The 288358-nt window shown below is 37.2% G+C and overlaps 2 protein-coding genes and 1 long non-coding RNA gene across 4 annotated transcripts; all 3 read right to left on the bottom strand.

The window, feature by feature from the left end:
* Positions 1 to 28689: 28689 nt before the first annotated feature.
* LOC129926792 (uncharacterized) lies at positions 28690 to 46094 on the bottom strand. The gene is made up of 3 exons (XR_008778535.1): positions 45663 to 46094; positions 42039 to 42233; positions 28690 to 28975 (listed from the first exon to the last, which is right to left on the bottom strand). It is a non-coding gene; the product is annotated as an uncharacterized LOC129926792 (long non-coding RNA).
* A 9534-nt stretch (positions 46095 to 55628) lies between these two features.
* On the bottom strand, positions 55629 to 61460 carry LOC129926866 (uncharacterized). Its single transcript, XM_056033334.1, has 2 exons — positions 58517 to 61460; positions 55629 to 55803 (listed from the first exon to the last, which is right to left on the bottom strand). The coding sequence occupies exons 1-2, from the start codon at positions 61258 to 61260 to the stop codon at positions 55629 to 55631; spliced, it is 2919 nt and encodes a 972-aa protein (XP_055889309.1). The 5' UTR covers positions 61261 to 61460.
* A 17648-nt stretch (positions 61461 to 79108) lies between these two features.
* On the bottom strand, positions 79109 to 190028 carry LOC106070737 (neuropeptide CCHamide-1 receptor-like). Of its 2 annotated transcripts, XM_056032781.1 has the most exons (5): positions 189210 to 190028; positions 93456 to 93551; positions 89238 to 90330; positions 88237 to 88351; positions 79109 to 85542 (listed from the first exon to the last, which is right to left on the bottom strand). In XM_056032781.1, the coding sequence occupies exons 3-5, from the start codon at positions 89402 to 89404 to the stop codon at positions 84613 to 84615; spliced, it is 1212 nt and encodes a 403-aa protein (XP_055888756.1). In that variant the 5' UTR covers positions 89405 to 90330; positions 93456 to 93551; positions 189210 to 190028; the 3' UTR covers positions 79109 to 84612. The 2 variants fall into 2 exon arrangements, with proteins under 2 accessions (XP_055888756.1, XP_055888757.1); XM_056032782.1 differs by lacking the exon at positions 93456 to 93551.
* Positions 190029 to 288358: the final 98330 nt, after the last annotated feature.

Raw genomic sequence — 288358 nt, 5'->3', positions numbered from 1 at the left:
TCGAAATCAATCTTGATAGTACTCCTAGCGACATTGATAAAAACGAATTTCTGCTGGAGCGAAAGAGGCTTTAACGGTTTGTCATCGTTTCATCAGAAGCCTCCGAACTTCCAAAACATGGACCTGTTGAGCTCTTGAATTTAAAAAAAAAAATATCAGCTATATAATTCAGTCCCAAATATCGTCATCATGATTCGCATATTTTTTACTATCGCGGTAAGCGTTGCTACATGCGAGAGAAGATTTTCCAAACTTAAACTGATCAAGAATTATTTGCGATCAACGATGACTCACTAATTTGGCCATTTTGTCCATTGAACAAGAGCTGGTGGAAAAAAAATGGATTTCGATAAAATTATTGATACTTTTGCCAGCAAGAAAGCGTGTAAAATTCATTTGTAGTATATTTATGTAAAAGTGATTTTTTTTGAATTAACAATATTTGATTTATGAATACATATTATTTTGAACAGGTTTTGCAATGTTATTAATTAGTTAGTTGTTGTTTTTTTTTGGGGGGGGGGGCATCAAGATGAGGTACCGCACCAGGCATCATATACTCTAGCTACACCACTGCCTCAAACTAATGAAGAATTACTTGAGGTCAACAATTCTCAAAGATAGATTGAAACATTTGGTAATTCTTGCTATTGAGCGGGATATATGTAGGAAACAGAATTATTATGATATACTGTATGACTTCGCTACACGTAAGACCCGTAAAGAAATTATGTACGTAGTAAAGAATGAATAAAATGCATAGACGAATTTATTTTCTAATACAAACTCTTAAATTTCAATTATTGTCCGCTTCCCTACCCAAACTTGGCCCCGCGAAATCCGTTTCGAATAGGGCGTCACAATGCTTACGTCCGGCCCTGCTATTTAGTGTTTGTAAAATGTTTTACATGTTTTGGAAGTTCCTTCAGAGTTGACGATTGTTTACTTCCTAGTCCAAACCTCCCGCAAGACGAAGGGGGATGGGAGCGGGCAGGGTTTGACAGTCCGGCGCGCAGCCATCCGTAGCGAGCTGTGAAAACGTGTTCCCCCCCCCCACCCCCTCTTGTTTTTTTGGTGGGGTGACTATCCGCTGGATTAAGAGAGTGATCTTTTCTTTATTTCTTCTTCTCGTTTAAACTGTTGAGGGAAGAAGAGAATTATATATAGATAATTGGTCATAATTTATTCATATACAAATCGCGTTTTTGAGAATGTACTAGGAGGAAGCAAGAGCTTTTCACATTAAGTAAGTGCCTCTCTAACCGTTCTGCTTTCTCTTATCTTTTAATGGAATGGGTTGCCCGAGTCAGCCAGGAAAACCAATGATTTAGCATATTTTAAGTCACAGATCACCATGCATGAATAGATTGACACATGAAATGCGTAAGAAGTAACAATCTTATTTTTTGAAGAAAAGTATGTAATCTATAAGTAATACCAAAAAGCTTCAAACTCATCAGTCTGCTATTGTATTGTTTATAGTTTTCAGACTACATACATGTATAAATAGAATACATTATGTAATCCTACGAATGCATACATCCAGTTTTCGATGCGTTATCAAACTTTATATATTTGTAGAGAATTAGGCTTACACCTATAATATAACACATGGGCGTAGTCGGGAGGGGAGGGTCTTCAAACCATCACTTGCCTCAGACCTCATTGTCTGAAAGGGAAACTTTACTTATTGCCCCAGTGCCGCCAACGTAAGCAAACTACAGTTTCCAAATTTCATGAGCGTAGCCAAAAGGGGTTTTGTGGCTACCCTCCCCCTCCAATACAAAAACTAAAGCATTTTGCCATTTTCTACCAGTCGCTGGTCTCCATTGAATAGCAGATTTGGTTTCTGATTTTTTTTTAGCGGAAGAGTAACAGGCTAATTGCACTATAGATACCTCAGAATATGCATTTTTGAAGCTTAAAATAACGGAACTAATGCTTGTTTGTATTATAGATTCGTATCTTGTTGTGTAGAGATAATGCCTTAGAGCGCCAGATAGTTTGAAGAGTTGAAAAGGCAAACCTTGCTTTATTGATTCGAATTAGTATATCATCTTCAGTTCCGCCGTCTTTACCAACTCTACTTCCCAGATTTGTGAAGTGGTCCGTATCAATGATGTTCTCTACCTGTAGCATGATTGGGTTCTCTTGTCTGTTGTTGATCCTCATAACTTCTGTTTTCTTTTTGTTGATTAGAAGTCCAGTCTTTTTCGCTATTTCTGAGAGTCTGGTCAGTTTGGTCTGAGCATTTTGTTGTGTATGGGAGAGGAGGCAGATGTCATCGGCGAAATCTAGGTCCTCTAAATGTTAATTACATATACACACACTAATATATATATATATATATATATATATATATATATATATATATATATATAAATTGCGGAGTGGGGTAAAAATCCCCCCCCCCACCGAAAATATATGACATGCCATTTGTGGGCCGGTTTATATGGTAATGCCCGGGCCGATTTTGATACCCAGTCCGCCACTGAATGGAGACATTCCAGTGATGTTATAACATGCAGACTAGGTTTTGTAGTCAATCCGAGAATGAAGACACGTGCATCCTGGGTAATTGTAATGAGAAGTCGTTTTCATTTTTGTTATTTACACGACGCACACATAGTACAGTGACCCAGGCAAGGCGCTTTGTTCAAAGGAGTCAAAATGTCACAATTGTTGTAAATAACATTTTAAAATCCTATTCGGATAGATTTAGGACAGTCCAGCTCTATATGTATATATATATATATATATATATATATATATATATATATATATATATATATATATATATATATTGGGTATTGATAGAGAACATTACCACACACATGCACACAAAAACAGAGCTTTCTAAGCTGATCACTTGGAAATCTCATGACAACACACACAATGTGAAGCTTTACATTTTCAATAAATGATGAACAAGTAAAAATTTTAAAAATTCTTTAAAAAAAAAGGGGAAGAACTCCGCATTTGCAATCATATATCTCAATAATGTAGAAGTTATTTTCATTATTCAACTGATACAAAATATTAATTACAAATAATTAATTAACTAATTGATTAATTTCTCAATTGATTCATATATTTCTAAGTACACAAAGGAATATTTAAAGTTTCAACTTGATCCGATAAAGTTTGTGGGAGAAATAATGAGTACAATTTTATAAGGGGTTCAAACCCTACATGTTTAGCCATATCTGTGAATACTGAAGGATTCATTTCCCTTGTTGGTAGCAAACAAAATAATTAATTACTAGCATATTATTAAAAAATTGGTTATTTGTTTTTTATTGATTCATTTTTATGCCAATGAATAATTGTGCACGTTTCAACTTGATAGGAGAACAAGTGTGAGGGATATTACCCCCCCCCCCCTTCCTCCCTGTCAGCTTTGTACCAGACAAATACAGTGAGTTATATAAGCTTTGCAATAAATATGACATGTAACAGGTCTAGAGTACAATGTTTATTGAGTCAAGAGAGTTAAAGAAAATATGGATAGTAAAATCTGTAAGTAAAGCGAAGGTCGCGTTGACACATGAATAGCACTTTGTTTTCAATCTGTAACCTATCAAGCTGCATAAAAAACTTTGTGTACATTAAAAACGTCGTTCTCAAGGCTTTGTACTACCGGTTTATACGCGTTCATATTTTGGTTTGTTCATCAGAAATGATTGCTTGAAAGGAAATAAGAATAGCTTTTATCAAATTTCTCAATGTTATGATGAAAATTAGATTTTTATCAAGTTATGTGTAGAGAGTGTCTCAAGTCAGAAAGAGCTTGAAGGCCAGTAACGATAATGCCAGGACAAAAAATGATAACAAATTTATTGAAATTGTTGGCAAAGTAATAAGAAGAAAAAATGCGAACCCATTCTAGACAAGGGTCAAAGAATACAATTTTTTGTTTTGAGTCTTGGTAGGTTGTGTTGTTGTGTTATGAGTAAGGAATAATAGATCCTTCCAACACCAAGTTACCACATAGGTTTTGGTTATATTTACATGTGAAAACAAAGTTTCAATTATTCTTATACATTATGTTTTACATGTGTAGTACCTATTTATACTATTTTATTTCTAAATATATGTTCTGCTATATATCTTTAGAGTCAGTTTATTTCTCAGTTCCTAGAGTTGTGACTCCACCATTACACAATTATTGTTCCCCAATGCAACTGATCCGTTCCTGAAGCGTGTAGAACATAGAAGTATTACAAGCCAGAACAATTCAAAACAAACCACGTCTGGTGGCTATGTGTCTCACTCTTCTAAGCACATCCCAGACCTCTTCCGGTGACACCATGGATGTCATTGAACATTTAAAAGCAGAAGGAAATATGAGCGTAATTACCTCCCCTGACATACATCGTAAAAGACTTCCCCCCCAAAACAGCTGTAATTGAATGTCTATCTGTGGTGAATCAATGATTGGATCATTTCTCTGAATGGCAAGAGAAACTCTGGGATTTTCTTTTTATTTGTTTTTTATCTGTTCCTTTATTTGTCTTGTTTTATCTACACTTCAACCAGAAACAAAAATTGAGACTAATCCAAGAGAGAAAGAAAATGAGAGAGAAAGAAAGAAATAAAGAGAGCGTGAAAGAGGAGGAGAGAGAGAGAGAGAACCAGAATTGAAGTGAGAATGAAATGTAGGCGCTAATGGAGAGCAATGAAGATAATTGAAGAGTTAAACTCAAAAGTTGAGCTAATTCTAGATTTTCACACTAAAAGTTAATTACACTTTTATCTTTGTTGACACTACAGACCTATATACATACCCTATCAAGACTGGAAAACGGAAACAAATGCTGATCCGATTGTTATGTAACTCTTTTTTCTAGCTGTAAGAGAAGTCGCCTTGAATCTTGGAAAATCGTTTTTTGCGGATTTTAAATAGGATGGGTCATTAATCACATAACTATATATTCACGCAAATCTGTAGTATAAAATCATTCCTGTTAGTTTCCATTGATATAATATTTCGAAAATCCTAGATCGAAATAATTTAAGCCTGTTTAATTTAATCATCTTATTACTTTAGTTAGATCGGACATTTAAATAGATCGATTACCTAGATCTTTCTAGATTATGTATCTAAAAATTACAAAATAATAATTAGGAGAAAAGAGTGCTCTTATTTTCGGACTACTAGATCTAGATGTAAACATTACATTATATGTTACATAGGTTAGGGTTTTCAAAATATTACTTCTTAGAACTACTTGACAAAACAACGCCTTGTTTCAGCTTTTGGAAGTTTCTCACGACACTTTGGTGTAGTGCGTAGAGATCTAAAATAAAATGCAGTAAGAGAGAAAAAGACGAAACAATACACAGACGCCGGATACACCAACATTTTGCTTAATGGCTTGGTTCCATATTTTTTATTTACTAAGATTGTAGATTGTTTTTAATCAGTGAAGAAATTTATTTAAAAAGCAAAATAAATAAAATACGATAATCACTTAAGGTAATAAATCTTTCTTGATTTCGATACATTCAAATAGTAATCATTATTTTTAAACTTATAGAATGTACTTTATGACGTTTAATCCATGAATATATTAAGCTGGAAATGTGGGGGAAATATTTGAGATGTTAAAAGTTAGAAATATTTTATATTAAACGATTATTATCAATCAAATGTATGTGTATAACATCGTGTAGAGAAAAAAAAGGCGAGTTCGATTACCGAGCTGTAACAAGCAAAATAAAAATAAAAATCTTTAAAAAAAGCTTATCTAGGGGGAAGAACCTGCCACTTACAATTATATCTCTAAATAATATAAAGGTTAATTCCATTATTCAATTTCAAACAAAATAATTAATTAACAATAATTAATCGACTAATTGGTTTGTTTTTTTACTTGGTACATGTTTTATTAGAAACAAAAAATAATTGTTTAAATTTTCAACTTGATGCGAGAAAAGGCATCTCTAACTAGATGAAAACCTACATTTTTAGCCGTATCTGAAGGATTCATTGCCCTTGTTGGTATCAAACAAAATAGTCACCAGTAATTAATTGACTAATTGTTGTTTTTTTAGCGGCCCCCGTAAAGGGAAAAAGCCGCTATTAGATTTGTGCAAAATGTCCGACTGTCCGTCTGTCACACTCACATCTCGAAAACTAGAAGAGATATGAAAATATTATTTCACCATTAAATGCGGCTTGAAAAGTTTAGGTGCAACGGCAACTTTTGGTTTTCTAAAAGCAAACCGTTTAATTTATAAAATTAATTATGCAAGCGATTATTTCATAAAAATACACCAATTCTAAAACAATGACGTAAATGTAAATGTTACAATATGCTAACAAAGATGAACAATACATAGATATTTTCAGTATCAATAAGTCAAATATTTGTATAAAATTTACTAGAAATGTTTACAACAAATATAAATATTAATAAAAGGTGTTTTTTTCTGGTCAACTAGCTGCTAAAATTAAAAGAAAACACTATGTGCACCAATGTCTATGAACACTCGATAAATAGTTCGTATTGATGAAGGCGATTTTTAGTCTAGGCCATGTGACGTAGTGTTTTTTTTCCTTTGACGTCATATGGAATTAATTCTTCAAATGAAACGCTAAAAGAACTCGGTACCTATAGTAATGTTTATTAAGCCTCGTTATGTGACTCGCGTTTAAAAAAGGAATGATATCTTGATTTAGATCTAATCTAGATTTTTTAAACTAGATCTAGATTTTTATTACAGTATATCTAGATCTGGATTTATATTCTATTTAAAATTATTTTAGAGTCTAGATCTAGAATTTCTAGATCTAGTTTAGACTAATATAGACTAGATTAAGATGTAGAATTTCAATTTCTAGACTTAAAGTGTAGATTTTGATTTCCAAACGTTTTGATCAATATTGCAATGTTATAATAAACTAAAACTAATCTACTATTTTTAAATTTAATGTTGCATTCAGTCTATTGATACATAAATCTTATCTAAATTACAGCTACATTATTCCAAGTTCATATTTTAGGTCTAGATCTAGTAGATAGGCCTATAGATCTTAAGAGTGCTAAATCAGTAGTTTAATTTAGGTAGATCTACATCCTCATTCTAGTTCCATTTAAATAAAATACCGATATCTCTCTTGATAGGCCTAACTGTGCTGAGACATCGAAGTAAAAGCACAATATATATGTTCTTTTTTTTTTCTTATTAATTACAAATCAATGCTGAAAGTTTATCTAAAATCGCTCGTAGTGGTCTATTGTACATATCCGATAGATGTCATGCCGTAATGTGTAATATATCTTTTTATCAATAATAGGCTATTAGTTTATTATTAAGTTAAGAGCAATGCCTGGTCGTGCGGTTAGCTTGCTAAACTAATTATCTCTACGGTCCCGGGTTGTTTGTTTGTTTGTTTTACAGGTTTCGGATGTTCCTTCAGAGTTGAAGATAGTTTACTTCCTAGTCCAAACCTCCTGTAGGACGACGGGGGATGGAGCATGCAGGGTTTGAACCAGGGAACCATCGATAAATCCGAACGACAGTCCAGCGCGCAAATTGGACGACCTGGCAGGGTTCATATCCTGCTCGTTGCCATCCTCCATCGTCCAGCGAGAAGTTAATTATTTTAAACTTAGAAGGAACACCCGAAACATGTAAAACAAAAAAAAAAAAAAAAAACATTTTTTTTTATAACGGCAAATGAATCTTTCAAACATTATTACTTTTGACCATCAAAATTAAATCACCTCTTGAATATTCCTTCTTGCGAATAGGCAGATCCGACTCCGACGGGGGCCGACTCTGAGTTTGTGTGATGACACAAGCTCCACAAACTCTCTTTGTAATCTGGTTTTAAATAGATTCATTTTTTTTTACCCATATGAATAATAGTGCAAAGTTTCAACGTGTACACACTTTTTATCAGACAGACAGACAGACGACTGAGTTGATATAATCTTTGTAAAAATTCTAATTGTGTATGATGCACGTTATGGAGTCCAACGACTTTCAAAACATTGTGAATTTCGCTACAAGATTCGGCTCCATCTAAAGCTCTATCTTTTCATTGCAGTGGGCGGCAGGGTGGGCGTAACAAAGCTAATATGTTGGCCGCATCATCAATACTAATTTGATTCGTTTATCTTCGAAATATTTTTAAAATAAAAAAAAATGCATTTATATCAAGGGAACAGAAAGACATACTGACCCCCATGAGATTGTTTACTCTCTTGCTAGTAAGTTACTGTTATATACATGAGACATGGGACGAACACATTTATTAGCGGTCCCCGAAAGGGGAAAAGACGCTATTAGTTTTGTATGAAATGTCTGTCCGTCCGTCCCATTTAGATCTCGTAAACTAGAAAAGATAGTGAAAATCCGACATCATAATATTTTTATTTTAGTCCATTCAAAGTTCTTATGCAACGGCTACTCTTTTCTTTTCAAAAAGCGAAAAATCTAATTTTTAAAAACATTTATGCAAGCAGTTTTTTCATAAAAATACACCACGTTTACAACTATTCACTATTAATAGTAACAAACACGGGAGGCTCTTTAGTAGGGGAATATAAATTTACCATATTTTTACCATATTTATGCTAATGGTTTTAGATTTTTTGTCATATAAGTTGGTCATAATTTAGAACAACAATGAATTAGTAGTTTTTCATATTATCGCGTGAACCGCAGTGCTATAGTTAAACTATAAAACTCTTATCTAAACGATTTTTGTTTTTGCGAATATGCTTTTTTCTTTTTTTGAGGATTTCAATAAGATATTGTCCCTATACAAAACAATTTGATCAATTAGATATTCATTATAAGACATCCGTTAGGCCAAATTCACATTCACTTTCACCTAACCCTTTGGTCTGCTGGACCGCTGGGGACACAAGATCTGTTAACCTTCTTTCTCCATTCTTCTCTGTCATTTGTTTTTGATAGAATTTTATTCTGATGTTCTTTCTGAAAATATTGATACCTGCCTTTTTTACCTGCCTGGGTGGACCACTTCGTAAGCCGATTTTGATTTTGTGTTTCAACACAAACTGTCTTTGTAACCCTGTTGTAAGAAATTTTGTAACAGATTTCTTTGACAATTAACAAATAAGTAAATCAACAAACTCTTTAAAATGGAAGATTCAATTCGATATTTCGATATGGTGCCGCCTACAAACAGACTTTAGGCGTTCTGAGAGTTTGATGACATCTTTAGTTTAGGGTCTTTATATTTTTATTTTGGAACTGACAGATTTCTGAACTTAGAAATTTGATTATCTTGTCGTGTTTGCCATGTGATGATTGAAGAGTTTTAGTACAAATGTATCTTTTTTGTTTCTTCCCTAGGCTAAACCAGATAGGTCACAAATAAAAAAAATCGTCTTTTAAAATCCACAAACATTCTGCAAATCAATATAGATAGATAGATAGATAGATAGATAGATAGATAGATAGATAGATAGATAGATAGATAGATAGATAGATAGATAGATAGATAGATAGATATACACAGTGACATAGAGAGAGAGAGACGCAGTGACAGAGACATAGAGATAGACGCAGTGACAGAGACAGAGACAGAGAGAGACGCAGTGACAGAGACATAGAGAGACGCAGTGACAGAGAGAGAGAGAGACGCAGTGACAGAGACAGAGAGAGAGACGCAGTGACAGAGAAAGAGAGAGACGCAGTGACAGAGACATAGAGAGACGCAGTGACAGAGACAGAGAGAGAGACGCAGTGACAGAGACAGAGAGAGAGACGCTGTGACAGAGACAGAGAGAGACGCAGTGTCAGAGACAGAGAGAGAGAGAGAGAGAGAGAGACGCAGTGACAGAGACAGGCAGAGAGAGAGAGAGAGAGACGCAGTGACAGAGACAGAGAGAGAGAGAGACGCAGTGACAGAGACAGAGAGAGAGAGACGCAGTGACAGAGTCAGAGAGAGAGACGCAGTGACAGAGACAGAGAGAGAGACGCAGTGACAGAGACAGAGAGAGAGAGACGCAGTGACAGAGACAGAGAGAGAGACTCTGTGACAGAGACAGAGAGAGAGAGAGATAGACGCAGAGACAGAAAGAGAGAGAGAGAGAGAGAGTTAATGACAGAGACAGAGTGAGAGTAATAGAAACATACAGACAGACAGATCAACGAGAAGACAGACAGACAATTAGGAAAACAGAATTATTTCCGTTTTTTCCAATTCCAGTCTCGATTTCCCATTTCCTCATTAGTCCTCTGGGAAACCATTCATTCCTGGCTCAGGTAGAGACTGCTTCACCTTGATCTATTGGAACTAAAGGTAAGGCCATGCTCAAAATAGAAACCACGAGTTCTATTAGATGAGAATCAAAAAATGTGTATGAAGAAACTTTCACGTTCTTATCTATTTATCTCTATAACATTTTACGTATTTAGCGGAGTGATTTATATCATTGTATTGTTGTAACCCCACTCCCGCGCTACACTAATGGAGCGCATCTGAGCACTACTGAACACGACTAGTGAAAGACATGTAGAGACAGGAAGAAGGACTGTTGTGAGCCGGCTAAAAATCATGGGAGTCTGAACAGTCTGGTGCTGAGTGCTGTCCTGTGTGATACTAGGAAACTGTGTGGGAGACCTGGAGCGACACTGGGAAGTGTGTCGGTGGTCTGTTCTGTGTTCTGGTATGAAGTAGGACTCTTAGAACTTAGACATGTTACTCCCTGTGACTTTATAGCAGACGTCCAAGTCTAACTAGTAACTATTACTATTTGTTGATGCTTGTGCTAGTTAGACTAAATAAATACATCGTTTACTGTTGCCGACCTGTCTTTCGTTGAGCGCCTGCCTTAGAGAGTTACAACAGTATTTATATATGTATACTTGCATGTACTAAGCTAGTGATTCATACTAATGTATTTAGGTCTATAACTTTCATGTACTTAATGAGTGATTCATGCCAATGTTTTAGTTTATAAACTTTCATGTACTTAGCTGAGTGATTCATACCAATGTATTTAGGTCTATAAACTTACTTGTACTTAGCTGAGTGATTCCTACCAATGTTTTTAAATCTATAAAATTGTACTTTCTTTAAACATTTTCTAAAGTTGATAACAACTTTCGAGTCATGGTGTGCGCTTTTAGTCTGAACAAAGTGTTCATTTTTGTTTCATTGCATTCATCGTTCTGATTTCTATCTTTAGGAATAAATTGGAGAAAATTCTATTCCATTCACTTGCTCGGGTAGAAAAATGGAAACAAGTTAATAAAAAAAATCTTTAGGAGAATAAAAGGTATATTTAAAAATCTATTGCAAAAAAAAAAAAAAATCTCATGCAATGAAGAGGTATATAACCAAAACTTTATAAATAATTAGATTTTTTAAAATGAGGCATACAAGGGAAACAAATCCGGTTTATATTATAGATTAATCTGCCCTTCTTGTTTGCTGGGATTAATTAAGTCTGTCTTCGTCACTTCCTGCTGGGCTAATAAGTGGCTGGTGTATGGCTTTGAGTCTGGCACGCCATTTCATTAGGAGATTTATTTACTGACACCAAATGTTGTGTAGGAACAAATACACATTGAGGATAGAGACTTACTGACGTAGAGACTACAGACTAAGTAGCCCTTTGAGTTAGTTTTATTTAAAGCCGCTTTAGCTTCCTCAAACTTTCTCTCTCACTTTCTCTCGCTATCTTCCACTTTAACTATCTTCTCTCTCCTCTTCCTGTTTGTCGATCTCTCATTCTCTTTCTGCCTTTTTATTGATCAACCATTTTTTTTCTTACTTTTCTATTTTCTATTCATTTTTTTACAAAGCTTATATCAACTCACTCTGTCTGTTTGTCTGTTTGGTAAAAAGTTTACACGTTATTTCTCACAATTCCAATCGCAGATCAAGCAGAAATTTCGCACACTTATTTCTTTTACTTGACAACAGAGGAATCAATAAAAAAAACAACAACAACCAATTACTTAATTAACTATTGGTAATTAATAATTTTATTTGGTATTTCAAATATGGGAAAGAAATTGTACTTGACCGACTTACTTAGGATTAGGTCCTCCCGCGTCGTTCAGCGCAAGCTGTCTCCATAAAGATCTGTCATTGGCAATGTCTGAAGCCTCCTCCCACCTGGTGTCCACTGTTCTGAGGTCCTCCATGAAGGTGTGGCGCCAAATTATACGAGGACGTCCCTGTTGGCGCTTTCCTCGTATTGGCCTCCATGTCATCACAACTCTTGGTATGCGTAGTTCATTTTGTCGTAGAACATGTACCGCAAACCTCATGCGACGCTCAGTAACAATCTCACTAAGTGTTCGACTCCCAGTTCGGCAAAGGATTTCCTTGTTTGAGACCCGATCTGTGTAATTGACTCCCTAAATCCGTCTCAGCCATTTCTGTTGAGCCATATTTAATATTTTCTCAATTTTGACAGATGAGTTCCATGTCTCACATGCATATGTTGCATTTGGAAAGACGATTGTGGAGAGAAGGTGTATTTTTGTCTCGAGTCCAATGGCTTGGCTTGTCTAAAGAGGCTGCAGCAAATGAAAAAAGCTCTCTGCCTTTCCTATTCAGCACGCTACAGCATGGTAGGCATCCCCATCAATTGTTATAATGCCAAGTCTGACGGGGGCACCCTTTGCCTAATATCCCAGTGACAAAATTTTAGTCTTATCAAAGTTTATGCTGAGGCCAATTTTGGGTGCTTCTCTATATAGGCTCTCCGTCATTTCTTGAATGCATTTATTTGTACACGCGAGTAGTGCAACGTCATCGGCAAAGTCCAAGTCCGTCATTCGGTTTTGTTCACACCATGGAATACCAAAAGGCAGTCTTGTTCATTGCTATCCTCATTATGTAGTTGATGGCTAAGAGGAAAAGGAAGGGAGATAAGATGCACCCCTGTCTCACACCTGTCTCTTGCTAAAAAACTCTGTTGTTCCTTCTTCTGTTTTAATGCAACTAGACTGACTGTATAGGTGTCGTAGGATCTGGACGAATTTTTCTGGGATGCCGTATTCTCTAGTCATTTTCCATAGTGACTGAAGTGGAAGTATAATGTGGTAGTATAATCTAATTTGGTTCCTTTTGTAGGTCTCCGTTTTTAATTTATTTTGAAACAAACACTATACGATCTTCTTTATTAATCAACATGTCACCAGTAGAATGGTTAATATGTCGGTTTGAACCATGAGTTCTAATTCAGGTAATTCTCCCCCCCTTCCCTTTTTTTATAAATGCTTTTAAAAAGCCATTTCAATCAAAATAACCCTCATATCCATTTCTTTCTCTCCCCCCTTTTTTCCCCAACTGGTCTAGACAGGTGATAGGATCATAGCGATTCCTAGCGTAGCGAGAAAGCTAAATGCATGAAATAGCGCTAAACAAAAACAGTAAAATATTTCTAATCGCACAGATTTACTTTTGTTGGCCTAGATCTAGTACAAATTTAATTACAAGACTGATATAAACTAATTAATTCAATTACACTTCGTATAATTTTGTATTAGAATATAACATTGTTTTTTGTTTGTTTTTTACCATGATTTCACATGTATTAGAATAGAACATGTTTTGTTTTGTGTCATCATGTCACTTCTCTTAGACTATGATACAGCAGGGAAAACAACATGCACACACACAGACAATGCAAGGATTATCTTTCATTTCCTTAAAAAAAAAATTCTTCCTCATCAGACATTTACATGCAGACTATTTGTTGGTTGTATGCTAAGACTGAGTCGAAGGGAAGACAAAAAGACATGATGGAGTCTCGTAGTTCTCCTACCCAGATCAGCGCATTGATACATTTCTTTTTAGACTTCACACAAAGATCAAAATGCAAGCAAGAAATAAAAAGAGTAGTGCAGCTTGAGAAACAACGGAAAGGATTAAACACGTCTGTGTGATAAGTCTGTGATTGAAAACCAAGATAAGGGAGATGATTCATTGTCTATAAAAAATAAGTTCCTTAAATCAATAAGTCATTTCCATATTCGAAAAAAGAAACAGAGACATTTACATGAATATCTAAATCTTAGTCTAATTCCCCTATTCGAATTCGTGTCATATTGTAATTGTCTCTCGCTTTCTCTCTCCTCTCTCTTTCTCTGTCTCTCTCTCACGCACATACATACATACATATATATTCACATACATACATATGCATCTGTATATAAATAAATAAATAAATATATATATATTCAAGTCGGACATTTCGCCACGAAAATGAAAGTAGTTTTACGAAAAAGGGTTTACATCCGTATCAAATATAAAATACCATTGAAACGGATTTACCCGATTTGTAAAAAGCGAATAGAGATAAATTTAGCAATTAAAATAAAAGCAGCGCGAAATAATTGGGACATAAAGTACAATTAAAACGGGTTTACCCGATTTGTTAATTAAAGGGGAGTATCAAGTACGTCAGGACGTCTAAATTCGCAAATATATGGAGCGAATTTATGTAAAAATGTTTTTGAAACACAAATATGAAGGTTAATTTTATTAAATAATGAAATCAATAGACTATATTTTGGATTTACATGTGTCCAAGTAAAAAACTATGTGTGCAAAATGTAGTTTTAAAAATTAGATCTAGATCCTTTCGTAGATGTACGCGAGTCATGAATGGAGCTATTAAAATGTATATCAACACGGCTTCGCAGCTATAGCGAACGAATGTATGAAAAATGCTTTAGAAAAACAAATTTGAATGTTAATTTGATTAAAATATAAAATGAATTGACTATAATTAGTATATTCATGTGTTTAATTATAAAAATATATTTGCGAAGAGACGTTCTATCATCTTAGAGTTGAATTACACCTAGCAAAGAGAGATGTGAAACATTTCGGTCTTGTCTAAAGTCTAATGAAAGAATGAACGTCAGGAATTCTAAATTCGCAGATATAAGGAACGAATTTGTGTAAAAATGCTTTTGAAACACAAATTTGAAGGTTAATTTTACTAAATAATTCAATCAATAGACTATATTTTGTATTTTCATATGTGTCAAAGTAAAAAAAACTATCTGTGCAAAGTGTAGTTTTAAAAATTACATCTAGATCCTTTCGATCTTAACATGGTAAACATGGCCTAGATCCATGAAATACTAATACTTTCATAGAGTTGGGCAACTTTTATTTTGAGGGCCTTAAGTTTGTTTTAGGGCTACTATACATGCGTCTCGGTTACAGTTAGTATCCAAGAAACATTTATGCCAAGTTTTATCAAGATTGGTGAAACGGTTTTAATTTCTATGCGGGACATAAATACATACATACATAGGCCTACATAGATACATGCATACATACATATATATATATATATATACATACAAATGCATGATTTCAAAGGTTTTTGTTTTTTATAGTTAAGAATGTTACTAGGGATAAGCTCCACAGACTCACGGAATATTTTCCATTTCAAATATCCGATAATAACAAACAAGTCGAGCATGTGCTCGTGTACCTGCGTCCCTGTACTGACAGATAGCAGTGCCTTGTGGTGCTATGACTTGAACATTGAGCCTAGAGGGAAAAATCAGAAATGGGTCCTTTAAAGGATTTAATTTCTTCTCCTTTCTCATTTTACATATCGGAGATTTCAGATCAGTAATCCTATAACTGAGATGAACTGCGCTGTGGTTTCCAGATCAGGCAGCTCTCCGTATAGTTTTTCTTCTATAGGAGATTTTTGGGGCCAGGATATATTTTCTGGGCGCAGTACTCCTGGAGACACATGATCACATTATATTAACAATTAGGACGTATTTAATGTTTACATTCAAAAGTATTCAATCATTTTTTTTTAAACATTAGGATTTAATTGAGTTGAATGGTTCTATTGGGTTCACTTCACATTACAACAAACAAAATGTAGGCCTACATTAAAACATCAAGTATGTCTTGAATTATTCCTTGGTATACTACAATTAGATATAATGGGCCTAATGCTATATAGCCTCTTGTTATATATTCATAATATCTAAATCTTATAAATCTTCACAACTTTAAGCTTTAAAATTTCTGTAACCTTACGCAAAACATTTTGATAGACCAGGTTTCAAAACCTTCCCGTTTGTAGTTAAAATTGTATATTTATTGCTGATGTTCACACTAAAGAATAATAACAGTGATTTTATGTTACGTATATAGTTCTTCCATCGTGGTTCGATGATTTCTGTCATCCATGGGGCTGAGGGCTTTGCATTGGGTATTGTGCTTCCTTATGTGGCTGGTGAGACCTATGTGAGCCCGGTTATTCCAGCTGGAGCTAGTGTTATTAGCTTTGGTTTTCTTCTCTGAGATTTTTTATGTTAACTCAATACATCACCAGCCAATACTATACAACTGGCAACACTAACTTCAAATGCTTTGTTTTACTTAACGCTCACTATTTTGCCTACTAAACTCTACTAGTCTGTCTACTCCTGGACTCGTACAGCTACATTCTCAAGGACTCACATTGTACCGCACCGTCCTTACTGCCTTGCTGTCCTGGACTGAGCTTCTTACACACTCTGTCTCTGGTCCACGAAAGCTTTTCGATCACATGACCATAACACGGGTCATATTAGCGTGTACTATTAGTACTTTCACTTGTCCATTGACAGCCGTTGACCTGTGCCACGCGTGTCAGTAGGTCACACACACATTAACCCTATCGGTCCGCCACTGAAGATAAAACAATGCGAAACATTAAAAGCTTTAACCATCACAAGACAAGCTAAAACCACAGTGATTGAAAACAATGATAGAGCTCTTCTGACTGAACCTGAGCCTAGATGGTGGGCAGAATATTGCAAAGATCTGTAGGCCTATAACTTCGAGATAAATCCCAACTACAGTGTAATCATCAAAACCTCTTGGGACAACAGAGACCTTGGCGAGGCTCCAATTCTAGAGTCAGACTTAGAGGAAGCAATGAAGTGGCTGGCATTGTACACATATCACCAGAACGTTTAAACACGCCAGCTCACATATAGCTAAATGTTTTAGCACAATCTGCCAAATGAATATTCGACGAAAAAACATGGCCAAAAGAATGGACCCAATTTTTAATTATTCCACTTCTTAAGAAAGGAAACTTGAGACAATGCCAAAGCTAAATCATTCATCCGAGCAAGATAATGCTAAGAATAGTTCTCAACAGACGAAGAGATACTTTCCGAAGAACAGGCAGGCTCCATGCAAGTAGAAGCACTGTTGAACAAGTAGTTCACATCAGACTGTTCAATAAAAACTGCATTCAACACCAAAAGAAACTGGTACAAAACTTCATAGAGTACAAAAAAGGTTTTGACAGGGTTTGGGCATGATGGCGAGTAGCAATTGATAAGGGAGTCAACCTAGATCAAAACATTATCGATGTTTTCAAAGCTCTATATCATAACGCAAATAGCTCAGTATTTTTAAGGAATGAAATTGAGAAAGGACATCCATAGGAGTGCGGCAAGGATGCATTCTCTCTTCAGTTCTTTTTCAGGTATTTCTGGAGCATATTGAAGACTCTAGAAGGATTTACTCTTAACTTAACCATCAACTGAAGGCATGTATCCAATCTCAGGTTTGCATGTGATCTAGATCTCATTGGAGAAAATACAAACAAGGTACAAGATCTTACGTCTCGGCTCTCTCTCTCTCTTTATGTAAATAAATTTATATATGAAAGAGTGAAAGAGAGATGACAGACAGACAGACAGAAGAAAGTCGGTGAAATAGAAAGCCATTTTTTAAACTTAGAAATCTAAATATTATTCTCAGATTTCACGCCATAACTATTTTGTTTAAAACTAAACTTTGTACGAGTCACTAAACATTTCCGTAATCGAGGTTTTAATGTAAACTTTTATTTTGTATTTCTTCTACTTTCTTTTAGTCAGTCTACAGTCCTACAACAGCGGATTAACGAAGTTACGCTTATTAAATAGTAGTTCGATAAGGATATCGTGATAATAGCTTCAAGTGTATTCATAACAGCAACACTATAGTATTGATCTGTAGATCTATATCAATATTTTGTCCCTAGTTTCTTTGCATTCTGTTGTTTGAGTATTTGAGCCTACAAGAGTTATGTTCTACCTAGGAGCAACTGGTGGTACTTATAGACCATCCAGTGTCTTCTTATCACTTGACTTTAATCCTATCCTAAACGAGTCTGGACGCCTGAAGGTATACTCTCTAATGTGTTCGATTGTAACCTACAGGAAACAAGCAGACGACCCAGCCCGGGGACGCAGATTAGTGTTACCTTAGAAAGTACAAGAGTCGAGATTAAATTTTTAATTGGACTTAAAGCTTCACTCTAGTGAATTCTCTTTTTTTTTATGGTAGAGACTCTATCTAAGCCTAGTTGTTATTTCTAGATTCTGTTTAGGGTGAAATTATTTTTTAATAGAGTCTCATTGTAAGTGTCCACGTTGTACGCGACCTAATTGATTGTGTACATACGGAGGACTGAGGGCTTTTGTGCCTCCTCATGTGGCTGGTGAGACACATGCTAGCCCGGAATGTTCGGCTGCACACCGGGCATTGTATTCCAGCTGGAGCTAGTGTCATTGGCATTGCTTTTTCTCTTACGCTTTTCTTCTACCAGCGCTGTTCTCTTGTCCTCAGCAACAAGTGCGCAAGTTTTCACAGCGCGACCCCATGATGCTCTGTCATGTGCTTCTGTCTCCCAGGTGGCTGGGTCAAAGCTGAAGGCTTTCAGAGAAGCTTTGATGGTGTCCCTAGAGCGCTTTCTTTGTCCATCCTGTCAGCACTTTCCTTCCCTTAGTTGGTTATATAGCAGTCGTTTAGGAATGCGTAGGTCTTCCATTCTGCAGACGTGTCCTACCCATCGCAACTGGGACTGCATCAGGATTGTATGGATGCTTTGCAGGCCCGATCTTCGAAGGACTTCAGTATCAGGTATTTTTTCTTGCCATTTAACATTCAGTATTTTTCTTAGATAGGTCATGTGAAAGTAATTCAGTTTTTTTTTGTTGTTGTTGTTTTTTTTGCATGTTTTCTATATATCTGTCCACTGCATTTATATCATGTCCGTTTATCTTGATGCTTGAATCCAACTAGGCTTTAACTAGAGCAGGTAAATATAAAACTTCAATCTTTTTTGTGTTAATGGTGAGGCCCAAGTCTGAACATGCTCTTGAAAAGTCACTTACGATGCTCTGCAGAATATTTTCAGAGCAGGCATTTACGGCACAGTCATCAGAAAATGGCAGTTTTCTGAAAACTGCTTATTTTGTTTTTGATTTTGCTTTGAGACGCCTCGGGTTGAATAGGCCACCATCAAGTCTGTATGTTATACTTATCCCGATATTTTCTCTATCTGTCAATGCATCTGTCAGCATAGCAGAGAACATATTACTGAATAGTGTAGGTGCTAGGACACAGCCTTGTTTTACCCCGTTTGATACTTCGAAGGGCTCTGATGGTTGTCCAGTTTCCTAGACAGGAGCCTTCATGCCATCATGAAATAGTCTCACCATGGATATGAATTTGTATGGACACCCATCCTTTAACAAGATCTTCCAGAGTCTCTGCTAACAGTGTCGAATGATTTTTTTTAGGTCGACATATATTGAGAAGAAGTCTGCATTTTGTTCTTGGAATTTTTCCTGGAGCTGCCTTGCAGTGTCATTAACATATCAATGGTCCCACACTCCTTTGGTTAAAGTCTCTCACAGGGTCTTTTAGAATAAGTATCATATATTATTTGTATTATTTATCTAAAGAAGTAAACTACCGATATATTATAGTTATTTATTAACTAGTCGATCGTCGGCGTAGCATACGGCGCTATTTTGCAGGGCCGGCCTTAGGCCACTGCAACCTATGCGACCGCAGTGGGCCCCGCACTTTCATAGGACCCGCGCTAATTCTAGGTGCATAAATTATTAAATTAAACTATTTTATAACTAATAGCAGATTTCCCGCGGCCTCCTGTCGATTTACCAGGAGCTCCGGGAAATCTCCTGAAATTGCAAAATATACGAAAAAGTCATGGAAATCTCCGGAAATTATTAAAGTCTTTAGAAAACTCATACAAATAACCTGAAATGTAAACAAAAATTGTCATTTCGGGCTGTCACTCAATATGGAAAACGAAATTATCCCGTAATTTTGGAATCTGTTGAAAGAAGCTTCTCGCGCCTCAAACTAATGAAGAATTACTTGAGGTTAACAATACTCGTAGATAGATTGAAACATTTGGTAATTCTTGATATTGAGCTTGATCTATGTAGAAAAAAGAATTTTTATGATATACTGTATAACTTCGCTACACACAAGGCTCGTAAAGTAATTCTGTACGTAGTAAAGAATGAATAAAATGCAAAGACGAATTTAATTTTATTTCTAATATAAACTCTTAATTTTCACTTATAATCCGTATCCCTACCCAAACTGGGCTCCGCGAATTCCGTTTCGCATAGGGCCCCACAATGGTCAGTTCCGGCCTTGCTATTTAGTGACGGGTGAATACAGAGAAGTTAACTTGTTCTCTCCCCCTCCTCTTTTTTCGCCGCTAAAAAAAGAGTGATCTTTCTGTGTCACAACGGTTCGGCCCTGCTATTTTGTGACGGGTGACTACTACTTGTTCTCCCCCTCTTTTTTTTTTTCGTAGGGTAACTCTAGTTCGTCCGACTTGCAGAAATTAAGAGTGATCTTTCCTTTACTTCTTCTTGTATGTCAAAACTCTTGAGTCATGAAGAGAATTATATATATTTATATATATATATACAAGTGATAAGCCTCAGAGATTATAATTATGTATTTATGCAAGTATAGGTTTAATTTAACATTTTTAGCGGTCCCCGAAAGGGAAAAGACGCTATTAGTTTTGTGTGGCCTGTCCGCCCGTCTGTCAGTCCGTCCCGTTTAGATCTCATAAACTAGAAGAGAAAATGAACATCAGACATCATGATATTTTAGATCATTTAAAGTTCTGATGCAACGGCTACTTTTTTCTTTTCCGAAAGTAAACCATCTAATTTTTTAAATTGTACATGCAAGCAGATTTTTCAAAAAATTACAGCACTTTTCAATGAAAAACTTAAAGGGAGATAACTTTTTTTAAAAGGTCCCATGAACTTCTTCATTAATAACTCAATCTTTATTAATGGATTCACGCAATGGTAAAAAAAAATTGCATCTAATGTCACAATGGTAAAAGTGTCAAGGGATCATTATAAAATGTATTTTCCATTTATTAACAAACTCTTTGAATAGAATACTGATTCAAATGTTTTTTAAAAAGAATTTTGATACGAACTTCGTTTTAGTTACAAGTTTAAAAATTAACGAACTACTTTTACAGCGCGCAGTTTTAACATATTCACATTATAAATAAGACTAAATAGGGTCCAGATCTAGAAATATTTATAGTATATAGGCTTATATTATAAATGTTTTGATAATTTGAACAAAATTTTAATTATTAAGGCAATAACTTATTTTCTGACAGCTTAGGGGTGAAGATTTATTTATTATGTAAACAATAGTATCATATTAAGAAATGAATCGGATACGAACAGCATAGTACATCATTACCCGGTAACAAAAGGCCTACTATTCATGATCATAACATTGGCTTAGTAGCTACTAGTAATTGTAAGATTAAACGTGTAAATTCATACGAGCTCTAGTCTAGATATAGTAGATTCTATATCAGATTCTATATCTAGTTCTAGATCTAGACTTAGATCTAATTATGGACCTAAACTTAGATCTTGAATCTAGATTTAGATCTTAAACTAGGTCTAGATCTAGCTAGATCTATGTCTAGTTTGTATGACCAATGACAATGGAGATATTAATTTTTATTTCCGAGGGTAAAGTCTTAAGGCATTTGCACACAATTGTAGCCATAGACATAAAAATACTTTATGTGTATGATTGTAGCTTAAAGTTGGCCAAGAATTTTTTTTTCCGTGTTGCCAATTTATCTAATTTTGTTAGAAGAATAACTCTTTTTTAAGTTGCTCTTTATTAAATGTAATATGTTATTAATTTTGAATGTATGGTTACAATTAATTTAATAATTATTATTTAAAAAAATACCTATAAGTGTACGCTAAATGAATATATGGAGATGCTGTGGCTGAGGGGTAAAGCACTTGGAACCGGAAGTCCCGTGTTCGAATTTCGGTGTAGACTCTAGGTGGAACACTTAGGGGGCCGATTTTGAGTTTGTGTTTCCACACAAACTGTCTTTGTAACCATGTTTGTTATTCATACTTTGCTAACTAAACATTTTCTCAATTGAGAGCCAGCAGAAGAACTGCATTTGATTATGTTCTCTTGTTTTTAGTCGTAATGTTTCTTTCAAAATAAAAAGTAAAGTTCCCCTTTTAGACCTAGTGGTCTATAGGGCAGATGATGTAAAGGTCATCTGATTCTGTGACCCACGGTTAACGAGGGTGTCATGTGGCCAGCACAACAACCAACCGCCTTTACTTTCCCCCAACTAATGTCAGGTACCCATTAGAGCTGGGTGGACTTAGAGGCGCCCAAGGATCCCAAAATTAAAAATCCCAGTCTTCAGGATTCAAACCCGGGAGCCCGGTTCAGAAGCCAAGCGCTTGACCGCTCAGCCATCGCGCCTCCAATGTTTATTTACTCCCCTTGTTTTATTCATTGTAATCATTCAATAGAACATTTTTGATAGCTGTTAACAACGCCTTTTCAAAATTCTATCAATATTTGCCATTGTTGACATTAGTATTATATCCATCTTACATTGAATGGTACACTCAATTCTACACCATAAAAGATTGTCCTATCTTGTGATGTCTCAACTCAATTCTACACCATCAAAGATTGTCCTACCTTGTGATGTTTCAACTCAATTCTACACCATAAGAGATTTTCCTATCTTGTGATGTTTCAACAAGTTCAAACACATTGTCTGATAAATATCTTTCGAAATTAAATTTACTCCCCCCCCCCCCCAATCACCAACCAGTTCAGGTTAAAAGATTTGAGCTGTGAAGATAAAGTCCCTGAAACATTTTTAAAAAAACTAACACGACTAATTCTGTTAATTAAAAGTTCCGCCAGGAAAAAACAAGATAAACCCAGATAAAAAACGCATATATCTTTGAAGTGTATAATCTCATGGATTAAAGGGAAAAATAGAAAAAAAATTCTAAGTTGAAGGGGGGAGAATTCTAAAGTAATTCTATATGTTCTTATTAATGAGCTAAAGAGATTAGGAGGAAAAAAAAAGAAATATAGTTGACAGCTGAGGTACTTATTAAAAAGAAAAAAAATTCTTGAAGAAGAAAAAAAATGTGATAAGGATTTCCGAAAAGCTCTGAATTTCTTAAAACTATTTACTGAAATAATAAAAATGGTTGCCAAAATAAAAATATAACAATTCATAAAACAATTTTTTTTGGTTTATAGTGAACGGAGCACTCGGACTGGCAATGTCTAATGTAATAGTTACAGATGTTAATAAGGCTTCGTATTGTTTTAGAGGTCTAGATTAGATTTACGTAGACATATAAGCAAAGCTTATCATTATACAAAAAGCAGCATTAAAAAGTAATATTTTAAAATGTTGATCTACAACTTCTGACACCATGTAGAATATACGTAAAACACAAATAACAAACTAGCGTTTAAGAGGGAAGACATATTAGGAACTCCATTTATTACGTAAACACAAGCGGTGTTGCACTGACGCGCTAGTGTGCAAATGTACATATTACACCAATATGTTACAGATCTAGTCTAAATGATCTACAACTCTAGATCTAGTCTAAGTGTTCTACAACTCTAGATCTAGTCTAAATGATTTACAATTCTAGATCTAGTCTATAAGTGTTCTACAACTCTAGATCTAGTCTAAGTGATTTACAACTCTAGATCTAGTCTAAGTGTTCTACAACTCTAGATCTAGTCTAAGTGTTCTACAACTCTAGATCTAGTCTAAGTGATCTACAACTCTAGATCTAGTCTAAGTGTTCTACAACTCTAGATCTAGTCTAAGACTAAGTGTTCTACAACTCTAGATCTAGTCTAAGTGATTTACAACTCTAGATCTAGTCTAAGTGTTCTACAACTCTAGATCTAGTCTAAGTGTTCTACAACTCTAGATCTAGTCTAAGTGATCTACAACTCTAGATCTAGTCTTAGTGATCTACAACTCTAGATCTAGTCTAAGTGATCTACAACTCTAGATCTAGTCTAAGTGATCTACAACTCTAGATCTAGTCTAAGTGATCTACAACTCTAGATCTAGTCTAAGTGATCTACAACTCTAGATCTAGTCTAAGTGATCTACAACTCTAGATCTAGTCTAAGTGATCTACAACTCTAGATCTAGTCTAAGTGTAAGTATACGAGTAATAGCTGAAGAAGAGGGTAACAATTTTGATAAAAAATTCATGATTTATAACATAATAACACTATATTAAAATATTTAACTCTTTGTCTCCTAATCGACGATAACATCGTTGATTTGACATCATTAAATTATATTAATGTTTTATTTTTATAAACTTGACTTTGTGTTACATAAAAAGAGCATGCATTTTCCCTTTAATTATATCCAAAAACAACATTTTCAGATAACAAACAACAAAGCTATTGAAGCTTAATCATAACAGGGTAGTGAAATAGTAATGAGCAAAATGAAGAATTCCTTCAAAACGTGGAAAAATAATAACGTAGAGAAACAGTTAAGATTAAAAATGTATAGATGTTTTTTAAAAAATTATCAACTAGCTTCAATTTAAATAGATCTGGACTCTTAGTCAAAGTTAGAGTGTCATCAGGTGGCAAGTGAGGACATGTCAGGACTGCGGCTTAGGATAGTCTCGGTTTTTTTAAGACTTACAATCAAGGGAAATTGAAAGAAATAGCTTTTTTTTTAAAAACATTTCAATGAGAATTTTTTTCTCAATAAGGGAGTTCAAAAATAAATCTTTAAAAATAATAGTTGTGGCTACAGATGTAAATTTATGAAAGAAACCAGAGTTACTATTGTAGAAGTCTATGATCTATTATAAAAACTCCAGTGAAATGTTTATTAAAATGAGGTGTACCTTTCTGAAAAAAAAATTCAAAATTAAATGATTCGCTTTCTGAAAACAAAACAATAAAAAAAAAGCCGTTGCATCAGAACTTTGCAAAATCTAAAATATCATTATATCGAATTTTTTTATTTTTTCAAGTTTCAGACAGAAACAGGACAGACAGACAGACCACACAAATTTAATAGCGGCTAATCTCCTTTCGGCGACCGCTTTAGATAAAAAAAAACATATAATTCAAACTGAAAAATTATATATTCTCTCTCTCTCTCTCTCTCTCTCTCTCTCTCTCTCTATATATATATATATATATATATATATATATATATATATATTTATTTATTTATATATATATATGCGCGAAAATACCACTGATCTATCACGAGATCGCTTAATAAACTATCTTAGTATTCTGCATCAAATTTCGTACATAAGTTTCTTTCACCACCTATGTGTTCAATAAGAATGCTTTTTGACAGATATCCAACCTGAACGCCGCTAGTTGGAAAAAACCGCAAGCTGTTTCAAACGTTTGTATTTTTTGTTCCGGTATTTCCCCCCAAAAGGCCGCAGTCTCTAAGTAGCAAGTAGTTGACAAACTGTCACGAATTCCTTAATTTGACAGAAATGTTTGACATTGTCAATATACCTTACGTCATTTCCACTTCCTTTTACACGCTGTCTAATTTAAACCAATCTAATAGCAGTAATAAGATAGATCTAGGGGGGGGGGGCGGTAGGGGCGATCGCCCCCCACGAATTTAATACTTATGTTAAAAATATATACTAATCATTTATATTTCAACCTATTTTTAAATTATTTCGCCACCCCCCCCTTTCTAGTATGTTGGCCGATTTGGTGGGGTCGGGAGGGGGCGATGGTATCAATCCCCCCCCCCTACACTTTCGATTGGGTTGGCGGTCCAATTTATTTGTAGAAATCACAGCTTGCTAACAAAATCAATTAAATATCTATATCCTTAAAACTTGTTATTGATATTTTAACCGATCTTTATATTATGTCGTTCCCTTTTTGCCGATTGGTGTGGGGGGGGGGGGACGAATACATCTACTGCCCTTCCCACCGAAACCCTTTGAGTGGGGGGGGGCGGTCCGTTTTTATGGAGAAATCATAGTTTGTGAACAAAATTAGTTGAATTAATATATAAATGTTATATTATGTCGCTCCCTTTCTGGTATTTTGGCCGATTCGGTGGGGTGAAAAGGGGGGGGGGGGGCGATTGCATGTACTGCCCTCGGTCCTATTTTTTGTGCAGAATCATAGTTTGTGAATAAAATTAGTTGAATATCTATATAATATAAACTACGTATTGATATGTGACCCATTGTAAATATGTCGTACCACACTCTAATCTCAAATTGTATCATTAGTAAATTTAAATTAAAAAGGGTTGTACAAGGTGGGATGGGCGATACATGCAATCGCATTTCCCCCATCGGACAAATCAATAATTTTTCTTTTTGTATTATAGTTAAGAAATTTCAAAATAAAAAAAATCTGTCACTAATATAATTTATATATACTATAAATTAAATTCTTATATCGAGTCGCCCCACCCCTATTCTTTAATGCCAAATGCAATCTTTAGCAGAAATTAGTAAAGGAGTGAGGATTAATCGTTTTCACTCTACCGTCATTCCCATTTCCAGACAGAAATTTTGTAATTTCACATGAATTTATCATAATTATTTTAAGAAAGACTTTGTATTGGAAAAGTTAGAATTCAAACGAAATTTTTCAGTATAAGAGTCATGATTGAGATGAGTTCTAAACTCAAATAACTTAATCATGGTCGCCTTTTCCCAATCTTTACTCAATCTGATATTTTTCTAGCTAAATAAATTTGTTCCATAACTCACAATTTATACTAGAGTTTTCTTGAATACTATTTATCGAATAAGTTTTTTTTTCGGCGGCGATCCTCAAAGCAAAAATCTAAATACGTGGGGTCTCCTATCTTTTCAAGGAACAAATCGGTTTTATTTGCAATGTATTATGGGCCTATAAATTCATATTAGAATATATTTCAAGTACAACATTATTCGAAAGGTCGTTTTTTAATAGTATGAATAATGAGCTTCAGGTCAGGAGAATACGTTTCTGCAGTGAAGAATGCAAGAAAACGCTTTTGGCGTCGGGGCGAAGCGAACTCCATTTATGAGTAATGAGTTGTAGATGTCAGGAGAATGCGTTTCTGCAATGAAGAATGCAAGAAAACGCTTTTGGCGTCGGGGCTTTGCCCCGAACTCCATTGATGAATAATGAGCTGTACTTGTCAGGAGAATGCGTTTCTGCAGTGAAAAAAAGCAAGAAAACGCTTATGGCGTCGGGGCTTCGCCCCGAACCCCACAACAGAACCTTATAGCGCTGCCCCAGTTGTTTTGTTTTTCGCCGAAGGTTGAGACATGCTGCTTTTTTATTGTCATATATATATGTGTGTGTGTGTGTGTGTGCGAGCGTGTGTGTGTGTGTTGATGTGTGTGTGTGTGCGTGCGTGCGTGTGTGTGTGTGTTGATGTGTGTGTGCTGTACGCAAGTTTATGCGTAGGGTTAAGGTTTACTGGGCGTTAGGGTTAGGGTTTGGAAAAAAATCGCCCCCCCCCCCCACTCCAAAGTTCTGGATCCACTAGTGGATAAATCTAGAGGTCGAGTCTTTTTTTTTTTTTTTTTTTTTTTGAGAGAGAGAGAAAGAGAGAGAGATAGCAAGTATTGGTACTTTGTAGCACTATCAAACAAAAAACAAACAAAAAAAAACAACAACAAAAAAAAAACATGTACTTTAATAGTATTGAAAAGATAAATCTAGATCTACATTTCAAAGTGTTCAACTAAACGACTACAAATAATAAAATCAAATTGATAATTCTTTTTATTTAATGAGATCCAAAACTACCAGGAGAAATGTAACAATAGGAACGGTAATATGTACGAAGGACTCTTTTTTTTTGTCGGCGAGGGGAGGAGGGGTGCCGGATAAGTAAAAGTGCTACTAAAATTAACGGGCCCAAAATATGAGAGTGTGTGTGTGTGTCGGGGGTCGAATTACGAAGCGGGTCTTTTCAAATCAAGTCCAAAGTTTATGTGAAAGAAAAGACGATTCGAAGGTAAAAAAACCCCAACAAAATGGGGATTCCAGTGAGCGAAAGAGAGAGAGAGAGAGAGAGAGAGAGCAGGCCGTGAAGTTTAATTGCAACAGTTACACAAATTCAAGGGCTCAAAAAGTATGTGAGGTTGATCGAGGTACGTTTTTCAAAATTAAAAAAAAAAGGTGTTGCTCCGGCCCTACTAAACACTCTAAAGCCTGGGAACAAACCAATGAATGGTGCGTACTGTTAAGTGACATTCTACTTGAGAAAACTTTTTAACCTCAGTCATTTTTAAAATACAGAACTAAACAGATTTCAACTGAGTGACTGAGTCGCTAGTAGATAGGAACAGAGAAACTACTCATCTTAGCTCTCTTTTAGTTCGATGTATTTCTACCGCATAGAAAACAAACATTGGAGAAAATCCACCTTTGATACCCCACAATCAGCAAAAAATGCAATTGGAGTACTTTTTTTTCTCCACTTTCAAAGCGAAATGTAATGTGTGTTACGTACAGATTAAAGACAAGAAAGAGATGATTGTGTTTACAATTGGTCTTGAAAATTGAACTGACTTGTACTTTAACGATTATGTTTTCGAGAATGGGATGGATCTCTTTTAAACAATCTAGACACTTCGGTTCTGGTTCATCAATTCATTCACCCCAATTATCCTTTCTCGTAATGATCGTGGCGTTACTGTCTTGTCGAGAGAGATGTTACTGCTATCTAGTCTAAAAGTATTCTCCTTTCTATTACGTATACTTACAATGCTAGACCACAGTAGACCTCTGTACACCTCAGTAGACCTCTGTACATCTATGAGTTGTGTCCTCCTGTAGAAATGAGTAAGAGTGTAACGTGCCAATGCGTATACTTGCAATCTAGATATGTCATTTCATTTTGTGTAAATAATATTAACTTGCTTACAAAATAAAGATCTCCTATCAAATACAGCAATACGTTTTATCGCAGGATTTATGTCTATGTGTAAATCTGCACAGTTATCTGTTAGTGGATAGATAGTATTAGCTTGCAGACTGAACCTGGTGTTAATGTCTTCCTAGATCAGGGGTTCTTGCCACGCAGTTTGTGGAACATTTTACGTGTGATCCTAGAGTAAAACATTTTCAGCATAGCACTATGATGAGAGTTATTTTGAGTCTGGTAAGCCTTGGCTGTCACGTGTTTTTCAATATGTTGTTTACAGGATGATATTGAAGAGTTTAATTTCTTTTTTTTTTGAGGCTTCACCGTTGGATAAAACGTCCATTTTAAAGTATTGTCTTTGATTCCGAAGATTAATGATCAGTGCAGTATTTGGTTGTATCATACCAAATCAGTGCAGTATTTGGTTGTATCATACCAAATCAGTGCAGTATTTGGTTGTATCATACCACATCAGTGCAGTATTTGGTTGTATCATACCAAATCAGTGCAGTATTTGGTTGTATCATACCACATCAGTGCAGTATTTGGTTGTATCATACCACATCAGTGCAGTATTTGGTTGTATCATACCACATCAGTGCAGTATTTGGTTGTATCATACCAAATCAGTGCAGTATTTGGTTGTATCATACCACATCAGTGCAGTATTTGGTTGTATCATACCAAATCAGTGCAGTATTTGGTTGTATCATACCACATCAGTGCAGTATTTGGTTGTATCATACCACATCAGTGCAGTATTTGGTTGTATCATACCACATCAGTGCAGTATTTGGTTGTATCATACCAAATCAGTGCAGTATTTGGTTGTATCTTACCACATCAGTGCAGTATTTGGTTGTATCATACCAAATCAGTGCAGTATTTGGTTGTATCATACCACATCAGTGCAGTATTTGGTTGTATCATACCACATCAGTGCAGTATTTGGTTGTATCATACCACATCAGTGCAGTATTTGGTTGGATCATATGACATCTGCGCAGTATTTGGTTGGGTCATATGAAATCTGTGCAGTATTTGGTTGGATCATATGTCATCTGTGCAGTATTTGGTTGGATCATATGACATCTGTGCAGTATTTGGTTGGATCATATCACATAATTGCTCACAATATTGAAAAGTTTCACGGAAGTAAAGTTTGTCAACACAAAGATGAATTTGTCGTTAGTCATTCACACATTTCTATAGGACCAGAGCAGAGTGCAAAGAAAAGTTCAAGAAATGAGAAGCTAAAGGGTCACTACCACAGGTCGATGTAAAGACCTCGTTTAAAGTAAAATCCGATGAATAGGACAGAGAGTCCGACAGACAGATATGTCGATGGCATGATCTCCAGGTCATTAGTTTTAAAATCAGGCTCTTGTTGTGCGGTTGCGTGACAAGATCATTAGCACTTGTAAAGTCCTTCTTGTAAAGTACATTGTTTTTTTTAAAGGAAAATGCGGAAGAAAAAGAAACACAACAACGTCAGCGACTGGAGAAGTCTTGATCAACTTCCCCATGGTCCATGTAACCAAGACACTATGGAAGTAGTGAACACATTTAGCAAATTAACATGTCAGTACATATTCAGAATAATAAATCTACAATATGTTAGCAAAAATACCACTAGTGGATTCATTTATCTATCAAGGGAGCTTTAGAACGACCGAACGGATTCGCATGAAAATTCGTACACCGGTTTCTTTTAACTCTGAAGTGTCTTCTAATAAACGGTTTTGATGCTTTCGTAAATTATCGCAATCCTTCAATTAAGCCTTTCTATTAAATTTTCGGTATATATATATATATATATATATATATATATATATATATATATATATTGTTACGATCTTCTCTATCAGGCCTTCTGCAAACACTACTTAACAACACAACACAACACAGCACATCTAATTCAAGAACTTGACAACAAGAGCTACAAATAACAAAGTGGCGATTTAATTACAAATACATCGACAGCCAATTCAACACAATTGGCTACATCAAATTCAAATGCTTTGCTACACTACAAAACTGCCTAACTAAACATTACTAGTGTCTCTAGCTCGTACAGCTACATTTTCGAGGACTCACAAGGTACCACACAGTCCTTATGCCTTGCTGTCCTGGACTCAACTGTCCTTGTAAACACACTGTCTCTCGACCGTGAAAGCTCTTGATCACTTGACCATAACACAGGTCATACTTGCGTGAACTAGCAGTATTGTCCCTTGTCTATCGACAGCCGTTGACCCGTTGACCTGTGTGATTGGCCTAGGAATTTAGGAAATTTAGGCACCGGATATTTAGGCACCGCGTATTTACGGATATTTAGGCACCGGATTTTTAGGCAAGGCGGAAAATTAGGCACCGGATAATTAGGCACTCTTTAATTAGCGACCTTAATTTTGAAAGTAGTTTTAAAATGTTAACGTATATGTTATCCTTAGGCTATGGGCTGTCGGTGACGTTATCAAAAAAATAGCAACCATAACGATTCTAACTAAAGAAAAGCCGACAAAATGGGGAAAATGACAATCATGAGAATGTGTGGAAAAAAATGACTCCTGAGTCATTATATAATATAGACATCACAGCATTCAGGGGAGGGGAGGTAGAGATGATTCTCCGCTCATTGCTTCCGTCCATCACCAACCCTTAAGGTTGACTGGTGAGTTTTTTAAATTGATGATTATGCAAATTGTGTAAATATTTAGTTACTTATGTAAATACTTAGGATTAAAAAGTATTATAAAATATTTTTATTATGTCGGGGAGTGTTGGTGATAAATATAATCGCAATCGCCCTGTTTGTGGGAAAGGGAGGGGTCGTGCTCTTAAAATGGGATTGGCGGGGCGGGGGGCGCACACACTCTCACTTAAATGAGAGGATTTCTCGCAGGTATATGTAAACTTAGTCGTAAAAGTTACGTAGTGAATCTGAAGGCTACACACTGGACTAAAGGGAATGGAAACACAAAGGTGTTCAAATGGAAGTCTGGGGATTATATTTTAGAGGCCTTCCAAAAACTTTTCTGTTAAAACCATCATAATAATAAGAACAGTAATAAAAATAATAATATATATAAGGGAAATGAAGGTAGTTAAATTTCATTGGGCAGTTTTGAAAGTTAGGGAAACGAGTGTTTTTTTTGTTGTTGTTTTTTTAATCATATGTGTGTGTGTGTGTTTAATAATGTGTGTATGAAACCTTTTTTGTCGTTGTTTTTTTTTTCATTCTGAAGAAACAAATAATTGTATAAGGTAGGCCTACTGAACACAAAAGGAATGGGGGAATCATACCTTCTCGAAAATTGTAGTAAATATATTTGGTTTATGATAGAGAAGGCGGGGTTAAATTGGAACATCAACAATCTTCTATATTCTATAAGCATAATAAGTATTAATAAGAGACCAATATTCCTAAAAAATGATATTAAATTTTTAACTCATCTGTCTTTTCCATAAACTTTTTTTAAATTTTCAAAACATTATATTTTATCGTAATTTCTAGCCGTTTCGCGATTTCCATTGCAATTTATATGAATATTATATTACATAAATTTTCATATATATTCAATAAAAGTTAATGACCACATTTGAAGGACGTAACACACCTATAGGCCTACACTCCCACAATAGATCTTCCTAAAGGGGTTACCCATTAACAATATAAAAGAAGGAGTGTTGATAATAGATATTAATGCTATTATAAAATATGTATACTACTTTAGTTAATCAACATATTTAATTCCTATAAGTAACGCTCGCAAATCCACCCTGCTCATTTCCATTCCCACTATAAGAAGACAATTTTCTCCAGACTTCCATTTTAGCAGTTATGTTCAATGCTGTATCCTGCCCTGTACTCCTGTGTGTAGCCTTGAGACTCATTGCGTCATTTTCACGACCTAGTTCAACATCTACCCTCCACAAATCCTCTCCTTTAGTGGGAGTGCGTAGAGGAGAAAGGGCTAAGGTCAAGAAGCAATGAGAGGAGAATCAACTCTACCTCCCCTTCCCTGAATCCTGTGAGGTCTATATTTTATAATGACTATTAATCCGGAGTCATTTTTTCAAGACATTCACACGATTGTCTTTTTTTTCCTTGTTTTGTCAGTTTTTCTTTTATATCATGAAAATTCAGTAAGAATCGTTATAGTTGCTATTTTTTTGATAACGTCACCGATAGCCCATAGCCTAAGGATAACATATACGTTAACATTTTAAAACTACTTTCAAAATTAAGGTCGCTAATTAAAGAGTGCCTAATTATCCGGTGCCTAATTTTCCGCCTTGTCAAAAAGTGCTTAATTATCCGGTGCCTAAATTTCCGGGTGCCTAAATTTCCGGGTGCCTAAATTTCTGGGTGCCTAAATATCCGGTGCCTAAATATCCGGTGCCTAAATTTCCAGATACCGATTGGCCTGAGTCGTGTGTATCAGTAGGCCGCACACACATTAACCCTTTCCGTCCGCCACTAGGAGTTACAACAATATATATTTAGTTATAAATTATATAACTACAAATGCTCAATAACACAAAAAATTGAATTCCATCTTATTTCAAAGCATATTTTTTCCCTTCAAAGGAAAAGGCAGCGAGAATGTGTTTTGAGTAAAAAGCTATACAAATAAATGTAGTCAATAATTCTTTGGTGTGTAACTCGACATTAAAAAAAAGTTTCCCTTGCAAACCTTGCGATCTATGGGGCAGATCTGTTTCTATGGCCAACGGTTAACGAGCAGGTTGTCATGTGGCCACCATAACGACCAACCGCCTTTACTTTCCCAACTAAAGTCAGGTACCCATACTCAAGGGCGCCCTAAAAAACCTGAAATTCAAAATTCCAGTCTTCACCGAGATTCGTATCCAGGACCCCAGGTTCGAAAGCCAAGCGCTTAACCACTCATCCACCTCGCCCCCTAACTCGCCATTGTGGACACTTCAAAAGGTTCATAAATACCAGCCACATTGATAGTTTCCTTTTTAGTCGAGAACACGGAATATCTTTATGAAGTCATTCTAGCGCAGTGGTGGACAAAATGACTACAATATAAAATGTATAGTCTGTAGAATAAGATAATAAAATTATCAAGATCTAGATCTAACTGAATAGTAGATTTAGAATTAACCGGAAAAAGTTTTAATGTGTATAAGAGGCGTCTCTTGTCTCTAGACGTCTCTTGTCTTTAGGCGTCTCTTGTCTCTAGACGTCTCTTGTCTCTAGATAAAGACCACGTGTGAAGTCTAAATATATAGCTAATGAAATTTAAAAATAAAAATTAAAAATCATGCCAACATTTGATGTCGGAGTGTGGAGCGTGTTATGATGATTATAGTACAAAAACTAAAACGAATGGAGGGCTTATTGCATATTTTCATATTGAATTAAGAAAAAGAAAAGTCAGACATTGTAAGTAGGAGTACCGTTTTTAATGTGGGAGTTACAGAGAGAGAGAGAGAGAGACAGAGAGAAAAGATTAAGTAATCCTTCTATCAAAGGAAACTTACGAAAGTCTTATGGCTTTTTCTCTGCACACCACCAAAACAATCTATTACGTTGTAGATCCTTTACTTAAAGTCGCCACAAGAATACAATGCATTGAATCAATATTTTTTTTTAATCAAAGCTTCAGATTAAGAAGCGAGGAAATAGCACTCAAATGTGACAGAAGACAAAGAAATGTTTTTGCACACGTCACGGAGATCACTACCCAGAATGCCAGAAAGCAAAAAGGTTTAGGAACTAATAAGCTTGCCTGACCAGCCTAAAAGGCCGCATTTCCTTTATGTCACGTCAACCTGATGACACATCAAGATTAAAAAGCAACAACAAAGGCAGATAGAAGGAACAAAATGAAACGAAAGTCATATGTAAAGCTTTGGTTGCTTGTTTTAGGCGTTCAATGTGAACCTTCAATAGAGTCTGTAACAAATGATGTCCTGTTTCTAAGGCTGAACAATGACATCCAATTATGTTCTCTTTCACAGTTTGAATAATGACATCAAATGACGTCCTGTTTCTAAGTCTAAACAATGACATCAAATGATGTCCTGTTTCTAAGTCTAAACAATGAAATCAAATGATGTCCTGTTTCTAAGACTAAGACTAAAACTAAGACTAAGACTGCTTTATTGATCCTTACGGAAATTTGTTGTGATTACAAGGACTCGTTTCTCATATAAAGACAACACAACAGAAAAATACACATAAATACAACAGACAACATAAAGAGTTCATTCAGCGACTACACACACGTATCTTGGTGCATTTCATGTTCCCTGATCAATGAGTGGCGGTGATAGAGTCTGACCAAGTGAGATACGAACGAGTTTTTGTACCGCTCCGTTCTTGTTTTGATTGACAGCAGTCGCCCACTTCGCGACGACCTGGCGTAATTCTGATGGAGCGGGTGGCCGTTGTCTTCCAAGATTTTTTCGATTTTTCTTATGCACGTTTGTTCAAAAAGTTCCTTTAAATGTGTTAATGTTGTGAGTGTAATTTTTGAAAGATTGTTGTTGATGATAACGCCTAGATATTTATATGCCTTTACTTGTTCTATAGATGTAGTGTTTATTTGCAGTTCACGTATAGTTTGTTTTTTCTTTCTAAAATCTATTATAAGTTCTTTAGTTTTTGTTACATTCAGTTCTAGATAGTTGTCGGTGCACCAGTTTGTAAACTCTTCTATCGAGCTTCGATACTGAGTTTCGTCTCCTGAAATAAGACCGACTATGGCAGTATCATCAGCGAATTTAATGAGTTTAACTGAGTCATAGATGCTTCTTATGTCATTAGTGTAGAGAGTGTATAGTACAGGAGAAAGTACACAACCTTGTGGAGCACCGGTACATAGTACTCGAGTTGACGATTTGGTGTTGTTGACTTTAACATACTGGGGCCGTTAGAACCCATGCTTGTAAGTAAGGGCTTACATTTAAGTTACTCAGTTTGTTTATCATTAGATGTGGCTGTATGGTATTGAAAGCCGAGGAGAAATCTACGAAGAGGACTCGTGCATATGTTTTGGGTATATCGAGATTATAAAGCTGGTCCAAAAGCAATAGAATGGCATCCTCAGTTCCTCTAGCTGCTTTGTATGCAAATTGGTGAGGGTCTAGGCTGTTATTGACTTTTGCTATAAGTTGTTTAAGCATATATTTTTCAAAACATTTCATAACAATAGGTGTTAGTGCTACTGGGCGGAAATCATTTAAGCAATCTATTTTTGTTTTCTTAGGCACTGGTATGATTTCTGAAGTTTTCCAGATGTGTGGAATTACGCACGTTTGCAATGACTGGTTAAAGATATGACAGAAGATAGAAGAAATTTGCTCCGCACATAGCTTGATCAGCTTGCCACTAATTTTGTCTGGTCCAGAAGCTTTTGTTACATCTACTCTTTTAAATAACAAGGTCACTTTATCCTCAGTTACAAAATAACTTGAATTGGCTCTTGTTTTCCTTTGGACAGAGTGTTGAAAAGTTCTTTGTGTAGATCAACAAAATCTTCTTTGTCAAAACGAGAATAAAAAGAATTTAGTTCGTTGGCGAATTTCTCATCATCAGCTACTAAAATTTGTTCTCGTTTTGAGGCGCAGCCTGTTATTTTCTTTAATCCCTCCCAGCATTGTTTTGAGTTGTTCTTGGCAAAGAAATTCTCAATTTTTTCTTTGTATGTTTTTTTTCCCTTCAATTATTGCTTTTCTCAGTTTATATTTAGCATTTATAAACTCTTCGTTGCTAGCCTTATACTTTGTTTTCTTTTCAGTAATAAGGTGTTTGATTTTTTTGGTCATCCAGGGCTTATTGTTTCCATAGACTTGTATTGTTTTTGTTGGAATTGTTAACTCCTCGCAGAATGATGGATATGAGTTAACAGTTTCTGTTAGTTCGTTTATGTCTGGACAGTTCTCAATAAAGATTTCCCAGTTAGTTTTCTCAATGCATCCTCGTAGTTTTTCTACAGCCTCTTCAGACCACATCTTGACCGTTTTTATAACTCTCTTTGTAGTTTTAAGAGTAGGTTTGTAATTTGGTATAAGATGGACTAATGCACTGTCAGATTCTCCAAGTGGGAACAAACTTTTACATTTGTAAGCCTGCTTAATGTTTACGTAGCATTTGTCGAGCGTTCTGTCATGCCTTGTGGGGAGGGAGACATACTGGCAATAGTTTGACAGTGTGTTGTCAATATTTAGGTTGTTGAAATCTCCAGTTACGATACAAACAGAGTCCGGGTGTTTTGATTGTACATTGTGAAGCACATCAAAAATTATTTCCGACGCAGTCGCTGTGTCAGCCGTCGGTGGTATGTACACAACAACAACACACACAACAATGACATCAAATGATGTCCTGTTTCTAAGTCTTAACAATGACATCAAATGATGTCCTGTTTCTAAGTCTTAACAATGACATCAAATGATGTCCTGTTTCTAAGTATAAACAATGAAATCAAATGTTGTCCTGTTTCTAAGTATAAAAAATGAAATCAAATGATGTCCTGTTTCTAAGTCTTAACAATGACATCAAATGATGTCCTGTTTCTAAGTATAAACAATGAAATCAAATGTTGTCCTGTTTCTAAGTATAAACAATGAAATCAAATGTTGTCCTGTTTCTAAGTATAAACAATGAAATCAAATGATGTCCTGTTTCTAAGTCTTAACAATGACATCAAATGATGTCCTGTTTCTAAGTATAAACAATGAAATCAAATGTTGTCCTGTTTCTAAGTATAAACAATGAAATCAAATGTTGTCTTGTTTATAAGTATAAACAATGAAATCAAATGATGTCCTGTTTCTAAGTCTTAACAATGACATCAAATGATGTCCTGTTTCTAAGTATAAACAATAAAATCAAATGATGTCCTGTTTCTAAGTCTTAAAACCTACTGAGTACTGACATCAGAAACTTTATGAATAGTTTACTATTCTCCAGATACAGACTTATATATATATTTTAAATTTAGTCAAACCAAGGTTTATCCGTTTTAAAGATGTCACTGCATACGTTCGCTCTTAGGTGTATGTTAGTATTCAAATTGTTATTGTGTATTTAAAATCTTCATACTAGATCTATATGCTTTATTATATTTACACTTACATTGATTTGTAGTACACACTTTTTTTTTTAAGTAAAATGTATTTGTATCAGTAAACTAACATGCATTTGTATTGTAGACTGCTTTTATACAAACACGTATTTGTATTGTAGACTGCTTTTAAACAAGCATTAATTTGTACTGGAGGCGGCTATTAAGCATGAATTTCTACTGTAGACGGCTATTAAATAAGAATGTTGTTTTATAGTGTAAACACTAATCACTAATGATCCACTGAAAATATTTCCAGTATTTTACTTAAAATGAGACACCTCTCATTGTATATTGTTTATCATACTACATTATTTAGACATTGACGGCTCTTGGTTGAACTGAAACAAACAAATCTAACAAATAAATCTTCACCTTGTACCTGCGGTTTATTCGGAGAAGTACGGTAATGATAAAAACATCTGAAGTTTTAAAATTGAAGTCTGGCTTAGGAAAAAAAAAAGTAAGAAGTATGGGGGGGGGGGATAAAAAGGTTTAGTATGTGTAAATAAAGTCTCTCTGCTCATTGTATTTTGTAATCTATCTAGCATGAACTGAAATGGTTGAACTAGAATGGTTGAATTGAGATGGCTTAGCTAGAATGGTTGAACTGAGAAAGCTGGACTAGAATGGTTGAACTGAGATGGCTGGACTAGAATGGTTGCACTGAGATGGCTGGACTAGAATGGTTGAACTGAGATGGCTGGACTAGAATGGTTGAACTGAGATGGCTGGACTAGAATGGTTGAACTGAGATGGCTTAGCTAGAATGGTTGAACTGAGATGGCTGGACTAGAATGGTTGAACTGAGATGGCTTAGCTAGAATGGTTGAACTAAGATGGCTGGACTAGAATGGTTGAACTGAGATGGCTGGACTAGAATGGTTGAACTGAGATGGCTTAGCTAGAATGGTTGAACTGAGATGGCTGGACTAGTATGGTTGAACTGAGATGGCTTAGCTAGAATGGTTGAACTGAGATGGCTGGACTAGGATGGTTGAACTGAGATGACTGGACTAGAATGGTTGAACTGAGATGGCTTAGCTAGAATGGTTGAACTAAGATGGCTGGACTAGAATGGTTGAACTGAGATGGCTGGATTGGAATGGTTAAACTGAGATGGCTGGACTAGAATGGTTGAACTGAGATGGCTGGACTAGAATGGTTGAACTGAGATGGCTGGACTAGAATGGTTGAACTGAGATGGCTGGACTAGAATGGTTGAACTGAGATGGCTTAACTAGAATGGTTGAACTGAGATGGCTGAACTAGAATGGTTGAACTGAGATGGCTGGACTAGAATGGTTGAACTGAGATGGCTGGACTAGAATGGTTGAACTGAGATGGCTGGACTAGAATGGTTGAACTGAGATGGCTGGACTGGAATGGTTGAACTGAGATGGCTGGACTTGAATGGTTGAACTGAGATGGCTGGACTGGAATGGTTGAACTGAGATGGCTGGACTGGAATGGTTTAACTGAGATGGCTGGACTGGAATGGTTGAACTGAGATGGCTGGACTAGAATGGTTGAACTGAGATGGCTGGACTAGAATGGTTGAACTGAGATGGCTGGACTAGAATGGTTGAACTGAGATGGCTGGACTAGAATGGTTGAACTGAGATGGCTGGACTAGAATGGTTGAACTGAGATGGCTGGACTAGAATGGTTGAACTGAGATGGCTGGACTAGAATGGTTGAACTGAGATGGCTGGACTAGAATGGTTGAACTGAGATGGCTGGACTAGAATGGTTGAACTGAGATGGCTGGACTAGAATGGTTGAACTGAGATGGTTAAACTAGAATAGTTATCTAGGTTAAATTAAGGCTGACACTGGCAGATTTTTGTTTATTAAAGCTATGAGGAAGAACCGTTCTTTCGAGACTGTCAGAAGCTGATTCTGAATGCCGAATCTGTGAAAAATTGACAACCTTAAAGGCATCTGGTTATCCTCTAATTAGCCTTTATTTTATTCACGCACATAAGTTATTAAAGGGAGTTAACTTTTGATGATAATAATCCAGATTTGTTTAGAAACCTTATTTTTAAATGTCTCTGTCTAAATAATTGATTTCATTTTTTTCCATTGCCGAAATTTCTGCATAATATTTGAGAAATATGCAGCGTTAGCTGTTTATTACCTGGCTAAAAAAAACACACACGCACACTAATAGTTTTTCAAATTTGCATATTTTCTTAGGTCATTAAAAATATATTACATGTGTCTGTCTTAACACTCTGTCGTTAGTTTCTAATACCTATCAGCTAGTACAGTACAACTTAACAGATGTAGCCGACATCATGAAGGCGTATTCGATTCTTTATTGTAGAATTGGAAATAAATTTTGACAGAGTACTTTTTAAACAAACTTGAATATAACTTTTATTTCTAAATGAACACAGCTCTCAAACTCAGTAGAGATGTATGTAAAAACACAAGTTTGAAATACAAATTTAAACAAGATAGAACTCACTAAAAATACACAAATCTTTTCATTCATACATCTCTCGGTTGTTCTTCCCTCTTGGACTTTCACACCAGTATTGATGAACTTGAACTACGACAAGCTCATGATTTCATCCGAATCTATTCTGTCTACATAACCAAAACCATCCGCCCACCTTTCCTCTTGGCTTCATTGTGAAACACGAACTTAACAATAAGTTTTTATATATCTCCATGTTACCATTTATGCACACTGGTCTCAACCTATTTGGGGACACACAATGGGAGGGAAGGAAGTATCTGAAAGAATGTTATAGTTAGCCAATGAAAGTACGGCTTATTTACTTCTTGAATTAAAATGTTCATAGTTCCATCAAGGTTTGAGCACAAGAACCTCATCGCAACTGTTCTGTCCAAAAGATATCTCTGTACTTCATACATCTACAATATCTATTTGTATCCAACATTTAAGTGTAAATGTTGTAAATAGTATACATTTAACTCCTGACTAATAATTGCTGTTTAAAACTGTAGCCGTAGAGTAGCTTATAGGTCTATATAGAGTTGGAAACTACAAGCTATGATTCTCTGAAATAACTTTCTTGATTGCTATGGATTAAGTAAGTATAAACCTAGGGCGAAGTTTTAATAAATGAGTTGAAATTAACAGCGCGTTCTTTTCATTCAATCTTTTTTTAATATCGATAGGCCCTTTCTCCTCCTTGTATTTCCCCTCTATGTATTACAAGAGTTACGTATTGTCTACATAGCATGGGCTGTCAAGACCTAACATAGTTAATGTTTATCCATCAGATGACATCACAGGGCATTGTCTTGACAGTCCATAACATTGTCTTGACATCCGATGGCACTGTCGCGACAGCCAAGGACGTTGTTTTGACATCCTAGGACATTACCTTGACATCAGATGACATTGTCTTGACATCACAATGCACTGTTTTGACAGTTCAGGAGATTATTTCGACATCACATGGCGTTGTCTTGACATCACATGCTATTGTCTTGACATCACATGACATTGTTTTGACATTCCATCACATTGTCATGACATTATTTCCTTTTCTAGCCTTTTGTCCTTTTCCCCCTAATATTTTTTTAATCTGTTATGAAGTTTCGCTCATAAAAGTACGGATATCTAATAGTTCTTAAAACTGCAATAAACTTTGCTAATAAGAGTACGAACATTAACCCCCTCTCACCTAAACTCTATCACTAACTCTAGATCCTAAAACCCCATCGTCTCTCTCCTGGTATTAAATTTGTCTTGTCTAATCTCCACATAAAGCGCATTCCCAGGTGAAAATTGAAATTGTGAGTGCACTTTCAACTATCTGTTATCACGTGACTCGAGCACGAGTAAAGCTTGATAAGCCAAGAGACAAAATGAGATTACCTGCTTAAGTCTTGTCCATTAGCTGGCTCAGTCGTCTTGACTTAACGAGGGTTACGTCAGCTCTGGAAGATAAGGTAAACATCTTATAAGGGACTCACAGCAACGTGTCTTTCTTATATGGATGTTTCTTTCTCTGTTTCTATGAGTTTATGGTCCAGTTTGTTCTCTTCTTATTGTGGATTATGAGTACAATGTCTGTTAAAAAGTATTCTAGAAATTATTAATTTGAAAATAAAATTGTTTTTATATAAAGAGCAAGTCATCTGTAACTCACTGATTCATTCACACATTGCTAATCCTTCCTATGTCTTAATTAATGATATCTGGAGCATACAATCCCAATGTTGAATGTACATCTGAGTATGTTTGTATCGAAATGAATACATTTTTTAGGATTTTATCTCTATAACCCATACAAGATGTAAAAAGAACTAGGTATGTGGGGTGGGAGAATATTGGTGATAGAAAGATTTTTATGAAATGTTCCATTGAATTAATAAATCTGACTAATACATTACATTACAATGTTAAAATATATTCATTCAGATATACACTCCGTACCTTACAAGTCACCTAGCACACAGCATCTCTGTTGAAGGGTCTATCACAAGATAATTCTTACACGATTACAGTGGAACACACCACGGTCTATCACAAGATAATTCTTACACGATTACAGTGGAACACACCACGGTATATCACTAGATCATTGTCACAACATTACAGTGGAACACACTATGTCTGATCTATCACTAGATCATTGTCACAACATTACAGTGGAACACACCACGGTATATCACTAGATCATTATCACAACATTACAGTGGAACACACTATGTCTGATCTATCACTAGCTCATTATCACAACATTACAGTGGAACACACTATGTCTGATCTATCACTAGATCATTGTCACAACATTACAGTGGAACACACTATGTCTGATCTATCACTAGATCATTGTCACAACATTACAGTGGAACACACTATGTCTGATCTATCACTAGATCATTGTCACAACATTACAGTGGAACACACTATGTCTGATCTATCACTAGATCATTATCACAACATTACAGTGGAACACACTATGTCTGATCTATCACTAGATCATTGTCCCAACATTAAAACGAAACACACTACGTCACTGGCTCCACAATAACCCGAACAACTCTAGTTCTGTCTCTCGAGTTCCTAATCTATGAACAGAAATAAAATCATGGCTGTAATCGCTAGTCTGAGAAATAATGGCTGCGAAACAATGTTTAGAAATACTTTAAAATGACCGAAAACAGAGAATAACACTTCATACCACATCCTCATATATTAGATTACTTATGCACACCACAAGGTACCTATGCACACCACAAGGTACTTATGCACACCACAAGGTACTTATGCACACCACAAGGTACTTATGCACACCACATATTTACATTTACAACATATATTCAGATCATAGACATAAATAAATATAGACTGGAAGTAGGAAGTTATTTTTATTTGGGGGGAGTCAATATGTTTTATGTACTATATCTATGTGAAAAAAAAATGGCGGCGATTGAGCTATAAATTCTAGGACTAACATTTCAGTCAATATATACCTTTGATCTTTAGTTTTGAAAAGTGCAAAACTGCCATATTCCCAATATTTTGTCTTTGTTTTATAATCATAGACATAGGCAAATATATATAGGTTTGTGATGTGGATCTACAAACTTATCTTTTCCCAAATATTTCCGATAATAATTTGTTCTTTATCGTCCAGTCTATATATATATATGTCTATGATTCAGATATACAAATATTATGAAAAGGCTAAAGAAATGACATTTCAATATCAACATTAAAAAAAACAACCTACTTAAGATGGCACAAAATGCACCCAACTACTTAGAATGCCTTCACTTTATCTCCATGTTAAATATTTGGTTTCATCATTTTATTTCGTTGTTTCTCAATGCAAATCTCTTGTGTCTTAACTGATAAACTTACTACCGAGACACAACCCAACCACTTTTACTGGATCAGTTTTAAAAGGAAAAGTAGGTCTAATATTTTTGTTGAGCAGTGTAAGTTGTTGCTAGCTTGCATTATTTAGTTTTATAAGTCTGCGTTGTCTAGAAGTATGTTATTTATTTTTCTGATGTCACTGCCAGCTTCAACTATAGAGTCCAGCCTCAATTTTTAATCTCCTTTTCTTCCAATCCAAATAATCTATTCTGCTCTACAAATAAATTACAGATGACAAACTAGACTATTTTGATCGAGACAATGGTAATGTTGTTGTCTGCCAACTTTGAGTTTTTACTGACGACAAAGTTCTAACTGAAGTATGAAAATTAACAAAGATTTTTTTTAAAAAGTTGTTTACCTTCAAATGCCTAATGTTCATTTCACTTTCATGTAACTAAGTTTCATTCATTTCTATGATCTGTTAGTCTTCACAAAATAATGTTTTTCTTCATATGCTATGAGCATCACTGACCTATTCGGTCTAATTTATAGAACAACGAAATGTATGAACTCTGGAGCATACACTGCTCATGATGGGGAACAAAAGTCTGTTTGAGAATGTTTCTATTGGATGGTCTACACATTTGTAAAGTAAATTCCCCTCTAGGATTGTCTCCTTCGAGCAAACAAAACTAAGGATTGTAACCATTTAAGCCATACGTCATGTGATAAGTAATATGTGTGTGTGTGTGCGCGTATACAAAAACGTGTGTAAATTTGTAAAAGAACATTTTGTATAAACTGTTCCATTGAACAAAGAAATAGGACTAATACATTACATTACAATGATATTTTGTGAAAACATTTATTCAGATATGCAATATATGAGAGATATGGTTGTCATATATATATAATATATATACTGACTTATATACATATTGATAAAGTTTTGCTGTGATGATTATATTATATTGATTTTGTGTTTGTATTTAAGAAGAAACTAACACAAATATTTTTTTTAAAAATCAGCATGTGAGAATTTATAAATGACTTTTGCTCTCTGTTTTAAAAATTTAGATTGCATTTAGCATAAGGTATAAAAACCTAGTTCTACAAGGATATTTTTAGTCTTAAGAAATCTCTGCTCTTATTTGTGAATGCCTAAGCAAAGTAGGAAAAGGAGAATCATTTCTTACTTTGCCTTAAAAATTCCCGGCATTCTATAGAATGCCTAGGCATTCTATACAATGCCTGCATTTCACACTTTGCCGGTAACATATATATATATATATATATATATATATATATATATATATATATATATATATATATATATATATATATATATATATATATATACATATTAATATGTGTATATACATTTCTATTTCTCTGCAATCTGCATTTATCGATGCTTCTGATTTTTCATTCTAAAAAGATTTGACAGCTAGCTTCATATTTTATTATAACATTTTACATTTCACTTTATTTCACTTCATGTAAAGTTTTTTCTCCATTTGTATTAATTGAATGTTTACACAAGTCTAAACTATTTTGTTTTTATTAATGTCTCAAATCTCTATTGTTTTCTGTTCTTATTCATGAGATAAAAGAGTTGCTGAGCTCTTTTCACGTTGAGAACTTCGCGTGAAGGAAGATGACACTCACTTGGATGTCATTCATAGGTCAGTTTCACTGCTCGTGAAAATCGTGATCAAATTTTCCTTCATCTGGGTCAAGGTCACCTGATCACCTTATGCTCAGATTAAATTCCATGAGAGATATGGCTGACGTCTCAATGAAGAATATTTAGAGAATATGATGTCTTCTGCCGGATGTGACGTCAGAAATGCGGTCGTGTGGTAAAGTGTGTCCAAATACTAGAGCCGCCATTGCGTGTGCTGTGCTGTATTAGTTCAAAGACTCTATAGATTAAACCAGCAATATATTAATTTAAAAAAAAAAAAAAAAAGGCTTATCTAAGGGGAAGAACTCCACATTTACAACTATACCTATCGAAGAAGTTTTGAGTTCGAATCCAAACTCTAGCTGTGTTTAATGATCGACTAAAGGTAACATAAAATACTTCTCACAGATGCCCTCTACCCCACAAGTCCAGAAATGAGATCAAGCTAAAAGAAAACTTTTTGAAAAAGTGACTTTGGAGGCAGCTCAACTGGCAAGAGGATAACAGCTGGCAGTAAATATCTTCACAAAAAGGTCAGTTTGAAATCTGGTACAATGGTCGCGGGATATCCAGTTTAGACTCAAACTAATGACATTTTAGTCAGAAATAAACGAAGTTTTCCAACAGAGTTAGGAATTTATAGGGAAAAAACAAATTCTAAACTCTAAGACGTGAATTTTGTGTATGTATGTATTTATGTATGTATGTATGTATGTATGTATGTATGTATGTATGTATGTATGTATGTATGTATGTATGTATGTATGTATGTATGTATGTGTGTGTGTATGTATGTATGTGTGTGTGTGTGTGTGTGTGTGTGTGTGTGTGTATGTATGTATGTATGTATGTATGTATGTATGTGTGTATGTGTGTGTGTGTGTGTGTGTATGTATGTATGTATGTATGTATGTATGTATGTATGTATGTATGTATGTATGTATGTATGTATGTATGCATGTATGTATATACATTTTATTTAAAACGACTATAAAACTTTTCTTGAAAATTTGTAGAAATAAAATTTCCGTTTATTAGTCACACTAGGAAAACTCCATTTCAAGTTTTAAACCTTTATAATTGTTCAAAGATTGAAAACTTAAATTTGGCCGAATAGTCATTGAGCCTTGGAGTGTGTCTTTAGGAATGAAACAACGTGAGAAGAACAACAAAACGTATGTCACCACTTAGCGTGCACTGCACTCGGCTAGAACATTTCTTTGTGCACATGTGTATTTGTCAATAAAGAATAATCTTTGCACTAACTAGTCTTTGCACTAACTAGTCTTTGCACTAACTAGTCTTTGCACTAACTAGTCTTTGCACTAACTAGTCTTTGCACTAACTAGTCTTTTCACTAACTAGTCTTTGCACTAACTAGTCTTTTCACTAACTAGTCTTTGCACTAACTAGTCTTTTCACTAACTAGTCTTTGCACTAACTAGTCTTTGCACTAACTAGTCTTTGCACTAACTAGTCTTTGCACTAACTAGTCTTTGCACTAACTAGTCTTTTCACTAACTAGTCTTTGCACTAACTAGTCTTTTCACTAACTAGTCTTTTCACTAACTAGTCTTTGCACTAACTAGTCTTTGCACTAACTAGTCTTTTCACTAACTAGTCTTTTCACTAACTAGTCTTTGAATGTATAAGGCAAGATAATTATTCTCTCATTTACTCCATTGATTCCATTCAAAAATACATTACATACACATTAATTTTTTTTAATTTAGTAAATTTTTTAATTAATAAAATAAATATAGATCTATCCAAAAAAAGGGAACATATTCGTCTTCGTGTGTTGATATTCATCTAATATTATGTCAACTAATTCACAAACTCTTGGCGGGTATTTTGGTGTATTGTGGGATAAACATTTATTGAACCATTTCAAAAGTATACTAACAGATTGAGGTATTAGGATAGCTAGATGTACATCTCCTGCATCAATAAGGAAAGAAAATAATGAGCTACACTACTGTTGGTAACTGTTGAGTTCTTCAAGGTCATGACTTTCACTAATTTATTCCCACAGTTCAATCTCATCCAGATATACTCCTGACTAAATACTGAGATATATTTTCTTTCATTGTAATACCAAAATATAGTTCGATTAGTTCCCCTTTCAGTCCCGAGGGTGTCATGTGGCAGGAGAACGACCAAGCGCCCTTACTTTTCCCAGACTAATGTCAGCTACCAATTAGATCTGGATAGCATCAGAGGCGCCCTAAAGATCCCGAAATGAGAAATCCCTATTTTCACCAGGATTCGAACCTTGGACAATCGTTTTACCGTTTAGCCACCGCGCCCCGAAATATCAAAATATTCTGCCATTAAAATGAGAATAAAGTAACTTTTGTCGGTGTTTATTGTAAGATTCTAGTTGTGAAACATTTGTTTCAAATAAATCTTATAGGAGCTTTGTGCAAAGCTGAAGATACAAAAATGAACAAGATGAAACGAAGCAGTTCGTGGGTCAGCGGTACGATGCTAAGATACATGGGACACAAAGGACACTCAAATCAACTCAAATGTAACTAATGTAATAAAATGTGTAACAAAATCTGTATCAAATATAATGAACAGAAAACCCTAACCCTAAGACCCGCTAAATAATGCGCTTGTATTATACATACACGCACTCATATTTTAGGCCCGTTAATTTAATATCATTTTCACTTATTTACTTTCCACCACCTCGGCCAAAAATAGAAAGTTAATACTTTAAACACTGTATGATTTTCTTCAATTTCTATCTCTATTCAATCTTTAATATATTTCCACCGTGGATCCCCCCCCCCCTTTTTTTTTTAAATGTAAACTTTTAATCTTAATGCAAGCAATGTACAGTATTAGACAACGATTACATTTCTTCATACCATCAGTTTCAGGCCTAGAGAAAAAAAATGCACTATCGAAAGGCCCCAATTGAATGCCATATTGACGTTCCCCTTTCTACATTTATTTTTGGTATTTTGTTCTCTAAGTAAAAAGAAATGTCAATTTGGTTTTATTAACTGTAATCTTTTATCTCACTCCTTTTACATGTAGCGAAATGATAATAGATCTAGATTTATATTTTTAATATTATTAGGATTAGTTTGTTTTTTTTGACAGAGTTACAAAGTACCATTATTTGTTCTCTCTCTCTTTCTCTCTCTCCAAAAAGAAGAAAAAGGCTTTAGATCTATCTTATTAATGCAAGGCTATTAGGATTGGTTTTGTTTTTTATTTAGACCGCGTCTAAAAGGAAGCGGAAATGACGTATGTATATTAAAAATAAATAGACTTGAGGAAAAGGAAAATAATTTCTTTAAAAATACAAAATATTTGAGATATGTTTTTAATGCTTTAAATGTAGGCGGCGGCCTTTTGACAAAATATCGAAAATAAAATACTAAGGTTTGATTGAAAGCATGCAGTGTTTCGCTATTAGCGGTGGTCAGGTAGCGAATATGTCAAATCCGGTTCTTAGTGAGCGCCTAGGAAGTAAAAGGAACCTGTGTACGAAATTTCATGCGGACCCGTACGACAGTTTAAGAGATTTCTTGATCAATGAATGTGTCAGTCCGTGGTATTTGGCGCTTATATTATACACTTCCTGTCTCGGTTTATTGCAGTATAGGAAGAATCTTTCTTTTGATTTCTATGAGTAATATTTGTTTTCGTGTCGGCATATGTCAAGACTTGTCTAGATAACGAATATATCTACACCATCGCGTTTTCTTATTCGTCTGGGTTTTTTAAAGTGAGTAAGTTCTAATTAGTGTAATTCTTCAGTGTCACCAGGGAAAGTCAATACTTCATCCAACAGGGGATTACGCCATCTGGTAATTAGGTCTCTCACATTTACTGCCTGTATCATAATCCTTCAGGAGGGGGAAAGAAAGTGGAGGCGACTTGAAGTCCCCTAGACTAGAGCAGAAGTATCAGAACGCTTTGTGACAAAGACATTGATTCGTTTTAAATCACAACTGACTTAAATCTATGTCTATGTGTCCGACGTCTAAGGTCAAGGTAAATAGTGTCAAGAATCTTTTCAAGGCTATTAACTTTTTTAAAATCGTAATATTCAATTAATGCCATTCTCTGAACTACATGTATATTATATAATGTTTAGATCTCAAGGTTGTCGGTGAACGAATTGTCGGTGAACGAAATGACTGTGAACGGTTTGTTGTGGAACCATTCATACTGTCAGGACCGGATCTAAGTATGTGGGAGCCCGGGGGCAGGATATTTGTGGATGCCCTTAAATATATATATATATATATATATATCTCCTCCTTCTTGATCGAAGGTGGACTCGAAGGTGATTGTAAAGTCCAATCCTCGCTTTAAAAAGCCGGCCGCATACGTGACGTTAGTGGGATTGGTCAGTTGCAGATATATGTGCTTTTCTTTCAGCTTTTTGTTGGTTCGGCGCTCTTTCACCCTGGCTATTCTTCTTGCTTCAAATCTCGAGACTCACAGCTTCACTCCATGAGGAGCGATCGAGAGCTAGTGCTTCCTAGCCGTGAATGTCGATATCGCATTCCTAGAAGGAGCTCTTGAGAGTGTCTTTGTAGCGCTTGTATTGGTCTCCCTGGGAGCGCTTAGAGAAGTCATTTGGGAAGGTGTTTGTCTAGCATGCGGGCTACATGTCCCGCCCATCGACGTTAGGACCTTTATACAGTCGCATAGATACTGTGCATGTTGGACACCTTTAAGATTTTTGTGTCTGGTATGTGGTCGGACCAAGTCACCTATTGCTCCTACAATTGTTTCGAAAGCTTTAATAACTACTTGTGAATGAAAATACTTCTATCTAAAAGCATGCTACATTTTAGAAGAAAGAAATAGATTTCTTATACATTTAATACCATTTTCCTTTTAGAAAATATTTTATATGCATATTTTAGTTTTAAAAAAGAGTATATTGTTTAATTTGTGTAGCGGAAGGCCCTTGGTAGACACACTGTCGTAAACACGGAGATGTATTGACTTATTGCTAAAAGCCTACACTTCTTCATCAAGACATTCATTTGGCCAGCTGTAATCTGGATTATCAAAACGTCAGAGTTGGTAACTTATCCGACAATCTATTGGTTGGGGAGATAAACATTAGCATGTAGAAGGTGAGTTTTCCGCCCATCAGAAACGCAGCTCACTAACTACTGAAGGGAGGTGAATGCAAAGAATACGCAGATCATTACTATCTACTTCCACCTATCCAAATGGCCAGTAAAACCACTCAAAGCATCTTCAAACCAGTGATACCACATTGTAGACTATGTGGCTATGAACTTCTAAATCAGCTGACTTAATATTTAGTATTTCACATTTAGAACATTAGTACTAGAAAACAGTTGAAAAATATTTTAAACTTAACGAGAAAATTACGTAGCCAGCACAACGACCAACCGCAATTAATGTATTAAATCCTCTCTCTTGCTATTCAGGTACAGTTAACTGCTACACACATTTCCCTGACTTGAGACATTGGTTAGAACTTCTAGAGTGACCTAGAGCATCTACACATCTCGTGTCACTCTTAGTTGGACTGGGTCGTTTTGGATTCATTTTAATGTATGATATTAAAAATAAAGTAAATTGTAAAGAAGTCATTTACTGAATCTACGTTAGTTGAGCCAGTGATAGAGTTTCCTAAAATAAATGTTCAATAAAGTCTAGCAGAAGTGTAGCAGAAGTGTAGCAGAAGTCCGGTGAAGTCTCTGAACTCTAAGAGTTCACTTGAAATTCCTGCGCTCTGAGTGTTCTGGCCATAAAAGTCAAGCAAAACGGATATATTTTATAGTCAGGTGTCGCGGAAGGTTTGTCTCAGGATTAAGTTCGAGGTAGTTTTACGATACATCTTCATAAATGTTAATTTTTAAAGTTTTGGTGTCAGAAGGCGTTCATTCTAACGGTTAGCTTTTTTTTTTTTATTGTAGAGTTTTATTCTTGTGAGTAAAAACTAAGTATTTAAAATGCATTCAATACAAGGCTTCTTTTTTTTTTTTTTTTGATTGCCAGAAAATGGAAAGTTAAAAACATTCATAAAAGTATAAATCAGTATTGTATAGTGTATATTAGAACTTCCTTTCACTAGCCGTTACCTGTCAATAGATAACTTATTGGTGCATACGATGCACAGAATATCAGAAGTGTTGACAAAGAGACGCAATTCAAATGGTAAATATTTTAACTTTTTAGCAGAGCCTTAAATCAAATTGTTCAACTTTTCTTCTTTTATCACAAAGAAATTTTATTTATGATTTTGTTGACAACAATGATCATTCAATATGGCGTCTCTTTTTTTCACGCTTACCAAATCTCTTCAAATTTCCTCTATTAATTTTCTAACAATTTTTCTCTAAAGTTACCTTATATCGCCTCAACATGTCTCTATGTCTCTTTCTTTTCTATGTTACTGGATTTGACTGCTTAAAGAGTGTACATCGGATCTTAAAACTCAAAATGTAAATAAAGAAATGTCTGCGTTAAAAATGGTGAAGTTAAATGTGAACCTGGACTAACTGATGTTATTGAATGATTACCTAATTGATCAAATTGTTTTGTTAAGGGCCAATCTGTTATTCAAAGTCTCAACATAAAAAGCTTTCCCCTTTATCCTACATATTAGCTATATCGTTCACGTGTATAATGTGAGATACTACTTTCTAATTGTTGTTTTAAATTACATTCCTCTTAAATACATACTTTTTCTCTTTTAAAAAGTAAAAAAAAAATTTTTGTAAATGAAGTAATTAATATGACAGAAATTTCTTTAAAAATATTTTTTTGACCAAGAATCTAAAACAGTTGCCATAAATACGCTAAATATCTGGCAAATTGTTCCCCGTGTTGTTGTTTTTTATTTGTATTATTAGTGACTAGTTGTAAAAATGGTGTATTTTTATGAAAAAACTGCTTGCATAGTTGATTTTACAAATTAAAGTTTTCGTTTTCAGAAAAGAAAAGAAAAAGTAGTCGTTGCATCAGAACTTTGAAAGGTCTAAAATATCATGATGTCGGATTTTCAATATCCTTTCTTGTTTACGAGATCTTAAATGGGACGGACAGATATTCCACACAAAACTATTTGCAGCTATTCCCCCTTTCAGCTAAAATGGTTCGTACAACAACTTGATGACTTGGCTAAGGAAACTGTGAGTTGATGAGTTTGTTCAGATTCTTGTGACAGCCAGTTGTTGCAGTCTTTACAGCTGTCATGTACACTATACCTATATTTAGCCATAGTCTATATTTAGCTTGTCGGCAGAATTTTAGCTACCTCGGGATTTTCTATCACGCAACTAAATAATGTTTTGAAATGGATATGATTGGTTTGAGATGTTGATTGTTGTACATTGAGCTGCATTTATTGGTCAGATTTTAACCAAGCGGCAGAGAGATATTTAGTCACATGACAAAGCCCAAGCTTTGTAAGCTGAGAGATTTGACCGCCAGTCTTGTGCGGAACGTGTTAGATATAACATGTACGAGAGTCTAGTGTTAGAACTCAATTACATTATTGTGTAGATCAGTTGTTCTATTCAAGTATATTTAACCATTGTAATTATTTGTGAATAGCTTTTTCAAGTTCTGAATTAAAGTAATTGTTTTAGACGAAGAGAAGTTTCTTTATTGAATATATAATAATATACTTAGATCGTCTTGTCAACTAGTAACTTCTAGATCAGTGATTCCCAAAGTGGTCTATATAGACCCCCAGGGGTCTACGAAGTTCTCCAAGGGGTCTACGAAAGTAAAAAACTAATCTGGGGGTCCATGAGATGCCCACGGGGGTCTACGATAATAGATTTCATTTAAGCACATTTAAAGTTCACATTCCACTAATGTAATTATTGCATACACTAATACATGATTTGTACCTTCGTTAATTCTTTAAATATTTATCCTGCTATTCAAATGAAAAATTGTTGTAATCAATGTCAATACTTTGTAAAATGTTTTACATGTTTCGGATGTTCCTTCAGAGTTGAAGATAATTATTTCCTAGTCCAAACCTCCCGCAGGAAGACGGGGGATGGGAGCGGGCAGGGTTTGAACCCGGGACCATCGATAAATCTGAACGACAGTCCAGCGTGCAAACCGCACGACCAGGCAGCCATCACTTATTTAAATAGCTTAATTTTGTCTACATGTTACTAATATTTAGAACAAAAAGAAATGTAGACAGTACAGCATTAATTATTTAAAATTGGGATTCAGTCCTTCCTTGTCGAACAAGCCTAAGTGACTTTTTTATGACGATATGAACCAAGTTCGCTGGAAGATCATCTGTGACAATGCTACCCTGACAAAAATAAAGATTTTAAAAACTTTCGAACACTCAAAGTTCAAAATAGACCCGCAAAATCATAGTTCGACATCATATAGAGAAGATGATGGTTTGTGAGAGTCTTACAAGATTTCTTTTCTTATAGCAAAATACGGAAAACAATAAAGGTCAAACATTGATTCTACCAGCCGTTTTGCACAAACCTACATCTGTTATTATTAAAAGAATTTCTTTAAGCAACAATACAGTTCAAGGTCGCTTCGGTGGCATGAGTTATAAAATTAAAAGCTTCTTATGTAAATCTTTGCAAAATACATAAATACAGTTTGGTCTGACAAGGTGTAGCGCTGTGTGCTACAAACTGTCTAATGGTCACCATCTCATCTCATCTATGCCTGTAGTCCCTTCTGGGCATAGGTTACCAACCAGCTACCTCCAGGCATCTCGGTTCTGGACGAATCTCTACAACTGTCGCCACGTCTTGCCCATCTGCTTCCAGATCGCGGAGACCTGGAGAACCACCATCACCACCATGAAAAAAAACCAACTATTCATCAATACCTGCCTGATGAAAATGCTTATCCGCTGGCCAGACAAGATCTTGAATGAGGAACTGTGACAAAGAACAAAGTAGATATCCTTCAGAGACGCTGGAGATGGATAGTTCACACCCTTCGCAAACCTGCGTCCAACATAACAAGGCAAGCCCTAACCTGGAACCCCCAAGGAAAGAGAAAGAGGGGACGGCGCAGAAATACATGGCGCTAATGGTCACCGTCTCCTTATATTTCCATAGGGTTGACCAACGAGACCTTTCCCATGTTTGGGTATAGTAGCAAGGCAGCAGAGGTTTGATTTCAGTTTTCCTTCTGCTAGGTGGGTAGCCAGCCATGGCTAATGAGCCCTTCCTGCTCGAAGCTTACTGGTTTAGGCTCCAGTTACTCGCCTTTGACCCATCTCCTGTTAATGAAAACAGTTCAGCAGATTCAACATTTGAGCCACACGTGAAAGAACAAGAAATACACGAGAAACTGCTCTAAGCGAAACCTTTTACAATGATACTTAAGGCATATTAATTAATTAATTAATATTTAATGTTGGAAAGACTACTTCATAGAAAGACAAATTCGTATATTAAACATAATATCCTAAGTTGTGTAGTTTAAAATTACTTTTTCACTCCTCAACTCACTACAGTTAGAAATTTGTTAAAAAAAATGTTAATGAATTTGCAAGAATGTGCAAGTTGAGCAAGTTGAGCAGGGGTCTACCGAAAACAAGAAAACATGGCAAGGGGTCTACGAGACAAAAAAGTTTGGGAACCACTGTTCTAGATGATCCTCCTATCAACTGACAACTTCTAGATGATCCTCTTATCAACTGGCAACTTCTAGATGATCCTCTTATCAACTAGCAGCTTCTAGGTGATCATCTTATCAACTGACTATTTCTGAATCCTCGGCAATTACGACCATTGATTGTGCTTCAACGTGACATCTTGACATCAAGTTTGATTGTAACATCTAGCACTATTGATGATCTTAACAACAGCCAATTGTCAAAGGAAAGGCAGTATGATAAATCTATGGAAAACTTCACACCTGGAAATGATGAAGGACTACAGAATACATTGTTTTACTAGAATTGTGGACACTTTAATTCAATCCTTGTAGCAGAGATTTGAACAACTGAAATCAAACCACAATCTATTTAGGATTCTTGTCATGAAGCTGCAGACACACGAAAGTTTATTGAGCCTCGAGCAAGCATTGACGTCATCAACTGACCAGACAACAGATATATGTGGGCGAGATTCAGCAAATGAAATGGAATCTCTAAGGCATATTGCAACAAATTTCCGTAATGATCAATAAAGCAGTCTTAGTCTTAGTCTTAAAATCGCCAAATCTGGGTAGAATTTTTAGCCTACCTGTCCACTACTGAAAGATACACTGCTTTCCTGAACTACTTTTTGCACTCATAATATTTTAAACAATACCTGTAACTGTGACATCCGTTGAAAGAAGCTTCTCGCGCCTCAAAATAATCAAAAATAACTTGAAGTCAACAATTCACGAAGAAAGATTGAACAATTTGGTAATTCTTATGTGATCTGTGTACGAAATAGAGTTTTCATGATATACTTAATGACTTAGCTACACGCAAGGCTCGTAAGTTAATTTGATCGTAATTTTGTACTCCGTATAGAATTAATAAAATACAAAGACAAATTTATCTTCTTCAACAAATCCGTTTCACATACGATTTCTTCAATATCCGTATAAATTACTACATGTAATTTATGCTTTGCATACAAAATGTTCTTTGAACTTTAATTCAAACTTCTGATAAAAAATAAAGTTAAAAAAAACATGTTTCGATTTTTTTTAAAGTTAATTTCATTTATTGTTCAAAGTGTGAGCACACATTTCTTGAGTATTTGAACTCACGTGTCGGAATGTCTCCAACAGTTCTGAGAGGTTTATAAATTGAATAGCTTCCCTTGGCTTTGATATTCAGAAAGTCTCAAGCAAGTATTAACATCATTGGTTTGTAGAATGACTCTCAACTACACACTGTTGAAGTGTCCTCGTCAAGTTTGCCTCAAGTACCATGTATAACGTGCGTTCTAAATGAATGATACAAACTCTAGAGTAAAGAAACAGTTTCAATAACAACCATGTTGTTCTTATAGGCTACACTTTACAAGAACTGAGGTTTACTTGTAATACTGGCAGTGACACTTACATTACAAATAAAAAATAAAAGAGTCAAACATTGATAGGTCTACATTTTTTTTGGCTCATGATTTCAATGAAACAAACCAAGAAGGAGATCAAGATGAAGTAGAACCTACACTATGATTCAAGGTCCGCACTAATATATATATATATATATATATATATATATATATATATATATATATATATATGTATGTATGTATGTGTGTGTGTGTGTATTTCCCCCCGCCCCCACCCGCAAAAGAAATATATTTTTATATATGTATTGTGTGGGTGTGTGTGTACATAATCTTCATTACATTCTCACCCTTCATATTTTCGGAAGACGTTTATTGTGCCCTAGAATTTCTTCCTGGAGTTAGTGGGAAAATTTTAGACTTAAATTTAAGAAATAAAGGAACACTGAAGAGTAACCTAAAACAAGGCTTTATTAAACTAGAACGACACATGAACTGACGAAAGAGACTTGGACTGTAGCACACTAAATCAAGTTGTGAACACATTCTCACGACGTTACACAAACATAAACAAATAGCAACTATTTCACCACATTCACCCCGCCTAGAATTAAAATAGCAAGTATAGTAATATAGTAGGCCAATAGCATAAATAAAAGAGAATGCCAGTGCCTGTAATACAATAGATCAATAAATAGTGTCGAAATATTAATTTCTCTTGTAAACAATAGTGAATGGTGATGCAAAGAAACCTAAAAACCAGTATCTGTTGTATGACTTATAAACAATTACTAGTTTCTGTTTTAAATATTAACAAATAGTGAAGTAAGTAGACATGTACGTAAGTAAGTGAAAAGTAAACTCTAATATCAGTAGCAAGAGATAAACAATGCCAGTTTATGTAGAACATATGTAGTGCAATAAAGGAACAACTCTAGACTCTATAGTTCGGTCTGGTTCTTCTCTCTCTCAAGTTGTAACGGGGTTGACTATCCTGTTCTACAGTTTGGGAGTCACTAGTGAGTTCCTGAGCGTCAAGTGGGGTATTTTCAAGAGGAAGCGCTCGGAGGTCCTCAGAGCCTACCAGGGGTTCTTTCCTTTCTTGTATCACCGTAGGGGTGTTGACTGGTACTTCCGTGTTTTGAGTTTCTGGAGGATATTCATTATCCTCACCCTGAGGGAAGAACGAAGGTTCACTTGTTGTTGTGGATGGGGAGGGGGTGGGAGCCAAGCGTCTTAGAGAGACCGTCTCCTCTTTACCGCTGGGCAACCGTACGACAGCATATTGGGGGTTGCACATCAGCAATTCGACTTCCTCCGTGAGAGGATCATACTTTGAAGATCGGTTCTCTCTTCTCAGCAACACTCTACCTGGGCTAGATAGCCAAGTGGGGATAGATATCCCGAAGGAGGATTTTCGGTTGAACCGGAAAACTCTCTCATGTGGAGTTTCGTTTGTTGCCGTAGATAGTAATGATCTAATCGAGTATAGGGCCTGGTTCAAGACAAGCTCCCATCTCGAGATCGGGAGATCGAGGTCTTTCAGTGCTAAAGTAACAGCGTTCCATAGAGTTTTGTTTAGTCGTTCAATTTGTCCGTTGCCTGAGGGATTAAAGGCGGTTGTTCTACTTGTAGCTATTCCCCTCTCGTGCAGAAAGGATTGCACCTCCCTCGACATAAAGGACGTACCTCTGTCAGAATGGACGTACTCTGGCATCCCAACAAAGGAAAACAGCTGATTTAAACACTTTATGACAGTGGATGAGGACATATCGGGACATGGGTAGGCAAATGGGAAGCGTGAGTACTCATCCACCATTGTTAATAAGTATTTATTGTGAGTACCAGATGGGAGTGGCCCCTTAAAATCAATGCTTACTCTCTGAAATGGTTGGGTAGCTTTGATGAGGGTGCCTGAAAACTGTTTGAAGAATCTAGGCTTCAGTTCAGCGCAAGTTTTACATTGGTTTACCACTTTGCGGACGTCCTCGCAGGAAAAAGGTAAGTTCTTGGTCCGAACGAAATGGAGGAGTCTCGTGACCCCTGGGTGACAGAGGTTGTTGTGTAACAGTTTGAGGTCTTCTCCAGTCATTGCTGACGCAAAGTGGTTCCTTGAAAAGGTATCCGCCGCAGCGTTTTGTTTCCCGGGTCGATATACGACGTCATATTGGAAACAACTAAGCTCCAGTCGCCATCTTTGAATCTTTTCGTTTTTGATCTTGCCCTTGTTCTGCTGGTCAAACATAAAAGACACTGAGCGTTGATCTGTAACCAATGTGAAGGGTCTACTGATAAGGTAATGTTGCCATTTTCTCAGAGCTTCTACGATAGCGTATGCTTCCTTTTCCACTGCTGAGTGTCTGCGTTCACTATTAGTGAGTGTTCTTGAAAAGAAGGCGACAGGACGGCCGTCTTGATTAAGAGTGGCGGCAATCGCAATGTCAGAGGCATCTGTTTCGACTGTTAGTGGTCGATTGTAGTCTATCGTCGACACAGCAGCGTTTTCAAGTTCGTGTTTTAGCTGTTTAAAAGCTTGTTGTACTTGTTCAGGGGGAGGAAAGGCTTTGTTGTTCACCAATAAATGGATCTTGTTGGAGAAATTTGGGATCCATTGAGAATAATAGGACAGTAGTCCAATCACCCGCTTTTGTGATTTCATGTCTTGTGGTGGAGGTAGGTTTCTCAATGCTTGAAATCTTTCGGGGTCTGGTCTTAATTGCCCTTGTGAGATTTCGAAGCCTAGGAGGCATACTTTATTAGTCGCAATAGCACTTTTATCATTGTTGAAGGTGATACCGTACTTTTTAGCGGCATTGAGAAATCTCTGTAGATTCTCGTCGTGGCTAATGGAGTCAAGTCCGCAGATGGTAACGTTATCCACGTAAGCGAACGTGTCCTGTAGCCCTGCCTCCTCAATTATTGTGTTGATCGTCCTTTGAAATGCGGCGACTCCGTTTGTCACTCCAAAAGGAATGCGGCAAAACTGATAAAGCTTTCCGCCAGCCTCGAACGCCGTGTACTGCTTTTCATCATCCCTGATAGGTATCTGGTGGTAAGCGCTTTTGAGGTCAAATGTACTGTACATTGAGTATTTAGATATTTCCTGCACCAGTTCATCCACTTTTGGCACGGGATACGCGTCGAGGTAAGTGAATCGATTGATGGTTTGGCTATAGTCGATAACCATTCTCTTTTTGTGCCTTTCATTCGTTGTTACAATTATCTGGGCTCGCCACGGGGACGTGGAAGGCTCAATAATTTTGTCAGATAGAAGTCTCTTGATTTCAGTTTGAATGAATTTGGAGTCAGGCATAGAATATTTTCTAGATTTAGTGGCTATGGGATGGCAGTTAGGAGCCAGATTAGCGAAGAGGCGAGGGGCTTCAACTCGTGCAGCTTTCAGCGTACAGACCTGGAGAGTGCTTCGTTTTCCTTCAAATGGGATCATCAGTTTTTCGTGCTGGCTGATGAAATCTAGCCCTAAGATTACATCAGATACTAGTCCATCTAGTAGTGAGAGCTTAACACTTTCATATTGTTCATCTTTGTACTTTATTTTAGCGAAAATATGGCCGTGAGTAGTGCGAGAAAGATGTGTAGAGGCCATGTAGATTCTGTTTCTGGACGTTTCTAATTTCCATTTGTACCTTTTAGCAATTGAAGAAGATATATAGCTTTCACTGCTCCCCGTATCTACGAGAGCCTTCAATGGTACTCCATTGACGAGTATTGAAATAGTAGATTTAGTAAGACCGGACGCTGGTGTCGATGCCCAGGAAGATCCAACGGTTGTAGTCCGAGACGTGTCATCATCTGCTTTCACTATGGCTGAGGTTGTAGATTTGAGTGTCTGTCTGGTCGATTTACAGACTTTCTGGAAATGGCCCCTCTTACCGCACAAGTTGCATGTAGCGTCACGGGCCGGACATCTAAAGCGTTGATGTGGGCTGTTTCCACAAAAGAAACATCTTTTACTAGTCGCCGCACTCACCTCGTGTTCTACTTTTGTCATTGGAGAAAGGCTCTCCTCGTCGGCGCTAGCTCCACAGGGAGTTTCAGAGCAGATGTTATACGCCATGGCATGGTTATGGGCATATTCAAGTTGTCTTGCCTCTTCATAGGCGCACTGTAGAGTTAGAGTAGATTTCTCTAAGAGTCGCAGCCTTATGCTGTTTGAAGCCAGTCCAGTAATGAAGGCGTCTCTTACAAAGATATCTCTGTGTTCTTCAGCGGTGACAGCTTTGAAGTCACAGTCTTTGGCCATACTTTTAAGCTTAAGTAGGAAGGAGTCAACGGTTTGTCCGTTCTCTTGTCGACAAAGAGTTATCATGTGCCGTGCAAAAATTTCGCTTTTAGGCTTCACGTAGACATTTTGTAGAACTTTGATTGATTCTTCGAACGTTGTACACTCACTTATGTACTGAAATACGCTCGAAGAAACGTAGTTTTCTAGTAATTTCTTTTTGTCAATCTCGCAATGAGAGACTGAGGAGATGAAATTCTCAAATGTTCTCAGCCAGTGCAGCCACTTCTCGGCAGCCGATGGCGAGCTAGGCTCTATGTCTAGCTCTTTTGGCCTAAATAGACGTTCCATTTGTATTACTACTTTTACTTACAGACTGAGAATAGTGTTGAACGAAAATCCAAAAAAGATACGTGAGGCACATAGATCCATGGAATTGAAAATTTCTAGTTTAATAAATTGTAATAAGAAATAAAGGAACACTGAAGAGTAACCTAAAACAAGGCTTTATTAAACTAGAACGACACATGAACTGACGAAAGAGACTTGGACTGTAGCACACTAAATCAAGTTGTGAACACATTCTCACGACGTTACACAAACATAAACAAATAGCAACTATTTCACCACACCCCGCCATTGCCAGCAATGTATGTGTGTGTGTGTGTGTATTTCCCCCCGCCCCCACCCGCAAAAGAAATATATTTTTATATATGTATGTGTGTGGGTGTGTGTGTACATAATCTTCATTACATTCTCACCCTTCATATTTTCGGAAGACGTTTATTGTGCCCTAGAATTTCTTCCTGGAGTTAGTGGGAAAATTTTAGACTCCCCGCCATTGCCAGCAAGGGTGTCTGGGAGAGCGCTAGGAGCTCCTAATAGCGCTACCCCAGCTATCCTGCTATTAAAAACTTTTAGTTCAAAAACCTAATGTGCTTTTCTTACTGACTTAGACCCTCCCACGCCGTTCGGCGCATTTGCCGTCAAGCTGTTTCCACAAAAATCTGTCACTTGAAATGTCTGAAGCCTCTTCCCACCTGCTCTGAGGACCTCCATGAATGTATGGCGCCAAGTTGTACTTAATAGGATGTCATCGCAACTCTTATTATGCGTAATTCATTTTGTCGGATAAAATGTCCCGCAAACCTCATGCGACGCTCTGTCACAATCTTACTAAGGGGTTGACTCCCAGTTCGGAATGGATTTCCTTGATTTAGACCCGATAACTGACTCCTAAAATCTGTCTTTGCCATCTTTGTTGAGCTACATTTAATGTTTTTCAATTTCGCAGATGACTAACCCTAACCCTCACTGCACTTTATCAACGGAGCCCAGCCACTTGTAAAAATGTGTAACCTCTCTTGAATACTCTCTTGGAATTAGGTGACTGTGGTTTGCTTTAGATTTTATATCGAAAAGGGAAGTTTTATCGCAAAACTAAAAATCAAAGGAGTTGATTTTAATTCAAACCCCATTTAACTACAGTCATAGAATTCGGTAACTGTAGTTTGCTTTAGAACAGGGGTGGGCAAATTACGGACCGCGGCCACATGCGGCCCGCCGGAGTGTTTTATGCGGCCCGCCGACACCTACAGAAATCAGGTAAACCCACAGTATATACATATAAAAATGCAAATATATTTAAAATAATATCTATATAAAGTATTGAAACTGTCTATTATAAAAAGTTTCAAGTAAACGAAGATTATGCTTATTGGCTATATATCAATACATTCAATTCAAGACACAATCTCTGATCAGTATTTATTCAATGCTATGAAGAACTGTGTTGAGTGTTGGGTATACTTGGAACAAGACGGCAAGTGTAACAGCTGATGGAACTCGAGCTTTGACTGAGTAAAATAGTTTGTTTTTTTTTGTTTGTTTTTTATTAAAAAAATATCCCAACCATAAACTCTAAACAGGAAATTTTGCATAAAATTTCAACATTACTATTGATTAATGCGCAGTGGCAATTAACACTCACTAGAGTTAGGGGTGTTAACCACAGATAGTTCAGATTTAGAAACAAAGTAATCCAATGTATTCGCTAGCTTAGCATGGGCAAGACAAATGAGAACGCTATAAAATTTCCAGGAAGAAACTGTTATGTTACTTGAAGGACATTGACTGTGACTTTGTTACCAATATTTGTAATGAAGAGTGGAAGACAGAAATAATGTGTTTCATAATTACCTTTGCAAAGGTTTTTTTGTAGTTTTTTTTTTTGCATATGAAATGTAAATGCATGTTAAATCTTTTCAAACAAGCCTTCCTATTTCTACAAGCAAGCAAAAGAAAACATGTTTTGTCATTGCCCTTAGCTGAAAGGTAAAACTGTTTCTAGTGAAATGATTAAAAGTACAACACTCATTTAGATTCCTTAATTGTGCAATTTATCAAAGAAAATTTTAAGACGTCAAGAACCAGTTTTCAATACCATCAGCTCACCATTTAGCACAGAAGCTGATTCAGCTCCAGAGGACATACATCCAAGCAAAGAGAAGTTCCAGTCAGTACCTCCACGGGTGCCAGAAGCTGTATGTCAACACTTCTAAAAACTTTGCTGCTGTTCACACTATTAGTGTTCTTCTTCTTCTTTGTTCTCATTTTACATGTTGGAGGGTTCAGATCAGTAGTCCTATACCTGAGATGGACCGCGCAATGGTTTCCAGATCAGGTAGTTCTCCGAATAGTTTTGGTTCTATAGGAGGGTTTTGGGGCCAGAGTCTTGTTTGGGTCTCTTGATTTAGTATGCACCACTGAAGGAGATGGTTAGCATTCTCTGGTGATACTCCACAAGGGCAAGTTTCACTCTTCCCGACATTCAACTTCCGGAACATATATTGTCCGATTCAGTAAACAAGCATTTTTTTTTTGTGGAAACTAAAACAGTATAATTAATGGTCGATTTTGAGTGATTGTAATTTGATAGCAGTCAAAAGGGTAGCAACTAGTAAGCTAGTTCCACAGATCCGGAACAATATGCACAAGTGTAAAAAGTAGAATACTGCACATTAAGTACAACTGTATATTTGTGGAGATATTGTAATATAAAAAGACAACAGTGATTTTAAAAAAATCAAAAATTTATTTCAAAAATTGCTAACTAGTGATGTAATTCCTTAACGTGGAGTGTGGAAAAAAAACAGAAACGTGAATATAATACAGTGTAAATATGAATTAAAGACATTCTATACAGTTAGCTAGAGTATCTTTCTAAGTTGTATATACATATGCGGCCCGCCATTCCCAAATTTTTTAAAATGCGGCCCTCGATACAAAAAGGTTGCCCACCCCTGCTTTAGAATAATATTGAAGATAGAGGTTTTCGACCTTAAAAATCTCTGTAAAGGGATTTTAAACTCAAAACCATCTGGAGGGATTTTTAAACTTAAAAAAAAAAGCCATTTGTAGGAGACGGTTTTAAACTCAAAATCCCACATAGGCTTGGCTACGCTCAAATAATTTTAGTGTGTAATTTGTTTTTTTTTTAATATTGAAGTGGTATTTTTTAGCATCAAACCCTTCTGATGGGAGGTTTAATCTCAAAACCCCTTTTGGCAACGCTCGTAGCATATTGAGTGCGTAATTTGCTTTTTTTTTCACATTGAAAATGTATATTTTAGCTTCAAACCCCGCTGGCGGGGGGTTTAAATTCAAAACCCCTTTGGCAACGCTCATAGATTTTAGAGTGTTTTCCTTTTTTTTATATTGAAAGGGTAAACTCAAAACCCCTTTAAAATTTTGAGTGTGTAATTTGCTTTTTTTATATTGAAGAGGGGGTTTATCGTAAATTTTGGAGGGGGTTTTAAAATAAAAAATCATCCTTAACTGTGCTCTTGGAATTTGGGAATTGTCGTTTGCATTTTTTTGGTTTTGTTTTATAGAAGAGGGGGATTTAACTACTAAAACCCCTGGTAGGGGGGTTTAAACTCAAAACCCCCTGGTAAGGGGTTTTAAATTCAAAACCCTCTGGTAGGGGTTTTAAACTCAAAACCCACTGGTAAGGGGTTTTAAACTCAAAAACCCTTGGCTGTGCTGGGACATGTGATGGTTTAGTATTAAAATCTCACCTAAAATAAACAAAATCAAAGCAAAAAAATTCCGATCCCCAAACCCCCCACCCCATGGCTACACCCATGGTGTGCATATATTTATATATATCTAAGACGTTTATACCAATGCCTTTAAACAATGAATATATAACTTGGAAGTTTTGTTTGAGTGCTGGGTAATTCTTAGCAATCAAGAGAAACTTCAAAAACTTGTTTGCACTGCGGCTAGACACCTGTCAGCGAGTGCTTCTCTTGTTAACTGAAGTATTTTGAAGAGCTTGGTTTTAAAACTTGTTTGACTTTTTTTTTATCTGCATAAATATCGAAAATTTTTGTCTTTGTGGTTGAAATAATTAACACAAAAAAAACAACATGTATTGGTTTGACTTTAATCAGAAGTGCTTCCACGCTAAGGTCTGTTGTAGGTCGTTCGAATGTATCGCCAGGCAGTACAGCTAGACTGATGTAGACGATTTATATTGTTTTTATTGTAGAACTTGAACTAACTTGAACAAACTTCTTATGTGAATAAAAACTGAGCATAACGTGTAGGCCTATTTACAATTGGTACAGATTCAACTTGAGATAAAGTATAAATACTAATTAGAAGTTAAAATATTTTAAACAAAATTTCTCAACAAATACAAGTCTTAACTCTATGACATCTTCGAGGCGTCTCCCTAACTAATCAATAGGTCACATTGGAATAGCGCCAGAAGACCCTAGTGTGGTTTCATCATTCTGTATTGCACCGTCAACCAATCGTTGAGCCTCTCCTTACCGTCACCTTGGAAACACAAACACACTTAGAAAAATAGAGCTCATGCCACGATGGTTACGTTATGGTTAAAACAGAGTACACGTGCGACAAACTCTAACAGGCACTATTTAGATTGAAATGAAACTAGTAAATAGATAGTAAGTAGTACTTGTGACTCTTAGGTAATAGACTCACAAGAATAAGCGAAAGGAAGATATGAGACTGACCAAGTAACCAAGGCGTTTAGCTTTAGCAAATATCTTGATATACAGGTAAAAGAGATTTTAATCTTCAATCAAGAACAGATACACAAACTAACAGACAAGCAGATAGATAGATAGATAGATAGATAGATAGATAGACAGACAGACAGACAAATATGCAGCACTATTTAGATTTGAACTGTGTATATTCCAGAGAAACAGTTTCAGTTTCAGTTTCAGTTTCAGTTTCAGCCTCTCTCTGACTTCCTACTGAATGCGACATGCCAGCTGTCTTTATTATAGAAACTGCTGGCGTCAAGACTTTACTCTTGGGGTTATCTGGGTTTTTGTTAGACAAGAGCAGAGTTTGCGGTGTCACATAACGGTCCGGAAGGGGGTGTGTGTGTATGTGTGTCTGGGGGGGGGGTGAATTGAAAGGAAACATTGCCTTGGTTTAGCATTTCATCTGTTTTTATGTCTACAAGTATGACTGGCACGGGACACTTAGGGGCTGATAAACTCTGGGTCCTGGCAGCTTTGTTGATATTGCTGTCTGTTAAACTCTGGGTCCTGGCAGCCACGTTGATATTGCTGTCTGATAAGGTAAATGTTGTCACGCGCGTCACAAGGGATACAACTCTGATTTTAATGTTGTTAGTTTTCTGTGGGAACAATAAATTTTGGGTTAGATTGTCACGATTGGAACATTGTGGAACCTGCTGTGTTCTGGTGAATGCATGAGTCAGAGAGTTTTTGATTGGATCATTTCAGAAGTAGGCCGTCCTATAATTCATTTATTCTTCCACCCGTTGAAAGATTCTAGAACAAAGGAGCAAACAAGCCACACCAATAGTTCTAAATAGTCTGTAAGTATCTACCCATGACAATATACAGGGCTGTATTGCCGAATCTCAAAAAGTAGAAAAGTGTATCAAGTCACAGCGATGATTCTCAAATGTAGAGACCTATATTTTACCCCATAAATGGTTTTCAATATAAGATAAACTTACATTACCAAACACTAGTACTAGTCGCACCAATATTTCATAAAGTTAGCCATACGACCTTGACTATAAATAGAAGTATATACAGTGCGCGGCAGTACAAGCGATAATATGAAAAACTACTTACAATTGTTGTGCTCAATTATGTTTAATTTGTATGCATACTAAATAGATTTTTTCCCCTTTTAAAATAGTTTGTATAAATGTGTTAAAAATATGGTGACTAGCCATCCTCGTTACTAAATAGCCTCGCGTGTTTAGTACTATTAATAGTGAATAGTTGTAAAAATGGTGTATTTTTGTAAAAAAAAAAACATGCATAGTTGATTTTAAAAATTGAATATTTCGCTATCAGAAAAGAAAAAAGTAGTCGTTGCATCAGACCGCTAATAAAACAAAGCTAAGTTCTGACTGTGAATGCTTAGCCAAGTTATGACTGTGAATGCTTAGCCAAGTTATGACTGTGAATGCTTAACTAAGATATGACTGTGAATGCTTAGCCAAGATATGACTGTGAATGCTTAGCCAAGTTATGACTGTGAATGCTTAACTAAGATATGACTGTGAATGTTTAGCCAAGATATGACTGTGAATGCTTAGCCAAGTTATGACTGTGAATGCTTAACTAAGATATGACTGTGAATGTTTAGCCAAGATATGACTGTGAATGCTTAGCTAAGTTATGACTGTGAATGCTTAGCTAAGTTATGACTGTGAATGCTTAGCTAAGATATGACTGTGAATCACTAGCGGATCCAGAACTTTGGAGTGGGGGGGGGGACGATTTTTTTTCCAAACCCTAACCCTAACGCCCTGTAAACCCTAACCCTACGCATAAACGTGCATACAGCGCGCGCGCACACACACACACACACACACACACACAGACACACACATATATATGTATATATATATATATATATATATATATATATATATATATATATATATATATATATGTAAATATGCTGCATATATAAAAGCAGCATTTCTCAACCTTCGGCGAAAAACAAAACAACTGGGGCAGCGCTATAAGGTTCTCTGGTGAAGTTCGGGGCGAAGCCCCGACGCCATAAGCGTTTTCTTGCTTTTTTCACTGCAGAAACGCATTCTCCTGACAAGTACAGCTCATCATTCATCAATGGAGTTCGGGGCGAAGCCCCGACGCCAAAAGCGTTTTCTTGCATTCTTCATTGCAGAAACGCATTCTCCTGACATCTACAACACATTACCCATAAATAAAGTTTGGGGCGAAGCCCCGACGCCAAAAGCGTTTTCTTGCATTCTTCTCTGCAGAAACGCATTCTCCTGACATCTACAACTCATTACTCATAAATGGAGTTCGGGGCGAAGCCCCGACGCCAAAAGCGTTTTCTTGCATTCTTCACTGCAGAAACGTATTCTCCTGAGCTGAAGCTCATTATTCATACTATTAAAAAACGACCTTTCGAATAATGTTGTACTTGAAAAATATTCTAATTTGAATTTATAGACCCATAATACATTGCAAATAAAACCGATTTGTTCCTTGAAAAGATAGGATACCCCACGTATTTAGATTTTTGCTTTGAGGATCGCCGCCGAAAAAAAACTTATTCGATAAATAGTATTCAAGAAAACTCTAGCATAAATTGTGAGTTATAGTCCCAAATTTATTTAGCTAGAAAAATATCAGATTGAGTAAAGGTTGGGAAAAGGCGACTATGAAAACGTTATTTGAGTTTAGAACTCATCTCAATTATGACTCTTATACTGAAAAATTTCGTTTGAATTCTAACTTTTCCAATGCAAAGTCTTTCTTAAAATACTTATGATAACTTCATGTGAAATTACAAAAACTCTGTCTGGAAATGGGAATGGCGGTAGAGTGAAAACGATTAATCCTCACTCCTTTACTAATTTCTGCTAAAGATTGCATTTGGCATTAAAGAATAGGGGTGGGGCAACTCGATATAAGAATTTAATTTATAGTATATATAAATTATATTAGTGACAGATTTTTTTAATTTTGTAATTTCTTAACTATAATACAAAAAGAAAAAGTATTGATTTGTCCGATGGGGGAAATGCGATTGCATGTATCGCCCCTCCCACCTGGTACAACCCTTTTTCATTTAAATTTACTAATGATACAATTTGAGATTAGAGTGTGGTACGACATATTTACAATGGGTCACATATCAATACGTAGTTTATATTATATAGATATTCAACTAATTTTATTCACAAACTATGATTCTCCACAAAAATAGGACCGCCCCCCCCCAGCACTCAGAGGGCTAGAGTGGGGAGGGCAGTACATGCAATCGCCCCCCCCCTCACCCCACCGAATCGGCCAAAATACCAGAAAGGGAGCGACATAATATAAAATTTATATATTAATTCAACTAATTTTGTTAACAAACTATGATTTCTCAATAAAAACGGACCGCCCCCCCCCACTCAAAGGGTTTAGGTGGGAAGGGCAGAAGAGGTATTCGTCCCCTCTCCCCACCAATCGGCAAACAGGGAACGACATAATATAAAGATCGGTTAAAATATCAATAACAAGTTACAAGGATATAGATATTTAATTGATTTTGTTAGCAGGCTGTGATTTCTACCAATAAATTGGACCGCCCCCCCCCACTCGAAAGTTAAGGGGGGGGGCGGGATTGATACCATCGCCCCCTCCCGACCCCACCAAATCGGCCAACATACTAGAGGGGGGGGGGGCGAAATAATCTAAAAATAGGTTGAAATATAAATAATTAGTATATATTTTTAACATAAGTAATAAATTCGTATACAAATTGTGTGAGTCCTATACTGAAGTTCGTCCCCCCCCCCTGGATCCGCCAGTGCTGTGAATGATTAGCCAAGATTTGACTGCTACCAAGCCAAGCTAATTATTTATATTTTTTCTGATGAGTATGTGCCAACTGAACTGAAGGCAGCCAACAGAACTGAAGGCAACAACTGAACTGAAGGCAGTCATCGGAACTGAAGGCGGCCAACTGAACTGAAGGCAGTCATCGGAACTGAAGGCAGCCAACTGAACTGAAGGCAACAACTGAACTGAAGGCAACAACTGAACTGAAGGCAGTCATCGGAACTGAAGGCGGCCAACAGAACTGAAGGCAACAACTGAACTGAAGGCAGTCATCGGAACTGAAGGCGGCCAACTGAACTGAAGGCGGCCAACTGAACTGAAGGCAACAACTGAACTGAAGGCAACAACTGAACTGAAGGCAACAACTGAACTGAAGGCAGTCATCGGAACTGAAGGCAACAACTGAACTGAAGGCAACAACTGAACTGAAGGCAACAACTGAACTAAAGGCAACAACTGAACTGAATGCAACAACTGAACTGAAGGCAACAACTGAACTGAATGCAACAACTGAACTGAAGGCAACAACTGAACTGAAGGCAACAACTGAACTAAAGGCAACAACTGAACTGAATGCAACAACTGAACTGAAGGCAACAACTGAACTGAAGGCAACAACTGAACTGAAGGCAACAACTGAACTGAAGGCAACAACTGAACTGAAGGCAACAACTGAACTGAAGGCAGCCAACTGAACTGAAGGCAGCCAACTGAACTGAAGGCAGCCAACTGAACAGAATGCAGCAAACTGAACTGAAGGCGGCCAACTGAACTGAAGGCGGCCAACTGAACTCCTTACCGTCACCTTGGAAACACAAACACACTTAGAAAAATAGAGCTCATGCCACGATGGTTACGTTATGGTTAAAACAGAGTACACGTGCGACAAACTCTAACAGGCACTATTTAGATTGAAATGAAACTAGTAAATAGATAGTAAGTAGTACTTGTGACTCTTAGGTAATAGACTCACAAGAATAAGCGAAAGGAAGATATGAGACTGACCAAGTAACCAAGGCGTTTAGCTTTAGCAAATATCTTGATATACAGGTAAAAGAGATTTTAATCTTCAATCAAGAACAGATACACAAACTAACAGACAAGCAGATAGATAGATAGATAGATAGATAGATAGATAGATAGATAGATAGATAGACAGACAGACAGACAAATATGCAGCACTATTTAGATTTGAACTGTGTATATTCCAGAGAAACAGTTTCAGTTTCAGTTTCAGTTTCAGCCTCTCTCTGACTTCCTACTGAATGCGACATGCCAGCTGTCTTTATTATAGAAACTGCTGGCGTCAAGACTTTACTCTTGGGGTTATCTGGGTTTTTGTTAGACAAGAGCAGAGTTTGCGGTGTCACATAACGGTCCGGAAGGGGGTGTGTGTGTATGTGTGTCTGGGGGGGGGGTGAATTGAAAGGAAACATTGCCTTGGTTTAGCATTTCATCTGTTTTTATGTCTACAAGTATGACTGGCACGGGACACTTAGGGGCTGATAAACTCTGGGTCCTGGCAGCTTTGTTGATATTGCTGTCTGTTAAACTCTGGGTCCTGGCAGCCACGTTGATATTGCTGTCTGATAAGGTAAATGTTGTCACGCGCGTCACAAGGGATACAACTCTGATTTTAATGTTGTTAGTTTTCTGTGGGAACAATAAATTTTGGGTTAGATTGTCACGATTGGAACATTGTGGAACCTGCTGTGTTCTGGTGAATGCATGAGTCAGAGAGTTTTTGATTGGATCATTTCAGAAGTAGGCCGTCCTATAATTCATTTATTCTTCCACCCGTTGAAAGATTCTAGAACAAAGGAGCAAACAAGCCACACCAATAGTTCTAAATAGTCTGTAAGTATCTACCCATGACAATATACAGGGCTGTATTGCCGAATCTCAAAAAGTAGAAAAGTGTATCAAGTCACAGCGATGATTCTCAAATGTAGAGACCTATATTTTACCCCATAAATGGTTTTCAATATAAGATAAACTTACATTACCAAACACTAGTACTAGTCGCACCAATATTTCATAAAGTTAGCCATACGACCTTGACTATAAATAGAAGTATATACAGTGCGCGGCAGTACAAGCGATAATATGAAAAACTACTTACAATTGTTGTGCTCAATTATGTTTAATTTGTATGCATACTAAATAGATTTTTTCCCCTTTTAAAATAGTTTGTATAAATGTGTTAAAAATATGGTGACTAGCCATCCTCGTTACTAAATAGCCTCGCGTGTTTAGTACTATTAATAGTGAATAGTTGTAAAAATGGTGTATTTTTGTAAAAAAAAAAACATGCATAGTTGATTTTAAAAATTGAATATTTCGCTATCAGAAAAGAAAAAAGTAGTCGTTGCATCAGACCGCTAATAAAACAAAGCTAAGTTCTGACTGTGAATGCTTAGCCAAGTTATGACTGTGAATGCTTAGCCAAGTTATGACTGTGAATGCTTAACTAAGATATGACTGTGAATGCTTAGCCAAGATATGACTGTGAATGCTTAGCCAAGTTATGACTGTGAATGCTTAACTAAGATATGACTGTGAATGTTTAGCCAAGATATGACTGTGAATGCTTAGCCAAGTTATGACTGTGAATGCTTAACTAAGATATGACTGTGAATGTTTAGCCAAGATATGACTGTGAATGCTTAGCTAAGTTATGACTGTGAATGCTTAGCTAAGTTATGACTGTGAATGCTTAGCTAAGATATGACTGTGAATCACTAGCGGATCCAGAACTTTGGAGTGGGGGGGGGGACGATTTTTTTTCCAAACCCTAACCCTAACGCCCTGTAAACCCTAACCCTACGCATAAACGTGCATACAGCGCGCGCGCACACACACACACACACACACACACACAGACACACACATATATATGTATATATATATATATATATATATATATATATATATATATATATATATATATATATATATGTAAATATGCTGCATATATAAAAGCAGCATTTCTCAACCTTCGGCGAAAAACAAAACAACTGGGGCAGCGCTATAAGGTTCTCTGGTGAAGTTCGGGGCGAAGCCCCGACGCCATAAGCGTTTTCTTGCTTTTTTCACTGCAGAAACGCATTCTCCTGACAAGTACAGCTCATCATTCATCAATGGAGTTCGGGGCGAAGCCCCGACGCCAAAAGCGTTTTCTTGCATTCTTCATTGCAGAAACGCATTCTCCTGACATCTACAACACATTACCCATAAATAAAGTTTGGGGCGAAGCCCCGACGCCAAAAGCGTTTTCTTGCATTCTTCTCTGCAGAAACGCATTCTCCTGACATCTACAACTCATTACTCATAAATGGAGTTCGGGGCGAAGCCCCGACGCCAAAAGCGTTTTCTTGCATTCTTCACTGCAGAAACGTATTCTCCTGAGCTGAAGCTCATTATTCATACTATTAAAAAACGACCTTTCGAATAATGTTGTACTTGAAAAATATTCTAATTTGAATTTATAGACCCATAATACATTGCAAATAAAACCGATTTGTTCCTTGAAAAGATAGGATACCCCACGTATTTAGATTTTTGCTTTGAGGATCGCCGCCGAAAAAAAACTTATTCGATAAATAGTATTCAAGAAAACTCTAGCATAAATTGTGAGTTATAGTCCCAAATTTATTTAGCTAGAAAAATATCAGATTGAGTAAAGGTTGGGAAAAGGCGACTATGAAAACGTTATTTGAGTTTAGAACTCATCTCAATTATGACTCTTATACTGAAAAATTTCGTTTGAATTCTAACTTTTCCAATGCAAAGTCTTTCTTAAAATACTTATGATAACTTCATGTGAAATTACAAAAACTCTGTCTGGAAATGGGAATGGCGGTAGAGTGAAAACGATTAATCCTCACTCCTTTACTAATTTCTGCTAAAGATTGCATTTGGCATTAAAGAATAGGGGTGGGGCAACTCGATATAAGAATTTAATTTATAGTATATATAAATTATATTAGTGACAGATTTTTTTAATTTTGTAATTTCTTAACTATAATACAAAAAGAAAAAGTATTGATTTGTCCGATGGGGGAAATGCGATTGCATGTATCGCCCCTCCCACCTGGTACAACCCTTTTTCATTTAAATTTACTAATGATACAATTTGAGATTAGAGTGTGGTACGACATATTTACAATGGGTCACATATCAATACGTAGTTTATATTATATAGATATTCAACTAATTTTATTCACAAACTATGATTCTCCACAAAAATAGGACCGCCCCCCCCCAGCACTCAGAGGGCTAGAGTGGGGAGGGCAGTACATGCAATCGCCCCCCCCCCTCACCCCACCGAATCGGCCAAAATACCAGAAAGGGAGCGACATAATATAAAATTTATATATTAATTCAACTAATTTTGTTAACAAACTATGATTTCTCAATAAAAACGGACCGCCCCCCCCCACTCAAAGGGTTTAGGTGGGAAGGGCAGAAGAGGTATTCGTCCCCTCTCCCCACCAATCGGCAAACAGGGAACGACATAATATAAAGATCGGTTAAAATATCAATAACAAGTTACAAGGATATAGATATTTAATTGATTTTGTTAGCAGGCTGTGATTTCTACCAATAAATTGGACCGCCCCCCCCCACTCGAAAGTTAAGGGGGGGGGGCGGGATTGATACCATCGCCCCCTCCCGACCCCACCAAATCGGCCAACATACTAGAGGGGGGGGGCGAAATAATCTAAAAATAGGTTGAAATATAAATAATTAGTATATATTTTTAACATAAGTAATAAATTCGTATACAAATTGTGTGAGTCCTATACTGAAGTTCGTCCCCCCCCCCTGGATCCGCCAGTGCTGTGAATGATTAGCCAAGATTTGACTGCTACCAAGCCAAGCTAATTATTTATATTTTTTCTGATGAGTATGTGCCAACTGAACTGAAGGCAGCCAACAGAACTGAAGGCAACAACTGAACTGAAGGCAGTCATCGGAACTGAAGGCGGCCAACTGAACTGAAGGCAGTCATCGGAACTGAAGGCAGCCAACTGAACTGAAGGCAACAACTGAACTGAAGGCAACAACTGAACTGAAGGCAGTCATCGGAACTGAAGGCGGCCAACAGAACTGAAGGCAACAACTGAACTGAAGGCAGTCATCGGAACTGAAGGCGGCCAACTGAACTGAAGGCGGCCAACTGAACTGAAGGCAACAACTGAACTGAAGGCAACAACTGAACTGAAGGCAACAACTGAACTGAAGGCAACAACTGAACTGAAGGCAGTCATCGGAACTGAAGGCAACAACTGAACTGAAGGCAACAACTGAACTGAAGGCAACAACTGAACTAAAGGCAACAACTGAACTGAATGCAACAACTGAACTGAAGGCAACAACTGAACTGAATGCAACAACTGAACTGAAGGCAACAACTGAACTGAAGGCAACAACTGAACTAAAGGCAACAACTGAACTGAATGCAACAACTGAACTGAAGGCAACAACTGAACTGAAGGCAACAACTGAACTGAAGGCAACAACTGAACTGAAGGCAACAACTGAACTGAAGGCAACAACTGAACTGAAGGCAGCCAACTGAACTGAAGGCAGCCAACTGAACTGAAGGCAGCCAACTGAACAGAATGCAGCAAACTGAACTGAAGGCGGCCAACTGAACTGAAGGCGGCCAACTGAACTGAAGGCGGCCAACTGAACTGAAGGCAGCCAACTGAACTGAAGGCAGCCAACTGAACTGAAGGCAGCCAACTGAACTGAAGGCAGCCAACTGAACTGAAGGCGTCCAACTGAACTGAAGGCGGCCAACTGAACTGAAGGCAGCCAACTGATTTGAAGGCGGCCAACTGAACTGAAGGCAGCCAATTGAACTGAAGGCAACAACTGAACTGAAGGCGGCCAACTGAACTGAAGGCAGCCAACAGAACTGAAGGCAGCAAACTGAACTAAAGGCGGCCAACTGAACTGAAGGCAGCCAACTGAACTGAAGGCAGCCAACTGAACTGAAGGCGGCCAACTGAACTGAAGGCAGCCAACTGAACTGAAGGCGGCCAACTGAACTGAAGGCAGCCAACTGAACTGAAGGCGGCCAACTGAACTGAAGGCAGCCAACTGAACTGAAGGCAGCCAACTGAACTGAAGGCAGCAAACTGAACTAAAGGCGGCCAACTGAACTGAAGGCAGCCAACTGAACTGAAGGCAGCCAACTGAACTGAAGGCGGCCAACTGAACTGAAGGCAGCCAAATGAACTTAAGGCAGCCAACTGAACTGAAGGCGGCAAACTGAACTGAAGGCGGCCAACTGAACTGAAGGCAGCCAACTGAACTGAAGGGAGCCAACTGAACTGAAGGGAGCCAACTGAACTGAAGGGAGCCAACTGAATTGAAGGCGGCCAACTGAACTGAAGGCGGCCAACTGAACTGAAGGCGGCCAACTGAACTGAAGGCAGCCAACTGATTTGAAGGCGGCCAACTGAACTGAAGGCGGCCAACTGAACTGAAGGCAGCCAACTGAACTGAAGGCAGCCAACTGAACTGAATGGAGCCAACTGAACTGAAGGCAGCCAACTGAACTGAAGGCAGCCAACTGAACTGAAGGGAGCCAACTGAACTGAAGGCAGCCAACTGAACTGAAGGCGGCCAAATGAACCGAAGGCGGCCAACTGAACTGAAGGCGGCCATCTGAACTGAAGGCGTCCAACTGAACTGAAGGCAACAACTGAACTGAAGGCAGCCAACTGAACAGAAGGCAGCCAACTGAACTGAAGGCGACCAACTGAACTGAAGGCGGCCAACTGAACTGAAGGTAGCCAACTGAACTGAAGGCAGCCAACTGAACTGAAGGCAGCCAACTGAACTGAAGGCAGCCAAGTGAACTGAAGGCGGCCAACTGAACCAAAGGCGGCCAACTGAACTGAAGGCGGCCTTCTGAACTGAAGGCGTCCAACTGAACTGAAGGCAACCAACTAAACTGAAGGCAGCCAACTGAACTGAAGGCAGCCAACTGAACTGAAGGCAGCCAACTGAACTGAAGGCAGCCAAGTGAACTGAAGGCGGCCAACTGAACCAAAGGCGGCCAACTGAACTGAAGGCGGCCTTCTGAACTGAAGGCGTCCAACTGAACTGAAGGCAGCCAACTAAACTGAAGGCAGCCAACTGAACTGAAGGCAGCCAACTGAACTGAAGGCAGCCAACTGAACTGAAGGCAGCCAACAGAACTGAAGGAAGCCAACTGAACTGAAGGCTGCCAACTGAACTGATATATTGTGTAATAGTTTAGTGTCATTAAAAACATTTTTGATTTTGTTATTGCGGATATCTGAGCCTGCGAGAGAATGTGTTTTAGCAACCAATATAGTTGACAGTCTGACCTGCTCATCAACAGCGTTGGGGCATTTAAGTTTACTTTTGTTTCTTTTTAAGATTTATGGCAGTGAAAGATAGAAAGTTTTATACTTTTGTGGGAGTTATTATTATCATCATCTTCAAACTCCATTTGAATGAGGGCTTGAGAGGCTCCAATAGTCTCTTGCCAAAGCCCTGGACAGAAACCCTGCTGTTTTCCATAGTGCACGCATGTCACCATCCAGGTCACCATACATGTCACCAGCCAGGTCGAGAATTGTTTGGTTTCCCAGACCTGTCGATCAGCAAGTCTGGGGCTGTCAGAATATGAGACACGGTTTCCTCTTCTTCCCCGCAGTGGCGGCACCGTGAATCAAAATTCGGCCATAGTCGTGAGTAATATGAGCTAACAGGACAATGACCAGTTCTGCTCTGTGCAGTAATAGCTTGATCAGGCCTGGACAGCCGCCACCACGGGGAAGTGCGGCCAGGTCGCCTCAAGCGCTCCCAGACTCCACGGGCTTTTTGGGACTTATCCCAGTAAATGATAGAGAAAGTTGTATATATTTGTGGCAATGAAAGATAGAAAGTTGTATATATTTGTGGCAATGAAAGATAGAAAGTTTATACTTTGTGGTAGTAAAAGATAGAAAGTTGTATACTTTTGTGGGAGTGAAAGATAGAAAGTTGTATACTTTTGTGGGAGTGATAGATAGAAAGTTTTATACTTTTGTGGGAGTGAAAGATAGAAAGTTGTATACTTTTGTGGGAGTGAAAGATAGAAAGTTGTATACTTTTGTGGGAGTGAAAGATAGAAAGTTGTATACTTTTGTGGGAGTGAAAGATAGAAAGTTGTATACTTTTGTGGGAGTGATAGATAGAAAGTTGTATACTTTTGTGGGAGTGATAGATAGAAAGTTTTATATTTTTTTGGGATTGATAGATAGAAAGTTTTATACTTTTGTGGGAGTGATAGATAGAAAGTTGTATACTTTTGTGGGAGTGAAAGATAGAAAGTTGTATACTTTTGTGGGAGTGAAAGATAGAAAGTTGTATACTTTTGTGGGAGTGAAAGATAGAAAGTTGTATACTTTTGTGGGAGTGATAGATAGAAAGTTGTATACTTTTGTGGGAGTGAAAGATAGAAAGTTGTATACTTTTGTGGGAGTGATAGATAGAAAGTTGTATACTTTTGTGGGAGTGATAGATAGAAAGTTGTATATTTTTTTGGGATTGAAAGATAGAAAGTTTTATACTTTTGTGGGAGTGATAGAAAGTTGTATACTTTTGTGGGAGTGATAGATAGAAAGTTTTATACTTTTGTGGGAGTGAAAGATAGAAAGTTTTATACTTTTGTGGAGGTGATAGATAGAAAGTTGTATACTTTTGTGGGAGTGATAGATAGAAAGTTTTATGCTTTTGTGGGAGTGAAAGATAGAAAGTTTTATACTTTTGTGGGAGTGAAAGATAGAAAGTTTTATACTTTTGTGGAGGTGATAGATAGAAAGTTGTATACTTTTGTGGGAGTGATAGATAGAAAGTTTTATGCTTTTGTGGGAGTGAAAGATAGAAAGTTTTATACTTTTGTGGGATTGATAGATAGAAAGTTGTATACTTTTGTGGGAGTGAAAGATAGAAAGTTGTATACTTTTGTGGCAGTGAAAGATAGATATTCATTGATAAAACTGAAAGGTTTTCAAAGGTTAAGTTGACAAATCAACAAGAGAATATCTCAATACTGTAAAATATAGCAAGGAATGCTGAAATAGTTGGGGGAGCTACAATTATTTGTCCAGATGGTCTACAGAGTGTCAGCAAGGTCACCTAAAGGTCACCTAAAGTTGAGTGATGTTGATCTAGGTAGTAACATCGTACTTATTGGTTCAATACCAAGTCTTCTGATTCTAAACAACACATTCATGAAGTAAGACAAAACACAGGGAACCAAGACTACATTTGTTTCAGTCGCAATTTGTTCATGAATTTTATTTAGACAAGTGAATGATATAGAATCTTTATAACCAGTTGTTGTTTATCAGGCCTGAGCATACAAAATATTTGAGTCTCACATCTCGCAACAATAGCATTCAAAACATGGAGCATGGCTGTAGACATAATGCAGTAGAGCGAGGATACAAGACAAAACAAAGACATGTACAATAAGAGGATTGTCTAGCAGGTTTTGTGCAGGTGGGTGTGTGGTTTCAGTCAACACCAAGACGATTTTAAACAATCTTTTGTTTCAACTTTGTTTAGATCTTATGGCCTCCTCTTTGTGTTGGTCAGAATGTTTGTTTTAAAATATCCACAAAATGATCACAGCATTGTAAACACAAAAATATCAACATGTTGAAATGGGAACTATTAAAAACTTTTGCAAACATTTGAAAACATTTTTGAGTATATAAATAAAGAATCGATGCCTAAACTATTTGACTGCGTGCAAATGTCACGTGGTAACCGCTCAATGACAAGAAGAGAGAGGTCAAGAAATTGTGCAGACAACAAATACGGGGGGAGAGGAGTTGCAAAAGCTCTGTGCTATTTTTAGTAGACACTCCAATTCTATTTATAGATGGTTACACTACTTCATCCAAGGAAGTCATCTTATTTAAATCAAGCTCTATAAACAAACTAACAAAAAAAATAGAGAATGGCTCGAATATTATTTTAGATATTGATAATGTGAAGAATTAATTATAATTTAGATTCTTTTCTTTTTGATCAGATAGTATTTCTCAACATGTGTTGTGGTCTTTTTGAAACACAATTTGGGTATTTCCACTAATCCAATGTGATAGTGGAAGTTTATAGTAGGCCTACATCAAATGGACATAGCCTCAATGTGAAGTGAAAGTGATGAACTGATCAAAAGTAATACAGACATACCTATGCAATTATATATGACTATACTTCTATCATACAAAAATATATTTTAAAGAAAGCTTTCCATTTTTATAACAAATGAATCATATGTTTGAAACAAAAATAATAAAAAAATAAACAAAAACAATTTTTACAAATATCAGGTACATAAAAGTACATATCACAAGTCAATTCCAAATAACAAGCAAATTATACAGAACACTATTTTTAAAACAAAGAAAGAACACTTTTAGCCATATTTCTGAATACTTTCATATTTATATAATTTTCCAGTATCAAACAAAATTAATTAATAAACACTAATTAATTAATTAATTTGATTTTTTACTTTATGAATTCATAGTTTGTAAGGGAGAATGAATAATTGTGCAAAGTTTCAAATTGCTCCGAAAATTGGAAGTGAGTGAAATAACGTGTTCAAAACTGTGTACCTGACAGACGGCGTGAGGTGATGTCAACTTTGGAATAACTTATAAAGCAGTCTTGGACTTACTCTTAAATAACTCTAGAGACAAAGTGTTTGTAACATGGTGCTCTGAATGTCTTGCACATTCAAGGTAAAGGGGGGGGGGGCGGCCATTGTCAAACTTATGCTCCCCAAGTCAGGTGTGGGGATGAGCTTTTGAAACCAAGAGACTTCCTGCATTCAAAGCTTCAGAAATGGATTCTCCTAACCCTAACCCTAACAAACTTTTTCTCCAAGTAAGAAGAGTGCAGGTCATATAAAAATAAAGAAAAAAAAAGCGGAATGAATCGCTTACCTGCGTTCTGAAACAAAGCTGAAAGAAGACTTTGTTTTGTAGAGTAGTTATAGGAAGTAGCGTGGTTGGTTTTTTTTTAACCCTAACCTATGTAACATATAATTTAATGTATAGATCTAGATCTAGTAATTGAACATTGAAATATGAGCACTATTATTATTTTGCAATTTTTAGATGCATAATCTAGTAAGATCTAGGTAATCAATCTATTTAAATGTAGGCTACGCAAGATGATTAAAATCATAAGACCTAAATTACTTCGATCTAGGATTTTCGAAACATTATCTCAATGGAAACTAACAAGAAATGGAGTTATTTTATAGATTTGCTTGAATATATAGTTCTGTGATTGATAGCCCATTCTATTTAAAATCCGCATTTTGCATTATGTCTAAACTTAAAAAACTGAAGATCATTACTTTTCTAAGACAGAAAAGATTTTCATAGATTCGGGGCGACTTCCCTTACAGCCTGGAAAAGAGTTACAAACATAACAATATATATATAGCTGATGATAGTCGGATAAGAATTCATTTCAATTGTCCAGTCTAGGTTTAAAAATAGATGCTAAGAAACATTTTGCGCACCGTCTCTTGTAATCTTATCTTCTTATATAATACAGACGTTACTTCAAAAAAGAAGATGATTACGTCCCACGCGTCATGCATTTGGTCATGCATATTAACCAATGACCTAAATTCTGCCAAGTCACTGGTTTTCCTGGCTAGCTCAGGCAACCCATTCCATGCTCTAATAGCACTAGGGAAGAAGGAGTATTTGTACAAATTTGTATTAGCATATGGGACGAGGAATGTGCCTTTATATTTGTGTCTTTCTGAATATTTTATTAAATTTTGTATTTGAAGATTATGGTTCAGTGTTTTATGTATAATTGCTACTTTACTTTTAAGTCTTCTATCCTGAAGGCTTTCTAAATTTAGTGATTTTACTAAAGGTGTTACTCTAGTCAAATGTGAATATTCGTTTGTTATGAATCTCACTGCTCTATTTTGTGTCTGTTAATGTTTTCTTGAGTTGAGGGATCTTGGAGCTCTCAATAGATATAGAACCCCCAGACTGGACGTGCCGGTACACACAAATGTGAACAACTTCAAAAACCTGAAACCAGATGTTGTTTAATAAAGTAGTTATAAAAAGTGACTATTTGTTTTTAACCTAACATATGTAACAAAATACTAATAATCATTCTAATGTTTAGAACATGGAATGGGTTGCCTGAGTCAGCCAGCCTGAAAAAGAGTTTCCTACATAACGAACGGATACGAATTCGTCATTTTTTTATAGTCTAGGTATAATATCTATAGGCTTGGTTAAACGTGTAGCATTGTTTAGTCCAAAGTCAACGAAACGATGTCAGACTGCCGGGAGAAATTCGTCCGTTCGGACATGAGAACGTCCAGTACACTCGCTTCAGCAAAGATGTATCCTTCGACAAAAAACTGATTCTGAGTCGATCTTGTTGCAAACGTCTCTCGCAAATAAAATATACATTCTAACTCGAGGATGACATGCCCTACAGTTTGAGATACGCTGATTTTTGGTTTATCTTTGGTTCAGTTTAGTTGTTTCTCTCTTTAGTCAATATCATCTTATAACAACCGTTCACGGATATATGAAGAAATGCATTGATTATAAATTGCAAGATACTTAGTTAAAGTAGAAATCATAGCACAATATATATTTATTTATTTATTTATTTATTCAGAAAAAAAAACTCTGGCATTTAGAATATAAAAAGGAATATTTCTGTACAGAATAATCTCCGGTATAAAAACGTTCCAATGAACAAGTCCAGACAACATAATGAAGAAGTTATCAAACATATAATGTTGACACTCTAAAACATCCATTTATCACACTTTTTACTTGCTGACAAAACTCGCTGACAGTCAAGTGTCCCAGGTCGACAAAATACAAAGGATCATACAAAAAAATAATAAAAACACTCAAATCCAAGTTTCATCGAGTCTTCCTGTTGGGCCCGTCCTCAGCAGTCGTCTTGGATGTAGGGCCAGGTCTCGGCCTCTCATTACATGGGGCGTGGGGGGTGGGATTCATATTGCTACTTCATTTTGAGCTACATGTGTGGAACTCAACTCAATTCCACACTCGGATGTTTGAGTTCTGTATGTTACACTTTCGTATGACAAGAAGTATCGAACTGTTCCACTGCTCATAGAGATATATAGGCCTAGGTCATCTGTCTTTCATTCTTCTAAGTCAATACAATCAATTATAATTTTTTTAACTTTTATTAGGCATTCTACAGAATGACTAATGCCTCCTCCTAGTGCTAACAAGTATCAACGCTGTAACACTTCCTAAAATCTTCTATCCACATCTTGCTGAAATTGGTGCCAGAAGAGAGAATCCAATGTTAATGTGATGAGCTGCTAGAAGGCCGGGCTAGCCAGAAGAGAGAATCCAATGTTAATGTGATGAGCTGCTAGAAGGCCGGGCTAGCCAGAAGAGAGAATCCAATGTTAATGTGATGAGCTGCTAGAAGGCCGGGCTAGCCAGAAGAGAGAATCCAATGTTAATGTGATGAGCTGCTAGAAGGCCGGGCTAGCCAGAAGAGAGAATCCAATGTTAATGTGATGAGCTGCTAGAAGGCCGGGCTAGCCAGAAGAGAGAATCCAATGTTAATGTGATGAGCTGCTAGAAGGCCGGGCTAGCCAGAAGAGAGAATCCAATGTTAATGTGATGAGCTACTAGAAGGCCGGGCTAGCCAGAAGAGTCAGAAAAAAATCTCAGATTAGATGATATAAATAGATTAAGCCAATGTAAGGGCGCTAATCTGATGTAAAAGTGTGTGCCATTATCGTGTTCAATATGAACCGACCCATATGAGGAGTGTAGCACGAATTCGTTCGTATGTGTTGGTTATCATCTGGTTGCTAAGCAGTATCATTCAGTTGAAACGTTTAACTGACAAGCGATCTTCAAGTTGAGCATTGTTCAGTAAAGCTATAGAAGTAACAATAGCATGACAAGTTTATCATGATAAGTTATTTTAAATGTAAACAGTATAGATGCGGTATTGACAATGTCTCTTTAGGGTTGTGTGTCTTGAATGTCACATATGACAAGACACCTGATGACACAAGCCATGATATAGTAGCATTAAATCTTTAAAAGTGAACATATTGAGAACGTCCATAAATAGGCGATACATTTGGTAGATCTTTTGTTCTTCTTCTTAGACTTTTTTTAACAAACAATCGAAAGGAAATACATAAAGCCAAACATTCTGTCTACAGTAATGACTTAATCCATCAAAAGTCACGTGGAGACTCTCATCATGGCAGAGGAGCCCTAATTTATGTCCTCTTCTTCCGATGCCAATATACTCATTTTGACAATCTCCCGATATCAGACTCACTCTAGCAGATCTATCTTCTCTCTCTCTTTCTCTCTCTCTCTCTCTCTCTCTCTCTCTAAGTGTCGTGGCCAGTTAATGACTTCCTCTTATCATTCCAATGATCGATTCTAGTTCTATTGGCGAGCTCTCTGGGCGTCAGTAGTTATAACAAATTCGCTTTGATTCAAGAAGTGTATAAACCTGCGCCACATGGTTTCAGTGAATACAAGTTTTAAAACCATTCACGATCCTGATTGTTCAGTCCAACAGTACAAGTTTTGATTACCTCGTCACATGACAGTCACATGACAGTTTCCTGTAAGAAGTTTCCCGTTTGATATCTTGGACTTTGGAAATGACTAGAGGCCACACTCCCGCACTGAGCTCGTTGCTTTCCCGGACTTGTTCGTTTCAAAAGCCAGCCGGCTAGTCAACACATTGACTGAGAGTGGACGATAGACGTGTTGGTCAGACTCTGCCTACGACTCGTGCTGTGCAGATTGTGCATGGTCGACGTGGGCTCAAGGCTATCGTATCGCACTCGCTGGCAGCAGCAGAACAGGTAACGGTTATAATACTTCCGGAACTGTCCGCTCAGAAAGTAGAGCGCGAAAGGATTCACGCAAGAGTTGATGAAGGTCAGACAGAAGGTCAGGATTTTCAGCACGTGCCAGAATTCATCGTACTCGTGGTTCATATAGTTCCAGAGAATGAGGTAAATGTGTCTCGGCAGCCAACAGATGATGAAAATAATGACAAAACTGAGTACCACGTGAGCCACCTTACGCCTGGCGATCATCTGACGGTTGTGATTGACGGCGCCAGTCTTGGAGTCCACCGGGACGTTGCTGCTACTTCGGATGAGGATCCTCGCCATGTTGATGTAGAAGAATCCGATGGTGATAATGGGCAGGAGGAAAAAGATGACAAACCGGAGCATAAAAAAAATCTTGCCGTGATCATGGTCCAGCGGCTCGAATTGGTGGCAGATCAGAATCACCGTCCCGTTGATTTCGTAACGAGTTTCCTTACCAAAGATAGCGTCGGGAAGGGCTAGCAGTGTGGACAACAGCCAGATGACCACTACAGTGACGATGGTGGTCCGCAAGGTGCGCCCGGTCAGCTTGGCCATGGGGTTGACAATCGCAACGTAACGGTCGGCGCTCAGGGCGGTCAGCGTGAAGACGGAAACGCCTAGAGAAATGGTTTGAGTGACCTCATTGATTTTACACATGGCTTCACCAAAGGGCCAGTTTTTGAATGTGTAATAGAATGAAGTGACCGGTACAGAGACCAGTATCAGAAGAAAGTCGCCAATCGACAAACTGACAATGAAGATATTGGGGATATTGCACATCACCTGAAGAAGAAAAAACAACATGTTATAAGTAAACGTACACATATATAACATCTAACCCTAACCTTGACATCTAACCCTAACATCTAACCCTAACATCTAACCCTAACATCTAATCCTAACCCAAATATCTAACCCTAACCCTAAACCCTAACATCTAACCCTAACATCTAACCCTAACCCAAATATCTAACCCTAACCCTAACCCTAATACCTAACCCTAACCCCTAACCCTAACATCTAACCAGAACATGTAACCCTAACCCTAACATGTAACCCTAACCCTACCCTAACCCTAATATCAAACCTAAATCCTAACCCTAACCCTAACCCTATCTAGCCCTAACATCTAACCTTAACCATCTAACCCTAACATCTAACCCTAACATCTAACCCTGACATCTAACCTTGACATCTAACCTTGACATCTAACCCTAACATCTAACCTTACCTCCTGTACTCATGCACCACAAACTAATGTTCATTTCTAACGAATGCTCATAAGAGAATAAACTTTGTTTGAAATGTATATTTGAAGTATATCTAAAACTTCGCAAAGTGATAATGGAAAAATAAACAGCAAACACACTATTGAGGTCGCTGCCATCACCCTGATGTACCAATTCTGGAGATGATCTTACCGAGGTTTGGTTCTATGTAAAATGTCTTCAAAAATTAGGCAGCGCTGAGTCAATTTTCCCTCCCACACACGCACACCAAAAGACGTTGTAATATTCTTTGAAATAATTCGTCTAATTATATTCAATAGTGACTGCAGCACGTGACCTAACGATGCAGAACTAACGACCTTCTGGTTTTGAATCAAATATTGTGATTGAATCCATCAAATTCTTTTTCACTGACCAAGCAACATTGAGATTATGACTTTGGACTACTGATTAAAACTGACGAGAATGACTGAGGTACCGAAGAAAGGAGTTGCCTTTACAATTTAAAAAAAATATCTTCTTATCAAAAGGGATTATTTCATAAAAAAAATTATTTCGTTGTGTAAAACTAAAAATACCGTAATTATTATTCAAGGTTTGCTTATTAGATTTTACAATGAGAATAGCTCAGTAAACAAATAATTACAAATTGATGGGGAAAATATATTTAAAAATGCTAAGACCGCTCAAAGATGAGTATGTTCACAATCGGAATATATTTAGAGTAAAATAGAGTTTCAACCAAAACATTTCGGGATCTCATTGAATTCAGTGTTTCCCAAACTGTATTCGGCGGAACCCTAATGTTCCGCAAGTCCTGAATAGATGTTCAAAGAGCTCCTGGAATAATGAACTAGTAGGCCACCACATGAAGTAATGTCTCTACATAACCAGAGAAGTGTTACGATAAATACTTAGAATGTGTGCAGTGTTCCTTTTGGGAAAACATTTGGGTACTACTGATTTGATCTATTCATGACATCAACAATCTTTGGAGATTGTACTCGAGATGATATAAATTGTCTTTTTTAGTTTGCCATAAGTTTTATTTAGATTTACTTTGACTTCTTGTTTCTTTGACAATTTTATAAAATTGTCAAAACTGGTTCGCATAAGATCAGAGGCAACAATAAAGCCGCAACTTGGACACCTATTGGAGAAACATATTGCTAAGAAAGCTATAAAGATTTTGAGCATAAAAAATCACCATCTTCTTCCTGATTTAAACATTTGATCTTCACAAAGAAGATATGGCACGGATCACAAAAATAGACACAGAAACTCTTTTGTTCCTTTGTCAATTAAATCATTGAACAAAATACAACTTACTGTTCTAAATGTCGCATGTAATGTTCAAGAGAAGCTGGGGTATGAACGTAGATCTTGTGTGCTGGTGTACAAATGTTTGCTCTAATCATGTATTGTTTTTTTTTTTTTTTTGTAATGCACAATTGTAAAACATTTCCTCACGGATAATAAAGATTATTATTGTTATATTATTATAATTATTATTCTTTTTTATTTAGATCCACTTTGACTTCTACTTTGACTTCTTCTTTCTTCGACAATTTTTCTCTTTCATTGAATTTTAAAACTAAACATCACAGTCATTGTGTTATTTTTAGAGTCATTTAGATGTCTACATTGGCCTTGATAAGAAATACTCAAGTATAAGCGACTTAAAGTGATTTAAACTTAGAATGCAGATCTAAATTAAGAAATCAAAATTCTCATTGAAAATTCAAAACTATTTTTTATTTTTGTTTCAGTTCTCGAGCAGAAGTTAAACACGTGAACATAATGAGCATTCACTGCGGGGCACAACCGAAGGGAGATAACTGTAAAGTGTAAACATGTCTATAGCTTGCAGATCTCGCGCAGTTAGAAGTGAATCAAATGCAGCAGAATGAAAACAAAGTTTTGATTTTCTACTTTAGATAATAAATGTGAACTCCAAGAATGCGAAACTAGATTTCTTTCTTCAGCTCTCCAGGAGGTGTTTCGTTTCTGTTTACGCACTGGGGATCAGGGTTTCAATTTCAGATTTATTTTGACAATTTTCTGTTATCAAGTCAAATGTCTCTGGATCTTAAAGAAAAAGTGTTGTTGTTTTTTTTTGTTAACTAAGCCTTGTAGACCATTACTAATACAATAACACTGACCAATTAAACACTGGCCCATTAATACTTAATGACTTTTCATTTGACAAAATTAACACAGTTTTTGGAATGAATGAACTCCTACTGACCTTGTTAGCAATGACGGAGACTATGAGTGTCCCATTACCGACCAGTCCGACAATGAAAGTGATGACAAAGACAATAGGTACCAAAATACCCTCCAGTGACGTAGAGATCTCCCACCTGGAGATAGAATTAAACATTTGCTTATCTTTAATCATCCATGCATCAATCAACAAAATGTATGTAGCATGCATCTATAATGTATTTTCAAGGGCCCTAACTCATTCACTAACAAACCTATCACCGATTCTCCCACTTGCCGTGAACGAAAAAAATAAAAATACTATTTTATACTTTATTTCATCCGAGTACGATATTTTAATGATCGAAATCGAAGTGGTTGATAGGTAGGTAGGTAGATAGATAGATAGATAGATAGATAGATAGATGAAATGAATGAGTCTGTTAGTCAATCAGGCATAGGAAGTGATACTCATCTCCATGGAGAAAGAGAAAGATCGAGTAAATTAAATTTCAGATTTTAAAACAAGCAAACAAAAACACAAAGCTTACCTAAAGCGAAAGAACTCCGTCCTAAAAACTATAGCATCAAAAATGTACAAGCTATTGCTCTTATACAATATCAAACAAAATAATTAATAAACAATAATTGATTGACATATGAGATTGGATCATAGCGCTCTGAGCATGCTATAAGCATGAAAGTAGCGCTATATAAAATAGATAATTATTATTATTCATCGAGTAGATTGATTCTAATTTGAAACCTAACTACATGAAACATAACTGCATGAATCCTAACTACATGAAACGTAACTGCATGAAACCTAACTACATGAAACGTAACTACATGGAACCTAACTACATGAAACCTAACTACATGTACTATAGTTTGAAATTAACAGTTTTGGAACTTAATTGTGATTGTAGTGTATTGACTCGTGCAAACATTTAATGTTTTTGTCAGAACAAAGCCTTTTGCATGTTTGACTTAGTCTTATACATTTATTGGTAGACTCAAAGACTGATGCTCCAATGAACTCACTTGTTAAAGTAAGTAATGTTCTCCAACTCCTTCCCTGGGACTGTGCTGGTGCTCACGTTCTCCAAACCCATCTCCACGCCGCTGTGGTTCCTGCCACCAGGATACAGGCCGTAGGTGTTTGCTACTGCCGAGACTACAGCGACAGCGACAGTCAAAGCTACTGACATGGTCTAGCATCAAAGTTGTAAAGGAGTTGTATTCAGAACAAGAGTGTGTTGAAGGAGTTGCTTTCACGTCAATAGTGTGTTGAAGGAGTTGCTTTCAGGTCAATAGTGTGTTGAAGGAGTTGCTTTCAGGTCAAGAGTGTGTTGAAGGAGTTGCTTTCAGGTCAATAGTGTGTTGAAGGAGTTGCTTTCAGGTCAATAGTGTGTTGAAGGAGTTGCTTTCAGGTCAATAGTGTGTTGAAGGAGTTGCTTTCAGGTCAATAGTGTGTTGAAGGTGTTGCTTTCAGGTCAAGAGTGTGTTGAAGGAGTTGCTTTCAGGTCAAGAGTGTGTTGAAGGAGTTGCTTTCAGGTCAATAGTGTGTTGAAGGAATTGCTTTCAGGTCAAGAGTGTGTTGAAGGAGTTGCTTTCAGGTCAATAGTGTGTTGAAGGAGTTGCTGCTTTCAGGTCAAGAGTGTGTTGAAGGAGTTGCTTTCAGGTCAAGAGTGTGTTGAAGGAGTTGCTTTCAGGTCAAGAGTGTGTTGAAGGAGTTGCTTTCAGGTCAATAGTGTGTTGAAGGAGTTGCTTTCAGGTCAATAGTGTGTTGAAGGAGTTGCTGCTTTCAGGTCAATAGTGTGTTGAAGGAATTGCTTTCAGGTCAATAGTGTGTTGAAGGAGTTGCTTTCAGGTCAATAGTGTGTTGAAGGAGTTGCTTTCAGGTCAATAATGTGTTGAAGAAGTTGCTTTCAGGTCAATAGTGTGTTGAAGGAGTTGCTTTCAGGTCAATAGTGTGTTGAAGGAGTTGCTTTCAGGTCAATAATGTGTTGAAGAAGTTCATGTATGGGAAATAGCGTGTGCCGAAAGAGTTGTTTCCAGTACGTGGCGAAGAAACTGCTCTCTGGGCGGCTGTTCGGCGAAGGAGTTGCCCTCACGGCAATAGTGTGATGTTAGTCTGAAATTTAAAAAAAAAAGTTTATATAATACAAGGCCATTTTTTATACTAGAGAAGAGAAAGATAATAAGGAAGAAAAAAAAAGCAAGAGTAAAAAAAAATTTTTTTTATAACAAGCTACCTTTCTGCTACATAAAACAAACACAATTTACTAATTAGTTATTTTTGGATTGATTCGTTTATTGTCATTGACTATGAATAATTATGCACAATTTCAAATTGATCCGAGAATTGGAAGTAGGAGAAAAACGTGTCCAAACGTAATAGGGGGATTAAATCCAAATATACATCCATATCTCTCATTACATAGAATTTAGTCCTCTTTTTTTCCATATCAAACTAAATAATTCATCACCAATGATTAATTAAGTAATTGGTTAATTTTTGGATTGATTCATGTCTTGTCAAAATCAATGAATAGTTGTGTGCAAGATTTCAACTTGATCCGAGGCTGAGAAATGGGAGAACAAAATATGTTCAAACTTTTTACCAGACAGACAGACAGACAGACAGAGTGAATTGATAAGAGCTTTTGTAAAAAAAGGTAGGAAAACGTGAAAGGAAAGAAATAAGTGCAAAAACAAAAGGATGAAAAACAAACAAACAAACAACACGCTCAATTAAATCATGTCTTTAAAATCAATCGGAAATGTCGTCAATTCATTGTTTGATATCCAACTTGAACGTTGAATTGAACACGAAGATTTCAACACCAACAAAAATTCCACAAAAAGTTGAATTCCATGAAATAATTTAATATTAGAATTGTCTTGACTTTTATGACTGACACATTTCGACTACTCAGCGCGGTACGCGAGCATTTTGACGAAGCCGATTTGGCGTGGGCAAATGTGGCTCGAGTCGTTTTGACGCAAGAAAGCTTTGGCCATAATTTTAAAAAATACAAAACTCTTGATATTAAACACCTTTTCCCTAGGAGAGTGTCGACATTTTTCTCATTGTTACACCGCCCCTCTCTCCCCGCTTCCACAATACAGTTTAAATAAAGTTTTAATTAAGGTTTAGACAATTTTATATGAGTCCATCTTTCGACCATGCAATTGAACCTACGAGAAGTGCGAAACGTACGGGATGACATCCAGAGCTGTGTTTTGTTGTGAAATAGTTCCTTGGAAATACCACAAAATGACCTGAACCATGACTTGTTTGAACACAAAGTACATCGATTGTATTTCCTATCATTGTTCATTTTGTTTTATGATTCTGACCCACACACCATGATAATGTTCTGACCCACACACCATGATAATGTTCTGACCCACACACCATGATAATGTTCTGACCCACACACCATGATAATGTTCTGACCCACACACCATGATAATGTTCTGACCCACACACCATGATAATGTTCTGACCCACACACCATGATAATGTTAAGTGACAGAACAATAATTACACAACAATAACTTAACTTCCTAATCTATTAAACAACAAGAAAATAGTACAAGGTGACAAAGACAGTTTGTGTGGAAACACAAACTCAAAATCGGCCCCTGAAGCAGGTTTCAATATTTTCAGAAGAATATCGGTATTAAATTCTATCAAAAATGGTACACGCAGGCAGGTAAAAAGGAAAGAATATCATAATGAAGTTCTATCAACGGCAAATGACAGAGAAGAATGGAGAAAGAAGGTTTACAGCAGACCAAGGCATAGATGAGAGTGAATTTGAAGTTAGATGTGAACCTGGCTTAACTGATGGCTTATAATGAATATCTAATTGATCTAATTGTTTTGTAAAGGGTCAGTCTCTTATTCAAAGCCTCAAGAAGGTAAAACATTTCCGTAAAAAAACAACAACAAATTCCTTTAATTTTGTTCTCTCTGGTATTTACCGGTGGCATTTGCTATTCAAGAAATAATATGAAAAACTACTTATTAGTTGTTGTTTTAATTTATGTCCAACTTATTTGCATAGTAAATAGATTTTTTCTCATTAATAAAAAGAGTAAAAATTTTTTTATAAATGTAGTATTAAGTATGACAGAACTAACGTAACTTAGCAATAGAATTGTAGAAAAAAAAAATTTTTTTTTTACCAAAAATCTTAAACCATTTGCATAAATGTGTTAAAAATGGTAAATGGTCATCTCCCTTACTAAAAAAAACCTCCAGTGTTTGTTATTATTAATATTGAAAAAAAACTGATTGCATAATGGATTTAAACAATTGAATTTTTCGCTTTTAGAAAAAAAAACACTAAAATATTATGATGTCCTATTTCATTTTCTCTTCTGTTTTCTGAGATCTAAACGGGACGGACGGACAGACAGGCCACACAAAACTAATAGGTTTTTTTCCCCCTTTCGGGGGCCGCTAAAAATACTTTTAAACAATAACAACAAAGCTGAAATTAATTTTTTTGTACAATTGAAATAACGGTAGCTTTCATCCAGTTGTCCACTTTTTCTTCTTCCTCCACCCCTGTCAACTGGTCCAGACCTTGTCTGATAGGATCATAGTGTACTTAGGAAACAAAAAGCAAGACATAGCGCTAAATAATTGGTAAAAATATTTCTAATCGCATTGATTTATTATAGTTGGTCTAGATCTATTACAAATTTAATTACATGACTGATCCAAAGTAATTGATAGGGTTAGGGTTAGGGTTAGCGTTTTGAGGTGGAAAACTCTATCTTCAATATTATTCTAAAACAAACTACAGTTACTTCCTGGCTACGCCCATGTTTGACCATATGCAGAATATGGACTTACGTGTTCTTCTTTTTTTCTGGTTTCGTGTTCTCTTGAGCCTTTCTACAAACATTCACTTTAAAAACGGTGTGAAGAAAATGAATAAAGTCAAGACATAGTGAGCTCTGTCTTCTCAACGAACATCTTCAATGTAACAATGTATTTAGAAGGAAGGGAGGTGACTGTGGGTAAGGGGAGGGGTGAGGGGTGGAGAGGACAAGACTAGCTGATGGAGACGTCCAAGGCTTAATGTCATCCCAACCCAGCGATGTTGGTGAAACAGCGAAATCTTCTTGCCATTCAAATAGTGTAGGGCCTGGACTAAGGAATGGGGTAACAGAGGATACTTCCTCCCTCCCCCTTCCCAAATGTAGACTACTCAACGCTCAGTGTCTTCTTTAACTCACCCACGTTGTCCACTCGTCAGGCGTGGGAAGAATTTCCTCCCCAGAAGGTTGTATTAGTTTTATCTGTAAGTTCTGTCCAGCATTCAATAGGAGCAACTGAAATAAACCCAGAAATGTATAACGTTAAATGTTATTAAACCTATCTGTTCATTGTGGAGTTGGTTCAACATTTCTGTTCAATAAGTAATCTTTGTTAGGTCAACATTTCTGCTCAATAAGTAATCTTTGTTAGGTCAACATTTCTGCTCAATAAGTAATCTTTGTTAGGTCAACTTTTCTGTTCAATAAGTAATCTTTGTTAGGTCAACTTTTCTGTTCATTCTTTGTTTAAGAAATTTTATCATTGACTTAACAAGATGTACGTCAAAGTAACAAAATGTTTAGTCCACAATAAGTTCTTGTGGGAGATACAATGAAGTCTTTTAGTGAGGCACAGTGAAACGCTGTGATAAGATACTATACAGTCTTTTAGTGAGACACAATGAAATGTTGTGGTGAGATGCAATGAAGTATTTTAGTGAGACAAGGTGAAACGTTGTGGTGAGACACAATGAAGTATTTTAGTGAGACAAGGTGAAATGTTGTGGTGAGACACAATGAAGTATTTTAGTGAGACAAGGTGAAACGTTGTGGTGAGACACAATGAAGTATTTTAGTGAGACAAGGTGAAATGTTGTGGTGAGACACAATGAAGTATTTTAGTGAGACAAGGTGAAATGTTGTGGTGAAACACAATGAAGTATTTTAGTGAGACAAGGTGAAATGTTGTGGTGAGACACAATGAAGTATCTTAGTGAGACAAGGTGAAATGTTGTGGTGAGACACAATGAAGTATTTTAGTGAGACAAGGTGAAATGTTGTGGTGAGACACAATGAAGTATTTTAGTGAGACAAGGTGAAATGTTGTGGTGAGATACAAAATTAAAATACACATTTAAATTACTATAAATAAGTGACGACATCTAACAATAGACGTCTTCTAAGGTCCTGTATCACGTCCTCTCACGTCAGTGTTACAAAATTACCCTTTTTATTATTTCAACTTTTGACCACATGGGCGTAGCCAGGGGGGGGGTTGGTGTTCACCCCCCTCCCGAAATGAACCTCTCCCCCCGGGCGAGGGGGGGCGGAATTTAGTGACTGATTTTTTGCTTTGATTTTGTTTATTTTAGATGAGATTTTAATACTAAACCATCACATGCCCAGCACAGCCAAGGGTTTTTAAGTTTAAAACCCCCTACCAGGGGGTTTTGAGTTTAAAACTCCCTACCAGGGGGTTTTGAGTTTAAAACCCCCTACTAGGGGTTGTTGCAGTTAAATCCTCCTCTTCTATAAAACAAAAAAATGCAAACGAAAATCCCCGAATTCCAAGAGCACAGTTAAGGAAGATTTTGATTTTAAACCCCCCTCCAAAATTGACGATAAACCCCCTCCTCAATATAAAAAAAGAAAATTACACAATCGAAATTCTATGAGCGTAGCCAAAGGGTTTTTAGTTTAACCCTCCCCCTCTTCAGTAGTGTTTGAAGCCAAAAAATACCTCTTCAATGAAAAAAAAAAACAAATTACACACTAAAATTATTTGAGCGTAGCCAAGCCAATTGGGGGTTTTGAGTTTAAACCCATCTCCTATAGATGGCTTTTTTTTTAAATTTAAAACCCCGCCAGATGTTTTTTTTTAAAATCCCCTTACAGAGCGTTTTGAGGTGGAAAACCTCTATCTTCAATATTATTCTAAAACAAACTACAGTTACTTCCTGGCTACGCCCATGTTTGACCATAATAACTATTGTGCATGTGTAGTTTTATTGTGTGTGCGTGGTTTGCGTATTTATGTGTGGTGTGTGTGTGTGTATGCATATGTTTTATTTTTATGTGTGTATGTTTTTTAAGGTTGGATTTGTATGTGTGTAGCTCGCGTGTGGTTTGTGTGTATGTGTGTGTGGTTTATTGTCACACAAGGTTATTACTAATTAGAGTTTTAGTGGCTCTATTTAGCGAATCTTTTTGAAGACTAAAAAAAATTTTTTTCCTTCTATTAAAATGTAGTCGACACGTTGGAACCAAATTGGCTTTATTAAACTGAAGGAGTTCGTTTTTTATATGGAGGTCATTGAGTGTAGGAAGAAATAACATCTAACAGTTTGGAGATTAGTTGCGGTCATTTCAAAGTCAAACTAGCAGCATGACAAAAGGTCAGTAGTACACACTATGATACAACCCCACATCTCAATCGTATTGACAACAATGACCTTAAATTGACAGCTATTGACAATTTTATTTATAAACAGAAACTGTGTCAGATAATTGAAACGTATTTTTTGTTCTATTGAATGTGTCTGACCAAGATATTTGGATGAGATAGCGATGTACTGGTAAATAAAGTCACTGACCAAGATATTTGGATGAGATAGCGATGTACAGGTAAATAAAGTCACTGACCAAGATATTTGGATGAGATAGCGATGTACAGGTAAATAAAGTCACTGACCAAGATATTTGGATGAGATAGCGATGTACTGGTAAGTAAAGTCACTGACCAAGATATTTGGATGAGATAGCGATGTACAGGTAAATAAAGTCACTGACCAAGATATTTGGATGAGATAGCGATGTACTGGTAAATAAAGTCACTGACCAAGATATTTGGATGAGATAGCGATGTACAGGTAAATAAAGTCACTGACCAAGATATTTGGATGAGATAGCGATGTACAGGTAAATAAAGTCACTGACCAAGATATTTGGATGAGATAGCGATGTACTGGTAAATAAAGTCACTGACCAAGATATTTGGATGAGATAGCGATGTACAGGTAAATAAAGTCACTGACCAAGATATTTGGATGAGATAGCGATGTACAGGTAAATAAAGTCACTGACCAAGATATTTGGATGAGATAGCGATGTACTGGTAAATAAAGTCACTGACCAAGATATTTGGATGAGATAGACAACTTCACTAAAACTTTACTAGAACTGTTTAAATCTAAACTCCATTACATGGTTGATGTGCTAACAGTGCCAATTCCGCGAATTATGGAATAAACAAAGTGCGACAACTCTATAAAAATGAACATTTCTTACATGCAATATTATTTTCCTTTGATAAAAAGACGTGAGCGGAAATGCGACAACTCACGTGACCAGGTCAACTAATCAAATTGAAGGATTGGCGGCTATATACGAATGTGTTCTCATGCCTCGCTAGTCCACAGCTTATCTTGTTCAACTAGATTCCCAGCTCTCCAACTTGAACGTCATTCACAATCAGTCTCCTAGAAGTACCATCTCAATTTATTGCATGTCATTGTAGTCATTTTTTAGAACAATGTAATCTTCCGTAACACTCCGGCCATAGAAAAAAATATGACTGTGTTTTGTTTGTATTGCTTCGTCTTGACGTTATTACCAGTCTTTGATTGACACGTTTTCCTCTCTAAACTTGAACATTTCTGATTTAAAAGTAGGTCAAGAACAACCACCAATAGCAATTACATTCCACTACAAAGGTCTTTTTGCGATATTAGGACCTTAGCTTATAACAGATCTCCTATATCAATTTATAACAGAGCTCCTATATCAATTTATAACAGATCTCCTATATCAATTTATAACAGATCTCCTATATCAATTTATAACAGAGCTCCTATATCAATTTATAACAGAGCTCCTATATCAATTTATAACAGAGCTCCTATATCAATTTATAACAGATCTCCTATATCAATTTATAACAGAGCTCCTATATCAATTTATAACAGAGCTCCTATATCAATTTATAACAGAGCTCCTATATCAATTTATAACAGAGCTCCTATATCAATTTATAACAGAGCTCCTATATCAATTTATAACAGATCTCTAGTTTCCAGCTATTACAGAGCTCCAATGACGAGTAGAGCTTTATGAACTGGAAATGAAGGATTAGTCTACGGTGAACTGTTAAAACATAGAATGTATATTTAGTGGACCAGTGATTTAACTTCCCATTTCCCAACATAGCTTCATTTCAACCTTTTCCCACCCTTCTCTCTTCCAAAACTATTTTGTATCAAGACCTTGCATCTCTTTGACATGTGTCACTTTATCAAAGCCTTTCAAACTTATTCTATACAGATTCCTTTGACTATTGTCAAATTATGAAAGCCTTTAAAACTTATTGTGCACAAATTCTTTTGACATTTGTTACTGTATCAAAGCCTTTAAAATTTATTGTACACAAATTCTTTTGACATTTGTTACTTCATTGCGACTCCAGAAACTTTTTATACGCAAATTCCTTCTACAATTGTTTATTTATTTTAACCTAACATCTGATCATGGAGTAAAGCTTCCTTCGAAGATGGTTTACTTCTCTCGAGCTTCCCTCACCAAGAGTCCCTCCCCTCCTTCCAATGACTTCCTATCAATGTAGCAGACGACATAAGTTGTTCCCTCACTAAACACATTTTCTCTGTCGGCTGAACTCACGGACTGTGTCTCAAACTTTGGTCACGGTTGATTAGCTCCGGTCAAATGATGCGATAGTGCTTACACCAGCAATCTATTGCCTCTACACGAGTACGTTGGAGACTGGAGTTTGGGTGTAGTGGGGGTGGGGAGAGGGGAGGTAAGAACGATCAGAATAAACGATCAACGAATGTAACCAATAGAAAGATTTGCTTTACAGCTAAAGAGCAATCTAGCGTTTGATTGGTTGATTTAATTTAGAAGGGTCAGGATATTTTGCTAGTATTGATACAGCTAGGTTTGTTTTACTTCAGGGTGCAGTATTCGGAACAGAGAAGAATATACTGCTAGTAAATAAAGAAGCCAAAAACAAAAGTCTGTAAACAATTGCTGACAGTTACAAAGGGTTGAAGTTAAAAGTCGGTTGTACTTAACATTTTGCAAATTGAAGTTAGGACTAGGGTTAGTAACAACCTGTCTGATATATGGGGATGTAGAACCACTTCGTTTGTCACATGACGCAAGCAGTGTGCTGGCACCTGCACCAACTGGTCGTTGTCTAGATTGATTCCGACGACCCGGCAGTTGACGCTGCAACTGTTTCTGTATACTTATTTAGCCTTGTCGCGATGTCAGCTCTACTTGTAGCTTGCTTGAATTTTTTTATATGTTATCAAGTACACATAGATCACATGACACCAGAATGAGGGCACCACATGGCCTAAAATGTGCCGATGTGCCAAAAATCTAAAATATCATACCCCAAAATGATATTTAAACCACATAACGTAGAACTTTATGAAAACTTATAGAATCATCCAAAAATAATACACATACATGAAAATGATAAACTATGAGATCCAAATGACTTATATGAGTTAGTTGTCTCAAAATGTGCTCGTGTGGTATACGCCCTGAAATGTCGTCTTGATGATCCGGGGTTCGAGCCCACCGACTTCCACATGTGGGACGTTTGGCATAGGATGTAATAGTCTTCCCACTTTAATAAACATCCGAGAATTGTAAAGCAAAACACATTTTTTTAAAAGTCTACATTTCACAAATAACTACATTTTAAAAATAACTACATTTACAAATACAAAGAACTAAAATTCACAAATAACAAAGACAAATGAAATTATATATTATGTACAATAATATTGTGTGCATATTTTAGATCTGTTCAATTTCATTTTCTAACATGTATCATTTGTATGAAGGTAACATCAGACTTATTCTGGCAGTGACACAACATCAGACTTATTCTGGCAGTGACACAACATCAGACTTATTCTGACAGTGACACAACATCAGACTTATTCTGGCAGTGACACAACATCAGATTTATTCTGGCAGTGACACAACATCAGACTTATTCTGGCAGTGACACAACATCAGACTTATTCTTGCAGTGACACAACATCAGACTTATTCTGGCAGTGACACAACATCAGACTTATTCTTGCAGTGACACAACATCAGACTTATTCTGGCAGTGACACAACATCAGACTTATTCTGACAGTGACACAACATCAGACTTATTCTGACAGTGACACAACATCAGACTTATTCTGACAGTGACACAACATCAGACTTATTCTGGCAGTGACACAACATCAGACTTTTTCTGGCAGTGACACAACATCAGACTTATTCTGGCAGTGACACAATATCAGACTTATTCTGGCAGTGAGGTAACATCAGACTTATTCTGACAGTGAGGTAACATCAGACTTATTCTGGCAGTGAGGTAACATTAGACTTATTCTGGCAGTGACACAACATCAGACTTATTCTGACAGTGACACAACATCAGGCTTATTCTGACAGTGACACAACATCAGACTTATTCTGACAGTGACACAACATCAGACTTATTCTTGCAGTGACACAACATCAGACTTATTCTGACAGTGACACAACATTAGACTTATTCTGGCAGTGACACAACATCAGACTTATTCTGACAGTGACACAACATCAAACTTATTCTGACAGTAACACAACATCAGACTTATATTGACAGTGACACAACATCAGACCTATTCTGACAGTGACACAACATCAAACTTAATAAAAACTATGGTCAACACGTCGATATAACTGTGCATTTATAAGTTCTAGGCAGGTCACTAGATAAGAACATTACACTGGGTTGTCCAGCTCCAGTTTATTTTTACTTGTGGGCAACATGGAGGCTCAATTTAGTGTCCTTGACATTGTTTAGTATACAAGGGAAACTTTCCAACAATTTTGTTAAACAATAATTACACAAAAAAAAATTGTAACATACACACAGAGTATATACCGAGACATACACACAGGTATATTTCTACACACATAGGTCTAGGCAATCAAACACACATATATTCATTCACACGTAGGTCGAGGCAATCAAACACACATATATTCATACACACGTAGGTCGAGGCAATCAAACACACATATATTCATACACACGCAGGTCGAGGCAATCAAACACACATATATTCATACAGACGTAGGTCGAGGCAATCAAACACACATATATTCATACACACGTGGGTCGAGGCAATCAAACACACATATATTCATACACACGTAGGTCGAGGCAATCAAACACATATATATTCATACACACGTGGGTCGAGGCAATCAAACACATATATATTCATACACACGTAGGTCGAGGCAATCAAACACATATATATTCATAGACATGTAGGTCGAGGCAATCAAACACACATATATTCATACACACGTAGGTCGAGGCAATCAAACACACATATATTCATACACACGTAGGTCGAGGCAATCATTAACGTGCTTACTTTATCTCCCCTTTTATTTTACTTAAAGACTCTCAATATTCACACACACACACATACACACACATTTAAGGGCAAAACTCCACGGTAATATGACAAGAGTGACCAGTCCCCAAATCTCCACACTTGGCCACCAGATTAACAAGCAAATATGTTGTCGTTAGCCTGAGGGCCAACTGGACATTAAAGGTCAACTCCCTGGCAGAGACACGTGGCACAAGTGAACGTCTAATTATCCAGAAGGGAAAGTTGGAGCCAAAAAAAAAAGTGTGGAATGAATCCTTACAAGTGTCAAGTCAGAGAAATGTCTGGCATATTAGCCTACATACTGTTTGTCTCTGTAGCTTTGTCCGTTGACTTTCATAGCAGCATCTTTATCGGTCACTATAATGTTTGGTGCATATGTGTTTTATGCATAGGATCCACTGTAGGAAGCCCTGTGATTATGAATGTATGAAACACAAAGTCAAGGACAGTGCTATCCACTGTAGGAAGCCCTGTGATTATGAATGTATGAGACACAAAGTCAAGGACAGTGCTATCCACTGTAGGAAGCCCTGTGATTATGAATGTATGAGACACAAAGTCAAGGACAGTGCTATCCACTCATTTTGTTTCACATTTTTCTAATGTTTCTGTCTTTTATTTCATTGTGTGTTTTCCTCTACGCTTAAACTACGTTTATCTTTGTGCTTCATATATATATATGTTATACCTGGCCTGCTCATGAAACCTGAACTGTCGTCTCGATTTTCTAGGGTTCGAATCCTGCCCACCCTCCTATCCATAATAATGTTGATACCATTCCCCCGACACTGCTTCTACTGAGAGGTGAAGTAGTGAATGCCTGACATCTCCAACCTGGAACTCTTTGCAGATAAAGCCATTTGGCCTAGTAAGGCGATTGAACTAATAGAGAGGTGCTTACTCTGATTTTTACCATGTCTTAAGGTTCTGAGGTTTTAGGAGTTAACCTTGATGCAAGATCAAGATCAGATGCTATTACGCTTTGGGCTATTAACTGTTCTTGTCTTTCATGATATCTTATTTTCATGATATCTTATCATTAAGATTACAGACTTTTCGTAAAAAAAGAAAATTATGCCTTGTTTCATGTTTTAGTCTAATCGTGCATGTTAATTAGAAATAAAAAGTCTACTAAGTCCTTAGTTTTCCTGGCTGATTCTGGCAACCCTTTCAATGCTCTAAGGTTATGACGGAACAAGAACCAGTTGTTGAATTTTTCCTAGCATATGGAATAAGAAATATGCATGTGTCTTTCTGAGTATTTTATTAAGTTGTGTTTTGTGTGTGTAAATTATTGTTCCATCTTTATGGCTGCTGTACTTTTTAGTCTTCATCTGTTTGCACCTGCAAATGAATTGATGCTAAGATTATTGTTCTATGAATTGATGCTAAGATTATTGTTCTATGAATTGATGCTAAGATTATTGTTCTATGAATTGATGCTAAGATTATTGTTCTATGAATTGATGCTAAGATTATTGTTCTATGAATTGATGCTAAGATTATTGTTCTATGAATTGATGCTAAGATTATTGTTCTATGAATTGATGCTAAGATTATTGTTCTATGAATTGATGCTAAGATTATTGTTCTATGAATTGATGCTAAGATTATTGTTCTATGAATTGATGCTAAGATTATTGTTCTATGAATTGATGCTAAGATTATTGTTCTATGAATTGATGCTAAGATTATTGTTCTATGAATTGATGCTAAGATTATTGTTCTATGAATTGATGCTAAGATTATTGTTCTATGAATTGATGCTAAGATTATTGTTCTATGAATTGATGCTAAGATTATTTTTCTGAATTTCTTTTTTACCATGTAAGGCTAGGTCAGGAGATTAAACCATGACACATGGGTAACCTTTTATGTTGAATCAAATCATAAGAATGAGCTCTTAAGTGGAAAACATGATGCTGCCAGTGGTTCAGTGTGCTGCATCTAGAACCTTTCAAAGAAAAAAAATCCTCCGTGTATGTTTTATCTGTATATGTGTTGCTGTTGATGTATTCTCTTTAGTTTTTGTGAGTTTTTATTTTGAAGTAAAAGATGTTTTAAGTATGGAAAATTAAAACAAAATGTTATGCCACCAAGCAAGACTTTAAAGGCCTAGTCTCGGGGGATAAAAAAATGTTATGCCACCAAGCAAGACTTTTAAAGGCCTAGTCTCGAGGATAAAAAATGTTATGCCACCAAGCAAGACTTTTAAAGGCCTAGTCTCGAGGATAAAAAAATGTTATGCCACCAAGCAAGACTTTTAAAGGCCTAGTCTCGAGGATAAAAAAATGTTATGCCACCAAGCAAGACTTTTAAAGGCCTAGTCGCGGGGATAAAAAAAATTCATTCTGAAGCAATTTTTTCATTTCTTTTCATGACGTACCTGTATGATGTTTGTATAAAAGCAAAACCAATGTTTAAAAGATACCTTTTAAATAATTAGCGACAACAAAGTATCGTCTTTATGTGATGTTTCAGAGGTGAGAATATTTGATACTGGGCAAGTAGGCGCTTGTAGAACGAGAACACTTAATTAATTCTACAATGTCCAAGAAATGAACAGTTCATCAATTACTTCATCTTCCATAAATTTGCAATAAAATGTTTGTACAACTTTTTATTTCTAAAGTGATGTCACGGTGACCTCATTAGACTCCGTTCCTTGTATTTGGAAGAGATTCTATTACCTGGGCACATTATGTTTCTTGGTCGTGTGCTCATTGATCAACTGGTGCAGCAGACTTTCTCTGTGGGAATTGTGTCCACACGGGGAACAGAAACAAGACATTGTCTCCAAGTACTAGAGTGAAGTATTCAAACGGCCACGCAGATCCAATTGTGACCTACATATTTAGCAGAAGATAACACCAACAAGGGCCTGCCTTCGGCTTAGGCAAACTACGCAGCCCCCAAGGGCCTCGCATAGGACTAACAAAAAATAGATATAGACACATGCAGGTTTTCAATACATTGTGTACTTTTTATAGACACATGCAGGTTTTCAATACATTGTGTACTTTTTATAGAAACATGCAGGATTTCAATACATTGTGTACTTTTTATAGACACATGCAGGTTTTCAATACATTGTGTACTTTTTATAGAAACATGCAGGATTTTAATAAATTGTGTACTTTTTATAGACACATGCAGAATTTCAATACATTGTGTACTTTTTATAGAAACATGCAGAATTTCAATACATTGTGTATTTTAAAATTTTCGCTGTTTCTTTTTCATTTTTTTGAATTTATTTTAGGGCCACCAAACTCGTTTCACCTAGGGCATCCGATTATCAAAGGCCGGCCTTGCACTAACCAAACCGTTAATTACTATGGAATACTTTTAGGATCTATTTTCGTGGTGTGTCCCTACCAACGATTCAAATTCCAAGTTCTATGGACGCTATAATTAAGTTTTTATGTTTGTCTTTGTTAATGTTTTCATTGGCAAGTAGAACAAGCTATCAAGCCAGCCTATGCTCACGTTTGATTGGTTTAATTCGAATTAACGGAAATCAACATGGCCGCTAACAATAGAACTCTTTTATTCCTCTGGTCAGTGTATCCAAGAGAAGGCGACTCTTTGTTAAGGTCAAACTGGCAATTCTAAGAGTTATCTTGAACAAAAAACAAAACATGGACTGACAACAATGAAACGAAAGAAAACAAGATCACGTTCCTTGTTGACAAATAAAACAATTGGGCTCCCATGATGCTCCTTCCATTATGGTGAACCTTTAACATTAGTCATGGAAGACATTTTGTTTTGGTTGCTACAAATAATGGAGTATAGAGGTTTGGTTTTAAAAAGTTGAGCGTTATGTCATTGAAGGCAAGGGCGCTCCCCTGGGGACTAAGGGGCGATGTTAATAATGATATTCTAGAGAACAAAGGACAAATCCGTTGATAGGAAATACAGTGCAAGCGAAGGCATCAAACCAAGGACTTCATTTTTCACATTAGAATGCATTTGTAAGACATATACACGCTGGCTAACACACTTAAACATGATGAGACACACACATGCACAAAAGTGCGCATGGGATAATGCTAATTTTCCTACTGCTTGTTGACTAGCTCAGGAGTCAGAGAGTTCAAATAAGTGTTTAAGTGGAAATACGAGGTCACGTGATGTTGGCTTTTTACTTTCATTTTTTTTTCTATAGAATTGACTTTCAATGTGTCTTGCCTCTTCCATTCTTTCCACCGCCTAGTGTTTATAATTTTTGGGAACAATTAATCGTCTCATTAAACACATTTCATGTTAGTTCATAGTAGTCGATGAGACCAGTAGTCGATGAGACCAGTCGATGAGACCAGTAGTCGATAAGACCAGTAGTCGATGAGACCAGTAGTCGATAGAGACCAGTAGTCGATGGTAACAAGAGTTGATGCAACAAGTGTCTATGAGGGCACGAGTTGACATTAAATAAGAATATTAGTTAATGAGGACAGAAGTTGATGAGGACAGTATAGGATGAGAGCCCCTTCTATAATCCAGAGCGCTAAAGGTTTTCTAAGACATTTTGTGTAACTTCAGACTATGCTACTATAAACAGTGCTTTCAGTTTCTATTTATCACTTTTCTTCTTCCTCGACTTTTCGGATCATTTCATTGAGTTTCATTCAAAGTGCGGCGCAGTGATGCTCAGTTGATTGATGCAGTCTCCCAACTTTTAGAATCTCTACTGAATGTTCCCTAAGACCTTACAGAGTGTCTTCGAACCAATCTGAACTCTCCGTTGCTTAGTTAAACAAAAAGAAGCCTCTTCAAGATGGGAGAGTTTCAGTCTGCAGACGTGATCTGCCCAAAGTTGAGAGCACACCAAAGTTATGCATAAACTTGCGAGGGCGATCTTTGAAGAAATGAGCACATGCACTCATGTGACTACACACAAACACCAACGCCCACACACGGCCGTAAGACATAGTCAATAAAAACATACAAACACATGCCATCTATGACGCAAACTGCAAACACAAACGTTAAAATCCTTTCTTTACTTCAAGTCTGAGGGACACCCAGTGACACAATGATCTATTAAACTAGTTCATGACACCCAGTTACACACTGATCTATTAAACTAGTTCATGACACCCAGTGACACACTGTTCTATTAAACTAGTTCATGACACCCAGTTACACACTGTTCTATTAAACTAGTTCATGACAGCCAGTGACACACTGTTCTATCAAACTAGTTCATGACACCCAGTTACACACTGTTCTATCAAACTAGTTCATGACACCCAGTTACACACTGTTCTATCAAACTAGTTCATGACACCCAGTGACACACTGTACTATCAAACTAGTTCATGACACCCAGTGACACACTGTTCTATCAAACTAGTTCATGACACCCAGTGACACACTGTTTTATTAAACTAGTTCATGACAGCCAGTTACACACTGTTTTATCAAACTAGTTCATGACAGCCAGTTACACACTGTTCTATCAAACTAGTTCATGACACCCAGTGACACAATGATCTATTAAACTAGTTCATGACAACCAGCGACACAATGATCTATTAAACTAGTTCATGACACCCAGTTGCACACTGTTCTATTAAACTAGTTCATGACACCACGTTACACACTGTTCTATTAAACTAGTTCATGACAGCCAGTTACACACTGTTCTATCAAACTAGTTCATGACAGCCATTTACACACTGTTCTATCAAAATAGTTCATGACAGCCAGTTACACACTGTTCTATCAAACTAGTTCATGACAGCCAGTTACACACTGTTCTATTAAACTAGTTCATGACAGCCAGTTACACACTGTTCTATTAAACTAGTTCATGACAGCCAGTTACACACTGTTCTATTAAACTAGTTCATGACACCCAGTGACACACTGTTCTATCAAACTAGTTCATGACAGCCAGTTACACACTGTTCTATTAAACTAGTTCATGACACCCAGTTACACACTGTTCTATTAAACTAGTTCTGACAGCCAGTTACACACTGTTCTATTAAACTAGTTCATGACAGCATGTTACACACTGTTCTATCAAACTAGTTCATGACACCCAGTGACACACTGTTCTATTAAACTAGTTCATGACACCCAGTTACACACTGTTCTATTAAACTAGTTCTGACAGCCAGTTACACACTGTTCTATTAAACTAGTTCATGACAGCATGTTACACACTGTTCTATCAAACTAGTTCATGACACCCAGTGACACACTGTTCTATTAAACTAGTTCATGACACCCAGTTACACACTGTTCTATTAAACTAGTTCATGACACCCAGTGACACACTGTTCTATTAAACTAGTTCATGACACCCAGTTACACACTGTTTTATTAAACTAGTTTATGACACCCAGTTACACACTGTTTTATTAAACTAGTTCATGACACCCAGTTACACACTGTTCTATTAAACTAGTTCATGACACCCAGTGACACACTGTTCTATTAAACTAGTTCATGACAGCCAGTTACACACTGTTCTATTAAACTAGTTCATGACACCCAGTGACACACTGTTTTATTAAACTAGTTCTGACACCCAGTTACACACTGTTTTATTAAACTAGTTTATGACACCCAGTTACACACTGTTCTATTAAACTAGTTCATGACACCCAGTTACACACTGTTCTATTAAACTAGTTCATGACACCCAGTTACACACTGTTCTATTAAACTAGTTCATGACACCCAGTTACACACTGTTCTATTAAACTAGTTCATGACAGCCAGTTACACACTGTTCTATTAAACTAGTTTATGACACCCAGTTACACACTGTTCTATTAAACTAGTTCATGACAGCCAGTTACACACTGTTCTTTTAAACTAGTTCATGACACCCAGTTATACACTGATCTATTAAACTAGTTCATGACACCCAGTTATACACTGTTCTATTAAACTAGTTCATGACACCCAGTTACACACTGTTCTATTTAACTAATTCATGACACCCTGTTATACACTGTTCTATTAAACTAGTTCATGACACCCAGTTACACACTGTTCTATTAAACTAGTTCATGACAGCCAGTTACACACTGTTCTATTAAACTAGTTCATGACACCCAGTTACACACTGTTCTATTAAACTAATTCATGACACCCAGTTACACACTGTTCTATTAAACTAATTCATGACACCCAGTTATACACTGTTCTATTAAACTAATTCATGACACCCAGTTACACACTGTTTTATTAAACTAGTTCTGACACCCAGTTACACACTGTTCTATTAAACTAGTTCTGACACCCAGTTACACACTGTTTTATTAAACTAGTTCATGACAGCCAGTTACACACTGTTTTATTAAACTAGTTCATGACACCCAGTGACACACTGTTCTATTAAACTAGTTCTGACACCCAGTTACACACTGTTCTATTAAACTAGTTCATGACACCCAGTTACACACGGTTCTATTAAACTAGTTCATGACACCCAGTTACACACTGTTCTATTAAACTAGTTTATGACACCCAGTTACACACTGTTCTATTAAACTAGTTCATGACACCCAGTTACACACTGTTTTATTAAACTAGTTCATGACACCCAGTTACACACTGTTCTATTAAACTAGTTCATGACACCCAGTGACACACTGTTCTATTAAACTAGTTCATGACACCACGTGACACACTGTTCTATTAAACTACATCACAGGCAGACACTCAAGAAAGTCTCTAGCAGAAAGACAGAATAGAATTACTTTTGCTGAGCTGATGTCATTATAAGTCCATCATATCTGGCTAGACAGTTGGTCATCCTCTAAAGATGACCCAACAAGGAAGGATATTTAAAACTGACATTGTTAGTAAAAGTAAGTATTTGAGCGTATGTTCACATTTGTTACAATAACACATTTTGTCACCACAACCAACAACCATATGTACGCCTTGAGTACAAATCATTGGTGTGTCTCACTAGTCTGAGACGCAATGAACAGGACTATGAAACTGTTAGTTATCACTTGGGTTTTAATACTTCACCTTCCAATTTTAATTCGAAACGAATATTTATTTGTCTTGATTTTTTTCCAAAGGGAAGAATAAAAGTCAACATTTGTTACATAAACCTCTCTCAACTCACTCCGTCTGGTACACATTTTGTACACGTTATTTCTCATACAGCACATTCTCGAATAAAGTTGAAACTTTGCACAATTATTCAATGTCCCTATACAAAAAAAAATCAATAAAAAAATCTATTTAATTAATTAGTGGTAATTAATTAATTTTAGTTAATAGAGAAAAAGGAAAATGTTACAGTATTTAGATATATGAATGTAAATTTGCAGTTCTTTTCATTATATAATATTTTTTTACAAAGCTTATATCAACTCACTCTGATAAAAAGTTTGTGCACGTTATTTTCTAACACCCAATGTGTGATCAAGTTGAAATTTTGCATAATTATTTATTTTACCTTACAACAAAAGAATCAATTTAAAAATTACCAATTAATCAGCTATTGGTCATTAACTATTTTGTTTGGTATCTCGAACAAGGGAAAGAAATCATACTTGATGACTGAAGTGGTGGTATATTCTGAATTAGTCCCTTTGAAGGTCGATGTTTGAGGCTTAGTGAACACAAACAGGAAACTATACAATGTTCACAAGCTCTTCGCTAGCACAGTGTTTCTCGTGTTGGCGTAAGAAGCCTGAAAAGGCTTTAGGCCTCAAGTTCGAATTCAGGTTGTTCCCCATTTTTAAAAATAAATACAATTAAAAAGCGATCACCCATATACCCCTTTCTTTTCTTCCCCTACCCTTTCCATCTGGTCCAGACAAGTGCTAGAATAGATAGCCTAGTGAGAAAGCTAAAAGCATGAACTTGTGCTAAAGAAAAACCATTGGTAAAAATATTTCTAATAGCAAAGATTTATTATTGTTATTCTAGATCTATTACAAATTTGATTACATGACTGATCCAAACTAATAGGGTTTGTTGCTGAACATAAAATGTATATATGTGTCAGACGCGAATAGCCCAATTTTCAGTAAAAGAAATTACAAAAAGTCATTTCTCTATAGAAGAAGTTACGAAGGCTATATAAAATACAACCACAGACCTATATATACTACAATAAATATAGGTTTTTGATTGCTAGTTACGATTTATTTAGGTAGGTGCTGTTTTACTATTACATACCAAGTATTAGAGTTTAGAAAAACCCAGGTTTGTTTCTTGAGCAACGCTATTAGCTAACACCTCATATCATCTCTCCATTAGTATATTTAGATCTATAATCTAATTCTAGTCTAGATCTATATATAAAAATCGAATAGATCTAGTAATAGTATAGATTCTATCTTGAGACTAGATTGCCGAGTCTAGCCTATGCTATGAATATAGTCAGTTTTTATAAGAAAAAGTCTAGATATTAATAAAGACTAAAGTTTTTTAATTATCAGATTATTAGAATTAATTAGATATAGACATAGACATAAGACATAGATCTAATAATACTGTAATACGTTTACTATACTCTACACCTAATCTACTAAACTAGAGATCTATCTATAGATCTATCTATAATATAGTCAATCTAGATCTATACAATATTCATTATAATACTTCTACTTATAATGACTTATTTAATAAGTTAGTACTTAGACTAAGATCGATTTTAGTTTATTAATAGATTTACTTTTCAATGCCTAGACCTAAAAATAAAATTGCGAATGATGTCTATAATGACAGATTTTTTTTTTTATAATAATAGGCCTATTAAATCTTGGTCTAGACTCTACTTAAATCTAGTCTAAAATAATGACTGTCCAAGACTCTAGATGATTGAGAAGTTTTCATAGAGGTGTTTTTAATAATACGGCATGTCGGCTGAAAGTATATAAAGTGCTTTTTTTTTTTTGTAAAAATAAAAAAGAGGCTCCGGTACTCAGTGATAGATTGCCTAACTTTCAACTAATAATAAATTAACAATTAACGTTGAATTACAAGAAAAGTAATCATTTTTCCCGACATTGAAAAAAGGTGCTGGTACCCCGTACCGGTGCGTACCGTCACAAAAATATATGTATATTCCAATCTTCTTTCATTTAATTTTTTTGCGGGGTTATTGCTACTTAATACATTGATACCGGATCGATTTAAATAGGGCCTAAGTATACAAGCTGGATTTCGAGCATTGGATAAATTTATTTTTTAAGTACAAAGTTTTATGGATGAGGCAATATATTAGTTGTTTGAAGATTGTAACTTCTTAAATTCAGGCTAAAAATATCGAAGCCTACATTTTTACTCTCATTTCTAAATAGAAGAGATGCACTGACTCATATTGTAGCTTGTGTACATTTGCAAAAACACAAACTCAGTTAGACTTTCAAAACTATTAAAAGAAAAACTTAGTTAGGCAATCTATCACTGAGTACCGGAGCCTCTTTTTTATTTTTTACAAAAAAAAGCACTTTATATACTTTCAGCCGACATGCCGTATTATTAAAAATACCTCTATGTGAACTTCTCAATCATATAGAGTCTTAGACAGTCATTATTTTAGACTAGATTAGAGTCTAGACCTAGAATTAGTAGGTCTATTATTATAAAAAAAAAAATCAGTCATTATAGACATCATTCGCAATTTTATTATTAGGTCTAGGCATTGAAAAGTAAATCTATTAATAAACTATAATAGATCTAAGTCTAAATACTAACTTATTAAATAAGTCATTATAAGTAGAAGTATTATAATGAATATTGTATAGATCTAGATTGACTAGATTATAGATAGATCTCTAGTTTAGTAGATTAAGTATAGAGTATAGTAAACGTATTACAGTATTATTAGATCTATGTCTTATGTCTATATCTAATAATTAAAAAACTTTAGTCTTTATTAATATCTAGACTTTTTTTCTAATAAAAACTGACTATAGGAATAGCTTAGGCTAGACTCGGCAATCTAGTCTAAATATACTAATGGAGAGATGATATGAGGTGTTAGCTAATAGCGTTGCACAAGAAACAAACCTGGGTTTTTCTAAACTCTAATACTTGGTATGTAATAGTAAAACAGCACCTACCTAAATAAATCGTAACTAGCAATCAAAAACCTATATTTATTGTAGTATATATAGGTCTGTGGTTGTATTTTATATAGCCTTCGTAACTTCTTCGATAGAGAAATGACTTTTGTAATTTCTTTTACTGAAAATTGGGCTATTCGCGTCTGACACATATAATTTTTATGTTCAGCAACAAACCCTATTAACATTTTACTGAATTACATTTGATTGAATTAGAATTTACTGAATTACAATTTACTAATAGCATTGAACTAAATTACATAGGACTGATTGACAGTTGACTCATGAACAAAAATGTCTAGGCTGGCTGCAAAGTTCTAGATAGTTGTCAACTGATCTGTGTGGATATGTTTGTATGTAAGCAACGAGAGAGAGAGAGAGAGAGAGAGAGAGGGAGAGAGAGAAAGTGTGTGTGTGTGAGAGAGAGAGAGACTCGGTAATACGTCGACCCTCTAAATAATTGAAGTCTCTTCACTTGAGTTCACAGAGTTATTGCTCAAACAAATTGCCTCACTTAAGTTCCAAGTTCCTACATATTGGCTGATTTGTAAGCTCAACAGAAATGTAAAAAAAAATCCACCTACAGACTGTTATATCAAACGATGAAAAGAGCTCTCAGCTGCCATCTTGAAATAGCTTTGACATCTTCAAGAATTCATATTGAATTCCGTGCCAGGATTTCTGGAGGGTCAGTTCAATGTATGACTTAATGGAATGTCAGTTCAATGTATGACTTCATGGAGGGTCTGTTAAATGTATGACTTCAAGGAGGGTCAGTTCAATGTATGACTTCAGGGCGGGTCAGTTCAATGTATTACTTCATGGAGGGTCAGTTCAATGTATGACTTAATGGAGGGTCAGTTCAATGTATGACTTTATGGAGGGTCAGTTCAATGTATGACTTCATGGAGGGTCAGTTCAATGTATGACTTCATGGAGGGTCAGTTAAATGTATGACTTCATGGAGGGTCAGTTAAATGTATGACTTCATGGAGGGTCAGTTCAATGTATGACTTCATGGAGGGTCAGTTCAATGTATGACTTCATGGAGGGTCAGTTAAATGTATGACTTCATGGAGGGTCAGTTAAATGTATGACTTCATGGCGGGTCAGTTCAATGTATGACTTCATGGAGGGTCAGTTCAATGTATGACTTCATGGAGTGTCAGTTCAATGTATGACTTCATGGCGGGTCAGTTCAATGTATGACTTCATGGAGGGTCAGTTAAATGTATGACTTCATGGAGGGTCAGTTAAATGTATGACTTCATGGAGGGTCAGTTAAATGTATGACTTCATGGAGGGTCAGTTAAATGTATGACTTCATGGCGGGTCAGTTCAATGTATGACTTCATGGAGGGTCAGTTAAATGTATGACTTCATGGAGGGTCAGTTCAATGTATGACTTCATGGAGGGTCAGTTCAATGTATGACTTCATGGAGTGTCAGTTCAATGTATGACTTCATGGAGGGTCAGTTCAATGTATGACTTCATGGAGGGTCTGTTAAATGTATGACTTCAAGGAGGGTCAGTTCAATGTATGACTTCAGGGCGGGTCAGTTCAATGTATTACTTCATGGAGGGTCAGTTCAATGTATGACTTAATGGAGGGTCAGTTCAATGTATGACTTTATGGAGGGTCAGTTCAATGTATGACTTCATGGAGGGTCAGTTAAATGTATGACTTCATGGAGGGTCAGTTCAATGTATGACTTCATGGAGGATCAGTTCAATGTATGACTTCATGGAGGGTCAGTTCAATGTATGACTTCATGGAGGGTCAGTTCAATGTATGGCTTCATGGAGGGTCAGTTCAATGTATGACTTCATGGAGGGTCTGTTAAATGTATGACTTCATGGAGGGTCAGTTCAATGTATGACTTCATGGCGGGTCAGTTCAATGTATGACTTCATGGAGGGTCAGTTCAATGTATGACTTCATGGAGGATCAGTTTAATGTATGACTTCATGGAGGGTCAGTTCAATGTATGACTTCATGGAGGGTCAGTTCAATGTATGGCTTCATGGAGGGTCAGTTCAATGTATGACTTCATGGAGGGTCTGTTAAATGTATGACTTCATGGAGGGTCAGTTCAATGTATGACTTCATGGCGGGTCAGTTCAATGTATGACTTCATGGAGGGTCAGTTCAATGTATGACTTCATGGAGGATCAGTTCAATGTATGACTTCATGGAGGGTCAGTTCAATGTATGACTTCATGGAGGGTCAGTTCAATGTATGGCTTCATGGAGGGTCAGTTCAATGTATGACTTCATGGAGGGTCAGTTCAATGTATGGCTTCATGGAGGGTCAGTTCAATGTATGACTTCATGGAGTGTCAGTTCAATGTATGACTTCATGGAGGGTCAGTTAAATGTATGACTTCATGGAGGGTTATTTCAATGTATGACTTCATGCGTGTTTTAATTTCATTTTCCTCTACCAGGTACATACAAATACATTTATTATTAAGATTGTGATAAAATAAAAAGTTTTGGGTGGCCCCCATAAATAGTAAAAGCTATAATTAGTTTAATTTGTCAGTCTGTCCGTCCGCCCGTCTTTCACGTTTAGATCTTTAAAAAGAGCTTTAGAAAAAACGAGATCTCCATATTGCATTGACTGCTGATTATACGTGCTATCCCTAGTTTGTCTGACATGGAACGTGTTGTTTTTAAAATATACAATCCAATAGTTATCCAATTGTTCATAAAAATATACCATTTTAAAATTATTCATCAAAGTCTATATAAGACAAGTTGAAAACTTGCAAATGTTTTCGTAGTACTCTGCCACGACAAACGATAATAATAAATATATATTTTTGGTAACATTTATTTTAATCCTGTGTTATTTGCCAACCTTATGCCAGAAGACTGGCTAAAGGATGTCATGTTTTCCTTGTTGGGGTCGTGTCCTCCCTCAGGTAGGCATTGGCCTAAAGTGTCAAAATGTCCGGCTTTTGATCGACAATTGGATATTTTCCATAAATTGGGTATATTCTTTCCTATTTTCTAGATTAATTGCACAAACTCTCTATCAGACAAAAATCAAGATGTCAATTTCTTTGATGAGCATCAGCTACCCCCAAGTTTTCAAACTAGTGCTCCAATGAAGCGTGACTGAATGTAGATTCTAGTCACACGTTTAATCCCGTTTTTTAACTCATGACTTCATTGTCAGATGGTGGGGTTAATAGCTGATAGACACATGACTTACTTCCCAGGTTTGTACCAAAGTATCCAGCAAGGTTCGCGCTGTTAATGTCAAAGTAAGCAACAAGCAGTTTTTGTGGTTCACGACGAGATACACACGGCTCTCCTGCTTTCCAAGTACATTGTGTAGGGAGATATGAGATGATCACTAGTTAAGGTACCTCTTAGTTTCTGATATTAACACAGGACCTTTTCCTTTAAGTTTGTATTCAATGTTTAGTAAGTTCTTCCTATTTACAATGACTAGCACAGGTTTCGAGTCCTATGCTCAAACTTATCTTCTGAATGCAAAGACTAAGGAGGAGGAGTGCAGTATGTCTCTTGTAGATACGGAAGTTCTAGTGAGAGATTCCTCGGTCAAAGAAACACAAGCACTATTGTAGTCACATGTTTAAATGGCTTAACCAACAGGGTGGGGTGGGGGGTATTTTCAGTAGCCCAGTGTTTGGTCTTGCACTTATTTAGATCTATGTTGCTGGTATTGTTTTAGCGATATTGTATTGTATCGGCGATTCGCTCAGTAATCCCAGTACTGTGTTAGCGACTTCATTGTTGTGATAGTCAAGTTGACTATTCTCAAGACATTTGTGTTATGCTAGCGATATAACCAGTTGATTTTGCCCTTTGATTGAACTGTATCTAACGAGCGACTGGCGCCTAAACCAGTAAGCCTCGGGCAGGAGGGGCTCGTTAGCCTTGTTTGGATACCCACCTAGAGAGAAGGTAAACTCTTCATCCAAACCTTCGCTGCCTTGCAGATGTACCCAAGCACGTGAAAGTCTTTTGGAGACAATCTTGTGGAAAAAATCAGGAGCTAGTGACCCCTAGGCAGCTTGAGGCACACATTGCTACAACCTGGCAGAGCCTGCAACACTACTGATCTCAAACTGTATCAGATATGTGCGTGTCTTTTGACACATCAGCTGCGGAGAAACTGCTATGTGGGCGACATCGTTGAGAAGTTTAGTAGGAAGCATAAGACTTGTCACTCTATGACAGTGGCGCTAAACAGTTATGTCCCCCAGCACTGCAAATGTTCTTTTAAAAAATCGCCATTTTAAAAACAACTTGATCTAATTGTGTATTTTAGAGTTATATATAATTTTGTATTTTAGAGTTATTTATATATAATTGTGCATGTTGAGTTCTAGGCTAGCGCATTTATTAAAATGTTTCACTCGGAATTTTGGCTTTTGGCAACATTAGCATTCCTGACATTTTTTAGATTTACGTGAAAATCTTCAATAACATAGAGATATAACATAGAGATATAACAAAGAGATATAACAAAGAGATATAACATGGAGATATAACAAAAAGCTATATATAAGAAATAAAAGATATAATGATACAATAAATATAACAATCTAAAAACAAAGTTTTGTTAAGTAATAAATAACAATAAATATCGCGCCCTTTATTCCCTTACTAAAAACAGCCCCTTCATTTGTAAGTGCTCCAAGAAGTCTTGCCTGTAAGAAAACAGTGGTGCAGTTAGACGGCTTATGGAGGATGGGGCGAGACCACGACATGAGCACCTGTTAGTAATTCACCTGGTTACTAGGGGGTAAGTACGCCGTACCGTCTAAACCAAAAACTTTAACCTTTATGGATTTATTTCAGCTTCTTCTGATGATACTCAAGGTTGATACACACTGATACACACTGATACACACTCACTGATACACACTAATACACTCTGATACACACTGAACTTTTGTGCTCGTGTAACTTTTAGCTCTAAATCAAGTCTCTTCACCTTCTTACCTTTGTTTCTAAAAAAAAAACAACTCAGAAACTCATGTCAATATTTTAAAATCTCATAACTTAATTATTTATCTTAGACAGTAGATTAAGATGAATCATGTTAATTATTTATCTTAGACAGTAGATTAAGATGAATCATGTTAATTATTTATCATAGACAGTAGATTAAGATGAATCATGTTAATTATTTATCTTAGACAGTAGATTAAGATGAATCATGTTAATTATTTATCTTAGACAGTAGATTAAGATGAATCATTGAATGACAGTAATTTTCTGTCTTTGAAAGAAAAGGCGGCAAAATGTTTTGTAAACAAAGTATTACGTGTTATGGCGTCCCGAGACATGACGTTAAACTGCGCTCCTCTTTCCTTAGCACTTTTGGAGCTCAAAAGTGCCCTACTTCTTTTCTATCATTGTGTCTGCCTCCTCTTTTCCTAAGTCTGACTTCATTGATCATCACACTGTCTCCTTAACTTTAAATTCTCACTACGTCCTAGACCAGTCCGTTTGCCGTGGACTGCGACGGGTAAGGGGGGATAAAGAGATCCTGGTGTTTGAGTGGTGGCTATCTGAGGATAAACCACAACAACACAATACTTTGGCTCCAAGTTCCCCTAGACCTGAGACCCAGATGGCCCGCTCTGGGTAAACCGGCTGGTCATGCCGAGCTACCAGCATAGGTCGTCGACCTATGCTGGAGGGCGGTGGCTGGAGGGTCAATCAGGGAGCTGCTGTATCGGACACATGTCCGATGTAGCAGCTGACTGAGTATAGCACCTGTGTAGCCCTGGCGGGCTCATTCTGGACATCCGAATGGCCCGTCCCCTTGTTGGACTCGATGGCGGGTGGGGAGCACAGGTGCCGAATTAACCAAAATATATATGGACAAAAAAACACACACAAAACTACTTGCCCCAGACCTATGTCTGGGCAAGAAACGACGAATTGACGATAAAAAAGAGGAGGTCCCAAAAAGCTGTGCCACCTGGCCATCATTTCTGGTGGTTAGATGCACAGAGGAGGGAAAAAGCCTGACCAAGTTGAGCCCTTTTATTATCTATAAGGGACTCAAGTCAGTAGTGGGAGAGCCCAAGAGTGTGTCTAAGCTACACAAAACAATGGAACTCCTTGTAGAAGTAGACAGCAAGACACACTCTGATGGGCTTTTAAGATGCAGAAGACTCTGTGATCTCCAAGTGGAAGTCATGCCACACAAGAGTCTGAACACCAGCAGAGGTGTAATCAGCTCTAAGGACCTACTGGAATGTTCCGAGAAGGAAATAGTGGAGGGCATTGAAGGAGTCACCCATGCCCGGCGCATTACCAGGCGCAGGGAGGGTGAGGAGGTCAAAACCGCCACTATTATCCTCACATTCGGAACTAGGACACCGCCAGAGTATGTGAAGGCAGGATACCTACGAGTTCCAGTGAGGCCCTACATACCTAACCCCATGAGGTGCTTCAAGTGCCAGGGTTATGGACACGGCGCGGCAGTCTGTAAGAGGAACACTGTGTGTGCCAGATGTGCTGGAGAGGGTCATGAGGACAAGGGCTGCACAGCCCAGTTCAAATGCCCAAACTGTCAAGCTGGCCACTCAGCCTACTCCAAGGACTGCCCTGTGTGGAAACAGGAGGTTGCCGTGCAGGAGTACAAGGCAAGAAACGGATGTACCTTTAGCCAGGCGAAATCGGCTGTACTGGCCCTACCCAAGGGCCAATTCGGCTTGACAAAGACCTACGCCCAGGCTGTTGCTAAGAAAGGAAGATCCATAGCCACACAGACGGACACATTGACCCCACCACCCCCTCCTCCTCCCCCAACTCAGAAGAAAACACCGCCAAAGAACACACCTCTGAAGAAACAAGAAAGCCCTGTTGTCATGCTAAAGAACAGGTTCTCTGTGCTCGCTGATGAGAGCATGGAGACTGAGCAGCATGTCAAAACCAATACTCCGGGAGAACCCGGAGACATCATGTCTGACACAGGTTCTCCTCAGAGAACCCAGCCAGACACCCCAACCTCTACTGAGTTAGAGGTTGACCAACTCCCTAAGGGGAGAAATCAAAGCGGAGAGGATGCCCGAAGTGAGAGAGGAGGAAATAACCTCTGCTCTAACCAGAGGGATCTCCCCTCTCCAGAGAGAAAGACTTCCCCCAAAAGGGGGTTGTCCTCCTCTCCATCCAAACCCAAGAATAAAAATACCAAGGTCACTGGAATAAAGGGAAACCCCTCCGGGGGCCTCCCAAGGCCAAATAGCTCCAATTAGGTCATCTAGAATAAGCCATGGATTCCAGAATTGTACAGTGGAATTGTAGAGGCCTCAAGGCCAATTACGAGGAAATGCAGCTACTGATGGACTCTGAGACTCCTGTAGCTGTCTGCTTACAGGAAACATTTCTAAAAGATTGCATCAGCTTCCGAAGCTACCGTGCTTACACCAAGAATGTTGAGGATGCAGAGAGAGCATCAGGTGGAGTCTGTATCCTTGTGAAGGATAGCATCCCCCATGAGAGGGTAGAACTACAGACCACACTACAGGCCGTAGCAGCTAGGATAACCCTTCACAAGGTTATCACTTGCTGCAGCCTGTATCTACCACCAGGCGCTCCATTAAACCCAACAGACATGGAGGACCTATTGAAATAACTCCCTCGGCCTTATATAATCCTTGGGGTTTTCAATGCCCATAACACCATGTGGGGATCCAACAATACCGACACAAGAGGTCGTATGCTGGAGGATATCTTCCTCCAACATGATTTATGCATACTTAATGATGCATCACCGACCTACTTGCACCCAGGAACTGGATCATTCACATGCATTGACCTCACCGTATGCGTCCCCGGACTTCTGGACGATTTTAAATGGTCAGTTAGCAATGATCTACGGGGAAGTGATCACTTCCCAATCATCATTACTAACAATCTCCCTTCATTGGGACGACCTCAGCGGTGGAAACTGAATAAGGCCGATTGGGAACAATTCCAAAAAAGATGCTCTGAGGATATCACAGAAAATATCCTCCATGAACAGAACCCAGCTGATACCTTTGCTAGCAAGCTACTAAGTATAGCCAGGAAAGTTGTACCCCTAACCTCTGCAAATCCAAAACGGCCTAGCAAACCATGGTTTGATACAGCTTGCAAAAGTGCTATTGGTGATAGGAAAAAACGACTGGCTGCATTTATAAAGAATCCTTCCCAGGAAAACCTAAAGCTATTCAGGATAGCTAGAGCAAAGGCTAGACAAACCATACGGTCAGCCAAAAGGAATTCCTGGAGAAGTTTTGTCGGCAGTCTGGATGCCAAAACTTCTGCTAGAGCGGTTTGGAAGGCAGTAAGGCGAATCAAAGGGAAAGAATCAAATGCAATAGGGCATTTGAAAAACCAAGGACGAACTGTCACGTCCCCCAGAGAAATAGCTGACTGCCTTGCATCCTCAATAGCAGAAAAATCATCCACTGCACACTAAACGCCAGAGTTCCAAAAAGTCAAAACCAGGGAGGAAAGACACCCCATTGATTTCAGGTCAGAGAACAATGAAGACTACAACAAACCGTTCTCGCTTGAGGAACTGAGGGAATCGCTGGACAAGTCACATGACACAGCGCCTGGAGAAGACGAAATCCATTACCAGTTCCTCAAGCACCTTCCCGAACCCTCATTGGCAGTCCTACTAGGGGTCTATAACTGTGTGTGGCAAACAGGCGCTTTCCCAAACAGCTGGAGGAAAGCCACAGTTATACCGATACCTAAACCGGGAAGAGACGGCTCTGACCCAGCTAACTATCGACCAATAGCACTAACAAGCTGCATCTGCAAAACCATGGAAAGAATGATTAACAGTAGGCTGGTCTGGTACCTGGAAAGGAATAAAGTGATCTCAAACTACCAGTGCGGATTTCGGCAGGGGCGGACAACAACTGACCACCTGGTAAGGCTGGAAGCTTATATTAGAAATGCATTACTCAGAAGAGAACATCTAGTAGCTGTATTCTTCAATATAGAAAAGGCCTATGACACAACCTGGAAACATGGCATTCTACGTGACCTGGCGCTTATGGGGCTTAAGGGACACCTCCCCCGTTTTGTGGAGGAATTCCTGAAAGATCGAAAATTTCAGGTCCGAGTGGGCAACTCCGCTTCTGACACTCATGACCAGGAAATGGGTGTACCCCAGGGCAGCATTCTGTCAGTCACCCTGTTCAACATTAAAATAAATAGCATCATAAATGCGCTGTCCCCTGGCATAGAGTGCTCTTTGTATGTTGATGACTTTGTCATTCTTACTTATGGGAAAAACATGAACACCTTAGAAAGGAAATTACAGTTATGTTTAAACAAAATTCAGGGTTGGGCAAACTATAATGGTTTCAAATTCTCAGACTCCAAAACAGTTAGTATGCATTTTTGTAATCTAAGGGGACTCCACCCAGACCCTGAACTATTTATACACAAAAAGAAGATCCCTGTCTTGAAAACTACAAAATTTTTAGGCCTCACCTTAGATTCCAAATTTAATTTTCTCCCCCACATTAAGGAACTAAAGAAGAAATGCCAAAAGTCATTAAACATACTAAGAGTACTCAGCCATACGGACTGGGGAGCTGACAGAGATACCTTGCTGCTGCTCTATCGGAGTCTAATTCGATCCAAGCTAGACTACGGATCCATAATATATGGAGCAGCAAGGAAGTCGTACCTAAAAATACTGGAACCAATACAAAATGCTGCCCTGCGTCTCTGTCTCGGCGCGTTTCGTACATCACCTATCCCAAGTCTCCATGTGGAGGCTGGAGAACTCCCCATGGATATAAGAATGAAAAAGCTTGCAATGCAGTATATAGTCAAGCTAAAATCCAACCCACGAACCCTGCTTTTGACTCCATATTTAACCCCACAGAGGTAGAATTATACAATCGAAGGCCTAACGTCATACAGCCGTTGGGCCTTCGAATGAGAGAACCCATCCAAAATTTAACCCCACCCATTGACCAAATCTCTAAAATAGAAACCCCTCAGAATCCTCCTTGGCTAATGAATAAACCTAAATTAAATTTATCCCTCCTTAATTTCAAAAAAGAAAATACAGACCCAAGCATACTACAAGTCCAATTTAGGGAACTGCAGGAGAGCTACGGAGATTGTGGCACCATCTACACAGACGGATCCAAAATGGAGGGAAAGGTCGCGTGTGCCTGCTCCTTTCGGAACAAAACAATCTCCCGTAGACTCCCCGATGGCTGCTCTATCTTTACGGCCGAATTGCACGCAATATTGCTTGCACTTATGGCCGTAAAAGCATCAGAAAGGAGTAAATTTATAATCTGCTCCGACTCCAAATCTGCATTGCAAGCTTTGGGGCGGATGAAGACTGACATCCCATTGGTACATAAGAGCCTGAAGCTGTTGGACCTAATAACAGCCGACCGTAGGGATGTCACCTTCATCTGGGTCCCCTCCCATGTTGGCATTGAGGGAAACGAAGCCGCAGACAGAGAAGCAAAGAGAGCCCTAAATCATGCGGTGTCAGGAACCCAAATCCCCTACTCGGACCTGAGACAAAGTATTGCCTCTGCCACCTATCGAGAGTGGCAGAACCGATGGGAGGCTGAGACTCACAGTAAACTCAGGCAGATTGTGGCGGATGTCAGGTGGCGGCCCACATCTAAGGGTCTGACAAGGCGTGGTAGCACAACCATGTCCAGACTTAGGATTGGCCACACCTACATCACGCACTCTTTTGTACTGAAGAGAGAGGAGCCCCCACTTTGCGAGTACTGTGACTCTCGCCTCACCGTGGAACATATCCTCGTTGATTGCCCCAGATACCAGGATGTCAGGGCGAAACATTTTAGAGCCACTAATCTAAAAACACTATTTAATAATGTCGACCCTGGGAAGGTACTGGGCTTTATTCGGGAAGTGGGGCTATCTACGAAGATCTGATTTCTGAATTTGTGAACATGCACTATTTACATTAGATTTTTACCAAATATTTAAATTTTTACTACCTTTACTATTTTAACTGTTAATAGACCTTAATTTTAATTATATTACTGTATAGAATCTGGCCCTTGTTGTTTAGAGAGAGAGTAGTCCTTAAGGGACTGCAGGCACGACATGGCCTAAATTGTGCCGATGTGCCTCAAATCAACAAATCAACAAAATCAATTACGTGTTATGGCCCTCCTGAAAAACATATGGAAGGTCTATCAGTATTTGTTCAATATTAGGCCTACTAGTAATTAAAATGTTTTAATTTGTTCTTTTCGAGCTTTCTAATATAAAAAAAAAAATCAATTTTCCCCTCGTCTTACGGTTCAAAAATGAAACAAAAAAGCTCTTAAACAATTTACATTTTTTTGATGACTTGTTTCTATGGAAATCTTTTCTTCTCGTAGTTTTTGTTTTCGATGTTTCGTTTTATCAGCTTCCTTTTTATCTTCAACCCATGACCACTTCCTCAGCCTATCGGTCACACTAGCAAGCAATTGGAAGATTACTCACAAATGACCTGTCTGTCACTGGTCAAGCTGGCCTTCCAATATCTGGCTCAGGGATAGTGAGACCGTGAAGTGGTCACCAGGGACAATAACCCGACTCCCAGCCGTCCTCTTCGAACGGTCGTCAGTTGTCCGGACAGAGGAATGAAAGACACACTAATAGCCATTGCGTCCCTAAGAGAACCAGAAAAGTGATTCAAGTTATGGCTCGTTTTAAACCCTGCCGGACACTTGGACAAGAACTCGTGAATGTCCTCAAATGTTTCTGTCGCCAATGTTGATTGTTGTGTAAAGCTGTGCAGTTGGGTGTCTAAAAGGAACAGAGACCACGACAGACATCATTCCTGTTTTAAAAAGACAAGCTGTAACATTCGGCCTGGTCTTGCGGTATGCTCGCGGGACTGTCGTTCGGTGTCTTGTTCGAAACTTAATTTGATAGTAATGTAAGTATTTAAACGTAAGTTCACATTTGTCACTATAGCACATTGTGTCGACGTCAATACTTTTTATAATAATTAATATTCATTTTTTTTCCTTACTAGTTCGGGCTGCACATTTCAATGCAATAAAACTCCATCCATCAGAGTAGAGCTAAAGTGTACCCAGGGAAACATTTGTTAGTTTTAGTTCTTGGTCATTGATCGTCTTGGGGAATGAAATTTGGAAATGAGATTTAAAAAAATAAATTTTTATTTGTTAATGAATATAATAATTGAAAACAAAACAACTGACATTAACCTAAGATAAATACAATAAATCAATGGTGTATCCAAATGTTTGAGAGGTAGAAAATGTACCACGAGCAGTAGTGTGTGCATCAATCAGATTTCAGCTTTAGTGAGGATAGGTTTCCTTTTTTGTTTCAAACTTCTTTGAAATAGTTATGGTTTTTAGAGTGCCAAATTTCTTCCAACGAAACTTTCAAAGCATTTAATAAAGCGTTAAGACTATGCAGTAAACATAGCATCGACAATAATCACTGCTTGTGTCTAAGTGGGATAACTGCGTGTGTCTATGTGGGATAACTGCATTTGTCTATGTGGGATAACTGCATTTGTCTATTTGGGATAACTGCATTTGTCTATGTGGGATAACTGCGTGTGTCTATGTGGGATAACTGCATTTGTCTATGTGGGATAACTGCGTGTGTCTATGTGGGATAACTGCATTTGTCTATGTGGGATAACTGCATTTGTCTATGTGGGATAACTGCGTGTGTCTATGTGGGATAACTGCATTTGTCTATGTGGGATAACTGCGTGTGTCTATGTGGGATAACTGCATTTGTCTATGTGGGATAACTGCATTTGTCTATGTGGGATAACTGCGTGTGTCTTTGTGGGGTAAATCTAAGAGTGATACTCTGTCTGTTAGTATTAAAAATACTAGTGTGTTTGTTCAAATTACGAATGTGTGTCTATGACAAACATTGCGTTAGTGTCTGTGTGTAAAACATGTATGTGTATGTGTGAAAAAGTGTGAGTATCTATGTGGGTTATGTGTCTTTACACCGATGGGAAGTTTTGCGCTGATTCAGTTGACCAATAATAATTTTTTTTTTGTTTTTTGAAAGGCTGTTGATTTAAGTAAGTGTGTAGAGAAATAGTTTGTGTGTGGTGGGGGGATTATAGTGACATCATGGAATTACTGAAGTTTATTACTGCAAGACATATTTTTCGTATTAATTTTTTTAATGATAGTTTTCAATGTATTACTTGTTATTTGTTATTCATATAAGAAGAATATAAATACACATATAAACTACACTACTTACTACAGGCATAATAATATATATGTTGGAAGTAGCTTTACAAGAAAACATATCATCAAAATGTTATCTTTCTTGTAAAGGGATACAATTCTAATTCACTGAAGTGACTTCTGGCAGAGAGAACGAAGCAATGTGTTTCATCAGAAAGAACTGAGTCGTGGATGGAAACATTGAGCAGGGGGTGGGGGTGGGGGTGTAACTGTTTCAAAAGATAAAGAGTTCTGTTTGAAAAAGAAAATAATTAAATTTAAAAGAAAGTAAATATAAAAATATAAAATGTGAAAAAACAAACTCTAAATTTACAGCTATATCTCTCAGCAATGTAGATTTGTTCCCATATCGATATCAAACAAAATCAGTAATTACCAATAATTAATTGACTGATTGGTTAATGTTTAAATTGATTCATGTTTTGTCAGGTACAATAAATAATTGTGTAAAATTTCAACTTGAACCGAAAATAGGTGTGGAAGAAATAACGTGTTCAAAGTTTGTACTAGACAGACAGACAAACAGACAGACAGAGTTAGTTGACATACGTTTTATAAAGAGAGAAATGAAAAGGAACAAAATGGAAAGGAAGAATATTGATACAAGGAAAAAGGTTGATGGCTGGGTAAAAAAAAAGGTTTATGGGAAGTTAATGTTGGCTGTAGATGAGAGAAAGCGATGACTTGAAGTTTGGGACATTTTCATTCACTAAGTTCATAGACGTGTGTGTATGTGTGTGTGTGTGTGTGTGCATGTTAGAGAGCTGAATCACTTAGATCTTGTGGTGAGACAAAAAAAGAGTACTAGGCCACTAGGAACACTTCCAGACGTCACCATCTTGAAGGTAAGCATTCAGACTCATCCAGACTTCATCTCATTAACCACGGCACACTGTCTATACATCAGACACACTCACACACGAAGTAGGGTTTACATGGAGTCTGGCTCGCACTCCAAACCACACACACACACACACATACAGACTTATCTACATACATATATGATTAAATGATTTCAACCAACTTCTTCTCTTCCTTTCTCTCTCTTCCCATATCTCTTTAGCTTTCTTCTCTCTTTTTCTATCCTTCTCTCTTTATCTCTCCTTATCTCTCTCCTTCTCTTTATCTCTCTCCTTCCTTCTCTCTCCAATTCTCTATCTAGACCCTTCCCTGTCTCCCCTTCTCACTCATCCCTTTTCTCTCATCTCTTCTCTCTCATCCCTTCTCACTCATCCCTTCTCTCTCATCCCTTCTCTCTCATCTCCTCTCTCATCCCTTCTCACTCATCTCCTCTCTCATCCCTTCTCTCTCATCCCGTCTCTCTCATCCCTTCTCTCTCATCCCTTCTCACTCATCCCTTCTCTCTCATCCCTTCTCTCTCATCCCTTCTCTCTCATCCCTTCTCTCTCATCCCTTCTCACTCATCCCTTCTCTCTCATCTCCTCTCTCATCCCTTTTCTCTCATCCCTTCTCACTCATCCCTTCTCTCTCATCCCTTCTCTCTCATCCCTTCTCTCTCATCCATTCTCACTCATCTCCTCTCTTTCATACCTTCTTTCTCATCCCTTCTCACTCATCCCTTCTCTTTCATCCCTTCTCACTCATCCCTTCTCTCTCATCCCTTCTCACTCATCTCTTCTCTCATCCCTTCTCTCTCATCCCTTCTCTCTCATCCCTTCTCACTCATCCCTTCTCACTCATCCCTTCTCATTCATCTCCTCTCTTTCATACCTTCTTTCTCATCCCTTTTCTCTCATCCCTTTTCTCTCATCTCTTCTCTCTCATCCCTTCTTTCTCATCCCTTCTCTCATCCCTTTTCTCTCATCTCTTCTCTCTCATCCCTTCTCACTCATCCCTTCTCTCTCATCCCTTCTCACTCATCCCTTCTCACTCATCCCTTCTCTCTCATCCCTTCTCACTCATCCCTTCTCTCTCATCCCTTCTCACTCATCCCTTCTCTCTCATCCCTTCTCACTCATCCCTTCTCTCTCATCCCTTCTCACTCATCCCTTCTCTCTCATCCCTTCTCACTCATCCCTCCTCTCTCATCCCTTCTCACTCATCTCTTCTCTCATCCCTTCTCACTCATCCCTTCTCTCTCATCTCCTCTCTCATCCCTTCTCACTCATCCCTTCTCTCTCATCTCCTCTCTCATCTCCTCTCTCATCCCTTCTCTCTCATCCCTTCTCACTCATCTCCTCTCTTTCATACCTTCTTTCTCATCCCTTCTCACTCATCCCTTCTCTCTCATCCCTTCTAACTCATCCCTTCTCTCTAATCCCTTCTCACTCATCTCTTCTCTCATTCCTTCTCACTCATCCCTTCTCTCTCATCTCCTCTCTCATCCCTTCTCACTCATCCCTTCTCTCTCATCTCCTCTCTCATCCCTTCTCTCTCATCCCTTCTCTCTCATCCCTTCTCACTCATCCCTTCTCACTCATCCCTTCTCTCTCATCTCCTCTCTCATCCCTTCTCACTCATCTCCTCTCTCATCCCTTCTCACTCATCCCTTCTCTCTAATCCCTTCTCTCTCATCCCTTCTCACTCATCCCTTCTCTCTTATCTCCTCTCTCATCCCTTCTCACTCATCCCTTCTCACTCATTTCCTTTCTTTCATACCTTCTTTCTCATCCCTCCTCACTCATCTCCTCTCTTTCATACCTTCTCACTCATCCCTTCTCACTCATCCCTTTTCTCTCACCTCCTCTCTCTCATCCCTTTTCACTCATCCCTTCTCTATCATCTCCTCTCTCATCCATTCTCACTCATCCCTTCTCTCTCATCCCTTCTCACTCATCCCTTCTCTCTCATCTCCTCTCTCATCCCTTCTCACTCATCCCTTCTCACTCATCTCATCTCTTTCATACCTTCTTTCTCATCCCTTCTCTCATCCCTTTTCTCTCATCTCCTCTCTCTCATCCCTTCTTTCTCATCCCTTCTCTCATCCCTTTTCTCTCATCTCTTCTTTCTCATCCCTTCTCACTCATCCCTTCTCTCTCATCTCCTCTCTCATCCCTTCTCACTCATCCCTTCTCTCTCATCCCTTCTCACTCATCCCTTCTCTCTCATCTCCTCTCCCTCATCCCTTCTCAGTCATCCCTTCTCACTCATCTCCTCTCTTTCATACCTTCTTTCTCATCCCTTCTCTCATCCCTTCTCTCTCATCTCTTCCTTCTCCTATTCTCTCTCATCGCTTCTCTCTCATCCCTTCTCACTCATCCCTTCTCACTCACCTTCTCTCTCTCATCTCTCTCATCCCTTTTCACTAATCTCTTCTTGTTCATCCATACTCTCTCATCCCTTCTATCTCATCCATTCTCTCTAATCTCTTCTTGCTCATTCCTTCTCTCTCATCCCTTCTCTCTAATCCCCTCTCTCTCATCCCTTCTCTCACATCCCTTCTCTCTCATTTCTTCTCTCACATACTGTCTCTCTCATCTCTTCTCTCTAATCCCTTCTCTCTCATCCTTTCTCTAACTTCCCTTCGCTCTCATCTTATCTCTCATCTTCTCTCTCATTCTTTCTCTTTTATCCCTTCTCTATTATCCCTTTTTTCTCATCTCTTCCATCTCATCTCTTCCCTCTCATCCCTTCTCTCTCATTCCTTCTCTCTCATCCCTTCTCTCGAATCTCTTTCCTCTCATCCCTTCTCTCTCATTCCTTCTCTCTCATCCCTTCTCTCGAATCCCCTCTCTCTCATACCTTCTCTCTCATTCCTTCTCTCTCATCTTCTCTCTCATATCTCTTCTTTCTCCCCTTTTCTCTCATCTTTTTTCTTTTATCCCTTATCTCTCATCTCTTCCCCTCTCATCCCTTCTCTCTAATCTCTTTTCTCTCATCTCCTCTCTCTCATCATTTATCTCTCATCTCCTCTCTCTCATCCCTTATCTTTCATCTCCTTTTTTCTCATCCCTTCTCTCTCATCCCTTCTCACTCTTCCCTTCTTTCTCATCCTTCTCTCTCATCCCTTCTCTCTCATCCCTTCTATCACAACCATTTTCTCTCATCTCTTCCCTCTATTCTCTTCTCTCTCATCTCTTCTCTCTCATCTCTTCTAAGTTCTCTCTCATCCCTTCTCACTCATCCCTTCTATCACAACCATTTTCTCTCATCTCTTCCCTCTATTCTCTTCTCTCTCATCTCTTCCCTCTCTTCTCTTCCCTCTCATCTCTTCATTCTCATCTCTTCTCTTTTATCCTTTCTCTCTCATCCCTTCTCTCTCATCCCTTCTCTCACAACCATTCTCTCTCATCTCTTCCCTCTAATCTCTTCTCTCTTCTCTCTTCCCTCTCATCTCTTCTCTCTTATCTCTTCCCTCTCATCTCTTCTCTCTCATCTCTTCTCTCTCATCTCTTCTCTCTTCTCTCTTCCCTCTCATCTCTTCTCTCTCATCCCTTCTCTCACAACCATTCTCTCTCATCTCTTCCCTCTAATCTCTTCTCTCTTATCTCTTCCCTCTCATCTCTTCTCTCTTATCTCTTCCCTCTCATCTCTTCTCTCTCATCTCTTCTCTCTCATCTCTTCTCTCTTCTCTCTTCCCTCTCATCTCTTCTCTCTCATCTCTTCTCTCTTATCCTTTCTCTCTCATCCCTTCTCTCTTCTCTCTCATCCCTTCTCTCTCATCTCTTCTATTTCAACTCTTCTCTCTTATCTCTTCCCTCTCATCTCTTCTCTCTCATCTCTTCTCTCTTATCCTTTTTCTCTCATCCCTTCTCTCTTCTCTCTCATCCCTTCTCTCTCATCTCTTCTATTTCAACTCTTCTCTCTCAACTTTTCTCTCTCATCTCTTCTCTCTCATCCCTTCTCTCTCATCTCTTCTATTTCAACTCTTCTCTCTCATCTTTTCTCTCTCATCTGTCCTCTGTCATCTCTCTATCTCTCATCCTTTCTCTCTAATCTTTTCCCTCTCATCTCTTCTGTTTCAACTCTTCCCTCTCATCTCTTTTCTCTCATCCCTTCTCTTTCATCCCTTCTCTCTCATCTTTTCATTCTCATCTCTTCTCTCACATCTTTTCTCTCTCATCTCTTTTGTTTCATCTCTTCTCTCACATCTTTTCTCTCTCATCTCTTTTGTTTCATCTCTTCTCTCTCATCTTTTCTCTCATCTCTTCTCTCTTATCTTTTCTCTCTTTTCTCTTCTGTTTCAACTCTTCTCTCTCATCTCTTCTCTCTTATCTCTTCTCTTCTCTTTTTCTCTAATTTTTTTCCCCTTCTCTCATCGCTTCTCTCTCATCTCTTTTATCTCATCCTTTCTCTTGTATCCCTTCTCTCTCATCTCTTCTCTCTCTCTCTTCCATTCTCTCTCTACCCATCAACCTCTTTATACCTTTCTCTCTTTCTCTTTCTTTTTCTTAGTCTCTCATTTGTCCATGACTCCTGGGCACTTCTCTCAAGAGTTGTGGCGCCATTTTAAAAAATCTGAAGTTTTTCTCAAACCGTTTTAATTTACCAAAAGAAAAAAAATAATTCTAGATCAGGTCGTAGCAGAAGTAAAGACTCGATTAGTTTTCAGAATTACTTGAGGAGGGGGGGCGGGGCGCAGTCTTCTCATGTCAGTACGCGATAGGTTCTTTTTTTAATTCCTACTAATAACTAACACTTTAGTCATAGGAAAAAAAAGAAAAAATTGAGTCATTTGTTATTATTTTATTGTTCTATAAACCGCAGAATATCTCAGAATGAAGTTGTTTTTTTTTTAAATGCTTTGTAGAACGTATCTTTTAGAACGCTAAATCTCTTTTGTGGCCCAGTGGTGAGAGGTGGTATCTGGAGCAAGGTTTCGGTGATGCCTTTAGGCGCTTAGCAAACACAACTCTTCTCGAGCTGGGGTTCGATATCAAGGTACCCCAGCGGTTTTTGCCACTCAGCCAATCGGAACTACGAGTTCCAGCCTTAGCTGCTTGCCATGCATACTCCTTGACTTAATAATGGTCGCTATGCAATGTCTCGTACTATATCTAAGAGTCAAGGGCATGCCTGTCGTGTTGTTTTAAAACCTAATTTCAAATCTTCCCCATGGAAAAAGTTCAGGAAGAGATTAGCATGGGGGGAAAGATTGCTGACAGTTTTGTTTTGAAATTGGATTCTAGCTTCATTCAGCTACTAGAATGCCCATACAGAAACTGTTTCTGCTCAAAAGATGCTCAATTGAAAGTTCTGGAACTTGTAAAGCCTTTAACGTTCGTTTGTTTTCAGTGAATAAAAGAAAAGATTTGAGATTCCTTGAAAAATTAAAGGAAACGATATGGCCTAAAATGTGCTGATGTGAAAAAAAAACAAAAAAACAATCCAAACAAATTTTTTGTTGATACATTTCATATAATTATATACTTGTATTTCTCTTAATATAATGTCCATCAAAATGTTAACTCCTTGGGTTCATGGAGTTCCTTTGACAGTGATAGACTAGGACTGTGAGTAATAAGTTATTTATTGTAGGGCAATCATTGTCCAACCTGATTTCCTTCAAGTGACCTTTTCTGTGTGCTCCCTATCTGTGCAAAAGTAGTCCAAAGAATCCAGTCTCTTGTGTGTTCAACCCAGCTCAATAATAACTGTTTCCTTTAACATATGTTCGATACATAGCCTAGTGGAGTCCACACAAAAAACAACAAGAGAAAAAGGAAAAGAAGGAATAAGATGTTTAATGAACAACTAAATCATCACCTTTTTTTTTCATTATTTTAACAATAAAAATAAACAAAAGCATAGAAAAGGAATATGTAGAAATGTGGTGGCGATATAAGGTTACTTGAAGAAAACCGAAAAAAAATAGAAAAGAAGAAGATTGTGATAGGTTTTTGTGAGAAGTATTTCAATAAACAATGTGAAGGACGCTATAGTGAAAGAGAATTGTTGCTTACAAATTCATGAACAAGAAATTCAACTACAAGTAAAGGAGCTTAGATATTCAATGTACTAGTGATGAAAAGTGATAAAAATAATTATAATACAAAATTAATAGATACCTTTCCAAGTACACTTCTTATTTTTATCCACCGGATGTACCAACAGAACTCTGGCTATATACAGTTATCTCCCATAGATGGAAATCTCTCATGGTAAAACAAGTGCGACACAAAGAAAACACAAACACAATTTTGTCAGCCTTCTTATTTTTATAATTAATCAACAGTTTGAAGCAGGCAGCTAGTGACGTAACAATCAACAGTTTGAAGCAGGCTGATAGTGACGTAACGGTGAAAGAATCAATTAGAAAAACAAAAACATTCGATCAAGAATATCCCACTCACACACAAACAATTACAATTAATCTAGTCGCCAACATCAATCACAATTTTCTGTAAAATATTTTTAAAGCATTGTAGCAAAGTTCAAAAGAAAAGTTGTACTATAATTAAATCCTTATCTTGTTGGGTTGAACTCCACTGCCACTACAATGAGACCAAATTGTAAGGATAAATGATCTACACATTGCACACCAAATCACACAACAAACAGTAATGAAGTTTCTACATTTCAATGCTAAGGTAATAACATTCATTGGAACTATAAGGAATGATGTATATCAAAGGCACCTGGGGAGGGGGAGGTCATTATTGAAAACAAAATCTAAAGCATTGTTCACTGTTTAATTATTTCCCCTTTCCTATAGTTCTTGTCAGGGGAGATAAATGACTGGAAAAGATTAACGACAACGAAGTGTTTTTATAGGAAATGACGCAACAGAAAATTTCAGTGTGGGAGTAAAGCTTTGAGTTGACAAGCGCTTTAAATGCAACCGTCTTTCTCAAGTTAGAACCAAATTAATTTCTTCCAACATGCATATACCGAGCGCATTAACTATGTTCTATTTGGTGTATTTTACGCGATCAAAATATGCCCATTACAACTTTGAAATAGAGCACCTGTCAGGTGTAAAGCATGCACAGTGTGATATTGTACAGTCTCTCTTATGGATTGGTGTGGGGGGAGGGGGTATCTGGGAGAAGGCCTCCGTGCTGCCTTTAAGCGCTAAACAAACACAACCCTGCTCGAGTCGTCGGGCTACTTTTTCGAGCCCCTTTGTTAGATGGACAAGCAATAGTCAAGTGGTTTCGGCCTCTCCGACACACACCCCTCAAACTATGCATGATCAAGCACTTTTGAGACACACACACATTTCAGACAGCCTGTTCTCGAATGTCTATTCAAATTTAGTCGCGGCCGATAACTAACTACTCATCTTCCCACTCCATTCTTGATTAAGCTTGCGTTCTCTCATCTAGGACTAAAAAATAGGACATAGCTAGGTGCCGGATCAAGTGGGGAGCATGCAGGTATCAATTTCTTTGTTTTTTAAATTAAATAGTTTTTATCGTTCCAAATTTTAACCTCAATGTCATTCCAAGTTTTTCTTTTTTTTTTTTTTTGTGTTATGTCTGTATAGTTCAACTTGAATAGCCACTTGATATCCTCTTCAACTTTGGTCTTCGTTAAATCATTTTCATCATCTACCGCTATGCGTGAAAAAGTTACCTGAGATAAAATCCATTCACGTTTAGAGCTAATGCCAGGCACCCATGAAACTAAATGACCTCTGAAAAGAGTTTCTCCCAGAGGTCAATCCGCCAGTAGTGAAGCAGAGACTACATCTGTCTGAAGGCTCCTTCCATTCTGGGTTTGGGTAACAACATTTAATTAGGTCAGTCCGCCAGTAGTAAAGCAGAGACTAGATCTGTCTGAAGGCTCCTTCCATTCTGGGTTTGGGTAACAACATTTAATTAGGTCAGTCCGCCAGTAGTGAAGCAGAGACTAGATCTGTCTGAAGGCTCCTTCCATTCTGGGTTTGGGTAACAACATTTAATTAGGTCAGTCCGCCAGTAGTGAAGCAGAGACTAGATCTGTCTGAAGGCTCCTTCCATTCTGGGTTTGGGTAACAACATTTAATTAGGTCAGTCCGCCAGTAGTGAAGCAGAGACTAGATCTGTCTGAAGGCTCCTTCCATTCTGGGTTTGGGTAACAACATTTAATTAGGTCAGTCCGCCAGTAGTGAAGCAGAGACTAGATCTGTCTGAAGGCTCCTTCCATTCTGGGTTTGGCTTACAATATGTTATTGAGGAGTCCTCTGCTGTTACTTTCGCTCCTTGGACTCCGGCAACCGGAAGCTTCGTACGCGGAGGATAACGTCATATTCCTATAATCGTCTTATCTTATATAATACAGACGTTACTTCAAAAAAGTAGGTGATTATGTCCTACGCGTCCAGCATCCCGTGGAAGGACATTCCCAATGGCTTGGCCTAATTAGACAGCCCTCATCACGTAAGACTGTGCCTCACAGAATATAAAGACATTCCTGACGTGTCTACCCACGAGGCGTTGATACCAGGAGACCACATCTGGTGAAACGTGACCAGAAGAGTTAGAGGTCATTTCTGGTGGACTCTTGGATTGTAGGCAAGCCAACACGTTGAAATGGAACAAGAAAGTAAAGTGTTGATTATATTGCTATAACCCTAGTGGCGGACTGAAAGGGTTAATGTTTGTGCGGCCTACTGACACACATGATTCAGGCCAATCACACAGGTCAAGGGCTGGTGAACAAGGGACATTACTACTAATGCACGCAATATGACCAATGTTATGGTCATGTGACCACAAAGCCTTTACAGACGAGAGACAGTGTGTTAGAAAGGACAGTAGAGTCCAGGACAGCAAGCAGAAAGGACTGTGTGCTACGAAGTGAGTCCTTGAAAATGTAGCTGTACGAGCTAGAGAGACTTGTGATTAGTTAGGCAGTTCTGTAGTGCAGCAAAGCATTTGAAGTTACCGTAGCCAATTGTGTTTATTGGCTGTTGTTGATGTAATTGTAAATAAACCGCCACTTTGTTTATTGAAGCTCTTGTTATCAAGTTGATGTTTTAGACGTGTTGTGCTGCTGGGCAGTGTTTGCAGAAGGCCTGATAGAGAAGATCGTAACACTGGTGTCAGAAGTGGGATTTCTTATGGCTTCTGTGAAACTGCTTGCTGAACTTGATCTAAAAGAATTGAAACAAGAGCTTCGATGTCGTGGACTGAAATGCTTTGAAAGAAACCATGAAACTCTTAAGGAACGCCTTCGACAAGCCTTGCTGGACGATGGTGAAGATCCGGGCACCTACCTGTTCGAGTTAGAACCCGATGTTGTAGAGCTCTTGATCACCTTTCAAGAACAGATGTTGGCTGGCTTCCAGAAGGTGATCAACGGTGACATTCAGAATGAGACCTGTGCCAAAGTAGACCAGATAGGTACCAGTACCTCGCTGAACAAGATTGATGAAACGTTTGATACCGTGATGAACAAGACTGACGACCAGATGGCTACCATGTCAAGAGGTATAAACAATCCGTTACTCAACGGAGAAGCTGTTGATGGTAGCGCTGTCTATGACTGTGATAGCGAGCCGTGCAAGCTTGGCTCCTACGACAAGAATCCTGACATTTGTTGTGACAGCGCTGAGCACAGATCTGATCAAGTCAACGTGATTCCTGCCTGTACCCAGGCGTTCAGCAAGTACTGTACTGACAGGGCCGCCTGGCAGGGAGAGTACGAGCACCGGAAGTCTTGCCAACAAAGTCTTGACCAACCCGACGTTTGTCCTGATACCAGTATCAGCAAGAGAAGCGCTGATGGTGGTGCAGCAGATGGACTTGTACACACAGTACGTTACCCACGTGCCCCACAGACATGTCTTCCAGACACGCTTGAAGATTTTGCCGTGTCTGACAACCGGGCCTCCTGGGGGCCTACGGCGCATCGAGAAAGCCTGCTGAAGCAACGTGTAAGACCAACGGTCTTGATGCCCACTGCCATGACATCAAGTGCTCCGCTACTAGCCACGAGGCTGCGATCGGCGGCGACTGACGGAAAGACCAGGCAAAATGCACGACGTCCTCTCAACCAAAGTAAGACCAACTGGTGCAGGAGAAAAAGACATACACAGGCAGCAATGCAGATGACCCCATCGAGATGGCAATACAGGCCCACTGCCATGCCCACTGATAGACCCCCACCTGCGTCGATAAACCTCCAACGCCCATGTCGTGAGGTAGATTTTGTCCGTGACGGACAAATCTGAGAAGGGGGCAATGCTATAACCCTAGTGGCGGACTGAAAGGGTTAATGTTTGTGCGGCCTACTGACACACATGATTCAGGCCAATCACACAGGTCAAGGGCTGGTGAACAAGGGACATTACTACTAATGCACGCAATATGACCAATGTTATGGTCATGTGACCACAAAGCCTTTACAGACGAGAGACAGTGTGTTAGAAAGGACAGTAGAGTCCAGGACAGCAAGCAGAAAGGACTGTGTGCTACGAAGTGAGTCCTCGAAAATGTAGCTGTACGAGCTAGAGAGACTTGTGATTAGTTAGGCAGTTCTGTAGTGTAGCAAAGCATTTGAAGTTACCGTAGCCAATTGTGTTTATTGGCTGTTGTTGATGTAATTGTAAATAAACCGCCACTTTGTTTATTGAAGCTCTTGTTGTCAAGTTGATGTTTTAGATGTGTTGTGCTGTTGGGCAGTGTTTGCAGAAGGCCTGATAGAGAAGATCGTAACAATATCATTAGGAGTGGGGAAATAATCCATGTTATGCATAATGATCACAACCTCTACAAGCACTCCTGATAAAGGGTTGGCTTACAATTACTCGGTTGCTATATCACGACGCTATACATACAGTATACATTGCGGCCCTTGAACGATCCGTCTCCGTGTCACTTGACGTCCTGCTTTTAGTCCGGACAAAAAAAAGAAGAAATATCCTACATCCTTTAAAGATCCCATCCATCTCCCTTGAACCCATTTAGTCCATCTGACCAGACTTTACGGTTATTTCCTTTAATTGAACACATGTTTATCTAGATTAAAGCGATCACAAATTAATTGACTTCGATCTAGCCTTGATGTTAAACGGTGAGGTTCTCTCTAAATTAGTCTTGTTAGGGGCACTGTCGGGAAATCACGCTGGGAATTCATATGTACAACTATTTTTTTAGAATGTCTAAAAGGCTATTTCTGTCACTTTGAAATGGGTAGCAAGATACCGTATCAGCTTGTTCATTATTAAAGCCCATTATATATTTTTTTCTTTTTTTTTTATTCCATCGTTGTATCATTCTTGCGTCTGCATAGAAAGACAAGGACTATAAGAATGTATGGAGACCAGGGTACATAAATCTGTCAGAGCTTTTATCTTTCAGAGGCTTGAGTAAGAGAGAGAGAGAGAAAGAGAGAGAGAGAGAGAGAGAGATCGTGAGTATCCTGGTGGTTTCTATGTGATCGGAGAGCCATCGGTCCTAGTTGAACGATCCAACACATGCCATGTCGCACCAAACACTTTGAGGGGATGACGACCACACCCCACCCCTTCCAAGCCCGATACTTCTAGACAACATTTCCCTAATCCCCCTGCCCTGCATTTCATTCCACCCCCTCCTTTCATCCCCTCCACCACCTTAGTAGTTCACGTGTGATTTGTTTACAAGCTACAAACGATAGTCTAAAATAAAAATAGAGACTGACACCGCAGTTGTGTTCGATCTATTTACGCACGCAGTTGCCCGCGCGACCCTGTAGATGGAATGTATGCTCCCAAGCAATTAGCTCAAGACGTTGTTATATAGACGTCACAGTATACAAACTTGAATAGAATGACAATGTCTTGGATTACGAAGATTAAGAATGAGTGCAGTGTTTCAAATGACCACTCAAGCCCAGGAGGCGACCTGTATATTTTTCTGCACCTCCTGCAGACAAAGCTGTTGTCAGCCTTCTGTAGAATACCATCTAAACTTTAATATTGACGTGATTATATCCACGTTACAATATACACACTTTAATATATACATTACCAGCATTACCCACCGGCTACGCCCGTGTATTTATTCCAAGGTTACATAGTGTTTTCTTATTACATCCTGCACTCACGGAGGCGCTTGGCTTCCGAACAGGGCGTCCCGGTTTCGAATCCTGGTGAAGACTTGGATTTTCAATTTCGTTATCTTTGGGCGCCTCTGAGTCCCCCAGGCTCTAAATGGAAACCTGACATAAGCAAAGAAAAGTAAAGGCTTAGGTCGTTGTGCTGGCCACATGACAAGCTCGTTAACCGTTAGCCACAGAAACATCATCACCCTATAGACCACAAGGTCTGAAACGGGAACTTTACTTAATTTTTTCACATCCTGCAACCCTCCCTCCCCCCCTCCCTCCCCACAGGTTTTATTTTGATTGTAACATGTGATGATCAAACGCAAGGCGGATGAAGAAAAAAAAACACTTTTTTTTTTTTGGTCAGATTCCCATTTCTTTTTAACCATGAGATTTTGAATTTAAACATTTTTTTTCTCACATGACCTTGTGTATCCTAGAACTAAAAACTGAATGCATAATTAAGTAACCGCCAGAGGGCGCCATGAGATAAGCCAAATGCCACTTGCAGTCCGTGGCTCCAGGATTGAAACTCATTTCCTTATCAACGATTTGAAAGATTTGTACAAAAATCTGAAGTCACAAAATGTCTTCTCCTTGTTTCTTTTTCTTTGCTCTCTTTTAACCAACGTCCAGATTGTACAAAACTTACTGGGCAACGTCCAGATTGTACAAAACTTACTGGGCAACGTCCAGATTGCACAAAACTCACTGGGCAACGTCCAGATTGTACAAACTTACTGGGCAACGTCCAGACTGTACAAAACTTACTGGGCAACCTCCAGATTGCACAAAACTCACTGGGCAACGTCCAGATTGTACAAACTTACTGGGCAACCTCCAGATTGTACAAAACTCACTGGGCAACGTCCAGATTGTACAAAACTTACTGGGCAACGTCCAGACTGTAAAAAACTTACTGGGCAACCTCCAGATTGCACAAAACTCACTGGGCAACGTCCAGATTGTACAAACTTACTGGGCAACCTCCAGATTGTACAAACTTACTGGGCAACCTCCAGATTGTACAAAACTTACTGGGCAACGTCCAGATTGTACAAAACTTACTTGGCAACGTCCAGATTGTACAAAACTTACTGGGCAACGTCCAGATTGTACAAAACTCACTGGGCAACGTCCAGATTGTACAAAACTTACTGGGCAACCTCCAGATTGTACAAACTTACTGGGCAACCTCCAGATTGTACAAAACTTACTGGGCAACGTCCAGATTGTACAAAACTTACTTGGCAACGTCCAGATTGTAAAAAACTTACTGGGCAACGTCCAGATTGTACAAAACTTACTGGGCAACGTCCAGATTGTACAAACTTACTGGGCAACGTCCAGATTGTACAAAACTTACTGGGCAACCTCCAGATTGTACAAAACTTACTGGGCAACCTCCAGATTGTACAAAACTTACTGGGCAACGTCCAGATTGCACAAAACTCACTGGGCAACGTCCAGATTGTACAAACTTACTGGGCAACCTCCAGATTGTACAAACTTACTGGGCAATCTCCAGATTGTACAAATCTTACTGGACAACGTCCAGATTGTACAAACTTACTGGGCAACGTCCAGATTGTACAAAACTTACTGGGCTAATCAATGAAAACATGGTAGGGAATAATAGTAATTGCAAATAAAAAACAAAAACCAAAGTCTTCCAGAGCTCGCTATTGGAACAGCGCAATGTCCATGTAGTTATATGCTCTGCAAAACTAAGATATAAGTTACTAGGCATGTAAAATGGAAATATTAAAGTCCAATCAGAGAAAGGCATACAGAGAAACTGACAGAGTAAACTATTGAGCCAGGGTTGAAAACAATTATTTTTCATCAATACAAATGAACAAAAATGTCGCCTGCGTGATAACAGCGACACCTTCGGTCGTCACCAAGCGATGATTGAGTCAATTCGTTAAATTTATGGCCAACATGTTTCACGACATTTCAATTTGTTGTTTAGCACAGAGACGAGATTATTTTAATTGTACCTAGTCGTGAGTCTCTGACCAACTTTGAAACCACATTAAATACGTTAAATTGAGTCTTAAACTACAATCCTCTATTCACACACGCACAAAACAATTATCAGTGTTGTGCTGAACATTTTTCTACATCTATAAAGGAGGAAGCACTCTTGGAAATCCGACTTCATCGCCTCTGTCATTCTCCGTGTAGGTGTTATATATGTCAACGATATACGTTCACTTTTTAAAGTCTAATAAAGTATACACTAAGTAACGTATTGCAAAGGGGCACCAGACAGAACTAGCATACACCCAAAATTACTAGCGGATCCAGTCGTTTAACTTTTTGAGAGGGGTGAATTCCTTATAAATAAATCTAAGAACAAATGTTGTCTCTATAACAAGTAGAGCAGTGGTTCTCAACCTTCGGCAAAAAAAAAAAATAGTTACGTTGGTGGCTCCCCTCTTGACAGCCAGCAGGGTGTGGGGCGGAGCTCGACGCTCAAAGTTTTCTTGGATCTTAAAAGGCATAAACGAATTCTCCTGACATCCAAAGCTCATTATTCATCATAATAATCCTAATAATAAAGGAAGGTCAAATTTAGTAAAATAAAGTAATGTGGGGGCAGGGCCGACAATGAAATGTGACTGACAATTGAACATCAATACTGACAATTGGGAAGACATAGCTCTAGACCGGTCCAGGTGGAGAGAGACAGTGACCAAGAAAGCCATGGACAGTGAAAGAACATGGACCTCAGCTCAGGAAGAAAAAAAGTACAATCCGAAAAATGGCCAGCTCCTCTACCACCGAAGCAAAACCCACCCTAACCTGCGCTATTTGTGGACGGGAGTGTCTCTCCAAAATATGGCTCTGCACAACCACATGAGGAAGTGTGCTCTGAGATGAACCATAGTTGTTCTACGACTGAAGGAGGCCAATATATTGATGTTAAGCGAGACCTCTTGTAGTAGGCCTGTTTAGAGACCCCTTGTAGTAGGCCTGTTTAGAGACCTCTTGTAGTAGGCCTGTTAAGCGAGACCTCTTGTAGTAGGCCTGTTTAGAGACCCCTTGTAGTAGGCCTGTTTAGAGACCTCTTGTAGTAGGCCTGTTTAGAGACCTCTTCTAGTAGGCCTGTTTAGAGACCCCTTGTAGTAGGCCTGTTTAGAGACCTCTTGTAGTAGGCCTGTTTAGAGACCTCTTCTAGTAGGCCTGTTTAGAGACCTCTTGTAGTAGGCCTGTTAAGCGAGACCTCTTGTAGTAGGCCTGTTTAGAGACCCCTTGTAGTAGGCCTGTTTAGAGACCCCTTGTAGTAGGCCTGTTTAGAGACCTCTTATAGTAGGCCTGTTTAGAGACCCCTTGTAGTAGGCCTGTTTAGAGACCTCTTCTAGTAGGCCTGTTTAGAGACCTCTTGTAGTAGGCCTGTTAAGCGAGACCTCTTGTAGTAGGCCTGTTTAGAGACCCCTTGTAGTAGGCCTGTTTAGAGACCTCTTATAGTAGGCCTGTTTAGAGACCTCTTATAGTAGGCCTGTTTAGAGACCTCTTGTAGTAGGCCTGTTTAGAGACCTCTTGTAGTAGGCCTGTTTAGAGACCTCTTGTAGTAGGCCTGTTTAGAGACCCCTTGTAGTAGGCCTGTTAAGCGAGACCTCTTGTAGTAGGCCTGTTTAGAGACCCCTTGTAGTAGGCCTGTTTAGAGACCCCTTGTAGTAGGCCTGTTTAGAGACCTCTTATAGTAGGCCTGTTTAGAGACCTCTTGTAGTAGGCCTGTTTAGAGACCTCTTGTAGTAGGCCTGTTTAGAGACCTCTTGTAGTAGGCCTGTTTAGAGACCCCTTGTAGTAGGCCTGTTAAGCGAGACCTCTTGTAGTAGGCCTGTTTAGAGACCCCTTGTAGTAGGCCTGTTTAGAGACCCCTTGTAGTAGGCCTGTTTAGAGACCTCTTATAGTAGGCCTGTTTAGAGACCTCTTATAGTAGGCCTGTTTAGAGACCTCTTGTAGTAGGCCTGTTTAGAGACCTCTTGTAGTAGGCCTGTTTAGAGACCCCTTGTAGTAGGCCTGTTAAGCGAGACCTCTTGTAGTAGGCCTGTTTAGAGACCCCTTGTAGTAGGCCTGTTTAGAGACCCCTTGTAGTAGGCCTGTTTAGAGACCTCTTATAGTAGGCCTGTTTAGAGACCTCTTGTAGTAGGCCTGTTTAGAGACCTCTTGTAGTAGGCCTGTTTAGAGACCTCTTGTAGTAGGCCTGTTTAGAGACCTCTTGTAGTAGGCCTGTTTAGAGACCTCTTGTAGTAGGCCTGTTTAGAGACCTCTTGTAGTAGGCCTGTTTAGAGACCTCTTGTAGTAGGCCTGTTTAGAGACCTCTTCTAGTAGGCCTGTTTAGAGACCTCTTCTAGTAGGCCTGTTTAGAGACCTCTTGTAGTTGGCCTGTTTAGAGACCTCTTATAGTTGGCCTGTTTTGATAGTTCAACGCTCTTTTCACAGATTGAGAAAGTTGTAATGGAACCAGAACTGCAGGAAACGCGGACAGAGAAATGGAGATATAGTTTAATTAATGTATCAATAGAGTTGGCCTCAGGGGCGGACTGGCTATATGGGCATTCGGGCAAATGCCCGGTGGGTCGATATTCAAATGGGCGGGTAGAACCAGAGTAAGCATCTTCTTTTTTTTGAAATCACGTCTGTGTTTTATAAGATAAGGGCCGCATGGATGCCACTATTAAATTGTTAAATGTATTATAATATTCCTTTTTCAGGGGAAGTGGCCCCTGTGCGAAGTATTCTTTAAAAAATCTACTTAGGCTATTAATTTAATGTAACATATTTACCGCACTAATGTAATAGCCTACACCCATAGAGCTTCATCCTTTTAGGGCCTAGACACTTTGCGATTAAAAAGCAATATAAAGCCTTTATATCTTATGAGGACATAGTGTTCACTGTAAGCATGTGTACATCTATCGATACATTATCCAATCTAACATGATTTTGACGACAGGTAGACCTAGAGCTGGATGTCCATCATACAATATACAAGTTAGAATGTTACAAGTATAGAAATGCCCTCGCCGATTTGGATACCCAGTCCACCCCTGGTTGGCCTCCTTCAGTCGTAGAACGACTATGATTCATCTCGAACACTTTTTCATGTGATTGTGGAGCCCCATTGTGGATATATATATCCACATATATCGCATGTTGCCAATACCTTAGCATTAACTAATGAATAATTAAAACTCTAAACTTAAGTCTTAAAATACTTCCCGAGGTCTCCACGAACATGAGAAATGGGGTAGACGAAATAATTAAATATCAATGAATGTACATAGTGTTTGTATTTGTATAAATTACATATATAGTCAATGACATTTGTTGGTTAACGCCACACTATATATAAAACTCAACTCTATGAAAGACAACAGCGACAGCAGACTGAGGAGGCGAAGGAGAACTAAATAGTCAAACCTCTGTTTAGTAGAAAGTAACATCTCTGTTTAGTAGATATTAACACTTCTGTTAAGTAGATAGTAACATCTGTGTTTAGTAGATAGTAACACCTCTGTTTAGTAGATATTAACACCTCTGTTTAGTAGATAGTAACATCTCTGTTTAGTAGATATTAACACTTCTGTTAAGTAGATAGTAACATCTGTGTTTAGTAGATAGTAACACTTCTGTTAAGTAGATAGTAACATCTGTGTTTAGTAGATAGTAACATCTCTGTTTAGTAGATAGTAACATCTCTGTTAAGTAGATAGTAACATCTCTGTTAAGTAGATAGTAACACCTCTGTTTAGTAGATAGTAACACCTCTGTTTAGTAGATAGTAACATCTGTGTTTAGTAGATAGTAACATCTCTGTTTAGTAGATAGTAACACCTCTGTTTAGTAGATAGTAACATCTCTGTTTAGTAGATAGTAACACTTCTGTTAAGTAGATAGTAACACTTCTGTTAAGTAGATAGTAACATCTGTGTTTAGTAGATAGTAACATCTCTGTTTAGTAGATAGTAACATCTCTGTTTAGTAGATAGTAACATCTCTGTTTAGTAGATAGTAACACCTCTGTTTAGTACATAGTAACACCTCTGTTTAGTAGATAGTAACACTTCTGTTTAGTAGATAGTAACACTTCTGTTTAGTAGATAGTAACACTTCCGTTTAGTAGATAGTAACATCTCTGTTAAGTAGATAGTAACACCTCTGTTTAGTAGATAGTAACATCTCTGTTTAGTAGATAGTAACACTTCTGTTTAGTAGATAGTAACATCTCTGTTTAGTAGATAGTAACACCTCTGTTTAGTAGATAGTAACATCTCTGTTTAGTAGATAGTAACATCTCTGTTTAGTAGATAGTAACATCTCTGTTTAGTAGATAGTAACACTTCCGTTTAGTAGATAGTAACATCTCTGTTTAGTAGATAGTAACACCTCTGTTTAGTAGATAGTAACATCTCTGTTTAGTAGATAGTAACATCTCTGTTTAGTAGATAGTAACACAAACTTTGGTGACTAAATGAAATTAACATGTTCCAAACCAAGACATTAAAAAATGGCTCACATTTCTGTTTTATCTCTGGCCATATCGTTCTGGGAATATTACGTTTTAAGTAGTGAACAGCAGCACTTCGGTGTCTCCACTTGCGATCTGTCATTGTCTGGCAGTCTTCATTTGCCCCATGTCTGAACCACAACTATTTTATCTCCGTCTCTCTCTCTCTCTCTCACTTTATCTCTCTATCGCTCTCTTTCATAGACTCACTTTGAAGCCCACGAAATAGAGGCACACAAACTTCAACAAATACACCACACAGACACAAAACAAAAACACATCGAATGCCCCCCCCCCCCAAAATGTTCATTTCGGCGCTGGTCCATTCAGATCACATGACCAATCCATCTTCACTTTTAAGCTGTTATTGCCAGGCCAGAGTCTGAAAGCACACAAAACTTTCTCGTCAACTTTCACTTTATTTCAGTTTAGCTGTTGATTATTTCCCCTTCTCAGTCAAGTCTCACCAATGTTAAAGCTTATTACGTATGCTAAATAATAATTACTTTCGATGACATTGAATGTCGTTTCCACAATCTCATTTAGCGTTAAAGTTGATTTTGAACTGCTAGCATTCTAGCTGCATAACCTTTAAGTTAGTAATAACATTTTATAAAGCTAGATTATCTTGACTTTAGGCCATTAGAATTTTAAGCTAAAATCAGACTGAAGCGCTTCCTGGCCATGACCACATTTGTATGTGCTTGTGAGTCTTCTGACACTGACTGCAGAACAAGAGAGGAGGATCTTAGCAATGAAATTGAGATGCTACAGAGAGATCCTAGGTATCACATACAAAAAAACAGCTAACTACTATAAAAAACAAACAAACCCGCAAGCTATGGCTATATTACAAGGTCTTCGGGTCTCGCAAAAATCTTCCTTCAGGGAACAGTGCCAGGCAAAAGAAGATGAGGCAGGCAAGGAGAAAGCAATGAGAAAAAAAAAAATGAACGGGATTCTATCAAAAGCAAAAGACAGACATAAAGAAAAGAAAGGCTGTCAACAGATCATATGTGGTGCCCCAACGGTCCAACAAAGGATAGATGAGCTAAGCATTCTAGCTTTATTATCTTCAAGTTATTATTAGGATTTTATCTAGTTACAATTGGATTTAGTAATCAAACTCTAGCTAGTTAATTTTTTCTTGAATTCAATAAAAGTATAAGCATTCAAACCACCTATTCTTTCATTTAATATAAACATAAGAGCTACACCATGTTTCATTGAGTATAAATGCTTTAGCAAATAATATTTGATTTACACAAATTCAAATCGGCCAATCAATCTACTAATATGAACTTGATGGACGCATGTTTCTGCTACCTGTCTTGTGTTTCTGCTACCTGCCTTGTGTTTCTGCTACCAAACTTGTGTTTATGCTACCAAACTTGTGTTTATGCTACCTGAATTGTATTTTTGCTACCTTACTGTGTTTATGCTACCTGACTTGTTTGACAGAACCTCAGTGTACTGAGTGTCACGGACACGTCAGATACCCTCTACCTGGTTTAGCCAGTCAAAGCCGTTTCCGGGGTGAGGCCGCTGCGCATGCTACAGCTTCTGGAAGCCACAGGTGAGAGTTGGGTACCAAGTGGGGACCAAGTGTAAGCCAGCTACCCTCAAAAAGAGGGTACGACTGCCTGTCCAGTAGAGGTGCTACCCCTTCTTGATACCCCATACAAAGCTAGGGGTCTATCTTCCCTACATTGCTCTATGCCTCAGAAACGTGGACATTATACAGAAAACATGCATACACAGAAATACTGAACCACTTCCACATGACTTGTCTAAGAAAAATTCTGAATGTCAAACGACAAGAAAAAATACCAGATACTGAAGTACTTCGAAGAGCGGGTCTGCAAAGCATCCACTCAATCCTGATGTGATGGGCAAGACATGTCTCCAGAATGGAAGACCGCCGCATCCCTAAAAGACTCCTGTAATGGCCAATTAATGGAAGGAAAGCGCTCACAAATTGGACAAAGAAAACCCATTAGGGACACCCTCAAAGCTTCTCTGAAAGCGTTCAGCATTAACCCAGCCTCCTGGGAGACAGACGCACATGACAGAACATAAAGGCGTCGCGCTGTGAAAACTGGCACACAACTTGCTGAGGAAAATAGAACAGCGCTTGCAGAAGAAAAGCGCCAGAGAGGAAAAGCAATGCCAATGACACTAGCTCCAGCTGAAATAACCTGCCCAGTGTGCAGCTGAACATTCCGGGCTCACATAGGTCTCACCAGCCACATGAAAAGTCACAAAACCCCAGTGCAAATCCCTCAGCCCCCCTGGATGACAAAAGTGGTCATCGAACCACGATGGATGAACTATATACACCTGACTAGCGTTTGTGCTCCCTGACTTGCGTTTGTGCTACCTGAATTGTGTATCTGCTCCCTGAATTGCGTTTCTGCTACCTGAATTGTGTATCTGCTACCTGGCTTATGTAATTGCTACCTGAAATGTGTTTGTTTCCTTCAGCCCTTTCATTCCCGTTGTTCACTGAACTCAAGAAACTTTTCTTTCCCAACTTGAAAGAAGAGCTTAGAGCAAAACGTTAATTTCTTTCATCACTTTTTTCGAAACGACCTCAAACTGTCTGACCTTGATTTGACCTTGTCACTACTTTTGCTTAGTTATAGATCCGAGTTAAATCTGTTTTATTTGTGTACTTTAGATCCCCCCCCCCACCTAAAACAAAAAACAAAAAAAAAAGGGTCGTCCAAATAGAAAACAGAAACCAGTGAGGCGAACTCGGAAACTCAGTCCGTCGTACATTTGGTTTATTTTGTTCTTCCGTCCAGGGAAATCACTCTGAACTACTTGATCTGACATTTGCTGGGAAAGTAATTGACGAGAGTATTGTGCTAACCATGTCATCCCTCAGTAGGTTTTCATTAGACTGGCACGTGTTCGTACACAACCTGATGAGACAACAACTTCCTCATCCACTGCATTGTTAACATTCCTGTCATTAGTGGGATTCTCTTTGCATGCTGTAGATATAACTAATTTGCATAAATTTAACGGTAAATTTGCTGTCAAATTAATGAAGTGAATGTATCTTTACTATTTAAAAAAGGTCAAGTTAATGAATTTTTGAAACCATTACTCGATAAAAAAATTATTTAAAAAGATTTTTGGGTTTTGTCTTTCACAAATTGACGCCAGCACAAACCATTCGATCTTTACGGGATATATTTTGACATTTCTTGTTTCCCATAATTCCGCGTTCCACCTGCGAATGACATTTCCTCTAGGTGCCACCTTCTGCTTCCCACCTCATGACTATTATCTCAATAATTTCTAAAAAAAAAAAAAAAATGACTTCACCAATCATCCAATTTTCATAGCCAATAATTGAACACTTGAGCAGACGAGACAGTTACCTCTCTTTCGTGATCAGGAATCTAAAATAAGATTTGATTGGTTTGTCTGTGAGTGTCTGCTTAATTCGTTAAGAATATTTTAGCTCTAAATCTCTCCAAAAGATGTTTATGTGTGTATGTGTGTTAATGTGTTTGATTGTGTGTTATTGTAAAGATTGTGTATGTTTGGTTTTGTATCTATTTGTATATTAAAAAGTGTAATAATAAAACAAAGATAAACTTATGCTAAACAAGCTGTGGCCTAGCTAGAAATTTGCCATTATTGGGGGGCCCGGGAGGGGGGTAAACCTCTTTGGGGAGCCCCTGCATTTTGCGTATATATTTAATTTAAAAAATATATTTAATATAAAAAAATGTTGAACACTCATTTGGGGCGCCCTCTTAAGTGCGGACCCGGGGGGATTTTTCCATTTTCACACCTTCCCCCACCCTAGTTACGCCTCTGTTCACAAATGGTGTTCAACTATAAAGTATTTCTACTTCAACCTAATGGGGGGGGGGGATACGTTTTCCTTCCACCAAAACGTTTTTGTAATATGACTTGTCCATCTAACAGTTGAGTGTTTGATTCTTTCATTTCTTTCTTCACATATTGATTGTTTCAAGAAATACTGAGTAAGTCAGGTGCAAACAACTTTGTGTGTGAAATGTAGTGAGCACATTGGCTGTGGAATCAAGTCTAAATAAAAGAAACTATTACCCGCGGCTCTTAGTTGGTGTATTACTAACCCTGCGGATCGGGTTTGTTTAAATATATATCATAATTTGTCTTCCAAGCGTTTATTGGTTTTAAAAACTTCCCTAAAAGTGTATCAAATCTGTTCCCAACATATTTAAATCTCTAAATGTGAACTTTTTTTTCCCTCCATGTTGGGATGTGAATGTTTTATCTCCTCCTATTTAAATCTCTAAATGTCCAAGCTTTATTTCCTACACGTTCGGGGATGTGAATGCTCCATTAGAAACTGGGGCATACAAGCTTGTCGTCCCCTTCGCTTTGAATTAAGTGTATTCATGTCAGATGTGACTCAAAAACATGTTTGCACAATCTATTACGATGTCAAGTGTTTTTATGCTGGTGAGTGTCTTTTTTTTTCTTTTCATTACCCTCCTTCCATCGTTCTCAAAAAATGAAATAAAAATATCAGGAACGACAAATCTAGCTTTCTTCAAATACAAATTGATGTATTGGCATGTCCACCCCTCTCTCCCCACCATCTTGACTTGAACGTTGCTTAAATCACAAATTTGTTTGACCTCTCTCTCTCTGTCTTCTCTGTCTCTCTCTCTCTCTCTCTCTCTGTCTCTCTCTGTCTCTCTCTGTCTCTCTCCCTATCTCTCTATCTCTCTCAACCCCCACAGGGAGATGTGATGACATCATCTGTGGTTTTCTTTGAATGATTCGACATATTCTGAATCTCAATGGCTAGACATATTCTGAATCTCAATGACTAGACATATTCTGAATCTCAATGACTAGACATATTCTGAATCTCAATGACTAGACATATTCTGAATCTCAATGACTAGACATATTCTGAATCTCAATGACTAGACATATTCTGAATCTCAATGACTAGACATATTCTGAATCTCAATGACTAGACATATTCTGAATCTCAATGACTAGACATATTCTGAATCTCAATGGCTAGACATATTCTGAATCTCAATGGCTAGACATATTCTGAATCTCAATGACTAGACATATTCTGAATCTCAATGACTAGACATATTCTGAATCTCAATGACTAGACATATTCTGAATCTCAATGACTAGACATATTCTGAATCTCAATGACTAGACATATTCTGAATCTCAATGACTAGACATATTCTGAATCTCAATGGCTAGACATATTCTGAATCTCAATGACTAGACATATTCTGAATCTCAATGACTAGACATATTCTGAATCTCAATGACTAGACATATTCTGAATCTCAATGACTAGACATATTCTGAATCTCAATGACTAGACATATTCTGAATCTCAATGACTAGACATATTCTGAATCTCAATGACTAGACATATTCTGAATCTCAATGACTAGACATATTCTGAATCTCAATGGCTAGACATATTCTGAATCTCAATGACTCGACATATTCTGAATCTCAATGGCTAGACATATTCTGAATCTCAATGACTAGACATATTCTGAATCTCAATGACTAGACATATTCTGAATCTCAATGACTAGACATATTCTGAATCTCAATGACTAGACATATTCTGAATCTCAATGACTAGACATATTCTGAATCTCAATGGCTAGACATATTCTGAATCTCAATGGCTAGACATATTCTGAATCTCAATGGCTAGACATATTCTGAATCTCAATGGCTAGACATATTCTGAATCTCAATGGCTAGACATATTCTGAATCTCAATGACTAGACATATTCTGAATCTCAATGACTAGACATATTCTGAATCTCAATGGCTAGACATATTCTGAATCTCAATGGCTAGACATATTCTGAATCTCAATGGCTAGACATATTCTGAATCTCAATGGCTAGAACAATGTCTTGGAAGATCGCCTTACAAGAAAAGAGCTGGTCTCGGGAATGCACGCTTAGAGCAATGAGACAACGATCTTGGGTTTGATTCTCACCTATAGGTGAGGAGGATTTAGAGTAAGCTTCATTTTACGATGCCGCCAAAGCAGAGATAACCTGGAAACATTAGATTCCATTTGGTGATAATGTCACAGCTTGCACAACACAGTGCAAGGAGATTGAAAGAGAAATGATTCAATGTCACAGCTTGCACAACACAGTGCAAGGAGATTGAAAGAGAAATGATTCAATGTCACAGCTTGCACAACACAGTGCAAGGAGATTGAAAGAGAAATAATTCAATGTCACAGCTTGCACAACACGAGGCAAGGAGATTGAAAGAGAAATGATTCAATGTCACAGCTTGCACAACACAGTGCAAGGAGATTGAAAGAGAAATGATTCAAAGTCACAGCTTTCACAACACAGTGCAAGGAGATTGAAAGAGAAATGATTCAATGTCACAGCTTGCACAACACTGTGCAAGGAGATTGAAAGAGAAATAATTCAATGTCACAGCTTGCACAACACAGTGCAAGGAGATTGAAAGAGAAATGATTCAATGTCACAGCTTGCACAACACAGTGCAAGGAGATTGAAAGAGAAATAATTCAATGTCACAGCTTGTTCAACACAGTGCAAGGAGATTGAAAGAGAAATGATTCAATGTCACAGCTTGCACAACACAGTGCAAGGAGATTGAAAGAGAAATGATTCAATGTCACAGCTTGCACAACACAGTGCAAGGAGATTGAAAGAGAAATGATTCAATGTCACAGCTTGCACAACACGAGGCAAGGAGATTGAAAGAGAAATAATTCAATGTCACAGCTTGATCAACACAGTGCAAGGAGATTGAAAGAGAAATGATTCAATGTCACAGCTTGCACAACACAGTGCATGTCCTATTTTCTATTCGTCTACAAGGCACCCTAAGACAAAGCTCGCTTCCATTATTGGGCTACAAACGATTAAGTCTCAGCTCAATCGTCAGGAAGGTTATTTCTTTACATCCATGTCGACCTCAAAGACATTTGTATAGCACAATTGGTTTATTTTTGGAAGAGATCTGTAGTGTTTGGCACATTTATGTGGTATTCGGCACATTTGGGAAGCGTTTGGTAAATTTATGTGGTATTCGGCATATTTATGTGGTGTTTGGCACATTTATGTGGTGTTGGGCATATTTATGTGGTGTTTGGCATATTTATGTGGTGTTGGGCATATTTATGTGGTGTTTGGTACATTTATGTGGTGTTGGGCATATTTATGTGGTGTTTGGTACATTTATGTGGTGTTTGGTACATTTATGTGGTGTTGGGCATATTTATGTGGTGTTTGGTACATTTATGTGGTGTTTGGTACATTTTTGGTACATTTATGTGGTATTCGGCATATTTATGTGGTGTTTGGCACATTTATGAATGCTTTTGACACTTTTATATCGAGTTTGTCACACCTGTAAGTAAAGATGCTATCCACAAAAAAACAAATGTAAGGGAGACAGCTTGACGTAGTAGGAGTTAGATTTGTTTTGGTACGGCAAAGAATGTCTTATTACTTTTACTGACATCAACATTTCTACATTTCAAGTTCAGTCTATGAAGAACTTTTATATTAATGGAGTCTTTGGTGTCTCCGGTGGACAGCCATGATGTGAATTTTTAAAAGCATAGAATGTTTTGTGCAGTCTTCAGCAATGCAGCGTCCAATGTCTAACAGATCTTCCGCTTGTAACAGAAAGCAAATTGGACTCCACTTAGAAAATTGAACTTTCCACTTAGCGGCTGAGACATTTGTGTTGTTGGTATTTGTATTTCAAAGGCTAACCTTTCGTTGTAAATCTCGTTTCAAAATTCGAAACCAAGACAAGAGTCGAGAAGTGTGAGTAACATTGATAGAAAATCCGCAGATTAAATAATGTGTGGACATTATTATTATTTTATGTGCACTTCACTATTTATTAAATCGTACTTCACCTGTATGTTGTTTTAAATTAACTTTTATATAGTTTTGATTTAAAAAATCTGAAATGATTATCACTGAATAAATAATTTCGTTTAATTACACATGTTGTTATAGAATAGTAATTTTAATTGAAGCTGTATTAAATAAAACTATTTAGAATTTTTTTTATTTTTTTTTATTTTTTGAGTTTGAACAAATTTGAGTTTGGAACACTAATGTCCTTGTTCATTCATTATGTTTCATTCATTATGTTTCATTCATTAGGTTTCATTCATTAGGTTTCATTCATTAGGTTTCATTCATTAGGTTTCATTCATTAGGTTTCATTCATTAGGTTTCATTCATTATTTCAAACACGTTGTCACAGACGAAGACAATATTTTTAGCGGCACCCGAAAGGGAATAGACGCTATTAGTTTTGTGCTGTCTGTCTGTTCGTCCGTCCCGTTTAGAAAACTAGAAAAGATTTTTTAAATAGTTTAGGACTATCAAAGTTCTGATGCAACAGCTACTTTTATCTTTTCTGAAAGCGAACTTTTTTTTTTCATAAAATACACCATTTTGACAACTAATCATTATTAATAGTAAAAATCACGGGAGACTATTTAGTAAGGGAGTTGACGATTTAGCATATTTTAACACATTTATGAAAACGGTTTTAGATTATTTGTCAAAATATTTTTTTTCAAAAGTTTGTTTTACTAAAATAAGTCTTTTTCTGTCGGACCTGCAGCTAGAATGCTCACTATTGAGTCTGTTTATCAATTCACTTAATGTGTCCCTTATCCTAGAATCTTTTCTCCTTACAAATGTTGAAAGAAATAAAATGTCTAGTTATGGGAATGATATGCAAACAATTATTGGTAGCGGCAACTTAAACATTCAGAATTGTCAAGACAAATGCAGAAAGTATTTAAGTCCATAGGTATTTGATCAGAATTGTTACGTACACTGTCACAAATAGTGTCACGTACACTGTCACAAATAGTGTCACGTACACAGTCACAAATACTTTCACGTACACTTTAACAGATACTGTCACGTACATTGTCACAAATACTGTCACGTACATTATCACAAATACTGTCACGAATACTGTCACGTACACTGTCACAAATACTGTCACTACACTGTCACGAATACTGTCACGTACACTGTCACGAATACTGTCACGTACACTGTCACGAATACTGTCACGTACACTGCCTCATATACTGTCATGTACACTGCCACAAATACTGTCATGTACACTGCCACAAATACTGTCACGTACAATGTCACAAATACTGTCACCTACACTGCCACAAATACTGTCATGTACACTGCCACAAATACTGTCACATACACTGTCACAAATACTGTCATGTACACTGCCACAAATACTGTCATGTACACTGCCACAAATACTGTCACATACACTGTCACAAATACTGTCATGTACACTGCCACAAATACTGTCACGTACACTGTCACAAATACTGTCACCTACACTGCCATAAATACTGTCACAGATTTCGCAAAACACTTTGGCGAAGCTAAACGAGTGGAATGGACCTGATCTCTACTAGATAAGAAGTTTCTAAAGCTAAAAGTTGGCTGGCCAGAATATAAAATTGTACTGTCAAGATTAGAAGATCTTTACTAGAGATATTAACAAGATTAAAAGAAATTAGACTTATTCAAGACAGTTTTATTTTCTACATACTTCAAATGAATTATACACTGGCATTGATTGGTTGTTTATTTTGGCCAGAACCTCACCTTTTTTTTTTGTTGTTGTTGTTGCACTTCAGATAAATCTCCCCCCCCCTTCTTAACCTACTTATAGCCCGTGAATTCTACTACCTTTTAAGTTGAATTGGAACGGCCATTTTAAAACGCCCCCATCACAAACACTCATATCTGTGAGCTCAAGTATTAACTTTCTCTCCCCTCCCTGGATCTAATAGATCACATTGAAACTTGGAGAACTGCCGAGTAGGCTTTTACTGTTACACGTTGTGTTCCAGTCATCATAAGTTGGAATTACCGTATTGTTGTCTCAATTCTAATGTCTCGTTTTTAGCCTGTATCTCCTAGAATGTAGGAACAAGTCTCTTACCGTGAAGTACCCAGTGAGCATTGGACCTGTCGTTATCTTTGATTAATACCAAATGATGGTGTACAACACTGCTAGTGAAGCTGATTAGCCAACTTACACTATAACGTTTACTTTGTTAAAGCCAGCATAAGTGTCTGACGTGTACTCATTGCCATTCAAATAGGTGTGGTTGTATTGTGTTGTAGTGTGGCTTTATTCAATGGTAGCATATTTGGTTGTTGTGTCACAAGGCTTTGGATCGGTCAATATAAAGCTTAGTTTTTTTAGTTTAGTATATTATTTTAAGTCTAATACGACCAGTCCATCTTCCATTTTTAGCTGTTATTTACAGGCCAAAGTCGGAAAGCACTCAAAACTTTCGTTAACCTTTACTTTATTTTAAGTTAAGCTGCTGATTATTTCCCCTTCTTAGTCGAGTCAAACTAATCTAGCATAGGACTATCTCCCCTTATCTCATTTTATCTTACATTATCTCACCTCAATATGGAACTCTTCAATCTCGGAATTAATAGCAATCTACCGGCCAAAAAAAAAAAAAGATTCCAAATAAATTTGTGAATGAGTTTGTCCCTACTTCATGCACAAGTTTATAGCCAATGAAAAGTGTCTCGTAATCCTTCCAGATCTCAGAGTTGGCACAAGCTCCTCACTTTCAGCGAACGCCACTTAGTGGAATGTCAGTCAATTAAAAAATAACAAGATACGTGAAATTTTGTTCTGAACGCACGTTTTAATTTTAGAACCAGGAAAATATTTCAAACGAAGAAAATGTTTTGAAAATAAATTTTATAAAAAAAAAAAGCAAAGCTTATACTAAGTGTACTGCTATCAATTAGTTTGGATCATTCATGTAATTAAAATTGTAATAGATCTAGACGCTAGACTAACCATTTTAAAAAAGCATTTACACAAATAATAAATGTATTTAAAAAAAAAGGGGAACGAGATGAATTCGAATTTTGTGAAAATTGTTCTCAGGCTTTTCAAGCCAACCCGGCAAGCACTCTTAGTGCAGAGTCTATAGACATGGGAGATTGTTTCAATTTCATGTTTGCGTTAACTAAGACTTAGACGGCAGCCCAATATAAAAGGGACTAATTCAGCTTATACAACACTTCAGTCAAGATACCAAACAAAGTAATTTATTAGCAATAGCTCATTAACTAATTGGTTAATCTTATTTTTTTTAATCGATTCTTGTGTTGTCAGGTAAAAGAAATAATTATGCAAAAATTTCAGCTTGATCCGAGATTGGGTGTTGGAGAAATAACGTGTACAAACTTTTGGTCAAACAGACAGAAAGAGTGAGTTAATAAAAGCTTTGTAATTACGCTTAATATAAGCTATTTTCTGACTTCATTGTGGTTTTATTTTTAAGTTGTGTAAATAGACTTGCAAAAGAAGGAACACTCTTGCAATCTATATGGATACAAAAACAGGGACAGATTCATTCACATGGACACAATCCAAAGAAACTGGGCTACCAATAGGTGAGAGGGGGGGAGCTAAACATGTCAGTTGGATAGAACTGGAAGTGTTCTTAGTTTATAACTCTAGGATACTTTTCCTATTATTTGGCATATAATGCTAAACAGTGTAATGTTAAAGTCACCATGGATCATACTCTATTTCTGAACAGAATCACACCATCACTTCTACAAAAATTGTATCATTTTAACAATTCTTCATTAAGCAACCAATTCTTATTTATATTAAATCTTTGCACGCAAAAACACCGGACACTAATGTGATAAGAACAAAAAATGAGATGATCATGTTTATAACATGACAAGAAATCCTGGTTTTATTTAATGACAATCTGATGTTTTCTTATAAAAGCCAGGTATCAATATCAACAGGCTCACCAGGTAATGTCAATATTTCTCCAATCTCTGCGATTCTTTCAATATCAATATTTATATGTTTGTATATACAAGTGATAATAAAAAAAATGATATAGTCTTTGATAATTTTCTTTTTCTTTGCTTGGGAGTAATCTAGATGACATGATAAACGATGTTTTAACCTAGATTTTCTACGTTTAAACCTAAATCTCTTACATTTAAACCTAGATTTCTTACATTTCACCTATAGCACCAACGTTCAAGCTTATTTAATGAGCCTATAAATATCTTTTGTTACGGTACCATCATTGGGCCAGAAGTATAGACAATAACAATCATTACATCAAGAAATAATAATTTAATAATATTTTTATAAATAAAATGGACCTAAAAAACAGATTGTAGGCTCCAACTACATCATCGTTTAGTCTAGTCCTACAACTGCACCAGATGGTGTGAGTTCGAGTCTATCCATTGTCTCGTTAGTTTGATTCACTAATGAAATAGAAGGGGCTTGACAACTGTACATCAAACGATTGACAAAGTTTGAAGTCAATGTTTCTACAGTCAAATTCGAAACTACGTAATAAGAAACAAAAGTACACACGTTAGTACTTGACTTTATTGACATGTAAGTACTTGACTTTATGGACATGTTAGTACTTGACTTTATTGACATGTTAGTACTTGACTTTATTGACATGTAAGTACTTGGCTTTATTGACATTTCGGTACTTGACTTTATTGACATGTTAGTACTTGACTTTATTGACATGTTAGTACTTGACTTTATGGACATGTTAGTACTTGACTTTATGGACATGTTAGCACTTGACTTTATTGACATGTTAGTACTTGACTTTATGGACATGTTAGTACTTGACTTTATTGACATGTTAGTACTTGACTTTATGGACATGTTAGCACTTGACTTTATTGACATGTTAGTACTTGACTTTATGGACATGTTAGCACTTGACTTTATTGACATGTAAGTACTTGACTTTATTGACATGTTAGCACTTGACTTTATTGACATGTTAGTACTTGACTTTATTGACATTTCGGTACTTGACTTTATTGACATGTTAGTACTTGACTTTATTGACGTGTTAGCACTTTATTGACAGTGAAATCTGAACTGGACGAGCTGTTCTGTTGAAATTCTTTCTCTTGAAAGTGATCATCATCAGTTTCACTGTGAATCATGTTTTAAGAAATGTCAGGGTATCTTTTCCTCCACCGAAGTGGCTCCGGACTTGTACAGACACCTACGCCAATAATCAGTTTCTGCCCAGGGAACCTTGCCTACTGAGCATTAAACCCAAAGTGGACACAATTGTTCAATACTTTGCCTGGACTATTATTAGATAACTCAATCTTTACAATACTTAGGAAAAGAAAAGTATGGCGCATTTATTATTCTAGATGGAAAGACATGCTCCAGTTCGATTCAGATTTCTACAATTTTTCTAATTTTGTTTGTCCAATTTCAAATCTTGTGATTTTTGTTCATTTTCTTTTATTGTGCAATAGTCTGCAAATAGTCTTTCGTTAGGTCGATGTAGATTATAGATCTCAGTGATCAATTTCCTCCCACAGTTTGTCATTGTTTAGGCACAGAAGACAAAGTCTCGTCATCTTATACTGAATGCGCTCACAAGGGGACAGAATAAAATACATTTCCGTAAACCAACCTGCGCTATCTGTAAGAGATATGAATGTTGAGGTCAAAGTTTTGCATTTTCAAAAGGTTTGACCTCTCTAAAGGCCCCTGCATTTTGACATTCGACATCATGACACGAAATAATGGCGTAATATTTAATATTTTATGATAAAAAAATCTTGAACAATTTCAAAAAAAAAACTTTCGCCCTCTCCCCCCCCCCCCCCCCGCTTATAAGGCAACTTTTCTTTTGCTTTATTTACATTTCCTATTAAACGTTAGGCCCATCTACTGTTCATCTTCTATTCTGGGCTATGAAGTGCAAAGTAAAAACACTACTAATCCTGAGACTGATGCAACTGGTATTATTGTTACAACCTTCTCATGCAACAGTGTCCAATTAGCTCCACCGAAACAACAGAGCACACTAATGATAGACTATTTTAAGTTTTCATTTTCCTTCCTAAGCCTCAGCTGGGTGTATAATTAGATTTGCCTTTCATCAATCTACAACAAAAGGTGATTTTTTTAGCCGAGGTCAGAGGTCACATAAACAAGGCAACAAAGTACATAGGTCATTATAGAGAGAAACTACAAAACAGTTAATGTAGACTTTGTTACGTCATGTTGTTTTACTTGTATTTTCTGGACATTTCGGCATTTCATGTTCTTGAAAAGTTGTATATTCATGAAGTCTAGAAACTGAAAACACACATCAATATACTACGTGTATTTACCTAAAACGCTGTTTGGTACATTCATGTTTAGCCCCATGAGGTCTAGTTTTATTAGGTTTAGTTTCATTAGGTTTAGTTCCATTAGGTTTAGTTTCATTAGGTTTAGTTTCATTAGGTTTAGTCTCTTTAAGTTTAGTTTCATTAGGTTTAGTTCTATTAGATTTAGTTTCATTAGGTTTAGTTTCATTAGGTTTAGTTTCATTAGGTTTAGTTTCTTTAAGTTTAGTTTCATTAGGTTTAGTTCTATTATATTTAGTTTCATTAGGTTTAGTTTCATTAGGTTTAGTTTCATTAGGTTTAGTTTCTTTAGGTTTAGTTTCATTAGGTTTAGTTTCGTTAGGTTTAGTTTCATTAGGTTTAGTTTCATTAGGTTTAGTTTCATTAGGTTTAGTTTCATGAGGTCTAGTTTCATTAGGTTTAGTTCCATTAGGTTTTGTTTCATTAGGTTTAGTTTCTTTAGGTTTAGTTTCATGAGGTCTAGTTTCATTAGGTTTAGTTCCATTAGGTTTAGTTTCATTAGGTTTAGTTTCATTAGGTTTAGTCCCATTAGGTTTAGTTTCATTAGGTTTAGTTCATTAGGTTTAGTTCTTTAGGTTTAGTTCCATTAGGTTTAGTTCCATTAGGTTTAGTTCCATTAGGTTTAGTCCCATTAGGTTTAGTTCCATTAGGTTTAGTTCCATTAGGTTTAGTTCATTAGGTCTAGTTCCATTAGGATTAGTTCCATTAGGTTTAGTTCCATTAGGATTAGTTCCATTAGGTTTAGTTTCATTAGGTTTAGTTCCATTAGGTTTAGTTCCATTAGGTTTAGTCCCAGATAATTTTTTATTATTAAATGTAAAAAAAACCAAAGAAATGATAATCGATTTTCGTAGGGACAAGAAGGAAAATGATATTGTTTCTGTAGCTGGAGAGACTATTGAAATTGTGCAAACCTTTAAATACCTTGGTACTATCCTAGACAATAAACTAAATTTTACTGCAAATACTGATTATATCAGCAAAAAAGGGCAGCAAAGATTACGACTACTAAGAAAACTGTCCTTGTTTAATGTTAGCGAAAAGGCCTTGGCTATGTTTTATCACGCTCACATCTGCAATATTTTAAGTTTCAATATCACTGCCTGGTATGGCAATCTGAGCATTAAAAATAAAAATAAACTTAATAGAATCCTAAATGCTGCTGGCAAAATCATTGGCAAAAAACAAACCCCATTTGGGCAGTTGTTTGAGACAAACATCTATAAAAAAGCTAACAAGATCCTCGAAATAAAGAATCACCCTTTGTGTCAGGATTTTGTGATTTTACCATCACAAAAGAGATACAAGACACCGATAGCAAAGACAAACAGACACAAACACTCTTTTGTTCCCCTGGCAATCAAATCATTAAATAAGAACAATCTGGTATAAACTTTGTCACATGTAAATTATGAGTGAGTCTGGTGTGAATGTACACTCTGGTTTCTTATAGTTATAATGTTTTTTGTTTGGTGTAATGCACAAATTGTAAGACAAATTTCCTTACGGATAATAAAGATTATTATTATTATTATTATTATTATTAGGTTTAGTTCCATTAGGTTTAGTTCCATTAGGTTTAGTTCCATTAGGTTTAGTTCCATTAGGTTTAGTTCCATTAGGTTTAGTTCCATTAGGTTTAATTCCATTAGGTTTAGTTCGATAAGGTTTAATTCCATTAGATGGGGACACTGGGTGCTCTTTAGGGAGAAAACAACAACGTGAAAATAAATTGTTCAATATCTATTGATAAGTGGCAAGTGAATGTTGACATTAAATTTGAGTGAGTAATGAAAGTTTTAATGTACAGCTTTTTGTCAGAAAGTTATCTCAGATATAAGAGACCACTTCTCCCAGATATGAGAACACTTATCTCAGATATAAGAGAAAACTTCTCTCAGAAATAAGAGATCACTTATCCCAGAAATAAGAGAGCACTTATTCCAGATATAAGAGAGCATGTTAAGATAGAATGAAAACACGTCAATCGAATAAGAGTAATCCTAAAACGTATTAGCCTTTATTTTCTTTCTAATTTATGCAAGGCAGATGGCTTGCTCTTGAATTTCCTTAAATCATCAGTTTAAAAACTTATAAATTTTTTTTTTATGAAGATTCAAACTCACAAGCTCTTACAGAGTGGTTTAAACAAATTTCCATCATTAGGCTAACAGTGTAAAAAGCTCTGTTACTTATTCGGGTAGGATTCCCCTAATGTTAGTCTTTTTATTTTTTTTATTTTACACAGATCTTTGACTTTCTGGTTCCCTTTCTTCATGCTCTCCATCCAACCCCCGCTCCTTCCACGATAAACCTAACATGTTAACTAATGTAGATAAACCTAACATGTTAACTAATGTACATAAACCTAACATGTTAACTAATGTAGATAAACCTAACATGTTAACTAATGTAGATAAACCTAACATGTTAACTAATGTACATAAACCTAACATGTTAACTAATGTACATAAACCTTACATGTTAACTAATGTACATAAACCTAACATGTTAACTAATGTACATAAACCTAACATGTTAACTAATGCAGATAAACCTTACATGTTAATTAATGCAGAATGAAGCCTCGTATTAAAGTTCGTATCAAGAGTCTGTCACTTACAGAGAACCAGTAGCACTCTTGTATATTGGAGATAAAATGAAAGCATTGATGAACAAGAGTTATCTCTATGGAGATAGTCCAAGTGAGTTTTTGTTTTAAATCCCGTGTATCCGATCAATGAGGTTTAGGGGTTAGATCTCAGGGCAATGGACAGATGTGTGTTGCAGATAAGTTCGGTGGAGAGAGTCTAGTCGTTCACATTGTAAATACAAACATATTTCACATTTTAACCAACAGAGAAACAGTTTGGAGAGAGACACATTGATCTATATTGAAGGAGAGAGACGCCTAGATCTACATGATTGCTGTATAGGTCTAACAGTACAGAGTCCAACACAGACACTCTTGCTGCTATAGGTCTAACAGTACAGAGTCCAACACAGACACTCTTGCTGCTATAGGTCTAACAGTACAGAGTCCAACACAGACACTCTTGCTGCTATAGGTCTAACAGTACAGAGTCCAACACAGACACTCTTGCTGCTATAGGTCTAACAGTACAGAGTCCAACACAGACACTCTTGCTGCTATAGGTCTAACAGTACAGAGTCCAACACAGACACTCTTGCTGCTATAGGTCTAACAGTACAGAGTCCAACACAGACACTCTTGCTGCTATAGGTCTAACAGTACAGAGTCCAACACAGACACTCTTGCTGCTATAGGTCTAACAGTACAGAGTCCAACACAGACACTCTTGCTGCTATAGGTCTAACAGTACAGAGTCCAACACAGACACTCTTGCTGCTATAGGTCTAACAGTACAGAGTCCAACACAGACACTCTTGCTGCTATAGGTCTAACAGTACAGAGTCCAACACAGACACTCTTGCTGCTATAGGTCTAACAGTACAGAGTCCAACACAGACACTCTTGCTGCTATAGGTCTAACAGTACAGAGTCCAACACAGACACTCTTGCTGCTATAGGTCTAACAGTACAGAGTCCAACACAGACACTCTTGCTGCTATAGGTCTAACAGTACAGAGTCCAACACAGACACTCTTGCTGCTATAGGTCTAACAGTACAGAGTCCAACACAGACACTCTTGCTGCTATAGGTCTAACAGTACAGAGTCCAACACAGACACTCTTGCTGCTATAGGTCTAACAGTACAGAGTCCAACACAGACACTCTTGCTGCTATAGGTCTAACAGTACAGAGTCCAACACAGACACTCTTGCTGCTATAGGTCTAACAGTACAGAGTCCAACACAGACACTCTTGCTGCTATAGGTCTAACAGTACAGAGTCCAACACAGACACTCTTGCTGCTATAGGTCTAACAGTACAGAGTCCAACACAGACACTCTTGCTGCTATAGGTCTAACAGTACAGAGTCCAACACAGACACTCTTGCTGCTATAGGTCTAACAGTACAGAGTCCAACACAGACACTCTTGCTGCTATAGGTCTAACAGTACAGAGTCCAACACAGACACTCTTGCTGCTATAGGTCTAACAGTACAGAGTCCAACACAGACACTCTTGCTGCTATAGGTCTAACAGTACAGAGTCCAACACAGACACTCTTGCTGCTATAGGTCTAACAGTACAGAGTCCAACACAGACACTCTTGCTGCTATAGGTCTAACAGTACAGAGTCCAACACAGACACTCTTGCTGCTATAGGTCTAACAGTACAGAGTCCAACACAGACACTCTTGCTGCTATAGGTCTAACAGTACAGAGTCCAACACAGACACTCTTGCTGCTATAGGTCTAACAGTACAGAGTCCAACACAGACACTCTTGCTGCTATAGGTCTAACAGTACAGAGTCCAACACAGACACTCTTGCTGCTATAGGTCTAACAGTACAGAGTCCAACACAGACACTCTTGCTGCTTATAGAACGTCGACAGAAAGAGTCAAATGGAAATTCTGATTGGAACTTGTCTACCAGCACTCACGTCTGTAAACCTAGGAGCTGACACGATTTTCGATACTAAGTTGTTTGATACAATACAATGCTCGATGCTAGACAATATTTATTAGCCGACAATGTTCAATACTAGACAATGTTCAATAATAGACAATGTTCAATACCTGACAATGTTCAATACCTGACAATGTTCAATACCTGACAATGTTCAATACCTGACAATGTTCAATACCTGGCAATGTTCAATACCTGACAATGTTCAATATTAGACAATGTTCAATATTAGACAATGTTCAATACCTGACAATGTTCAATACCTGACAATGTTCAATATTAGACAATGTTCAATATTAGACAATGTTCAATATTAGACAATGTTCAATACCCAGGGCCGGTCCTAGCAATTGCGGGGCCCTATGCGAAACGGGTTGCGCGGGGCCCATTCTGGATAGGGATAAGGATAATAAGTGAAAATTAAGATTTTTTATTAAAAAATAAATTCTTTTTTTTCATTTTATACATTCTTAACTAAATACAAAATCACGATCAAATTAATTTTACTTTACGAGCCTTGTGTGTAGCGAAGTCATACAGTAGATCATCAAAATTCTGTTTCCTACATAGATCACGCTCAATAGCAAGAATTGCCACATTGTTCCATCTCTCTTCGTGAATTGTTGACCTTAAGTAATTCTTCATTAGTTTAGGACGCGAGAAACTTCTTTCACAAGATGCCACAGTAACAGTTCAAATCTCAGCTGCAAGGAGTAAATTGCAGTGTTCAAAATTCTGTTGAAACATTTTATCCTGCAGCCATCTTCAGCTTTTCGATGTGTGAAGTTTTCCACAGATTTATCATACTGGCTTTTTCTTTGACTTTTGGCTGGAAAGATTGCAACATCATCCATGTTTCCAGCCAACTATTTTCGCTGCCACAAGAAGAAACAACAAGAAGAAACTTAAAACGTTCATACACAACCACTTTTATATTAACCCTTATCTGAGAGATACCCATAACATCTGCTCGTTGTGACTTATGTCTGGAGTAGCATCAAATATCACTGCATTCTTGATGTCTCGAAGGATAGAATTCACCACAGCATCAGCTACTACAGTAATAAGTTCGTTTTGAATCTTCTTTCCCAGGTAACGATCATGAATTTCTGCATTGGTAACACGTCAAAGATGTTCGCCCCTTACTGGATCAAACTTTGCGAGTAATTCTACTAGACCAGGAAATTCCCATTACTTGGCTCTTTAAGTCTTTCAACGGTCCCTCTGAAAGCTAAATTGCGCTTCGCTAGAAATCGTACAATTGCAACTAGTCCAACGTTTAGTTTCAGAATAAAGCATCTCCTGGTGAACTTTGTCAATGCCTCATTATGCAATAACAGATATACTTAGCGCGGGGCCTATGAAAGCGCGGGGCCCACTGCGGCCGCATATGTTGCAGTGGCTTAAGACCGGCCCTGTCAATACCTGACAATGTTCAATATTAGACAATGTTCAATATTAGACAATGCTCAATATTAGACAATGTTCAATACCAAACAATATTCAATACCAGACAATGTTCAATATTAGACAATGTTCAATACTAGACAATGTTCTATACCAAACAATGTTCAATATTAGACAATGTTCAATACCAGACAATGTTCAATACTAGACAATGTTCAATATTAGACAATGTTCAATACTAGACAATGTTCAATACTAGACAATGTTCAATGTTAGACAATGTTCAATACCAAACAATATTCAATACTAGACAATGTTCAATACTAGACAATGTTTAATACCAAACAATGTTCAATACTAGACAATGTTCCATGTTAGACAATGTTCAATACCAAACAATATTTAATACTAGACAAATATTCAATACTAGACAATGTTCAATGTTAGACAATGTTCAATACCAAATAATGTTCAATACTAGACAATGTTCAATACTAGACAAATGTTCAATACTAGACAATGTTCAATACCAAACAATATTCAATACTAGACTTTGTTTCTTTGTTATTTCCTATGCAATCACAAATATGCTTCAGTGCCAGACATAAAGTTCTGGTTTCAGAATATTTACAAATATTCATCAAGACCAGAATTCAAGTCCGGCCTGAGAAGTAATGTCTTAAACAATATAACCCACATTTACCATGTCGAGAAGAAAGAGTCCAGTGTAATCTAATTGTATAACAAGGATATTTTTCATCCAACATTTTCTGGCTGGGTGGCCAACACCGCCTGGCTGAGTGGCCAACACCGCCTGGTGGAGCGGCCAACATCGCCTGGCGGAGCGGCCAACATCGCCTGGCGAAGCGGCCAACACCGCCTGGCTGATTGGCAAACACCACCTGGCTGAATGGCCAACACCGCCTGGCTGAGTGACCAACACAGCCTGGCTGTGCGGCCAACAACGCCTAGCTGCTTTTCAAGGGCTCTTGAGTTCTAATGCCTAATCGAGCTGAGTTATAGTTCAGCTGAAGTTGTATTGGCTGAGCAAAGAAAGTTTCTCCCAGATCCTCCCCCCCCCCTTTTACAAAGGAGAATAGACCAGAGTGCACTGGGCAGGCTTATAGCATAACAGTTTCGCTGTAAAGTATAACCTTTTATAAATTTTAAAATAAATTCACTCATCACTAATTCTTCCACTAGCCATGTCATTACTTACCTTTGGTCTACAACAAGTAAGATATTTTCATGCTCGAAACCACAGCGGTCAAATTGATCGAAAAACGTGATTTTATTCGCATTTTCGATCCAATATGTTTTTTTAAGCCAACGTTTTGAAAAGTACAAGATTCAACTTCCGCTTTCTGCTTTTTCCTTTTTGTGCCTAATGTCGTCTCCTAAATACAACACTCTGAGGGCTCAGTTGGTAGAGCAACAGACTTTTAATCTGAGAGTCGCGAGATAATTTTTTTTTATTATTAATTTTTTTAGTAGCGTTTTTCGAATAATTAAATTTTAATAATTCGATCTATATTTAAGCTAAACTAAACTTGTGACCTCGATCCTGAGATTATTTTAAAACTTGATTTAAAAAATTGATGGTGTTTGAAAGCATTAGAGAGCCTTGCGTCGACTATATATTGTAGGACCTCTGTTGTGAATGACTCCTCAATTTTTTGATTGGCTACAACAACCAGTATGTAATGTGTATATAGAAGGCAAGTAGTCTTGTAACTTGTAAGAAGAGGTCATGTGTACTTGAGTACTGTTTGGTCTAATATCAGATAGTAGTCGACCTGCGGCGTAGCATACGCCACTATTTTGCAGAGCCGACAAAAAGCCACTGCAACGTATGTGACCGCAGTGGGCCTCGCACTTTCATAGGACCCACGCTAATCCTAGGTGTAAATTATTAAATTAAACTAACAGATTTTCCACGGCCTCTGATTTACCAGGAAATCTCCTGACATTTCAGAATATACGAAAAAGTCCTGGAAATCTCCTGAAATTTTAAAAATCTTTTGAAAACTCATACAAATCTCCTGAAATATTGACAAAATTGTCATTTTGGGGTGTCATTCAATATGGACGACGCCAATCCTACGAGCGATAAAAACAAAGCACAAAAAAAAAAAACGGCATAATACAAAACCCGTACTTGTGGAATCTGGTGAAAGAAGCTTCTGGCGCCTCAAACTAAGGAAGAATTACTTGAGGTTAGCTATTCTCGTAGATAGATTGAATTTAGTAATTCTTGCTACTGAGCGTGATCTATGTAGGAAAATAGAAATTTTATGATATACTGTATGGTTTCGCTACACGCAAGGCTCGTAAAGTAGTTCTGTACTTAGTAAAGAATGAATAAAATGCAAAGACGAATTTATTTTCTAATACAAACTCTGTTGGTTGAGTCCGGCCCTGCTATTTAGTGACGGGTGAATACTACTTGTTTTTCCCCCCCCCCTTTTTTTTTTTCGCCATTAAGGTTTTGTGGGATAACTCTAGTCCGACTTGCAGAAATAAAAGAGTGATTTTTTCATAACTTCTTGGTGGTGTCAGGAATGGTTGAGCCATGAAGAGAATTATTTATAGATTGTTGTTTTGTAAACCTTGTCATCTATCCACTTCTAGTGTTGCCCTTGTCATTGTGACTTGAAACCCTGTCTAGTAACTATGACTGTATCGTAAGGAAGATAGAGAGAATCGGTATGAATCAAGACGTTATGACTATAGCAGGAGAAGCAGTTGATGAATTGATACATGGACGGATGCATACTTCCAGATGATCATTACCACATCAATAATGACAATTTTTATGTTTGGTGGGGTTGTTATGTCTTATTCTGTTCTCTATTCAAGTACACATTTTTTTAATTTTAATTTCGCAAAATTGTTTGCACTAGTTCATATTGCTATTTTATAGAGTACATTTAAATTTCCTATATTTTAATTTCATAAACTTTAACTTTTTTACTCTCATCGGAACACCCCTTGGGCGTCAATTGTCACTACAGTAATTAGCTTCTGTTTCTGACAGTGTGTAAGATTATTTTCTTAGGCGTTTTATTGATAATGGTAAAGTGAATCCACGGGCCAAACAAAATATGTGTATGGGAAGGTTAGCGTTCTAAAGCGGACCGTGCCAATAAGATGAAACATAGACTAAAATTCAAGTGTTTTTAGGAGACGGGGCGGAATGGGTGGGGAGTACAGAAAAGTGATTCTAGAATTCACAGGCCAGAAGTGAGTGTGTGTTGTTGTTTTTTTGTTTGTTTTTTTGGTGGGGTGATTTAAAAAGGGCAGTTCCAATGAAGCGTAATATATACTAGACTACACCGGCCAAAAGGCAGTTGTTGAGATGCAGGCTATTTTATTGAAAAGGCAATAAATTAGGCTGGGGGGGGGTATAGCCAAAGTATTATGTCAGCATTTGCAGGATAGCATAACAAAAAAAAAAGTTCCACTCCGAAATATAGAGCCTATCAACTATTTCAAGTAAGAATTAAAAAGCCCTAGAAATCCAAATCGTGTAAAAAAGACTGGGTCCTATTTGTTTCCGATGAGAGTTGGAGGGAGAGGGGGGGGGCATAAGAAGTGATGCTCACATTGACGAGCTGATACTAGAATTATCTGGCCATAGAAGTTTAATGTTGCAGCATTTCACTTTATTTCATGACAGTGTTATAAATTAAAGAAAGGGGGAGGGTTCCTGTAGGAATAAAAAAGAGAGGATCCCAGGGCAAAGTAAACAGTATATAGTAAACAGTATATAGTAAACAGTATATAGTAAACAGTATATAGTAAACAGTATATAGTAAACAGTATATAGTAAACAGTATATAGTAAACAGTATATAGTAAACAGTATATAGTAAACAGTATATAGTAAACAGTATATAGTAAACAGTATATAGTAAACAGTATATAGTAAACAGTATATAGTAAACAGTATATAGCCTGGGAGCAAATCAACGGGTGCAGCCGGTGGGTAATTGTTATAGAAGGTCGTTGACTTGTAGCACCAAACTGCTGGTAGACAACAAAGCCGCTGCTGTAGGCGCATAACATTTTAAATGAAATCACTTCTTTTGTGAACACAACTAAATGTAACTTCTACAACACTCTAAACATCTTCAGCATGAGGTGACATTAGAGACATGAAATGTAACTTCTACAACACTCGAAACACCTTCAGCATGAGATGACATTAGAGACATGAAATGTAACTTCTATTACACTCTAAACACCTTCAGCATGAGATGACATTAGAGACATGAAATGTAACTTCTACAACACTCTAAACACCTTCAGCATGAGGTGACATTAGAGACATGGAATGTAACTTCTACAACACTCTAAACACCTTCAGCGTGAGGTGACATTAGAGACATGAAATGTAACTTCTACAACACTCGAAACACCTTCAGCATGAGATGACATTAGAGACATGAAATGTAACTTCTACAACACTCTAAACACCTTCAGCATGAGATGACATTAGAGACATGATGTGTAACTTCTACAACACTCTAAACACCTTCAGCATGAGATGACATTAGAGACATGAAATGTAACTTCTACAACACTCTAAACACCTTCAGCATGAGGTGACATTAGAGACATGAAATGTAACTTCTACAACACTCGAAACACCTTCAGCATGAGATGACATTAGAGACATGAAATGTAACTTCTACAACACTCTAACTCTATCTTGCTAAGACAATAGATGTATCTAAATCTATCTTGCTAAGACAATAGAAGCATCTAAATCTATCGCTAAGACAATATATGCATCTAAATCTATCTTGCTAAGACAATAGATGCATCTAAATCTATCTTGCTAAGACAATAGATGTATCTAAATCTATCTTGCTAAGACAATAGAAGCATCTAAATCTATCGCTAAGACAATATATGCATCTAAATCTATCTTGCTAAGACAATAGATGCATCTAAATCTATCTTGCTAAGACAATAGATGTATCTAAATCTATCTTGCTAAGACAATAGAAGCATCTAAATCTATCGCTAAGACAATATATGCATCTAAATCTATCTTGCTAAGACAATAGATGCATCTAAATCTATCTTGCTAAGACAATAGATGCATCTAAATCTATCTTGCTAAGACAATAGATGTATCTAAATCTATCTTGCTAAGACAATAGATCTATCTAAATCTATCTTGCTAAGGGAATAGCATTCATTTTAGAAAAAAAGAAACGCTGAAATGATTTTTGATATAAAGAAAATATCTCAAACATATTATAAGTCAGCGTACTTTAAAATGTGTTTTAAAAAATACTTGACAGTTTATCGCAACTAAGATAGATTACGGGATATTTGTGTCTGGAACTAATCAGTCTTGCTAGCAGACAAGAACAGCTCGATGTTTCCATCTTGATGTCTTTCTAGAAAATAAACAATCGTCTACGTTTCTAGTGAACAAAGTGACGTCACCTTCCAAAACATAAAAAAAAAGAAAATAAGGGAAGACAAATCAATGTCTGATAGCTACAATTTATTTGCGAGTTAACGTTCCTATTTCATTGTTTTCTTGATCGACCAGAAGACTTTCCCTTTTAAGCACCCTTGACGGCGTCTCAAACATTGAGTTGTCTTTCTTGAAGTGCTGGAGACTTGTCTTCAAAGATCACGAGTCCATGCCGTCTAGTTCTTTGTCTCCCTTGAGTTAAATCTAGCTTTAAAAACTGAGATCTATTTCCAATGGTCAAGTGGTAACGCTGGTGGAGGTATTTTAAACCTCAGTTGAGACAGATATTGTTTTTTAGCGGCCCAAGAAAGTAAAAGCTCGCTATTTTGGTCTAAAAGTCAATCTGTCGTTTTAAATCTCAGAAAGTGCAAGTGAAATCGAAAATCCGATTTCAGCCAAACATGTAGAGCCCTTGAAATAAGAGCAACTGCTATTTGTTTTTAACGTGACCTTTGTTTGAAATCTATGTCTGTATTAGCCAATAGTTTGAAAACCTGATGAGTAGCATTCTTCTAAGACAGTCATATCTCTGTAATGCGATCAGATAGTTGCCCACCAAATGGTAAACAGTCAAAACGTTCGAAGTCATGTACTACAGTCTCACTCCCCCTCCCCAAAAAAAATATATATATATATATAGTCAAATCTTATAAACAATAAAATTGGTGGAGGACCATAGGTATAAAAACGTTGTGGAATAGATTCACGGGTTGAGAAACTTCGTCAAATTCTATTTTAGTAACTGAACTACACTTGTTAAAACCTGCCATTAAGTGGCCATTACAAAATATTTATATATATATATATATATATATATATATATATATATATAAATAATGGAAGGGATGGGCTATAAAGTACTTAGCACTCTGAAAGTCAGTGGGCAATAAGATGAACTAGTTTATCTGTGACACTGTCACAAATTTATTTTTTTTTCAAAACTTAAATATTGACTCATTGGTTGTCATTGTCCTCATAAATTGTCACATACACTCCATCACAGCAATCTCTGTTACAAAGCAATCTATTTTCTTCCAGTCTTTGAGACGACGATTTAGCCGGACACACTAGCCCAGTCAATCGGCTGGACATTGGTTGTAATGGTTTCCTTATAGCTGGTTGATCCCCGGGAGGCATCAGCCAAATCTATATCAGAAGTTTGTTGTTTAACGACTCGTGTGTATTACAAGAACTGATTTGGGTAGATACGATTTGCTTTGTTATGTACAGAAATGACTTTATTGGGAATGAATTGAATTGGACAGTGTTTCTCAAACTGTGTTCCGCGGATTTATTATTCATTTGTTACAACAAAGTAAAAGTCTAGAAACAGACTCAACCTCAACCCCGCATCAGATAGTATAATTCAGCTGATTCATATTAAGTTTCATATCAAGATAACCGTCACAGTCACTGAGCCATATTATTTTAATATGTTCATCCATATGTATTTTTATTATATATTTATATATGAAAAAATGATAAGGCTAAATTTTGAATATAGTTAAATGTTTGTATGGGTTCTGTCAATAATTCGTCAAACTCAATCACGAAGTTTCCCGTTCCAGTCAACGTTTGGGAACCACTGGACTAGGAGATGGAAGGAATTCTAAACTAAGGACTTGCGTGTGTGCGTGTGTGTGTGTGTGTGTGTGTGTGTGTGTGTGTGTGTGTGTGTGTGTGTGTGTGTGTGTGTGTGTGTGTGTGTGTGTGTGTGTGTGTGTGTGTGTGTGTGTTTTTGAGCTGACCAGAAATGTTCAAGTTGATAGAAACCACTTGCATCTGGAGGACTCAAAGGTCGAGGGTCAAATAAATGAAATGAAGAAATGAATAAATGTGTGGCTGAGATGTTCAAACAGCCTAACTACGGCTTGTTCAAATCCCGACTCGAGCAGAGTTGTGTTTGATGAGCGCATGGAGCACAGAAACCTTCTCCCAGATACCCCCTCCCCTCCCTGTCCACAAAGAGTTTGGACCATAGCCGCACTGAACTATAAGCATGAAGATTGAACCATAGCTGCAATGAACTATAAGCATGAAAGATTGGACCATAGCTGCACTGAGCTATAAACATCAAAAGATTGGACCATAGCCGCACTGAGCTATAAACATAAAAAGATTGGACCATAGCCGCACAGAGCTATAAGCATGAAAGATTGAACCATAGCCGCACTGAGCTATAAACATGAAAGATTGGACCATAGCCGCACTGAGCTATAAACATGAAAGATTGGACCATAGCCGCACTGAGCTATAAACATGAAAGATTGGACCATAGCCGCACTGAGCTATAAACATGAAAGATTGGACCATAGCCGCACTGAGCTAGAATGAAAGATGGGCTATAGCCGCACTGAGCTATAATGAAAGATTGGACCATAGCCACACTGAGCTACAAGCATGGAAGATTGGACCATAGCCGCACTGAGCTATAAACATGAAAGATTGGACCATAGCCGCACTGAACTATACACATGAAAGATTGGACCATAGCCGCACTGAGCTATAAACATGAAAGATTGGACCATAGCCGCACTGAGCTACAAGCATGGAAGATTGGACCATAGCCGCACTGAACTATAAGCATAAAAGATTGGACCATAGCCGCACTGAGCTATAAACATGAAAGATTGGACCATAGCCGCACTGAGCTATAAACATGAAAGATTGGACCATAGCCGCACTGAGCTAGAATGAAAGATGGGCTATAGCCGCACTGAGCTATAATGAAAGATTGGACCATAGCCACACTGAGCTACAAGCATGGAAGATTGGACCATAGCCGCACTGAGCTATAAACATGAAAGATTGGACCATAGCCGCACTGAACTATACACATGAAAGATTGGACCATAGCCGCACTGAGCTACAAGCATGGAAGATTGGACCATAGCCGCACTGAGCTATAAACATGAAAGATTGGACCATAGCCGCACTGAACTATACACATGAAAGATTGGACCATAGCCGCACTGAGCTACAAGCATGGAAGATTGGACCATAGCCGCACTGAGCTATAAACATGAAAGATTGAACCATAGCCGCACTGAGCTACAAGCATGGAAGATTGGACCATAGCCGCACTGAGCTATAAACATGAAAGATTGGACCATAGCCGCACTGAGCTACAAGCATGGAAGATTGGACCATAGCCGCACTGAACTATAAGCATAAAAGATTGGACCATAGCCGCACTGAGCTATAAACATGAAAGATTGGACCATAGCCGCACTGAGCTAGAATGAAAGATTAGACCATAGCCGCACTGAGCTATAAACATGAAAGATTGGACCATAGCCGCACTGAACTATAAGCATAAAAGATTGGACCATAGCCGCACTGAGCTATAAACATGAAAGATTGGACCATAGCCGCACTGAGCTAGAATGAAAGATTAGACCATAGCCGCACTGAGCTAGAATGAAAGATGGACTATTTATAAAAGCAACTTAATTCAAGGCCGAAGTTTGGAACTGTAAAATTAAAAGTCACATTTTCCCAAAGTTTTTAGGTTCAAATATTTGTACGACCGCCCCTATGTTGTAACCAGTGAGGTAGTGGATCTGTTGTAACCAGTGAGGTAGTGGACCTGTTGTAACCAGTGAGGTAGTGGACCTGTTGTAACCAGTGAGGTAGTGGATCTGTTGTAACCAGTGAGGTAGTGGATCTGTTGTAACCAGTGAGGTAGTGGACCTGTTGTAACCAGTGAGGTAGTGGATCTGTTGTAACCAGTGAGGTAGTGGATCTGTTGTAACCAGTGAGGTAGTGGATCTGTTGTAACCAGTGAGGTAGTGGACCTGTTGTAACCAGTGAGGTAGTGGATCTGTTGTAACCAGTGAGGTAGTGGATCTGTTGTAACCAGTGAGGTAGTGGATCTGTTGTAACCAGTGAGGTAGTGGATCTGTTGTAACCAGTGAGGTAGTGGATCTGTTGTAACCAGTGAGGTAGTGGACCTGTTGTAACCAGTGAGGTAGTGGACCTGTTGTAACCAGTGAGGTAGTGGATCTGTTGTAACCAGTGAGGTAGTGGACCTGTTGTAACCAGTGAGGTAGTGGACCTGTTGTAACCAGTGAGGTAGTGGACCTGTTGTAACCAGTGAGGTAGTGGATCTGTTGTAACCAGTGAGGTAGTGGACCTGTTGTAACCAGTGAGGTAGTGGATCTGTTGTAACCAGTGAGGTAGTGGACCTGTTGTAACCAGTGAGGTAGTGGACCTGTTGTAACCAGTGAGGTAGTGGATCTGTTGTAATGAAACTCCAACTCTCTTTTTTTTTCTCTAGACATCATAATTTCTCCGACATAGACTTTTGACTTGATGTGGAAAGACCTGCTTTATAACGCCAGCCACAACACACACACACACACACACACACACACACACACAAACACACACACACACGTCAGCTAATGGTCTGTGAATTCTAGAACCACTTAACTTGTACACTCCATCACCCCATTCCCGCCCACAACAAAATAAGCTAGTCGTACGGAAATTCTCTGACTTTTCTTCGGCTTCTCAATAGGGTTTGTTGCTGAACATAAAATTTATATATGTGTCAGACGCGAATAGCCCAATTTTCAGTAAAAGAAATTACAAAAAGTCATTTCTCTATAGAAGAAGTTACGAAGGCTATATAAAATACAACCACAGACCTATATATACTACAATAAATATAGGTTTTTGATTGCTAGTTACGATTTATTTAGGTAGGTGCTGTTTTACTATTACATACCAAGTATTAGAGTTTAGAAAAACCCAGGTTTGTTTCTTGAGCAACGCTATTAGCTAACACCTCATATCATCTATGCATTAATATATTTAGATCTATAATCTAATTCTAGTCTAGATCTATATATAAAAATCGAATAGATCTAGTAATAGTATAGATTCTATCTTGAGACAAGATTGCCGAGTCTAGCCTATGCTATGCCTATAGTCAGTTTTTATAAGAAAAAAGTCTAGATATTAATAAAGACTAAAGTTTTTTAATTATTAGATTATTAGAATTTTTAATTAGATATAGACATAGACATAAGACATAGATCTAATAATACTGTAATACGTTTACTATACTCTATACTTAATCTACTAAACTAGAGATCTATAGATCTATCTATAATATAGTCAATCTAGATCTATACAATATTCATTATAATACTTCTACTTATAATGACTTATTTAAAAAGTTAGTACTTAGACTTAGATCGATTTTAGTTTATTAATAGATTTACTTTTCAATGACTAGACCTAAGAATAAAATTGCGAATGATGTCTATAATGACTGATTATTTTTTTATAATAATAGGCCTATTTTTTAAGTACAAAGTTTTATGGAAGAGGCAATATATTAGTTGTTTGAAGATTGTAACTTCTTAAATTCAGGCTAAAAATATCGAAGCCTACATTTTTACACTCATTTCTAAATAGTCAGAAGAGATGGACTGACTCATAGTGTAGCTTGTGTACATCTGCAAAAACACAAACTCAGTTAGACTTTCAAAACTATTAAAAGAAAAACTTAGTGATTATTTTTACTGTATAATTCTATTATTATTCCTTTTTAGAATTAGGATATAAACAAAAATTTGTCATATGACTATATCTCTAAGAAAAAAAAATTAAACTTACATCTATTTATGCGGTTATTTATAGTTACCTAGTAATATAAAATATATTGAACTAACACGTACATTCATCATAATGCAGCTATGCGATTTTTCGTTTATAAACATAGCATTATTTAGGACCAATATTTTACAAAGGCTGCTTGGAGAAATCAGGTATACCCATTAGGAGAAAAACGACCCCTTTACTCAAGAAAAATTTAAGAAACTAGAACAGACACAAAATAAACAGTGACATTCATAAAAAAATAATATTCAAATTGATTAGAGTAACACCCTTTTAAGTAATCATTTAAAGTTTAAAATCACTACAATTTTTTTCAACAATTACTTTGTGTATTAAATTGTGTATCGGAAAATGCCAGGTACATGAAATAAGCTAGTCCTAAAAAAACAACACAGATCTTGGGTAAAATACTCATAAAATAAATAAATAAAAAAGCGACTTCCGGCCCAATATCAAAGAAACGAAACGGACTAGTCCAACAAACCCTATTCAAAGTTTAGAATATTATGTTGCTTTTAGACCAACCCCCCCATACACACACACACACATCCGCTTTCACAGTTAACGCCCTTTTGTTTTACTTCAATAACTTTTTCACATTTTAGCCTCCTGAGATTGATTGAACTTTTCACTTTTCAGCTCTCAAATTATATATGTATTTATATATATATACAATCTTAGTTAGTTTTGCTTTTTTCTTTTACAAATCTTATATCGACTTATTCTGTCTGTCTGTCTGTCTGCCTGTATGGTAAAATGTTTGTACATGTTATTTCTCCCACACCCAATCCTGGATAAAGCTAAAAATGATAAGATCATAGAGAAAGCTAAAAGCTAAATACTAAAAAAAAAATAATTTTTTTACAAATATTTATAATCGCACAGATTTATTATGTTTACATCAATTGTTTGTAAAATTACATGAGTGATTCAAACTAATTGATTCAATCACACTTACTATAGGCTTTGTCTTTTAGAAAGTATTTTCTTATGTTTCTCTTTTTTTTCATCTTTGAAAGGCAAGCAATGTAAGGTATAAGAAGGTATAAGACACTGCAAACATTTTTTTAGACCTTCGATTGTCAGGTCTAGAGGTTCCCCAAATGGAACGCCCTGTTCCCACGTCCCCACACTACATTTATTCTGGTTTTCTGTCATTCTATAAGGAAAGTTTTAATTGTAATCGTTTATTTCACTTCTTTTGAATGTACAAAAATGACAGCACTACACATTATCACCCCTTGGTCTGTCGATCCAAAGAAATAGACTGTAGATCGATCTTCCTTTGATGCAATTAGTAAGGCAAATATTAAATAACTTAGAGGAAAAGAATTCCATTTCAAAAATAAGGACGTTTTGTGCTATTTATATTTATATATGAGTCGTATAACGACTGTGGCCTTTTGGGGAAATACAGAAAATTAAAATACAAAAGGTTTGATACAAACCTGCCGTTTTTTCGCACATTTCGGTGTTCAGGATGCAAATCTGCCAAAACCGCTCCTTGGCAAGCACTTAAGAGTTTAAAGGAGTCTGTGTCCAAAAGTTCATGGGAATCCATACGACACCTACAGCTTTTAATAATGTTAAAACTGCATTATGTTTTACATCGATTTATTAAGTCGAGCATCATGTGTATGAAAGTGTCTGACAGGTCATGGCTCTTGATATTAACCAAGCCAAGCCCAGGGAGTCTGCTTCATGATCAGGTGTCTTATTTCTAACAAATCTCATGGTCAAAAGAATCGATTTGAACGAAAAGCAGATTTGATGCTTGTCTTGTCTAAACCTAGCGGTGATAGAGATTGGACGGCGGTCAATTATGGTAGAGAACAAAATAAGAGGGACAAAAATGTATCCTCCATGAATCTTCCTAATTGAGGATCATAGTGAACAGCTCTGGGAGTGAGAAGCTTCAACAGCCTGAGTGGATTCAGTCAAACAAGCGAGGGTTATTAAGGACAGCAAATTTTACATGAGCCAGTTTGACTTAAGCATCACAACACTTAGTCGAATGCATGGGAAGTAACTCTCCTTGGATTCATCAGTGTATTGTTTTGGCACTTCCTTAGAGAGATGACTAGGTGTCAGGCGATGGGAAGACATTTACACACAGCGTTAAGTCAGTGTGAGTTTGAGTTGAATTGAGACTTGACAGAAAACGTGTTTTCACTCTTTTGGAGCTGAGGAAGGGAGAGTAGTAGGTGTGAATAGTGGTAGAGAGACCTGGTCTTTTCGATAACAGAGAACCATGGGAGGATTGGTAACAAAGAAAGTTGGTAGGACTGACAGGTAGCAAAGAAAGTTGGTAGGACTGACAGGTAGCAAAGAAAGTTGGTAGGCCTGACAGGTAGCAAAGAAAGTTGGTAGGACTGGCTGGTAACAAAGAAAGTTGGTATGATTGGCTGGTAGCAAAGAAAGTTGGTAGGACTGGCTGGTAGCAAAGAAAGTTGGTAGGACTGGCTGGTAGCAAAGAAAGTTGGTAGGACTGACTGGTAGCAAAAAAAGTTGGTAGGACTGGCTGGTAGCAAAGAAAGTTGGTAGGACTGGCTGGTAGCAAAGAAAGTTGGTAGGACTGGCTGGTAGCAAAGAAAGTTGGTAGGACTGGCTGGTAGCAAAGAAAGTTGGTAGGACTGACTGGTAGCAAAGAAAGTTGGTAGGACTTACAGGTAACAAAGAACCCTGATAAAATGGTAGGCAGATAAAAGGAACTCGTCTAGATTTGGTAGCGGAAAACTTTTAAAGCTGTTAGCAGAGAAACTTGTTAGAATTGGTTTCAAAAACACTGATATAGATCTAAATGTCTGTTAATATAAAGTGTGTTGATATAAAGTCTGATGATATAAATGTATGTTGATATAAAGTCTATTGATATAAAGTCTGTTGATATAAAGTCTGTTGATATAAAGTCTGATGATATAACGTCTGTTGAAATAAATGTCTATTGGTATAATATCTGTTGGTATAAATGTTTGTTGATATAAAAGTCTGTAGATATAAAGTCGGTTATGTTAATGTCTGTTGATATAAAGTATGTTGATATAAATGTCTGCTGATATAAAAGTCTGTAGATATAATGTCTGTTTATATAAATGTCTGTTGATATAAAGTCTGTTGATATAAATGTCTGTTTATATAAAGTCTTTTGATATAAAGTCTGTTGGTATAAAGTCTGTTTATATAAATATCTGTTCATAAAACGTCTGTTGATATAAAGTCTGTTGATATAAAGTCTGTTGATATAAATTCTGTTAATATGAAGTCTGATGATATAAAAGTCTGATGATATAAAGTCTTATGATATAAATTCTGTTGATATAAAATCTTTTTATATAAAGCCTGTTGATATAAAGTATGTTGATATAAAGCCTGTTGATATAAAGTCTGTTGATATATAAATATATGTTGATAAAAAGTCTGTTGATATAAAGTCTGTTGTTATAAAGTCTGTTGATATAAAGTCTTTTGATATAAAGTTTTTCGATATAAAGTCTAATGATTTAAATATCTGTTGATAATAGTTGATGTAAAGTCTGTTGATATAAGTCTGTTGATATAAAACTTGTTGATATAAAGTCTGCTGTTATAAAGTCTGATGTTATAAAGGTCCGTTGATGTAAAGTCTTTTGATATAAATGTCTGATACAAAGTTGGCTATATGGCTATAAACCAAACTGTTTATCCTCGAAAACCTAAAGTACAGCCAAAACTGATATTCCTGACATTATATTTGGATAATTAGTCAATCCATCATCTCTCTATAGGTTTAATACACATTTTACCTACTTGGTCAATCCATCATCTCTCTATATAGGTCATATATTTTGTCATTTCAGACCGGCTAACCAGCGAACAGTAGGGGAGACAAATAGTGTTATAGAGTCCTACAGATTTTTGAAAACCTGTCAGTACCTCGTAAAGTGCAGACCTTTAGAAGATGTCAAGTTTTATTTGCACCAACCCTGATCCCTTCTCCAAGCGTTTTTTACACTAACACAACTGCAGACCTATAATTAAATTACCGTAGTCGTTTGTTACACTTGACATTATAAGTTGATGGTGTTTGTAAAATGAGGCAATAGTATGCAAAATAGTAATAATCAAATTTATGTATTCAATAATTAAAATATAATTTTAGTTTTTTCTCTTGTAGACGGTAATACCCGCCCAAATGCCCCGTTAGAGCTATTACTTTGCTCGTAATATGACAACATTAAAAGACAGATTCTAGTTTGGTGATAGACCTAGAGATCAAAAATACTCTATGGTATAGAAGATTCTAGTTTGATGATAGACCTAGAGATCAAAAATACTATATGGTAAAGAAGATTCTAGTTTGGTGATAGATCTAGAGATCAAAAATACTATATGGTAAAGAAGATTCTAGTTTGGTGATAGACCTAGGGATCAAAAATACTATATGATAAAGAAGATTCTAGTTTGGTGATAGACCTAGAGATCAAAAATACTATATGGTAAAGAAGATTCTAGTTTGGTGATAGACCTAGGGATCAAAAATACTATATGGTAAAGAAGATTCTAGTTTGGTGATAGACCTAGAGATCAAAAATACTCTATGGTATAGAAGATTCTAGTTTGGTGATAGACCTAGGGATCAAAAATACTCTATGGTATAGAAGATTCTAGTTTGGTGATAGACCTAGGGATCAAAAATACTCTATGGTAAAGAAGATTCTAGTTTGGTGATAGACCTAGGGATCAAAAATACTCTATGGTATAGAAGATTCTAGTTTGGTGATAGACCTAGGGATCAAAAATACTCTATGGTAAAGAAGATTCTAGTTTGGTGATAGATCTAGGGATCAAAAATACTCTATGGTAAAGAAGATTCTAGTTTGGTGATAGACCTAGGGATCAAAAATATTCTATGGTATAGAAGATTCTAGTTTGGTGATAGACCTAGGGATCAAAAATACTCTATGGTATAGAAGATTCTAGTTTGGTGATAGACCTAGGGATCAAAAATACTCTATGGTATAGAAGATTCTAGTTTGGTGATAGACCTAGGGATCCAGACCTTAAAGACTGTGCCCAAAATGTTCTTGAACGTCTGTTTATGTATTTCACTTTTTAATGAAGACATGCGGGAATACCCGCTGACGTGTGTTGAAGATAAAGATTGTCTAGACCTCCAAGCCAAATTTAATTATTAGATTATTATACTTGGTGAAAACCAGAGCTTTCCCTGTGTGGCTAATTAGCTAATAATTCTTTTCCAAAAGAGATACATAGACTTATATTTTTGGGGGAAAATTGTTAGAGCCGTTTTCGAGAACCGTGTCCACCTAGGTTTTGTTTTTTCTTCCGACCTTTTCTTTTTTCCAATGAAGAATTTGGAATTTGCAACCTGAGAAGAGGAATTGTAATAAAACGTATAGACACATATAATTATTTAAATTTTGTGTGAATTACAAAATTACTCTCTCAAACTTGATGGAAAAGAACTCGATAAATATAATCTAGCTGCATAAAACGTGGCTAAAAGTGTGTTCCATGTTACATTTGTTTACCATCAAATTTCGTCTGAAAAAAACAACTCCACAATTTCCTATTGTTCCGCCTCTGAATGTGTCTCTGAGATGGACAAAAAAAAACAAATTACAGTCAGTAGAATTAGGTCTGCAAGTCGAAGATTTCAACCAAGACAAAATAAGTTCATTAGTTGAAAAAGAAGCAAGTTTAAACAAGGTTACAAAAGACAGTTTGTGTGGAAACACAAACTCAAAATCGGCCCCCGAAATGGTCCACCCAGGCAGGCTTCAATATTTTTAGAAAGAACATCCAAATGAAATTATATCAAAGACAAATGAAAGATAAGAATGGAGAAAGAAGGTTGACAAATCTTGTGTAGTGCCCCAACGGTCCCGCAGATCAAAGGATAGGTGAAAGTGATTGCAAAGCTAGATGTGAACCTGGCCTAACTAGTTCCCCTTTTAGACCTTGTGGTCTATAGGGCAAATGATGTAAAGTTCATCTGTTTTTGTGGCCTACGGTTAACGAGGATGTCATGTAGCCAGCACAACTACCAACCACCTTTACTTTTCCCCAACCAATGTCAGGTACCCATTAGAGCTGGGTGGACTCAGAGGCTCCCAAAGATTCCAAAGTTTAAAATCCCAGTCTTCACCAGGATTCGAACCCGGGACCCCCGGTTCGGAAGCCAAGCGCGTTACCGCTCAGCTACCGCGCCTCTCCTGGCCTAACTGAAGTCTTATAATTGATGTAATTGTTTTGAAAAGGCTCAATCTCTTATTCGAATCCCCGGACAGACGGACAGACATTTCGCACAAAACTAATAGCGTCTTTTCCACTTTCGGGGGCTGCTAAAAATCAGATTGGTCAATTTACAAATGGAAAAATTGGGGCAAAATGTGTGTGTCTGTGTCTGAATCACTTGAACTTCATTAGTCTTTGCCAGAGACAATGTTTCGACAGCTGTCTGTGGGATGAAGTTTTGCTTTCAGTTGTTCTTGTATAGGTCAGACACAGAGAGAGAAAGACGCTGAGAGACCAATGACATATTAATGACAGGAGACTAGCGGAGTTGAAGTTCCAAAAAGAGGTCAACGGTATTTAAACCCACACAAAAACATGGCTTCCCTTTCAGACTTGTATTGAAAACAAGACAATGAATTGAAACTGAAACATTGACTTTGTCAATGTTCTGGTTGTCTCTAGAATCACTTGCTGGGTGTTATTTCTGGAGTCTTATTCTATCATTTCATGAGGGTTATTACTAATTACATGAACATTGTCAGTGGTGGAGCAGATGATGCCCCCTGGATCTTTTGCACGTTGAAGTAATGATGGGGGAAAAATCAGAGCAAACCTTGCTCCTGAATAGGTGTTTTTGTTGTGCTGAATTGAACAAACTCAAAACGTTATGGAAGAGTGACAAAATGAAGGTTTTGTTCAAGTAATACTCAATGTATTAAATTTAGGCTAGAGACGTATGCAAAACAAAACATTTAAACAATTTAAAACGTTCTTCCAGGGATTTGTGGCAGAGCAGGCGGCGCCCGGGGCCTCCACAAGAAACAGTCTTCCCGGGACCTCCATAAGAAACAGTCTCCCCGGGGCATCCACAAGAAACAGTCTCCCCGGGGCCTCCACAAGAAACAGTCTTCCCGGGGCATCCACAAGAAACAGTCTTCCCGGGACTTCCACAAGAAACAGTTTCCCCGGGACCTCCACAAGAAACAGTTTCCCCGGGGACTCCACAAGAAACAATTTCCCCTGGACCTCCACAAGAAACAGTTTCCCCGGGACCTCCATAAGAAACAGTCTTCCCGGGACCTCCACAAGAAACAGTTTCCCCGGGACCTCCACAAGAAACAGTTTCCCCGGGACCTCCACAAGAAACAGTCTTCCCGGGACCTCCACAAGAAACAGTTTCCCCGGGACCTCCACAAGAAACAGTCTTCCCGGGACCTCCACAAGAAACAGTTTCCCCGGGACCTCCACAAGAAACAGTCTCCCCGGGACCTCCACAAGAAACAGTTTCCCCGGGACCTCCACAAGAAACAGTTTCCCCGGGGACCTCCACAAGAAACAGTTTCCCCGGGACCTCCACAAGAAACAGTTTCCCCGGGACCTCCACAAGAAACAGTTTCCCCGGGACCTCCACAAGAAACAGTTTCCCCGGGACCTCCACAAGAAACAGTTTCCCCGGGACCTCCACAAGAAACAGTTTTTCCGGGACCTCCACAAGAAACAGTTTCCCCGGGACCTCCACAAGAAACAGTCTTCCCGGGACCTCCACAAGAAACAGTTTCCCCGGGACCTCCACAAGAAACAGTTTCCCCGGGACCTCCACAAGAAACAGTTTCCCCGGGACCTCCACAAGAAACAGTTTCCCCGGGACCTCCACAAGAAACAGTCTCCCCGGGACCTCCACAAGAAAGAGTCTCCCCGGGGCCTCCACAAGAAACAGTTTCCCCGGGGACCTCCACAAGAAACAGTTTCCCCGGGACCTCCACAAGAAACAGTTTCCCCGGGACCTCCACAAAAAAAACAGTTTCCCCGGGACCTCCACAAGTAACAGTTTCCCCGGGACCTCCACAAGAAACAGTTTCCCCGGGACCTCCACATGAAACAGTCTCAACATTTAGACAGTTGAGCAACTTGTACGTTTTTTTTTTCGAACAAATTTTGTTCGCATTTTTCGTTTGTTTCAAATTGCCAAGAAGTGTCTGCTGGTAGCGTGCTCGTGATAGGCAAGTGAAGTTTTAGATCTACGGCAGTCAACCTAGGGGCCTTAACCTCCACAAATTAAAAAAATTAGAAAATGTCATTTCTTTTTTTTTTTACTAAACAAGGCAAGAGAATATTGTTTTAAATGTATTATAAATATAAATATATTAACTTTACAGATACTATTGTTTTCTTTCTTCTAAACTATGGCAAGGTTAAAGTGCTTTTACATATTACTTTTATTATTAATAAGTGGATTTTACTAGAACATTAAAATTGGACCATCCCTTCTTAATGTAGCTTTAATTGACTAGTACTCTCTAACTACGAGAAGCAGTGCGTTGCAAACGCCAGGATAATGAATTTCTGAAGTTCAGAATGCAGGAATGCAGGTCTCGGGTTTCCACCTAAAATCTTCTGGTTGGCTAAAAATGCCACGGGTTTAATTTATTTAATTAATTTTGGGGGGGGGCTAATTTTAGTCTGAGGCAAAATTTGAGAATAACTGGTGTAACATTACAATACCGTGTATCGCTACCCAGTGAAAAGACTTAAGTAAATTCACATCATGAGGAGCTAACTCTCTAAGTGTCAAGTAACAAAAGGCAAACGAACTGGATGCTTTAAATTTTAGAATGAATAGAATTTTATAAAATCTTTATCCTTCGATGACGTCATCACATTAATGAAAGGACTGGCACTTCGATACTTCTAACTAAAAGAGATTTACACCTAGCAGTGCAGCCCACGCGTTAGGTTACACACAAACCTATACCGAAACAGCAATGCAAGTTAGCTGCACCACAGTCGTTATGCTTTCCACATAAGACCTTTGTTAACCTTGGGACACAGAAACAGATGACCTTGACATCATCGGTATTTTAGATCGCAATGACTGAAAGGGGAACACCTCTGTCAAAAAGTTGAACAATAAGACAGAACAATAAGACAGAACAATAAGACAGAACAATAAGACAGAACAATAAGACAGAACAATAAGACAGAACAATAAGACAGAACAATAAGACAGAACAATAAGACAGAACAATAAGACAGAACAATAAGACAGTGAAATGACTTGAGAGGGCCAGATGACCAATGAGTCTTCGATTAGTGACCTAGTACAAGTCAGGTGAAATAGAGACTTTCATTCAAGGATTGGGCTGTTCAACTTAATACCATGATAATATGCCATCGTCTTGCCAAGGTGAGGACTCTATCCTACCCACGAAACTACTCTTCTTTCACTGGATCACCAATGTTGTTTTAAAGTAAACCTCTCCATCAATATTCGGTTGTAGGTTTCTAAAATCTGACACTTAAAGACCAACGAAAACTTCGGAGAAGCGACGGGGCGAAAGGTTACAAAAGATTACATTGAGACACATTTAATCACATCTACATTGAAATACCCACGTGTCACGTATTCATGCGCGTTCATTCATAAATGTTATCAAAGCAAGTTATATGGTATCATAGCAACCAAAACTGCCATGTGTGTGAAGTGACCTTTTCCCAGAAACTTCCTGCCATAAAATAAAAGTTTGAAGAATTGAAGGGAAATAATTAAGCTTTTAGTTTACTTCTGTCTCTGAAATATTTGCAAGTCTGGATGTTTAGCGAAATCGAGCTTTGATATAGTGCATTTATAGCTTGATTACATTGAGTTTATTCCAATTAAGTGCTTCAAGTAAGGTGGTTTTTTTTATATTTAAAATTTTTTTTAAAATAAACTACTTCTCAGCACTTTTTCATTTCAACCATCTTCTGCGTATACGTAAATTTAGTGCTACTGGATTTAAGGCTCTAGAGTACAGTGAGGCCAAGAGGCCCTGAGTCACGCTTCAAGATGGTGCCACGGTGCAAACTTCACAATTTTTAATGTCATACGCCATGAAATGTTTGGAGAAAAATGTCCAGTTTTCGTCCAGTTTCCGCAGGTTTATGGCCTTGCCCGATCTGCAAGCGATTTGTATTTGTGTGTGTGTGTGTGGGGGGGGTAACTTAAAGGGCAAAGTGTACAGTAACAACCCACATACAAGTGAAGAGCTAAAGATGAACATTGCACAATACAATTCGGGAAAGCACACCCAATGAACTGACAAAACGTTTTCCAAAACACGTAGAGACTCGTTTGTGTTCATGGTGGACACATTGAACAGCTCCTGTGAACTATGACCCTCCTGTAATCATAGATAGGCTTATCTTATCTTGACAACCTTGTTTAGGCACTGTATGAGCTGCATCAGTTCAACGCCACAACATGCATCTATCAACTCGCTTTCAAGTCATTTTGATGCTGGAATGGTCAACTCTTAAAAGAAGTGCATTTTGGAAATTGGATTGGAACTTACAACCTAAAATTGAGACTACGTAACTGTCAATTAGGCTCTTGAAATAATCTTAAGGAATTTTTGGAACTGATATTCAATGCAATGTGTCTGTTGGTAACTGTATCTCATCTCTGCCTCTGGGGCATAGGCAGTGACGTAGCTAGGGATTGACTTATTTAGGGGCCCCTGGCAATTAACATCATGATATGGGATAATGGTGTAAAATTTAATGTAAAAACAAATTACACTCATTTGGGGTCCCCCCACTGGGCATAGGCCACCAGCCAGCTTCGCCTGTTATAAATGAGGTCTAATATGTATTGGAGATTTAAAGGATTAATTTGAAACATAGTTTTTTAAAAGATTATTTTAACATTACAGTCATAAAATACAGTAACACTGAACAAGAAGAAATGGCATGGGAAAATGTGGAGGCGATATCAGAAAATCTAAATGAAAAATGTATACAATCTAATAAGAATGGGAGAGTTGTTGAACACACTAGACTAAATCAACAAAGACGCCATGTTGAAATATCACTTGTTGCCAACTAAAGAATAAAACTAACTTAGTGCTAAAAGTGAAACAACTCAAAAAGGTTGATTCTACAATGCTGGGTGAAAAGTGCATGCAAATGATCGTTAACCTTTTAGAATACATAGATTATCAACACTTTATGTACTCTTTTCAGCGGTTACACTGGGACGCATGATGCAAATAGATTCATCTAATAAATCTCTAATAGCTATAAAAATGCATCGTTCAAAAGAGATACTAGTGATGGAAATATAGTTTCAATTTGTTTGCTTGAAATTGAGCACACTCATTTGTTGATTCTAGAAAGATGTAGATCTATAAGATTAGTATCTGTCCCCGTGTACGTTTATCACACCACAAACACACACATACACACACATACACACAAAAATACACACACATACAAGGAAACATTCTAGTTCTAAATCTATCTTTAAATTTAAGCTTACCATGTTTGCAAACAACCAAACGCACATAGATACACATATATACTTACGCATACAACCCCCCCCCCTCCTTTCCCATATACACACGAAGACACACACAAATACACACGCACACATTCAACACTAGTATTAATTGTGTATTTACTTATGTGTGGAAGCAAGTGGGAAAAAAATGCTGTTTAGTTCAGTCTTGCTGGAGTGGTTTAGCCCCTGATCACTGGTTGAAATGAGATCCTCTTTGGAGACTGAGCCACTTTCAATCTTACATATGAATTGTTTGCTAATTAGCTGAGCCGGCTGTGACGTCATATGTTAGGATAAGTTTCTTATGTTCCAATATTTGCCCTGCTTCGAGATGTGGCTCTGGTCTGACTGTATTTTGCTAAAGCAGGTGAGACACTGAAGACTATTGGTTTATTGGCGACCACATCACAGAAACACACACGAACAATGATATCGCTAAGACATGATATCAACCTAATGCTAAGACACGATATTAAAGGCCCCAGGAATGTAAAAATCGTTATTGGGTTTTCAGCGTCTGTCCATTTGTTAAATACAATTTATGTGTTTCCCAAAGCGTACAGTTTGTTTTCAAAACTCTAAGCATGCATATCGTAATCAGCGACATAGTAATAATGGTTCAGGAAATGTATGCGAATCATAATCAGTGACGTAGTACCCTTGGGCCCCTGATTCAGTACATGTATTTGGGTCTCCCACTCTGTATGAAATGAGAAAGATGGGTGTGACAAAAAACAATCGTCCTTTATATATTTGCACAGACATTACAGTGTATAACATTTCAGAAATGAATAGTGTCATCCAAAGACTTCTTCTTAGTAATAGTGTCATTCCAGATAATGTATTAAAGTCTCCTTGTTTGTAATAGTGTTATGACACGTCGGTTTCGACTAACAAGTAATAGTGTCATGAGACTCAATACTTGTAATAAACCACTTACTTATCATTCATGGTCCATGTGGGCCTCTATTAGTCATGGGGCCGGGCTCAATGAGCCAGAGCCATGGTGACTGATTGTGACAGACATACAAATAAACTTGTTCCACACTAGAGTGATGGGCACGTACACATATTTCATAGTGGTATCTGATTCATGCTGCTACCAACTACCACTTTGTCTACATGTCTGTCGGTATATTGAAAGCTGGGTGATGTCAATTATTCGCTTTGTTGTAACAAAGTTATATAGAACACAGAAATTATTCTATTGTTGTTGTTTTTTTATAGGCCTATAACTTAACAGTTCTTCTGTATTATGTATAGCGATAACACACACACAATTGTGGCTATTTACACTCTGGTCCTTCCTTTGATGAACAGTCCGTATAGATCTTTAAATAATGTAATCCCTTGTTTATCAAACAACGTTTTGGCAGGACCTAATTCGGGGTAATTCACCCACCCCCCCCACACACACACACTTAGATGTATATAGTAGCAAAAGTATATTTGTATTCACATATACTACACAAACAGAAGTCCATACAAATACAAATACTTCCATAGAAAATATTCCCTGCATAATTATTATACAAGTATTAAAATATTTTTTTTTTTTATAATAAATCTTCGAAAATAGACCTATGTCACAAATAACTGTTGCGTAAATCTGGAATAATAATACTAGTCAAGATAAGATAAGATTAAATTGTAGTCAAACTGAATTTCCATTAGAATGGATCAATAAAAATTATCTTATCTATCTTATCTTAATACTAGTCAAGATGATATTCTAAACATTGAAGAGTCTACTATGTCTTACCTTGTTTAGTGTATAACCAAATGGAAAGTATAGTCTTTGTTTGCACAACATCCAACTTTGGTTGTAACAGATCCAAACTCACAACATTGATTGTTACTTTTTGAATAGATGTCGACAAGAATCTAGAGTTGTACAATCCTAAGTTTAAAAACTAATTTAGCAACACACAACTCTCGTTCTTTTGTTTGTTATTTCAAAATTCTGTTTGAACTTAAACTCCAGTAAATGACTAGCAATACACAACTTATAGGTCTACTTGATTTTGGATAGTGCTGACCGCTAGCCAAAAGTTTGGGTAATTCCCAGGTTCTAATTAACATACAACTGGGTTAATGAAATGTTTAGCTTGAACCGGGTCAACGAAAGGCGTGGTCAGGCTGATGACCTAATTAACAACGGTCGATAAGGACTATACACTTCTTTTTATCAAACTAGTTTCGGGCCCTAAGCCAAAGAGTAATACAATATCTAATGCTAAAAATAAGAATACAGTTATTTCTCCAATTATTTAATTGACATTGTTCCAAATAATGAACTATTCATTTTCGTTTAAAATAATCAACTTAAATTCGCAAAGCAAATTATACTATGTAGTTTTTCACTTTATCCATAAGTCATTGTTTTCATACTTCTATAGTCACGACCCACTGAGTACAAATTCTGATTGTATATTATAAAAAGGAGCGCTCCCTCTTATAGCAGATACTACACTCGAACAGAAAAACGAAGTCTAAAGACGTAGGTCTAAAGAAATCACAGACCAAAAAAAAAGAACTTTCACTTCATATGTTATTATTATTCTAAAGAGGGGGATGCGCGTGCTCTCGCCCTATCATACCCTCCCTTCCCAGGTACAGCCACCACCACAGAACCTTTGCAGGACCTAATAGTGCTGATGTCGCTGCGCGCGCGCGCGCTTTCCCGCCACCCTCCTGCGTTATGAGTAGAGTGTGAAGTGATGGCCTCGTGAAGTGGGGAAGAAGTGGGGGGGGGGGGAGAAGGGAGAGTGTTGAGATGTTACGCAGTTAAAAAGTTGGCAGATAAAAGCTTGATAAACTCAGAGTTCAGTTTATAGTTAACCTCCACTTTCTAAATAACAGATTCCATCAAATCAGCTATTGGCGTAGCATTACAATCCAAACCTAGAAGGATAGGGCAGTTGAACGTCAGATGGTGAACCTAATTTTTATTTTTTTTTAAACAGAAATCCAAAAGATTGGCATCCCTTTGTTCATTATTACCTAAGCCTTTTCAGAAGTGATCAATTATTAATTGATTTTCACATGACCTTTATTTCCTAAAGCCATGTTGGTACGGAGTAAGGACATTATGTTTGTCTAAGTGATTTATGATGTTTGTACATATTTTGTGTTATAGTATTTTACATGTGATGCTGGTGAGTGATACTGGTCTGCAGTTTCCTGGCGCGGATTTATCTCCCTTTTTTAAATAGGGGAGTGATGTTAACTTTTTTTCCAGTCCCTCGGTACCTGTCATGATTAAGTGGTGCTTTAAAAAGTATTTTAAACACTGGTCCTAGCTTGTTATTTATTTCTTTGAGTAATCTAGCTGGTATACTGTCAGGTCCAGAGTCCAGTTGCTTTATTTGGTTTTATATTAGCTAATAACATTTTGATCCTCTTTCTTGTATATCTATCTATTATGATTAGGTTTAAAATAAGCAGTATGTCTTTGTCTCCAGGAGCTGGGAATGCTGACGCCAATACTTAGTTGCAATGTTTGCTTTAGTTTTTTTTTATTGTTATTTGTTAACTTATTTGCTTCTTTTAATGAAGCTTTTCCAGCTGTTAAAATTTTCTTAAATTAACGTATTAACATAGATTTGTATTGTTATCCTTATAGATTACATTGTTTATACATTCACGCTGCAGCTGTATGTTAAGTTTTTGGGATAAGTTTGGTGTGTAATTTTATGATATTTTTTATTGACAAATGAAAACCAAAAAGTGTTCAAACTTTTAAAGAAACCAATACACTAGTTAGTCTACATAGAAATAGTCGACAAGCAACAATGTGTCCAGCTGGTCAAAAACTTTAAACATTATTTCGTATCTTCTAGAAAATACAACAGCTTCCTTTTATACACTTCATCACCAGATTCTTCTTTAACCTAATTTGTGACTTCCTCTGATGGGACCTAATCCCAGCGTTAAAACCGCCATCTCTGCTTGAATGCTCGGACAGTTACCGCGGTCTTAGTGATTATTTAGTGTCCAGAAGTCTAGCGCTACAAGTCCATTTACTTGGGAAGTAGGAATTAATAGCTAAAATGATGGTTAGTTGCACAAGGGAGAGGGGACGTTTCGGAAGAGAGGGAAAAAAAACGTAGTGAGAGCTGGGCAAGGTCCGGGTAGTGAGACAGCCAGAGACAACGTAGTAAAAGCTGGGCTAGGTCTGGGTAGTGAGACAGCAGAGACAACGTAGTAAAAGCTGGGCTAGGTCTGGGTAGTGAGACAGCCAGAGACAACATAGTAAAAGCTGGGCAAGGTCTGGGTAGTGAGACAGCCAGAGACAACGTAGTAAAAGCTGGGCTAGGTCTGGGTAGTGAGACAGCCAGAGACAACGTAGTAAAAGCTGGGCAAGGTCTGGGTAGTGAGACAGCCAGAGACAACGTAGTAAAGCTGGGCAAGGTCTGGGTAGTGAGACAGCCATAGACAACGTAGTAAAGCTGGGCAAGGTCTGGGTAGTGAGACAGCCAGAGACAACGTAGTAAAGCTGGGCAAGGTCTGGGTAGTGAGACAGCCAGAGACAACGTAGTAAAGCTGGGCAAGGTCTGGGTAGTGAGACAGCCAGAGACAACGTAGTAAAGCTGGGCAAGGTCTGGGTAGTGAGACAGCCAGAGACAACGTAGTAAAGCTGGGCAAGGTCTGGGTAGTGAGACAGCCAGAGACAACGTAGTAAAGCTGGGCAATGTCTGGGTAGTGAGACAGCCAGAGACAACATAGTAAAAGCTGGGCTAGGTCTGGGTAGTGAGACAGCCAGAGACAACGTAGTAAAGCTGGGCAAGGTCTGGGTAGTGAGACAGCCAGAGACAACATAGTAAAAGCTGGGCTAGGTCTGGGTAGTGAGACAGCCAGAGACAACGTACACAAACATATGGTAGCTAGTTGAGGGCAGTAAAATACTTACTTTTCAAGCTGATATGTACCGTAAAGTAGTCTGATATGTACCATAAAAATGTCTGATATGCTCCGTAAAGATGTCTGATATGTACCATAAGGATGTTAGATATGTACAGTATAGTCGAATATGTACAGTATAGTCGAATATGTACAGTATAGTCTGATATGTACCGTAATGTCGTGTGGTATGTACCATAAAGTCGTGTGATATGTACCTTATCTTATATAATACAGACGTTACTTCAAAAAAGAAGATGATTACGTCCTACGCGTCATGCATTTAGTCATGCATATTAACCAATGACTTAAATTCTGCCAAGTCACTGGTTTTCCTGGCTAGCTCAGGCAACCCATTCCATGCTCTAATAGCACTAGGGAAAAAGGAGTATTTGTACAAATTTGTCCTAGCATATGGGACGAGGAATGTGCCTTTATCTTTGTGTCTTTCAGAGTATTTTATTAAATTTTGTTTTTGTATTTGAAGATTATGGTTCAGTGTTTTATGTATGATTGCTACTTTACTTTTGAGCCTTCTGTCCTGAAGGCTTTCTAAATTTAGTGATTTTACTAAAGGTGTTACTCTAGTCAAATGTGAATATTCGTTTGTTATGAATCGCACTGCTCTATTTTGTGTCTGTTCTAGTTTCTTAATGTTTTCTTGAGTTGAGGGGTCCCAAACAGAGGATGCATATTCTATTATTGGCCTAACCAAGGTTAAATAACATTTTAGTTTTATGTTCTTATTTGATTTATAGAAATTTCTTTTAATAAATCCTAATGCTTTGTTTGATTTTTTTGTAGTTTCATCAATATGTGGATTCCATGACAGTTTTTCATTTATTATAATACCTAGGTATTTTGCGTTTTTAGTCTGTGTTACTGGTTTGCCATGAATAAGATAAGTGGAATTAATTTGTTTTAGTTTTTTTGTTACTCTTAACAACTGACATTTTTCTGGGTGGAAAGACATGCTCCAATTTGATTCCCATTTCTGTAATTCATCTAATTCTCTTTGTAAAATATCTGTGTCTTGTGTTGTTTTTATTGTTCTATATATTATGCAATCGTCTGCAAATAATCTGACTTTTGTTCCTGAAGTAATGCAATTTGGTAAATCATTTATGTAAATTAAAAATAGTAGTGGACCCAAGACTGTTCCTTGAGGTACACCTGAGTTTACTGTTATCGGTGTTGATTTAGAGCCATTTATTATTACAGTTTGTTCTCTCCCTATCAGAAAGTCTTTAATCCACTGATGCAGTGGACCATTAATGCCGAAATATTTTAATTTTTTAAGCAAACTATGGTGGTGAACTTTGTCAAAAGCCTTAGAAAAATCTAGTAAGATAGCATCTATTTGTTCACTATTATCTAAACCTTTTGAAAAATCATCAATTAGTCCTATTAGTTGTGTTTCACATGATCTATATTTCCTAAAGCCATGTTGGTATGGTGTGAGGACATTATGTTTGTCTAAGTGGTTTATGATGTTGCTACATATTATGTGTTCTAGGATTTTACATGTGATGCTGGTAAGTGATACTGGTCTGTAGTTTCCTGGGTCAGATTTTTCTCCTTTTTTAAATAGGGGGGGTGACATTAGCTTCTTTCCAGTCCTTTGGTACTCTGCCCTGGTTAAGTGAAGCCTGAAAGAGTATTTTCTATATAGGTTTTCCTTCTGTTTACCATAAGGTAAAAAAAATGAAACGCCTAGTTATAGAAAGCTTTATAAATAAGTGTTTATACTTAAAAATATACTCACAAAATATATAAAATTTGGCTATTTAGACGCAAAATTTAAACAAAGGATCTTAATGAATAGGCTTACACGGGGAACAAAAGTTTCTGAAAGAATAATAAGGACCACATCAACATTAGTCCCTAGCAAAATATATTAAAATTTTGAATTTGAAAGCCTTATTCCCGTCTCGATATGTATAATTTCAACGATTATCTTTCCTATTTGATTGATCTGAGTTAAGTTTCTGAAATGTGCATGCCGAACACAGTACATGTATAAAGAAATTAAAAATAAACAAGATTACAAATAGATATTGTGTAAACACAGACTCAGATGTAGACCCATAAGTGTCCACCCGTGTGGCATCTGCATGTAAGCAATACAGAAAGAAAAAGCAGGTTTCAATATTTTCAGCTAGAAAATCAGATGGATAAACACAATCTTACCCCTTTTTATATAACGTATGCGGGGCGACACTGTTACACATGTGCTCTAACCTGAGGATGTTGTTATTGTTAATATTATTACATCTTAATATTATCAAGTATTCTATGAATTGATTGATATGAGCCTTACCTACGTGATGAGTTTACACGATCATATAATTAATGCTTCACCTATTGATATAGTGGGTATTGAATAAAGTGGGTATTGAATAAAGTGGGTATTGAATAAAGTGGGTATTGAATAGCCAATCTCATTCTTGGCCTGTGGAAGAAATTCTACCCTTTGGTCAAATTCGTAAAAGATTTTAGCACAATATGAAGTGTACTTTCTTATATTTCACACTTAAAGCTCTCTGATACATCTTCTTTTTAAAATGCGCCCAACTGTAGGCATTCTTCATTTTTTAAAAATAAACTATTTTTGTAAATCAGTGCTTTTTTGTATGTGTGACGGTTCTCACCGGTGCGGCGTATCGGCAACTTTTTCAATGTGGGGAACAAATGTAGACTTTTCTTCTCTTTTGACGTGTACTCATGACTAGACATTTATTACCTGCGGCCCGCGGGTCTTTATTTGCGTATCACTGTCGATATAGTCACTGAGAGTGTTTTGTAAATAATTAAACGAAATAATAATGTTGTAAGTAAATCGAATCCGGATTAATCCGGAATGCGTGAATGTAAAAATAGTATGAATTGATCTCTAAAAATAGCCAATCGACTTAAATGCATTTTTTCAAATATAAACATTTGCTTGTGGGCCTTCATATACTTGATTAAAATTTGAAATGAATAGATGTGTTAAAGTATAAAGTAGATCTTGAGTTAGACGTAGATCTAGATCTAGAGTAATCTAGAGTTAAATATTGACTTGGATAGAGTTCATTCTGCGCGTGCGCATGCGTACCCTTTTTAATTAGATGTACGCGAAATAATGAAACTATAAGAATACACGGCTTCGCAGCTTTGAAGGTTAATTTTATTACATAATAAACTCAATAGACTATATTTTTTTTTTATTTTCATGTGTCAAAGTAAAAAAATATCTGCGCAAAGTGTAGTTTTAAAAATTAGATCTAGCTCATGGGCGTAGCCAGGATTTTTTTTCGGGGGGAGGGGGTTAGGGGGGGATTTTTTCTTCCCCCTCCTCCCAACCCTAGCGAAAAAAAAAATTCTATATATGTATGTGTGTGTGTCTTCATAATCTTTATTACATTCTGACCCTTCATTCTTTCGGAACACGTTTATTGTGCCCTAGAAAAGGTTCTTCCTGTAGTTAGTGGAAAAATTGTTGACACCCCGCCATTGCCAGCAAGGGGCTCTGGGGGAGCTCTAGGAGCTCACCCTAGCGCGGGGCGGAGCCCCGCCGCCAAGCACTATTTCTGGCATAGAATGCCAACAAAATGCATATTCTGAGGTATCTACAGTGCATTTTCCTGCTATTAAATAGTCTTATTTCAAAAATTTATGTGATATTTTTACTGACTAAGACCCTGCCGCGCCGTTTGGCGCATTTGCCGTCAAGCTGTTTCCACAAAAATCTGTCACTGGTAATTTCTGAAGCCTCTTCCCACCTGCTCTGAGGACCTCGTAATTTATTTTGTCGGAGAACATGTCCCGCAAACCTCATGCGACGCTCTGTCACAATTTTACTAAGGGGTCGACTCCCAGTTCGGCATAGGATTTATTTGATTTAGACCCGATCTTAATAACTAACTCCTAAAATCTGTATTAGCCATCTTTGTTGAGCCACATTTAGTGTTTTTCAATTTCGGCAGATGACTATTCACTGCACTTTATTAATGGAGCCCCGCCACTGGTAGAAATGTGTAACCTCTCTTGGATACGATCTTGGAATTAGGTGACGTAGTTTGCTTTAGATTTTATATCTAAAAGAGAAGTTTTATCGTCAAAATCATCTGCTGGGGGTTTTAAACTAAAAATCTCAGGACTTAGTTGTTGTTTTTTAAATTCAAAACCCCATTTAGCTACGATCATAGAATTTGGTAACTGTAGTTTGCTTTAGAGTAATATTGAAGATAGAGGTATTCCACCTCAAAACGTTCTGTGAGGGGATTTTAAACTCAAAACCATCTGGAGGGGTTTTAAACTTTAAAAAAAGCCATCTGTAGGAGATGGGTTTAAACCTAAAAAACCCATAAGGATTGGCTATGCCCAAATAATTTTAGTGTGTAATTTGCTTTTTCTATATTGAAGAGGTATTTGTTAGCATCAAACCCTACTCAAGAGAAGGGAGAGGGGGGGTACACTAAAAATCACGTTAACTACGCTCATAGAATGTTGAGTGTGTGTAATTTGTTCATATTAAATAGGGCGTTTATCGTCAATTTTGGAGGGGGTTTTAAAATCGAAATATTCCTTAACTGTGCTTTTGGAATTAGGGGATTGTCGTTTGCATTTTTTTGTTTTGTTTTATAGAAGAGGGGTATTTAACTGCAAAAACCCAGGTAGGGGGTTTTAAACTCAATCCCCCTGGTAGTGGGCTTTAAACTCGACCCCCCCCCCCTGGTATGAGGTTTTAAACTCAAAACCCCCTTGCTGTGCTGGGGCAAGTAATGGTTTAGTATTATAATCTCACCTAAAATAAAAAAATCAAAGCAAATAATCAGTCACTAAATTCCGATCCCTGGGGGGGGGGGGGGAGTTTCATTTCTGGGGGGTGGTGAACCCCAACCCCCCCCCCCCCTGGCTACACCCATGATACATACATACGCCTTACATTCTACTTTATAATTTATATTTATTATTAAAAGTTAGGCAATCCATCACTGAGTATGGCACCTATTTTGTTTACACAAAGCACCGTTGTAAATTATTTGTACCCCATTCTGCAGAAATTGCGGCTTCTTTGTTCTCTGTGACAGTTAGTAAGATAAATAGTTTTTAAATTATGTTGTTTTTTTTTTAATGGCTTACTTTAGTTAATTAAAAAAAAAGTTTCGCTTTCAGAAGATAAAAAAGGAAAACTTTACTCAATGTAAACTTTCGTAATATGGGACTTTGTTCTTATTCTTTTAAAAGTTGTCACGTTAAAGTAGACCACACAAAACAAATATCAGCTTTTTATCTTTCGGGGGCCGCTAAAATACTTAAGTATTTTAAAAATTGTAAGATGAAAGAAAAAAAAACAGTACATCTATGGGGATGTTGAACAGTTAGTTATCAACTTCAACCACCGGCTTCCATGACAAGTAAACACACAATGAAAGCGATAGTGTTGATACATCTGGGAGAAGATACGCCTACTCATTGGTGAGGGCGGGGGAGAAATATTGGAGGAACGATTGGGGGGGGGGGCGTAATTTTGGGGGCGTTAGCAGCCGAGGTTGTGAGCTGAGGAAATAACCAGAAATTATATCCAGTGATGACGTAATCAGTATTTATTAAAGGGCTCAGCGGGATTAGATGATACACCAGCTCATAGGAGGTACATGAATGTGGTTGTCTAGGAGAGAACATTATCTAGGCCCAGTCTTCTCCAGTTAAGATTTATAAGCCTAGTTTTTGATTGGTCAAACAGAACAAAACAAAGAATACGTAGAGTTGAACAGCACTACAGAAATGTTTGTCTTTTGTTCCACTAGTTTTGACCTCTGACCCGATAATTTGATCGCAATTTCGTTAATGAATCGAGGCAAGGGCGCTGGATGAATGTGACTCTCTCACAACTTTATAATCTTTGATAAGACCCTTTTAATAAATGTACTCATCTACATAGTTTTCAATGCTGTATTCGTCGTGCGTGCGTGACGTTTTCTTTTTGTGTTTAATAGTTGAGTTTTTTAGTCTAGGAAGTAGTTTGTATTGGGCGCGTTTTGTTGTCAAGAATAGTGTGTGTTGTACGACACGCTTAGTTCCCGTATTACCCTTGCAGCGGAGAGTGCTTTCTAGCTGGTTACGCTATTGTTCTCTGTCGCACCGCTTTAACGGTACATAAGTACATACATTTTTAAGTAAATTCATCGGTACGGATGTCGCTAATGAGAAATTCTATGATGTAGCGGCGTCACTAGATCAAGGTTTATTTTTGATTCAGGTGTTAAGCTTGGGGCTATGGTGAAGAGTGTAGTCTTGAGTTCGCCCTTGGAGCCGAGACTGTTTCTAGAGTCGTATTCAAAGCTGCCGATCCGTAGGGCCGAAATGGACGGTACGTGTGTGAGATAACAATCTGTACAATTACCATTGCAATACTTAAATATCCATGATTCATTGATTGGCATATGTTGATATATTGTTTATTTGTAATTATATATAGCTCCACCTTCGTGGTCAAAGATAAGCACATTTCTCATTTCCTATGGACTCGAAGATGACTGTAAAGCTTCAATCCTCGCTTTAAAAAACCGGCCGCATATGTGGCATGGATAGGATAGATCAATTGCAGATAGGCCTGCTTCTTCTCTCAGCTTTTTTTTTTGGGTTTAGCGCTCTTTCGCCCTGGCCACTCTTCTTGCTTCAGATCTTGAGACTCCGAGACTCAGTGCTTCCCAGCCATGAAAGTCAATATCACATTCATTGAAGGAGCTCTTGAGAGTGTCTTTGTAGCGCTTCTATTGGCCTCCCTGGGAGCGCTTTCTTGCACACAACTCGTCGTACAGAAGTCGTTTGGGAAGGCGATTGTCTGGCATGCGGATTACATGTCCCGCCCATCGAAGCTGGGACCTTTTTACTGTCGCAATTGATACTGTACATGGTGGACAGCTTTAAGATTTCTGTGTCTGGTCGGACCAACACACCTTATGGATACGCCTTAGGTGGAAGGTGGAAGGAGTTTAGCTTTTTGGTGTGGCGGGAATATAGGGTCCAGGGCTCTGATGCATATAGGAGTGACGGGAGAACTACAACACTGTAGACTTTCAGTTTTGTGGATATGCTGAGTCTTCTCCGTTGCCACACTTGTTCTTGAAGTCTGCCAAAAGCAGCACTGGCACGAGCAACACGGAAGTCAACCTCATCATCTACGTTGGAGTTTGCTGATATGGTGCTTCCCAGATAGACAAACGTTTTTACTTTTGATAATTTCTGGCCATCTATGAGAATGTCTGGTTCTGTGACAGCTTTATTTGGAGGAGGTTGATGCAGCACTTCTGTCTTTTTTACATTTCTGGTGAGGCCAAAATTTTTGCAGGCATTATCAAAGAGGGACAGGCTCTTTTGAAGGTCTTATTCGTTTGAGGCATTTAAGGCACAGTCATCTGCGAATAGCAGGTCTCTGCTGCAGTCGTAGTTTACCTTGCTCCTTGCCTTGAGTCTCTGAGCATTGAATAAACTTGCATCGGTGCGATATCGTATATCAACTCCAATGCTTTCTGTGCGAAAGGCATCTTTCAGCATGGCGGTGAACATAATGCTGAAAAGCGTTGAAGCCAGCACACACCCCGGCTTCACGCCATTTGAGACAGGAAAAGGTTTGGAATAGTCTCCGTTGTCTTGGACTCTTGCTTGCATGTTATTAAGGAATTGGCGCACCATTATTATGAATTGATCCGGGCAGCCGAATTTGGACATGAGTTGCCAGAGGTCTTCACGACTGACATTATCAAAAGCTTTCGTCAAATCTATGAATGCAGTATTGTTTATTTGTAATTAGCTAATTATTAAATTTTGTTCTTGTTGAAAAATTGTTGATTAGTTATTTACTATTCAGTTCGAATCTCCATTTATTCGCTGTTCAGTTCGAATGACCATTTATTCAGTGTTCAGTTCGAATGACCATTTATTCCCTGTTCAATTCGAATGACCATTTATTCACTGTTGAGTTTGACTGACCATTTATTCGCTGTTCAGATAAGCTGTTACTCGTTGGTTTTTGCATCAGCCTGTAAAGTTGGGGAACCCGGGGAAGGATGTCAACCCCTTAGACAAACCCGTAAACCCTTAGACAAACCCGTAAACCCTTAGACAAACCCGTTAACCCGCCTTGTACCTCTACCTTGTAGTCCAATTTCAGAAATGTTATTATCTAGTCATGTTTCTACATCACATTTTGGTCTTGACAGTCTAGTCCAGAAAGTATGTCTTAATGTTCGTGACTGTCTTCGTTTGATGTTTCCTCTTTGATTTTTAGACTGGAAACACAAACTCAAAATCTGAACTGCTCAGGCTGATAAAATGGCAGGTTTCAATATCTTCAGAAAGACTATCAGAAACTATGAATTACAAACTACCAACAAATACAACCCTATCTCCGTCGATACAGAAAGAAGAGACGTGCTCGTGTCGAAAGTGTTGTTGTATTGTTAGTTCGACTACCGACTTGATACCACAGAATACGGAGATTTATTAATGTGCGTACCGAGTCACATAAGTGTGACTGGTAACACTATTGCAGACTCCTTGGCCCACCAGGGAGGGCACATTCCACCTACATCATCCTAGGGCTATAATTCAAAAAACAGAAATGGAAAAGTGGTTTGAGTGCTGGGACAAGTAATAAAAAGCCCATGGAGTCTGGGGGCGCATGAGGCGCCCTGACCGTACTTCCCAGTGGTGGAGGCTGTCCAGGCCTGAGCAAGCTATTATAGCAAAATGCAGGACAGGCCACTGTCCTGTTGTCTCATATTTCTCTCGGTGCCCCCGCTGCGGGGAAGAAGAGGAGACCGTGCCTCAGTCTCGACAGGTCTGGGAAACCAAAACTTCTCGACCTGTATGGTGACATGCATGTACTACGCAAGACAGCAATGTTTCTGTCCAGGGCTTTTGCGAGAGAGGATTTAAATCTCTCAAGCCCTCACTCAAATGGAGTTTGATGATGATGATGATGATGATGATGATTAATGTTACTATTATTACATTGTTAATATTCATATGTATTCGATGAGCTGATAGTTATGAAGATATATTTAAATCCTAGGTGTCACTTACAAAGACCGCATCACGAATGAAGAGATTAGAAACAGAATTAATACAACAATTGGACCCCACGATGACCAGCTAACCACTGTCAAAAAAACGTAAACTTAAACTCTATGGCCACATCACAAGGTTCTCAGGGCTGGCAGTACCAGGAAGAAGCGATGGGAAGACAACATCAAAGAATAGACAGGCCTGTCAGTGAATGAAATTCCATCAAAGGCAAAGGACAGAGAGGAATGGACAAAGACAAAATCTAAGACCGTTTTGCATATATGTGCTAAAAATATGGTATGCGGGTCTTCTCCTTACGGAAAGTCTCCCTTGTTTCTTACTATTAATAGTGAAAAGTTGTAAAAAGGGTGAATTTTTATGAAAATACTGCTTGCATAGTTGATTTTAAAAATTAAATTTTTTGCTTTGAGAAAAAAAGTAGCTGTTACATCAGAATTTTGAAAGGTCTTAAATATCATAATGTCGGATTTTCAATATCTTTTCTAGTTTACGAGAGATACTCGGGACTGACAGACGGAAGGACAGACAGACCACACACAACTAATAGCGGCTATTCCCCATTTGGAGGCAGCGAAAAAAAAAAAAGAAAACTTCTCTCAAGGGGAGGTATCCCTGAAAATCTTATTTTTGTTATTTCTGAAGCTAGGTCTTTGAAATTTGTTATGGTAACATATAATGATATTCTAAAATAAATAATGCTAAAAAAAAGTTTTTTGAATGATGGTTGCCATGGTAACGGCGGCCATATTGTTTATTGTATACAAATTAAAAGTCTGAATTTTGTAAAAACTATTGATCAGAAATACATGAAATTGAATTAAAAGATAAGAAAAAAGGATCCTCTAAATTGATACAACATCACGATTAAAGATATAAGTATGTTAAATTTTTTACAAATTTTTGAATTTTTAGTATTTTTTAGACCTAAAAAAACAGGATAAATATTAATTAAAAATTCTTTTTAAAAAAAAGGAAATAAAATATTGAAAAAAAATCATTGTACGAGTAACGTTAATGATGTCCTTAAGAAGTGTTTCAAATTTCATCAAAATCTATCAAGTAGTTTAGGAGAAATTCCTAGTAAAGCACAATGACATGTGCAAAAACTAACATTTTGAGAAAAATGAGTTTAAAGTATAAATTTTATTAAGATTTTGTCTCATAGACCTTACAAAAACATTTTTAAAAACATGTTTTAGACACAGATTTAAGCGATAAAAATGATTGTAATGTAAAGAAAAATGATAGATCTACTTAATTATGTTATTAGTTAAAAATTGATATCCTAGACCTAAAACTCAATTTTCTCTAGGGATACCTCCCCTCAAATGTACGCATTAATATTTGGCAGTCAGCGCTAACTAAGCATCATTAGTCGTGCACTCAGCGCAACCAAACAAACTGAAAGAACTATCAACTAGTGGACAGACCACAGACCCTCCCTCCACTTCATCATATACAAATACCCCCCCCCCCCCCCCGTCAGGGCATATAGTTTTTGTGTATCCAATTAGTTTGCACAAGTAGAAGCAGGTCATAATTATGTCATAGCTTGACACCAGATTTGTCATCATTGGGACATTAGCAAACATCTGGTCTGACATTTATAGACCTGGGCTTCATAAAAATCAACATTTTATTTTGTATTCAGTGCTTTTAATTCTTTCTATCCACAACTCAATGATCTCTCTTTCTTTTCTCCCTCTTTCTTTTCCTATATCACTTCGTGTCACTCGTTCTAGCCCCAACTTTCTCTCTGTTGCTTTTCCTTTTTTATCGATTTCTTTCTTCTCCATTGTCTCAACTTTTCAACTTTTTGTCACTTTTTATCTGAACCCTTCTCTCTCACTCACTCTCTCTCTTTCTCTTTCTGTCTCTCTCTCTCTCTCTTTTCTCTCTCTCTCTCTCTCTGCCATTTTTCATTCCTTTTTTTCTTTTCCCTTTGCTTATCTTTGTCTTTCCTTTTCTTGTTTTGTTTCTGCATTCAACCATTTCTTCTCTTTTCATTTCAAGATCTCTTCCTGTCTCTCTTTTTCCATGTTTTATTCATTCCTTATTTCTTGCTCTCTCTCGCTCTCTTGAATTCGAATTGTCTTCCCCACTCTTTATTTCTCTTTTAATTTCTACACTTCTCTGTCTATGTTCTATCAATCCGTCTAAAAAGCTTGAGTCTCTCATTACTTTCTCTTCTCTACATCATCTTGAACTCATTTGAAGTGACAATAACGTTGGCAGGTTTTTACTTTTGTTTCTTAACATTGTTCAACTAATATAATTAGAGGACATACTCTATCATCTGAATATATTAAGTTCTGATCTATTTACCTCGTGTAGGACTGTGTAGTAGTTCTAGGACTCACTCATTGTTCACCTTTAAACACTTCTAGATCTACAATATTATGGATGAGCCTCACCAATGTTTAGCCAATGTATTATTAATTATTATAATGATTGGAACATTGCAAACATCTGACAAGACCTGACCTGACCCATTCTCTTCGCTGCAAGGATCAATACTCTGTTAAAAGAAACACTCAAGTGTCCACTGATACATTGTCTAATGATCTGACAGGTCTGCAGCCCTATCGTAACGTAATAATTACACGAATCTTCTTAGAAACCTGCAGGGTTTGTTGTCAACATGTTTTCATCTGATTGTACGATAGGCTAGATCAATAAGGTTACTATTTGTCACTTTTATTGTTGCTAAATGAAAAAAGAAAACAGTCCTTAATTCCGATGGGTGGGACATGTTGTCCGTAAGCCAGAAAATCGCCTTCTCAAACGACTTCTTTACGAAGAGCTGTGTGCAGGAAGGCGCTCTCAAGGGGGTGGGGTCTACAAAGACACCCTTAAGAGCTCCCTATATGCGTGTGATATTGACATTCACGCCTGGGAAACACTAACTCTCGATCGCTCCTTATGACGTGAAGCCGTAAGTGTCGGAGTCTCGAGATATGAGGCAAGGAGAGCGGCCAGCATGAAAGAACCCAGAGCTAACAAAAGACTGAAAGAAGACACAGGCCTATCTGCGGTAGACAACTTAACCATGCCATGTGTGTGGCCAGCTTAGTGAAGCGAGAATTGGACTTGATAGCCATCAAGTCCATAGGAAATACGACATGTGCTGATCTTGGACCACGAAGGAGGAGCTCTATATGCTGCTTTAATCTGCAAGCGAACGTTTTTTCACGATTTATTCTATTTTTTGGGGTTCTATTTAACTTAGAGAAAGTCATACAACCATGTCAACAAAACGCTTATTGAGGTCTCATTAAAGGTGCTGCCAATGGTGTTGTTTTTCTAAGTGAAAACACAAACATAGTAGTTGGTAGATTTGTGTGTACATTTGTTTGTAGACTTGTTATCTTGTGACAAACAAAAACAAAAATTGCATTGCGCTCTCTCTAACAGAAGAATACAATAAATGAAAACTGCTTGTACTTGCACTGCTCTGTTTACTGACTCCCTGCGTGTCTCAAGCTGAGTCACGTGATCAATGGGATAGTTTCATTAGTCAGTGATGATTTTTCCTCACTTGCCACCTCGAGATTTTTTAGAGCCGTGTTCCTCTTTCTCTCACCTCGGGGGAACATCAGAGTCTCCACTAGTGGCTGGCATTCTGCGCTAATCTCATAGACGTCTGCTCCGCGTCAAGTGCTCTCCCTTTCAGCAAGGAGGTGACTTTTTGTTTCGTTTCGCTTATAATCTTTGGTGTTTGGTTTTTAACTAGATCTAACGAGTAGTTGGAAACAGCAGACAATCACGTCACGTGACAGCATTTCTAGTTCAACCTATTTCTTGGCGCTACTCCCCCAGCGAGTTATTTTATTTCGAGTAAATGTGCTGAATAGCTAAGTGATGCATAGCTAAGTGGTGAATAGCTAAGCGGTGAATAGCTAAGTGGTGGTGAATAGCTAAGTGGTGAATAGCTAAGTGGTGAATAGCTAAGTGATGCATAGCTAAGTGATGCATAGCTAATTGAGCCTACATATTTTCTAAAACGTATTCTCATACAAGCTATGTTATATACCAATAGTATCTTCCATACAGAAAAGTAAAGTTCCCCTTTCTAATCATGCGGTCTGTAGGGCGGATGTTTCATCTGTTTCCCTAGCTCACGGTTAACGAGGGTGTCATGTTGCCAGCATAACGACCAACCGCCTTTTCTTTTCCCCAACTAATGACAGCTGCCCATTTGTGCTGGGTGAGCTAGGGGCGCCCCAAGGATCCCGAAATGAAAAATCCCAGTCACTGCGATTCGAGCCCAGGACCCCTGGTTCAGAAGCCAAGCGCTTTGCCATTCAGCCACCACGGTCCTCCATACATCTTGCAATTAAAGTATTGGGCCTGCTACTTTCTTCAGATGTCCTATTATATATATGTACTTTAGGCATGTCTCTGTTTTGAATTGTTCTAGATTAGGGTTTGTTGGTTGTTGTTGTTGTTGTTGGTTGTTGTTGTTGTTTTAATAATGATGGAACCAATTCCCTACTAAATGATACTTATAGGGGAGATGTTTAAAATGTGGTTGTGCTATTATTGTATCATATTGGGAAATGCTTGTTGTTGGCTTTGTGATGTCTGTCTGTCCGTCTGTCACGTTAAGGGCTTTAAAGCTAAGATCTGTTTCTTTTATTTCTCATTTGACCATTGCATCGATTTTTACTTCTGGAAGTGCATTTATTAGTTTGTGTATTGTCTAAGACTTATAATATGTATTTTATGATGTATTTATGTAAGTATTTATTGTAACTATCTGTTAGAGTGTACGTGTTTCTTTTGTAATCTTTGAATTATACTTCTGGAGAACCACTGCGCAGTTCGTCTGAGATCAATCACAACTACTGAACATTTTTAGATGCGAACAAATAAACAAGAATAACAGAACTACTTTTACAAAGAGTTTAGACAAAGTCTAATTCTATCAATTACGTTGGATCAGTCATGTAAACAAAATTGTAATAGACCAACAACAATAAATTTGTGCGATTAATAATATTTTTTGCCAATGGTTTAGCGCAATTTCATGCTGTTAGCTTTCTCAATATGCTATGATCCTATCATTTATCTGGATCATTTCGAAAAATGGGGAGGGAGGGGGGGGGGAAGAGAAAACAAAATTATATCTGGGGTGGGTTTTCTGTAATTGGTTTTTAAAAGCATTTCCAAAAAAAAAAGGGGGGGGGGGAGATGACCTGAATTTGAATTGTTTGTTGCAATTTAGAGCGGCGACCAATAAAGAGGACTAATTCAGCTTATACCACCACTTCAATTAAGCACAAATTCTTTTCTTTGTTTGAGATATTAAATAAAATAATTAATTACCAATAGTTAATTAATTTTGTATTATTAATTCTCTTATTGTCAGGTAAAAGAAATAATTGTGCAAACTTTCAGCTTGATCCCAGAAGAAGAATATTTGTAAAATTCTTAGTTTGTTGCAGCTGTAAGAGAACTGTGTTCATTGGTTCACTTGAATCTAGCCTCGTTTTGGCAGTGAAGGGATGGCTAAAGTTTCTAACTCAAGTCGTGCCTAATCGAACGTGCTATCTAATCACTCTATTACCTAGTGGCTACCCCCTGGCTGCCCCTAGTGGCTACCCCCTGGCTGCTCAGATGACTGTATTGGTGATGTATTGGAGTCGACTCTGGGAAAATACGAGCGACAAAACTAATTGAGAAGTAATTGTGACAAAGCAATTAAATGGAACTCACATGGAGGGGGGGGGGGCAGAGAATACATTATTTCACGTGACCACACTGACCCGGTTGCGACCAGCATAGTTTGCCATATTTAATGCTGACAAAGCCGTTGTCCGCGGGGGGGGGGGGGAGGGTCTATTTAATTTTTATTTTATGCTTTCTGCGCCTGCCTTCGGCAAATACGTTTCTTGTGTCTCAAAAGTGTGTTACGCGAACTTCGTTGGAGCTCTACAGATGTTTCTTTCAGAGGCCATCTCCTGCCATCTGCTTTCCTCTATGCTAGTGAGGGCAAAATGGCGCCTTAGTTGATATTTATAGCTCTTCTTTTGGTTTGGGATGGGGGTACATGCGGTAATCAAACATATGGGATAGTTGTCCGACGAAGAGCCGATGTCGAATGGTCGGAATCGCTTCTAAACTGTCTGTCTATACCTGCCTCCATCTAAGCATGGTTAGATGTAAGTGTGAGCACACTTGCCAGCGTGTGCCCATTTCGGAGCACAGTCACTTCCCTTAGATGCATTCTAAAGAGTACAAGGTTTTAGTACCCTAAAAAGAGGGGTGAGAACCATTGCTTTAAAGACATTGATTTTGTGGATAGGCGGAAAGATCTATTTTATCACACACTCATTTTTAAGCTGCTATTATTCTTCCGCGGTCACAATTTCTGATTATTATTCTTTAAATGTAATATTTGTTTTTTTCTTTTCATTATTTGTCTTAGACATGTACACAATTCGATAAAACTGGTAAAATAATTTATTTAGCATCCATAGTATTGATATATTATATGTTTGAAATATTTTGTTCGATTAAAAAATAACATATGGAAAAGAAACGAGAATTGGGGAAGTTAATGAGGGGAAAAACAAATGATGAAGTTAATGAGTTGACCACAAGATAAGTTAGTTAGATGCCAATCAAAGCTAAATATCTTCCCCTCCGATGCCTAATGTGGATCTTAAAAATAAGGTGGCTAGATCAAATAAACAAGTAGGATGTGCCGTGAAGAGCAGGGTGCCAGGACATCTGCACTGTTATAAGTAGCAGACGCCTTGGCTGACTTAGTCATGTTCATAGAAATCCACAATGTTGACTTCCACAAGACATTCCGTATGGTCATCTAACAGAAGGCAGGACAGCCGCTGGTTGTCCACTTTTAAGATACACTGATGTATGCAAACGCCACATAAAGCTCTTCAAAATCAGTTGGAAAAAAGTGACACTGGGTAGATTCACATATAAAGAGAACATAAAGGAAGGGTCTCAGATTGCAGATGCCATACACAACAGTAGTGAAAAGAAGGGTGAAAGTGCAACAAACCCTGGTAAATACTGATGTCCAACATGTGACCGCAGCTGTGTATCAAGGGATTGCCTCTTTAGACACTTAACATGTTGCAAAAAGAAATAGTTGTCTGTCCTAAAATATATAAGTGTATAACGTTTGTGTGTGTGTGTGAAATATGAGATAAGTATGTAACGTGTGTGTGTATGTGTGTGTGAAATATGAGATAAGTATGTAACGTGTGTGTGTGATATATGCATGGGCGTAGCCAGGGGGGGGGTTCTTGGGGTTCAAACCCCCCCCGAAATGAAATCCCCCCCCCCTGGGGGGGGGGGAACGGAATTAAGTGACTGATTTTTGCTTTCATTTTGTTTATTTTAGGTGAGATTTTAATACTAAATCATCACTTACCACAGCACAGCCGAGGCAGTTTTGAGTTAAAAACCCTCTACCAGGGGGTTTTGAGTTTAAACCCCCCCACCAGGGGGTTTTGAGATTTAAAAAACCCCTATCAGGGGGTTTTGAGATACAAATCCCTCTACCAGGGGGCTTTGAGTTTAAAACCCCCTGCAGGGGGTTTTGAATTTTAAACCCCCTACCAGAGGTTTTTGCAGTTAAATCCCCCTCTTCTATAAAACAAAACAAAAAAAATGCAAACAACAATCCCCAAATTCCAACAGCACAGTTGAGGAAGATTTTGATTTTAAAACCCCCTCCAAAATTTACGATAAACCCCATCTTCAATATAAAAAAAGCAAATTACACACTCAAAATTCTATGAGTGTAGCCAAAGGGGTTTAGAGTTTAAACCCCCCCCCCTCCCTCCAGTTGGGGTTTGAAGCTAAAAAGTACCTCTTCAATATAAAAAAAAGCAAATTACACACTTTAAAATTTATGAGCGTAGCCAAATGGGTTTTGAGTTTAAATCCCCCTCCTCCAGATGGCTTTTTCTTTAAAGTTTAAAACCCCTCCAGATGGTTTTGAGTTTAAAATTCCCCTACAGAGCGTTTAGAGTTGAAAACCTCTCTCTTCAATATAATTTTAAAGCAAACTACAGTCACCAAATTCTAAGATTGTAGCTAAATGGGGTTTTGAATTAAAAACAAAACAAAAAAACTCGAGATTTCTTAGTTTAAAACCCCTCGACAGATGATTTGACGAAAAAACTTTCCTTTTCGAAATAAAATCTAAAGCGAAATACAGGCATGTAATTCCAAGAGCGTAGTCAAGAAAGGTTACAAATTTCTACCAGTGGCTTGGGCTCCAATAATAAAGTTTGAATAGTCTTCTGCCGAAATTGAAAATCATTAAATGTGTCTCAACAAAGATGGCTAAGACAGATTTTAGGAGTCAGTCATAGAGATCGGGTCTAAATCAAAGAAATCATATGCCGAACTGGGAGTCGAATCCTTAGTAAGGTTGTGTCAGAGCGTCGCATGAGGTTTTGCGGGACGTGTTCTCACACAAAATGAATTACGCAAAATAAGAGTTGAGGAAACAGCTTGCTGGAAAATGCGCCGAACGGCGCGAGATGGTCTAAGTCAGTAAGAATAGCACATTAGGTTTTTGAAATAAAACTTTTGAATAGCAAGATAATGCACTGTAGATACCTCAGAATATGCATTTTGTTGGCTTTCAATACCAGAAATAGTGCTCGGCGACGGGGCTTCACCCCGCGCTGGGGGAGCTCTGCGAACTCCCCCAGACCCCCTTGCTAGCAAGGGCGGGGAGTCTACAATAAACAATAAACGTCTTCCGAAAGGGTCAGAATGTAATAAAGATTAATTATGTACACACACACACACACATATATATATATATATATATATATATATATATATATATATATATATATATATATATATACATTTTTTTTCGCGGGGGGGGGGGGGGCTCGGGGGGGCCTCCCCCCCCCCCTAAAACCCTCCCCGAAAAAAAATCCTGGCTACGCCCATGGATATATGTGATAAGTATGTAACGTGCTTGTGTGTGTGTGAAATATGAGATAAGTATGTAATGTGTGTTTGTGTTAAATAGTAGATAATTATTAACTTGTGTGTGTGTGAAATATGAGATAAGTATGTAACGTGTGTGTGTGTGTGAAATATGAGATAAGTATGTAATGTGTGTATATGTGTTTTATGAGATAAGTATGTAACGTGTGTGTGTGTGAAATATGAGATAGGTATGTAACGTGTGTGTGTGTGTGAAATATGAGATAGGTATGTAACGTGTGTGTGTGTGTGAAATATATGGGTCGTATTGTTGTTGTTTTTTTATAAGGGGGGAGGGAGGAATGTTTTCTTCAAATCGTAAAGCATTTCCTCAATTAAAAACGTATATTAGGTTGAAACAAGCTAAAGGATGGACACTCTCGCACGGTAGTTGCCCATCATTGCTGAGCCTCAGGTCCATCGTCAACTATTTCCCTCTGGATTAATCTCCTCAAAATGTAATCACCTTACAGATCTCTCTCTCTCGTCTCGTTGTAACCTCAACCAGTCTCACGGCATCCAGCTGGTCAACTTTATGTCCGATTTCGTCAGGTCCTAATGTTCCAGTTCTAGCAGCAGTTCTCAAATATTTCACTATTCAGGACATGAGAACGAGAACAAACCTCTGAGTCTTTAGACAGGAAGTGACGTGTATTGAAGCAGTTATAACCTAGTCCTGCCAGAGAGCAGACTTGTGGAAGATATTGTATTTATTTAGGGACTTATATTTTAGTGACTGTATTCATACATGGATATAATCTGTGATAACTATTTGTATTGCTATCGACATACGACTGGATATTATTATACTTGATTCTTTGTGTTCATTAAACTACATGTCTGCTCATATCAGACGTTTTTGGTGTGTCGTAAACGACTGTTTATGTAAATTAATCACAGTCCAAGCTCTACTCCACACACCTGCAAGTGAATGAATATCAACACATACATAGATGAACCTACGCTGACGTCAACAAGAGAGGACATTACATTATGGTGGCCAGTACGTTACATTATAGTGCCCAGTACGTTACATTATAGTAGCCAGTACGTTACATTATAGTGGCCAGTACGTTACATTATGGTGGCCAGTACATTACATTGTGTGGTGGCCAGTACGTTCAGGGCCGGCCTTAGGGCACTGCAACCTATGCGACCGCAGTGGGCCCCGCACTTTCATAAGCCCCGCGCTAATTCTACTTGTAAATTATTCAATCAAACCATTTTAACTTACACAGGGTCCCCGGCCTTCTGATTTTCCAGGAGCTCCTGGAAATCTTCTGAAATTCCAAAGTATACGAAAAAAACAACATAAAAATCTCCTAAAATTATTAAAATATCCTTAAAACTCATTAAAATATCCTGAAAAATACAAAGGTATCATTTTGGGGTTTCTTTCAATATGGTAAACGCCAATCCTACTCGTAATTACAAACAAAAAAAAAACGGCATTGTAAGATCTCCTTTAATAAAAATAATAGAGCGAATTTTAACCAAAACAGTTCCAATTTACTTTAATTGTCACTGGAATATAAATCTAAATCTATCTCGACCTCTAGAAAACAAAAAAATCAAAAGCGATATTTTCTAGTCGATAGTAAATCCAAAAAGACAGATCTGAATGTTTAACGTTTTTTTTTTGTTGGAAAACTACCTTCTATTGTAGATGGCTCGTAAAGTTAATTCGATAGTGATTTTGCACTTAGTAAACTATGAGTAAAATACGAAGACGAATTTATTTTCTAACCAAAAAATCAGTATGGTGTGTACTTACAGGAACAAAGTGTGAAACGAGTGTCTTGATGTCCAGCTAAAATAGTACGTCCTCATCAGGGTTGTAGGCAGCCGCCTAGGGCCTCCGATTGGTGGGGGCCTCACATTGACTCAAAGCAATATTTTAGTGAGGAAATTGCGAGACTGTGCCCAATGGTACACTAGGTTTTAAATAAATTGAGAAAATTAAATTTTTTCACTGTTTATTTTTATTTTTCTATTTTTTATTTGGGGCACTAAATTCACTTTGCGTAGGGCATCCATTTATCTAAGGCCGGCACCGTCCTCATGCCCACTCCCCTTCCCTCGTGTATAAGCACACCATATGTGTAATTTCGTTACCATCTTTCGAGTATAAAGCACAACATATGGGGAAATTTGGAAATTTACAATATTTGCCAGAGAGATTATCAGCCTTTGATGACGATGTCCGATACAAGTGCCATGGCCGTCATCACCGAAAATTAAAAAAAAAAAAAAATTCGATGGAGCCTATCGATGCGGCTTTTTATTCACTATGTGTAGACGTTCGTGGGGTAAGCACCACGTCATTGGCCGTAAATGGCCCACGTGCCGCAGGTTAAGTATCACTGTTTGAAGGTTTCATTTAGTCGCGTGTATACCATAGATAACGACGCCGTTTTTTTTTAAGAGTATGATAAGAACTCTCCCATTTTGTTGAAATGTTTTGTTATGTATTCTTTCATCAAGTGCTCTACCTTGAGTTCTCTCTCGCCACCTACCTCGTTTCAAGATGTTTAACCTTTGACATATATTTCAGCGGAACCGGAAACATGATGCGACGCGCCTGGCTTACATAACAGTTATCTGCTCTTCTAGTTGTCTCCATTATCTGATGAAGCAGACGTTATCTCGCGGAAGCAGAAAGAACGTTTATGACGTCGTACACAGATGAATCTCTACGCCATTCAACGCCAAGTCAAGGATAAAAAAAAAGTACTGGTGAAATATCATTCCGCGACATCATTTGAATGAGGATGTTTAGAGAAATGAAAGAAGCTGACATTCAAATACCTCCCGTGGTAGAAGAACAGGGCACTTAGAAATGACTTCTCTAACATTGGAAAGGGAACTACTTTCACACCGGCCCTTACATACTCACACACGCACACATGATGAATATTCAAAAGAAATTCTTTGCACTTGAACAATTTCTCTCCACTGTTCACAAGTGTTCACTAATTGAATACAAGACAACGTGATAGAGAAAGACGTCAAGTAACCACCCTGACGCAAAATGAAAACAAGAATACTTGCTTTATTTTATCAAATGATTTTTTTTTCTTCTATGAAACACACTTTTAGTCCACTATTTGTTCAGACACACTTTTAATTCGATATTGTGTTCAAGATGTTATACATATGTTTGAGACTAGGCTTAGACCATACTACTTTGACTACATCGAAGAATCTAAAAAAAATGTATAAAAAAATTGTGAACTCATATATATATATATATATAATAAAGGTCCCGTTCTAGTATTTTTAAAAATTTTCTTCTTTATATCTCATAGGTTCTGTCAAATAGGCGATTTTTAGCGGCCCCAGAAAGTGGAAAAGACGCTATTAGATTTGTGTGGAATGTCTGTCCGTCCGTCCGTCCCGTTTAAATCTCGAAAACTAGAAAAGGTAGTGAAAATCCGACATCATAATATTTTAGACCATTCAAAGTTCTGATGCAACGGCTACTTTTTTCTTTTCTGAAAGGGAACAATCTTATTTTTTAAATCACTTATGAAAGCAGTTTTTTTTCGTAAAAATACACCACTTTTAGAACTATTCCCTATTAATAGTAACAAACACGGGAAGCTCTTTAGTAGGGGAGATATCTATTTACCACATTTTTTAACACATTTATGAGAATGGTTTTACAGTTTTTGTCAAAAAGAGAAAAAATCTTTTTAGTATGAGTATAAGTTGGACATAATTTAAAATGTTAATAAGTAGTTTTACATATTATCGGGTGAACCGCAACTCTGCACAATACCTATAGAAAACGTAACTAAAGGAAATTTTTTTTTACGTAAATGTGTTTTTCTTGAGGATTTGAAAAAGAGATTGACTCTTTTCAAAACAATTAGATCAATTAGATATTCATTATAAGACATTAGTTAGATCTAACTTTACATTCATTTTCACCTATCCTTTGGTCTGATGGACCGCTGGGGCACCACACAAGATCTGTCAACCTTCTTTCTTTATTCTTCTCTGACATTTGTCTTCGATAGAATTTCATTATGATGTTCTTTCTAAAAATATTGAAACCTGCCTTTTTACCTGCCTGGGTGGACCACTTCGGGGTCAATTTTAAGTTTGTGTTTTCACACAAACTGTCTTTGTAACCTTGTTATTTTCTCTCTTTTTACAAAGAAACTCTTAGGGCGCTTGTGGGTCAGTTTGAATCAAAACTTAAGATATAGCCACACCGCAATGACAGTTACAACAATGAACTTGAAAGAACCTTTTCAATACTTGCAATACCATTAGCAGACTTCGTAAGAGAGAGAGAGACGAGGCTCTTTGCGGAGATATTCTTTTGATCAAGAGAGAGACAGAGAGAGAGAGAGGGAGAATACAGAGCAAATAGAGCTATTGAATAGCATGAATGATTGGAAATTATAAGTTTTTTTACTATAAGATTTAATTGTTTTCTTGTTTATTTGTTTTTCTTTTAAAAGACGTGATGGTTTTAATTTTACCATGTTTTTAATGAGATAAATATATGCGCAAACAATAGTACTTTGTTTTAAAATATAATACCTCCTTTACATAAACTTAAAGAGCGTTTTTTTTTTCTTAATGGCGAATAAATGTTATAGTTTTTAAAAAAATATTTTTTATCCCTTTTAGATCTAGACTTAAAAGATACGCAAAATTTTCCTGGAACATTAATTTATTAAACTCTTAAATCTATAATGCTTTAACTTCGGAAAATTCGATAGTCCTTTTGAAACCGATGTTGGATCTAAGTCTAGATCTAGTTCTCTAGCCAAATTTAAATTTCTTTTTTATACTTTGAAAAATCGTAGCACTCAAACTAGAGTTTTTCTGGTGTGGCCAACGAGCTAGTAATTCTTTCTCAGCGATACACAACAACTGTTAACATTTCGAGAACAATCGTTAGATTTATGATCAGCGTTCAAGTTCTTGGAGGTAAAAAATGTTCATTGAAAAAATCGTCGAAAAAAAAAAACGACACGTCAATGGAATAATAAAACAACAAACAACAATTTTTTTTAAATGTTAAAATGTTTGAGATTGACTTCAGATGTACTTGTCATTTCGTTGTCTTTGTTGCTTTTTTTAGCCTTATCACAGTAAACTATGATGGTTTCACAAAGGAAGTAGCATTTTTAGCGGCCCCCGAAAGGGGAAAAGACGCTATTAGTTGTGTGTGGCCTGTCTGTCCGTCCGTCCGTCTGTTTTTCCGTCCCGTTTAGATCTCAGAAACTAAAAGAGAAATTGAGAATCGGACATATGATATTTTAGATCATTCAAAGTTCTGATGCAACGGCTACTTTTTTCTTTTTCCGAAAGTGAACCATCTAATTTTTAAAATTAACTATTTAATGAAAAACTTCAGAGGAGGTAAGTTGTTTAAAAAGATCACAGACTTCTTCATTAATAAATCAAACTTCATTCAAAGATTTGGGCATTGGTACATAATATTTGCATGTAAGGTCACAATGGAAAAGTATCAATGGATCATTATAAAATATATTTTCCATTTATTAACTAACTAATAAATTTTATAGTTTTAAACACTGATTCAAATGTTGTTTTAAAAAAGAATTTTGATACGAACTTCGTTTTAGTTCAAGTTTCATAACTAACAAACTACTTTTATTGCGCGCAGTTTTGACATATCCTCATTATAGGGGCCTGCACTTGACAGTGTAAATAAGACTAAATAGAGCCCAGATCAAGATATATTTATAATATATAAATATATATTCATTCATTGGCCTCCTTCAGTCGTGAAACTACTATGGTTCATCTGGAACACTTTTTCATATGGCTGTGGAGCCCTATTTTGGAGAGACACGCCCGTCCACACATATTGCCTGTCAAGGTGGCTTTCGCTTTGGTGGTAGAGGAGCTGGCCATTTTCCTTGTGGTACGCTTTTCTTCAAGAATCGAGGCCCATTTTTTCTCGCTTTCTATAGCTTTCTTGGTCACCGTCTCTCTCCAACTAGTGTGGTCTAAGGCTATGTCTTCCCAATGGTCAGTATCAATGTTCACTTATTTTAATTCCCTTTTTATCTCATCAACATAACGGAGGTTGGGGCGACCTGAGATGAACTCCTATTGAAAAATCAGAGCAGGAAGGACTAGTCCTCCCGTAGTGCTCTGGCAAGAAACTTAGCCGTTCGGCGTAGTGCCTCGTAGCTACTATACATGTCGAGTGAGCTGAAAGCACTCGTACAAGACATACGACACTGTTTCGACGCTCTCTCCACAGTGACGGCATCGGGAGTCAAAGTTCGTGCGGAACCGGGCAAAGTATGCCCCAATAGGACAGTGTTCCGTCCTGCACTGCGCAATAGGTGAAGCGACCAGTTTTTCTTGAGCCAGACGCAAGTTGCCCGTACAGAATGATTTTTGGGATGCGATTGTCCTCCATCCGGCAAACATGTCCTAGCCAGCGCAAGTGGCGTTGCCTGAGGACCGTAAAGATGCTGGGAAGGCCCGTTCTCGCGAGGATCTCAGTATTGCACACTTTTTCTTTCCATGTTATTTTTAAGATCCTTCGAAGGCAGCGTAAGTGGAATGAGTTTAGTTTTTTCTCTTATTTGGTGTAGGTTGTCCACGACTCACTGCTGTACAGTAGCGTGCTAAGAAAGCATGCCTTGTAGACCTCCATTTTGGTCACCGTAGTTAGCTTCTGATTTTCCCAAACTCTTGGTCGGAGTCTAGCGAAGGTTGATGCGGCCTTTCCTATAACTTATGTGATCTCCTCTTCTAGTGACAGGTCGTCTCGAATTGTAGATCCGAGGTAGCAGAATTCGTTTACGGCCTCTAGCTTGTTATCGTCAATGAGGATGGAGGGTGGTGCTGTATCAGGAGGGTCCCATAACTTTAGTTTTCTTTGCGCTAATGGTTAGGCCATACTTTTTGCAAGCCTTAGAGAAGCAGGACATTAGTGACTGAAGCTCCTCTTGTGAGTGTGTCATTACCGCTGCGTCGTCCGCGAAGAGCATAGCTCTTATCTCTTACATATCTAAATGTATTAATAATTTGAACAAACTTTTAATTATTAAGGCAATAACTTATCTTCTGACAGCTTAGGGGTGAAGATTTATTTATTATGTAAACAATAGTATCAAATTAAGAAATGAATCGGATACGAACAGCATAGCCATAGTACACCTTTACTCGGTAACAAAGGCCTACTATTCCTGATCATAACATTGGCCAAGGGCCTAGGTCTAATAATTTTGAAGATTAAACGTGTTAAGTCATACGAGTTCTAGTCTAGATCGAGTAGATACTATATCAAGATTCTAGATCTAGGACTTGAACTAGGTCTAGACCTAGCTAGATCTAGTTTCTATGACATATGACAACGGAGATTATTTTTTTTTTTTGAGAGGAGAAAGTCTTGTCAAGTCATTTCTTGCTAGCTTACTACTTAGCTTACTACTTAAAGTAGGTCACGAATTAATATTTTTTTGTGTTGCCAATTTATCTAATTTTGTAAAAAGAATAAATCTTTTTTTGGTTTCACTTTATTACATGTAACATGTTATTAATTTTGTAAGTATGGATAAGGTTAATAATTATTATTTTAAAAAATATAAGTGCACGCTAAATGAATAAATGGAGATGCTGTGACTGAGGGGTAAAGCACTTGGAACCTGAAGTCATGTGTTCGAATCCTGGTGAAGATTCTCGTTGGACCACTTCGGGGGCTAATTTTGAGTTTGTGTTTCCACACAAACTGTCTTTGTAATCTTGTTTTTAAATTGCTTATTGAGCGTGTACAGGATTTCTAGGAGATTGAACACAAATTGAAAAGTTGTAGAGGTAAGTATAATTAGTACAAATAAAAAAGGAAGTTAAGTTCTCCTTCCAAACCTTGAGCTCTATGGAGACAGTGGATGACAAGCTCAAGTGTTTGTTTTTTTTGCCTTGGCTGGCGGTTAACGAGGGTGTCAGGTGCCAGCATAACGTGCCACAAAGTAGGTCAGGTACCTATTACTGTTTAGTGGACACACAAGACCCAAAAATCCAAACATTAAATCCACATCTTTGCCGGGTTTCGAACCCACGACGCCCAGATTCGGAAAACAAGCGCTGTAAGATGAAACTTTTTTTTTCTCGTCAAGATACTAAAATAGAAGAAATGTAACAAAGAAAAATGCAATAATCTTTGTGTGATGGAATTAATAGTTTTCTCACGCGCTGTTCCTGCTCTTACAATTAAAGACAAAAAAATAATTCTCAGCTAACAACATCGGGATGTGGGCGGGTCAGGAGCAGGGCAAGTTGAACATTCAAGATGATTTCCTTCACTATTTGCACTCAGCACAGCATGGACAATAAATGGATTAGTATCTGGAGTTCTAGTGTATTTCATATTTGTCACTGATACCTATGCTTCGCTATGGTTGAAATGTGACATAAATATTTTATTTTCACTAGAGTAAAAATGAATAATGTTTAAATTTGATAGTGTTTGTTCTCCATCTCCAATGTAACAGATTGTACACCGTGACAAGACATTTCTTTTGCAAAACATTTTTTTTTGCAAGACATTTCTTTTGCAAGACATTTTTTTTGCAAGACATTTCTTTTGCAAGACATTTCTTTTGCGAGACATTCCTTTTGGAAGACATTTCTTTTGCAAGACATTTTTTTTGCAAGACATTTCTTTTGGGAGACATTTCTTTTGCAAGACATTTCTTTTGCGAGACATTCATTTTCCTCCTTCTAGTGCTATGAAATAGTGTTGCTCAACGAGACAGTTCCAAGGGCAGCTCCCTTCGGTTAATCCCCCCCCCAACACAATTACACCACCATACACTGGCATTTCTTTGGCTCGTCACCTCTAGATCTATTCTAGAAGACTTCATACTGATAGAACACATTTGCTTTGATCTCCCAAAAAAATAAATGTCACCTTGGTTGATGTGGTTGTACTTTTTCAATGTGGCAATGTTCATCTTTTCTTTTTAATAATTGCTCTTTCATGATTATAGCATGCTCAGAGCGCTGTGGTACAATCTCTTAGGTGGACCTCTGGGAAAGAGAAGGTTTCCGTGCTGCCTTTAGGCGCTTAGAAAACACAACTCTGCTCTAGTCTGGATTCGAACTCGAGCCCCTTGATTAGGCGGCTAACACTTAGCCAAGCTGTGTAGGCCCCACCCTGAGTATCTCATTTTAAAATGTTTTTTGCTTCTAAATGTGATTGTTTGTCAAAATGTGTCGCTACTATTTATTTATTGTGAATGTGGCATGGTGGGAATGCGTGTTGAAAGGGAAGACAGAGGAGGAATAGGTGTAATGTACACGAGGTTATTATTGACGTATTTGTTAAATGAAGACTAAAGTCCTATAACATACTATATACACGAGTCTGTTTTGTGTATGATTAAGAGTTTCATCTGCTCGTAACATTAAAAAAAGTCACTGTATTGAGTCAATGTGCTTTCCCTCTATAGATAATTCAAATGTATTTTGGAAAGAAATGATTCAATAAGAAGTATTTGCAATCAAGAGACTTCATCCCCCCCCCCTTCTTCAAATAAAGGTCACCGTGTTCCACCACCATTCATGACAGCCTGTTACTCGACCATTGGGATCTCTGCTGATTATAAATACAAGGGAGACAATCTAGGACAAGAATTACCCATTTGGTCTCTCGCACATCACATTCCTCAGTCTGTAATCTTCCAAATAAAAAACTTTCTTTTTCTTAGTTCAGTGACATTGTCATTGCTGAGCCGGATAAGGAAACATTTATTACGAGTGTTGCCAGCAGATCCAACATGGATGGGCACGCGCTATGCACGCGCAGGAAACGTATTTACAAACGGGGGGATGGAAGAGCATGATTTGTGAAAGTTGTTTTCTCTACCCCAGTTCCGGAACTTCTCCTTTATTTTTGTTTCCTTGAAGAAATCGTGTTTCTCTTTAAGAATTTCAAAGCTAATTGTACACGTACACATGCTGTCCACGCTTGGAATACCAATTAAATCTCTAGTCTAGTTTCCCTGGATTAGGACAGTGTCCATTTGGTTTCTTCTTTATGTTCTTGCAATTGCTGATTTGTGTTTCCCCTTTGAATTTGTTTGTTGTTGTCTTAAAGATCGAATGCTTGATCTCGAATCAGTTGTCCTCTCATAAAATCTGTGCATGATTTTGATCACATTAGGAAAGAATTAGTTCGCTAGTTTAGGCGAAAGAACGAGAGAAGATTTCGTTTTTGGCGTAACTCATAATTCTATACAAATACAAAACTTGAAGTGCATGATGTGAGCGTTGTCAAGAAGAATTGAGCATTTTCTTAGAGGAGAATTTCAGTCATGGTGTATTCTGTGTATAAAATAAAGGAATATTGATGTTAAGCTATGGTTTTGTTCTAAGTCTATTGTAGTAAATCTAAGACAATCACTTCACGAAATAGACGATGTATAAAATACACGTGAGGCATGGACTTCAGCTATCAAGTCACAGGAAGTCTTAAGTTCTACCAGTTCTTTTCTACCTAAACACTAGTACAGACACTTCCCAGTGTCGCTCCAGGTCCTCAATACAGTTCACGGGCAGCACGAAGAACGGCTCTTAGTCCCAGACAGCTCAGACTCCCATAACTTGCAGATCACTTCAGCCGGGCCTAGAATGTATATGTCGTCTGTTCATCGTGTTGAACGGTGTGTTGGTGCGCACCATCAGTGTCGGCGCGGGAGTAGGGTTAGAACAAGAGGATCAATTGTTAACACTTTTTAGCCCTGCAGAATCAAATTTGCTCATCTCTCCCGTTTGTAGCAGATAACTATTTCAATATGAAGGAAGCTTTAGATTTGTACTCGATGTCAGTGGCGTAACTTACAACGTAATGTAAAACAAATGGGCAACACACGAATAGAATTGTGCGTTTCAAAATTATAGTTTTGTGTATTTAATAACAAAAATGCATTTTAAGCTAAATTTTTTTGTTTTAATTTGGCATCATTAAAGTGAGCGTCCTTGACATTTATTATACCACACTTTGTAGAGGTCATCAGTCAAACGACAAGAAAGTCAAAGTCGAATTGCTTGTCTAGATATTTATTAGTGAACAAATCTCTATGATATTCTGAGTGGTCAGACGTAGAACAGTTCACCTTCAACTTGGAGAACCTCTCATGATCTGATGATTGTCTTTCTTCATTCATCTCTTTTGACTTGAATAGAATCTCTTTTGTCTTGAATAGAATCTCTTTTGTCTTGAATAGAATCTCTTTTGTCTTGAATAGAATCTCTTTTGTCTTGGATAGAATCTCTTTTGACTTGAATAGAATCTCTTTTGTCTTCAATAGAATATCTTTTGTCTTGAATAGAATCTCTTTTGTCTTGGATAGAATCTCTTTTGACTTGAATAGAATCTCTTTTGTCTTGAATAGAATATCTTTTGTCTTGAATAGAATCTCTTTTGACTTGAATAGAATCTCTTTTGACTTGAATAGAATCTCTTTTGTCTTGAATAGAATCTCTTTTGTCTTGAATAGAATCTCTTTTGACTTGAATAGAATCTCTTTTGTCTTGAATAGAATCTCTTTTGTCTTCAATAGAATCTCTTTTGACTTGAATAGAATCTCTTTTGACTTGAATATAATCTCTTTTGACTTGAATAGAATCTCTTTTGACTTGAATAGAATCTCTTTTGTCTTGAATAGAATCTCTTTTGACTTGAATAGAATCTCTTTTGACTTGAATAGAATCTCTTTTGTCTTGAATAGAATCTCTTTTGACTTGAATAGAATCTCTTTTGACTTGAATAGAATCTCTTTCTATGACAAGCCCTTCCATTTGTTTATAATCTCTTCCCATCGCTTTCACTACCTGAGTCTGACTAGCTAGCCTGACTGTGACTAGCTAACCTGACTGTGACTAGCTAACCTGACTGTGACTAGCTAACCTGACTTATTGAGCGTCAACTTGCCATGTCAGCAACTGACACAATGTTAGAGACATAACAGTTACCACTGAAATGGGGGAGATATGTTCTCACCTCGCTACATAAAGGCTTAGAGTCACTTGGACGACCTATAGAACCAAGTGGAGACACTTACAACTGTGTCAATACCGTGACACTTTGATTCATTATAAGGGACTAGTGGATTTCATTGCAGCGAAAATTTGCTTCTATTAAATTTCAAATGATATTGTTGTCTTTTTTCTTACTAGTGAATACTTTGCAGGATTTTGGCTAAAATAAAGGAACTATTTGTCTAGTTGATATCCTGTAGATCTCTGTTTCATAGGGTCGTCCGGGATAAGAATTTAGTTTTTCTTCCATGCCTGCTGAGTATTTGAGTCAGATGTTGTTTCTTCCATGCCTGCTGAGTATTTGAGTCAGATGTTGTTTCTTTCATGCCTGCTGAGTATTTCAGTCAGATGTTGTTTCTTCCATGCCTGCTGAGTATTTGAGTCAGATGTTGTTTCTTTCATGCCTGCTGAGTATTTGAGTCAGATGTTGTTTCTTCCATGCCTGCTGAGTATTTGAGTCAGATGTTGTTTCTTTCATGCCTGCTGAGTATTTCAGTCAGATGTTGTTTCTTCCATGCCTGCTGAGTATTTGAGTCAGATGTTGTTTCTTTCATGCCTGCTGAGTATTTGAGTCAGATGTTGTTTCTTTCATGCCTGCTGAGTATTTGAGTCAGATGTTGTTTCTTCCATGCCTGCTGAGTATTTCAGTCAGATGTTGTTTCTTCCATGCCTGCTGAGTATTTGAGTCAGATGTTGTTTCTTTCATGCCTGCTGAGTATTTGAGTCAGATGTTGTTTCTTCCATGCCTGCTGAGTATTTGAGTCAGATGTTGTTTCTTTCATGCCTGCTGAGTATTTCAGTCAGATGTTGTTTCTTTCATGCCTGCTGAGTATTTGAGTCAGATGTTGTTTCTTTCATGCCTGCTGAGTATTTCAGTCAGATGTTGTTTCTTTCATGCCTGCTGAGTATTTCAGTCAGATGTTGTTTCTTCCATGCCTGCTGAGTATTTGAGTCAGATGTTGTTTCTTTCATGCCTGCTGAGTATTTCAGTCAGATGTTGTTTCTTCCATGCCTGCTGAGTATTTGAGTCAGATGTTGTTTCTTTCATGCCTGCTGAGTATTTCAGTCAGATGTTGTTTCTTCCATGCCTGCTGAGTATTTGAGTCAGATGTTGTTTCTTTCATGCCTGCTGAGTATTTGAGTCAGATGTTGTTTCTTTCATGCCTGCTGAGTATTTGAGTCAGATGTTGTTTCTTCCATGCCTGCTGAGTATTTGAGTCAGATGTTGTTTCTTTCATGTCTGCTGAGTATTTGAGTCAGATGTTGTTTCTTCCATGCCTGCTGAGTATTTGAGTCAGATGTTGTTTCTTTCATGCCTGCTGAGTATTTGAGTCAGATGTTGTTTCTTCCATGCCTGCTGAGTATTTGAGTCAGATGTTGTTTCTTTCATGCCTGCTGAGTATTTGAGTCAGATGTTGTTTCTTTCATGCCTGCTGAGTATTTGAGTCAGATGTTTTTGTTCTGGAAACATTTTGTCTGCCACTCTTTGCTTGAATGTTTGATTTTAAACAAGAAAATCAAACAAAAAATTACATTAAAAAAAAGCAACGCTTATATGAAGAGTGATTGTATCAATTAGTTTGGATCACTCATACAATCATGTAGGATCGATCAAGACATAATAAATCTGTGCGATAAGATATATTTTTACCAATTATTATTTTTAGCAATTGGAGTGCGCTATGGTCCTATCACTTGTCTGGACGGGGGAGGGAAGACAGGGGTATCTTGGTGAATTTTTAAATGATCGTTTTTTAAAGGCATAAAAAAAAATTCACTCAGGGTTCAAGAGTCCTTCCTTAAGGGGACTAATGCAACTTATATAACCTCATCTGTCAAGTACCATTTCTTTCCCTTGTTCAAGATACTAAAAAAAATAATTAATTACCAATAGTTAATTAAGTTATTGGTTTATGTCTTTTTATCGATTCTTGTGTTGTCAAGTAAAAGAAATAATTGTGCAAACTTTCAGCTTAATCCGAGATTAGGTGTGGGAGAAATAACGTGTACAAACCTTTTAGCATACAGAGAGATAGAGTTCATATAAGCTTTGTAAAAATGTGATTTTGTTTCAGATCTCGTTACTTAAAATTAAACTTGGTCTAAACACATTGACTCACACACATACACACACACACATTCGCATTAACTCTTTTTTTTAAAGGCATGAATGAAGAAGAAAAAAATGTTTAGTCGTGTTTCTGTAAAGAGAGATTATTCTAAAGATAGCAGAAGGGAAGTAATCTAGACATGCGTGATCACTTTTGTTGACATTGTTTTTCACGCGGATGATGGTGCAGCCAACTGTTGCAAGGGGCAGATAATCTCTTTTTCTTCTTAGATCCACAGGAACAGCTTTGTAACAATTTGAATGTAGATTGTTTTATTTAAACTTATCCAAATGTAAATGATTTTTTTGTTCCTTTTCTCTTTGGTTTGAACAGGAAAACATTGTCACGATTTTCAATTTCCCTGACCTCGTGATCTTTAGTTTCTGCTTCATTTAGTGGCTCACATTTTGTTCAATATTTTGTAACACCCAAAGACTGCAAAAGTGGAAAATATCTCTATAAAAGATATTCCCATTCACAAGGTCACTCTGAGTTAAAGGTCTGTTGGGTTGTAGCACCAGCAGGGCCGGACTTAGGTAATTGGAGGTCCTATGCATTGTGAATTTAGTGTCTCTAAATAAATTAGCAAAAAAAAAATCCCCAAAATAAAATTATGCAATTCATACAAAATAATAAGTGTCTTCTAGCTGTCTAATTCAAGAAGTCTATCAAGTAGATTTAAACATTAGTCAAGAAACCTTGATTTAGAGTAGAGACTTGGAGATAGGTTAGTTCACATAGGTCTCTACTCTGCTGGGGATTTGTTTCGCAATTTTCGGTTGAAAAAAATTTCTTGTGCGACGCCCCAAACAATATTTGTGAGGCCCTAGGCGGCTGCATATATTCAGAGAGAGAGAGAGAGAGAGAGAGAGAGAGAGATCTATAAACTATAAACGACATGAAATAATCTACACAATTTTCTAGCTCTAGAAATATAGATCTACTTGAAAACGTTTAAAAATAAATATATAACAACCACAATGAATTAGTTCTGTAGACAAAGACGACAAGATTTTTTGTTCTGTCAACTAGGAGAAGAGTTAACGTTGTATGTGTATGGAGATAGACTAGAGAAAATGTTTGAAAAACTGTGAAAAATGAGTTCATGTGTCTGTAACTGTTCAGAACTATGTAGCCTTAATAGATAGCAGCTTGAAATCTGAACTAATTATACTTTATTCGATGATTATATGTGTTGCTTTACGTTGCATGCATGAAATAAAACAATCTAGAGAATTAGAACTGTAGGTTTTTGAAAAAAGTAATAGAGTGTTAAAAATCACTAATAATTAAGTGAGTTATGTAATTAATTTGGATTTTTTTTTTAAATTTTATTAATCACGAGCGACTATTTAAAAAAAAAAAGTATTTGCATAGCGAAACTTTCATACGTAGGCCCAGTAAACATGCTGAGAGCTCTCTAGCCCAATATCTTACATGAAACTGCTGAAGGAGGTGTATCTGAAAAGTTTCCGTGCTGTCATTAGGTGTTCAGTTAAAGCAGCTCTGCATTCAAGGAAGCTCAAGCCCTAAACAGATCAATGAATTTCTTTATCGAAAATACTTTTGACGTTGTTGTTTTTTTTTCCCATGAATAGAACGCCTAAATGTTAGTTTATTAAAATTCCGTTAACAAGCTAGCTAAAAGCAACTTATGTAAAAGTTAGTCGATAAAAGTTGGTTTTAAAAAGTCCAGTAGTTTTTAAAAGGAGGGATGTCCAATATTTTTGAAGAGGAGGAATGTCCAGTTGTATTTAAGAAGAGGAATGTCCATTAGTTATGAGAAGGAGGGATGTCCAGTAGTATTGAGGAGGATAGATGTCCAGTAGTATTGAGGAAGAGAGATGTCCAGTAGTATTGAGGAAGAGAGATGTCCAGTAGTATTGAGGAGAGATGTCCAGTAGTATTGAGGAGGAGAGATGTCCAGTAGTATTGAGGAGGAGAGATGTCCAGTAGTATTGAGAAGGAGGGATGTCCAGTAGTATTGAGGAGGAGAGATGTCCAGTAGTATTGAGGAGGAGAGATGTCCAGTAGTATTGAGGAGAGATGTCCAGTAATATTGAGGAGGAGAGATGTCCAGTAGTATTGAGGAGGAGAGATGTCCAGTAGTATTGAGAAGGAGGGATGTCCAGTAGTATTGAGGAGGATAGATGTCCAGTAGTATTGAGGAAGAGAGATGTCCAGTAGTATTGAGGAGGAGAGATGTCCAGTAGTCTTGAGGAGAGATGTCCAGTAGTATTGAGGAGGAGAGATGTCCAGTAGTATTGAGGAGGAGAGATGTCCAGTAGTATTGAGAAGGAGGGATGTCCAGTAGTATTGAGGAGGAGAGATGTCCAGTAGTATTGAGGAGGAGAGATGTCCAGTAGTATTGAGGAGAGATGTCCAGTAGTATTGAGGAGGAGAGATTCCAGTAGTATTGAGGAGGAGAGATGCCCAGTAGTTTTTAGAAGACTGCACAAAGAAACCTAAATTTCGTTGGACAGGATGAAAACTGTGGAAAGATGTGCACGGGGTCAGAACCAGGTCATAGAGCTCAGAAGTCGGTCTTTTAATAGTGTAGACGTTTTCTTGACGCTGGACTTACGCTGACACTCAAACTCTTTATTCAGCGAGTATCGATCTGAAGGATTGAACAATCGTAAATTTGTGTCTTTCATTGTTTTCATCGTGTTACAGTGACTGGCCATCAAGCTGGAGCTAAATCGTTTGGTTTGATATGCTTTCCGGTTCCAGCGAGATAGCCCTCTTCTCTCTTCACTGGGGTGGACGCACAGACGATAACAGAGTCGATGGATCAGAGGAGGGTGGAAGGAGGTGGTTGGAGGGAGGGGTGAATGATGAGAGATGAAAGAGTGCAGAATGAGGAAGCAAGAGAGTCATGGCCGTCTCATCTACTCAACTATAATGATGGATGTGTGTGGGGGGGGGGGGGAGAGATTTTTTTTACTTCCTCTCTCTTAGGGACTATGTCAGACTTCCGGAGCAGAATGCTTGATGTTGAGAACTATTTATTTTAGAAGATTGGAGACAAGGGGACGGGGCGAGACCGATGGAGGTATTAAAGGGTTTCATCCTTTAGTACAAAATTATATTTGATTTCGAGGGTTACCTCCCATTCTAGTGGTCACAGCTGGAACACTAGAGGCTTTAAGTCTAGTTCTGTATGATTAGGACTGTTGCCAAACTGATAGGAAACAAGTTGACGGTAGGATCGAACATGTCAACATAACAAATTAGTGGACAGGACTTAGGCTAGCTCGCATCATAAGGTCAAGCATTTTATCTTTCCAACAATGCCAGGATTATTTTTTGTTTCATGTCAATTATTTGATTCAAAATAAAAGGGAGTTAACAATCAAAATAACATTGGCCTAAAAAAAGAAATGGCTTCTTATAGTCAAATTGCACAAACATTTGTATTTTTTTTAAAGTGTCAAAAAACAAAGTGTTTTTACACTTTGCACATATATTCTATATTTAAAAATCAAATAGTCTTACAAACATTATCTGATATGGCATACTGTCAGAAAAGGTTGTCTATTTTCCCCTGTGCTTTAGAATACGTACAGGAAAACCTACACGCCAGTTAGCTGAATTGTATTCTCAAAGTCTCAGTGTGGATTTTGTCAAATTTAAAAACTGCAATTAAGATTAAGCTAGGCGAACTTATTTAACTGTGTAAAAATTATTAATCGTGTGTACACACAACTCATTAGATGTACAAAATAATTGCCACTAGATATAAGAAAAGCAATCAAAGGTACAAACAAATCCTTAGATGTGTGAAATGTTACCATGTGTATTAGCGCACCAAGATAGAAGCGAAGAGCTTGTGACCTTCTTGCCATTTAGTTCAAATCTTGGTATGACGGCCTGCCAGAGCAGTGTCTAACGTAACCATATCTAGCAAAGTTTTAGGACTATTGAAACAAAGTTTTAGGACGTTTGAAACAACATTTTAGGACTATTGAAACAACATTTTAGGACTATTGAAACAACAATTTAGGACTATTGAAACAACAATTTAGGACTATTGAAACAACAGTTTAGGACTATTGAAACAACATTTTAGGACTAATGAAAAAATATTATTAGGACTATTCAAACAAAGTTATTTCACTATTGAAACAAAGTTGCCAGGTAAATTGATACAGCTCATTGAGTTTATTTCCGATCTACTGGACAAAGCTGAGTGAAGGACAAAGCTGGATAAAGGACAAAGCTGGGTAAAGGACAAAGCTGGGCAAAGGTCAAAGCTGAGTAAACGACAAGCTGGGTCAAGAACAAAGATGGGTCAGGGTCAAGGACAAATCTGGGCAAAGGACAAATGTGGGTAAAGGATAAAGCTGGGTAAAAGACAAAGCTGGGTAAAGAACAAAGCTGGGTAAAGGACAAATCTGGGTAAAAGACAAAGCTGGGTAAAGGACAAATCTGGGTAAAGGACAAAGCTGGGTAAAGGACAAATCTGGGTAAAGTACAAAGCTGGGTCAAGGATTAATCTGTGTAAAGGACAAAGCTAGGTAAAGGACAAAGCTGGGTAAAGGACAAAGCTGGATAAAGGACAAAGCTAGGTAAAGGATAAAGCTGGGTATAAGACAAAGCTGGGTAAAAGACAAAGCTAGGTAAAAGACAGACAAAGCTAGGTAAAAGACAAAGCTGGGTAAAGGACAAATCTGGGTAAAAGACAAAGCTGGGTAAAGGGCAAATCTAGGTAAATGACAAAGCTGGGTAAAAAAAAAATCTGGGTAAAAGACAAAGCTGGGTAAAAGACAAATCCGTGTAAAGGACAAAGCTGGGTAAAGGACAAATCTGAGTAAAAGACAAAGCTGGGTAAAGGATAAAGCTGGGTAAAAGACAAAACTAGGTAAAGGACAAAGCTGGGTAAAAGACAATACTAGGTAAAGGACAAAACTGGGTAAAGGACAAAGCTGTATAAATGACAAAGCTGGGTAAAGGACAAATCTGGATAAAAGACAAATCTCGGTAAAGGATAAAGCTGGGTAAAGGACAAAGCTGGGTAAAGGACAAATCTGGGTAAAAGACAAAGCTGGGTCAAGGACAAATCTGGGTAAAAGACAAAGCTGGGTAAAAGACAAATCTGTGTAAAGGACAAAGCTGGGTAAAGGACAAATCTGTGTAAAGGACAAAGCTGGGTAAAGGACAAATCTGGGTAAAAGACAAAGCTAGGTAAAAGTCAAATCTGGATAAAGGACAATACTAGGTAAAGGACAAAGCTGGGTAAAGGACAAAGCTGGGTAAAGGATAAAGCTGGGTAAAAGACAAAGCTAGGTAAAAGTCAAAGCTGGGTAAAGGACAATACTAGGTAAAGGACAAAGCTGGGTAAAGGACAAAGCTGGGTAAAGGACAAAGCTGGGTAAAGGACAAATCTGGGTAAAAGACAAAGCTGGGTAAAAGACAAATCTCGGTAAAGGATAAAGCTGAGTAAAAGTACAAAGCTGGGTCAAGGACAAATCTGGGTAAAAGACAAAGCTGGGTAAAAGACAAAGCTGGTTAAAAGACAAATCTGTGTAAAGGACAAAGCTGGGTAAAGGACAAATCTGGGTAAAAGACAAAGCTAGGTAAAAGTCAAAGTTGGATAAAGGACAATACTAGGTAAAGGACAAAGCTTGGTAAAGGACAAAGCTGGGTAAAGGATAAAGCTGGGTAAAAGACAAAGCTAGGTAAAAGTCAAAGCTGGGTAAAGGACAATACTAGGTAAAGGACAAAGCTGGGTAAAGGACAAAGCTGGGTAAAGGACAAAGCTGGGTAAAGGACAAATCTGGGTAAAAGACAAAGCTGGGTAAAAGACAAATCTCGGTAAAGGACAAATCTGGGTAAAGGACAAAGCTGGGTAAAAGACAAATCTCGGTAAAGGACAAATCTGAGTAAAAGTACAAAGCTGGGTCAAGGACAAATCTGGGTAAAAGACAAAGCTGGGTAAAAGACAAATCTGGGTAAAAGACAAAGCTGGGTAAAAGACAAATCTGTGTAAAGGACAAAGCTGGGTAAAGGACAAATCTGGGTAAAAGACAAAGCTTTGTAAAGGATAAAGCTGGTTAAAAGACAAAGCTAGGTAAAGGTCAAAGCTGGGTAAAGGACAATACTAGGTAAAGGACAAAGCTAGGTAAAGGACAAAGCTGGGTAAAGGACAAATCTGGGTAAAAGACAAAGCTGGGTAAAAGACAAATCTCGGTAAAGGATAAAGCTGGGTAAAGGACAAATCTGGGTAAAAGACAAAGCTTGGTAAAGGAAAAATCTGGGTATAAGACAAAGCTGGGTAAAAGACAAATCTGGGTAAAAGACAAAAACTGGGTAAAAGACAAATCTATGTAAAGGACAAAGCTAGGTAAAGGATAAAGCTGGGTAAAGGATAAAGCTGGGTAAAAGACAAAGTTAGGTAAAAGACAAAGCTAGGTAAAGGACAAAGCTAGGTAAAGGACAAAGCTGGGTAAAAGACAAAGCTGGGTAAAGGATAAAGCTGGGTAAAGGATAAAGCTGGGTAAAGGATAAAGCTGGGTAAAGGATTAAGCTGGGTAAAAGACAAAGCTGGGTAAAGGACAAAGCTGGGTAAAGGACAAAGCTGGGTAAAGGACAAAGCTGGGTAAAGGATAAAGCTGGGTAAAGGACAAAGCTGGGTAAAGGATAAAGCTGGGTAAAGGATAAAGACGGTTCTCTTAATTTTAACTCATTTTACAAGAACGTAGCGCGTTATCCCGCGTTGGAAATGTTGAAAACAATGAATCACTAAAAAAGTATTACCTCCAAAGTGTCCATCTATAAATTACAATCAAACAACATTTGAATAGCTAGCAGAGACTGAATGATATGTTTCGGTTAGATCAGACTAGACATCTGGGACTAGGCAGTCAGTGAGTTCTGTACTGAAAACAAAACGAACTGCTAACATGAAGGGGATGTAACCCGAGTCCCTCGACACAACCCTATTAACAGCTTTGGATTGAGAATAACACTGATCACAAGTCACGGCCTCAAGCCACCTTGATCCCTAGGTCAAGGATTTGGTGTATCAATAAACCCTTTCCTAACTAGCGGGGATAACTCTAGATCTAATAAGAACCAGAACATACATGTTAAACAGAGTTACCCAATGAATTTTACTTGAAAACGCATTCTCAAGTACACATACATTGGTAATAATGTACATCATGATGGACTAGGATTGTCAGCGAAAACATGGGAAATAAATAAAATATACTTTTTTTATATTACGCGCAATTGTCTCAATTATTTTGACTCATATGTAAATAATTTTTGCCTCGCTTATATCAAGTCAGTCTGTCTTTCTGGTCAAGATCTTTGACACGTTAATTCTCCCACTTCCCACTCTCGGATCAAGTTGAAAGTTTACGCAATTATTCATTGTCGATGACAACACATGAATCAATCATGAAACTAATAAATTAGTTAATCAATCAATCGTAATTAATTAAATGTGTTCATTATGAACAATATACTAAATTATATATGGGTAAACAATGACAATAATGACAATTATAAAGAGAATTAGGTCGTTAGTTAAAATGTTTAAACTAATCATGAGCTAATAAAACCTTCTATTTTTATAAGAACTTGAATACTTTAGTGGCAAACATGTCGGCATTCCATTATGAGAGATTACGTTTAAAAATATTTGTATCATTGTTTAGCCCAATTTTCATGCTTTTAGCATGCTTATTGCGTCCAATAACTTAAGTGGACTAGTTGGAAAAGAGGGGGGGGGGTGTATCTGAGAGAAGGTTTCCGTGCTGGCTTTTTAAAAGCATTTTTTTTTTAAAAGTTGGACGAGTCTGTATTTGAACTCCAGAGCTCAAGCCTTCATGATGGAAGGACATCGCGTTGACCACTGAAGTAGCCAAGTACTTATAAAAATAAAAGATGTTATAGTTTTCTAGTGTTAGTTTCACATTTTTAGCCGACGACCTAATTCTCTTATCATGGCTTCATTCCATAGATTAGTAGCGAAGCAGGACGTTTTGGCCCCGCCGTTTTGGCGCGAAGGTCGTTTTGGCGCGAGCCGTTTTGGCACGCCGTTTTGGCACGAAGGTCGTTTTGGCCCCGCCGTTTTGGCACGAAGGTCGTTTTGGCCCCGCCGTTTTGGCCCGCCGTTTTGGCACGAAGGTCGTTTTGGCGCGAGCCGTTTTGGCGACAGGACGTTTTGGCGCGAAATACATAATGTACATTTATTGTATTATTTCTTTTAAAAGAATTATTCATATCTATGTTTTGCATGAGTGTTTGTGTTAAGACATATTTTTCACGTACTAAATGTAAATGTGTGTTTGTTTTTCACATCATTTTCTTTAATAAACATTGATGCAATTATTTGTTTACATTAACATTGGTTTATTTAATGACTGTATGGTATCTCCAGATATACATACCAAACACTTGCTAATTATAAGTAAAAATATAATACTTGTACCATGTTTCTCAAAATACTGGAAGTGAAGTATACATAGACACTATGGTTATTTGCCTAAGTCGCTGGAATTCAAGTGTTCATTAAAAAGTTGTGTGCAAGTTCCTTGAGGTATTCAATGATGTTCCTTTGTTGATAAGTTTGTACAATTACATTGATTCTTTCGTCTGCGTCAATATACTTAGCAAGTGTTCATTAATTACTTGTTACAATAACGTCTTCAAAGATTAAGTCAACAATACTATTGGGTCAATATACTTTTTTCGTTTAGAAGGCGGCTGGTCTCCCCGGATATATTGTTCATATATAAGGTCACGACCTTTCTGGACAGCTCGTATTCCATTTAGGAATCTGACTTATTATAGGCCTATATTCATGAAATAAGCAAAACCATTATAATAAAAAAATAAAAACAATTCGCTGAACGGTGTTAGAATTCATACTATACATACAATATTATGGTAGAGGGAAATGAACATTGTTATAAAAGCTACGTGCTTATTAAATTATCGTCAAATGATATCTCGCGCCAAAACGGCTCGCGCCAAAACGTCCCGGCGCCAAAAAGGCGGCGCCAAAACGGCGGCGCCAAAACGTCACGTATCGGATTAGTAGTGTCACTGCATAAAAATAAATAATTGAACGACTAATTGCTAAAATACTTTCTTCTTCTTCTTCTTCTTCTTCATCGTTCTCATTGTTATGTTGGAGTGTTCATATGACTAGACCAATACATGAGATGAACTGCGCAGTGGTTTCCAAATCAGGGAGCTCTCCATATAGTTTTCTTTCTATTGGGGTGATTTGGGGCCAATGTCATATACGGGCCTCTTAGTAAAGAGAGCAGTTTTGGAGGATGTGGTCGGCATTTTCTGGTGTTTTTGTTTTTGTTTTGAAAAACAGAGTCTGTATATTGGCTATGTGTTTGTGTGTAGCCAGTGGCGTCGCAACAATGGCGCAAAGGGGTTCATTTTGCCCTGGCCCAAGACGAATAGTTGCCAAAACTGGCTCTTGTAAAGGAAAAATGTCTTGACTATGAGAATCTTCTATATATATCATTCTCTTCTTCCCTCAACAGTTTAAACGAGAAGAAGTAAAGGAAACATCACTCTCTTATTTCTGCGGATAGTCACAAGAAAACAAGAGTAGTATTTACTCTACAGATGACTGGCTGCGCGCTTGACTGTCGTTTAAATTTATCAAACCCTGCCCGCTCTCATCCCCATTTGTCCTGCGGCAGGTTTGGACTAGGAACTAATCTAAGTAATCTACTATGTATATATATATATATATATATATATATATATATATATATATATATATATATATATATATATGTAAATAGCAGGTCCGAACTTAACCATTGTGGGGCCCTATGCGAATTGGATTTCGCGGGGCCAAGTTGGAGTACAATATAAGTGAAATTTAAGAGTTTGTATTAGAAAATAAATTCGTACAGAATTACTTTACGAGCCTTGCGTGTAGCAAAGTCATACAGTATATCATAATAATTCTATTTCCTACATAGATCACGCTCAATAGCAAGAACTACCAAATGTTTCAATCTATCTACGAGAATTGTTGACCTCAAGTGATTCTTCATTAGTTTGAGGCGCGAGATGCTTCTTTCACCAGATTACACAATTACGGCTGATGCATAATGGCGCGCATAAGATTGGCGTTTTCCATATTGAATGACACCCCAAAATGACAATTTTAGTGAATATATTTCCGTATATTTTAAGGACTTTTTCGTATATTTTGAGATTTCGGGAGATTTCTAGGAGCTCCTGGTAAATCGACAGGATGGCACGGGAAATCTGTTTTTAACCTTGAATTAGCGCGGGTCCTATGAAAGTGCGGATCCTTTCAAAGTGGGGGCCCACTGCGGTCGCATAGGTTGCAGTGGCCTAAGACCGGCCATGCAAAATAGCGGCGTATGCTACGCCGCCGGTCGACTAGTTTTAGTAATTCAAATTTTTACATTTTTTGGCTTTTTGTTTCACGTCATGTGGTTCATCGCGTAAAACACTTTGTTACGTGATTGTGGAGCCCTATTTGGAGAGACACTCCGTCCACATATATCGCAGGTCAAGGTGGCTTTCGCTTTGGTGTAGAGGAGCCGGCCATTTTTCGTTTGGCACGCTTTTCTTCAAGAGCTGAGACTCATGTTTTTTCACTGTCCATAGCTTTCTTGGTCACTGTCTCTCAACTCATAGTGCGGTCAAGGGCTATGTCTTTCCAATGGGCAGTATTGATGTTCACTAATTTGGGGTTCAGTTTTATTACAAACACGTAACAGAGGTGGAGCGACCAGTTTTTTCTTGAGCTAGACGCGAGTTGTCCTTAAAGAATAACTTTCGGGATGAGATTGTCCTCCATCGGGCAAACATGACCAAACCAGCGCAGACGTTGTTGTCTGAGGATTGCTACGATGATGGAAAGCCCCTTCACACAAGGATTTCAGTATTGCACACGATCTCTTGCCATGTCAAGATCTTTCGGAGGCAACGCAATTGGAATAAGTTTTGTTTCTTCTCTTGCATTGCATAGGTAGCCAACGACTTACTGACGTACACCTCCCCCGTACAGTAGCGTACTCAGAACGCATGCCTTGTAGACCTCCATTTGGTTCACTTTGGTGGGGCTTCTGGGGCCAGGATACATTCTTGTCAACTCCGCTGTTGGGGCCAGGACACATCCTTGTTTAACTCCGCTGTTGGGGCCAGGACACATCTTTGTTTAACTCCGCTGTTGATGCTGAAACTTTCGGAGCAGGCGTCATTGAACTGCACAATACCCATCATATTTTTGTGGAAGGAGACAATTACATTTAGCAGCTTGGGCGGACAGCCTATTAGCTGTAAAATTTTGATGAGGCTAACCCTGCTGAATAGTTCGAAGACCTTAGTCAGGTCAATGAATACAATATACAAAGGCTTCCTTTGCTCTCTGCACTTTTCCTGAAGTTGACGGATGGAGAAAATCATATCAATTGTGGATCTCCCTGAACGAAAGCCGCACTGTGATTCTGGATAGACTCGATCAGCAAGTCTTTAAGCCCGGGAAGTATTACTCGAGCAAAGGCTTTGCCTACAATGCTTAGAAGAGATATTCCCCTGTAATATTTGCAGTCACTTTTGTCTGTGACACATCACCTTCTTGCCAACATTTGCTTAAATCAGTGTTTTTTCTTAATTTGTATCTCTGGTGTCTGAGCTATATGACAAGTCGATGTCTTATTATTGTAGTATTAAATTTTAACGTGTACATATTTTTTTATTCTAATAATTAAAATGTGTAATAATGTGAAATTAAATATAACTCTTTTTGTTTTTGTTTTCATTGTTATTTCTTTCCCTTAATATTACGGTATACACACACCATTTGAATTACACGTATTAATAGTATGAGTAGTTACTAAAATAAAATTTCAGTTGGCCTAGGACCTGTTGGTATTTTCTTAGTGTAAAAAAAAAACAAAAAAAAAAAAAAAAAAAAAAAAAAAAACGACACGATTAGGAAGAGACGCTTAATTGACTCCTCGTGTGAGGATCTTTTTCGAGATCCCGCGTTTTGTAAAAGAAGGGTTAAGCCCTCCTAACACGAGTCTTGATGTTAGTGCATAGGACATCCCTGAGACTCCACCCACACTGGTTATATACAATGTGGTGATTATGCTTGTATATAGGACTAGACATATGTTACCCGCGACCCGCGGGTTTTTATTTGCGCATTACTTTCGATATAGTCACTGAGTGTTTTGTAATTAATTAAACGAAATAATAATGTAATAAGTAAAGCGAATGTGGCAATGTAAAAATAGTGTGAGTTAAGCTATCAAATCAAAATAGCTAATAGGCTTAAATCCATTTTTTTTCTTCAAATTAAAACATTTGCTTGTAGGCCTACATATATTTGATTAAAATTTTAGATGAATAGACTAAATTTTGTATGTTCATGTGTATAAAGTATAAAGTAGATCTTGAGGTAGACATAGATCTAAATCTACACTAATCTAGAGTTAAAAATTGGCTTTTATAGAGTTCATTATGTGCTGCGCATGCGTGAACTTTTTTTCATGAATGAATATAGGCCTATCTCAACATGTCTACGCAGCTTTAGCGAACAGCGAACGAATGTATTAAAAATACTTTAGAAAAACAAATTTGAATGTTAATTAGATTAAAATATCAAATGAATGGACAATAATTAGTATGTTTATGTGTTAAAGCATAAAACTATCTTTGCGAAAAGAAGTTTTATCATCTTAGAGTTCAGTAAGAGTTTTAGACCTAGGCCTAGGAATAGACTCAGACCTCAGAAGAGAGATGTGTTAATGTGTAACCATTAGTGATGGGCAAAAGTTAACTAAATAGTTGCTAACTTTTAGTTTAACTAAAAAAAATTAGTTAAGGCCAAAGTTTAATTAAAAAAAAAAAGTTTAGTTAAAATCCTAGTTTAATTATTTTTTTTTAGTTACAAACTAAAAAGTTTAATTACAAATTTTACAAACTTTTTTAACATACATACCAATAAATATTTAGATCTATGTAATTTGGAGAATATATATAATGAATTTTAGAGAGGAGAATAAACTAGAGGGTGCACAGGTCACTTGAAAGCCTTTTGACCTTTACCCTATAATGGCCACTATTCCCGCCAATTCAAGGTATTTGAAAGGCGAGAAAAATAAACGTGTTCATTATATTTCTAGCAAGTTTCGCTGCTTGATAAATCCTAATAATTCCTTGCTTCTATAGATCTACATTTTGCTGCTTTTTATTATACACCAGTGTGTTCCTGTATAGCTGCAGGCAAAGAATTTTGCTTTACTATAGATCTAGAAGAAATGTCGACTCTTTTTATTTTAAAACTTTTTACTAGATAGATCTAGAGTTAGAGTCTAGTGACGTCTAGTCTATTAGTATTAGTCTATTACTACTAATAGATCTATAGTCATAATAGTCTATATTTAATTATTTTAGTCTCTTAGTCTTAAGTAGAGTCTAACTCTTAGTAGTCTTAGTCTTAGATCTAGATGTAAATTCAAAATTATAAGTCAATAATATAGATCTATTAATTGAAATCTACATTACTTTACTTTATTAGACTAGATCTATTAGTTTAGAGATTCTAGGATTAGATCTAGATATATCTAGATTAGGCTACTTAATTGTCTTAATATACTAAGACCTAAGATGCATAGATGATAAATCTATAATGAGTATAATATTAATAATAGTCATCACTACTAAATTAACTAAATCTAGACTAGAATCTACTTCTATTATAATTATACTTATATCTACTATCTAGATCTATTAGATCTAGATCTAGTATTATCTACTAGAGTATATAGATCTAAATACCCATATCTAGTTATAATCATAATAATTTAATAATAATTATAATAATCTAAAATCTCTAGATCTAGAGTTACTAAGATATCTACTAGACTAGACTCTATCTAGATTTTAGATCTAGTAGTAGTAGTAGGCTAACTAGTATTTCTTAGATTATTTTTAGATTAAAATATTAATTATTTGATCTAGGTCTAGTAGCTAGATCTAATTCTAGATCCAGATTATATTTCTGATCATTTCGTTTGTAGAAGATATTAGATCCAGAATATTCTAGAATCTAGACTAATCTAGAGTTAGAGAGTCAACATGCAGTTTTATCATTACTTCTAAAGGTAACTTATATTAGAACTTGGACAATTACTTCTAATTTCTTTCTATAATTGTATCATTCTAGTGATTCTATTAAGATCTACATCTATATATATCCCATATAGACAATTAAATCTTTTTTCATGTTTACAAAAAAAAATCTTTATTACATTTTGCTACAGAGATTGGTTGTGTTTTATATTTTTCATGTTTGGCTGTGTCGTCCTTAAAAAAGGTCAAAATAGTTTGTAAAAGTTTAACTAAAGTTTCTTAGTTTAGTTTAACTAATTTTTTCAATTTGTGATTAACTAAAAGTTTAATTACTTTTTTTTAGTTCAAACTTAGTTTTAGTTTAACTAAAAAAATTTAGTTTAGTTCCCATCACTAGTAACCATTTGGTAATGTCTAATGAAAGAATGTTCGCCAGGAAATCTGTAGATATCAGGAACTAATTTATGTAAAAAAAGCTTTTGAATAATCTAGTGGATTGGATTTATATGTATGTTAAACTTAGCTAATGATCCTTTCACGTTATTTCTCTTTCGCTACGAAAATAAACTTAGGTTTGCGAAAATGGGTTTATAAAGTGAACAATTAAACGAAATTATATTTAGTACGCGATTCATGAATGGCCTATCTCAACTCGGCTTCGCAGCTTTCGTAGGTGAATGTAGCTTTAGAAAACCAAATTTGAATGTTTATTTGATCAAAATATGAAATGAATGGACTTTAATTAATATGTTTATGTGTTAAAGTATAAAACTATCTGTGCGAAGAGAAGTTTTATCATCTTAGAGTTGAATTAGAGTTTTAGATCTAGGGATGGGATTATAAAGTAAACAATTAAACGAATTAATATTTAGTACGCGATTCATTACGGAATTGTCTAATGAAAGAATGTTCGTCAGGAAATCTGTAATCACAGATATAAGGAACTAATTAATGTAAAAAATGCTTTTGAAACACAAAATTGAAGGTTAATTTTATTATATAATGAACTCAATGGATCTTCTTTTGTCTTTTCATGTGTCAAAGTAAAAAACTATCTGCGCAAAGTGTATTTCTTAAAATTAGATCTAGGTCTAAATCCTTTCTATCTTTTCTCATGTCAACATTGTAGACATGGCCTAGATCCATAAAATACTATAGCTGTAATAGAGTCGGACAACTTTTTTTTTTTTTTTGAGGGTCTTAAGTTTGTTTTAGGGCTACAATACATACACTACGGTCTAAGTTGGTACCCAAGGAACATTCCTGCCTAGTTTTATCAAGATTGGTCAAGCGGTTTTGATGTCTATAAGTAACATACATCCATACATACACCACACATTCTACTTTATAATATAGATTGTAAACAGCAGTTGATAGAACCTGGGTTGTAAGATTCAAGGAATTCTATGTTTATCTATTATATTTACTATTCTTTCATTGGTCCATTGGTTGGGACAGATTGACAGCGCTTGGAGTTTTGTTATTGTTGTTAGAGGCTGAGTTATGGAGCCTGATCGTACGATATGAGTAATATAGAAGTCAGTTTTATAATTATGTAAATATTCACTTAGTTAACGTTTGATGCGTTGTCTTCAGCTATAGATACCCTGATTACTTTTATTAATGTTATATTTTTGTTGTTCATTCATCTCTGGCGTCTCTTTGAGTTATTGAAAGAAGTATTACTAGTACATTATGTGTCAAGTATAATCCCAGTAAGGAGTTCACAACAATCACAACAGGGGACACCCATAACCAACCACTAAAACTGGTTAAATTTACCTTTACACCCAGACATTACAATTTTATCATTAAATATACGTAATCTTAAGAATAAGCAAAAGTACATTGTTCACCTATCAAGAAAATACAAGCCAGACTTCATATTCATTCAAGAAACAAATATTGACACACAGTATAAATCACACAAACACATATCAGACATAGGGCTGAAAGAGGGCTGGTTTAGCTTCGGCAACAAGTGTAGAGGGGTAGCTATTTTTCAAGTCTCAGGTTTAAAGTAGTGTATGCATTTAATGACACCAGGGGAAGAATAGTGACCATTAGAGTAGAATCAGGAAATCAAACATTTACACCAGCAAAGAGCGCAGAAAAACAGGATTTTTTTAAACACTTTATCGATACACTAAACAATAATGATAGAGAAGATACGTTAATTATAGGAGGGGACTTCAACTACATAACTTCCGAATTAGATAAACAGACTACCTTGGCAGTGGGCCACCCCTCTCATAAGACCTTTCCGAATCTTAATTTCTTAGAGGAGATAGAGAGAGATTTTAATTTAGTTGATGCTTACAGGACACTAGAACCTATGGGTCGCGATACAACCATGGTGCATAGGTTCTACCCCGTCTCGACACGCTTGGATAGAATCTATACGCCTAATCATTTCTATATAAGTCGGGTGTCACATCTGGAAGAAACATTAGAATACACAGACCACAAAGCGGTGTTAACATTAGAATACACAGACCACAAAGCGGTGTTAACATTAGAAAACACAGACCACAAAGCAGTGTTAACATTAGAAAACACAGACCACAAAGCGGTGTTAACATTAGAAAACACAGACCACAAAGCGGTGTTAACACTAGAATACACAGACCACAAGGCGGTGTTAACACTAGAATACACAGACCACAAAGCGGTGTTAACATTAGAAAACACAGACCACAAAGCGGTGTTAACATTAGAATACACAGACCACAAAGCGGTGTTAGTTACTTTGGACATAAGAAACAAAGGAATTAAAAGAAAGCCAGCCCACAGGAAATTTAATAATTCTCTGTTGGGAATTCCCCTTTTCGTGGCGTTAGTTTCCAGTAATATAAATTATTTCTTACAAGATATAAATGATCCGCATTTCAGACATGGACATTCCTAAAAAGTTCTATCAAGCAGCAATGCCAGTTAATATCTACATAAGCTCAGGAACGTAGGAAGCAAGAATATGAACATCTCAAACACATATTATTACACATGGATGATGAAAAGGTTAAAACATACACTCTTTTAAAACTAGAAGAATTAAACAAGTATTTATAGGGGTGCTGAGATTAGGTGTCAAAATTACTTAAGCAATGAAGGTCCAAGTCAACTTTTCCTACCGCTTGAACAGAATGTACAATCAAGTAAAATTATAAACAACATCATAAATAGTGAGGGAAATAAAGTAGATAACTATGAAGATATTAAAAATATATATACAAAACACTATACTACTATATACAGTGAAGAGCCAGTACATACTGATGCTCAAGATAATTTTCTAAAATTTTGCAATCAGCTGGACAAGACAGATGAAGATCTTTTAGGGAGTGCATTTACGCTAGACGAACTCAGGACTGCCCCGGACTCGACTAAGAACAATAAATCCCCCGGTCCAGATGGCTTAACCTTTGAATTCTACAAAACCTTCTTCCCCCTGATAAGTCATTTATTACTGCCACTAAATAGCGACGCCATTAAAATTGGTCAATTTCCGGCAAATTTTAACGAAGCATACATCACACTTTTACCTAAAAAAAATCAGAAAATAACACTTCACCTAGCGACTATAGGGCCATTTCACTTCTCAACACGTACTATAAAATTCTCACAAAAATGATTTTCTTAGAACGAAACCACTCATAAACAAACTTATAGGACATGACCAGTACTGTTGTATCCCTGACAGAAACATAGACGGCATGACGCATTTTTTTACGGGATTTTATTATGTACAGTACGGATAAAAACCTCAATGTGTATCTTTTGTCTGTAGATCAAGAAAAAGCCTTTGACCGAGTAAGTCATAGCTTCTTGTTCAATATACTTGAGAAATGTAAAATAAGTTCCCTGTTAATTAGATATATAAAGCTTGTCTATACAAATGCAACAAGTAGATTGATAATTAATCATTCTCTCAGTAGGAGTATCCCCATACAAAGGTCTGTCAGACAGGGCTGTCCCTTATCCCCCTTCTTGTACATCCTTTGCTTGGAACCCTTCTTGGAATCTGTAAGATCTGACCCCTCTATTATTGGGATAAATATACCGTGTCGCTCCTTCTCAACTGTCAAAGTTAAAGCCTACGCGGATGATACAACCTTTGTTCCATCTTCAGAGCAAGATATTGAGAATATACTAAAGAAATTTAAACTTTTCGGGGAAGCTAGTGGTTCAAAGATAAATATAAATAAATCCTCAGTAATGGGACTAGGGAAATGGAAATTTAAAGAGAATTGCGCTTTCAAAAGTGTAGATAAAATCAAGATTTGTGGTATTGTCTACACCTGTAACCCTTTGTTCTGTTGTAAAGAACAGTGGAAGAATAGTTTTGTCAAAGCCTCAAACTTGATTAAACTGTATCAGCACACAGGTTCTTTAATATTTGGTAGAATTGTATTGATAAATAGTTTGGTCATTCCAATGATTGTCTATCTAGCGAACATTACAGAGCCACCTCCTAAATTCATAAACAAGCTGAACAAATTAATTAGAAGCTTTATATTTAAAAACACTATTAGGAGTATTAGACACACTACACTGATTCAAAACAAAGAGGATGGGGGGATAAACTTGCAAGATGTTAAAACAAAAATACATTCGCTAAGGCTAAAATTTGTAGGTCAAGTAGTTAGAAACACAGCAAACTTTCCCTTGACAATTTACTATTATGGTTTAAGATTAAGTAGTCTTCTTCCAATACACAATGACACTGCTCACTATTTTGGTACAGTCACTCATCCATTTTACAGATCTATTTCAAGAATTTTACCTGGTAATGAACATTTAATACACAACAAAATCAAAGACTCATACACAACACTTCAAAAGCTGCTACAAGGAAGCCTAGTGAATAGGATTAAGTGGGGGAGAGTTCTTGGGGTGACAGAACTCAAAGACCAATTCAGAAACCTACACAGAAAACATATCACACCAAAAGCTAGAGAAATAACTTATAGACTTATCTTTGGGATGACCCCTATAGTTAAAAAACGGGCAAATGTCAAATGAATGCAAATTATATCATCTTGAAAATGCTGATAACGAGAGGCATATGTATTTGGAATGTCCATTATTCGTTAAAGCTAAAAATACTGTAAGAGACTTGTTAGAAGCTAACTGTGGCAACTATGTGAATCTAAACTTGTCTATTGTTTTAAACAAGTTGTCTAAACTGAAAAATAAAATGGTTCATAATTTCAATTTGATTATTGTTTCTGAATATCGGAATCTTGTTTGGACTAGCAGGCTCAAAGCTTTGCATAATAATAAGGTGTTTGACTCTAATTACTAAGAATTGAAATTTAGAACCATTATTGTTCTAGGTTTGAGAATTATTAATTTGATTTTTAAATGGTCGTAAAATACTCATGCAGTATTACAGAAATGTGGTTGGTGATATTTGATATTGTGTAATTTGTTTTAAGATAGATAAAAAGAAGTGTGTGTTTATTTGTGTTTATTTCTCCTCGGCTTTCAATACCATACAGCCACATCTAATGATAAACAAACTGAGTAACTTAAATGTAAGCCCTTACTTGCAAGCATGGGTTCTAAACTTTTTAACCCAACGGCCCCAGTATGTTAAAGTCAACAACACCAAATCGTCAACTCGAGTACTATGTACGGGTGCTCCACAAGGTTGTGTACTTTCTCCTGTACTATACACTCTTTACACTAATGACATAAGAAGCATTTATGACTCAGTTAAACTCATTAAATTCGCTGATGATACTGCCATAGTCGGTCTTATTTCAGGAGACGAAACTCAGTATCGAAGCTCGATAGAAGAGTTTACAAACTGGTGCACCGACAACTTTCTAGAACTGAATGTAACAAAAACTAAAGAACTTATAATAGATTTTAGAAAGAAAAAACAAACTATACGTGAACTGCAAATAAACACTACATCTATAGAACAAGTAAAGGCATATAAATATCTAGGCGTTATCATCAACAACAAGCTTTCATGGGAAGGCCACCTTGGAACTCTGACAAAGAAAACAGCCCAGCGACTCTTTTTTCTATACAAACTCAACAGTTTTAAATTAAACAAGAAGATCCTTGAGACATTTTACGGCGAGACTGTACAAAATCTGCTAACATACGGAATAAGTTGTTGGCAAGGCAACGTCTCATCTAAACTGTTGCAACGTCTAGAAAACATCATTAAAAAAGCATCAAAAATTACACTCACAACATTACCACATTTAAAGGAACTTTTTGAACAAACGTGCCTAAGAAAAATCGAAAAAATCTTGGAAGACAACGGCCAACCGCTCCATCAGAACTACACTAGGTCGTCGCGAAGTGGGCGACTGCTGTCAATCAGAACAAGAACGGAGCGGTACAAAAACTTGTTCGTACCTCACTCGGTCAGACTCTATCACCGCCACTCATTGATCAGGGAAAATGAAATGCACCAAGATACCTGTTTGTAGTCGCTGAATGAACTCTTTATGTTGTCTGTTGTATTTATGTGTATTTTTCTGTTGTGTTGTCTTTATATGAGAAACGAGTCCTTGTAATCACAACAAATTTTCCTAAGGATCAATAAAGCAGTCTTAGTCTTAGTCTTAGTCTTATATGTGTGAAGAATATGTATGTATGGTTATGCATCTATTAATCAATATGTAGGTATATTTGTGTATTTACTTTTATTCCCGTTTAACTATTTATTAGTTTGTGATATGCTATTCTTATATCATATTTGTGGCTTTGAATAGTACATCCCATCTGATAGTTTCAGTACCTATTTGGTATGTGGGTGTGGTCATGCATGTGTTCGTGTGTACGTGTTGGTGTGTATTTGCTTTTATATTTGGTTGGTTCTCCTTTAGTTGTTGATCCTCGTATCATTTGTCTGTCTCTGATGGTTTCAATAGTTTTAAAGTATCTCTTTGCTATTAAATAATATTTTCATGACTATTATGTAAAGTAATTAAGTAGAGGTTAATCATGTTTCAAATTTTCTCTTTAATTCTTTATGATTTAATGGTTGTGAAATGTGAGAACTTACAAATAAAAATTAAATAAAAAATTTAAAAAAAAATAATTTTTAAATAAAAATAAAAAGCCCACAAAAGAGGCTGGAGGGCCCTAAAAAGAGGCATATAAAGCCCCCCCAAAAAGGCAAAGAAAAGAGGCCTAATGCCCAAGGATTCCTATGATGACAAAGCTAAAATTAAAAAGGGCAAATTCTGAGGTTTCCTAAAAAAAACACGTAATTGTTTGTCCTCTTGTCACAGACTCAGTTGACATCGCATAACCTAAAGTTCACTTCATGTTAAGAGTTTAAAAGACACGTGGAATTCCTGATGTAGAAAACAGGAAGTAGAATGAATAAAGCTGACTTTGATTTCAGTCAAGTCAAGGCAGTCAAGTGAGATACTTTGGACCGGGGGGTCAAGCAAAGTGTTATCCTCTGTAGGAGTAGTCTAGTATATTTTTGGTCCAGGATGGACAGTAGCGACTTAGAAAAGTCTGTAGTAATTTCAGTTAGAAAGTAACTTGTAGGACAGTTGTTGTCAGTGGTCTTTTTGAGACATGTATTAGTTAATCTATATTTCTGCACAGTGTTACCCGCTGAGATGCGGACGTGATTTGTAATCTAGAGACTTCAACGCATTGGATATATATTTGATACCGTTGTTATGCGGATAGGATTGTCTATTATTTCTTGACTTGTAGCACTAACAGTATTATTATTATGTTATAAAATAAACTTTATATTTGTCTACTAAAACGGACTTAAGTCAGTTTGTAGTGTATATAATTGTCACGTGTCAAGAGTACTTCAGGAAGCAAGAACCCAGCATTTCACGACATTCGCATTCTTCAACATTACACCATTCAACATCATTTACACCTCTGTGTTGTTGAGTTTAATATGCCAGTTGGACTTTATTATTCGCTCTACAATATAAATTAATACTTTTGTCTCCGGTGAAGCAGATATTGTGGAAAAATGCATTATGACGACTGCGCCCTCAGAAGTCTTTATCGCTTCGTTTTGTTGTCCTTCGTGTTGGGTCTAAGATAGTGATGTAACTAAAAACATACTGAATAAAAAAAAAAAAAAAAACAGTATCCGAAACTGTTTTCTGTTAACCTTGATCCCCGCCTAAAATATGTCAACTGTCTTTACTTTTCTTATGATTTTAGTCAGGCATTCATTGTTGAAGATCTTTTACGATTAAAAGTAAAGGTCAAGGATAACTTCGCTTCTCACAGATGTCACCCTAGTGTCTTGTCTTCTGTGTTAGGTTTAATCTTTGATACATGTACAATTATAATTATTGAAAAACAGATTTTAAAATACATACATTTACATGTTTAGAACTGTCCAAAAAATGAGTACAAACAATTTTGTTGTAATTTAATAGTTGGGCATGTATTTTATGAACTGTCAACCGAAACTTTGGCTAAAAGTATCATTTTTTATGGAAAAAAAAAGTATTTTAAGGACGCTCAGTAAATACGAAATGCAGTAGTTCTGGAGTTTCTATGTGAATAATGAATCCAATAATAAAAGCACCTAAAAAATGACAAAACAGCCGAAGTACGACAAGGTTGTATTGAATGCAGTACAAACTATTTCATTGCTAAAACTATATTGGTTTCTTTGTTTTATCAACATATTTTTGAAACAATATCATTTTCAAGTGGTCAAATCAATTAATACATTTGTTTTAGTACGTACAAATCTTTTTTAGCGTTTTTCTCAGAATGCATTTTTGGTAACCCCGCCGTAGAATATTTCTAAAATCTCTGGAACTAATAGAGATAAATGTGTCAAATTTGGTATGCATATTCAGAGATAAATAATACAGAGAATCATCTATTTTAAATGACTTTTACTGAAGGATTTTTTAAATTATGATCCTTTGAAAAAAATGTGGATGAATTTTACATGTAAAAAAAGAATCTTTTTTTAAAAAATAATAAAATGCAGAATATTAAGAAAAAATGTATAAAATCAAGCTAGTTCCTTCCAGACAGCTGAGACACCATTTTATCTACCTTGTTCCCCATACTGTTAATTTGTTCACACATTGCTTCATTTATCTTGCCAATAAGCTCATAAATCTCCGGTTCAATTTCAAATAAGTAAGTATCTGGATCTTCGTCTTCATCTATCAAGGCTTGCCGGAGACGAGCTGTAAGCACCTCCTTGGTACCACCAATTATCTCATATCGGTTACGAAGTTCCTTCCTAAGCTCTCTAACTGAGAGTTGGTCTAATCGTTTCAAAGCTGCCATTGTAAATCCTACCTCCTATCGTTGAGTTGCCTATAATCCCACTTCTGACACCAATTGTAATAACTTAAGGGAGGCAAGTCAACGAGACATATAGACGTTTATTTACACTGAGACATGACAAACACAAAGGACATCTGCCTTGAGCACAGCATCTCCATATTGGCTCTCTACTTGGGCGGAAATCGTTAGCCCTAATGTCAACATCCGACTTGTTTAGTCACAGATAGTGCGCACCTTCTTTCTGCACTATCTTGGATGACGGTGCGCATGGCAAAGTCATAACAATATCAAAGTTCATGGCCACACTGAACTAGCTCTACAAATGAATTGGTTAATATCAAAGTTCATGGCCACACTGAACGAGCTCTACAAATGAATTGGTTAATACCAAAGTTCATGGCCACACTGAACTAGCTCTACAAATGAATTGGTTAATATCAAAGTTCATGGCCACACTGAACGAGCTCTACAAATGAATTGGTTAATATCAAAGTTCATGGCCACACTGAACGAGCTCTACAAATGAATTGGTTAATATCAAAGTTCATGGCCACACTGAACTAGCTCTACAAATGAATTGGTTAATATCAAAGTTCATGGCCACACTGAACTAGCTCTACAAATGAATTGGTTAATATCAAAGTTCATGGCCACACTGAACGAGCTCTACAAATGAATTGGTTAATATCAAAGTTAATGGCCACACTGAACGAGCTCTACAAATGAATTGGTTAATATCAAAGTTCATGGCCACACTGAATGAGCTCTACAAATGAATTGGTTAATACCAAAGTTCATGGCCACACTGAACGAGCTCTACAAGAAGACATTAATTTCATGCTCATGTACTTGTATGTAAGTTTACTTTGGCTAGAAATTGTTTCCTGAAATGTCACCTGTTGTTGTCTGGCCATGTGATTGAAGCATGTGTTCAAATCTTTCAAGCAGAGGTGCGGCCAGTGGTATTGTCTGTCGTATGTGTTTTCTGTTGTATGTATTGTCTGTCGTATAAGTTGTTTGTCGTATGTATTATCTGTCGTATGTATTATCTATCATATTTATTGTCTGTCGTTTGTATTGTCTGTCGTATGTATTGTCTGTCGTATGTATTATCTGTCGTATGTATTATCTATTATATTTATTGTCTGTCGTATGTATTGTCTGTCGTATGTATTGTCTGTCGTATGTGTTGTTTTCTTGAATATTTACTCTCACATTAGATAAAGTATTGATCAACCTGGGTTCAGTCACCTTCAACGTACCGGCCTACGGGTATCTTTCTACGCCATTGTGTGTAGAATGATGTCAACCATATCAGCTGCCTACACATTTATTTTTAAAAACATGGAAACATCACTAGATTTTTTTAGGGGGATTTTATTTTTACTTTGTATGGGGGAATTCCATTACTTAGACCTAGCAACTAAAGGCGTGTTTAACTTTCACTATTTTTCAAAAAGAATTTCAGGTGACTTGCTCGCATCCTGTTAGTCCGCATGTAACAAGTGTGTAGACCATCGGGGTTGGTAGCCAGCCATCAGTCAGCTAATCCCATTCTGTCCAGTAAACTTTGCCAGATCTGCCAGCCACACTCAGAGTCTTCTGTTTAGCAAGTTTCACAATTATTTTGTTCTAATTTATTGATTGGTTCCTCAAAGTTGTCATTGTCGGAAGTGTTAATGGATATGCACACTCCACTACCTATAAATTGCTTCCTAAAGGCATGTGTTTCAAATAGCCACAACCAGTCCAACTTCTGGCTTCACGATATGGCTATGATATTGGGTCCGGAACTGTTCTCACTAACAGGAGGAGGGACAAAGGCGAGTAACTGGCGCCTAAGTCATAAACTTCGAGCAGGAGGGACTCATCAGCCATGGCTACCCACCTAGGAGAAGGGAAAACTCTGAATTCAAACCCTGAGGAAAAATCAGGAGCCGGCGACCTTTAGGCAGTTTTGAGAACTCAATGCAACACCCTAGGAGAGCCTGCGACGCCTCTGACCCCAAACTGTATCGGCACTGACCGCTTATTTGGATACAATGGCTGCGACATCTTTCAGGTCACAATGCCCAGGCATTCTTTCCATGAGATGATCCTTGTCACTTTACGACTGAATGAGACCAGATATGATTTATTGATTTGCTTATTCATGTATGGAGATATTTGATTTGTCTGTGTAATTATATATATATTTATTTATGTATTTATATTTGTATTTATATATTATTTTATATATATATGAAAATGTAATAACGTTGCTTGGAATTGTCACCTTTAAAAACTGAAACACTAATTATATTTTATTTTTTGGTTATCAAGTGTTGACATGTAAACCAGTCAAAGGTCGTAGTATTTATGGCTCTTTAATCAATAGGCTGGATGCGCTGTCGTATATCTCTAACAGCACACAGATGGCCGGCCGCCATAAATGTAATGATAGACATAAAAATGTTCTCTAGCGGCAGATTGACCTCCTGCACCTCTTACCCTCCTCACTGCTGACATCACAGCTATCACATTCATCATTAAAACATCTTCTCATTTCAGGCTAGGATTCAGTATTCATTTCCTCTTCGATCTAACCGAATTTCTTCCTTCGTTTCCAAGTAGTGCACAGATAGCATAGAGTGGAAGAGATCTCGTGTCTTCTAGTGCTCGTGACTTCCTCTACAAAAATGTCTACATGCCACCTTAGGTCCACTGAGTTGAAAAGGAAGAGTTTACTCTACTAGGTTTAGAGTTACGTTTCGCTTTCTTTGATATTTGTAGAGTGCAGCAAGGCTTGCAGTTGTACCCTTGGAGTGTTATCACAGGTAGCACGTCATTGTCATGACCTTGGTAGACCTCACTTCTGCTGACTTAAAGGTGGACTCATTCACATTTGTGATTGACTGCTTCAATTAAAGACGTTCTAACGACATTCACATCGCACTGATGAATATTACTAATTGGAGAGTGCTAGATCTATTGGGTTGTGAGGGTACAGCCTGGTCATGTGGTATGGCTGCCTGTTCATGTGGTATGGCTGCCTGGTCGTGTGGTATGGCTGCCTGGTCGTGTGGTATGGCTGCCTGTTCGTGTGGTATGGCTGCCTGGTCGTGTGGTATGGCTGCCTGGTCGTGTGGTATGGCTGCCTGGTCATGTGGTATGGCTGCCTGGTCGTGTGGTATGGCTGCCTGGTCATGTGGTATGGCTGCCTGGTCGTGTGATATGGCTGCCTGGTCGTGTGGTATGGCTGCCTGTTCGTGTGGTATGGCTGCCTGGTCATGTGGTATGGCTGCCTGGTCATGTGGTATTTCTGCCTGGTCGTGTGATATGGCTGCCTGGTCGTGTGGTATGGCTGCCTGGTCATGTGGTATGGCTGCCTGGTCGTGTGGTATGGCTGCCTGGTCGTGTGGTATGGCTGCCTGGTCGTGTGGTATGGCTGCCTGGTCATGTGGTATGGCTGCCTGGTCATGTGGTATTTCTGCCTGGTCATGTGGAATGGCTGCCTGGTCGTGTGATATGGCTGCCTGGTCATGTGGTATGGCTGCCTGGTCATGTGGTATTTCTGCCTGGTCATGTGGAATGGCTGCCTGGTCGTGTGGTATGGCTGCCTGGTCATGTGGAATGGCTGCCTGGTCGTGTGGTATGGCTGCCTGGTCATGTGGTATGGCTGCCTGGTCGTGTGGTATGGCTGCCTGGTCGTGTGGTATGGCTGCCTGGTCGTGTGGTATGGCTGCCTGGTCGTGTGGTATTGCTGCCTGTTCGTGTGGTATGGCTGCCTGTTCGTGTGGTATGGCTGCCTGGTCGTGTGGTATTGCTGCCTGTTCGTGTGGTATGGCTGCCTGGTCGTGTGGTATGGCTGCCTGTTCGTGTGGACTGTCGTCTCAATGGTGCCTGCTACGAGTCCTGTCTTAAGTTTTCAAATCTGAAGAAACACCCAAAACATAGAAAACAAAACAAAAATAAAGTGTTTTTTATATTTCTGTCTCATTCATCAGCAACATCTAACAGAAACATGTTTGTTTACTTCAAGCGAAAACTATATGAAAAGATGTTAGATAGAAGTAGACATAGCAGAATTTTGTGCTAATATATGTAACGCTACAACCAAATGAAATGTTTCAAAACGTCATTTTGATGACTTGGTGAGGTATCCTCTAGCCCTGGGGAAACTATTCATGCTGGCTATCTCTAATGCAAAGCTACTGCTTAGATAGTTGAACGTCTAGTCACAGGAGGAGGGCGAGAATTTTCGTTTTGTATTTTAGAACATCTTTCACATAGCGTTACACCATACACATCTCAAAGATAGCTTTACATCATACACATCTCGAAGATAGCTTTACGCAATACACATATCTTACATAGCTTTACACTATACATATCTCGAACATAGTTTTACACCATAAAATCTCGAACATAGCTTTACACCATAAACATCTCGAACATAGCATTAAACCATACACATATCTAGCATACCTTTGCACCATGTACATATGTAGCATAGCTTTACACCATAACACATATCTTACATAGCTTTACATATCTCGAACATAGCTTTACACCATACACATTACGAACATAGCTTTACACCATACACATCACGAACATAGCTTTACACCCTGAGCCATACACATCTCAGAGATAGCTTTACTTTTTAAAATTGTTTTAAATCTCAAAAATATATTTACATCTAAAAAAAAAACAGCTTTATATCTAAACATAGCTTACATCTCAAAAATATCTTAATCTAAAAAATAGCTTACAATACTTACATCTAAAAAAAAATAGCTTACATCAAAAAACATATCTTTACGTTTAAACATAGCTTAACATGTCACATAACTTCCGAATCTCACACATAGTCACTTCTAGAGCACATAAATAAATGACGTCATTAGCAACTTTTCCCATTCTTCTCATTGTTATAATGTACTGGTGATGACGCCATCCTGGGTGCGATTTTGTAAACGATGTTCAAGGTTAGGCCACACGCGCAGTGCATACTCGGCATAATTACAATAACAGTACTTCTGCCACTTCGACTAGCATTTTTTGGGGCTTGAGTGTGCCCATGTGTCTGTGTGTGTGTGTGTGTGATGCACCTCGATAATAACATGTGTGTGTGATGCACCTCGATAATAACATGTGTGTGTGATGCACGTCGATGATCACCTGTGTGTGTGTGTGTGTGTGATGCACCTTGATAATAACCTGTGTGTGCGATGCACGTCGATGATCACCTGTCTATGATCCCATGATCTAATCTTAAGTCGAAGTTCAAATTTCAGATCAAGAAGGCGACATATTTGTAATCCTGGGATGGCTCCAACAACACCTGTGGAGTCTGGCAGCATTTGCGTCGCCCGGACCGCGACGATCCATGGTGGAGGCTAAAAAAGTCGGAACAATCCATTATTATAACGTGGCATTGCCCTGTTGGTGTTTATTTTGCCCAAATTTATAAGCCCGTTGCCGACACTGTGGAGAGTCGGTGGAAACAGTGGCGCATATCTTTCAAGAGTGTCCGCAGCTCCGAGAGCTGCGGGATAGTTTGTCTGCAGAGTCACTTGACCTGTATGGGAGCTTAAAGGCACTACGCCTAACAGCAGAGCTTCTTGCCAAGGCTCTACGGGAGGACTAATCATTCCAGCCTTGCTACCAAATGTTCATCTCAGGTATCAATTCAAAAATATTTCTACGAACCTTTGAGGCAGCAAGTTTGAAATCTTTGAAAAATGTGGCACAGATGATATGATAAAAAATATTTCAGTTTCTAGACCTCTCTAACAGAAACCTCTCTAACAGAAACCTCTCCAACAGAAACCTCTCCAACAGAAACCTCTCCAACTTATTGATCTCCCTTACGAGATACGCTCGTGGGCAACCAAATGATTCCTTGTCTCACGGGAATCAATGTCAATCACAAGGCCCATCATCAAAATTCTGGTCAACATATTTAAGGCTAATTTATAGATTATTGGTAATTACGAATGTCATCTGAGACAAAATATTTTCTGTCGTGACCTCCCCTAACTCATCTCTTCATGAGGCCCCAAGAAATCTGCTGCTTAATCTTTACATCGTCAAGTCACTTGCTTTCTTGCTTGCTTGCTTGAAATTTGAACCCTACGTGAGCAGACGTCTTGGATTTCAATGGTTAGTTTTTCTGCTGATGAATTGGTTGACTTCGTAAACTAGTATCTCTCATCTAAAAAATGAGCCATAGAATATCCATGAGCAGGGCCGGTCTTAGACCACTGCAACCTATGCGGCCGCAGTGCGCCCCGCACTTTCATAGGCCCCGCGCGATGCGAATTATTTGTTGGATAACTACTATCTACTGTAGATGGCTCGTAAAGTTAATTTCACAGAGATTTTGTACTTAGTAAAGTATGAATAAAATGCAAAGACGAATTTATTTTCTAATACAAAATCTTAATTTTCACTTATTATCCTTATCGCAACCCAAATTAGGCCCCACGCTATCCGTTTCGCATAGGGCCCCGCAAACTGTAGGACCGGCACTGTCAATGAGTTACTTGTATTGACCAACTCATTTCAATATTGGCACATGTCAATACTATAAAGGATATTTCAGACATGTAGAGACATTTTCAAGTAATTTACGATTCAGCATCAGTACAAAAGAGTCACTTACTATATAGTGAGAATCCTTGAAGTCTTTCTTAAAGTCAGTTTTTGTGTGGACTACAGAGATGGGAAGACATTAGTTAGTCATGTGACTCTTGTGTACTTCTGTTGTAGTCTGTACTTATTGCGGAATGTATTTTTAATTGTTTTAACAATAGTTCCACGGGATTTGTTCTGCCTACGTCTGCCTATAGTGTTGGTCTAGTTTCTTTTAAATTTTATTTAATTTTAAAAATGAAACATAATAATCAATTAAAATAGTGACAGACTTTAAGCGCATAAATATTTATAGGTTTAAATTCAGGAAACGAATTGTTTTACAATTGCAAGTGAATAGAACAATTTGAAAGAACTCAATAGATACAAGAACACAACAAAACACAAATACAGTCCATGAGTTCACTCAGTAATACCATTCCACCTTTTCAAAGTGAGATCTACACAAGTTTCTTGTTTCAAACAGGTCATCCTCAGGTGAATGTCAGAACTTTTGTGTTGGTGTGTGTCTGATTTTATCATTACTGATTTAGAGCTTTTCTGTGATGGTCAATAAATATCAAGGTAACCGACTTTTTTTTTTAATTCCTGGACATTAGGTGGGTGTCCGTCGTTCTCGAAAACTGCTCCAATGAGTTTTTCTAAAAAGCTGACAGTTGATATTTAGGAAAAAAATACTAGATGTTTGGTTACTCTGGGAAAACTCTAATTTGACGTTTATAATTTTTTCAAAGAAAAAAAAAATTGGCTTGAGAATGGTGAAAGAATGTCAACAGATCTTGCGTTGTGCCCCAACGGTCCAATAGACTAAGGGATCGGTAAAGATGTTCCAAACTAAGAGATTGATAAAACGTCTAGAGCCGTGCTACTACAGACTGGCTCCTAGTCTCAAGTTAGGTCTTCATTGGATGAAAACGGTGTCAATCTAGTTTTGTTTACTCGAAGTGTATTACAGTAGTTATGTTGTTTGTATCCTAATTCAGTTGTAGAACTATGGTCGGAACGATGTGGCCCACCCTCGGGTTTATCTTCCAAAACATTTTTCATGTTTGGGTATAGCTGAAAGGCAGTGGAGGTTTGGATTAAGAATTTCCCTTCTTCTTGAGAATAGCCGGCTAAAGAGCCTCTCCTGCGCGATGTTTACTGGTTGAAGCTCCAGTTCTTCGCCATAGCCTCTTCTCTTGTTAGTGATAACTGTTCCGCCCAGCTTAGGGGCTTAGTACCTGAGGCTCACGTGAAGACAATGAGTTGAACTGGTTTTTAAATGTCATTTGAGACTCGTGACGTTATATTCCATTAGAAAACCTACACTTAGTTATAAATAGCCATGACGTCATTAAGTGGTGCTGTCAGGCTTGTCGAGTGACGGAAGTTATGTTTATCAATAAACTTAAGAAGAACATATAAGCCTCAGATAATTAAATGTGTCAAGGTAAAAATTGTTTTAAAGAATCTTTAGAAAAAAAAATCCCCTCCAAACTAACATTTTATTTTTATGTGATTCAAAAATGTGGTGCAGGGTTTAAAGAGTTGTTATTAGTTCAATCAATATCATAGCAGTGCGCATACCTTTATGAACTAAGTTGTAGTCTACTTTAGACTAGCTCGGCCAATGCTTTTCAGCCTCAACATGGTGCTCGGGGGGTAAACCATTGTTAGAGGAGACAATTAGGTTAATAGGGAAGCAAACGAGAACCCCAATTGATGTGTCTAAGGTTCGAGTCCATTACACTGACGGGGATGAAAGAAAGCCACAACAAACATTTTACTATCCAAACTATTGAGATGTTACGGGAGGAACATTAAAGGGTAAATCAGATTTTTAATAGCTTGTAATAGAGTTCTAGTTTTTTTTAATCTAATCGTGACGGACAGACCGACCAACAGACAAAACGCACAAAAATAATCTTCTTTTATTCGGATGGGGGCACTAAACAAAAAATAAATAAAATCTGATTTTTAAGAAAGTTTAAGGATATGGTTTAGCACCTGATCATGTTGCGACGTTACGCTACTGCACGAAAATCGCTGCATAAAAAGTCCATTTTAAAAAATGTGCGTGATATTTACATACAAAGTGCATTATTAGCCTTTATAAACAAACAGAAATGTTTTCTTTTAATTTAAGCAGCTAGTTGACCAGAGAAAACATCTTTAACTATTATTTATATTTGTTGTAAACATTTCCTGTAAATTTTTAAAATATATTTGACTTTGTGATACTGAAAATACACAAAAATTGTCCATCTTTGTTAGCATATTGTAACATTGCCTCCCTTACATTTACGTAATTGTTTTAGAATTGGTGTATTTTTATGAAAAAATCGCTTGCATAATTAATTGTATAAATTAAACGGTTTGCTTTTAGAAAACCAAAAGTAGCCGTTGCACCTAAACTTTTCAAGCCGCATTTAATGATGAAATAATATTTTTCATATCTCTTCTAGTTTTCGAGATCTGAGTGTGACAGACGGACAGACAGACAGACGGACATTTTGCACAAACCTAATAGCGGCTTTTTCCCCTTAAGGGGGCCGCTAAAAAAAGAGATCAAAGAAAATGAATTCGAATAGTAAAAGAAAAAAGTAAAGTTTTCCTTTCAGACCTTGCGATTATGTTAAGGTCAATGTCATCTGTTTCTATTGTCAACGGTTAACGAGCAGGGTGACAAGTGGCCAGCACAACGACCATCCGCCGTTACTTTCCCCAACTTAAGTCAGGTAACCATTAGAGTTGGGTGGACACAATGGCGCCCTAAAAATCCCGAAATTTCAAATCCCAATCTTCACAGAGATTCGAACCCAAGACCCAGGTTCCGAAACCTGGCGCTTAACCACTCAGACATCGCACCCCGAATGCGAAATTATGAAACAAAATAAACGTATTTAAGGAAAGAATATCAAAACTTTTGACTACCGCCTTTGAGATGCTTCCTATGTAGTTGTTGTCATACATTTTGATTTAACGATCGAATTCAATAATAATAATAGTTGTTATTGTAAAATTGTAAAGCCTGCCCTGACTATGACATCAACTGACCACTAGCTTCTTGTTCTCATGACACTATTTCCTAATGAAGACAAACTTGGAAATCAATCTTAGATTCTAAGTTGGGCATAGAAAGACGCATCACGTCACACGTAAAAGTGGACATGACAATGTATGTATTTCTAGTACTTGACTATTCTTCTTCAACTGACCAGCGTTTTGACCTGTAAGCTCATTTAGTCTGTTTTATAGTACTATTTAACTACTTTACTTGTACTTTTATCTAACTTGTCATTCCAATACTATGAAAGTAGGCCTAGGTCTCGGCACAAGGTAAAAGCAATTCAATGGTCCATTGTGGGAAGTTATCTAAGCCAGATGTTGTCTAGACTAATGGTCATCGAATAGAAACAGAGGGGTCAATTAACATCAGATGCTGGGCTAGTTGTGGACTAGCTGTGGGCTAGTTGTGTATTGCGTCCATCAACTCCTAAATGGAGTGTGAACCAAAATGGTGCTTAATAATTCATCACTAACAAAATACAATCATCTTTGCACCTGAACAGACATGCGCGTTTAGTGTCCCATCCATAAGAGTGATGGAGTGGTGTGTACCAAGGTGTATGGAACATGCGCGTTTATTGTCCCATCCATAAGAGTGATGGAGTGGTGTGTACCAAGGTGTATGGAACATGCGCGTTTATTGTCCCATCCATAAGAGTGATGGAGTGGTGTGTACCAAGGTGTATGGAACATGCGCGTTTATTGTCCCATCCATAAGAGTGATGGAGTGGTGTGTACCAAGGTGTATGGAACATGCGCGTTTATTGTCCCATCCATAAGAGTGATGGAGTTGTGTGTACCAAGGTGTAGGGAACATGCGCGTTTATTGTCCCATCCATAAGAGTGATGGAGTGGTGTGTACCAAGGTGTATGGAACATGCGCGTTTATTGTCCCATCCATAAGAGTGATGGAGTGGTGTGTACCAAGGTGTATGGAACATGCGTGTTTATTGTCCCATCCATAAGAGTGATGGAGTGGTGTGTACCAAGGTGTAGGGAACATGCGCGTTTATTGTCCCATCCATAAGAGTGATGGAGTGGTGTGTACCAAGGTGTATGGAACATGCGTGTTTATTGTCCCATCCATAAGAGTGATGGAGTGGTGTGTACCAAGGTGTATGGAACATGCGTGTTTATTGTCCCATCCATAAGAGTGATGGAGTGGTGTGTACCAAGGTGTAGGGAACATGCGCGTTTATTGTCCCATCCATAAGAGTGATGGAGTGGTGTGTACCAAGGTGTAGGGAACATGCGTGTTTATTGTCCCATCCATAAGAGTGATGGAGTGGTGTGTATCAAGGTGTATGGAACATGCGTGTTTATTGTCCCATCCATAAGAGTGATGGAGTGGTGTGTACCAAGGTGTAGGGAACATGCGTGTTTATTGTCCCATCCATAAGAGTGATGGAGTGGTGTGTACCAAGGTGTAGGGAACATGCGCGTTTATTGTCCCATCCATAAGAGTGATGGAGTGGTGTGTACCAAGGTGTATGGAACATGCGTGTTTATTGTCCCATCCATAAGAGTGATGGAGTGGTGTGTACCAAGGTGTATGGAACATGCGTGGGGTTATTGCCATTTGTTTCTTTCTATTCGAAGAGGATTTAAAATTCTGAAACAGTTTTCATGTTAATAATGTAGACCTGAGGATATTTTTTTGTTAGCTTAAGGAGATGAACAGATAGCATTAGATCAATGTGTGGGTTTGGCACTGAAGAATAATTGGCATAAATGATGAAGAAAACTTGAGGCCGATTCAAATCTGTTCTTGTAGACTAAAGACTTGCACATAGCAAATAAAATTACATGAAAATCATTGACAATATATAAAATACAGTATCAACTTACATATGAAGAATAAGACTAACATATCAATTAGACCTAGTTATGATCACAACATTCAAGTAACTCCAGTTTAAGAAATGTAAACTGATCACATCTCTTATTAGAACATAAGAGAAATGTAGAACATGTGATACATAATACAACTTTAAGAAAGAAATCAAATAGTTATTAAAGATAACAAAAAAACACAAATCAATTGTTTGGATAGTTTCAGTGGCCACCTTCAGAACTGAATAGCCTGAGAACCTCAAGGGAATCAACTACCATTCTACCCAGTGAGTTATAAAATACTTTTAGAAGAATAATAATAATAAAAGTCCTAAATGTTTCCTACTTTACAAAATATAATTATTTCTCTTTCAGAGCTCTAGACCTAGTCTAGTACAGTACGCTCAGAGCGCTAGACCTAGTCTAGTACAGTACGATCAGAGCTCTAGACAGATGAGCCAGAAGAATGGACAGTGTCCACGTTTGTTTTTGACTTTTATGCGCGAATCTCTGCAGCCTTTTTGGGGTCAAGGTCATGTGCCGTGTGGCTTTCGGCAGCCGGTGAAACATCTCACTACACCCTAAGCTCAATGTTTCATACAGTGTCTCATTTCTCTATAATAATAATAATAATAATAATAATAATAATAATAATCTTTATTATCCGTAAGGAAATTTGTCTTACAATTTGTGCATTACACCAAACAAAAAACATTATAACTATAAGAAACCAAAGTGTACATTCATTTCTCTATATTAGTATTACATACAGTGTCTCATTTCTCTATATTAGTATTACATACAGTGTCTCATTTCTCTATAATAGTATTACATACATTGTCTCATTTCTCTATATTAGTATTACATACAGTGTCTCATTTCTCTATAATAGTATTACATACATTGTCTCATTTCTCTATATTAGTATTACATACAGTGTCTCATTTCTCTATAATAGTATTACATACATTGTCTCATTTCTCTATATTAGTATTACATACAGTGTCTCATTTCTCTATAATAGTATTACATACAGTGTCTCATTTCTCTATAATAGTATTACATACAGTGTCTCATTTCTCTATAATAGTATTACATACAGTGTCTCATTTCTCTATAATAGTATTCATGGGCGTAGCCAGGATTTTTTTTCGGGGAGGGTTTTGGGGGGGGGGGATTCCCCCCCCCCCAGACCCCCCTCCCCCCGCGAAAAAAAAATATTTATATATATGTGTGTGTGTGTGTGTGTGTACATAATTAATCTTTATTACATTCTGACCCTTTCGGAAGACGTTTATTGTTTATTGTTGACTCCCCGCCCTTGATAGCAAGGGGGTCTGGGGGAGTTCGCAGCGCTCCCCCAGCGCGGGGCGAAGCCCCGCCGCCGAGCACTATTTCTGGTATTGAAAGCCAACAAAATGCATATTCTGAGGTATCTACAGTGCATTACCTTGCTATTAAAAAGTTTTTATTTCAAAAACCTAATGTGTTATTCTTACTGACTTCTTACTGACTTTAAACCCTCTCGCGCCGTTCAGCGCATTTTCCGGCAAGCTGTTTCCGCAACTCTTATTTTGCGTAATTCATTTTGTCGGAAAACATGTCCCGCAAAACCTCATGCGACGCTCTGTCACAACCTTACTAAGGATTCGGCATATGATTTCTTTGATTTAGACCCGATCTCTATGACTGACTCCTAAAATCTGTCTTAGCCATCTTTGTTGAGACACATTTAATGATTTTCAATTTCGGCAGAAGACTATTCACACTTTATTAATGGAGCCCAAGCCACAGGTAGAAATTTGTAACCTTTATTAACTACGCTCTTGGAATTACATGCTTGTATTTCGCTTTAGATTTTATATCGAAAAGGAAAGTTTTTTCGTCAAATCATCTGTTGAGGGGTTAAACTAAAAAATCTCTGTTTTTTTTTTTTGTTTTGTTTTTAATTCAAAACCCCATTTAGCTACGATCATAGAATTTGGTGACTGTAGTTTGCTTTAAAATAATATTGAAGAGAGAGGTTTTCAACTTTAAACGCTCTGTAGGGGAATTTTAAACTCAAAACCATCTGTAGGGGTTTTAAACTTTAAAGAAAAAGCCATCTGGAGGAGGGGGATTTAATTTCAAAACCCCTTTGGCTAAGCTCATAGATTTTATAGTGTGTAATTTCCTTTTTTTTTATATTGAAGAGGTACTTTTTAGCGTCAAACCCCAACTGGAGGGGGGGGGGTTAAACTCAAAACCCCTTTGGCTACGCTCATAAAATTTTGAGTGTGTAATTTTGTTTTTTTTTTATATTGTAGAGGGGGTTTATCGTAAATTTTGGAAGGGGTTTTAAAATCGAAATCTTCCTTAACTGCGCTGTTGGAATTTGGGGATTGCTGTTTGCAATTTTTTTTGTTTTGTTTTATATAAGAGGGGGATTTAACTGCAAAAACCTCTGGTAGGGGGTTTAAAAATCAAACCCCCCTATAGGGGGGTTTAAACTCAAAGCCCCCTGGTAGAGGGATTTGTATCTTAAAACCCCCTGATAGGGGTTTTTAAAATCTCAAAAACCCCTGGTAGAGGGTTTTTAACTCAAAACCCCCTCGGCTGTGCTGTGGTAAGTGATGATTTAGTATTAAAATCTCACCTAAAATAAACAAAATGAAAGCAAAAATCAGTCACTTAAGATTTCATTTCGGGGGGGGGGGGTTTGAACCCCAAGAACCCCCCCCCTGGCTACGCCCATGATAGTATTACATACAGTGTCTCATTTCTCTATAATAGTATTACACGTATTGTCTCATTTCTCTATAATAGTATTACACGTATTGTCTCATTTCTCTATAATAGTATTACACGTATTGTCTCATTTCTCTATAATAGTATGTCCACTTTAGTATATCACCCCTAAACATGTCCCTTCGCTTGGCTCTGGTAATGTATGTAGATCTCTTTTGCAATGCTCCATACACTTTCCAATGAGTTATCTAGTAACATACAGAAAGTCGGTTCCACTTTACAGTTTCAGACTATTGGAGATGTTACAGGTTACGTTTTCACATAGTTATTGTGTTAAGGGTTACAGATTGTATGTATTGGTTTAGTGTCTATACATTCTGTAATAGACTGGGACTATTTAGAAAGTCTGTACGTAGTGTAGTAAAACTTAGACAAAACTACGAATGCTAGTCAGCACTTATCTATATTCTAATGAATCTAGTTACACACAAGTTCCACAACTCTGGTTTCTATTCTAATTAGAGAGTATGTCAAGAAGATATTGCGGTAATCATTCTTGGCGCAACCAACGTTCGAAAACCTCCAGAGAATCTCTGGGAATACTCTAAGCGGGCTAATCAATTAGATGAATGGTGCAGGTAGGTTTTGAGTCAAGAGTGTGTGTGTATGGGGGGGGGGCCTGGAGTAGGTCAAGAAGACTAGAACAACATCTGATAAACATTTGTACACAATTACCTTCTACCTGTGGCGTGTAGTCCTCCAGTGTATATTTAGACAAGTGAAATGCATATTTCTTGAAGGCCCTAGACACTAGTCCTTGGTTCAGACTTTCTATCAGACTAGAATAGAGATAGTTCTATGCAACGTCTCGTCTTTGGGTCTGAAGCTAAATGGCGAGATATGCACGAAGGTAGTTGACACGATTGTGAAGGAAGTCGTGCAGTTGTAGAGGCTCAAGTCAAAGAAAGGACAACAATCCTCAAGATTCACCTTCCCCTGTAGTTTAGTCTATTGGACCGTTGGAGTACCACACAGTATTTGTCCACCGTCTCTCTCCATTCCTCTATATACTGCCTTGGTTAATCACTTATGACTACAAGACAACAAGCCTGTCAAGATTATACACAAGACAGAAAGTAACATTGGTAAGCAGACACGCAGACTTTATTCTATGCAAACAGTCAGACAAACAGGTACAGATAGACATATATATAGTATAAAGGTATCGGTTAGGTTTAAAGATAAAAATATGCAAATATGAACACAGGTAGTTAGGTAGATAGGTAGATAAAACTTTAAACCATTACTTTATGTGACTACAAGGAATTCATCGGACGTTGTGCTGATATTGTGACATTTGACATTCTCGAAAGAAGTTTCACTTTGCATTAGTTCATTCATTGGTTCAACAATTTCTCAGCACAAAATTTGAAACGTACTCAAGTCTCTGTTACAAGGTTACAAAGACAGTTTGTGTGGAAAGGGTCAATCTCTTATTCAAATCCTAAAAAAAAAAAGAAAAAAAAACATTTTCGTAAAAAAAAAATAATAATTCATTTAGTCAAGTGTCCTTTCTATTTCCCTTACTATCTCCCTACTATTGCAGTTCACATGATAATATGAAAACCTACTTATTAATTCTTGTTTTAAATTATGTCCAACTTAAATGCATACTAAATAGATTTTTTTCTCTTAAAAAAAAGTAAACATTATTTTTGGGTGAACTTAGTAGTTAGTAGGACAGAACTTACATAACGCAGCAATACAAATGTAAAAAATGAATAATTTTTTAACAAAAATTATAAAACCATTTGTATGTTAAATATATGGTAGTCTATTTTTCCTCCTTCTAAAGAGCCTCGCGTATTTGTTACTGTTAATAGTGAATAGTTGTAAAAGTGGTGTATTTTTATGAAAACACTGCTTGCATAAGTGATTTAAAAAATTAGATTTTTCGCTTTTAGAAAAGAAAAAAGTAGCAGTTGCACCAGAACTTTGAATATTATGATGTCAGATTTTCACTATCTTTTCTAGTTTGCGAAATCTAAACGGGACGGACGGACAGAGAATGAGTACATTGACTTTGATCTTCCAGAAACATGTCAAGATATCCAGAGTAGAGAATGAGTACATTGATTTTGATCTTCCAGAAACACGTCAAGATATCCAGAGTACAGAATGAGTACATTGATTTTGATCTAGAAGAGGAGATGTTCTTAGTCTTTAATCTTTCTAAATATTTTCATTTCCAACGCTTATTAATTCTTGTATTTTATAGTTGGCATATCATCAGTCTGTATCTACGTTTCATAAATATTGTGTTTTTATGTGATTTAATTATTGGATTCAATCAATAAAATTGAATCAATAACTAATTGCCAATGTCTGGAACAAGTGTAGGCCTGAAGTCTGCCTGCACATCACTGATCGTTCATGTATTGGCACTAAAAATCTTATACGGTGTCATAATTTCCTATGAAGGTCCTTGAATTGTGTAAGCACGGATCAAAGTTAACTTTTTTTCTAAAAGAACAATCACGATCTGTATTCGTACAAATTTAGAACCGTTAACGAGATGCAACAATGAAATCTTGATGTCACGCCAGACTATAAATGTCTTCCAATAAACCGTGCGAGTATCTGTTTTTTTATGGCGCTCACCTTCCAGAGTGCACTCTAGACCCAGTAGTTCTCAAAACTTTAATTACTAGACTTTCCTTCTTTCCCTACAGTTACATGTAATGAGTCTTTGGAGGCAATTAATAACTTAAGATACAAGTCTGTTCAAAGCAGACTGAACATTCAACGACCCTCATTCGACTCTCAGACTGAACATTCAACGCCTTCATTCGACTCTCAGACTGAACATTCAACGACCCTCATTCGACTCTCAGACTGAACATTCAACGCCTTCATTCGTCTCTCAGTCTGAACATTCAACGACCCACATTCGTCTCTCAGACTGAACATTCAACGACCCACATTCGACTCTCAGACTGAACATTCAACGACCTTCATTCGTCTTGCAGACTGAACATTCAATGGTCTTCATTCGTCTCTCAGACTGAACATTCAACGACCTTCATTCGTCTCTCAGACTGAACATTCAACGACCTTCATTCGACTCTCAGACTGAACATTCAACGCCTTCATTCGTCTCGCAGACTGAACATTCAACATTTGTATCTGTTAATCTACTTCTCATCGTCAGATAACTCAAATCTAAATTTCAATTATAACAGTCAATATTTTTACAAGCTACAAAAATGTCCACTCCGCCTCGATCAATGGATTAAACAGCGTCCATTTTTTAAAAACAAAATTATGAACCTGTGCAGCTGCTGGACATTGGTAACAGGAAATAGGAATGCCAGACAATAACCAGCACTGCAGCGCTATTGTTGGCAGTTTTTGTTCTAAACAAAGGATCTAGCCTCATGAATAATGTATGAAAAAAAAATCAAACTGGAGACCACGTGACTGCGAAGTTTAAGCTATAATCTTGTTACTCTGGCTGCAAACTGTGCCACACACTTGTAATGTGATTTGATCACATAATTCTACTGAGCTGTCATCGATGATGGAAGAGTGAATCTAGAACTTTAAATTTGGAGAGAGGAAAGGGGGGGGGGGACTATTGTTTTGTTCGGAAAGATAGAGGGCATAAGCTTGTTAACAAAAAGTAGGTTCTTGACTGACTGACTGACTGAAGGATTAGCTGACTGGCAGACTAAATGACTGACTGACTAAATATCTGGCTGAATGATTGACTATCTAACTATTAGGCTAAGTGAATGACTATCTGAATGACTGACTGGACATCTATGTAAATTCTACAGTAACAGAATTTTAATTGAAAGTCAATGTTTTTTACAACATACATGCTTCAACTGAGGGCCACTTTTTATCTCTGACAAGGCCTGGTTTTAGACTTGATAGTGAGTGGAAATGAGGGGGTGGTAGCTCTGGGTGTGAGTGTGTGCGTGTGTGTGTGGCAGGGAGGTGACTGGACATCACAGTGTAATTAATTGTTCGTGGATTGATTTGTTGACCCCCGGCAGATAAGATGAGCTTTCAAAGATCGTGGGAGGAATGACAGATAAGATCTCTGTATGGATGAAGTGTTGTACTGGGCAATGGGAAAAAGGAAAGGGAGGGCGATGATAATGGAGAAGGGGGGAACATCGGTTGGGGGTGGAACATAATAGAAACTGGGTGTCCATTTTGTGTGTTAATGATCAGTTTAGAGTGCATTGGATGACTGGCTAGTTCAATCTAATAACGAGCTCTCCGGAATGAGATAATATTCAACTAGATTAAAATATCAGGAAATAGATTTTTTTCATGTGCTTATAGTATTTGGAATTATAAAACACTACAAAAAATGTATATCATTCAATATTACAAAACACACACACACAGAGATCACATAAACATACATTCACACAAAGATATATACAGGCACACACTTACAATCAGTGCAATTCGAAGTTCTGTTCATTTCTCTAAGCCTAAAGACTTAGACTATTGTTTATGAAAATTAACTCTCTTCAACAAAAAAAGGAAGGAAATAAATCGGAAATTTGTTTTTAAAAAGTCCTACTCATAGACTTGTATATACTATATCTAGACTGGACATGGAGACTTTTTAGCACTACAAAAAATGTCGTGAAAATTTTGTAGAAAGTTGGATCAAGGCGTTGTTTTGCAAAGTAGTTAAGAGAAGTAAAGTCTATTTTTTTCAACCCTAACCTATGTAACATATAATTTAATCTTAGATCTAGATCTAGTAATTGAACATCAAAAATAAGAGTACTCTCGTCTCATAATTATTATTTTGCAATTTTTAGATACATAATCTTCTTTATCAAAAGACTGAATGCAGCACTAAATTGTGATTTTTTTTTTGTATGTTTGATAATCAATAGGGTTTGTTGGACTAGTCCGTTTCGTTTCTTTGATTAAAAAGTATTGGGCCGGAAGTCGCTTTTTTCCCTATATATCTTTGTATTTTTCAGTTCTCTTTTTAAATTAAACTGACATTATTATGCTATAATTTTAAGTGTACCTGATAGAGAAAAAAATTCTGCACAAAAATACGGGTAGTTGGGATATAACCCGATAGACGCTATAAAAATAAAAGACCTTAAACTAGCGCGTGAAACTACACATTTACAGTACTTTATTTGATGAGTATTTTACCCAAGATCTATGTTGTTTTTTAGGACTAGCTTATTTCATTACCCGGCATTTTCCGATACACAATTTCATACACAAAATAATTGTTGAAAAAAATTGTAGTGATTTTAAACTTTAAATGATTACTTAAAAAGGTGTTACTCTAATCAATTTTGAATATTATTTTGTTATGAATGTCACTGTTTATATTGTGTCTGTTCTAGTTTCTTAAATTTTTCTTGAATAAAGGGGTCGTTTTTCTCCTAATGGGTATACCTGATTTCTCCAAGCAGCCTTTGTAAAATATTGGTCCTAAATAATGCTATGTTTATAAAACGAAAAATTGCATGGCTGCATTATGATGAATGTACGTGTTAGTTCAATATATTTTATATTACTAGATAACTATAAATAACCGCATAAATAGACGTAAGTTTAATTTTTTTTTCTGTTAAATAAAGTCATATGGCAAATTTTTGTTTATATCCTAATTCTAAAAAGAAATAATAATAGAATTATACAGTAAAAATAATCACTAAGTTTTTCTTTTAATAGTTTTAAAAGTCTGAGTTTGTGTTTTTGCAGATGTACACAAGCTACACTATGAGTCAGTCCATCTCTTATAATTGTTTAGAAATGAGTGTAAAAATGTAGGTTTCGATATTTTTAGCCTGAATTTAAGAAGTTACAAACTTCAAACAACTAATATATTGCCTCTTCCATAAAACTTTGTACTTTAAAAAATAAATTTATCCAATGCTCGAAATCCTGCTTGTATACTTAGGCCCTATTTAAATCGATCCGGTATCAATGTATTAAGTAGCAATAACCCCGCAAAAAAAAAAATTAAATGAAAGAAGATTGAGATATACATATATTTTTGTGACGGTACGCAGTACCGGTACGGGGTACCGGCACCTTTTTTCAATGTGGGGAAAAATGATTACTTTTCTTGTAATTCAACGTTAATTGTTAATTTATTATTAGTTGAAAGTTAGGCAATCTATCACTGAGTACCGGAGCCTCTTTTTTATTTTTTATTAATATCTAGACTTTTTTCTAATAAAAACTGACTATATGCATAGCATAGGCTAGACTCGGCAATCTAGTCTCAAGAAAGAATCTATACTATTACTAGATCTATTCGATTTTTATATATAGATCTAGACTAGAATTAGATTATAGATCTAAATATAGGCCTACTAATGGAGAGATGATATGAGGTGTTAGCTAATAGCGTTGCACAAGAAACAAACCTGGGTTTTTCTAAACTCTAATACTTGGTATGTAATAGTTAAACAGCACCTACCTAAATAAATCGTAACTAGCAATCAAAAACCTATATTTATTGTAGTATATATAGGTCTGTGGTTGTATTTTATATAGCCTTCGTAACTTCTTCTATAGAGAAATGACTTTTGTAATTTCTTTTACTAAAAATTGGGCTATTCGCGTCTGACACATATATAATTTTTATGTTCAGCAACAAACACTATTACTACATCTAGATCTAAAAAATAAAATTATATGTTACATAGGTTAGGGTTGGAAAAAAAAACTTTATTTCTTTGAACTACTTGACAGAACAACGCCTTGATCCAACTGTCTACAAAATGTTCACCATCGATCAGTCGCGGATAAGAATTTATTTCCGGTTTCCAGTCTAGTGGTAGATATAAGTCTATGGTCCAACACTAGAATTTCTACTCATGTCTTTTTTTGTTGTTGTTGTTGTTGTTAAATAATAATCAGCTCATTCCAAGGCTGATAATTGGAACGTTGTGATGAGCTCCAAACAGGGCTGGTACTTCTGACTGATAGTGACCTGGGGACGTGGTGAACTTAGAACGAGATACACCTGGTCATCCTTCATTACTTTTGAAGTGACTCTTTCAACCAAAATTAAATTAAAAAAAGAAACTTAATGACCTTCAAGGATGCAGGTTTTTAAGTCTGGTGTGTATGTATGTGTGTAATTTGGAGTTCACCTATCTTGAAACTAGCACTACATGGTTTGGACTCTCCTTGTCACTCCCCCCCCCCCACAGTGTACACAATGACATCATTCTCATCGCCTCGTGTCGTCCTTTCAGAAACCACACTATTCATGAGAGAACGAACTGTGCTCGAATGAACCGACTCAACTCTGCCAGTAGGATCTGTCAGGGCTCGTGAGGTCTTAAGAAAACAAAAAACTTCGTCACTTCCGTGTCAGGTGTAGAACATTTAGTCTGCTGTAAAACGAGGGCTACCGGAAGGGGGTATCTCACTTCCTGCACGGGAGCTAATATCGCAGGTGATAATTATACCATTCGTTTCTGAAACATGTCCCCTGCCACTTTCTTTTTTCCTAGAGTGGCTCTTTAGATCTTCTTATTATTGTAAAGTGGTTAGAATTGTTCTTCTAATTTGTGTTTCTTATGCATGGATATATATATATATATATAGTTCAGTGAAGGAAACACGTGTTTAAGTTGCTCAGTAGAATCCAATACGAGTCAAGGACGACACAGAAAGGTGTCAATATAGTTTGGTGCCTAAAGAGTTTAATACCGAAAGAATTACGTTATTGGGAGCATGAGTTGGCAAGTTCTTTGAGTTGTGTTGTGTTGTGTTGTGTTGTGCTGTGCTGTGTTGTGCTGTGTTGTGTTGTGTTGTGCTGTGTTGTGCTGTGTTGTGTTGTGTTGTGCTGTGCTGTGTTGTGCTGTGTTGTGTTGTGCTGTGTTGTGTTGTGCTGTGTTGTGTTGTGTTGTGTTGTGTTGTGTTGTGTTGTGCTGTGTTGTGTTGTGCTGTGTTGTGTTGTGTTGTGTTGTGCTGTGCTGTGTTGTGTTGTGTTGTGTTGTGCTGTGTTGTGTTGTGTTGTGCTGTGTTGTGTTGTGTTGTGTTGTGCTGTGCTGTGTTGTGTTGTGTTGTGTTGTGTTGTGCTGTGCTGTGTTGTGTTGTGTTGTGTTGTGTTGTGTTGTGTTGTGCTGTGTTGTGTTGTGCTGTGTTGTGTTGTGTTGTGTTGTGCTGTGCTGTGTTGTGTTGTGTTGTGCTGTGTTGTGTTGTGTTGTGTTGTGTTGTGTTGTGTTGTGTTGTGCTGTGTTGTGTTGTGCTGTGTTGTGTTGTGTTGTGTTGTGTTGTGCTGTGTTGTGTTGTGTTTGTAGAGAGCCTGAGAGAAAGAGTCGTTACAATACAGATCTATTTTACATAAACTTGGACTCTTCCTGTATTGTCAGGCCATTGTATTTTACATAAACTTGGACTCTTCCTGTATTGTCAGGCCATTGTATTTTACATAAACTTGGACTCTTCCTGTATTGTCAGGCCATTGTATTTTACATAAACTTGGACTCTTCCTGTATTGTCAGGCCATTGTATTTTACATAAACTTGGACTCTTCCTGTATTGTCAGGCCATTGTATTTTACATAAACTTGGACTCTTCCTGTATTGTCAGGCCATTGTATTTTACATAAACTTGGACTCTTCCTGTATTGTCAGGCCATTGTATTTTACATAAACTTGGACTCTTCCTGTATTGTCAGGCCATTGTATTTTACATAAACTTGGACTCTTCCTGTATTGTCAGGCCATTGTATTTTACATAAACTTGGACTCTTCCTGTATTGTCAGGCCATTGTATAATTATGTTTATAAATATGAAAAAACTGTCTGCAGCCCATATTGGTTTGTCTGCTCCATACTATTTGATGACGTGTTGGCATCAAACATATACCACAAACACAAGACTTCAAATCAAACGTCGTGTCTGCCCAGGCTCTGATCAGGGTCAAGTTTGACAAAATTGGCAATTTCTGGGTGTCTGCCTGGTTGTGAGGTGTGTGCACTTCGGATTGTTGTCATGTGAGTCCAGAGTTCAAGCCCTGCCCCAGGCATTCCCTGTCCACCATAGCCCTGCCCCAGGCATTCCCTGTCCACCATGATCCTGCCCCAGGCATTCCCTGTCCACCATAGCCCTGCCCCAGGCATTCCCTGTCCAACATGGTCCTGTCCCAGGCATTCCCTGTCCACCATGATCCTGCCCCAGGCATTCCCTGTCCACCATAGCCCTGCCCCAGGCATTCCCTGTCCAACATGGTCCTGTCCCAGGCATTCCCTGTCCAACATGGCCCTGCCCCAGGCATTCCCTGTCCAACATGGCCCTGCCCCAGGCATTCCCTGTCCAACATTGCCCTGTCCCAGGCATTCCCTGTCCACTATTGCCCTAACCCAGGCATTCCCTGTCCAACATTGCCCTGTCCCAAGCATTCCCTGTCCACCATTGCCCTGTCCCAGGCATTCCCTGTCCAACATTGCTCTGTCCCAGGCATTCCCTGTCCAACGTAGCCCTGCCCCAGGCATTCCCTGTCCAACATAGCCCTGCCCTAGGCATTCCCTATCCAACATGGCTCTGCCCCAGGCATTTCCTGTCCACCATGGCCCTGCAGGACGTTTTGGCTAAAACGAAACAATCTTCATTTCTGAAGGAATATCCTAAAGTTCTACAATAAATCTCATACATTTTGAGATTGTTGAATTCAATGTTTCTACAGAATGATGAGTTATGAAGAATAACTTCATACAAAGAGGTACAGAGTTTCCTGCCCATGTTTTTTGAGTTGCATGTCAGTCACGTGACATTGAAACCCACATTATTTCCCGACACGTTGATTTAAGGATTGAATTAAAAATGAGGTGGTATGAAATGCCCAATGTATTTTATCATCCCTTATGGATCTCAATTAATAATGTAGTCTCTCTATTTTCCAGCTATTTCAACTTATTCTGTTCCACTTGATCTCTTTAGGGCCCCCGCATTTTGACATTCGACATCATGACATAAGAGACATGAGATAATGGCGTAATATTTAATGTAAAAAAAAAATTTCAAACACTCATTTGGGGACCTCCCACAAGTGAAGGCCTGGGTGGATTTTCACATTCTCACCATCCATCCCCACACCATAGCTACACCACTGCTTGCTATCACCGCGTCTTTCTCTCTTCTCTCTCTGTCACACACACACAAACACATACACACACAAACATACACAAACACACCTCAATATTGATATTTAAAAAATCATCAATGATTTCCTAATGTGGTGTAAAATGTGAATTTGTGTGGCCGATATTTTATGTCCTTCCCTAGATTTAAAAATGTAAAAAAAAACAAACAACAGGAACTAATGCAAATATTTTTAAAAATCAGATTAATATTTGAGAATTAATTTGTAAAACAAAAAGTAAGAACATAAATCTTGGTCGCTCTGATGCCTGAATGTTGGGTTGTATACAATTTGAAAATAAATGATTAATTTATACGTTTAAAAAAAATCGCTTAGTTTTTAACCAAAAAAATTACTAAAAAATCAATTAATAATTTTAAAAACTATATTACAATTACCACGAGATTACACAAAACTAAATGATACAATTTGAATACATTTGAAATACATTATTTAAAAAAAATAACACAAAACACAATGTTGAATTTAAATTTTAAATAATGGTTTAATAAAGAAAATGTTTACTATTTGATGACAAAAGCCGAATAGTTTAATTTAAAATAAAAATAAAAATAAAGACTAATTTTTATATTGAAAAAATCAATCTTTAATGAAAAATAATGTTTAATTTATAATTTTAACACAAACTCTTTTAAAGTGTTATGTAAGGACTACTTTCCAAATAGTGACATTCAAACTTATACACAAACTTATAAGAAGTCTTTATGACAGTTTTGAGTACAAACAAAAGCCCTTTAAAAATTCATGTTATTACAACATTCCATTTCTCAAAGACAGGAAGCTGGGTTTATTTGGTGATTAAGTGTAAATTATTAAATAATAACTTTCCCTGTTGTATATTTTGTTGTATATTTACAAAGCTTCTATCAACTGACTTTGTCTGTGTCTGTTATATTTTGTTGTATATTTACAAAGCTTCTATCAACTGACTATGTCTGTGTCTGTTATATTTTGTTGTATATTTACAAAGCTTCTATCAACTGACTATGTCTGTGTCTGTTATATTTTGTTGTATATTTACAAAGCTTCTATCAACTGACTTTGTCTGTATCTGTTATATTTTGTTGTATATTTACAAAGCTTCTATCAACTGACTATGTCTGTCTGGTCAAACGTTTGAACATTATATTTCTCCCACACCCATTCTCAGATCAAGACACAGTTGAAACTTTGCACAATTATTCGTTAGTGAAGACAATACATAAATAAATTTAAAAAAAAACAATTTGTAAATTAATCAATGGTAATTAATTAATTTGTTTGATACCAACAATGGATAATTGTGCAAAGTTTCAACTGTGTCTTGATCTGAGAATGTATTATTGGTAATTAATAATTTTTTTTATATCGAAAAAAGGAAATATCTTTTACATTATTAAGATATATAGCTGTAAAGGTTTAGTTTTTCCCTTCAGATAAGCTTTTTTTTAAAGTATCTTTATATTTTACATGTTTGTTTGTTTTCTGTCTTCAAATACTTGAAGTTTGAACTTTCTTGTGATCGTTTCCATTCGTTAGAAGTCAATGGGGGGTGGGGGGCAATACTAAGAAGTCTAGTTTCTTTTTACAATGTTCTGTTTTGTCTCTCACATTTGGACGTTTTATTGCCCTTTTCCCACAAGGTGTTCATATGTCTTTTCAAAATACGTATTGTGTTTGTCTTTAGGAAAATAAAGTGTGTTTGTTTTTGGAGTGAATTGTTAAGGAATATAAAGGGGAACAAATTGTTGGCGTGGGTAGGTGGGGTGGAAACACAATGAGAATAAATCTAATACAGATTAGCAATGTATCGGGTTTTGGTGTTGTTGTTGTTGTACTATTTCAAAGCCTTCACTAGCGTTCGTGGATGTCCTGATTAAAATAATAGGGACTCTTATAATCCCAAGTTATTGCCGCCATTAGAAAGGTCTTTAAGGAGAAACCCAGAGCAGTAAGAAAGGCACATGACACGGGTCACGTGATATTAATGTGGCCGGCCAACTGGCTTGTTAAGATTTCTGTATATTGAATTCCACTGTGTCTTATTATTTCTTTATTTTTCTATTATTTCAGTATCTAAGATTTTATTATATCTTATCATTTCATTACTAATTATTTTATTGTCTTATTATATCTAGTTATGTCTTTATTTCTCATTACTTTTAATTATTAAGTTATACTCTGGAATGATGTTCAAGAGAATGGATTCTAGAAATGAGCGGGCAGTAAGCGAGCGTCTGTGTGTCCATGTATCGAGTCTCTTAGTTGATCTAGACTCTAGAGTCATAACACGGTAGTCTTTGTTGTTATTAGACAAGTAAATTAAAAAAAAAAAAAAAAAACATCGTTTTTCATGGCTTTGTAAGGAAAAGCCACTGCTGTTTTGTTTTTTTGTGCTGTCAGCCTGTCCTTCTGTATGTGACGTATTATAGTAGCATTTGAAAAAACTGATTCCCCTGTCTTGCGCTACTTTTGTCTTTAGAAAGCAACTTTTTTGTTTTTAAAATAAGCATGAAAACTCTTTTGGCATACGTTCAATACAAGTTTAAACAGTAGTATAAAATACAATCTTTATCTTCTTCTAAAAGACGGCACTTTGGTTTAATAACAATAAGGTGTGCTTAATATATGCACTATTTCAAAACAACATTTTTAAAGGAGGGGGGGGAGGTGTTTATGCACAACTGAGTACGCAATTCAACGGGCTTGTGTGTAACCAAATCTGTGAGTTGTAATGTCCCTCCCATGAGTTTCTGAACAGCAAACACAAACTCATTTTATTTATTTTTTTAATTAGTCGGAAAATTGTACATCGAAGTTAATTACAGTAATCAATCCTTTTTTTGCTATTTCTTCAATATTTCAAATGTAATGTTACAGATATTGATTATGTGGTTTAGCTTTTTATGTCTGTAAAGTTTTATTAATGGCTAAATGCAGAATTTTAATTTCATAAATTCGTATCATATCACGTGAAATAGGCGATCTCACGATATTAATATATTTTTTGCGTGCGCATGTTACCATTTGTATTTATCACTCTTATTAGTATCGTGTATTTCTGTTATAAATTCGGTCTTTGACTAAAAGGTTAAATAAACTAATGGTGGTAAAAATAATTCGGTAACTTGAACATTTCAGTTGGCGCCTCTTTACAGGAACATCTTCTTCTAAGTGTATGTTAACTTCTATAATGAACATTTTACATAATAAATATGTTTAAAGTTTTAAAGCAAAGTAGAAAGTATCACTAAAAAAAAACTTGAATGAAATTTTCTGTTCAATGAAGTGGCAATACCAAACAGTAGTTTGAACGTCTGTGGACGTTTAGAACTCAGAATTGAAGACCATGGGTCGATACAGTATTTGGGAATTCTAAGCGAAATAAAATGTTTGTTGCAATTATTTCCTCATCTTTTCTACGAGGCCAGACTAAATTTAAACCAACGTCTGGATTGGTGAAAGCAATTATTACAATGTTGACACATCGGGTCTCACTAAAACCAGATTTAACACAGGACAACTACAGACACTTGTCAATCTAGTTGATATCTGGTTAAAACACAAGATTTGGTTTCAAGCTGGAACTGTGAATTTATCAAATGTCTTTGTACATTTTCTTTGCACTTTTACTTACACTCTCTTTCACAAAGAGATTTGTTTAATTATGTCATATTTACATACATATTTGTATAGGCCTACCCTAATGTTACAACTTGACCTACTTATCTAGACAGTTCTGATACCACTGAAGGCTTCGAAGCATCAAAAAGTTCTACGATGAGTGGACGCTTCATAAATTCATTGCTGACCAGTGAAGTCCCTAAAGCGTCAAAAAAGTTCTGAGACTAGTAAAAGCCTTAAAGCCTAAAACGAGTTCTAAAAACAATAAACGTTTTAAAGCCTCAAAGAGTTCTAAGACCAGTGAAGGACTTAAAGCCTCAAATACTTCTTAAATAAGTGAAGGCCTTAAAGCCTCAACGAGTTTGGAAACCAATAAAGGTCTCAGGTACTAAAGGTAAAGGTAAAGATAACTCTTGGTTCTGACAAAAAAAAGACTTAAGGATACTATTTGCAGTGTAACTTAGCCGTCAACAAGCTTATATCTTAACCTTTTAGTCTAGAAGTCATCGATCTACTTGTCATATTGTAAAAATATAAGTTAGCAAGACAGGCACGCCCAGGTTTAACTTTTATATGTTCAAAGCTTGCTAAATAGAGTTGAATATATCCATTGGAAAATAATACGGGATAACTATTCTGAGCTAAAAGAGGAGTGTTTTTTTAACACATAAAGAAGAAAATATTGTTTAAAGCAAAAGATTTCCTACACGGACAGCCTTTAACTTCCATGTCTTGCCTACAGTTTGTTATTAGACATCTCCTGACCATCAACCAATCAGATGGGGAAAGAGGACTGGGGAGAGGTAACTCTTGGTTCCCAGAATCATATTTTATTTTGTTATATTTCTGGTTGATAAAAACCAGATGCCTCGAGGATTTTCTTTCCCGCACAGATTTTTCATCATTCTAGACGGTGGTCTGGTCTTCATGTACAACGTCGATGAATGGGTCCATTGTGAGTCGGCGTTGAGACAACTGGCATTGAATCAAACCACCGTGTCATCCACAACTTCCAGTGGCACGCGCACCTGGTAATAATCCTGATCTGTGACCTTGACCCACTCTTCAAGTAATCGTAATGTAATGCTCGCTAACTCGAGTCAAATATTTCTGTTTGGGAGTTTATCGAGCTTAGGTTCAAGACTTGAACAATAAATTGGAAATTAATTTACAAAGAACTGCAACTTTATTTATCAGTTCCAGTGTTTTCTTTTGTGACGGTACGCACCGGCGTACCGGCACCTTTTTCGATTTTGGGAAAAAAAACTTCTCTTGTGTTTTAACGTTTATCATTAATTTATTAGTACTTAAAAGTTAGTCAATCAATACTGAGTACCTGCACCTATAGTGTGACAAGAGAGCACTGTTCAGATCATTGTTCAACTTAGATACAATGGCAATGAGACATATCCACAGTTTCGATCAACGCAAGGCGCACAAAGTTCAAAGTTAGGGCCAGTCCTTCGTTGCATATTCACTTGTAGCAGAGATAATATTTTGATAATTCACCGACTACATCATTATACATCTCACTCTGTCGTAGAAACACCCGTCGTCGAGGTGACATCGTTTTGATGATAAGGACAGCTTTATAATGACAAGGACAGCTTTATAATGATAAGGACAGCGTTATAATGATAAGGACAGCTTTATAATGAGAATGACAGCTTTATAATGATAAGGACAGCTTTATAATGATAAGGATACGCTCTTGGAATTATGTGACTACTTTGCTTTAGATTTTATATTGAAAAGGGAAGTTTTACCGTCAAAATCATCGTTAAAATCATCTGTTTGGGATTTTAAACTAAAACATCTCTGGAATTGTTTATTTTTTAACCTCAAAACCCCATTTAGCTAAAGTCATAGAATTTGGTAACTGTAGTTTGCTTTACAATAATATTGAAGATAGAGGTTTTCCACCTCAAAACGCTTTGTTGGGGGATTTTAAACTCAAAACCACCTAGGGAGGTTTTAAACTTTAAAAAAGACATCTGTAGGAGAGAGTGTTTAAACTGAAAACCCCCAATTGGCTTGGCTACGCTCAAATAATTTTATTGTGTAATTTGCTTTTTTATATTGAAGAGGTATTTTTTAGCATCAAACCCCTCAGAACATGGGTTTAAACTCAAAACATCTTTTGGCAACGCTCATAGAATTTTGAGTGTGTAATTTGCTTTTTTTTATATTGAAGAGGTATTTTTTAGCTTCAAACTCCACTGGAGGGGAGTTTAAACCCAAAACCCCTTTGACTACATTCAGAGTTTTGAGTGTATAATTTGCTTTGTTTTTAATATTAAAGAGGTAATTTTACCTTCAAACCCCGCTGTAAGGGTGTTGAAACTCAAAACTGAGTCGAAACCCATTTAGCTACGCTCATAACATTCTGAGTGCGTAATTTGCTTTTTTTTATATTGAAGATGTACTTTTTAGCTTCGAACCCTACTGAAGAGTTAAACTCAAAACCCCTTTGGCTACACTCATAGAATGTTGAGTGTGAACTTGCTTTTTTTATATTGAAGAGGGGGTTTATCGTAAATTTTGGAGGGGGTTTTAAAATCAAAATCTTCCTTAACTGTGCTCTTGAAATTTAGGGATTGTCTTTTGCATTTTTTTTTTTGTTTTATAGAAGAGGGGGATTTAACTGCAAAAACCCCTGATAGGGGATTTTAAACTTAAAACCCTCTTGGCTGTACAGGGGCAAGTGATGGTTTAGTATTAAAATCTCACCTAAATAAGAAAAATCAAAGCAAAAATCAGTCGGTAGATTCCGATCCCAATAAATCTTAAGCAAGCCTGACTACGCACTTTAATATCAATAAGTCTTTATAAAATGTACACATCTTTGACAAGTTTTTGACAATGTACACATCTTTATATCAAAACATATTTTCATAATGTTCACATTCTTAGGTTCATTAACATTTGCAACGTGTGAGGTAACAGAAGGCAGTGCTTAAAGAAAAGAAAAGGGATTCAACTCTTAGATGTTAGTAGAGAAGAAAATATGTGTTGATGTGCTACTGTATGTTCTTTGTTGATGCTATCAGCACTAAGCTTCACATTAATCATTCTTATATAATGGGAGGATTACAAACTCTTAAGTCATAAATCAAAAAGACTTTTACGTGATAAAAAAAAATAATTTATGTACATGTTAATGTCCTCCTTGGCAGACGAACAAATTCTGATTTTCTTTGTACAACAAAATAAATGTCAAGTTCATATCATGACCACGTGACCAATTACGTCTGAGACATTAGTGAGCTCAATTATTTTTTGTTCTTTATTTCCAACATAGCCTTATCCTTATGTCAGGCTTACAGTGAGTCAAAAATATACAATTTAAAAGATGTTTAGTAGATTTAAATATGTATCATTAGATTAATTGTACTTTTTTTGTCTTTAAAACTAGTACATGCTTGCTGTCACGGGTGACAGATATATGTCATGTGGAACGTATGCGCGAATGACCAGAAGTGAGTTTTCAGAGAATAGGAAGACCAGCCTGTGAAATGTGCCAAGAAGTTCATTAAAGTTTCTTTGTTTTGATCGAGTTGTTAATTGTTTGATGTAAACAACAGCTGAACCCAGGGACACTAGACTTCAAAAGAAACTAAGCTGGTTTCTAGAGAGCTATGAGTTTAGATATAGTAGAAAGCTGTAACACATGCTTATAGTTATATTTTTTTATATTATTAATTGTTTTCGTAAATTGATTATAGCCATGGTAGATGCTAGCACACAAAAACACGCACTATATCCGACCATATATTTATATTAAATTATTTTATTTTACTTCTTATTGCTAGATAATTGGAGACTCTGTACTTGTTAGATAATAGGAGACTCTGTACCTGTTAGATAATAGGAGACTCTGTACCTGTTAGATAATAGGAGACTCTGTACCTGTTAGATAATAGGAGACTCTGTACCTGTTAGATAATAGGAGACTCTGTACTTGTTAGATAATAGGCGACTCTGTACTTGTTAGATAATAGGAGACTCTGTACTTGTTAGATAATAGGAGACTCTGTACCTGTTAGATAATAGGAGACTCTGTACCTGTTAGATAATAGAAGACTCTGTACTTGTTAGATAATAGGAGACTCTGTACTTGTTAGGTAATAGGAGACTCTGTACTTGTTAGATAATAGGAGACTCTGTACTTGTTAGATAATAGGAGACTCTGTACTTGTTAGGTAATAGGAGACTCTGTACTTGTTAGATAATAGGAGACTATGTACTTGTTAGGTAATAGGAGACTCTGTACTTGTTAGATAATAGGAGACTCTGTACTTGTTAGATAATAGGAGACTCTGTACCTGTTAGATAATAGGAGACTCTGTACCTGTTAGATAATAGAAGACTCTGTACTTGTTAGATAATAGGAGACTCTGTACTTGTTAGGTAATAGGAGACTCTGTACTTGTTAGATAATAGGAGACTCTGTACTTGTTAGATAATAGGAGACTCTGTACTTGTTATGTAATAGGAGACTCTGTACTTGTTAGATAATAGGAGACTATGTACTTGTTAGGTAATAGGAGACTCTGTACATGTTAGATAATAGGAGACTCTGTACTTGTTAGATAATAGGAGACTCTGTACTTGTTAGATAATAGGAGACTGTAATTGTTAGATAATAGGAGACTCTGTACTTGTTAGATAATAGGAGACTGTACTTGTTAGATAATAGGAGACTCTGTACCTGTTAGATAATAGGACGACTCTGTACTTGTTAGATAATAGGAGACTCTGTACTTGTTAGATAATAGGAGACTCTGTACTTGTTAGATAATAGGAGACTCTGTACCTGTTAGATAATAGGAGACTGTACTTGTTAGATAATAGGAGACTGTACTTGTTAGATAATAGGAGACTCTGTACTTGTTAGATAATAGGAGACTCTGTACTTGTTAGATAATAGGAGACTCTGTACCTGTTAGATAATAGGAGACTCTGTACTTGTTAGATAATAGGAGACTCTGTACTTGTTAGATAATAGGAGACTGTACTTGTTAGATAATAGGAGACTGTACTTGTTAGATAATAGGAGACTCTGTACCTGTTAGATAATAGGAGACTCTGTACTTGTTAGATAATAGGAGACTCTGTACCTGTTAGATAATAGGAGACTCTGTACTTGTTAGATAATAGGAGACTCTGTACTTGTTAGATAATAGGAGACTCTGTACTTGTTAGATAATAATAGACTGTACTTGTTAGATAATAGGAGACTCTGTACTTGTTAGATAATAGGAGACTCTGTACTTGTTAGATAATAGGAGATTCTGTACTTGTTAGAAAATAGGAGACTCTGTACTTGTTAGATAATAGGAGACTCTGTACTTGTTAGATAATAGGAGACTCTGTACCTGTTAGATAATAGGACGACTCTGTACTTGTTAGATAATAGGAGACTCTGTACTTGTTAGATAATAGGAGACTCTGTACTTGTTAGATAATAGGAGACTCTGTACCTGTTAGATAATAGGAGACTGTACTTGTTAGATAATAGGAGACTGTACTTGTTAGATAATAGGAGACTCTGTACTTGTTAGATAATAGGAGACTCTGTACTTGTTAGATAATAGGAGACTCTGTACCTGTTAGATAATAGGAGACTCTGTACTTGTTAGATAATAGGAGACTCTGTACTTGTTAGATAATAGGAGACTGTACTTGTTAGATAATAGGAGACTGTACTTGTTAGATAATAGGAGACTCTGTACCTGTTAGATAATAGGAGACTCTGTACTTGTTAGATAATAGGAGACTCTGTACCTGTTAGATAATAGGAGACTCTGTACTTGTTAGATAATAGGAGACTCTGTACTTGTTAGATAATAGGAGACTCTGTACTTGTTAGATAATAATAGACTGTACTTGTTAGATAATAGGAGACTCTGTACTTGTTAGATAATAGGAGACTCTGTACTTGTTAGATAATAGGAGATTCTGTACTTGTTAGAAAATAGGAGACTCTGTACTTGTTAGATAATAGGAGACTCTGTACTTGTTAGATAATAGGAGACTCTGTACTTGTTAGGTAATAGGAGACTCTGTACTTGTTAGATAATAGGAGACTCTGTACCTGTTAGATAATAGGAGACTCTGTACTTGTTAGGTAATAGGAGACTCTGTACTTGTTAGATAATAGGAGACTATGTACTTGTTAGGTAATAGGAGACTCTGTACTTGTTAGATAATAGGAGACTCTGTACTTGTTAGATAATAGGAGACTCTGTACCTGTTAGATAATAGGAGACTCTGTACCTGTTAGATAATAGAAGACTCTGTACTTGTTAGATAATAGGAGACTCTGTACTTGTTAGGTAATAGGAGACTCTGTACTTGTTAGATAATAGGAGACTCTGTACTTGTTAGATAATAGGAGACTGTACTTGTTATGTAATAGGAGACTCTGTACTTGTTAGATAATAGGAGACTATGTACTTGTTAGGTAATAGGAGACTCTGTACCTGTTAGATAATAGGAGACTCTGTACTTGTTAGATAATAGAAGACTCTGTACTTGTTAGATAATAGGAGACTCTGTACTTGTTAGGTAATAGGAGACTCTGTACTTGTTAGATAATAGGAGACTGTACTTGTTAGATAATAGGAGACTCTGTACCTGTTAGATAATAGGACGACTCTGTACTTGTTAGATAATAGGAGACTGTACTTGTTAGATAATAGGAAACTCTGTACTTATTAGATAATAGGAGACTCTGTACCTGTTAGATAATAGGAGACTGTACTTGTTAGATAATAGGAGACTGTACTTGTTAGATAATAGGAGACTCTGTACTTGTTAGATAATAGGAGACTCTGTACTTGTTAGATAATAGGAGACTCTGTACCTGTTAGATAATAGGAGACTCTGTACTTGTTAGATAATAGGAGACTCTGTACTTGTTAGATAATAGGAGACTGTACTTGTTAGATAATAGGAGACTGTACTTGTTAGATAATAGGAGACTCTGTACCTGTTAGATAATAGGAGACTCTGTACTTGTTAGATAATAGGAGACTCTGTACCTGTTAGATAATAGGAGACTCTGTACTTGTTAGATAATAGGAGACTCTGTACTTGTTAGATAATAGGAGACTCTGTACTTGTTAGATAATAATAGACTGTACTTGTTAGATAATAGGAGACTCTGTACTTGTTAGATAATAGGAGACTCTGTACTTGTTAGATAATAGGAGATTCTGTACTTGTTAGAAAATAGGAGACTCTGTACTTGTTAGATAATAGGAGACTCTGTACTTGTTAGATAATAGGAGACTCTGTACTTGTTAGATAATAGGAGACTCTGTACTTGTTAGATCAGTGTTTCTCAAACTGTGTGCCGCGGCACACTAGTGTGCCGCCGAAGATTTGCAGGTGTGCCGCGGGAGTTTTCAGAACGCCACACGTGCAGCGTTACACAGGTCCGCCTACTATTAAATTTTATTTTACGTTGTGATGACATCTCCACTTGCAATGACCAGTAGTAGTGGGTCGCTGTTATTTATTTAGGTTATGGAATTTTTTACCTATACATATATTATTATAATGACTCAAATGTAGGCCGCCTTAGCAGACGCACAGCTGTTCTTGAATTGGTAACGATAATAATAAGCGATGCGTTTCATGTAAATTTTTTAGGTGTAAGCTAATAATAACAAGTTATCAATAAGCCTTATTCATTGTTATCCATGGAGAAATACGTTAGCAAGAATGAAACTGCGAAAGCGTTAAATGAAAAGCAAGGAACCAAACGAAGGTACAAAGAAGATTACATCGGATATGGTTTCATATCTTCGGGACCTGAAGATGCTCCATTGCCATTCTGTCTGATCTGCAATGCAATTCTGTCGAATGAGGCGCTTGTTCCAAGCAAATTGAAGAGACACTTGGAAACAAAATATCCAGCTATAAAAGCGTAACCGAAAAAATACGTTGAAAACATCAGGGCTCAACAAAATAAACAAGCTAAGAAACTTACAAAGTACCTAAAGCTGCCAGAAAAGGGATTGATTGCAAGTTATAAGGTTTCTCAGTTATAAATAAAAACGCAAGAAAGCACACACAGAGGCTGAAACAATCATTGCACCAGCTTTAGCAATAGTTGTTGAAACTATCCTTGGACCCGATGAAGCCGAAAAAGTTAAAAAAGTTCCTTTGTCAAATGATAATATCTCGCGCAGAATTGAAGACTTATCGTCAGATTTACAAGATCAAATCTGCGAACACTTCGACGTGACTGACGATGAACTGTCTCTGCTGTAGTCTCTTCAAGTTGATGAATCCACAGACGTTAGCGGCAAAGCCCAGCTGCTAGCTTTTATTCGGTTCATAAAGGATGAAAAATGTGTCAACGAATTCTTATTTTGCAAAGATTTACTAACTACGACCAATGGCGAAGATATTTTTAAGTGGTGAACGAAAACATTTTGCTTTTCAAACTACAGTGGAAAAACTGTCTCAGAGTTTGCACCGATGGCTGTCCTTCCATGCAGGGAAATAGAAAGGGATTCGTCACTCTTGTGCGTCAAGTTTTGCCGAGAAAAGCCTGGATAAGTTTTGGATTTCAATCAACAAGTTATATCCTGCAATCAGTTTAAAAGCAATCAAAATAATTCTTCCATTTGCATCTTCGTGGTTTTGTGAGTTTGGATTTTCAGCACTGACTGAAATCAAATCTAAGAAAAGAGAAAGACTTCTTACAATAGACGATGAAATATGAGTTTGTTTGTCGACTCTGGAGCTTCGATTAGATCGCATTTGCTCTTTAAAAAACCAGGCAAACCCTTCGAATAAAATGTAATACTTATAAACAGGTAAAATACTTTTTTTTTCCTTTTTATTATAAAATAACTGTTGTTCATCGTGGTGTGCCGAGAAATGTTTGTAGTTTTTTTACTGTGCCGCCAGACAAAAAAGTTTGAGAAACACTGTGTTAGATAATAGGAGATTCTGTACTTGTTAGAAAATAGGAGACTCTGTACTTGTTAGATAATAGGAGACTCTGTACTTGTTAGATGCAAACCATATGATCACAAGATGTCAATAAACCAAAAGTGTTATTCCTTCTTCTGGCCTTACTTTGTGGGTTCAACTCAAACTTGAAGAAGCGAGTCAGGTGTTTCAAATCATTTGAACAGGTAAAAAAAAATTTAAAATATTTTTTCCTCCCTCACAAACACACAGACAGACACACTTAAAAAGAATTCCCGCCACTGGAGAGGTGATAAAACCAATCGTGCCAACATTTGTTGAATTAAACAGAGACTCCAGTTTGTAACAAGCCAAGAAATGAAACACACAAGAACTAGAAGAGAAACTGAAAGGACTCCACGTCTAAACGTGTGAAAACTTATGAACAAAAAACGTGTTTTCACTGGATACGTTTGATTTCATATTCATTGCAATATTAGATATTGGATACATTGTTTGAAATGAAAATAAATATCGTAAAAAAAATAGTTTATAGTCTTTAACATTTTTAAATGTCATTTTAGTATCTATGTATATAATTTTCTTCTTCCCTCAAGAGTTTAAACAAGAAGTAAAGGAAAGATCACTCTCTTATTTCTGTGGATAGTCCACGAGAAAACAAGAGTAGTGTTCACACTACGGATGACTGGCTGCGCGCTAGACTGTCGTTTAAATTTATCAAACCCTGCCCGCTCCCATCCCCCTTTGTCCTGCGGAAGGTTTGGACTAGGATGTAAACTATCTTTAACTCTGACGGAACATTCGAAACATTGTAAAACATTTTACAAACAAACACTTTACAAACACAAAACAGCAGCGCCGGACTTAACCATTGTGACCAAGAAGTCATGGAAAGAGATTAAGTAATCTACTATATGTATATATATGTAAATAGTAGGGCCGTACTTAACCATTTAGGGCTTTATGCGAAACGGATTTCGCGGGGCCAAGTTTGGGTAGGGAAGCGGACAATAAGTGAAATTTAAGAGTTTGTATTACAAAGTAAATTCGTCTATGCATTTTATCCTGGTAAATGGACAGTAGGGCCCGGGAAATCTGTTTTAAGTTATAAAATGGTTTAATTTAATCATTTATACACCTTGCATAAGCTCGGTTCCTATGAAAGTGCAGGTCCTATGAAAGTGAAGTCCTATGAATTTCTCTCTATATAATTCTCTTCTTCACTCAAGAGTTTGGACGAGAAGAAGAAGTAAAGGAAAGATCACTATTTTATTTCTGCGGAGAGAGTTATCCCACGAACTTTACGAGTCTTGCGTCTAGCGAAGTCATACAGTGTATCATGAAAATTTTATTTCCTACATAGATAACGCTCAATAGCAACAATTGATAGATGCTTCAATCTATCTATACGAGAATTGTTGAACTAAAGTAATTCTTCATTAGTTTGAGGCGCGAAAAGCTTCTTTCACCAGATTACACAATTACGGCTAATGCATAATGCCGTTTTTATTTATCGCCCGTAGGATTGACGTTTTCCATATTGAATGACACCCCAAAATGACAATTTTTGTCTATATATTTCATGAGATTTGTATGAGTTTTCAAAAGATTTTTAATAATTTCTGGAGATTTCCATGACTTTTTAAAATATTTTGCAATTTCAGGAGATTTCAGGCGGCCGCGAGAAATCTGTTATAAGTTATAAAATGGTTTAATTTAATAATTTACACATAGAATAAATGCGGGTCCTATGAAAGTGTGGGCCCACTGCGGTCGGATAGGTTGCTGTGGACTATGGCCGGCCCTTCAAAATAGCGGCGTATGCTACGCCGCCGGTCGACTATTTTATAATATCAAGCAATAACACACTGATAAAGTGTGTTGATAAAAGCTTTGTACCGACAGACTGTCATTCTTATTGTGTCATGGCAATAGATTCTTAATAACACCACGTGATGTCTGGACACAATGAAGTGTCGTGGTGGCTTGGTTGTTCAGTGAAGCGAATCATGCTTTAACATTGGTTTGGTTCATTGTTCGGCTATTGTTTGAACCTTGTGCATTAATTCAGTACTCATACATACGTTTGGTAGATTCATCTGGTCACGACTAGGGCTATATATGAATCACTCTTACATAAGACTAGTTAGTTGATTCACTCTTTCATTGGTCTTTTGAATCACTCTTACAAATGTCTAGTTGGTTGATTCATTCTTTCATTGCTATTTTGAATCATTCTTACGTAAGTCTACTTTGTAAATTCATTAACTCATTTGTGTTTATGAATCCTATATAAGTTGATCTGAATGATTCATTCTCTACTGCAATCTTTGTATCTGTAGTTGATCTGAATGATTCATTCTCTACTGCAATCTTTGTATCTGTAGTTGATCTGAATGATTCATTCTCTACTGCAATCTATTTATCTGTAGTTGATCTGAATGATTTATTCTCTACTGCAATTATTGTATCTGTAGTTGATCTGAATGATTCATTCTCTACTGCAATCTTTGTATCTGTAGTTGATCTGAATGATTCATTCTCTACTGCAATCTTTGTATCTGTAGTTGATCTGAATGATTCATTCTCTACTGCAATCTTTGTATCTGTAGTTGATCTGAATGATTCATTCTCTACTGCAATCTTTGTATCTGTAGTTGATCTGAATGATTCATTCTCTACTGCAATCTTTGCATCTGTAGTTGATCTGAATGATTCATTCTCTACTGCAATCTTTGTATCTGTAGTTGATCTGAATGATTCATTCTCTACTGCAATCTTTGTATCTGTAGTTGATCTGAATGATTCATTCTCTACTGCAATCTTTGTATCTGTAGTTGATCTGAATGATTCATTCTCTACTGCAATCTTTGTATCTGTAGTTGATCTGAATGATTCATTCTCTACTGCAATCTTTGTATCTGTAGTTGATCTGAATGATTCATTCTCTACTGCAATCTTTGTATCTGTAGTTGATCTGAATGATTCATTCTCTACTGCAATCTTTGTATCTGTAGTTGATCTGAATGATTCATTCTCTACTGCAATCTTTGTATCTGTAGTTGATCTGAATGATTCATTCTCTACTGCAATCTTTGTATCTGTAGTTGATCTGAATGATTCATTCTCTACTGCAATCTTTGTATCTGTAGTTGATCTGAATGATTCATTCTCTACTGCAATCTTTGTATCTGTAGTTGATCTGAATGATTCATTCTCTACTGCAATCTTTGTATCTGTAGTTGATCTGAATGATTCATTCTCTACTGCAATCTTTGTATCTGTAGTTGATCTGAATGATTCATTCTCTACTGCAATCTTTGTATCTGTAGTTGATCTGAATGATTCATTCTCTACTGCAATCTTTGTATCTGTAGTTGATCTGAATGTTTCATTCTCTACTGCAATCTT

This window comes from Biomphalaria glabrata, chromosome 6 (genome assembly GCF_947242115.1).
Source record: "Biomphalaria glabrata chromosome 6, xgBioGlab47.1, whole genome shotgun sequence".
Taxonomy (NCBI): Eukaryota; Metazoa; Mollusca; class Gastropoda; family Planorbidae; genus Biomphalaria; species Biomphalaria glabrata.
This window is presented reverse-complemented; position numbering and strand designations above follow the sequence as displayed.

Bases quoted from the DNA above. Each gene is read 5' to 3' on its own strand.
- LOC129926866 (XM_056033334.1), bottom strand. From the start codon at position 61,260: ATGGAACGTCTATTTAGGCCAAAAGAGCTAGACATAGAGCCTAGCTCG. The intron at 55,804-58,516 runs ATCTGGTACTCA...AATATGCCTTAG, and splicing joins GATTTTAAGGGGCCACTCCC to AGATTCCATTTCATTTGCTG.
- LOC106070737 (XM_056032781.1), bottom strand. From the start codon at position 89,404: ATGTCAGTAGCTTTGACTGTCGCTGTCGCTGTAGTCTCGGCAGTAGCA. The intron at 88,352-89,237 runs GTGAGTTCATTG...TTCTATCTCCAG, and splicing joins AACATTACTTACTTTAACAA to GTGGGAGATCTCTACGTCAC. The intron at 85,543-88,236 runs GTCAGTAGGAGT...TTTCTTCTTCAG, and splicing joins TCTCCGTCATTGCTAACAAG to GTGATGTGCAATATCCCCAA.